Raw genomic sequence first — 265733 nt, 5'->3', positions numbered from 1 at the left:
TGCATTAATTTAAATGCCGCTACGCGGTCCAAGGTCCGTGGCTTTACCGTGAAAAATAAAAAAAGATATTGCCCGCGCGTTCGAAAGGGAAAAATCATAATAAAGCGTAACGAAGTACTCGCGTTATGGGTCGTCGTTGGTTGCGTATCTCTTATTCCACGACGAACGATCTCGTAACGCGGAAACGTTTCACGATTATCATTTATCGCGGTACCTTTTCCTATTTAGATCCGACGAGCGTCGCGAGTTTTTTAAATTAATCCTATAAACTTGTTCGAGATCAGGATCGAGTAAACAGTATGTATCGAGTGAACGGTTACAGTGGTCTGACCATAGATTGTATTGCTACGTTTGCCGTGGATATATAGTTAAGTAGTTTAGGAGCGCATGTGGTCAGACGCGTAGTTTACTGTAAGACGATTATACGCTCGGCCCTGTGTGCGTGCTTTGGATACGTACGTGTGACTCGACTGTACCAAACTGAAACAATCCCTTGTTCCAATTTACGGGGTATGAATTTCATTTGGCACTTACTGCGGACCTAGCTTCCGACAAGCTCCCTCGTCTTCCTGCATTTGATACATCTCGACTGGACTTTATAGTCTTTGCTTGGTTACCTATTCTTTTGTTTATTACATATTAATTATGTATACCAGAGTGATATCGTTATGAACTTTTCGAAAACTCTAACAGCCTCGTTTACAAGAAACTACGCGACGATAAAACGAAAAGTTTCCGGGTTCCAAGACTGTCTAAATTAATTTGGACGCGATCAACGTAGCCAGACAGCGTTTCGCGAGCCGTGCTCTTAAACTATGCACGGAAATGTTCGCAGCTTTTGGAATTCGGGGAAGGAAACTACGGGCGACCAGAGGGATGCGATAATTAAGAATTAATGCAAGTTTGCCCCGAATCGATATCAAAGGGTTGGTAACGCGTAGAGCGGATCTCGGGGCCAGGCGTCCATTTGCATTTAAAGCGGACCGTCTTCTCGACATTGATATATCCTTGTCTATATCGCAGTTAAGATCGGCTTTATTTATAGCCCGACGCCTCCGCGCGGCCGGCTGCGAAAAGGATGGAAAAGGAGGAAAAGGAGGAAACGACGGCCCCGGAGATGGAGGAGATTTTAATTTAAACTCCGACACCTTATTTCGATGCAAAACCGCGGCTAACACGCCGACCCGTAATAATCCCACCTGGCCACTAGAGCACCAGCGACAAATTTCGCGATTTTAAGGACTTCTGTCGGAGATACGGAATCTACTTCCGCGTACTTAACCCTTATCCGGGCAACCAACGCGTCAGCTCCGTCGTTGGGCAATAAGGCTATCTATTTTATGATTTTTTAACGTTCCGGACATTTACCGCGATAACCGCGGGGCAACTTTGGAACCTGGAATCATATTATCGATACCTCGGCAAACTAATTACGCCCGAGACGAAGAAGATGTTGCGGAAAACGCGCGGGAAGAAGTCGCTTTGCAATTACCGAACGTAAACTGTGCTCCGTTCGCGACTTATCGTCGCTTTAATTATGTCTATTTGCAATGATTTTGACCGAGCGAAAAATAGACGAGGAATTTGTATCGTGTAATCCGCGTGATCTGCGTTCGATGACGAGACACGTCGTTAGACTCCAACTTCCGATTAATTAGCCATCGAATTCTCGCCGACGATTAATCATTTCCCCCCTATCTGGTTAATTAAAGGAGGCTAATAAACCGAAATGGGGTTGTAGGGACGATTAATTTTCAGTTTTCGTTTTGTCCCGAGCCGTGACCAATAACGCGACAATCGATACGTTCGTACACAGATTCGATTGTAGCCGATAACGGGCTAAATAGCAACTTTTCAGTGGCCGTTCGCGTCGAGAGTTTTTGCCATCGATTAATCACTTTCCTCGATTAAACGACCGGGGAAACTTAATAAAGCGAAAAATGGACTTGCGGCGATCGTCGATTTATATTTGTTACAAACCGGTCCGCTGTTTAACGCTGGGCCATCGATGACCATCGCAGCTGATAGATTCGACCCGATGGATATTTCATTGTTGCGTCGGTTATTCAGGCTGCACTCGCGACAGAGACGAACAAGCGTAATGTCTGCGCAATGCAGAGCTCGGTGTAGAATCGCGCGATAAGTGCGGAAATTAATATGAAATCGTCGAGAAAGAGAAGCGGTTGAAGGGGGGGAATGTTGGAAAGGCGGTTGGTAGGTATACATAGGTGGCCAGTAGGAAAACAAGGGGGCAGAGTGATTCATAACACGGGCATCGCATAAATTGCCGGTGATATGTTGGCGCGCAATTAGGGTTTGCTAAATCGGCATTACTAATTAGATTCGGTATACCGAGCTCGGCTCGCCGACCAGTCCTCCTCTCCTCCTCTTCGTACGTATAATTGATTCGAGTTTCGAACTAATCTATACCCGGTTGCCTCTCGATGGTGATCGATAATCGTTCGCGAACGCGACCGGGGCTAAGACCCGCGAAGCACGTCGCGCGCTCGTTTCGCGCCTCTCCAGGGGGCATCTGGCTCGAAGATAGGTCGAACCGGAAACACGGACGTGCTATGATCGTACCTGATCGCAGTTTGGTCGCCCAAAGAACGCTTGGACGCCTGGATACCAGGAACAATTTCCAGACGATTAGTTGAATTAAAACTTCAACCACGAGACTGACTTGACGCGCTTCGCTTTGATCAAGAATAACCTTCGAATTCCGTTTGGGAGCGTCCACTTTCGCTAAATAACTTACAGCCCCGCGACACGGTCCGTCAGAATTGGCCGTGCCCCGTCGAAAAGCGAGCCCCTCTGCGAGTTCGCTAAATATTTAATAGCCCACGATTACCGGGGTATCGTAACGCGAGGATATCATCGATTAATTAGCCGTCTAACTGAGGGGATAATGGCCGCGTCGTAAGAAGCGAACGCTCCGATGTTCGCGGGACCAAGAAGCCCAGGAGCACTTTGTCAAATCTGCCGCTGAAGAGGAACTAAATTGGAAGCTTTGTCCGCGGTACGAAGAGGGTCGTAACGCGCCGTTTAACGCGTCTCCCACCCCCCAGACATTTTTAGACGGAAACAATGGCGAGTCGGAAAATTAAACGAACGTACGATAAAGCTCTTTATCGAGTGCACCACCGAGCGAACTGATGTACACGGTGAATCGATGGGCTATTAAGGTGACAGAGTTACCGATTCACCCTGCATGGTCGCGATGAAGTTGATGCGTTGTTTACGAGCATCCAGAACGATAAATTCGTCCGTGTTATCTGGACTTCGGTGTAAACAACCGTGACACGCGTTTCCTTGATTAATAAATCGCGAAAATCGAGCCCGAAATTTCGATCCCCTAAAAATTCCAGCGCCCTATTACGCGAGAGGTTACCCGATAATTAACGACATCGCCATCGATTTGGGGGGCGGCCACGACCACCGACAACGCCCTCCTCCGTCGTCCGTTATCGCATCCGGTTTCGCCGAGATAGCCCGAACAGATCGAGGCGCCGGAAACGCGGAGGACAGGAGACAAAGGACCGGCTGCAGACGCTTTAAAAATGCCCGTCGTTACGCCGGAAGCCCAGGCAGCCTGTAAACAGATTATACCTACCAAACGGCTGATAATTTATGTGCTCGGAGACCGAGGAGATTCCCGTCTCGCTCGCCGGACGGGATAAAAATTGTTAACGAAAACTTTACCGCGTCTCCTTGCCTCCCGTATGCATTACTGCCCGAACTTTTCGGCGAACCTGGCTCCCTGGACGCGCTACCTGAGAATTATTAAGTGCTTCATGAAGTTTAGCCGGATATTACGGCGTCGTGCGAGCTCCCGAGCGCCCCGGCGCCTCCGATCGCAATTTTAACCGCCGCGTTAACACGCCGTACGTTTCCGCCTCGCTCAGACCTGGGGAATTACGCGTCGAAAAAATAGTTTCTCCCAGTTTATGACGGGGAGAATACCCGACCCTCCCCTGGCGATTTTTACCCGCCACCCTGGAGGAGGCTTAAATACCATTGATAAAAATTATTATTTAATTCCGGCACACGGTGTCAGGAAACGAGCGTTATCCCGCAGGTTAGCGTAAAAAGGGGGAAGGAGTTATGGTCGGGATAACTTCTCGATGGCCTTGAATGGTCCATTAATTGTCTCGTAAATTGTCGCGCGTGGAGTTTCGAAAACTTCCGATTCCGCGATCGCTAAAAGCTCCCCTGGAAACGGGGTCTGTTGGCCCCCCGCTATAAATTCGGCTATTATCGAAAATCCCTTCGTCGTGGCCCGGTCGGCCTGCGGCGCACACACCGGAAGCACGGCGGAACGTATGCGCGCCAAAAAGGAACGCTTTATACCGTTTGACGTTTATAACCCGGCTATAATCGTATTAAACGGCATCGACAGCTTTGTGCGTTTCCCCAGCCCCGAAATTGATATATTATTGCGAGCGAGTCCTCGCGTTTTTACCGTTTGTTCGTTAATCGAACGCAAGGACTTCGCGAAACACCTAACTCGCTTTTCCTGGACGTTTCTCGCCGTTGCCTGCCCATTGAAACGGCACTTTCGATACAAATCCACGAAGACAAGATGAAAGAGACCCCGACAATCGATAGCATGTAACTAGCGGCGGGGGTGTAGCGCTCGAGATCCAAATTGAACGTTCATGGAGGACCGAGAGAAGAAGAAATGTATTCGATAAAATTGTAGAATAGAGGGGAGTGACCGAGCAAAAGGCAGACGGGTAATGAACAGTAAATTTCAAAGTGGTACGTAATGAAATATCGAAAGAGTTTAGGAGCTCTTGTCTCACGGTGAAAATGGAGGTCGCGTTCGAGAACGTTCGAAAGCGGTCTCGACGAGGTTCGAGTCTATCGGATAGAAAGAAAAAGGAGCAGAACGAAGGGAGGACAAGATCTGTTTCAGAAGGAGGGTCCTCGATGAGGCGTGCTCGTAATTACGACTGTGTTTGAGCGACTGACAGGTGCTTGACGGGCAAAACCAATAAAACCTTCTATCCCCTCGCAGCCAGGCTGCGGATTCCGGCCTTTTTGAACTCTTTCTGCTCCGAAGCGCTTAGAATGGATCCTCCGTTACGCACACAGGAGCAAAATGCCCGGTTAAATTATTGAAACGTCGGTTACAGCCGAGTCTTTGCCGGGACCCGCAGCAATGAATTAATTATTAGATAGAACAATAATTCTCTTAATCTTCCACCGAATTAACAATCCTGTTGCAATGTTTAAACCCTGTTGGACACGGAGCCTGAAAATCAACGATTAAACTTGTAATCGGAACGTTTACTCGAACTAAGACCGATGTCTGACTATGCGTTGAGTTGTATCACTGGAAAATTTATTTCTTCGCAATTTCACTATGTCTAGACTATGCTTTTGTTGGCGATACTTTTTCAGTAGAAATAGTGGATAGCTGCTAACGTGCTCCGATGAAATATTTGACAATGGGATTCGAGCAGGTGAAGTTCAAACAGATCCCAAGAAATGTTTACGATACTTCATCCGACCGTCTGCGGATGTTGCAGAATATTATTTATGATAGTGGCAAACTCCCATCGATCGGGATACCACCGAGGACCGATTTATCTTCGCGGTGGCTCTTTCCACAATAAGTATGCGGAAAGTTCTGGAAGTCAATAAATATTTAAGGCGTTCGAGTTTCGCGTTCGCGTTTGCGAGCACGGTTGATACTATTTTTGTAATATTCATTACGGGAAGGGAACGATGACTTTCTTTCAAGTTCTGACAACGCGCTAGAAGATGTTAATTAATTTGTTCGCGGGAAAATTTTCGTAAAATTTCGCACCGATACAAACTTTACAGTATTACTGATACCTGACTACGCGTGCTGGCTGACCATGCACAGACTACTTCTACCGACGAGCAAAACTTGGTTACATTCAAGAACAGGAATAGTCAGAATCCGCTTATGGTCTGTCTAAACATCAAGTCAACAGCACCGCTCAAACCGCCAAAAGTTATCACAGTCTGACTGGACACTGCCTGAATCTACTCGCTAATTGCATGCAATCGCATCGAACAAAAGTCTTCGACGATGAAAACAGGGCAAATATTTGACCCGAAGAAACGTTTAATGACCAGAAAATATTTAATTCCGTGAATGGGGGTCGAATAGGTGCTCGAACGAATTTGTGTTTGCAACGAGCAACGACAGACATAAGTAGAAAATCCGTAGCTTTCAGCCTTTTACCGGAATTACATACTGATTGCCTCTCGTATTCATTGTAAATTCATCGCTTTGATCAGTGGTGCTTCTTGCATTGCAAAATCAGGATCGTGTACATGGATTACCATTTATTTCCCAACACATCGCGTGTGTGGGTGTACGTGTGCACGCGAGAATGCTAAGCGCGCAGTGCGTTTGAGGAACGAGTTGGTTCGTTAGTCGAAATTGAAGCGTCAAAGAGTTTCTCGTGGTCGTAGGTCAAAGAATGAAGAGTTAGAGTTTGGATTAAAGCGTGCAATGGACAACAATCTAAATATCATAACAATATGTGTAGTCGTAACGAACTATGTACAGAGCGAGCAACGAGAAGCATACCTAAAATGTCGAGGAAAAACTGACGTGGTAGCAAACGTGTTGGACAACTAATTTCCCCGGTTATCCTTACCCTAGATAATCGTGAAATGGGATAGAAAAGAATACAGGAAGGGAGCGGGACTCCACCTATTTCCAGTTCGCCGCGGAGGACGAAATCGGTCATCGAATCCTCGTTCACTTTTCCTCATCGATCCCATTTCTGAAATGGTACCCAGATTATCCGACCGAATGGTCCGACAGACACATCATCATCGGCGGCTTCTTTGTCTCTGGCGATTCTCCCGATGAGAATTAGGTACCGCTGTCTTCCCCGGGGTGGCTGGCCGAATCCTCGAGCAAAGGGGATGGAAGAACAAAGAGAGAGAGCCAAGTCCAGCCCGTGGGGACGAATCGAGTCGACCGAATCGTCCTCGACGGAACGAACGAGGGAAAAGAGCTGTCACGGCGTCTTCAACGGAACGTGCAAGAGCATTCCGAGTAATTATAACCCCTTTCGGTCTCTCTGTTCTCCCGCTGGAAAACCTGCGCATTATTTGCACTGTTTTATTGTTTCTCGCGAATTGTTCTTTCCTTCTGGCTGCCTCGCAGATTCGTGTAATCAAGGGCTGAGTTTTTGTCGTGTTCGGGGCAAGGCGCGAGAAAGAGCTTCGAGCACGCGAAACCTTTGCTTTTTTTACGCCGATAACAGAATTTTGAAAATCTACATTCGCGAATCGAAGTAGACAAGAAATTTCATAATTCTCCGACGGCGCCACTTGGGAGTTACATTTTTCTGTCGCGTCGGTGCCCGATACAATTTCGCGTCGCGACGCGAACGCGCGAAGAATGCTGAGAGAGCTCCTCCGGTCGGGTTACAATGCCCCGACGGAACGAAAAGCGTATTATTTCACAAAGTCTCCGTCTAACTGTAAGCGAAAACGATTCAGGCGACGCCGTTCTCGCGAAATTAATTATGTAGCAGCGATAAGAATTGTTTTATCGTCTACGTTAAACGTCTAATTGTATCTCCGTTCGCAGCGTTAAGTTTCAATTGTTCGTGCACGGGACCGGGGGAGGAAGAAAAGCGAATCCAGAACCTGCGATCTCGACGGCTACTCGAAAAGCACAAGTTAGCGAAGCTTATTACTGTGATTCCTACCAACTTTTGCTCATATTTTCTGCCACGTCGGCGAACTTCGACGTTCCCCTTTCCTTGCTTGATTTTTAGGTGAACACAGATACTAAACAACGGAACAGACTCTTCCGAAAGAACGTATTTCTCGTTAAATACTTGGGAACTTTAACGCCGTCGATATTCTGTGCTACGATGAACACGAAATTTGACGTGTCACGTATAAATAAAAAAATATCTCGTTGCACTTCGTATTTAAGTTAATCTCGACTTTTACTTGATACGATCCTGTGACTAAAGCATGATTGGATTGCACGAGAACATACGCCGCGGAACACCTGTAGCGGAATGCTAATGAAATTCGAGTAGAACCTCGATTAACTTATGGTAAAATGTTTACATAGGTGTGGCGGAATTTCAACTAACTCGCGGCAGAAACTTGATTCTAATGGAAATCTTACAGTCGGAGCACTCCTAGAGGAACGTTCATTAATTCAACTGGCCGTTTAATTAGTTAACGTCGCTTTATTTAATAGAAAACTAGAACTAGTCTCAAACCGGTTTAAAGAGGAGTCGTGAATTTTCACGGCATTTTTAAACAAATCCTCGACACTTTTCGACACGTTCGTCGGTTTCTCGCGTTCGGCATAATCCCGGTTGAAAAATACCAGGATAGAAAGTAGCATTCGCTGAGAAACCAAGAGAAGGAACCTGAAGCGAAGACGTGCTGAAAATAACGAACAGACACAAGTGATTCCGTTCGAGAACGTTTCGCCTCCCCTATGAATTCATAATTGCTCCTCTTTAGATTTTACTTGGAAATAACACGAGAATCTATCCAAATACTTATGATCCACTGATCGAGAAGCTAGTAGCCCTTCGTTCCTACCAGAAATAGGAGAACAATGGAGTTTCCCTCGCTGGTCAATCGATTCGAGAGGGTATTCGTGTATTCCCTACGAACCTTCGTTATGCGGAGAAACGATTACAACCAATCGACCTTATTCGAAGGAAGGGTTCGATAATATGATCGAGCAAATAGAAGTTTCCCCGTTTTATGGTTGTATCCCGAAATTGAACGCTCGAGACGTAAGATAAAATCGAGGAATGTTGTAAATATCGTTTTTGATAAGAACAATAAAACAATATCGTTATCGTTCGCTACGATGAAGATAACGTCGTGTCCATGCGTGTGATTGATCGGACCTTTGGGGCAAACGGAGACCCTTCGTACAAAACGACAATTTAGGATGAAAATTCGTCCTAAACGGACCGCCTATCGGGGTTTAAAGGTCGATTAACGCGAAACAACCCCCGGGGTAATCAGACCATGTCCGGAGGTCCTCGAATCTGTCGGCATAGGCAAGGGTATCGGCGCAACGACTACAAAGAACCAGGTCAACCCGCGATAATCTCAATTTTCCGCAAGATCAGTCCTTCGTTCGAGGGTATTCGAGGCACAGACGATCCAAATCAAAAGCCACGTCCCCCGAATCCAGCTTTCAAGACGCCTCGGCGGGAGCAATCCTTTAACGAAGGTCATAAACCTCTTCTCCGTCCTGGAACGTGCCAACTGCCCTCGCTCGGTCCTTTGGCCTCCGCGTTATGATCACGAACTCCGGCCACTGGCGAAGGGTCTGCGATAAGGGAACGAAGGACCGCGCTAACAATGGCTAAAATACCCTGACTGCGGTTCGTTTTACGGCGATTGAGCTTTCGGGCGAACCTCGTCCCTACGACTTGTTCGACTTTCCTTCTTGTTCCACCCTTCTATCGTCTTAGTTCCTTATGGTACTTTCCCTGTAGTTCACAGATGAAAATTCGCGGCCACGTGTTGCGGTTACCGCCTCGGAGTCGCGTGAAATCGGTTCGACAAGCTACAGAATTCCACGACCAAACATATTACAGCTCGTCGTTCAAGTATGCCCAGTCATATTCCATCGATCGATGGACAGCCGTGGTTCATCGCATTTGGTCAGCAAATTTGAGGTTTTACCTCGACGGATCCACCTATTTGTTAATACCCCGAAATCGAAACAAAATCAGTTGTCCCGTCAATACCATTCGCACAAACATCGAGGTACAAATATTTGGACGTTGCAATCCGAATCTATTTGACGTTTTATAATCGACCTAGCGATTAAACGCAGCCGCGTGATACGCTTACGCCTATTATGTTTAACAGTTAATGTCTGGTTATCGTTGACGCTACGAATTAGCAATGTAAATACAACGACAAAGTATTATTCGGATTAAACCGTCCGTCAACGGGTTGCTGAGACAATACACCGTTTGCTGCGTTTCATTTAGAATCATTTGGGATTGCGGACGCGGCCAAAGTCGCCGGGAAATCGAATTAAAAGCAGCCGGAGTCGTTCTCGCGCGAGGCGAGCACGAATATCAGAGCAATTTATTCGCCACGTGACTGGAATGTCATTTTTAACAAATTGCAAGCCGCGGCGATCCTCGTAATAAGATTGTATATGTCTGGAGTTTCCTTCAGTTTTGGCCATGGGTTCTACGAACTCATGGTGTTTATTATACGAAGATAAGAGTTCATCGCTAGGGCGAACTGCGCTTCGAGAACGGTTCAAAACTCTGAGATATACCTTGGCGTATTTAATAAAAGCATTAATAAATCTGCCAGTAATTATTGTCGTTTTAATCGATCATACGTCCCACAACCCTACCTATTCCAAAACCTCGAAAGCAGAAATTTACTCGACTTCCTCGTTAGGATTTCAACGTCTCTATCCCCGAATAATAAAATTCCTAATAAGTTCCAAGGTAGGTGAGAGAATCTCGAAATTTTAACGAGTGTTGGAACGAAACAGCAAGGACAGAAGCGTGTCGTGTTGAGTAAGTCTAGGCGAGTATAGCAGTTCTACGAGGTAAGATGGAGTTCTGAAAGTCAAAACTTTATAAGTTAAATAGCGAAGATGAAGTATCCGTTGCTTTGCGGAAAACCAGGCAGGATGCAGTGGAAACGGAGATGCGTAATCTAATTTACGGATATCGTAGGAAAAATGTACGAGAGAAAATTGGGTAGAATGATAGTTGGATAGAATTTGTTAAGCTCCTAAAATTCGACTATCGCGCTAGGTGTATCCGTAGGCGAAGCGACGACACAACCAGGCTATCTCTATTACAAATTAATGCAATAGACCCAAGTTGTGATGGCTGAGTTACGTGGCGATGAAAGACACGCAGACTAGTCCACCGTACTGGTTTATCGTAGACTATGACGTTAACAACTCCCAGTAGTTTCAAACGTAGTTAACGACCACTCGGACCCACTAATTCACCGCATTTTACGTTCGCGAAAAGGAACAGTGTGCGAATCGCGAGTGGACGAACTATTTAAAACGTCCTCGATAGCAAAGAGACAAACTATCGACAGCGAGTTTCCCAGCAATTCGCCTGGGCGCGGCGCTGAACTCTCGGAGGCAGGCGCCGGTGAAAATTGCATTTCATTATTGTCGGGGAGAAAAGTTCGCGACCTCTGTAGAGCCTAGGAACATTTAAAGTGGCGGGAACGTTTCCGGCGCAACGTGGTCCGCTCTGCCCGACTTCGTTAAACTCGCGTGTGCCAGCCAACGCGTTAAATCCGCATTACAGCGATTAACCTTCGCGCTTTTTCGCTCCGCGAAGTGTCGCCGTGACGGGGAGAAAATTTAATTGCCGCCACTGTGTGTGGCGATCGATGGGCTCTGAAATTGCCGCGTGCTTAACGTCGTTCTGAAACTGAAGCCCCGTTGTCGAACCTGTTCCGCCGAGAGGACGCTGAACCGGTTTTCCGAACCAACGCGGACTCGACCAACTTTTAAAATTGTTCCGTTCGACGCTTATGGTCGCTCTCTGTGTAGCCTATCTTTTTCACTCGCCTCTAGAAATCTCTTGATTGGTTTCGCTAACTTTTCAGGTGACTCTCCAAACGATTTTCCGATCTATCTTCGGAGATCGGTAGCTGTGCTATGAAATCGACCGAATCGAATGTTTTCCACGGTAAAAGGAAAAGGTCCGCTACCTCTGTTTTACACCATCCGCAAGAACTCTGCTCGTGTTTCAATTTTACCGCAGTTATCGCCCGGAAGCAACGAATGGCCGACACGCGACTTTATCGCCGCTTCTAATGAATTTCAATGAATTGAATGGATCTTGCGCTTTAATCAAATCACGCCGGTCCGCTTTATGCCCCGTTTGATATAGTAATTGGCCTCTTGGTATTTATTTAATTCCCTCCACTCCTACGTATAAATCTTCACGGGCGACCGGCCACGCTGGAGAATGTGCCGTATACTTTACCGAGCCAGAACTTTAAGGAGAGAAACTTGGCTCTCGGTATATCGGTTACTTCCTCTTGTTTCCGACCGAAGTTACGTAAAGTGTTTGTCCCTCTTCTCGCGAGCAAACTTTCCTACGCAATCCGATTTATGGTAATATTAGAATTTGAAATGTCATTATCCTAAACTCGTCGCGTTTTTCTCGCAAAGAAGAGATCGAATCTTTTTTAAGATATCCGAAATATCGTCCGTTTTTGTATCCGCGAATGTAAATTCTGGGGTTCACCGTTATTTGTCCGCAACGTCTGCCATTTACATAACGACTTGATACATTTCCAGCGTCAAAAAAGTAGTTTCCTTCGCAGTAACTCAAGCTCCGCTTCCAGGCCGATATCGTATACCATAAAACCTCGATATTCCGACGTTTCGTCTCCCGTATTCAATGCACGTAGCTTATAACGTCCGGTTCGTTCGCGTAAAATGGATGCGACCGAGCAATTGTATTTACCTTGGCCCCGTAATGGGATCCGCGTAGAACGTTTAATAAGTTTCCCTCATAATTTATTCCATTAAGGTTTAGAAACGACAGTGCACGCGTCACTTCAGGAACCACGAAAGGAAACTTGTTTTATTAACGCCGTCTGAATAATACATCGTCCTTTGATCGAGTTTATGGACCGCGGAGTTTTACGACCCAACAGCTGCGAAATCGAACGAGATAACGATTAAAAAGGTTACTGAACGAGAAGCGAACGCAACATAATCAGGCTATCAGAGCGGTTGGAATGCAAACATCGAGTAAGATTCGGGCGATTTCATGGCTGATCGGTAGCTTTGAAAGGAGGATCGATTAACCGACGCTTCGTCTTTCGCGTTTATCCTCTTTGGTTCGTTGCTCGAATCGAATATCTTTCAAGAGCACACACTTTACGATGTCTAAGTTGGCGTGGTGCATCGACAGGATGATCCCGGAATCCTCGACAGGGATGTTGCTCGACCTCCAGCTGCCAGGGGATCCTCGGTGACGGGTCGCGCGTAAATCCTAGCCAGGCGTTATCGAACTACTCAAATATTTCTGCGGCGGAATCCTCCGTCCGTTCACCGCTCTCTGCATGCTTTTGCCAAGATTTATCTACGGTGTCGAATCACGAATCGGAATAGCTCGAAGAAACGCTGTCGGATAGGAGCCCAAGTTATTCGAATCTCGATACAACCGAAACTACGACAAAGCGCGTCGCGCGGACTTCACGCTTGGACGTTGATAATGATTTATGCCTCGCATTTGTCTTTACGATTTGCGTCCACGAATCCGTGGCGAAAATTCGAGATTGACCGCGTGAAATGCTACGATATTCGTACACGTACGCGTTCCGAAACGATGGGATTTTCGTCCCCCAAATGTAACGTCGACTGGACGATCATTTTTATTCAAACACAAGCGATAAATCGGTGATTACAAAATTTTAAATGACGCGATAAAAATTATTCCCCGTATTCGAATGCGCGCCGTTGCATTTTACGAGATATAATAAATTGCACAGCGGAAATTTACGTCTGGTTGCGTCGTAGTAAAACGATGGGAACGCGTCGATGATTTCAAGAGCTTCCGGCGCATCGGACAGGAATTATTTGCTTCCGCGATCAGAAACGTATCAGTTTAATCTTCGTCCGCGACGCGACATTAATCCAACGCGAACGTTCGATGCAGGCGTCGTCGGAATTTAATACAAATTCGTCTTCGAAATTACAGCGTAGAAATCGGAACGATTCCTGTTGATTTCACCAATGACAAAAATACTCTGTTGCCGCGCGATTTCACGCAGCGAAATTGTACCTTGACGAGCCTCGTTCGACGGGCTTCGCGTCTCTTTCGAGCACGATGTGTGATTTATTTTAAAAAATATTTTATTCCAAACGACTAGATTCTCTTCAACGGAATGTGGTATTACTTTTTCGTTATGTTTTCATTCCGCGGGGAAGAAAATACCTCCCACGCGAATCGTATTGGGCCATACTTTACAGTCAGCCTAAGAAAAAATTACTCGACACTGTACTTACTCGTAATACCACGTTCTCCTTAATCCGTAACTGTTCTTTCTTTCACCCTTACTATACCGAACGTAACAATAGGTTATGCGTTCTCATTATGCTAAATCGTCCTCTCCATAAAACCGTGCACTGCATAAGAGGTGGAACGTGTTTCATAAGCTGGCGCAAAATGCAGAACGGAACGATTGAAATAGTCGGTACGGGGACGAGGGGTAGTTACCGCGTAGGGGCGCCTTTGAACGGATTAATTTCGCTGTTATCGCGATGCATGGTTTTTCTTAATGCTCGAAACGCGCGATGTTGCTTTTCGATCACCCTAAATCATCACAATCATCTTCCATTATCGGAGGCCGCGGGGCTTGTCGCGCGAAATTTCACGCAATTTCCCGCGCTGGTTGGATCGGATCGCACGAAATAGTTGGTCAAAACGAGGGACACGCGACACACCCGGCGACAACGATATGACGCACGGTTATGACGGCGAATGGTAACATGTGGCACTGTTTGACTGATGTCCGCTAAATCACTATTTCGGTGCATCAGATACACGTGCATTGCCAGAGCGAAATAGCCACCGATTAGGGCCGGTCGATCGCGGCTGGCCCGATACGGTACTACTCTCCTTAATTTCCAACGAAATCGTTGATTAGTCACCGGACTGCTGGCACCAAGTTCCGACGGCCTCGGTGCACTGTCATGTTCCCGATATCCTCCCCTAACAATTCATTACGATAAACGTGTCTTTATCCCACTGAGATATTCAAAGCTCCAATCGAAGAAGAAACTCCCTAAACCTTCTATTAGTTCGCTGCCAATATACCATTGGTAATCCAGAAATGAAATACGATCGAAGCGAATTTCACGGGCTGTACTGCAAATCCTGAAATCTCTTATTTGTTGTCACGGTAGACGATGTAAAACCAACCATACTGCCGAAAGGTTTGCAGGGAAAAGGGACCCGGGAGTCGTGAAATGCTCGTAAAAGGACCAACTTCGCGTGCTGCTTTATACGGGCAGCGTAAACGGAAAGCACCCTGCGCGAAAGTGGTTCCCGCGATTGGAATCGATCCTAGATTGTCCAAGGTTAACGACCACGTGGATTGTCTTTGATGTCGCAGATACGACAGCTAGAAATATTCAATCTGAGCGACACAGGGACAACGCTCATCTTGAATGCATCGAGAAGAGAACGGGGTTGGTGAAGATCGGGAAACGTGGATCGAAGGTAATCGATTCGTGTCGCGGAGGAGATATTATCGCGAATTCAATTATGTCTGGGAGATATAACGACGAACGTAATCATCGCGGATATCGAGTCTCGCGATCTCTTGCCTCGTGCCCGGATGAATCGCAATTACCCTTTCGCGTTGTTCGGAATAATGCGAACCACGCTGTAACTCGATCGCATTGCCAGGCAATGGAATTCACGCGGAGTGCGTACGATTAGGTGGAAAACGTTGCTCGTTGCTCGGAATTCTTACGATTTCCGCGAAGAACGCTCGAATGCCTGCATTTCCATACGACGTCGCATAATATCATAATAGCATAACGCACGGGCGTAATATTAGCTAGGGAATAAACTTTTTCACGTCACGGGGTATTATTATGATCGTACCTCAGAATCGATCCCCTTTTACTCGACACGGATCGGTTCCTCCTTCTCCGCCGTTCTTTCTATCGTTTCCCGATAGATTCTTGTAGAATTCGTGTCTCCCGTCCGCTTGTTCCGCGACGTACTTTAATGCATTAAAAATGAGGGGGGCCCCCGGTTCCACGGCGAGAAAAGTCGACGAATAAAGGTGGAGAAACACTTCGGGAACGGCTTCCCCAATTTATGATTCACCGCGCACCTCGTCGCCATCCTTTCCCGCGTTTCTGCGCGATCGGATCTACGTATTTGCCCACGCGATCGCTTTAAGTGGATCCAATTTTTGGGAACGCAGTCGTTTGCCCTTTCGAAAAGTTCCAATTATGCGAAAATCCCTGCATTTGGCCCGCAAAGTCCTTGAATAATTTCAGAATGTTTCTCTATATTCTTTATTCAAACGTCACGCCGTATTTGCTCGCGTGCATTCAGCGAATTATCGCGCCGAAATCAGCAAACACCTGGATTATGTTTATCCGTATCAACGAAATGGCCTCAAATATTTACGTATATATTAATGATTTATCCAAATCCTATTGACGTTCGTTTCGTGACAGTTCGAGGAAGAAATATGTCGATCGAGGGCGAGGATCCGAGAAAATCTCGAAAGCTCGTCGCCGTCTTTTCGGCGCTATAAAAATTTGTGTACAAATTGCGACGAACATAGACTATCGAACCGATCTTCGTTAGCGAGATCGTCGCCGGTTAAAAAACCAGTCTCGGTTGGTTACACAGCGCGACGGGAGGAAGCAGGGCTGCGACTACCCATTCAATTTACCCTTAACAAAGCTCCTCCTTTCTTCCTATCTTCTTTTACAGCCCGTTGCGACGCGACCGCGTTCGTTCATGTATGAAAAGCAGCAGGTTTTCCTCTTAATTCTCTTCTCCTCGTCGCTTCGTTCTCGTCCGCAGGAAAATTCCACGCACGCGTGCGAAACCCTTCGATCGAAAAATGATCGTTTCATCGACGGAAGTTTACTTGGAAACAAACTCCTAGGCTCTGGATTGAAAAATTAAATCCACGAACCGTTTGGAGTAATGATAAACGAAGTGGGATTATTTTTACCCAACGGAAGAGCGAAGTGCAGATGGTCAAAAGGCGGAGATAAGACGAAGAACGTGTAACGCGACTAGTCACGCAATTAAGGGCAAACAAAAGGGTTTCCTCTCGGCCGTGCATGGAAAGGGGCTCGTGTTTCTCTTAATTCCTTTTCCCTTATCTCTCCGCCACCGCCTCCGTGGCCGTTTGCGACTACGTACGCGTTCTTCGAGCCTCTCGCCGCGCACAGACCGTAATTAACTCTTCGCTTAATCTTTTGTGCTCGCGCCACGGCGCGGGGGCGTTCGCCCTTTTTTGTTTCCCGCGTTCGCGAAATTCCCATCGAGCGGAATTAAACGTCGATGTGAAAAGGCGCCGTCGCGGACCGAAACTCTTTTATCTGCTGTCCAACGTTTCGTTTTACCCGTCGCGATCTCCATTTACGTTTCCCTTCGTCGGCAAAACGGTTCACCGACACATCGGGACCGCGGCTTCTCAATTACCGATATTAATTATTAAATCCGCAGTGTTGTTTAATCTCTCGAAATACGCGTGGAGGCGAACGGGCGAGTCGCTTGTTTCCCCTGTGAATTTATAGGAGGATATTACTAGAGCATTGTAAATTAATAGCGGTGACAAAACTATTTGTACGCACGATTAATGGGACGATACATAATGCGCGGATAACGACGGTTCCAAAGCGTTTTCAGGGGAGGGGAATCGATTGCCTCGGCTATTTAAAATAATTTTCGCGACGGCGATATATCTGCGCGAGACAATTGAATTCTGATTCCAATTTCCCAGGGCATTCTCTATGCGTCCCATCATGTATGCAGGTGGATAAAATTCCCAATTTTCTACCCGATTAAGATGAAAAGAAAATTATTTTTTTCGATCGCGATACGAGCGCGACGCGTGTCGAGATCTGTTTAGATTGCTGTGACAAATTGCGACGTCACTTGAAACGCTCGAAACGAACAACAGTCACGTTCGAGGCGCTCGATGTCCCCTATTGTTGAACAGATATCTCGTGAGATTCGATACGGAGGACGCGTGGCACGAACGACGCCACCGGACACTGAGAACCTGATATCGATGACCCTGAACTTTGGAAAATCTGATACGGACGACGAGACTCCGGTTTCAGCTTTTCATAAGTCCACCAGACGGTCCAGAAACGGTGTTATTGAATTCGGGAAAGTGGAAACTAACGGAAACGTCTCCTAGCTACCAATATCCCATATCCAAGCACTTTGATGCAATTATTTCACGGTGAAAAATATGAGCCCGTAAATGTACTCGAACGTTTTGGAAACCGTTAGAAAAAGAGGGAAAGCACGTCATAAATTAGTTCTTCCGCCCCCACCGGCGTGGGAGTGGCTTTTTAGAATCCCGGAATGTAAACGAGGCCGACTGGAGCCGAGGAAATCACGAAGGCGGAAGGTAGACACGCAGCTGTTGGATGCAGACCTTTAGGCAGCGCAGCCGGTGTGTGGCTCGGTCTGCTGAAATTTTGCGTTCAAGGAAAGTCATGCTTGCTTTTCACGCGACTTACGTCGCTTACCATGTACGTTCGCAAGAATCTCTGGCCGGTTTTCTCTTTCCGCTTACTTTGCCCCCGTTTGCAGAATATACTAATTCAAACAACTGACGAAATTGTACCCGAGAGAGGAACGAAGAGCCGGTTGCTTGCACGGGGACTCGCGACGAAAGTTTCTATTATTCGAGGATGATAGGGGATAACAGAATCCGAAAAGCAAAACAACGTTTCGCGTGTACAGAGTCTCGACGTAAACTCCGGAAATTCGAATAGAAAATGTACGCCCAGGCGCAACAATTTCCAAAAATCACCGTCGGAAACTTTGCTTGAGAGTTGACTTAATACATGGGCGTAACGCTGTAAATCATACGAGATACTAATAAAATATTTCGAGGTCGGAACGAGCAGGTATCGCGGTTTACTCAGGCTCGCCGAGAATCGAGCCAACTAACTCGGTGTAATTGAAATACATACGACTGTCGCGGCGACGATAAACAAGCGGAAACAACAGCGTCGATGCAACGGGTCGCTCCGGGAAACCCTTTTCCCGTAAAATGTAGCGCCACTAAAATCTAACGTTCGCGACGCTCGGCGATCATAATTGCATCCGCGGCGAGCGTTTAATGTTTCGTAGTAAAATTATCGCGATAATCTTTCGCCGCGAGAGATACGGCTCGGTCGTAAAGAGGAATCCTCGAAGCCGCGGCGAATCGCAAATCAAGCGGCGTCGCAAATCATGGGAGGCGAGAAAAGGGAACGAAAAAAATGCCATAATGTTCTGGAAAATGCGGCGGATGCGCGATCCGACGCCTAGCGTAGCGTTGTGATTTAATGCAACGCTGCGCGTCAACCATACGAGGCTGCTGTGATACGCGAATTCCGAAACAAACGAGCTACACGATGCACGGCCACGCAAAGAAATCCTCCCAACAAAATTACCCATCGTACCCGTTCGAATCTGCCAGTGAAACTAACTTTGGAAACACTTTTGGCCACACATTGTATAATTTTTGGTAAAGAATTTTTTTCTCAAAACTGAGTAGGATTACGGGGATATGTCTATTCACCGAAAATGATTGAAATTAACTCCCTTAGCTAAAAATAATTTTTTTAAAACGATTTCAAATTCTTTAATTTCGCCGAAAAATTTGCCCACCTGTTCGAATTTTTTTTTCAAAACTGAGTAGGATTTCGGGGGTATGCCTATTCACCGAAAATGATTCTAATTAACCCCCTGAGCTAAAAATAATTTTTTTAAAACGATTTGAAATTCTTTAATTTCGCCGAAAAATTTCATAATTCCCGAATTTTTTTCTCGAAAGTGGGTAGGATTACGGGGATATGTCTATTCACCGAAAATGATTGAAATTAACTCCCTGAGCTAAAAATAATTTTTTTAAAACGATTTGAAATTCTTTAATTTCGCCGAAAAATTTGCCCACCTGTTCGAATTTTTTTCTCAAAACTGAGTAGGATTTCGGGGGTATGCCTATTCACCGAAAATGATTCTAATTAACCCCCTTAACTAAAAATAATTTTTTTAGAATGATTTGAAATTCTTTAATTTCGATGAAAAATTTGCCCACCTGTTCGAATTTTTTTCTCAAAACTGAGTAGGATTTCGGGGGTATGCCTATTCACCGAAAATGATTGAAATTAACTCCCTGAGCTAAAAATAATTTTTTTAAAACGATTTGAAATTCTTTAATTTCGATGAAAAATTTCATAATTCTCGAATTTTTTTCTCGAAAGTGAGTAAGATTTCGGGGGTATACCTATTCACCGAAAATGATTGAAATTAACTCCCTGAGCTAAAAATAATTTTTTTAAAACGATTTCAAATTCTTTAATTTCGACGAAAAATTTGCCCACCTGTTCGAATTTTTTTCTCAAAACTGAGTAGGATTTCGGGGGTATGTCTATTCACCGAAAATGATTCTAATTAACCCCCTTAGCTAAAAATAATTTTTTTAGAATGATTTGAAATTTTTTTTTTTCGACGAAAAATTTAAGGGGAATAGGTGTACGTATGGTCAGACATTATATTTTCAGTAATTAATTTTTTTCTCGAAAGTGAGTAAGATTTCGGGGGTATGCCTATTCACCGAAAATGATTGAAATTAACCCCCTGAGCTAAACATAATTTTTTTAAAACGATTTGAAATTTTTTTTTTTCGCCGAAAAATTTCACACTTCTCGAATTTTTTTCTCGAAACTGGGTAGAAATTTGGGGGTATGCCTATTCACCGAAAATGATTCTAATTAACCCCCTGAGCTAAAAATAATTTTTTTAAAACGATTTGAAATTCTTTAATTTCGCCGAAAAATTTGCCCACCTGTTCGAATTTTTTTCTCAAAACTGAGTTGGATTTCGGGGGTATGCCTATTCACCGAAAATGATTGTAATTACCACCCTTAGCTAAAACTAATTTTTTTAGGACGATTTGAAATTTTTTTTTTCGCCGAAAAATTTAAGCACCTACCCCCTGTCGATTTTTCTTAAAAATTCCTTTTTCATTTTTAGTAATTTTGTTTGACGCCCTACAGAAAAATTGTCTAATACTTTTTTGTAGGTACCTATGGGCTCTACTTCAGGAAAAAGTTTCATTGAAATATATTCACTATTATAGGTTATAATATTATATTATTATGGCTGTTTGAAAATTGGACCATTTTTATGGGGTTTTTCTCACTTTACGGGGTCAAGGAACAACTTTTTCAATATTTTTGCAATTTCTACATATTCTACACTAAAATACGCGGCGTTAGGCTTTTTGAACATTAAAATCGTCCAATCCGTTCAGAAGTTATGACATTTTAGAGATTCGCATGAAAATTCAGGCAGACATTTCTGGCCAGAAATGATATTTTCGGTAAGGAATTTTTTTCTCGAAAATGGTTAGGATTTCGAGGGTATGTCTATTGACCAAAAAAGATTGTAATTAACCTCCGCAACTAAAAATAATTTTTTCACAATGATTAAAAATTTTTTAATTTCATCGAAAGATTTAAATTTTGTTCTCGAAAATCCGTAGGATTTTGGTGGTTTTTGCATTCACCAAAAATGATTATCATCGACCTCCATAATATCTAATATTAAAATCAACACATTTTAATATGTATATTTAATAGTTTGATACTCATTTCATTTGTACGTTCGCATCGATTATTATCGTCTCCGAAAGTATCCGCTGCGTGGGTGAAGGATTCGATGAATATTTCACGGGTGTCGCGTAAACAACTTCACAATGATCGATGATCGTTGTTCGAGCAGTGGCTTGTTCTATTGCATCGCGAATCGATTGTTGCGATGATTGTCATTAATCACAGCGACACGCACGTGAACTTAACGTAGGTTGATTCGCGCACTCTAATTGACAATGGCGATACAGTTCCAGTCACGGGTCATTTAGTAGAGCTCGAGCCTTCGGAAATCTATTTGTTCGATTTCACCGGGGCCGAACTTTTCCATGAAAGGTAAGGACGTTAATGGAAGAGACGCTTGGAGAATCAGCGATTCGCGAAAGCTCGGCAACTTCGATGAAACTTCGTTTCTCTCCTCTTCCTTTTTTTATTCAACTATCTCTCGTCGATCAGACCTGCCATCTTCGTTAATCAACCGACCAACGATCGGACGCGCAACGAGAATTACAGGATAGCTCCTTCTACCCTTTAACAGCGCAGTTTATATCAATTTCGCGCGATACACGATAAAAATTAAAAAGCACGAAACCGAATGTCGTTTAAAGTTGCGATAAATTCTTTACAACGTCGCTACTGAATATTCTATTACCGTATTATAATATTAATGACGAATTCTCGACGAGCTTGTTTCACGACGATGCACGTACGCGATGGTGATCTTTTCCCGAAATGATTGCGTGTGGAGATAAGAGAATTCGCAATTTTCTGTCAATGATACGCAAAAGGGTTTGGATCTGTTAAAAATGTGCTACGAATTAATTTTAATCGTCGTAAAAGTGGGAAAAAATGCCCGAATAAATAAAGAAAATATGGTTCGAACGTTTCGCGGTGCTTGTTTATGAAATAGAAAACCAAACGGCGAAGAATTCGAATCAAGTGAACGTGCGTGAAACGAGCGATGGCCATCGGTAACTAAACGATTCCTGATATATGCCACGCTGCCTGCGAATCGCTCTATCGGCAGAACGATAGGTGCAATGGAAGAGAGGGACGCGGCGAGCTTTTTACGAGGTTGAATGTAAACGTCGTAGACCACAGTCATCGTGGAAATACCGAAAGCTTATGGTCGACCGCGTAACTGTGTCGAGCGGTAACGCGACAGAACAAAGCTTGAAAAGTTCAAAAATTTGTCCATTTCCAGAGCAGAAAGCTTGAATTTTGCGTACGTTTCTCTCTTTCGTTGGTGTCTCTAACGTTCCTTTGTTTTTTTTTCGTATGCAAATTCCGCCAAGAGAGAATGCTTCGTTAAAAAATCGTTGAATCTCTGTTCTGGAAAAGGAAAAAGCCTTTCCCGCAACTTCGTTTACGCGATTAATTCGCGTACGGTCGCGCCGAAATAGTGTCGAACGATAAAATCAAATCGTAAAGCGTTTCTCGAGAGCGTCGGTTAACGATCGACGTTAATCGCAGAGGACGATGAAATGCGAATCTACGATGGAAACGAGCTTGAGAAGTACAAAAAGAAGCCATACCGCGTTCCCCGTCGATTGGCTTCCGACAATCAACGTAAACGTCCCAGCGAATCGCGGTTCGCTAAAACTTTGGTAAAACACTTGAAGCTGTACTGCAAATACAGCAAGCTGGCTGGATTGAAATACTTCGCGGATCCCAAAATGACGTTGTTCGATAGGTAATTTAGACTCGTGAAAACGCATTTCCTAATCCAACGACTTGTTAATTTATCGACCAAATCTCTCAACGTTTATAGAACTCTATTGATCGTGCTGTACTCGATCATTGTACCCATAATGACTTACGCGATTTACCACGAGTATAAAGACTTCTTTGATAATCCGTGCGTCACCAGCGTGGACACCGAATACTTCCCCACGCAGGATTTGGATTTTCCAGGTGAATTTACTGCGCTTTAAAAGGCGTTTCTGACTTGAAAACGATCCAATTAACAATCGTCAATTAAGGCGTCGAATGTTGGTGGTAATTTAAAACCGCTTTACCAGATTCGAAGCATTTGTTTTCAGGCGTGGCCATTTGCAGCATTAATCGTATTAGCCGCGAGGCCGCTCTGGAAATGGCGAACGAAATGTGAGAAACTTTCGGTATTAAACGAGCACGCGTGCAATTCACGAAGAGTGCACTGTGGCCACTGTGCGCGCCGCGACGCCGGTGAAAAAGTGCAATTGAATGGAGTCGATTCATTGGACAGCACCAAATTACACTGCATAGATAATTTCGATTGTGGTTGACGTTGCATAGCGTGCCAACCGCGCCGGCACTTCGAGTTAAAGTTGGCTTTTCATTTCAAAACAAATTGGACTGTTACTTCGAGCACCGTTGAAAATTCAATTTGAAGAACTGCATCGTGGAAAATTCATCGCAACGAAGCCCTCGATATTCGCGGTGAAAAGTTTCCCGAATAAATATTTTCGTTAGATAACTGTAATAGATTACCAGGTAATCACTAGTGAGATTAAAGCGAAAGGTATTGGTTAAACGAGAATACATAAACACGTACCTAGTTACGTTCAAATTTCCGAGAACTCCATTAATATGCAGTCTGCAAGACCTACTTTAAGTCTGCTTCGAAAAAATCTTCATTAATATGCAGTGTACACTCGTGGCTCTAATTAATTCCGGCGCGCAAAAACGTCCATTAATATTGAAACCGGGAATTTGCGATTTCAATTAATCGTAATTGGTAACAATGGGAATAAATATCTACCCCCTCCCTTCTCCTCCACCACTTCCCCTACTCCAGTCGGTTCCTGTAATGTTATTCGTCGCGAAATATACGATGGACTGCCGCCAACGTTGCACCGTAAGCTCGTCAGTTTTCCGCGAAATAGAATTTTTAATTTCACACGTATAACCGATGCGTTTCGAAACTCCTATCCAGCGTTCCCCTTTCTGTCGCTGTGTTTTATCGTGGTTTATCGTTTACGTAGTTTGGTCGCGAGTCGATTGTTCGCAAAAATTTCCTGTCGGATTGAAAAATACGCGCAGCTCGCTTCGCTTTTTAAATATTTCACGCTTTCGGGAGTTTCCTATGAATTTTTCACTCAATTTTTTTACGAGCATATACCACACCGAGCGCGCGTGTTTCACAATAAAATGGAAAATCTGTAAAAACAATATCAATTTTTTAAATAGAGTACTATTTACCTTCTACATTATTCTTATTATCGATATTGTTGCTTAGTTTCGAGTTGAACATCACCGATCTACCCGTCGAAAGAATTCTTGAAATGTTTTCGCAACTGGGCAACCTTTACGACTCCGAGTTTCGAATAACGGAACGATCGTACCAGATCGATCAACTTCTGGCCGAGTTTTATAAAGGTTCTTACGACGTCACCGACATATTGAAGCGCGTGAGTAACATTTATCAGTGTTAGAAGAAGTTTGATAATAACGTCAAAGGGATTTCAGCTAACGCCGCAATGCTCGAACGTAATCTCGAGGTGCCGTTTCCACGGCGAGAACAAGAACTGCTCGAAAGTGTTCGAAACTCGCAAAACGCAGGACGGATTCTGTTGCACTTTCAATTACGCCATCAAGAAGGATGACAGATCCTTGTGAGTTCCGGGAATTTCTAATTTCTCCGAGCAACGTTTACTTATTATAGAATTTACGCACGTTCCCAGTCGAAATTCTCGCCTCTGAAACTTTTTAAAGAATATATCGCATCGCGGGAAGAATTCAAGAACCGAGAATTCACTTTCCGCTAGTCGGTACTCGTGCGGAGTGCATGTAAAGTCTCGACGTTTCGTGTTTCGTATCTGTTCCAGCTACGATGCAGCTTTCTTTTACTCCTTTCTTTCTCCCTCGCTCGCGAATTATTTCACCGTTTCGTGCACGCAACCGTGTACTTTTTCGTTCGTTCTCCGCACGGCGTATTCTCTTTTGCTGTATCTCCGTAGGAACAATGGTGTCGATCTGAGACTAGATCCACTGAAGGTGGAAAACTTTGGCGAGGACCAAGGACTATCGGTCTTGCTAGAGCCGCTCCTGGACGATTACTTCTACCCTATTTTTCCCATCACCGGTTGGAAGGTAAATCCTAGGAATTTCTCCCACCTTTCTAAGATAATTTTAGAATTCAGTGATATTTACTCACTTATCGTCGCGTCGAGCTTGACCGGTACAATAAATTCCACGAATTTTGTAAACACCCTTTATATTATACTTTAATATTAGTCTCTATTCAACGACTCGTCCATGCGAACTTGATCGCGTCGCTGAAGCCGCGCGTTGATCGAAAATCAAACAAAGTGCGTCGATGAGTTAATTACCCATTAATTGTACCTTCATTGCCCGGCTCCGACGAATCAAACAACTCAGTGATCTCTGGCGTAAATTAATATCGAATCACGTCGACGGCTTTCAATATTAAAACCCGTAATCGTGTCCCGGGGAATTCGACGTGCAGTCCCTGACGCTTGATTATTTTCAACCCGTGAAGATATATCTTGTTTAACACAAAACACGGCGGCTTTTGTTACGCATTGAGCTTATAATTCCCCGATACGACGCTAAATAAGCTTCGTTTATTTCAAAACTGGAAACCGATGTTTTTCTGGATACACAAACTCGATTCGTATATGAGTATTAACCCCTTGATCCGTCAAAAACGTTGAATCGCGCGGAAAGAAATCGAAAAGTATTCTATCATTTTGGAATCGTAGTTCTCGAAATGTGACAAGTTAAAATTTTCAACAGGTGATGGTTTTCAATCCGCACGATTACCCGGACATGAACAGCGGCGGGCTGATCGAGATTTTTGTGCCCCTGGAAACTTATCAGAACGTAGAACTAGACGCGATCGTATCTTATGGAACAAGAAATATATTACCATACTCGTTGGAGCACCGAAAATGCGTGTTTCCTGAAGAAATGACTTCGCCAAATGCCTCTTACACTTACAGCGATTGCCTCGTCGATTGCACGATCCAGGACGTCTGGCAAACATGCAAATGCATACCGTTCTATCTGCCCAATCACGGTGAGATACTGCACTCAGGTTTCGACTGGAATCAAATTTTACCGATATAGCGCTGTCCTTATTTTTAAAATTAAACGAGGACCACCTTGTCTCATAGGGAGAGGTTTAAAACGAACGTATAAAAATTTTAATTGTAAGTCATAGCGTTCTAACAGATTCAATTTGTTTGAATCGGTATATTCACGGCACGCTGCGCGAGCAAGGCGTACTATCAACGTTTTAACTAACTTATAAAAAGTATGTCCCTGCATAGAAGCCACACGAAGCTTGTATCCTAGATTACATGCTGGTATGCTGCAGAAACGACGCGATATTAACGAGTGTGTACACATTTTCCGACCTTTGATTAATTTTACACGAGTTATTTACCGAGTAAATTCCCTTCAGAAACAAACTCGTAAGCTACGCCGTTGGCGTCCCTTTGCTCGTCATATTTAACAAAATTCTGCATGCCAGGCTGCGCGTTGGCAAAAGGATCAGCTTAGGCGAAAATGGAGACGCACGACGAGCCACGTTTATGCCAAAAGACACGCGGCAAGATTTCAAATTTCTAGATTTTTCGCCCTCGCTAGTTAAACGGCTGTATATTATTTTTAAGGATACAAACTGCAAAAATGAAATTATCGTGTAATTTTTTCGTCACAGACGTGACTTAACGAGTTTAAGTAATTTTTAAGAGACTAAAACTTATCTTCGAAGGAAGCTACTTCGTTGCGTAACTTTATAGTTTACAGAGTTACTCGATGTTCGTTAAATAAGTCAGGTGCCCTGGGAGTTGAGAAACTGAAGAGTATCTCTAGTAATTTAGAGTACCCTTTAGTGCATTGTATTTTCAAACCTGTCTTCGGTTAAAGCCCCTTTATCAACTAAGTTTGCCTGTTATTTAACGATACACCTCTTACAATTAATTCTACGTTCTTTTTCCTAATTTCCAAATATATTTCGTTTGGTTACCGTTGCATTCGATTAAAGTTACGACCTTTGAATAATTCAATGCCCTCCTTTTCAGATTCCAAGAGGGTCTGCAACTTACAAGACCTGCCGTGCTTGTCAATACACAAATGTAAGCACCTTCGAAATCGAAATTCGCGTAGCATAAATTATGAACCTCCAGCTGTTTAGTATTCGCAGCTGCATCGCGTTGCGTTCCGCGCGAACCACGGCTGATTAATTAACCCGTTGTAATCAGACTCGGCGATAGTCAGAAAAATCAAGTCTAAATCGGGTTTAATTGTCTTCCTCAAAGGCAATTAATCTTTTCAGTTAAATGGTACACTGCCGTGCCCAACGCAGACCTACGCGACGTCAAAAATAACACGCAGATCTTGCATTGCAATCGATGCTACCCTTTGTGCAGCGGCGTCACGTACAACGCAAAGACGTTCGAAGCTCGTCTGAATCGTGGCCGCCACCAAAGCAAACTACTGTGAGTATCGAGACGAAATATTTATCGTAAGTCGTTTAATCGTTTAAATAATTTCAAGGGACGGCGTCGACTGCGTGCAACAAAGTGCAGTGCACTTGTATTTCAATCATTTCGGCACGATAAAATTGAAGCAGAACGTGGTTGATCAGTGGTACGAACTTTTGAGTGAGTGTTCTATATTGGATGAAATAATTAAGTTTTGCTTTGCCTGAACGTTGTTAAAGGAGTTTTAAATAAAATTGGGGAGCGATGCAAAGGATTCGAATTCGGTTGTATAACGCAGGATTCGTAGCATAAAGTTCCTGTACGAATGTAATCTGTTGCCCCGAGCCAGAGGAAATAAAAGCGGAACGAAACTGCTCGGTACGAGTTGATCCATTATGTTACAGGCACACTCGCTCGGCACGTGTTACAAGTGGTGTAATGCACTCGGGATAAAGGACTTACTATCTTTTGTTACGAGAATCCGCCTAGACCGTGGAACGCACCAAAGCGGAACGTTTTTGTGTCGCGGCGTGACGACGTGCATAATTTCGCGCCTGCGTAACAGAAAAATATTACCACTCTTCTTACGTGGTTAACAGGATTTTAGATACGCAAATTCGATGTAAATTTCACGTTGAATAAAAACGGGAGATTTAGTCTCCTGCGCGTCCGAGGGATTATAATTGTAAAAATGTGCCTTGGACGGTTCCTTAAGCCACGCTGGACGAAGCAAAATGTTTTTATCGTTGAAAAGGATTTTGGAAAACACATTAATCCCCGTTTTGAAATCGTACGGATTCGAACTCAGTGACTTTTACGGATCTTTCAACGTTGAAAATTATATCTTAGAGCTCGCGAATTGGCAATTTTATCGGCGAACTTTCGAATATTAGCAGAATTAAAGCCGAAATCACGCGAACAATGAAGCAAGTTGGAGGGGTTCGATCGTCAAAATAAAGTGTTCGTATTATTTTCCAGGCGACGCCAGCGGCATTGGCGGCATCTTTATTGGTTTCAGCCTCATTGCCATCGTGGAGTTCGGCTACTTCGTCGGGCTTTTCGTGTGGGAGCTTTTAAAGGGGCCAACATCCTCCGACGGTATCGATAATAAAACTAAACGTAAACGGCCGGCGTTACAGATAATTTATTGGGGCGAATTGTATCCGAGAACGAGACCCGATATAATAACAAACCAGCACGGTCGTTTTCCCAATAAATATTAGCGTTAGTTTAAAATATTTTCAAGGGGGCAAATAATTTTGGAACATGCTTACACTGGAAGCAATTACTAATAAACAATATGCGGAATATTCGGCTGTCGTTGAAGATTCATGGGAGTTTCTAAACGCTAAACATACCGACATTTCATGTATACACATTCCTCTCATGACCGGTTAAATGATCTCTATTTTTCTCTTTTAAATTGCAAAATAAACATAGAAGAAAGCATAAATTATAGTAGTTGATATAGTCATTGGATAGGGGATGAAATACCCTTTAAAATGAGCGCTCGTGAGAGTCGATAGCTTTATTAGTTCCGGAGATATAGCGATTTTTGTCTCGAGTCGACCGCGAGGCCAGTCCGGAAGCGCGCGATCAATGAACTCGCGCGCGCGTCAAAAGTAAACAGTGCGTAGTAAATTCTTGGAAATACTACGCTCGAAACTAGGTCACGGCAGTCACGTACGTGAGGTAGGTCAGCACAATGCACGTGCGACAAAGAGGTCCGACGCGTCAGACGGAGACAGAGATAGTCCAATTAAAAAAATTACCTTTTACATAACTTACGATATCTCGAAAACGGAAAGTCGGATCGCCAAAAACCAAAAACCATTTTAAAGAGGAAGGTTTGCCGCTGCCAACGATGCCTCAATTATTAATAAAACACTAGTAGTTTCGGAACTGCACGCGTCTAAACTTTTAGTATTTTTAATACGTGTGAATAGGCTATTGTACACGAGACGGACCGAGAGATCGATAAATTACCTTTTACATAAATTACGATATCTTGAAAACGGAAAGTCGGATCGACAAAAACCAAAAGCCATTTTAAAGGGGAGGCTTTGCCGCTTCTAACAATATTTTAATAATTAATAAAACACTAATAGTTTCAGAACTGCACGCGTCTAAACTTTTAGTATTTTTAATACGCGTGCCGGACAGTGAGACAGTCGAATTAAAATAAATTACTTTTTACATAACTTACAATATCTCAAAAACGGAAAGTCGGATCGTCAAAAACCAAAAGCCATTTTAAAGAGGAAGGTTCACCGCTTCTAATAATATCTTAATAATTAATAAAACACCAATAGTTTCAGAACTGCACGCGTCTAAACTTTTAGTATTTTTAATACGCGTGCCGGACAGTGAGACAGTCGAATTAAAATAAATTACTTTTTACATAACTTACGATATCTCGAAAACGGAAAGTCGGATCGTCAAAAACCAAAAGCCATTTTAAAGGGGAGGCTTTGCCACTTCTAACAATGTCTTAATAATTAATAAAACACTAACAGTTTCGGAACTGCACGCATGTAAAGTTTAATAAGAAAACTCGTGAAGTTCAATGGCGCTAAATTATCATTGTATGTTAGAAATTGTAAATAAAATTTAAAAAACGTCATTTAAGCGGTCGTGGTAGGTTTAGTGTTAAAGTTTATTTAAACCTTCGTACGATTTAATCAAGTTTCGCGTGTCTTAGAATTTAATAAAGCATGTTAGTTAATGTCGATGAAAGATGCCAACGTGGCATCGGTTATGAAAGGAAAAATTTAATAAAATCCGTCTGAAAGAATGAGTTTAATTAAATTTGTTAGCACTAGCTAGACTGTTAACGTGCATTTCCTGGAAATGTGTGTATGGGAGGACCGTACTGCGAGTTTTAATTATACAAATATACCAGAAACTTTCGGCACGCGTGGGGCCATTATTCCAACATTTCTATAAATATGGCGTATTTATATTAATTAACGGAGTGAATCGATAATGTGCATTAACGTTAATTGTATGATGTAACGCAACGTCAAAACATTTCCTCTTTCATTAAAAACATAGAGAATTTGTAATGATACACGGAATCGAAATAACTCGACTGGAATTCGTTCGTTTTATTTATACTTTGCAGGTTGTTTCTTTAATGAAAGAGACTTTATTTAATCAAGCGCTTGTGTTATAAATCAAACCAGGTGCCGCAATTTATTAGCGCTTTATTCGTCGGTCTCGCGAGATCCGCCATGAAGAACGTATAATCAGACGTTGAGTTATAGTTTTATAAACGCGTGCGTAAGTTTCCGAAGTTTATCACGCGAGGCTGTATAATTATCTTTTAAATTCCCATCCAACCCTCCCGACTGTCGGCAAAATAATGCTTCTACGTTAAAGTCGCCGCTCGGAATCAGTCATTCGTCTACCCTTTAACCCTTCAACCCGAGCTTCTGCAACGTATCGATCTAGAAATGTTCATGTTTGCGAACCAAACTTTAACGTTTAATACCAACGCTATCAGTCGACCTATTCTACCGAAGCTGATTCGACGAGACGCGTGCACTCATTTCGGGGGGTAAAAAAAAATAACGAAGCGCGCCAAAATGCTGCAGATTGTAACAGATTTGTCAGGCAAAAGAGCAGCTGTTACGCTATTATTTCGAAACAGCAGACATTGACATCCCGGAATTTTTGTTCGGCAACTTCGATGTTGCGTTGTCGCATCGACGGAGCGACGAAATTGATCCGTTTCCGTACCGTTAGTTTCATTCAATTCCCGACATTTCGCCACGAGCTGATATCTTTAAACGCGTGTTCGCGGAAAAAAATAAAACCGATTCGCCCGGACGATTTAGAGAGGGGGGGGAAAAAAAATAACAAAATAAAAAAAATCAAGCGAAAATCGTGCTGCGTTTAAACGAGTTACATTTAATAAACTGTTATTCGTTTCCGCTTTGAAGGATCGGTCGGGATCGGCATTGTTCTATGATTATCTGTACGTTGATGAATTTTGAAAGTACATATTGAATATGGAGAGATGCAACGAGACAGATAAGCGAACGTCGGATTGCTCTCGCGGCGCAGAAGGAAAATGAACGGCGCCAGCGATACGCGCACGCAGTTACATTGATTTCCACAAAGCTGCACAGAACAACAAAGGGTTGCATGGAAGCATGCAGTTCCCCGTTCCACGAATTATCGCCAGGTCTGATCTAATACCCAGCCCGACGTGATTGCAAGAAACAAAGCCCCCGACGCACCGTTATTAATTATTTATTCCGGCTATGCTTTAATATAAGGGCCAACCCCCATTCGCTAAACTATGTCAGAAGATTTTTATGATTTTTTTTTTTATTACTACTTAGCTTCGTGAAACTGTTGTGAGAGTTATACAGGGTGTTCGGCCACACCTGGGAAAAATTTTAATAGAGGATTCTAGAGGCCAAAATAAGACGAAAATCAAGAATACTAATTTGTTGATGAAGGCTTCGTTACACAGTTATTAAAGTTCCAACCGTACTGAATTTTTTTCTCGAAAATGCGCAGGATTTCGGGGGTAGGTCTATTCACCAAAAATAATTGTAATTGACCCCTGCAATCGAAAATAATTTTTTCAGAACGATTTGAAATTTTTTTTTTCGCTAAAAAATTTGGGCACCTACCCCCTGTCGATTTTTCTTAAAAATTCGTTTTTCATTTTTCATACATTTGTTTGACGTCCTACAGAAAAGTTGACTAATACTCTCTTATAGGTACCAATAAGCTCTACTTCAGAAAAATGTTTCATTGAAATACATTCGCTATTGTAAGAGTTATGGCTGTTTGAAAATTTTGATCATTTTTATGGCGTTGTTTCTCATTTTGCGGGGTCAAGGACCAACTTTTCGAATATTTTTGCGATTTGTACATATTCTCCATCAAAATACGCGTAGTTTGCTTTTTTAAACATTAAAATCGTCCAATCCGTTCAGAAGTTATGATGTTTTAAAGATACGCATGAAATTTCAGGGAAACATGTCAACATATGGTCAGACATTACATTTTCAGTAAGGAATTTTTTTCTCGAAATTGAGTAGGATTTCGGGGGTATGTCTATTCACCAAAACTGATTGTAATTGACCCCCGCAACCGAAAATAATTTTTCCAAAACGATTTGAAATTTTTGAGTTTAATTGTTAATAACTTTTTAACGAAGCCTCCATCAAGAAATTGGTATTCTTGATTTTCGTCTTATTTTGGCCTCTAGAATCCCCCATTAAAATTTTTCCTAGGGGTGGCCGAACACCCTGTATAGCTATACATGAATTTAATAGTTTACAAGAATGATTATAGGTGGTGTGAATAACTTAAATTTCTAAGTTACATTTCTTAAGAAAACGGTAAACATGAATACACGCTACAATATTTGGTTTCATGAGGGAGATACAGATTTTCTTTTCTAAGTCTTTCTATAAGTTCGATTCTCTGAATAAAATAACATTCGTGTTTCGTTCGTTAAATGTCGCGAACATAAGCGGCCGAATAATTTCGGTGCATGTATTTATTTTACCGCGAACGTGGATGTTGTCAGTAATTATGTTCTAGTACTAATGATCGTGTACCTTTGTCTGTGTAAACAGCGAATGTTGATTTAAATGTTTGTTTGCAATGCATTCACGAGTAATTGTATCCATACTCTAGTGTTTATTTGCTTTTAATATTTTCGAAAACGCGTCAGACTTGTGCCTTTTATCGTTTGTTTCTTTTTTTATGACGTTAACGTGCATTAATTTCGCGACCCTTGTCCCCTCCTGCTAATGGACAACGAATCGAAGTAGAAAATCGCATATTGCATTAAAGATTACGACAGGGCGTTTTCTTAAATTACATTTATAGTAGATTAACCGCAACGGTATATTATGACCAAAGTAAAACTGGTCTATCGCCCGTAAACTAACCATATCCGAGAGCCACGGTAAAAACAACCACAATTTTCACCAATAAAATATTCAAACTACTTGTTTACGCGGTAAAACGTTGAATAGTTTATTCATCGAAATACCGGTAAAAGTAGACGCAGTGGCAATATGTTGTTTGGATTGACGCGGCACTAAATTAAAATCAATAAATTAATAGATCGAAATTACTTTTCACCGTTGCTGTGTACGCGCGTCTTTTATGATCGTAAGCGGAAAGCGTCGATGAAAACGTTTCGAAATGCAGTTCCCCCTACGAACGAGACACATCGAACGCAATCGACGTCCCAACGACGCATAAAATTCCCCGAAATTGACGAATTGCACGTTCGCGATTGCTTCGCGAGTCTGGCTGTAAACCGTGGAGCACCATAAATCTTGGATCGCGAAGCATGGAACATCGTAAAGGCAGGATAAGCTAGCAGACGTTCGAGGATCGACAATAGGACGGTCGAGGCGTGGACAGGAGGGAAAACGGTCTAGTCTCGGATATTCGATTAACGTCGTGTAAACTTGATCTAATTTACGTGCACTCGAGGTTGCAAGGTTGCAACCAGCGACAGCTACGCCTGCATCTCCCTGCTTATAATAGATTCACGAGCGTCACGGCCGACGAACGACGCATTTTCATAACGAGACACGTACGCAACGCGATAGCGTAGGCGTGCTTTCAACGACCTACCGTCAGATACGCTGTATTAGCGAACCGAGAGACCATTCTAGTCACGAACCTACCACCTGACGAAGTTCTGAACTTTTATGACCTTAATAACTAGCTACAGGCAAAGTTCAAGGCCAGTCGGTGCGATAATCTACATCGTTCGGCCGCGACTCACTTGTTGAACAAAGATTCTCGTTTATCTGATTTATTTCTTGCAATTATCCCCCGACGCGGTGAAACTAAACCAAGCTAATTTCGGTTTTAACCCGTTCTCCGCTGGGCGAGACGAGTTAACTCGTCTCGAGAATCTCCGTACGAGACACGTCGATACATTGTTCCACACAGAGGTAATAATTATAGTTATTAACGTGGTTCAGGGCTCGTGATTGACTTTCCACCGATTTACCTACATATTTATCGAACGATTATCTCGTTGATCGATCACGAAACAAATTAGAGAACTCCATTTATCGGATAGGTGTCTTCGGATTATCCCTTCTACTACTGTTTATTGGTTCGGATACCTAATAGGAGTTCAGCGACATGTTCGGTAAACCAGGCACTGTGACGACATTAGTTCCGACAAATGGAATTCGGATTAATGGAGTCCTACTGTAATTAGACCAGCTAATCTCGATGTTCACGCGATTTTAATACAGTTTCCTGATTCTTTGCAATATATAGGGTGTTCGTCCACCCCTGGGAAAAATTTCAATGGGGGATTCTAGAGGCCAAAATAAGACGAAAATCAAGAATACCAATTTGTTGATGATGGCTTCATTAAGAAGTTATTAAAGTTTAAAATTACGCCAATACTGAATTTTTTTTCTCGAAAATGCGTAAGATTTTGGGGGTATGTCTGTTGACCAAAAATGCTTGCAATTCACCCCTGCAACCGAAAATAATTTTTCCAAAACGATTCGAAGGTCTTTTTTTCACCCAAAACTTTCAGCACTTACTCGAATTTTTTTCTCGAAGGAGGGTAGGATTTCGGGGATATGTCTATTGACCAAAAATGCTTGCAATTGACCCCTGCAACCGAAAATAATTTTTTCATAATTAATTAAAAATTTTTTTTTTCGTCGAAAAATTTAAGCACCTACCCCCTGTCGATTTTTCTTAAAAATTCGTTTTTCATTTTTCAGACATTTGTTTGACGTTCTACAGAAAAGTTGTCTAATACTTTCTTGTAGGTACCAATGAGCTCTACTTCAGAAAAAAGTTTCATTGAAATATATTCACAATTGTAGGAATTATGGCTGTTTGAAAATTGAACCATTTTTTATGGTGTTTTTCTCATTTTGCGGGGTCAAGGACCAACTTTTCGAATATTTTTGCGATTTGTACATATTCTCCATCAAAATACGCGTAATTTGCTTTTTTAAACATTAAAATCCTCCAATCCGTTCAGAAGTTATGATGTTTTAAAGATACGCATGAAATTTCAGTGAAACATATCAACGCTATGGTCAGACATGGCATTTTCGGTAAGGAATTTTTTTCTCGAAACTGAGTACGATTTCGGAGGTATGTCTGTTGACCAAAAATGCTTGCAATTGACCCCTGCAACCGAAAATAATTTTTCCAAAACTATTTGAAATTTTTTTTATGGTCGAAAAATTTAGGCACCTACTCCCTGTCGATTTTTCTTAAAAATTCGTTTTTCATTTTTCAGACATTTGTTTGACGTCCTACAGAAAAGTTATCTAAGACTTTCTTGTAAGTACCCATGAACTCTACTTCAGAAAAAAGTTTCATTGAAATATATGTACTATCGTAGGAGTTATGGCTGTTTGAAAATTGCACCATTTTTTATGGAGTTTTTCTCATTTTGCGGGGTCAAGGACCAACTTTTCGAATATTTTTGCGATTTGTACATATTCTCCATCAAAATACGCGTAGTTTGCTTTTTTAAACATTAAAATTGTCCAATCCGTTCAGAAGTTATGACGTTTTAAAGATTCGCATGAAAATTCGGGCAGACATTTCTGGCCAGAAATTATATTTTCGGTAAGGAATTTTTTTCTCGAAACTGAGTAGGATTTCGGGGGTATGTGTAAGGACCAAAAATGATTGCAATGGACTCTTACAAATGAAAAAATTTTTTTTAAAACGATTTGAAAAATTTTTTTTTCTGCCAAAAAATTTCAACACCTACCCGATTTTTTTTCTCGAAAGTGAGTAGGATTTCGGAAGTATGTCTATTCACCAAAAATGCTTGCAATTGACCCCTGCAACCGAAAATAATTTTTCCAGAACGATTTAAAATTTTTGAATTTAATTGTCAATAACTTTTTAACGAAGCTTCAATCAGCAAATTGGTATTCTTGATTTTCATCTTATTTTGGCCTCTAGAAGCCTCTATTAAAATTTTTCCCAGGACTGGCCGAACACCCTGTATATGCAGATGCACGATGTGTAGAAATGTATCCATTTTTCAACGAAGAGGTAACTTAATATTCGATCGAACGATACAACTTCCCAACAATAGAGCAAATAGCTGACCGTACGAGAGATAAGCAGACTACAACCATAATTGAACGATGCAAGATACGCGACCTTTCCGAAGACGAATCACAGCATTGCATAGGCGACACGTGTAATACGCAAAACAAACCAACGATCGTTTTTGCGATGTAAAACCACCACTGCATGCAGTCGTCGAGGAACTCCTAAAGGTGGATCGTAGCCTAACTGCGAAATATACTATCGTTTACTACCACAGTGAGTCGTTTAAGTCGATTCTGTGATAAATCAAATACTGTATATTTTTGCAAATCGTGTTCTGGATTAATTATTTCCCGTGTAAAACAGCTAATATTTTCCAATATTTTGATATTTTCGAATAGTACGTTTGTCGGATCGCGCAGATACAAGTATATTTCGTTTCGAATCGAGTCTCGTGTATCGTACGATGAATTGAAATTTGGAATTTTCTCGTATTGTTACTGATGGAACAACGTTTCGTTTATTTCTCGTTACGTGGGCCCATTGTGGATATTTCGAGTTGTTCCTACGAACGATTGCGGCTAATTACATTTGCCATTTTCGTAGGATTTGAAGCGTGTACGCATTTATACGAATACCTCGCGGAAATTCAACCTCCAGGTTCTCGTTACAGGAACGATGACTACAAGGAATAGCGAAATAGCGACTGTAAGCCCACAACACAGAGGAAAACTCGGCCTTTCGTATGGGTGGGTTTCGCCAACTTCACGCAAACGGTTCGCGCAATCAAGCTGCTTTCAAACGTTTATAAAATACTTCAAGCAGTACTGCAAACATTCCAGTTTGGTGGGCCTCAAGTATCTCGCGGAAGATCAGGCAACGTGGTTCGACAGGTAAATGAAAATTCACGCCAAATTTAACGACGCGGAATAAAAAGGAAGTATAACATTTCCTTTAAACAAACGAAACGCGTCGTGTCGAATGGCGCTCGTAACGCAAATTCGATAACGAGTTCCTTATTTCCCGAGGAAAGCAGCAATCGACGCGTTTTACGACTTTCACGTTTCACGTTCTTTGAAAAAACTCTTGCAAACTTTGCTTGTTTACTCTCTAACGAGACTCTTTCGCGAAACTTTACGGTACACCGGAAATACTCGACAATTAACGAATAATAATAGATCGATGGAAACGGTTAATTGGAAAACTGACCTCGACGACCGATCAGATGTTTTTTTAACATTTTTAGAGTCGTGTGGATCGTTGCGTACGTATGCACTATATTCGCGATGATCTTCTTTTCCCTGGTGGTTTATCAAGAGTTTATCGATACACCTATAACGACCACGTTCGAGGCAGAGCTTTACCCCACCGAGAATTTGGAGTTTCCAGGTGGGATAGCATAATTTATATGAAAATAGATACAGGGAATATCTTTCTAATAACGAATACTCGATCTGCAAGAGGAATAGTGGGCAAGCTCTGCTTTTCTGCACTTACAGGCATCGCTATCTGCAGCATTAACAGAATAAGTCTTCGAATGGTCAAAGAACTGGCGACTGAAATGTAAGGATAATTTCGATAATTACACTTGAAAAGTACGATCGCGGCCTAATCGCTATGACAATCACAATGCATTGAGAAGAGTAATAGAGAAGTGGATTATCGACTTTACATTAAACATTTATCCCGCTATTTTCGAACGAACACATTTCTGCAAGCTTATTTTAAAATCCTCTCCTAAATTATTTAGCGTTCAAGGATTAGAAATTAATCATCCGATTACACTTTGATATTACGGTTATTGGGAGTATTTAAAGAACGAGTCATTAGCGATAGTTAATATTTTATCTAAGAACCGAGAAATTCTGAATTTTTCACAAGGGAATTTTAATTAATTTGGAGACAGATGTAACGCGAATATTTCGAACTTGTCTCTCGATGAAACGCTCGAGGTGCTTTGGACACTCGGTGATTTCTACGAGACGTCGAACGCAAAGGCTGGTAATTACACGCAACTTACTCAACTACTGACCAAGTTTTACGATAACGATTACGACATCGCCGAGCTTATGATGCGCGTGAGTAGCGTTTAGCGTCATTTCGCGTATTAATAACGCAACGAATAATATTTTCCTTTCGTCCATTCGCTGCTGTACTTAGCAGTCGTTTAGCTATTCAACGTTTCCACGTTGCTCGCTTATAAAACGCTCCGTGAACGAAATTTCAGCTGACTCCGGACTGCTCGGCTATGCTTGTGCTCTGTTATTTCCTAAACGAGAAGCAAAACTGCTCAGACATATTCACAGTCAGCCAAACGGAGACTGGATTTTGTTGCACCTTCAACTACATCCCGGAAAGATACGATTCGCGCGAGTAAGTTACCAAAAACGCAATTACTTTTCAACTTTACATCGTACTGACAGTGTTAACGAACCCGACAGAGCAACGAGATCTTTTTCCCCGCGTCGGGTAGAACGCGTGGGCAAAACGAACGGCTTAACGTTGATGCTGGACCCGCTGATGGATGATTATTTTTACCCCATCATCTCTACCGTCGGCTGGAAGGTAAATTTCGCGAATAATAGTCGTAGAACCGTAGCGATCGTTTAAATTTTCCACCGATTCGTCGCTTTATCGTTCCACGGAACATCGCTGTACCGTTTTACGACGTATCGTTTCGCACCTAGCAATTCCGTGCCCCTAATCGTTTTCTTCCTCGCTCCCGGTTATCAACGATTATCGTATTTTCCGCCGCGGACGTTCGCTGATAAAAAGTCACCGAAAGTCATTAGCGGCGCGATGCAACATTTCGCTGCACATTGTAAAAAACCCTGGACTAGCGTTGCAATCGGTTGGACCAGTTGCTACATTTCCCTCGATGGGGAAATTTAACGACTCTCCGCCATATCTCATAACGTAGACGCGAACTAGTATAACACTGTTCTACAAATAAGATTTTTTTTCTGTTTTTCAGTATCCACTAGGTAATTCTTAGTAGAGCTTAGTTCCCTAAACACGAGTTTTTGTAAAAACGTCCAATTTTGGGCAAAAACGAGGTATTACGCGAAAATTACAAACATCAGAAAGTTCCACTTTGTCTTAAAAGATAGAGAAGAGATTCCTGAATATGATAACATCAATAGTTATGATATTTTGTGCTTTTGAATCGTAAATGATCGCCAAAATTTAAAAAAGTGTCAGAGTACATACTTTATACACGATACTTTTGCATATTTACGAGAAGTTCTGATTCTGCAAACATTTTTGAGGAAGAAACTGTCCAACTGCTGACTCCAGTCTGCTGAATCAAATCCTGTGTATAGTTTTCGTAAATATGCAAAAGTATTGTGCATAAAGTGCGTACTTGGACACTTTGGCGATCATTTACAACCGTTCAAAAGCACAAAATATTACAACTATTGATGTTAGCACATTCAGGAATCTCTCCTCTATCTTTTAAGACTAAGTGGAACTTTCTGATGTTTTTAATTTTCGCGTGATACCTCGTTTTTGCTAAAAATTGAGCGTTTTTACATAAACTCGTGTTTTCTGAAAACTGAGGCTCTACAAGAATCACCTAGTGGTTATAAGAAAACAAAATTCGCGTTGAACATAATTAGTTTTTCGTACTTATTCGACAGGTGATGATATTCGATCCCTACGACTACCCCGACACGAGTACCGGAGGCGTAGTGGAGCTTTTGCTATCTCCATTGAACGACAAATACGTGGAATTGGACGCACTAGGGTTGCACAGTAGCGAGAACATTCGGTCGTACCCGATCGAGAAACGCGGATGCTACTTTGCGAACGAAAGACCATCGATCTCCGCGATTTACACTGCCAGTGATTGCATAGTTGCCTGCAAAATAGACGATATATGGAAGAGCTGCAAATGCAGACCGTTCTTCTACAATCCACGGCCCACAGAACGTTAGTGAACAAATTCTGTATAATTTCTTTTATCGTAGAACTCGCGTCAAAGGGAATCCTCTCGTGAACAAAAGAGAATAGACGTAACGATGTTTCGGTATTAACAAAACATGGTCGACGCGTGTTTCGTTGAATAAGAGAACAAAAATTCGATCAAAAGCGTGAAATATGCTTTTGAAAGAGAGGAATTATGGTAATGCTGATATCCGTAGAAATTCTCATCGCGATAGGAGCTCGTGTTTCTGGATGGAAACAATTTTACTTTGTGTCCAATAAATTGTACAATTATTATTCTCTTCGTCATTCAGGATCCAACAGGACTTGCACCATGGAGGACATACCGTGTTTAAGGGAGTACAAATGTGAGCAACACTTTTGCAATTACAGTGCAGAGATTTTTACAATGTTTAATATGCAAGAATATGTATGTTCCAACGGTCCTATTATACGACGTTGGACGATCGTTTTCGGCGTAGAAATTCATTTTTACAGGCAAACAGAAAATGCTTATGCATTATTGCGATTCGAATTACAATATACTACGATAGTCTATATTGTTGACATTGAATATTAATGCACCGTGTATTTCAGCAAATACTGGTGTATTGTCGCTTACACATTTTGCATATTATTCGTGCAAATTTGCATATTAAATACGCATAAATGGCATAAATCTTCTTGCATATTTACCGCGCGTGAACATCCACAGTCTAGTTGCGATGTATATTGATAATTAAGGAACTTCCCAATATACTAAATTACTACGTTCTTTTTCTAATCTCAGATAAAAGACTTTCGATCGTACCTTACCCGGAGAAAACATTAGACTCTCTGGTAAACAATAACCAAACGCTGTACTGTGAAAACTGTTATCCCTCGTGCGACGGAATTTTTTATCTGGCCAAGACTACTGCGTTCGAACTCAGAAGTGGCTACTTTAAAACGACCCTACTGTAAGCTTCCATATTTCTAAAAGTCAGATCGAGCTGTTAAATTAACATTAATGATCCTTAGCGACAACGTTAACGTAACGAATCACAGTATCCTCCGAGTGTATTTCGGAAAAATCGGAACCGCGTATCTGAAGCAAGACGAGAGCTACCGATGGTACGAGTATTTGAGTGAGTATAATTTAAACATATTAAAAAGTTCGTTCACGCGTTCGAGTATTTAAAAAACAGTGTTTTACAGGCGACGCTGGCGGCATATGCGGATTCTTCGTCGGTTTTAGCCTAACCAGCGTGATAGAGATCGTTTACTTTAGCGTGCTCTTTCTATTGGAGCTCTTCAACCCTAAAACCGACCCCGAAACTGCGGGGGAGGGCGAAAATCCACATAATCAACTTTCGATACAAGCTGTCTATTGGAACGAGTTATTTCCACGCTCGAGGATTCGGAAACAATGATCTATTTTAAACGCTTCGCACGTTCTCGCATTCCTGCTTGTATTTGGCTAGCCAATCGCGATAAAAATTTAATCAAAAGACACTTATCCGATATCGTTTGAGCGCTCTTCGATTTATCTAACAGGGAAACTTCGTTCGGTAGAATCAATCGATTAGAATACATCCGTAAGTTTATACAAGCGACAAAATATCCAGCATTTTTCACACACGAACCGCATTTCCATCGATCCCCCGGTCTATGTAACCGAAGATCGAACCTCGTTCGCGTTGATAGAACTCCGGGTTAGAAAACTGTGAACACGGTAAGCGTCTGTTATTCGACAAATTTCAGTTTCACGGAAAACAATTTGCCAAACTTGAACTCGAGCATTCGATAGGAGACCGTATAACTTTCAACCATAAGAAGAATGTACCCCAAAAAAGTTAACATAACCTTTCTATTCTGAGGGGAGAAGATAGTACAGCTATCACCAAGGAAGTATAGGACAGAATAGAACAATGTGTTATCATAATAACTCGATGACATGAAAATATATAAGAAATGTACAAATTTTATTTATTATAAACATATCTTTATATTAAATCTTACCAATCCTTATCAGTCCATTCGAAATCGACGCCATTTGGATTTTGCCTCGTGTTTCAATTCCAATCAGCGACTACGAATGGAAATAAAATACGAATTAAACTAAAGTCTTCGAATTCAGATTTCTGTCACGATTACGACTCGATTTGTAGAAGAAATGTATTAACACGTGGCGCGCTGCTTCGTTGAGGTTAGGAACTCGGGAAATCGTAGGAGGAAAGAAAAGAAAAGAGGGCGTGTTTCGTTTGGGTCTGATAGTGAACTCACCGTTAAAGTTTTCTAGAAGATCCTGCCTTAGACGAGTGGAATATTGGAAAATCGGTCGAGGAATGCAAATATAACAACCGAGGGGTCAGTCGAGCACTTGTGAAAGCGCGACCCCTCTGGTGGCGAACATGGGAAGCAACGCCACAATGGCATCGTTATATAATGGCAGAGAATAGTAATAATTAGATGATCAGTAATTTGGTAAAACGTATGCACCTTATTATTCGTGGAACTTTCGATACGTTTTAACACGCCAGTTTCTCCAAATTACCGTCCATCTCGGAACTACGATCGACGTTCGTCATCTATTATCGTAAAAACGAAATCACCGACGCGAAATAGAAACGTTCTGAACGACTGAATATTTCTACGATGTACACTAAAATATTACACAGAATACGTATAAAATAACCCCTCTAATAAAAAATGCGTGTCGAAGATTTTCATGGTTAGGAGCATATTTTTACGTCTACGCGTAGAGGACGCTATAAAACTATACTTACAAGGCTGATATTTCAATTCATCGGAAACAAATTTCATATCAGAGACGAATTGAAATACGAATTTGATAGGATGCGATTGAAAATCGCTTATAGTGTTTACATAGGTTAGGAAATAAAAATACCTGGGCAGTCGAGACTCGAAATCGTATACTGGTTGAAGCAAGTTAAATTTCAGCTGTTTCGGAAAGCAAGAAGTCTTATATTCGCCTTTCTTCTCGAATCCCCATAACTGACCGCCGTATCAAACCTCACATCGCACACACGACTGTGCCAAGCACGCGTAAATGGCAGAAATACTGTATGGATGTGCCATCTATGGGAAAAGATCGCAAACCGAACTCAATAGCCATGGGACTGACCGACAGTCGAAGAATTTTCAGGAAAAGGAAGAAGCGTCCCTTTTAACGAATTAATTACTATACCTTTATACGAGCTAATCAACTGTAAATATAAATTATTTTATATAAAACTCAGGGCATATCTACCTATAACCACAGACGAGGTATACGAGTAGACCTTTTACCTTATGGACTTTCGTGACCCAATCTGACTGCCATAACGACCTAAAAATTAGTATTTATAGCGGTAAAAAATAATATTTATATATAATAAAAATTATAGCGGTCAGTTAAGAAACTATTCACTGAATTAGTATTGATAGGCAGGAAGCTGTAGTGTTTGCGTAAATACATGTGAGTTGACTATGGAAGGGATAAAATGTATTTCTGAATCTGTTGGTAATGATGCAAATGACTCGAAAATAGTAATGGGGTTTCGAGACCCCATAAAAATGAGCCGAAAAAGTACATTAGGTGAAAGATCTACTCGTATACATCGTCTGTGATAAAAGTATCTTGACTTTAGAACCTTTAGAATACTATCATACAATGCGTAAATAATTTTTGATGAAAACTTTTGTCGATATTGTATCAGAAGCAAAATTCGTGAACTTGTCGACGTTACCAACGATCGGGTTAAATGTAATTCTCAGAATCATTGCTCTTAGACACAGAGTGTGCTGTAATACTATTTACCTTTTACGAGATCAGTATTTCGATTAGTTAGGACGCAACCTCGTGTTCAGTCGCCGGCGTGAACACTTAATTAGTCATTAAACTATTGTTTATAAGAGCTATATTAATTCGAAAACGTGTGATTTAGATTTAGTCAGTGCTACCAATCGCGAAGTGTCGACAGATTCGCGATATTCCAACGTCACAATCGATTATCGTTACAACGAATAAATCTCAATACATCACGTATCATATTACTTTCTGACAATTATTAAATAATCAGTTACCGAATTAAGCTTACCTCGACTATCTTCGTGTCTATCCAGATAGTAGACAAATAAAATTTATTCGTTTTGTTAGAAAAATAGAAAGAAATTCGTTGATCGATAATCGAATAGGAACATTCGTCGTTTCACGTACGCACCCTATGGCTAAAAAGTGCAACTTTGTGCATCGTGATTTCGTGTAATCGCCGAAGTGAATAATGCGAATTTTTCGTCCATCAGTATTCTACAGTCAAGGTATTTATTTTCTATAGGCTTATTTTCGTTCTTTCTCTTTTGTATCCGCGGTTTTTATCTGAGGCATACGTCATTTCGTGAATTAACGAATCTTCGAAAACGAGGTGTAACCATCCTCGAAGTTCAAGCTTCGGGAATCATCGGATCCCCCCCACCCTCCCGCCTATTTCGCGACCGTTACTCGGTGCAACGGTCGCCATTAGCATTGGAAAAATCGGCGGGGTAAGACGTGTCTGATCGTGTCTGGTATTTCGCAGTTTCGCGATCGAGGTGTGTATTTCTAACCTGATATTTCCTCCTTATTACTCGCGTTTACTTTCTAACGATGCTCTCGTTTAAAATTAATACAATTCTACCATAAATCGAGTCGGAATTGTGAGAGAAGTTGAATCACATTTCCTTCGATATCCAACCGACGTCGATTCTTTACAACTCTCTAAACGAAATTCCGTATCTTATACATATTATTTCGAGATCAATTATTCTTAAATCATGTTTCCTGTAATGCATTTGCTTTCAATTTGTATTTTATTTCTGTTAAAGACTCTGAAATTCGAAATCAAGGAATTTCGTTTCAAAATGGAAGCTTCTCGAAGCTTCTCGAAGCTTCGGAGGCGCCCCCCTCCCCCTTCCGCCTATCTCGCGAGCGATGCTGGGTAACGAGGGGACGCCATTAGCATTGGAAAAATTAGCGGGGTAAGACGTGTCTGGACCTGTCGCCGTTTCGCGATCGAGGTGTGTATTTCTGACCTGATATTTCCTCATTATTACTCGCGTTTACTTTCTAACGATGCTTTCGTTCAAAATTAATACATTTCTACCATAAATTGAGTCAAAATTGTGGATAAAAGTAAATCGTATTTCGCACGCTTTCTTCGATGTCTGACCGGCGTCGGTTCATAGTACCTCTATAAAGGAAATTACATATCTTGTAGATATTATTTCAAGTTTAATTGTCATTAAATATGTTTATTGTGATGCATTTGACTTCAATTTCTATTTTATTTCTGTTACAGATTCTGATTGAAATTCGAAGTGGAAGGAATCCATCCATTTTGAATCCATTTTGAAGCTTCGGCAATCTTCGGATTCCTCCGTATTAATTCGCGAACGATGCTGGGTGCAACGAGTGGCTGCCATCTTGATTGTAAAAATCGGTGCGACGAAACGTGCCAAGACGTGTCGACTTCTCGCAACCAAAAAGGTATGTTTTTCATCATTAAAACTACTCGCGTTTGCTCTCAAACGGTGCTTTTGTTTAATTGTTTTGTTAATTAATACATTTCTAACATGAATTGAGACGGAATTATGAGAAAAATTGAATCGCGTTTCGAACATTTTCTTCGAGATTTGTCTAGCGTCGATTTGTTATATCTTCGGCAATCTTCGGGTTCCTCCGTATTAATTCGCGAATGATGCTGCGTACCGCGAGTGACCGCCATTTCCTTTGTAAAAATTTGTGTGGCGAGATGTGCCAAGACGTGTCGACTTCTCGCGACCAAAAAAGTACGTTTTTCATCATTAAAACTACTCGCGTTTGCTCTCAAACGGTGCTTTTGTTTAATTGTTTTGTTAATTAATACATTTCTAACATGAATTGAGACGGAATTATGAGAAAAATTGAATCGCGTTTCGAACATTTTCTTCGAGATTTGTCTGGCGTCGATTTGTTATATCTTCGGCAATCTTCGGGTTCCTCCGTATTAATTCGCGAACGATGCTGCGTACCGCGAGTAACCGCCATTTCCTTTGTAAAAATCGGTGTGGCAAGACGTGCCAAGACGTGTCGGCTTCTCGCGACCAAAAAAGTACGTTTTTCATCATTAATATTACTCTTGTCTAGTATCAAACGGTGCTTTTGTTTAACTGTTTCGTTAATTAATACATTTCTAATATGAATTGAGACGGAATTATGAGAAAAATTGAATCGCGTCGAACGTTTTCTTCGATATTTAACTGACGTTGATTTATATCTTTTTAAAGGAAATTACGCATCTTGTACATTATTTCTAGTTTAATTATTGCTTAATTATGATTAAATGTGTTTTCTATGATACATTTGACTTTATTTCTGTCGCAGTCTTTCGAATTCAACTACGAGGCAAGCTACCGGTACGAAATGGCGTCCATTGGGAAACTTTGAAATGGCGTCATCTTCAAATGGCTTAATTGGTAACATTTAATATACATATTTTATTATAATAAATAACATTTATGCATTTTTTATATATTTTTATCATTTAGATATATAATTATCATTTAAATATGTTTACTGTGATACATTTGACTTTATTTCTGTCGCAGTTTTTCGAATTCAAATACGAGGCAAGCTACTGGTACGGAATGGACACCATTAGGAAACTCAAATGGCGTCATCTTGAAATGGTATAATTGGTAACATGTAAAACACATATTTTATTAAAATATATAATATTTCTACATTTTTTATATACTTTTATCATTTTATCGACTTGTTATTTGTCGAAAGTGTGATACATCAATGCTGAAATTAAATAATTGAATTTAAATAATAAATAATTTTTTAATTTGCATTACAATCGATTTCGATCAAGTGGCTAATTAAATAGGAATTAATAGGCGTATTTTATTGCATTTTGATCACGATTATATATTCGTGGGCATCAAATATTTACTATTTTTTCAAAATTCATCATTATGAATTGTTCCAATTGTTATTTGCATACAATTTTCTATGGAAGTTGAGTAAAACATAGAAATTACGTAATTATTGCTATTCAGATACAATTAAATACAAAACTTTAATTTTTGTACGTTTCAGAACGTTTATAAAAATCGAAATGTATATTAAAATTCAATTCAGTTAATATTATCACACTTACGACTCTAATAAATAAAAGCTGATAGATAATCGAACGATTATTTTATAATTGATTTCATTGATAATATTTTAACATGTTTGTTGAGATAATTTAAGTTTCACGTTTTTGATGTAATTCAATGTGAACAGCAGTATTTCCAATGATAGTTTCTAACCAAAGAAACAAACTTAAAATAGCACAGGTGTGCTTCTTGTGTTTTTCTTGTGTCCTTCTTTCTTATCTTTCCAGGAAATTTTGTTGGCCGCGCGCAATGCGGCCGATAGCTTCAGTGTTCGCTGCGTAGCAACAGATGTTTTCCTGGGTAAAGTGACCCCAGTAGATCGTCGTAGATATTTTAGGGAAACGCGAGACCAGAGTCAGTGTTTATTTCGCAATTTTAAAGTATTTTCCAGAGCATCGTGGCTCTCCTTGATTTCTGAATCGCGAGAATAGAGTCATTTGTTCGCCGACTTCAATCCTCGGTCGCGGTATTGCAATTTAATATCTGATAAACTTCATTATCTTTTTAATTTCAAATTAAAATTCCTCGTTACCGGAATTAGAATCAGTGCATCACTGAAGAGGAGTATTTGGCGGTGCTCCACGAGCAAACAATGCAAGTATAAATTTATAGTTTGAAATTTTCAAGTAAAAATCTCTATAGTTTTAATAGTAGATACTAATTGTTTTTTTACAGTTTTCTTACAGTCTGAACGTGATTCTGAAAAGCAGCAGCAGTACCCGGGTGTACTGTACGTAAGTATAAATTTATACTTAGAAATTTTTAATATTTCTATGTTTTTAACAATAGATTCTAATTGTTTTCTTGCTTTTTTATAGTCTCATCCTGGAGATCAACAGGACCACGCTGACTCCGCTGATGACTTCCAGTGGCCAACATCGTCATCGTAGTATCTACATTCTCCGATTGGGTGAGTCGCATGCATTTATGTTCCTCTGGTGCCCAACCATGTTGTAGGATGAAAGATCCTAATCAACACGGGTGACCAGTTGTATACTTGCTATTATTGACGAGTCAAGTGACCATAGGTATTTGCAATACCTATGAATAGTAACACCAATTGCTATATTTCTTTAATGCAGGCTAGGGTCTTCTTGCACTCGCGTCTTTTAACGTTATAAATAATTATTATATAATTTGATTATTGTAGAATTTTTATAAAAACATATAAAAGAATTTTTATGAAATATACGAAATATTTTTATTGACTTGAATTATAGATTGAATACAATATAAATTGATGTAATGTGTAAACATTATATTGATCATATGACGGAGTAGAATATAAATATTAATTACTATATTATACAATTAATATAATTCTTAAATATTGATCTTATTTAATATATTTTATGTGCAAGAAGACATTTCGCGACTGGTCGATTTTTGACTCAAAGCAACGCGTATTGCATACTAGTTTCAACTTTTTAAAAATTTACTTTGACGACAGAATCGACCATGAATTGTTGAATTTTATAATAATGATTTATTAAACTTATTTCTATTTTCAAATAAATTGATTCAATTCTAAAGTAAATTATGATAAAATCTTAAAAAGTCTTTCATTTCATATATAATTAAATTTCAATTAATAGTTTTAATAGTTTAATAGTTTTCTCGAATAATAATATTTTTCAATATTAATATTTCAATTAATAGTTTTAATAGTTTATTTATTGATATACTTTATATAACAAGTCAAGTCTTTTTTATTAAAAATTAAATAGAAACTACCGTTTAGCCATATTTAATTAACTGTTTTTAGTCAGGATTTTCAGACTAATCTTTCCGTGTTCGTTGCTCAAGTTCATGCACACGCCCAGGTGCTACTTGCATGAGCGAAGGTAACGGGCACGATGACTTAGTTTATAGTAATTTCTAATAATTTATTAGCGACTGACATTGGCTAGTGTATTGTGCACGGTGTACTTTCCACATGTGTGTTTGTGGTTAGGTTGTGGGAAGTGCGCCGTTTCAGATGTTTTTGTAATTATAATTTACATAAAGAATTTTTTAACATTAAATTTATATCAGTTACAATAACAATATTAAATTTCCATTTACTACAGTCCATGACCAATAATAACTTCTTTATCTTTAATAAATTGATTCATAAGAATTTTAAATTGATTTATATTAAAGAATTTAATCAAATTTAATTTAATAAAATGCTTAATAAATTAGTTTTTCAATTTTATATAATCATACATATATTTTATCGAAGACTATATTAGATAGATTGAGACATCCTATATAAATGTACATAATAGAAATACGCAATGGTCACTAGTCTTTATCAGTCGATTTCAGGAAATGGTACGTACATTTAGAGTGTGAATGTTTGCAATGTCCGGGTGTCGGGGGAACCCCGGGGAGTCCCCTCTAGTTTAGGTCGCGCCCGGACATCAAGAATGAGAACCGTGGAGTGTTTGTTTGAGAAAATGAGTTTTGCAATTTTTTAAATATAGGGTTAGGTAGGTAGGTAACTTCTCTGGTGTGTGTGTGCTTAATTTAAGTAGGTAGGGTCAGGTCAGGACTGTCCACATTAGCAATTCGGGTAGGCGCGTTTTCGCGTGGCAGTCCTGTTCCTGTAGTTACGATTTCGAGAGTAGAAATCTTGCTGATTCAAACAGTTTTAAATGTTCGTTTCGGCTTTAGTTTCGACTCCTCGAATCGCGCGACTCTTAAAGTCGCTCTCTCGCGTTCGCGATCGTGGTTAGGTCCCTTACGAAACGCTCGTCCCGTTTGAGATTCAACCACGTATGCTCGACCGACAATTCGTATATTGTTGGAAGACTGCGTATTGCACGAAATCTCGAGCCTAGTCTTAAGTAAGTTTCAGGTATCGGCAGGACCGCCGAAGAAAGAAGGGACTCATGGAGTTGAAGAGGCCCTAACAAATTGTTTCAAGAGCGGGCTGCAACAAATGGCTTTTCATCTTCATCCTCGGATGAGCATGGAAAGTCATTCCTGTTACTATTATGTCACTTAAATCGTCAGTAGTTTTGTAGTTAGTTTCTCTGGCTCACGTATGCATGTACTTTGTACATGATTGCACCATACATGCCAGCCATCAAGCCTACTCGCGATTTCAATATGAATATTAACATGTTTACTGCCACCTCAAACTTGCATTTATTTTTTTACAATACTTTGAACGAACTCTAATATTTATAATAGAATAATAAAATAACATATGCATCATTGAATATATTCAATTTATATTTTTCATGATATAATTTCTTCAAACATGGCAGTCAATATGTTAATAATTTTTCTTATTCAACATAGAGTTGCGTACATACAATAATCGCGTTTGTCTGCAGAGTTGCGAATTACTATTTTTCGCGTTTCCTTTTCAGGGTAGTGTTGCGAATTCTATACGCGATTGCTTTTGTTATTTAAAAATAGCGTTGCGATTGCCACTGATCGGTTTGGTCTTAGCGTTGCGAATTACTATTTTTCGCGTTTGCTTTTCAGGGTAGCGTTGCGAACAATCACGATTCGCGTTGCTTTTTTACTCTTTTATACATAAAATGGATATCAACCGCGTTTGCTATTTTCATATTATAAATTAGCGTTGCGATTTCTATTTATCGTGCGATTTTTTTAGTGTTGCGATATTTTCAGTGCCCAAATTCTTCCCCAATTGTAGTATTAGAAGTAGTTAGATTATTTTGTGGCCAGTACATGTGTATTTACATGTACAATTAACCCATCATTCAAATTAGAGTTGCGAATAATAATAAAATGTTCGCGTTTGCACGTAGAGTTGCGAATATTTATCGCGTTGATATTTTAGTGTTGCGAATAAACACGATTCGCGATTTTTTTTTATGCAAACTTAGGAATCGGGAGTTTGTTTTAAAAATAGTGTTACGAATTATTGATACACGCGATTGCTATTAGAGTTGCGAATTACTATTTTTCGCGTTTGCTTTTCAGGGTAGCGTCGCGTACAATTATTATTCGCGATTGTTTTTATTATTGCAAGACGCGTTTTGTAATTTTTTTTATTATAAACTAGCGTTGCGATTTTTATTTATCGCGTTGTTTGCCCCTTAGCGTTGCGTCATTTGAAATGTCTAGCTTCATCCCTACATGCGCCACTATAGTAGTTAATAGTAGTTTGAAGTAGCTAGTTTATATCATGCAAATGTATATATGTATATGTGTATATGTATATGTCTAGGATGGAAGACGCCAAGCAGCTGAGCCAGTTATTTTTGGGCAAAACGCGATTTTTTATTAGCGTTGCGAGACAAATATAATATTTCCAAAAATAGAGTTGCGAATATACAGAAACCGTGTTTGCTTATAGAGTTGCGAATTTCTATTTTTCGCGTTTCTTTTTCAGGGTAGTTTTGCGAATACGCGATTGTTTTTCATTGTTATTTAAAAATAGTGTCGCGAATGATCGGTCTGCACTTAGCGTTGCGAATTACTATTTTTCGCGTTTGCTTTTCAGGGTAGTGTTGCGAATAATCAGCATTCGCGATTGCTTTTATTTTTATAAATCGCGTTTGGAATTTTTCTATTATAAACTAGAGTTGCGATCTTGATTTATCGCGTTTTTGAATAATTAGTGTTGCGATTCAATGCCTAAGAAATGACGCTGGCCACTACTGCTGCAGGATCAAGATGCAACTACTATTCGACAAAGCCTCAAAAGGCTCAACGAAATTATTAAAATTAGTGTTGCGTATTGTTAAATATAGGTGCACGCGATATAATTAATAAAACAACCCTTTGTGGTTTATTTTGCGAACAATAAGCACCACTCGCGTATACTTTTGTACTTAATAAATTAGCGTTGCGATAAAAAGAATGGTCCACTCACGTGTTGCTTTGAATTTATAAGTGGACAATTTATTCTATGTAAAATATATTTTTTTTTATATATTTATCAATGGAAATACTGCTCGAAATTACTGTTTTATAGTATTCATACATTTTCATTACAGATGTTTGTGATGTATTTAAAAATGCTCATTTATGATTAACTCGATCATAGCTTGAATCCACGATTTCAGTATACAAGGTGTTCAGCCACCCCTGGGAAAAATTTTAATGGGAGATTCTGGGGGCCAAAATAAGACGAAAATGAAGAATACTAATTTGTTGATTTTCGTCTTACTTTGCCCTCTAGAATCTCCCATTAAAATTTTTCCTGGGTGTGGTCGAACACCCTGTATGTATCAGTAATTTATTATTAGAGTTGTTAGTTTTTATGGTTTATAGTAACTTTTCGGGCTACAATATTTATTTATAAGTAGTGGATTTTTTTATAAATATTCCGAGTTCTTTGCAAAGATCAAAATTTGTTCGCGATCATTGTTTTTAAATATGAAAAATGAAATGCTTGCATTAAAAGGGTATGCAAATTGCAATTCGATGTTTCATTTTGAGATCTGTTTTTCTCATTGCTTTTTTCGCATGATCCTAACTTAGATTTCAATGCAATAAAATATAATTATTGCAATTTATGCGTTTACAAAATTTTTTCTATCGCTATATGTCGAGAATGAAATTTAATCCACTTATTTAATAAAAAGAAAGTTCTTTAATTGTTGAATTTTATGATCATCAATTTTATTTGAAAAACGATACGATAAATATGATCTATGATAACGAATCGATAAAATTTTCAATCTGTTCATTGTTTATATTAACACTGACGAATTTAACGTTTGTAATATGAATTTTAATTCGTGGAATTTTACTATGATCGATGAAAAATTATTTTTTTCCGTGTACACTAATCCATTTTCATTTCAGCTACTAATTATTTGAACAAGTTCTTTTTACAGAGTACAGAAGCATAGAAGAACGAAACTGAAAATGCTACACGGATTCAAACTTCATCATTTTTGGGAAAATATCTATGTCGTACAATTTTATATATTGTCTCAATTTATGTTTCAGGAAAACATCGTAGGATTTACAAAGATATCAATACAAAAGAAAGTCATCATCAGGAAGATCAAGAAGAAAATATCTCCTGTTTCTTTATTTTGTATGAATTATATTTATTATATGCTAGTTATGGTTTAGAAAATCATCGTGGGATTTACAAAGACATCATCAGGAAGATCAAGAAGAAAACATCTCCTGTTTCTTCATTTTGCATAAATTATATTTGTTGCATGTGAGTTATATTTTAAAAAATCATCCTGGTATTGACAAAGACATCATCAGGAAGATTATATGTGCAGATTGCATTGGATTATAAGTATTAATTATAATTAGATTATAAGATACGCGCGCGCGCGATTATTGTAACGCATTGTAAGAAGCTGCGTTTTATTATGATTAATATTAAGGTGCATATTCTAATATGCAAGGTTCATACGTGCAGTTGCACATTTCGTTCTGGTTCTTCACTGCCTTATTAGGCACCATCAAAGTATAAAAACAAGTGTAAAGCAGGTTTAAATAGGGACAATTCATATAAAGCTACATATTGCTATTCTAATAATCAGAGTTAGTACGTGCAGAGTTGCACATCCCAATTTCGTTGCTAGAAAACATGTTGTGGATTTTTGTCGCACATGTATAAACATTTTCTTAGATTTTTTATCCCTTTATCAGTCATAGTTCATACGTGCAGAGTTGCACATTCCAGTTTTGTTCCTAGAAAACATGTGCTAGATTATTATCACACATGTATAAATATTTTCTTAGATTTTTGGTCTCTTTGTAAGGTGGTTCCTTTGAGAACTCTCCCTTTGTTATTTGTTTCTAATAATGATCTCATTTCGATAGCTTTTCTCTTAAGAGAACATATCCATAGATAGTTAGGATTCTCGCCAAAGGAAGGGTGGTTGGGGCGAGGCTAGGGTGGGTCTCTATTCGCAGCAACCTCCTCGTGGTGAGACCTGGGTCATTATTATTTAGTATGTAATTAATTGTATCACTTGGAACTGTTTAATATAATTGTTAGGTACTTGAAACCGTTTAATATAATAATTAATTACATAGTAAATAATATGAGCAAATGGCTGCGATCTTCCTCGTGTAGTCTAGTCTGAATATAGCTTCTTCGTTAGATCCAAAGCGATTAATATTTTGATCCTTTATCAAATAGTAACTCTCGTCATATTTCGTTTTAATTAGTAGATTGAATAATTGGTGAATTCAATTTTAATTCATGGTGTTCTGTTACCTATGGAGTTTTATTCTTGTCTAGATTGGTAAAGTCGCATGTGACATGATCGTATGGAGGAACTACGTTATCACTCGAGCGATATGGTACGAAAGTCCTTAGTTTATGGTGGTACAGACGAAATCTTTGATTCTACCGCTGATAACTCTCATCATATTTTGTTTTAATTAATAGATTGGATAATTAGTAAATTCAATTTTAATTCATGGTGTTCTATTACCTATGGAGTTTTATTCTTGTCTAGATTGGTACAGTCGCATGTGACGTGATCATATGGGGGAACTACGTTACCACCCGAGCCATATGGCACGAAAATCCTTAGTTTATGGTGGTACACACGAAATCTGTAATTCTATCGCTGGTAATATAGAAAATTAATTCACAGACAAGTGGTCAAATCCAAATCTAACGTTTGAATAGGTTCAGATCGTTTCAGTTTTCAACTATTTTCCGAAATAATAAATTAATGTTTTCAGAGGAGGTTCTTAAAAGATGAGTATTTAGTAAATAATTTAGGTTTGAGAGTTTCGTTTTTCAGAATTGTAGGTATCTAAAACAATTTCATTCGATTATTGTGGAGCTGTTTTATGGTCAAGTATTTATGTAAAATAAACATCAGATGGAGTCACTATCGCCTTCGAACGCTCTTTTATGAAATTCACAAATAAATAATTTACTTGAAACACGTATTAATGAAAACAAAAGAATATTTATCTGGCTAATCGTTGCTCTTTTCGTTAGTTAATGACGCACCGTGTCGTTTTATCGCTCAGTCGTTTCCGTAGAATGACGCAATATCCTTTCGAGTCGTCAGAATGAAAGTAAATCGTGATCCAGTATAAGGTTAATAATAATGGCACGCTGGACGTTTCTTCTCCTTTGGTTTCGACTATTTTCGATCGTGTTTTCCGAGTACAAGGATTCGGAGAGTCTTTGCGCGTCTCAGCAAACTTGCAGAAGCTGCGTGCAAACTCCGCGATGCGTTTGGTGCTCCACAAAGGTGATACTTTATTTAGTGACAAATTCTTGGAGATTTTTAGTTTTCTGTGACATAAAAAAATATTTGGCAAAGTCGAAGCGTTAATTTATTTTTTTAAAATCATCGAGGATATTTCAAAATCGATATCCTTATCATCCTTAACACACTTCAATTTTGCTTAATATTTTTTTACTCCATCGCTAGTTTTGGAAATATTATATTCTCCACGAGGATAGTTCTTTTGAACGAATTAATATATCGTCGATTCAGATGAGCGACTCGAACACCAACGCAGTGATTCGTTGTGTGACCAGAAAACAATTTCTGAAGGAGGGTGATCGATGGTGTCGACATATCGACGTGGTGGACGACGCAAACTCGATGAAAGTGATCCAAAATCGAACGTTGTCCTCCAAGAAAAGCACCAACCCTGTTCAAGTACAGCCTCAAAAAATCAGCCTGAAACTTCGTCGAGGAAAGTGTCTTTATCGCCATAAAATTTTTAGAAACTAACTCTAAAACAATTCAAGCTCATAATTAGACTGTGGATCTTTATGCAAATTCATATTTTTATTAGTAGAATTAATGAAATAGCTTGCTAGTAAGTATTTAATAATTAATGAAAATACTTACGAATTATTAAATAACATTTCTTTAAAAACGCTATAAAATGGAGTATTCCTTATTTTTAAATTTAAACAAATGTCGAGAATGTAGAAAAAGTATTGCAACTAGTATTCCAGTTTTTAGAATGGTTATTCTTCCGTTTGCAGGCGAAGAATACCGGGTGACTGTGAAGTACAGTCAAGCAGACGACTATCCCGTAGATTTGTATTATCTTATGGACTTGTCGTTTTCCATGACGAAACACAGGGACCGATTGTCGGAATTGGGATTCAAATTGGCGGAGGCTATGAGGAAACTTACCTCGAATTTTCGTCTAGGATTCGGTAGTTTCGTCGACAAAGTTGTAATGCCTATGACCAACATAGAACCGGAGAAGTATGCGTTTTACAATTAGAAAACTATTTAATTTTGAACAAATTCGTTGGAAATTAAATTGCACGAGGTTTCTAGCTTTGTTATACGGTTTTCCTTTCTGCAGGTTGAAACAACCGTGCTTCAACGAAGTTTTCAATAAACCATGTGCTCCTCCTTACGGGTACCAGCACCAGATGTCGCTCAACGAAGACATTGCTCTCTTTAAAGTAATCGTTTCGCTTTGAATTCATTTTTTATTCGATTTACACGTTTCAGCGTGTAGAAATAGCGAATCAGGATCGATGTTTCTTTATTCCAGACTCGCGTGAAACAGGCACCGATATCCGCGAACGCAGATACACCGGAAGGTGGTTTCGACGCGATGATGCAGGCTATAGTGTGCACCAAGGAAATCGGTTGGCGACAGAATGCACGACGCCTTATCGTCTTCTCGACAGACGCTGTGTCGCACGTCGCTGGGGACGGTAGAGTACGTCGTCGTGTTAAAAAACACTGTTTTTTAATAATTAATAATTCTTTGCGTCATTCTGTTTATTGTATTACGTTCTTCCAGCTCGCAGGGATCCTCGAGCCTAACGATTGCCTTTGCCACTTGGACGAGAAAGGATTCTACTCGTATTCTCTTCTTCAAGATTACCCCTCCATTGCTCAAGTACTTACTGTTCTCAAACGCTACACAGTGGCAGAAATCCTAGAATTACATTATTTTGTTTTGTATCGAAACTCTGTGGATTATTAATTCTCGCTGGTTAACTATTTTCGAAGACTTCGTGTGCTTCTGTGGGGTCTATGTTGATGAGAGATGGGAAAAAGTTGACTCTCTCGCAAGCGCTCGATAGACGTGGCGTCTAAGGCAGGGCCTGCTGACATTGCTTTATTTAAACCCTTGACGTACAATGAATAGTCTGACTCGTTACAAGCTTTACAATCATGAGGCTACTCACTCATCATCAAGTATTCTTTAAAATGGAATAGTATACGTTTGAAAAATTATTTGGAATTAAATCGTATGTCAAGGGGTTAATTAACGAGCCCCCAGACCCTTTCCACGTCTCTCATCAACAGGACTAATCCACCCTTTGGATAGGCAAAATCAAGTCAAATAATTGTAACTTACTCTCCCGTGTTTTTCACTCACAGATAAACAATATGGCGCGCGAGAACAACATGAACATCATCTTCGCGGTTGTTAAGAGTACGGAGGAACCGTATCAGCAGCTCAGTGGAAGTATCAGCGGTTCCTCCATCGGGACACTCGACGACGATTCGAAGAACATAGCCACCCTCATCAGTGGCGAGTACGAGGTGAAAGAATTAGAGAAACAGCCAGGGAACTCCTCAAATTGTTCGCAAAAACGATAATTATAATCTGACGTACCTACAATTTGACATAGACCTTATTTTTACAGCTTCAATTCAATTACCTTGACAATTTTTGTAGCTCCTTAGTAAGAAATTATAATTTCGCGTTTCTAGAAACTAGTGCAGTCCGTAACGATGCTGGACAACGCGACGAAGATGATCGACGTGAAGTACTTCTCCAGATGCTTGGAGAACAATGGCGAATTGAAGGAGCGACGAGAATGCGGAGGATTGCGCGTCGGGAACGTCGTCGAATTCGAAGTAGCGTTGAAGGTGCGTCGATAGATAGATTCACGATCGCTGAAGATCATGTTCTTGGTATTGAATGTTCGTAGGCGCTCGATTGTCCAGAGAATCCCGACGAGTGGCGACAAACCATAGAGATAAAACCTGGGGGCATAAAGGAGAGCCTGACGATCGACCTGAGCATCGTTTGCGACTGTTCTTGCGATAGGCCAGGACAATCGGTGAGAAATAAACAAGTCTTCTTCTTGAAGTCGTCTTGAAGAGTCGTTTCACAAAGCCGAGTACGATTGGACCTGTGCAAAACAGTGTTAATGGTCTTTGTAACATTTGAGTAGGGGAACGAGCCGAATTCCAAGTATTGCAATGGCCACAGCGACCTGGTTTGCGGCGTGTGTTCCTGCCAGGACGGTTTCTATGGGAAGCAATGCGAGTGCAAGGGAAACGACTTTGAGGCCAGGAACGAGATCGACATGGCAGAATGCAAACCCAACAACGAGACCAACGAAATCTGCAATGGTCGTGGAGTCTGTAAATGTGGCATGTGCGATTGCGCGAAGCGACCAAATCCTCAAGAGATCTTCTATGGGAAGTACTGCGAGTGCAACAATTTCTCCTGCAAACGCAGCGATGGGCTGGTGAGGCACGTTTACACGTTTAGTTTATGGTTTCATGCTCCTCTGAATTTGAAAAATTGCGCAGAAAATTTAGCGAGGGGTTCAAATAGAGCTTAAAATATGTAGAATACTTGCACAAGATTTTACAATGAGAGCTTGAGTTGCATACATGCTCAGAATCATTGCAGCTTCCATTTTGTTTCAATTGAAAATTCTATCGCTCTTGGAAAAGCTTTTGCACACGAATGTCTATTTAATTGACTTCCAACAGAAAAAAAGAGCATTGCATTCGTCTATTCTGTATTTTCTGCACGATGTCTTTTATAAAGAGGATGGATGAATTATGTACGCCTTGGCGTGTGTATTCTATTATGTTGCATCTGTCGTCGTGTTTGCTTTTAAGATTTGCGGCGGACGAGGGAAGTGCGAATGCGGTACTTGCAATTGCTTTCCAGGATGGGGCGGCGAGACTTGCGATTGCAAAGAGACGAACAGCACATGCATACCGAGCAACAGCGAACACGGGGATATTTGCAATGGACGCGGTGACTGCGTCTGCGGTAGCTGCCACTGTCACGAGAAGGACAACGTACGATACTCTGGACAATACTGCGAGGAATGCACCGTGGGTGTCTTGGAAAAATGTTTTTTTAAATCTCTGAAAGCTCGAAACGAAACTCAATAATCTGTTTTCAGACCTGTCCTGGACAATGGTGCGAGAAACTGAAGGATTGCGTGGAGTGTGTGGCATACAATACTGGGCCATTGGCCAACAATGAAAGATGCAACGAGTGTCCACACCAAATTGATATTGTGAGAAATTTTTGTCTTGTAGAACTTCTATTCCTCATTGTCAATTTAAAACAATAGTATTTCTGATATTCTCTTTATTAAACGTATTTTGCATTTTCTTCTATAATAGTTCTATTACATTTAATTTGAATTAGAAGTTAGGAGGATTTCAAAAGTCTCTTTCATTTAGGTCGACGCCATCACAGATGATCCTATCGAAGATCAGAAGAGCGAAGCTCACATTTGTCGAACAAACGGCGAAGAAGGTTGTATATTCATTTTTAAGTACCAATACTATAGAGACAGTGCTGGAGGGGAGAAGATTTTTAAAATTCTCGCTGAGAAAGGGAAAACGTGTCCCACGCCAATCAATGTCGTCGGTGAGTGGACGTAGAAACTTGTTTTTCAAAATGGCGGTTCTGTAAAAGGGTTAATATCTCTCAGGAAAACCTGTACATATCATTGGAATAAAATTTTTTAGGTATCGCTACCGGGTTGGTAGTGAGTACAGTGGTTTTAGGTTTCCTGATTCTTCTCATTTGGAAGATATGGGCAACCATTTACGACAGACGCGAGTACGCAAAGTTTGAGCGGGAACGAGCCTTGGCCATATGGCATCGCGTTAGTATCTCGCATATTATTAACCCTATTCGTCTTATTAACTATGTTATTTACTATTTAGAACGACAATCCGCTTTACAAGCAAGCTACGACGACTTTCAAAAATCCAACGTACCACGAGGTTACCCATAATTAGGTGAAGAGCGATAAGAAGATTTAAGGAAATAGAATTTCGTTGCATCGAAAGGCACGCGACCCAACAGGTAGCGCCACGGTAAACGCTCGAAGCGAATCAACGTGGACGCCATGTTAGTTAATTGCTGGTGCTGGTGAGAAGAGGAGGACCGGTCGACGAGAAACCTCTCATTGTTCCTTTTCCTGCTTCCTCACTCGCCGTTAGTTAAACCACCGGTCTACCCGTCTTCCAATTCATTTTTCTCTCTTTTTACCAATTTCATTTTCTTTCTTTTTAACATTTTCCTTCGTCGTATCTGAAAATTCCATCCTTCCACTCATTGGGAGAAAATTGAATAAAGTTAATGGGAATTTTCATCGTGATAAATAATAATCGAATATTTATTGTACGAACAAATTCAAGTTATAATTACATTGCCATCATTCTCAGAGACTGTACATCGAGTCATGAGTAATGTTTTTTTTTTACCACTTGCACTTATACAATGTACTAATCCATGAGAACGTTAACTCAGAGTTTGTGCGCTGATGTTGCCGACTCATCCGTATAATGTATTATTAGTTCTTTTTTACCATCGAGGTTCAGTTATTAGCGTCGATGAAAACGAGCGTTTCGAAAGAGCATCTTAACGTTACATAAATTTAGAAAGGCAGTAAATTTGTATTTGCGAGTGTTGCTTCGAACGCTTAGCAATGAAAATTTCGATCCCAATCGATAAAACATCGAGACTGCTCGAGAAATCGCACAAAAGATCGAAATCTCTCGATCGACGGTAAAAGGAGATTGCATCGACCAGGGAAAGTAAACAAGCTCGGAAACTGGATTTCGCGCGAAGTTTCCGATCGAAATCTAGATCGATCAATAAGCATTACAAATTGCGCTGTGCAAACGGAATATTAATAATTCCTAAAATTACCCGCTGTACGAATTACAGTGCGAGTTTTTAATGGTTTTTAAGAGTCTTCAATACAGAAAATATTTTTCTGTGTTTTTTAGTAGCGTAAATTAAATGTAGATGGCGGGGAATTTCTAGTATTTTATCTAGGGTTCAATCTTGTGTACTTTTTGTCGCATATTTAGTTTTATGTAATTTTATGTTTCAAATTTCTTTGTATTCGTATTGATCCATATTTCCTTTTTATTAGGTGCAATGATACACCTTAATATAACTCTGAAAGATGATTAACGTAGTCTGGAATGAAGAAAGGATTGTTCAACGAAAGATAAGCCAAAAACATGGAATAGAATTCTCTATAGTTTCTCATAATTTTATTTTAAAAATTTCTTTGTATTCATCCATCCTTTCTTTTTATTAGGTACAATGATCCCCTATGATCCCCCTTGATTACAACTCTGGATAATAATCAACGTATTCTGGAATGAAGAAAGGATTGTTTAACGAAAGATAAGCCTGAAACATGGAATAGAATTGTCTATAGTTTCTTACAATTTTATTTAAAAAATTTCTTTGTATCGATCCACCTTTCCTTTCAGATACAACGTTATACACCTGAATACAATTCTTGAAGATAATTAACGAAATCCAGAAGCAAACCAAGGATCGTTACTAGAACTACCGAAATGGTCAAAATTCGTAATTTCTAATATAATTTTTGCAAACTTCCAGTGGTTCTCTATTAGAAAATTAATATCCGTTTATTTCCATTGTATCATACATTTCTTGGAGTATCTATCGTTTTGATTCCTTCGATAGAAATAAATACACCTCAAGCGTCGGTCGTTCTAGTGTTAACGAAAGATTGGCCAGAAACGTGGAATAGAATTTGGCGTATCGATACCAGGAAGTATGCAGAAGGTGGGTGGGGTACGCGAAGACGAAGGTCGGCGCGCGATCACTCGTAAATCAATTTTAAATTTGATCCAGGGATTTCGCGCGGAGATAGGTCCCGGCCTCTACGGGGCCCGATTGTTTCGAATATCCTCTGGCCTCGTACTTTATTGCTCGCTACGCTCGAAGAAGGCAGCCTCGTAAGGAGCTCGTAAATTCGTCACCATAGTCGGCTCCTGCTGCAAAACCCTGCGGCGACTCGCTATATTTCCCACCGGAAAGCTAAAGCTCTGCCCACATCGAGTCCCTCCGCCCATACGACTTGATTACTCGATCATCGGTCGTACGGTGTCTCGTCATTACGCCCTGACTCTCGATCCCTTACCTTTTACGAATAAAACCGTCGCCCTCTGCTGGATGCTCGAATATGAACGCGCGACGATCCAGAGAACGATTTCAAATGCTATTGTTTCGCTGGCGTAACCTCGTTAGTTGCACTCGTCGTCAATCACGATACCTTTAACGCCTCGTAAAGTTAGGAAACACGACGCTTTAGACGCTCGACCACGCCTCGCGGTCCGATAGGCGATAATCGTCGAGCATTGTTTACGTTTCGCATCCAGAGACGCGTAGCGAAATATTACGAGTAACATTTAAATATATTAGATTGTAAATTGGCGATTCGCAACAGCGACCAGCAAAAGTGTAACGCAGAGATAGGATTGGAAATTTTGTTTACTGGTCAAAAGGAAATTGTTGGAAATTGTTTACGAAATGCAGTGTAGGAAATATCGTATTTCATTTCATAGAGACTGCATTTGAAAAATATTACTCGTCGATTAGAAGTTTCTTGGGACAGAATTAAAGAAATAAGGATAAAGGACATAGTAAAGCAACGATTAAAATTGGAACAGAGTATTTAAAAAGATTGTTTGCAACCAATCTCAGCGTTTGAAGAATGTTCGAATGAAAGAGCATCGAGATTAGGAGTTTTTGCGACAGAATTGAGAATCGACGAGAATTGGCGAGCAGTGTTTAAGTAATAAAGTTGGTTCGTAGTTGCGTTTCGAAGATCGAATCGGGCCCCGTGCGAGCATGCGAGGCTGCCTTCGTAGTTGGGACTTAAGGATAGGTTAGAAAAGCCAGCCGGAGGAGAGGAGAGAATAGCAGAGCCCGACCGCTCCGCATACTAAATCACCGCCGCACGTCCGTTTCTTTACATTGCGCAGATTTTATTGATTATTTTACGGCCGAGAACATTGTAAATCTCTTCATCCTGTATCGGCGTCCCTCCTCGTCCCCGCCGTGTCGGATGCTCCCACCGGGTGCCCATAGCGCCAATTACGCGAGTCGAACGGTATTGTGGTATTCCTTCTGATCTGTCAGCCATACCTGCACGGAACGTCCCCTGCAAAGTCACCGTTCACTTCCACGGTCCACCACTATCGGTGAACGTTACGGAATTTGAACGGTGCTTCGTCCCCGACGAGATACAGACGTCTTCTCGGTCGACGAGTTTCAACTTTCATATTATTACTGTGGAAAGATTGTCGAAAACGTTGTTTAAATCATCTGTTCTCTGTTTCTTTGTATTTGGGGCGAAAAGATTGTTGAAAACGTTCTTTAAATTGGCTGGTTTCTCTGTTGGTAGTCAAATTTATCTGTTTCGACGATGTTGGTAGGCTTGGGCAAGAAAATTCCCTAGATTGAAAGAGCTTGCACGATGTAGACAACCAAAAACCAACAGGAAAGAATTGATAATGATTTCAAAAGTGTTTTCGATGCTTCCATACTTTGCAAGTCAAAATTTATGTTTCCTGAAAACATTGATAAGGTTTCTCCAAGAAAATTCCCTAGAATAAAAAGGGTTGCAACATAGAGACATAACCAGAAGATCAACAGGAAAAAGTGTAATCTTCAAATTTACCTGTCTCAGAAACGTCGATTTCACCGATAAAATCCCCTAGGACGAAAGAGATTTGCAATGGCGTCGGTTATCGATAGATCGTAGCTGTATATTTCGGTAATTGCACAGTCAGCAAAACAAACGCAATTACGGAACGGTTCGGGAAAGGGTAAGACAGGATCTTTGCGCAATTTGATATACGTGTCGAACGGCGCGGCTCGCCTTTCGCCCGCGGAACAATGTTGTTCGTTTTCGCGGTCGCTAATGGCCGCCGCCGGTGCCTTAATTACAACCAAATACGGTCCAATCAGCCCTCGGGGGCCGGCGATGTCGGACCGTTTCGAGCCTTTCGAGCCGTTCGGCATATTGTCGGATCCGAACCTTTCCACTGCCCTTCTTTTCTTCTCGGTGCATCCATCGTGGTGTATATCGAGCATAGGCGTGGACGGCACGGGCTCGCAAATCTCGTTTCGACAGGATATTCAAATTCAGCGGAGAAATCAAACGCACGAGCGTGAATCGTCGATAAGATTTCTCGGTTTGCCTCGAGCGTTGTGTCGAAAGGATTTCTGAACGTTTTGCGAGGAATTTTTTCGCGAAATGTTCGATTTCGAGGGTTTAAATTGTGGCGACGCCACTGCTCGCGGCGCATCGTGCGCGAAGGCGCTCCACGGACGATCGAGAGCTGTTGCACCGACCTGCACCACCTCTTCGCGTCCGATGCAGGCCGAGGCTCGTTAGTGCGCGCCCGTAAATCAAGCCGCAGGGGTGCCAACCCGCTAATATTACCGGGGTTCCCCCGGGATAGGAGGAGCACGTTCGCGCCGCCGACGCGCACGGTAAACGTTCGATATATCTCATCGATAATGAGTTTGTTAAATGGATTAATATTCCACTTTCTCTTTGCCCCCCTTCTGCCGTTTAAGATAATATTCCGAAGATGCGCGCGACGGTTACGCGATCCCAAATTTTCTGCTTCGCGTTTCCATCGAACCGTGCATTTCAACCGATAGAATCGTTTCCAAACAAATAAGTTCAAAGCTCCAGAAAACTTTCTACCTTTCATAACGTGGTACTTCGCATCGTATTTAACGTCCTGTTAACGTGAAGTCGCGAGGTGATCATGACTCTAGTCGACCGCCATCTTGAAAGCAACGTCAGAGAACTCGAATGCGTCGATTTTCTGACTCGTATTTGAATCAAACTGTACATCTCTACTGGTAGAATCGTTTCGAGACAAATAAGTTCAAAGATCGAGAAGACTCTCTGCTCTTCGTAACGTGGTATTTCACATCGTATTTAACGTCCTGTTAACGTCAAGTCGCGAGGTGATCGCGACTCGACTTCGACGCCATCTTGAAAGCAACGTTACAGAACTCGAACGCGTCGATTATGGAGAATATCGATTCGATATTGTAGAATCTAGCGCGCTCCTGGAGGCAGGGTAACTCGTATATACAGCCGGATAATTAATGGAGCCGGTAATGAGCTGATTATTATTAATAATATTTAGCCGGGGTTAAGCCGAGGCGACCCCGCCGCGCTGGAGCCCGGCTGCTCGTTAATTGAATCTGCCAATCATCGTAATGAGCGTCAGCGCCGGATCCGCTGTCCGTTCTTCGTTGCTGCTCTCTCTGCTCAGGGGCCCTCGAGCTTGATGCTCGACTCGTTCGTTTCGAAAAACGAAATATCCATCTTGCTCTCTGCAACCTTATCCCAAGAAATGTGAGCAATCTTCTTCGCCCGACCGCCTTTCGAGAACTTGATCGATATCGCGAATCGCGTCTAGAACCTCGTCGTAATTGTTGCTATTCGTTTTCATTAATTGTACCGCGCGCTGAATCGAACTCGTACCGGCTACTGCATCGATGGAATCGTCTGTCTAACCTTTTTTTCCTCTTCGATATTCCCTGTCCGTATACGCAGACATCGAGGAAGATTTTAATAATCAGTAACGTTCGTACGACGTGATCAGAACTGGGGGACAATGATGGATAATTGTAAAGATGAGGGATGTGTATTTTTAAGAAGAACGATAGTGCAATTCTTCTCTACGATACTCTTTGTATACGTAGACATCGAGGAAGATTTTAACACTAGGAAACATCGTGAAACATCGTGAAACACAGTCAAACATGGCCAAACGTAGTAAAAAATAATTTAAAAAATAGCGTTAGCGCAAAAAGGTTCGAGACTAATTTAGCGAGGATAATTTTTCGTTATTGAGACTTGAAACAGTAGGCTTTTAGTTTCCCAGACGTGTTTCTTGTTTAGAAGTTTGTGGAGATTGGGTTTACTATTTGAGGGAGTAATCTTTACTTTGGAAGTAAAGTGTATCCTTTTAGAGGGATTTCTTTTTCCTTTCTGTCCAGTTACGACTCTGTTCTACGATTCGTTCTCGCGCAATATTCGAGGATGGATCCGTTTGCTCATTGCGAGCCGAACGAAACGACAGAAGTAGCTGTGATAAGTCGACAGGGGACAAATGTTCGCTCTCCTCCGCAGATAAGGCCTTATCTTTCTCGTACCTGTCTGCATACCTTCGACCACTCGTTCAGGATCCTTGAAAATGCACTTTTGGCCCCCCAGAAACCGAGATTTACAGTGGTTTCTTTCAACTAAATTGTTGTCAGTCTCTCTATCGTAACACAATTTTAATTAAACTTGTGACAAATTACAAATAGAGTCTTCAGAAGGCTGGGAATCGAGATTATTTCCCAAAATTGTTTCTTTTACAATCAGTAACGTTACAGGTGTATTAAATGGTCCTATGGTTTTTAATAAATCTGTTTGCTTCTCACAAACTGCAAATACAGCCATCAGAAGGGTGAGAAACGAGATTATTTTCCAAAATTGTTTCCTCTAAAATCAGTAATTTATGCTATGTTAAAAGGATCTTTGGTATTTAATAAATCAATGTTCTATTTATTTCTGGTATCGCTACTGTTTTAATTAGGAAGTTTCGGTTTCTCTTTCACAGTTTCCTCAGTCCAGACTGTATATTAAAATATTCCAAAGACCATGGGTATTGATACATGGCTTCCGCGTGTCGAGAAATTTCAAAAGAAGAAGGCGCGCCGATTCTTTTTCTTAGCCGCCGTTAACGATAACGCCGCCTCAGCTTTCTAGGGAACCGGTAATCATGGTTTTGTATATAATTGACAGTAATGTAATTGATTAAGAGGGAAACGGGAATGCGATAAAGGCGTTCGCGTATCGGTAGTTTCGCGAAAACTCGTTCCCAATCGACGTCCGGTGGTAATTTTGCACGTCTGAATTAATAGATTATAGCGAAAGTCACGTCTCCTCTTAATTTCATCCCATTACTGGTTCGGTTCGTTGGCGCGAAACGGGTCCGATTATAGAAAATAGCCAAAATCATCGACGGGATCGCGGAATTAGATCGAATTACACCGGGACGCTAGCTAATCGCCATATGCAATTTCTCGTAGAACGATCTCTCGTCCGCCATTTTGTAATTTAGATGAATTTTTCCTCGTCTGGGTTTCCATTAATTCATTTAATTCCACTCGAAGGAACATTTCCCTTCGAGATGACAATATTTTCCCTTCTCTGTCAATATTAATGCACGCGAACACAATCAAACACAGTCAAACGCAGTCAGACATGGTCAAACACAATTAAACACAGTCAAACCTTGTCAAACATAGTCACACAACAATATTTTCTTGTCTTCATCAGTATTAATGTACGTAAACATCGTCAAGCATAGTTAAACGCAGTCAAACATGGTCAAACGTAGCCAAACACAGTCAGAGATAATCAAACCTAGTCAAACCTAGTCGAACATAATCTTGTCGCGAGTTATTTGGAACAGTTTAGTGGAAATATTGTCGATATTTTACACATTTGATTTCAGGCCACTCTCAGGTATCAACGGTGAACATTTGCCTGCGATAAACAGATAACCTGGCGATATTTCGAAACGAAAAACTCGATCTTTTCGTATTTTCCCTCGTTCTGCTAGCAAGATCTCGCATAGATTTCAATTACGACGAAATTAGAAGCGGAATCGTATCTCACGAATACACCGTCGGCACGACTGGCTACCGAATGACGGGAGAAATTAATCAAAATAATCATCTCTGGGGCCCGGGGCGGCCAGCGGGGCCTGTCATTTACTCCCCTGGAACTCTTCTTCTCCATTCTGCCTTTAGATACCCGGCTGTATATATATTCCACGCTATCCGGTAGCCGACCGAAACCTTCCTTTGGCCTTTAGTCGGGAATTTCGGAGCCCCGATGCGTCGTTCTTCCACAGGTTGAATTTTAAAAGAGGCATCTGCCCCCTTCACCTTCTTCGTAAATTAAAAAACCAATCTAATATAAAATTCGAAATGTATCTGTCGAACAAATAGCACAAAATCTACAAAACAACATCGTGATTAATCAAACCCCCCTTAGAATTCGTAAAATTTCCTAGCTGGAACCTTTAAACAACATTTTAATCGTCACTGGTTTGCTAATTTTCCAGTTCTGTTCGCGTGATATCGGCGTCTCCAACTACCTGTAAAGAGTCCGGTTTTTCATGCAAAGTTTTCAAACCGAGCCCGCAATTACCGCGCAGAAGAAACGCGATCGCGCGCCCCCGCTGCGCATTTAAAATCAATTTCGCGCCGTGTACCGTAACCTTTTCGCCGGATATTTATCGCGCGGTGATTTCATTACGCGTCGAATCCGCGATAACGCGAGAAATCGATCGTCGAGCTTGAAAATACATTCCAAAGCTCTAATAAAAGAACAAGGTATCGAAGGTTAATAATTATTATTTTGCATCGAATCGCAATATCGAAAGGAGGCGGATACACAATGGTAGTCGAAGAATCGTACGTCGAGCTGGAATGCAACACGACGTCGAGTCCGAGGTCTCAGGGCCGCGAAGGGCGCGCATAAATCAGTGTCAAATGGTATCCACGTCGCGAGCACGAAACGATAAACATGTTCTAAACATAATACAAATCATCGTGTTCGTTCCATTTGCAACTTACTTAGAGAAAGCCGAGACGTAGCGTCGTAGGAACGTTAAAACGCGACGTTTCGCGCAAGCTCCGACGCGTTTCTGCTCGTCCCGCGTAGTTTGCGTCGAGCCGTGAATCACTCGTTGGTCGCTAGAGCCATCGTGTTTGGTTTGCAGGGGCGTGCATTTGAATAAGAACGACAGTCGTGCATCAGAACACGAACGGGGACAGGAGGGGAATAATAGGGTTGACCGTGGGGGAGGAGGGGGGTGAAGGGATACGCGAGTGACGTCGTACCGCAAACTACCACTGTCCCCTTTATATTCAGGAACATAAGCTCGCAAAGTTATTGGCCCATTCGGACCTCCTGCCTCCACGAAACACCGTCCCGTTTCTCATTCGCGTGTCCGATGGCGTTACTTTGCGCCCTCGAATACCCACCCCTCGTCTTCCCTGTCTTTCGACCTCTCCCTTTCCCTCGAAACCGACGTCCAACGAATTTGTCCATCGATCCATCGATAATTGTCCACGATCGCCAAATTCTAGCGCTATTTTTCAAACGGGAAATCGACACTCCGAAAATACTAACACTGCCTATAATTATGGAAAGGAAATATCAACCCTTAAGTTGATTCTTATTAAATTTGTAAATGGGAAATCAACTTTCCTTCGAAGCATTTAGAAAATGATTATATGAATTTTTAAATAGATATATCGATATGTACACTTAAGGATTCATGAAGGTTCAGTGAATTTAAGATTCTCAAAAATAATTTTATATTTTGAATAATATTTTCAATGAAAATGAAGAAGCTTCTATGCAGTTTTGCATTGGGTTAGAGCATTTTTCACTCACTGAGACAATCCAGTAAAAAGTCCAATAAAAAAAGTGAAATCTAGTAAAATAACTAGAAACCCCTAGGTAACTGTTTCAGTTGCTCCACGACTCCGTCGGTACGTCAGCATAGGAAACTAGTGAGTTTGAAGCCGATTCCAATTTGTTCTATCGAACGATCGATGGTGAAATCGCGTTATTTGCGGGATGTCCTAATATTTGGGTCGCGAAGAGTGTCAGGGTTCCCGGGGCACACGGATGCCCACCGGTGCATCGTCCACAGGCACGCGGCGCACGTTGCCCACGGAGCTCCTGTGGCGCTCACCGGGCTTCGACACCCACACGCCGTGTCGCCTCACCAAACACATAAATAACGACAGTTTCGGAGACCTCGCGTCACCGTTCATCTTGCCCCGGCCATTCCGTACGGAATCGTCTTCCTCCACGCGTCGTTGGGCTTTTCTGCGTCTATTAGAGTCCCTAACGAACGATCGAGACGTATCCGCCGCGATCGATTGTAATTTAACCGTCTACTGGGTGGCGGGGCCCAACGATGGATCGTTTGAATTACCCACCTTGGCTTTTCCGGCCGGAAATAGGGGAATCAGCGAACGTTAAAGAGTTCCCAGTGTTAATCAGGCAACAGCCCTGGATCGAGGAACCGAAATGAGCGATCAGACCAAATTGCTTCTGAACGATAGCCTTTCGGGGCGTTCGCCACCTGTTATTTGGTGAAATTTTTCCATTTATCGGGACCCCAGAAAATTCTGACACGTGCTCGATACAGATGTCGACGTCGTTTCTGTCCGGCAATTAGGCTAGAGTATATTGGGTATATTTTGTCGAGCGTTTGGTCGAGAATCACTGAAGAAACCAGAGTTAGTACAACTAACTAGAAAACGGTTAAATAATCACGAATAACTGTGTGCAAAACGTGGTTTCAAGCTTCTTTTTCATACGTATAAATGCTTCTTGGCCTATCGAACACTCTTCATAATGCAACGAAACATTGTATATTTAGGCTACTCTCAGGTGTCAATGGGTGAACATTTACTTGTTATAAACAGATAATCTGGCAATATTTTTTCTATCTCCGTCAGTATTAAAGTACGCAAACGTGGTCAAACGTGGTCAAACATGGACAAAGATAATCAAACATCCTAGAACCTACTAACCAGAAGAAACATTTCTCTCAAACTTAATACGTAATCCCAAAAATTCCTCGAAAGGCATATCGAAGCTCTCGTATCGAATGAAATTATTTCATCAAACAATTAGCCTCAACCGTCGCCAATGTCGCCGTTCGCGGAATAATCGTGCACGACTACCGGTCAGATTCGTCGATTGACGTGTTCATTAAAAAGCATAGGCGTCGTCGTCGTTGGCAATCGAGCGTACAGCGCGTGCAAGTCGGCAACGTTCAGGGATATTTCGCCGTGGCTCGCGCCTACGCGTTCCTCGCGTTTTCCCGCGGGGTATTAAATTAATCGAGCGTTTCGTTTGTCGAGAACCGCGGTCACGATCGTATACAATGGTACACTGTGTAGCCTCTGTCGCGAAACTGACGTCTCGCGTTTGCCGTTTGCTCGACGAACGACAAGGCCCCGTGTAACTCGATTGCGATTACCACTACTCGGTGGTCGGGGACAGTCGTCGACGACGCCTTCGCGATCCTGTCAGGAAACGATTCCTTCTCGTTCTTTTTCGAAAACACGATCATTGTGTTTGTATATAGGGTGTTCGGCCACCCTTGGGAAAAATTTTAATGGGAGATTCTGGAGCCCAAAATGAGACGAAAATCAAGTATACCAATTTGTTGATTGAGGCTTCGTTAAGAAGTTATTAACCAAATTATTCTTAAGAATTATTAATCAAATTTGCCCACATACATGAATTTTTTTCTCAAAACTGGTTTGGATTTCGGGGGTACGTTTAATGACCAAAAGCGATAGTTATTGACCCCCTTAACTAAAAATAATTTTTTCATAAAAACTTTAAACATTAATAACTTTTTAACAAAGCCTGAACGAACAAATTCGTATTCTTTATTTTCGTTTTATTTTGCCCTCTAGAATCCTCGATTCAAATTGTTACCAATGGTGACCGAACACCCAGTATACGCTCCATGGATCTCGAGATCTCCTTTCTTTCCATTCCAATCCAGGACTGACTTACGATCTTCCCCAATTCACGAAGGAATTCTAATCTGCCGCAGACGTGGGTCTTAATAACGAATCTATCTTAATTAAATTAAAATTCTCCCGTCCGGGGGCCCCTACCACCGAGGCCTCTCCAGGGCGTGTCTGTGCCCGTGTTCCTCGCGTTTGGGGCCCAGATCTAACCTGAGGCCCCACGAGAAAACAGTCGTCGAAAAATCCTTCGGGGAAAGTTCTCCCGCGATAGTTGATCCCGTTCGAGAGAGACAGATAATCGAGTTTGATCGATATGAATTTACTTTGTAATTTCCACGCCTTTCTCGAGACTCTATCGAGGTATCCTTTTCTCTCTCTCTAGTTCTCGACGTAGCATTCGCGAGGCATAATATTACCATTCTTTATTCTTTAACGATCGGCAGCCAAGTCCGAGTGTTTCACGGTCGTGGGCCTCTCTCGTTCTACCCGCCTTCTCTTTACGATTCCGTCCCAATTTATTACGAAACCGAGAGCTTTTCCACGCGATAGTCGAGAGAGACGCGGGTCTCTCCTGGACGCGCCCTCATTTCGTATTCATAAAGTGGTGGGTTCTTCCGAGGGTCTCTTAATATTCGAGGAATACGAGGCCTCCGCCTCCTCCCTCGACCCTGAAGAATCTTCTTCGGTTAATTACCGTGAAATACGACTGATCGAGAAATTCGGATAAGCGTGCTGCATCGTAAATCGGAGCAGTATAATTCACTTTACCCTAATAACCCGTCTAATGTGAATTTTATCCCGTCGCCAGGGGTAATGGATGTACCGCGCGAGATAATAATTCGCCGATTAACGCTTCGGGGATGCTCTCGCGATTTTTCGAACCGTAGAAACCGAAAAAAAAGGAACGCAGAATCCGTGGTTACGATCTAAATCAGCCCCCGGGGTCGTTTCGATCGAGGAATCACTGTCCAAGAACCAACGACGAGCCATGTGTCGTTCGATCGAGCGAGAAACTCGTTTGGAGGCGCGGCGTTTGGTCTCGAAATTTTCGAAAATCCTCGTTTCGTAATTGTTTATTGTGATCGAGGGCTCGGCTGGAACGAAGCGCCCCCCCGTGGAGCATCGCGAATGGGATCTAAAAGAGAAGAGAGGAGTGGAACGTGGGTTCCTACCGTTAACATCCGACTTTACGATGCATCCTGGTCGCACGAGGCGTGCACCTCGCGGGTCCCTATACAAGCCCCCGTAATTTGATAATATAGGGTTATGGTGGCGCCAAGCTGAGCCGTTTAAATTCATAACATTGTTTATTCCTATTAGACCGACCTATTGGGTCCGTTCCGCGCGATATTTCATTCGAAACCAAGGCCGCGCCGCGTGTGGATAAGCTCTTGCCTCGATTTCGTCCGGCTCCGAGCATTTTATGTAACGACCCGGCTCCGGGGACCGACTTCCTCTCGAATTGGATACCTGAAATATATATCGTGGGCGCCGCGGATGACGACATTCGTCCAGAAATTAGTTTTCAACGTAGTATTTGTTCGTTTTACGCTACGACTGTCGACGATTCGCGTGTATCTAGTGTGAGATCGCGAGATGATGGCTAGTGGGATGTCACAGGGGGCGGAGGAGTACTTGCTCCACCTATCTTCACTTTCACTTCGTTGTTTCGTTCAATAGAAACTGGTGGGCGTGGCAAGCTGCAGCGAGGAACCAATCAGACCCACATTCCTTTCAGTAGCCAACTTCTCAAAGACGCATAGTATGCTTACTTCGTTCTATTCGGTCGTTAATAGTGTATTTTATCAGTTGATAATGTGCAGGGAAAGAGTATAATACGGTATTGAAGTATCGTTAAAATTAATTTTGAAAATAATTCCTTAGAATTTATATTATAATAATTGAGGTTAAAGTTCTCGACTGAGCTGCAGTAATATTTTTTCTGTCGTTGAACAATTGAAGAATGGCTCAAATTAAAAACCAATTCAAGAGTGACTCAAATTAAAAAATGGCTCAAATCAAAACCCAATTAAGGAATGATTCAAATTAAAAACCAATTGAAAAATGACTGAAATTAAAAACCAATTCAAGAATGACTCAAATAAAAAACCAGTTGAAGAATGACTCAAATGAAAAACCAGTTGAACAACGACTAAAATTAAAAACCAGTTGAAGAATGACTCAAATCAAAACCCAATTAAGGAATGATTCAAATTAAAAACCAATTGAAAAATGACTCAAATTAAAAACCAATTCAAGAATGACTCAAATAAAAAACCAGTTGAAGAATGACTCAAATGAAAAACCAGTTGAACAACGACTAAAATTAAAAACCAGTTGAAGAATGACTCAAATCAAAACCCAATTAAGGAATGATTCAAATTAAAAACCAATTGAAAAATGACTGAAATTAAAAACCAATTCAAGAATGACTCAAATTAAAAACCAGTTGAAGAATGACTCAAATGAAAAACCAGTTGAACAACGACTAAAATTAAAAACCAGTTGAAGAATGACTCAAATCAAAAACAAATTGTAGAATAACTCAAATAAAAAATGAATCGAAGAATGACTGAAATTAAAAACCAATTGAACATGAACGAAAGATAGATTTTTTCCAAGCTCGTGAAAGGTTTTCACTTTTGGAAAGAAAAGATTGATAATTTAGATCTGGAAACTGTCCATAGTGTCACCGGGCGAACGATTAGGTTTGATTAGGTTCTCGAGAGCCGGCTGTGCAGTTTGGTATCGTTCGGAGCTGTTTACGAGCGCGCAGCGAGTTCCCGTCCGGGACGGGGCGCATCCTTGATGCATCCTTGTTGCTCCTGGCCCCGGCTGGCTGTCAGCGAGTACGTGAAATATCGTCCTGCCCAACTAGCATCCAATAATTAGTTTACTCCTCATTACGGTTGGCCCGCGTTATTAGGTGGGCCACGGGTTCCGTGCGAGCGAGACGGAAGAGGTCGAAAGGAGACGGTGGAGCTCTAATTAACTGAACGTTTAGGGGTTGCTCGACCGGTCGACTCGCGAGCCACGCCCGATCGGTTAACCAATTCCGTTCTTACCTGCTTTGTGCACCTTTCGGATACTTTGTGGCGATCTCGCGCCACGAGTTTCGGGTGTCGTTCCTCGTTTCTTGCTCGACCTTTCTTCACCCCTCGCGCCACGCGTGCAAACTGGAACGATCCTGGTTCCGTACGAAATAGATCATCGAGAATGTAACGATGATAAGAGCGCAGAGGCAGGGAGGAAATGTTGGAAAGAAAAGAGTAAATTGTGGTTGAGAATGGGGGATGGCGAAGGGCAGAGAGAAAAGCATGCAGGAGGCTGTGTGTATCTTGGATCTTTGATCTTGGTTAAGCGGATCGAGCTGGTTCGAGGGGATACGAGGGAGGAGATAGAGGAAGAATGGTTATGGGACGGAGAGAGAAAGGGTACCGGGTCCGTAGGAGGTATGATGCGCGGGAGCCATCTCTGTTAATCATCGCGTAATTACCGCTCCAATTATCAGATACTGAGATACGAGCGCGGTGGATCACGCGGGACCAAAAGAATCTGTTAGCCGCGCCGCGCCGGCGTGACGGATCGCCAATCTAGCCGAAAAAAATTCGAGACGGTGCATTTTGTTACATTGATCGGTTCATGTGTCTCGAATGTTGGTAGAAATTTTTGTTCCCCGCATGCAGAGTCAACGTTTACTCGCGTTGAGTACTCGTGAGGCACGTGAAACTGTATTGAAATAAGGCTACTTTAGTAAAAAGTTGGTAATTGAGGGCTCTTAGAGTCGACAATGTTGAGTTTACGCTTCTTTCAGGTATCAATGGTGACCATTGATATCATATTTTGTTTTATAATTCGTTCCATGAGTTGTTATCGTTATCTCAAGTTTCACAAGAATATTACCAGAATTCTATCAATTGGATCATACCATCCTCGTAATGTTCAATTTGACAAGCTTGAAAAGGTCTTCCTTTCGATCTACATAAGTACAGTATCGCTATAAGTGTGAAAAATAAGGTCTTTCAAAGGAACATTTTTCACGAGCTAAAATCGTTATTTGCACTCCGCGCGCCAGTTCATTGATCGCCAAGGATTCGATTGCTTTTGTTTGATGAAATCGCAGGTGGATGAACCGAATGGCTCCTACGGAAGTGGAGAAATGCTCGCGGTAACGGCCGTGAGAGATGAATTTTTGCAGAAGAAACTGCGCGGAAAAGAATGTCGACGATGGTCGAGTAGAGGCGAACGAGCGGCGCGAATCTGTCGGATCTTTTCTTCGAGTCGGTTCCCGAAGTTCGCGTTTAGGGTTGAACAGGGGCGGGACAATACTTGTCCAGCGGCCGGTAGGTTGAACAGGGCGTTACCCGGCATTCCTTGGTAAATTAACTTAGCGGGCGGCTGCAGCGCGCCGGCGAACAGCGCGGCACGGCGCGTCTCCCGCCAAATATTCATTTAAAAAGGTAAATGCAATTTTGCCGTTTTACGTGATTGAGATAATGCCCTCCGATTAACGGGCCGTCTCTTCTCCGCGCCCTTCGTTTTCGGAGTCGATCTTCTCCCCTTTACTCCCCCTCGCGTCTCCATTCTTGCTCGGTATACCCCTACGGTAGCAAACGCGTCATTACCAAAAATTCTCAACCGTCCATCGCATCGCGGAGCTTCAATTTATCCGCAGGTGTTGTACGAGTCTCGAAATATCTCGATTCTTTCGAAGTATTTTGACTCTCGATGCATCTCGAAGTATTACGATTCTCAAAACATCTCGAAATATTACGATTTTCGAAGTATTACGATTCACGAAGTATCTCGAAGTTATCTCGAAGTATTACGATTCTCGAAGCTATCTCGAAGTATTACGATTCTCAAAACATCTCGAAGTATTACGATTCTCAAAATATCTCGAAATATTACGATTCACGAAGTATGTCGAAGTTATCTCGAAATATTATAATTGTCGAAGCTATTTCGAAGTATTACGATTCTCAAAACATCTCGAAATATTACAATTTTCGAAGTATTACGATTCACGAAGTATCTCGAAGTTATTTCGAAGTATTACGATTCTCAAAACATCTCGAAATATTACAATTTTCGAAGTATTACGATTCACGAAGTATCTCGAAGTTATCTCGAAGTATTACGATTCTCAAAACATCTCGAAATATTACAATTTTCGAAGTATTACGATTCACGAAGTATCTCGAAGTTATCTCGAAGTATTACGATTCTCAAAACATCTCGAAATATTACAATTTTCGAAGTATTACGATTCACGAAGTATCTCGAAGTATTACGATTCTCAAAACATCTCGAAGTATTACGATTCTCAAAACATCTCGAAATATTACAATTTTCGAAGTATTACGATTCACGAAGTATCTCGAAGTTATCTCGAAGTATTACGATTCTCAAAACATCTCGAAATATTACAATTTTCGAAGTATTACGATTCACGAAGTATCTCGAAGTTATTTCGAAGTATTACGATTCTCAAAACATCTCGAAATATTACAATTTTCGAAGTATTACGATTCACGAAGTATCTCGAAGTTATCTCGAAGTATTACGATTCTCGAAGCTATCTCGAAGTATTACGATTCTCAAAATATCTCGAAATATTACGATTCACGAAGTATGTCGAAGTTATCTCGAAATATTATAATTGTCGAAGCTATTTCGAAGTATTACGATTCTCGAAGGTATGTCGAAGTATTAGGATTCTCGAAGGTATGTCGAAGTATGAGGATTGTGTAAGTTATCGAGAGCAGTGGTCGACCGATAGGGAGAGGACGTTAATACGCGCGATTAAAGGAAGAACAAGCGGGCGTTCGTTGTAGATCTCGTTCGATGGTTAAACGGGGGCAAGATTCCAAGGGAGGCGAGCCGGTACGGGTAATTCGCAGAGATCGTACATCATCCCCGGCGAACGGTTGTCCGCCTATTCGGTCGCTTCGTTTGGGCTTAAATCAAATTTACTAATTAACACCATTTACCAGGATCTATAGCGCGGGCGACTCGCGCTGTCCGGCGTCCGTGACTCTCTAAGCTCCTTTTTGTTTCCTCTTCAACGTCGGTACGCGTTATTGATGATGCTCGTTAAAGAGCTCTCACGTGCCGGTGGGGCAGTTCTTCTTCGTCCCGATTCCTCTCTCTCCCTCTCTCTCCCTCTCTCACTCTGGTCCCGACGTAGCCATTCCAGCGTCCCCGACACCGACTCCTGTATGGCCGTGATCCATCCTCGTGGCGCTCGGCGTGGCTGCCGCGGGACATTAGTCATCGACAATCAAGATGAATTCACTCTTAAACAATGACGCTTAATTTCAAGAAGCCACCGACGAACAACCGCCGAATTCCCGAGAGAGCTGCCTCGCAACCGAATAAATCCACCGCGAACCTTTGTCCCTTTTCACCCGGACGGAGCGCGCATCATCGACGCCTCTCGTCCAGAACTCCCAACGTCCTCCAGCCACACTCTGGCGTTATTACAGCCGTGGATCGTACGTAGCCATACCACCGGTCCACCGGGGCCAGGATTTATGGCGCGTCGCATTATCACGTAAGGTAACGCGACACCGCAATTCCACTCGGCGGCACCGGTGGATGGGCAAACGCGCAAATTACCATCGCGATTGCGGCTAACTCGGCCCTTTACGCTAATAACGCCAACACCACGCGGCGAATCGCAAACAAGGACGAGCGTGTGGTACGCCGAACGGGACGGGACACGGGACGCGCAATCTTTCCCACCGAGGGCGTAAACCGCAACCTGGGCCCCCTCGCATCATCGTTTCTCCCGGAATATTTATTTATCCGGTTCAGAGGCGGTCCACGATCCCCAGGGACGTTCACATAACCGAAAAACAGTCGTTTTTAGCCTTTGGAATGTTGTTCGTCGCGTCAGATTCTCAGATTTCGAATGATTAGAAGACTCTGGCTATCGAATGGCGGCCATTTTTACTCCAAACTTGAATTTTGATTATTACTATTCTGCTAAATGAGACTGTGAAGATTCGGGGCTCAGAAATATGTAGTTCGAAGTTTCTAACCTTCGAATTTCGACCATTTTGTCCCCCAAATTTAAATTTCGTTACTTATATTACTTATATTGTTTTTCAGTAAAAAGTAAAACAATTTCAATAGGGTCAATATGAGAATCTTATTCGAGGCTCGGGACTTTCGAAACTCTCGAATATCTCATTAGATTCTAATATTTCTCCGCCAGACACACAGAAGAACACGTTCCCCGCGTTGCACAAGAAACTTAATAATAAAAGGACCGAAATTTTTTCAAAGAATCCCCCCTACCGTTGTGGACGTAATTTCTAACAGCGGCATGGACACGCGAGAAGAGGGATTTTCTCACAGGGAACGCGTAAACCGCAAGCAATATCGCGACCACATCTCTCGCCGAGTTCGCAGCGCGTTCGAGAGTCGCCGGAAGGGCCCGACGAACCAGGCGAACGAGCACATTCGAGGGAAAATCTGGGATCGCTTTAGGAGCGAAAGGGGTCGTTCAGGGGTCGATAGCGTGGGCGTTCATTCGTTACGAACGTCGGACGTATACACGCGCAGGTTTTATCGTACGGTCTCAGTCGGGGTTGCGTATCCGCCGACGCGATCGAATGCAAATGCCACGAAACTCACGGCCAGAATTATATCATTACTCGCCGAGGGACCCAGTGGTGGCGCGGTCCCGTGGCCGTGTCTTTTTTCAAATAAGGAAATAAATTAAGACGTAATGGGCTTAATAAGGCTCCGGTCGGATAGCATTCCGCGACCGTGCCAGTAACTAATGGCGGCGTTTGCGCGTTTTATGTCGTGTCGGGGTGAACGGGGTCCCCCCATCCTACGAGTTTTGGGCGTGTAAACCCCACCAAAACGTTTTTTAACCTTCCTCTTTCTCTGCATCAACGTCCGTTCGATCCTCCACCGGAAACTGCGACGGTGTTTTCTGTCACCTTTCGGGAAATTGACGAGGAACGCGCGTGAAACTCGACGACTCGTTCGTACGATGATCGAGAACGAGCGGGGAGATACGACGATAACGTCGAGATCGCCGGGAGATCGTTAAATTGCAGTAGAGCCTCGGTTATTGCAGGAAAACGGGGTTGAAAATTTCCGAGTCGAGGCTCGCGTGATAATCGACCAGTGCACCAATCGGACGTGTTGCAGCCCCACTTGCCATCTTTCTTACTACCTATGGTCACTTGCTACCAGTTACTTCCCTCTCCAAGCTCCCTCGTTGCTAAGTGATCGTCCTTTCCACGTGTCAACGCCGTCCGAGGCTCTCGTGCAATAATCGAGAACCTCCTCCGTATTTGCTCCAAACTCCTCCAGTCTCAGGACACTTAAAATTCTTCAGTATCCGATGTGGACGATCAATTTTCACCTAACAGTTGTTATTTGGAAAGAGAAACCCCCAATTTGTTTCAAATTCAAGCTTTTGTTAGTTAAGTTCAGCATTTTGGGATTCAAATCTTTCCTTGTTTTTAGTTTCTCGAGTTAGGAGTCTCTGACCTTAGAAAACGGCGGCCATTTCGTCCTCGAACTTCAATCATTATTCCTGCGTAAGGTTTCCGGATCGAATTTTTGCTTTATTGTTTATTCTAAATCATTGTTTACTTTTATTTGCGTACTACTAGTATTGCTGTTCGACGTAAAACAGTCAGAGTCAATAGTGAGAATTTGATTTGAGGCTCAGTATCGATAGATTGGAGAGTGTTTCGAAGGTTAACCTCACATTTCCCCGGTGTAGATTATTTAAATTTAGCAAAAGAGCGACGATAGGAAATTTCATAATATTTTGCGTTTCATTACGAGACCTCCAGACGACTACCAACGATTTTCGAAGACTGCGAACGAAGCATAGAGCGAACGTTGACGCAGAGAAGTGGAATCGAGCCAGGTGAAAGAGGGTATCGAAGGAGAGGCGAGAGAAGAAGTGGAAGCAATAGCAGCCACGGCCAAATACGACGTGGATCGGCTGCAGAAAGCTGATACTCTGGTATACCTGGGATACAGGAGGCCGTGCAGCGGTGTAAATGCAATCAAGAAGGCCTCAATTAGACCGTCACGCCGTACATCCCTCATCTCGTAGCCGCTCCTCCTCTCCCCCCCCTCGTCCGCCGTCGATTTCGTCGTCGTACGCGTCGTTCGTCGTCGTCTTCGTCTTCTTCTTCTTTCGCTTCTCGATTCCACTTCGTCCTCACCTTCCGTTTCATCGTGTTCTTCGTTTCCTCTTATTGTTTCGCGTCCACCGCCAAGGCGACCTAACCCAGCGTGGCGAAAAAGTATCTTCGTGGAAGGTCGATCGTCGATCACGAGAAACGATCCTTCCCGCGAGATCCATCTTCGATCTTCTCGTTCGCCACGGATAACGCAAAGTTTCGCACTTTACGGCTAATCGAATTATAAAATTGGAGACATGATTGCCGGAGGAACGATCTCACCGTCGATTAGTCGTAGTAGGTCCGGGGCAAACGTCCAAGAGGAGTATGATTCCGTCGTAAAACGCACGGTTTCCCTATCGTTAGGCCCTATTAAACGACGTACGAGAGAACACGAGGGAGGTCTGGGAAGTTTAAGCGAGCTTGCAGAGGCCGAGATTAAGGGGCTGTTTAATCTGCATCCATCGCGATGATAGGTAACGGCGGAGGAATCATCGTGGGGGCCTTCACGTTAACCGAGTTAGTTACAGGAAACCCTGCAATTAGGGATTGTTAACTGGATAAAACCTTACGCGTGCTGCGCGCGAGGGGACGCGGGGAAAGAGGAGCAACGTTTAAAAGGGGCTCCCGACGCGCACAAAGAATTTTTTATACTATGAACCTGATCAGAAAATCAAAAACTATCGGGCCTTGGCTCTCTACGGCTCCCTGCCCTCTCAGGAACTCAGCCAACGAAATATTTCATGCAAAAGATTCGGTTTGGTGCAAATGAAACGGCAGTGGTATTTTTTGGAAATTTATTTATTAGGTTTTCTTTGTTCTTTGCTATATTTAAATTTGGATGACGATTGGAGGTCGGTATTAGTGCACGCAAACATAGTTAAACATAGTCAAATATAGTCAGGCATGATCGAACATCGTGAAACATAGTCAAATACAGTCAAACCTAGTCAAACCTAGTCAAGCAATAACAATATTTTCCCGTCTTCATCAGTATTAATGTACGTAAACATCGTGAAACATCGTGAAACATCGTGAAACATCGTGAAACAACACGAAACATTGAGAAACATCGTGAAACACAGTCAAACATAGGCAAACCAAGTGAAACAGTCAAACACAGTCAAACCTAGTCAAACCTAGTCAAGCAATAACAATATTTTCTCGTCTTCATCAGTATTAATGTACGTAAACATCGTAAAACATCGTCAAATATAGTCAGACATGGTCAAACATCGTCAAACATCGTGAAACATCATGAAACATCATGAAACAACACGAAACATTGAGAAACATCGTGAAGCATAGTCAAACCTAGTCGAACACAGTCAAACATAGGCAAACCAAGTGAAACATATCCTCGTTCTGCGTTGTTTGAAACAGTTCAGTGAAAATATTATCCACATTTCCAGAATTGTCTTGGTTCGTAAACGCGTGAAAATCGCCAGAGTAACTCCGTATCGTTGCAAGTCGCGTTTAATAATTTATCTCTTCTTAAACATCGCCCGGGGAATCTGTACGGAATCGGCCGTTTCGGGAGCAGACGTTCTTTTTGTCGAACATTCTTTTTCGGATCGCGAGCCGGTTTCGTGGCCCTGGCCCGCTACCGATCGCTAAATTCATTCCGATGTAGACAGTTATTAGGTGGCTAGAGCCGGTGTAAAACGTCGCCATAATGATCGGTTACTAACTAACTGGCTCTCCCCCCCTCTTTCTCCCCCTCTATCTGCAGCGATGTATAAACATCCACGTATGCATAGATCGATGCACTTGGCCCGACGTACCCTGGGGCAACGTCGATACTGTTTACACCGTAGTAATTTGCTAATGGCCAGGCCAACACGATGAATTCGGGATCGAGCCGCTGCGTGGTCTGCATCTCGATCATCGCGCCCCGAACATCGGAGACCACGCGGCCCGCAACGATCGAGGATCGATCACCTTCGAGACACGCCTCTGCTCGTTCCCGTCTCTCTCGTTCTGTCTCGTATCGTTCGCCGCCCCCGGTGTCTCGAACGCTCTCGCGCGAGAATTTTTATCGATTACTGTCGACTCTCGAATTATCGGGCGCACGTGCAGGCACTGTTGCCCAACGCTCTCGAACTGTGTTTTATCGTCTATGATCGATTCTCGTAACTTTAACGGGGTCGACCAACCGGAACTTGACAGATTTTCTTTGTGCTTTAGTTATTTATTTGATAAACGGGGAGTCTCGTCAGTGAACAACAGTGGTGGAACGTGAAAAGGGAAACGGAAACTTTGAAAATATAAGATAGGTGGAAATTAGTTTACAGTTTCTTTTCTTGAAAATTGTTTTATTGGGATGTTGGATAACACTGTTTTATTTGTTTGCAAGAAATGTTATGTCAGTAGAACTCTTATTGCATTACCTTGGATTTTTTTACTGGCACTGTTATTCAGAAATTGTGTATTTAGACTTTTTTAATATTTTGTCTTAGCGTTGTTTGCAACCTTAAAATATTTTTAAAAAACGAATTAACCGCGAAAGAATGATTCAAAACAATTACATCGCGTCAAGATGGCGTCAAGTATCGAACGATGCTATTATTAAATCGCAAAGACTCCTATTTAACAATATTTCAAATTCTCAATTAATTTCAAACTTTGCAATCCTCATAGAAAGGAGATAACATTTTTAAAGAACGAAATAACCTCAAAATGATCGTTTGAAATAATGAGGTGGCGACGCCAGATGGCGTCTCGATTAATTTCAAGCTCATTTTTCAAATCCTGATAGAAACTGAACACTTTTAAAAAACGAATCAACCGCGAAAGAATTATTCAAAACAATTACATCGCGTCAAGATGGCGTCAGGTGACCTGGAAAGTGTCGCCATTAAATATCTAGCGACGAATAGGTCGCGAGTTTCGATCAGTGCACTCTCGAGTGGATCGCGATGCACTTAAAACGACGTCAGTTTCGATCGGTCTGATCGTTTCGCCGGGCGACCGTTCGATTTATCAGCCTCAAGATCGTTAGCACTCGAGGATCGGCGCAGGTATTCACCGCGCCGCTAATTAGCTGACGCGCATTAATGGCCCGGGACTCCATTAAACTGTAAAATATTTAAATAACTCGTCGACGGGCGTGCCCGGGCGCGAATTACTTGTCATAAGTCACTCCCCGTACGACTTGGAAGCTCCTTCGGAAACTCCTTCGAGTTTATAATGTATGTGGCGACGGTAATGGCGCGTTTTCGTTCGAACGAAGTTGACGAGCCTGCAAATTAATACACCCGTGTTGCTCGTTTATTAATCGTCGAGCTAATCGATAGAGAAAAGGTTCGTGCTGAATAAATAACACACCGTGTATACTGTTTTTCTTTTCATTTTCTTTTTTTTCGTTCTCGTTACCCTCTTTCTTTTTTTTTTTTTCTTTATTTTGTCTCTTGTAGTTGTCATTTATTTGTCGTAGAAGAAAAACGAAGGGTAAAAGGGTTAATAAGATTAAGTACAATGTGGACACCCGATGTTTCGTCTCGTCTCACGGGATAAAATGAGACGAGAAATACGTTCGACGACGTTGCACGTTCGAGATCCTCTGATTAATTTTGCTCCTCTTTTCCAATCGATCGTTAAACGCTGATTCAGTGCTTTATCAAAAAAATCGTTTCCAAATAGTCGCAAGGTCTCTTCGCAAAAGTTCTCTCGCACGCGTCGTTAAATTATTTACAAAGGCAACTTACACGCTAGAAATGCTTATACAGTCGTAAAACTTATCGTTTGAATATTTTTAGATTAAAGAACGCGTATATAAATAGTACATTTTGTTTATCTTATCTAAAAAAGAAAAAATTGTGCGACGGTTTCTTGTAAAAAGTAAACAAATTACAGGCTATCGAAACGTTCTGAGTCGCGACTGGGGAAAATTTAAAAGAAAAAAAAAAAGAGAAAACAACAAGACCTTCCAACGTTTCTTGAATTTTAAAATGCACGTCGTTTCGCGGATAAAAAACGTTTCCTCCCTTTGTCGCGACTTCGAACTCTGGACGGACATCTTTTCTCGATGATGTTTCGCTTAAAAAGTTACTTTTGGAATCGCTAAATACGTGGCGAGCTACGGTTTCGATATCTCGAATCGTCTTTGAAATCTATCGCTCGCGATTTATATATCGAGATCGCGCGGGAAATTCGAAATTACGCGAAACACGGATCTCGAGATACAGATTTTAAAGACATTCTTCAAAATTCGTGGTACTCGTCTCGCCAGGTACACTGTAAACTGCATACAGTCTCGCGTTCTTACGTTTGTGACATCTTGAGAGGAAGGTCGTTGAAACTCGTTTGTACGTGGACAGGTATATCGTTCTTCTCCGAACGAACGTCGTGAAAACTGTCTCTTTTGGACGGTTTCTCGGGTCGCGATCCGCGCGAAAAAGCAACGACAACGCAAACGATCATTTGAGAAATGAATTTAAAATTTTCATCTTTCGAAACGTTCGTTCGCGTTGTCAACGAAGACGCGCGACCCTCGAAATCGTGCGTTGGTATCGCGTTGCTCGAGTGTGTATCATCGCAAGGGAGGTTTGCACGAAGCAAAGAAGCCTAGAATAAATCGAAAGTATCCGAATGCCATAACAGGCGTCGATCGAGCGACGATAAGTCGCGTTCCAATAATGTTGGGCAGCCATTATCGTCGCGAGATTCGTTGCACGCCCTTATGCGATTCGAAACTATGTCGGCGAACGTTTCCTAAAGATTAAGATCGCGTAACAAAGGCACGAGTGATCACAGGAAGAAGGATCGACGGATTTATTTCACCTTCCTTCGCGTACAGTAAAAACGTAAAGTGTCCTCGTCACTTGGGTCGGTTCTTTGGCTCGTATCTTGCACGATACGTACGTGATCGCGATCCATAGCGATCCACGATCGCGTTGGAGGCCTGTGTCGAGCAGATTGAGCTTCCTTATCGTCGGGTTACTCGATTCGGGGGTTCAGAGGAAACTGCAGGAAAGAGATCGTCACGTGAGGTCCACGATTATCCGCGAGATGGAGCCTGGATCATTCCACGCGAGGTTCCCCATAGATGGCAGCCTTCAGCAATTGTTAAATATTCGTTAGAAATTGGTAGCCAAAGTCTCATACTCGTCAGGGCAGTACCTCAATAGCGAGGATTCATTTTGTGTGTGAAATGGATTTTCAAAATGGCGCTAAACTTTGGGAAGATACAATCGAAATTAACACTAGGTTCACACTAGCAAAGTCACGTTGTAGGTTACCATAGAATGGTGCTAATTGTGTTAATCAAAAAGTCGCTAACCAATAGGGTTTATTCCGTTCTGTGGCCAGAAATATAAAGTTTGCAACTAGTAGAGCTAGCATTAAGATCGGAAACGTGACAGATTTGGCGTGGAAGGAGTCAGGCACCGGTCGATAGAAAAGCCTTTTTAGGATCCGTACCCAGGTTCCTGTGGCGTCCCTGGTGACACTTCAGCTGATGAGATCGCCGTTTTTGCGCAGCATCTCGAGATGTAGCTCGTACTCCCTGGCCTTCAGTCGCAGGGACGCGATACTGTTGGTCCTTCTGTCGATGTCTGGGAGCCCGACGCTGCCCGTGGGCGATCCTTGGGGCGAGCTGGCGGTCTGCGGTGGCGCTGGAACTGGAGGATGCGGCAGGTTGATCGCTGGCGCTGGAGGAGGCGGGGGCGGGGGTGGGGGCGAGCCGCGCACCAATTTCGGCCGCTGGGCCGCGGATATGTTGGCCAACAGGCTCTGGAAGGACGCGGCCGACGTGTAAGGCAGAGGCATCCCGGGCGGTAGCAAAGGTGGCGGTGCACGATGATAGGGATGAGCGGTGTAACTACCAGGAAGGACCGGTCCGTGACCCAGAGGTGGGTAACGAAACGTGTCGAAGGGTTTCCGCAGGGCAAACGTGCCCAGGTGGGCGAAAGGGTTCGGCAAGGTCGGCGCTACGACCGCCGATGGCGGCGCTGCACCTGATCCCAAGTACGGATTGTACGGATGCGCCTGGGGCCCGACCTTCTCCTGTTTCCGCCACTTTGCACGACGATTCTGAAACCAGACCTGCAACCAACGCATCAATTTTAAACCTTTCGACCCTTTGGCTCGTCGATCCTTACGTTTCTAGAGGCTCTCAAACCCCCCCTGTGACCCAAAGTGTCCAATTTTGCTCCAGAGCAGTCAATAATAATTTAAATTCCTCAAATTTCAATGTATAGTGTCTAGAAACCCTTTTTAACACTTTACCGATCGGTAACCTATCAATCACTACCCGTCGGTAATATCAAGAAGCTTTTTTTAACACTTTACCGACCGCTACCGATTAATATATAATACGCCAACGGTCGGTAAGTGTTGACTGTTCTCTGCCTTTAACGGTCGATAACGTGTTAAAAACAGCACGATCCGTCGATAAGTTACAACAAAAATAATTAAAATAACAGTAGTTTGCTAAAGTATGAAACTATTTAAAATGGAGACCTAGTCTTCTAACGCTCTCTACGCAGAACCGATCCTACCCCTGCGTATGTCTATTTTCGGAACGGTGGCTCAGTCGTTGCGTCGATTCGTTCGGAGAAGGCGAAGTCGAGGAACCCGAGAGACGATTGCAGAATCGATTTCGAAGTCCGGCTTCAGGGAAACCTATTCATCCGATTCCGGGTCGGAAAGCAAATAGTGTATCGTTCGCTGGAAGTTGTTGGGGCACCGATGGAAGTGCGAATTCTGGTTAAGAGTGACGCATTCTCCCTTTTTCAGGAAACTCGCGGTGTATCATTATATTTCCGACGCTGGAAGGAAACCGACGATCGCTGCGAGGCACCGATCCCTTTCCTTTCTCTTTCGTTTCGCGTCGTCCATCTTTCTTCCATCGTTCGCCTACCTGAGCCGGGAATCAACGAAATATTGGCCATCGTAAAACCGTTAGGGCATTCTCTTTAGCCCAGTTTTCCCCTGCCAAAAAAACAGAAGGAATCTCTCTGTTGGAATAAAAACGAACTGCATCCGGTTCGTCGATTCAGAGAACTTTTCGTAACACCGATCGAACGTTTTGATACAAACATCTTCCGTGATGCGTCGATCGTTCCAGGCGCATTCCATCGCGAAGGTTCCCCGAAGACTCGAGCTCTAATCAGTTCAACGGAAGCTCACTTCCCCCTTCTGACTCCACAACCGTCATCCTGTTGTCCTTATTTCGTCCTTTCCCCCACAACCATTCTTTTTCCCTTCGTTTCTTTAACTTCTTCGGAGTTTAATTCCGCAGTCTCCACTGTTGGGTCGATTCTCGTGTCGTGCCTCGATTTCGACGCGAAACGTAGCGAAATGTCTCGAGACGCACGGTTCCACTCGAATCTCTGTCGCGTGTCTCGTGACAGGATGCAATGACAACTCCGTAACATCTGTCGGTTTCCGGAGAGATGGTCGAAGTTTGGGGAAACAACACCTATGGATCGTTTGGTAACCGCGAACAAACTTCCAATCGAAGTTTTCAAGAAGCAATTTGTCTCGAGCTTATAGTTTTCCGAGCGGGATCGAGTTACCTTAGGGGATCATTTCGTTGGAGATTCCTTACCAATTCAAATTGCATTCGCTTCATTGTCTAATAAATATCGTAAGAAGGAGTTTTGTAAAAGATCTTCAAGAAAGAATGCAAAATTGATAAGAAAATATACTAAATGGGAAAGTCTAGAGTCAACAAAAGCCACCTAACCCACACATTGTCTTCTGTACACAAAATAGGGCACTTGGAACATTCTAAAACAGTAATATCGAAAGTCCAGAGTCAAAAGTACCGCTTAATCCAGCCCGAACCCAGTCTTCCATGCAGCCTCGTCACGATACAGACAAGGTATACGAAATATTTAGCGATGACATTGCGTTTCGATCACGTGACTTGTAAGATCGTGGAGTTCCTGGTCCCCTTTTTCGATCTGAAAATCCAGGGTAAGAGGGGTAATCGTACGAAGGGATTGCGTAACGAGGTTCTTTTTGGTCCCCCATTTGAAGCAAAAGGAGGAGGGAACCGAAACGTGTGTGTTCCACGGTCGGGAACGATGGACCAGACCACGCGGGGGAACATGCAAAGTCGTTGCTAGGCGTATGGGGAGTTTAAAGGTGATGGGGTGTGGGGGGTCGGGTGCCAGGACCCCCCACGGCGAGCAGGATTGCCCTCAGCAGGGAGCTAAACATCCGAGTTGCGGCTTTTAAAACAAAACGCAACCACGATCTGCCGCCGCCGCCGCCGGAACCTAGTCGTTTCGTGCTTAATCGTGCCGCATTAATTACGCGGACGCCGGGTTACCTTCTCTCTATCTCTCCCCCTTTCATCGATCCTCCTTCTTCCGCGGCAAGATGCCGGCGGGCACTTCCTCAAACGAACCCACTCTTCCTTAAATAATTGTGTTTTACGGTAGACGAGAAATTAATAACGAAGTATTTCGCGATACGATGTTCCACTGGGTACGTAGATCAAATTTGTTCCTTGGAGGTTCAGTGTCTGGTGGTTATTTTCTAGGTCTAGTAGACTTGGCAAAAGTAGAGAGTGAGTCAAAGTATCAAAAATTTGCAAACTTCAATACCTGATACCTATTTTTCGTTACTTATATCTTTCACTAACCTAAGTTTTGTTTTGTTTTAGATGAGAATGCCACGGATGAAGGAGGCAGAAGACTGTTGTTAGTTCCAGAGATGAGATAAATGGGAACACACAATTTATCTAGGGGTTTTCTAGGTCTAGTAGACTTGGTAAACCTACGGAATAAATGAAACTATCATAAGTTCACAAATTTCAATATCTAATACCTTTTTCTTGTTATCTGTGTCTCTCACTAATCTAAGTTTTGTTTTGTTTTAGAAGGAGATATCGTGGCTGAAGGAAGCAGAAGCCTCAGTTCCAGAGTCGACACAAATAGGTATTCACAGTCTGTCTAGGAGTTTTCTAGGTCTAGTATACTTGGTAAAGCTAGAGAATAAGTGAAACTTCAGTGCCTGATACCTATTTTCTATTGTCTATGACTCTCATTAACCTGAGTTTTGTTGTATTTTAAAGGATATTGTGAATGAAGGAGGCAGAAGACTTAGTGAGTTCTAGAGTCGTCACAAATAGGTATACACCATCTATCTAGCAGTTTTCTAGGTCTAATAGACTCATTAAAGCTAGAGAATACCTAAAACTATCACAAATTTTCAAATTTCACTGCCTAACATCTACTTCTCTTATTTCCATAAGGAGGATGCATCCGTCCAACAACTATATCACATCGATAATCCCATAAATTTCATCAACAGCGAATAAAATCACCATAAAACATAACAGTAGTGATTTTCCCAGCGCATTCTACACACTTCATCCCGAAACATTTCTCACCCAACATCGTTCGTTCCCGAAATCTTCGTGCGTCAAAGTCCCCCCATTGAATATATAGTTGTTCCCCGAACCGTTTTGCAAAATGAACGCCGCTGTTAGGCTATATCACACGACAATTTACAAGCTTTGTGACCGAAAAGAAACACATTCGTACGAAGCTCGCGTGGACGTCGCGAGAGGTCCCGAACGCCAGGGATCGTGTTCAGGGATTCCAGTAAATGATTAACGTGACTTCGTGGGCCCCCTGGTACCGTGTCATTCACTTAAACAGTGGTTCTCATGGCGTGTGCTCGCATAATAACTTTAAAGCCCGGATAAATCGTCGATTTGCGGCGGATGGTGATGGATTTGCAAGTATAATGTAAACGAAACGCGCGCGCGCGAGAAAGACACGCGCTCGATGCTCGTGAAGGAACGAAGGGGAAAGGGAGAAGGTCGCGAAGTAAGAGGAGAACGAGAGACCAAAGCGTACCAGCGAGTAAATACCGCGAATAAATTAAACTAATTGAGCAAATTGGCCCCGAACGTTCGTGAGACTAACTCTCGCGGACACTTGCTTGCACAGAGAATCGTCACGTGATCCGAAAAAAATGCACCCTCCTAGTCTCCCATCGACTTGTTCCCTTTCATCCGAGCTTTGGGGAATCGTACCTCAATTACCTCACGCACTTCTGCACCTGTTACTACCTCTCGTGCTCTGTATCAAACGTTTCCCTTCCCTTTTCAGTCGAGTACAGGTTATTGCAGTTATTCAAACCTAATTTTAATTGCACGTGGACGATTTTATGCGAATGATGCTATAGTCCTCGTGTCTTTGGTAGTAATTAATATTTTTCTCAAGAAAATTCATGAAATGGAAGCTTTGTAGAGGGTTGTCTCAACCTCTAATATGCAATATAAATACAATATCAGTATAGTCTATTCATTACTCAAATATGAGACATGCATTTTTGGGATATTTAATGTGCCAATGTCAGAATTGCCCGATTTTTTTCGAAAAATTCGGATCTATCGAATTTTCTCGTATCTACCGAAATTTCTCGTATCTACTGAATTTTCTCGTATGTATCGAAATTTCTCGTATCTACCCCAATTCTTCGTATATACCTAAATTTCTCGTATCTACCGAATTTTCTCGGTCCTGTCGAGATTGCTCGGTTCGATTCGGATTATTCGAAGATTTTTATCTGAATTATACCTGAATTGAGCTTACGATCTTCCTAAAACTTAAAATTCCCTATAAATGCGTAAACATCAACAATCCAGTTACTAAAAAGCGAAAATTAAGAGTCTCCTGATACAGGACTCACCTGTATTCGAGCTTCCGTGAGTCCGATCTTCATGGCTAGCTCCTCCCTGTAAAATAAAAATTCAAAATCCTCAGCACTACGGTTTGACCTGAGATTTCACGCGAAAAGAAAAAGGGAAATTAAATCGTATTCTAGAGTCGAAACGTTGCACGTCAAATCGAATGTTTTATTCAATGCATTAAATCTATCGGTGAAAATTTATGCGAGAAAAACAGCCGCGGTTGGCGGATCGCGGAAAAAAACTATCGAGATCTGCGCGACAGGAATAATCGTGCATTCATTAAGCTAATTAGGTTTGTAGCCGTGTCGTAGATTAGTCGATCGAGCGTTAGGTAGTATATGATTTAATTGCATTATGTCTTCTGACATTATGCATGATTTTCAATTCAATTGCCAGGACTGGTAAGCTGGTGTGACGGGTGCAACCGAGTGTAGTAAGCGTTTTCATGGCTGTACGTTCTCGCACGGATAGATAATCTCGTCGGTCTTACATGTGTAATAAAATTTATTCACGCGTGTAACTACGTACCTCGAGGATATTGCGAATACGATTATTTATAACAAATTGAATGATAGTTAGTCACGATCTTAAAATCGCCGCCAAGGCTTACATAACGATATCGCCTCGGCGTTTCCGCTTCGAAATTAACCAGCAGTGGCTCTCCTTCTTTCGAGGCTCACTTTTTATCGACTTTGATCGAACCTTTCCAAGCAGTCGTATGGTTTTATATTAATTTTATAACGGTTCGTGGGATTCCTAGACACGCTAATTCAACTTTGAAAAAGGGATATGTGTTTTAAGAAATTGTATTGATAGGAACAGGTGACAATGCAATTTTTAATTTGATTTCAGTTATTGTAAATGAAATTTGCATTGAGTTATAAAATGCAATGATAAAAAATTTAGAATCGTTCTGAAAAAATTATTTCCAGGTTCTGGAGTCAATAACTATCATTTTTGGTCATTAGACATACCCACGAAATCATACCCATTTTCGAGAAAAAAATTCGAGATGGTGTGAAATTTTTCGACAAAATTAAAAAATTTCAAATCGTTCTAAAAAAATTATTTTCAGTTGCGGGGATCAATTACAATCATTTTTGGTGAATAGACATAACCTCGAAATTCTACGCACTTTCGAGAAAAAAATTCATTACTGAAAATCTAATGTGAGGCCAGAAATAGTTCCCCAAAATTTCATGTGAATCTTTAAAATATCATAACTCCTGAACGGATTGGACGATTTTAATGTTTAAAGAAACAAACTACGCGTATTTTAATGGAGTATATGTAGAAATTCCAAAAATATTCGAAAAGTTGATCCTTAACCCCGTAAAATGGGAAAACCCCCATAAAAGTGGTTCAATTCTCAAACGACCATAACTCCTATAATAGTGAGTGTATTTGATTGAAATTTATTTCTGAAGTAGAGCTTATGGGTACCTACAAAAAGTATTAAACAATATTTCCATAGCGCGTCAAACAAATTTATTAAAAATGAGAAACAAATTTGTGTTATGATTCGTACAATTCTCTAAAATCGAAATTTTAATCCCCGTTAAAAAATGGCACTCAACCTACCAAAACCACTTTGCCACTTTGTCAAATCTTCTTCAAGTCCTTTGCAACAGAAAAACAATATTTTAGGAGACCTGTTACGAGCATATGACGAACAGATTCCGAGCGTTAATCGCGCGAGAGTTCTTTTACGAGGCTCTTACACGAGTCGTTTCGTTTCTTGCAACACGATGCAAGGATCCGAGAAGGCTCGGTAGAAAGGACGGGCAAAGGTACGCGTAGATTCGTTCGCGTTTCGATCGACGACAGTGTGACCAATCAGTAATTGCCTCTCCTCGCGGTACGCGTATTAAGCGCGAATTACGCACGCGTTTCGCACGCATTACGCGGTCGGCTACCGACTTCGCTTTCGTCTCGCTCTATCGCAATCGTAGCGGCTGAATACACGAGCACCTTAACCCTTTGCATTGGTATTTAAATGGTGTCTGCACGGGACATGTGTATTCGTTTAAATTAAACCGCGACGAGTACAGCAGCGCCGCTTCGCGGAGCAAATTCGAAATTCGCGGTTCGAACCTACGGCGCCATCTTAAAAAAAAGCGCGCTATTTAAGAAAACACGAGGAACAAAAGTTTTAGATAATGAAACGCAGATTGGCATCTGGAATTTAATGAATACATTAACCGTGTCCCTCCTTTATTTCACTCGTTACGTGTTTATCTTTCATCTAAACATAAGTTGTATAATTATTATTATCCTTTTGTGCTTCCCACTTTGCCCTGGGCTGCCATTACAGGGGTTCTTTGTTTCGTTTACTGGTAACCGGTGACCACGGTCGCATGCGTGGGTCAGGGAAACCTACTTGCCTAGCACAAAGAACAACCAGTTCTCTCGTTACGACCACCGAGTACTTTGAATGCAAATTCAACGAGGACGCCATCTTGAATCTATTGTATTTTGTAATAAATAAGTGCACGAGATTTATGGGATTAAAACTCGAGTAATAAAATCGTAGGAAATTTAGTTATTCGAAATAAATTATTCCAGTCTATGTTAGAAATGGGGGGGGGGGAAATGGAGACTGATTTTGGAGCAAAAAATGGCCCACTTTTGAATCGCTGTAACTTAATGGAAAAGGATCGTAGGAAGCTGAACCTTGGCTCGTTTTAAAGGCTCAAGGCTCTACTTTTTGGTATTAGAGATTCAATTTTTCCACAGACGTCATTTTCTTTTAAAAGATAAGCTTTTTTCGCAAAGCTTAATACTTTTAGTGAAATTTTGAAAGCACCAACGCCATCTAGTGGCGAAAAATAGATGTCTCGACCGGAAAGGGTTAAGTTGGTTGCTCCAGAGGACTCGTAAGGCGTTTCCGTTATTACGATTACGACGAATTAATTCCCGTCCGGCGCCGGTTTCCGGTAGAAAGTAATCCTCGCGGCGAATATCGTCGAAATCGTTCGTAATGCCGTGTCATTCCTTGGGTAATTGCCGTTTCGAGCGCAACATTCTAGCAGAGGCCAAGACGTATGATTTATACCGAGATTAATGGCAAATTCCGAGGGTTGTTCGTTGACCAACCCGATCGTTAGAGCGGAGATGGATTGCACCGCATTATGCACGGATATTACCTCGTGGCTACCAGCTTTTCTATCGGTTTGCTCGTCATAGAAACTGGCACTCCCCGTGCACCTTCCAGCAAGTCCATGCAAAACCGTTGGCTCTCCAAAGGATACGCGTGTCCCGGCAATTTCAAAACGTTCGAATCGTCGCTTGATTGATATACGACCGCATCTGTGCCGCGAAACTACGCGAACTTTGAAACTAATGCAACGGATAACGATTTCCATTCTGCCATTTTGTTCGTGACGACGTTCTTTCGAAGCGAACGGAACATTCGATAGCCAAGTGGTAAAATGTTCGAATGATCCGAATCGAACAAACAAACTTCGGTAGATACGAGAAATTTCGATAGATACGAGAAATTTTGGTAGATACGAAGAAGTGGAGATACGAGGAAATTTAGTATATCCGAGAAATTTCGATAGATACGAGAAACTTCGATACATCAGAGAAATTTCGGTAGATCCGAACTTTTCGAAATAAACGGAGCAATTGAGACATCAGCAACTTAAATGGTCCAAAACCAAGAATAGACTGTGGATATTTACGCATTTATTGGGAATTTAAATTTTCAAAAATATAAGAAATACTTAAAATAAGATACTAAATTATATTTAAGGGTTGAGACAGTCCTCTGCAAAGCTCTCATTTCATTGTGTCAATAAAAATATGAATTTACAAAAAGATCCACAGTCTATTTATAATACCTGTACGTCAATTCTAACCTAATTTATACAACCTCATTCTTATACTGCTTCAACAGAATCCCTGTTTACCCACACTATTTAATAACAATATCACTTTATCAATGAATTAAACATATACAAACTTCTCAAAACCGAGTTAAAAGATAACAACTATTAAAACATTTTTTTTTTTTAATTTTGAAGCACGTTGTAGATAAAATTTATACTATTAATTGAAATATTATTTTAGTATTTTAGATTCTGTTTTAGCTGTATAATAATGCTGATAATAATGGGATTGAAGTGACGGTCATCGGTGACCACCACAGCTAGTGTGACTAGAATAATGGAACGAAAAAAACGGGAGACGATCGCGTGACGCGTCGAGTGGAGAAAATGTTAAAAATGGTGAGCCAAGCCTTTCCCTGAACCGGTGAAATTTCCTCAAATCAAACGTTCGTTCGAGCACCGCCGACGACGACGACGATTCCGAGCGTGTTAAACAATAATAATTAAGGTTGCGCCACGAGGGACAATCACGGACTCCGGCAGCGCTCGGCGACTGGCTGGCCCGACCTCCGAGGTTAATTAGATAATGTAATTGTCCGGCAATTACTCGAATTACCCGCGCGCCAAGCCTCTTGGCCGCACCGGCACACCACACGGCATCGCACACGCCACTTGCGTTCGCTCTTTCTCTCTCTCAGATCCTCTCTCTTGCTCCTTCTCTACGCTCTTGATCGCGCACACCACCTGTTATTTTCCTCCTCGTTCAATCCTACAGAGATTTGTGCAAACTCGCAAACCAAGACCAACCAGAACTCACACAGGCGAAAAATACAAAATTATTCAATTTTCAAGACTCGAAATTTGTGGGTGAACAAATTCAGTTAAAAAAACAGAGTCAAATTGAAATTTATGAACTTTGATAAACTTGAAAAAACACCAAACTTACCAAATTAGAAATACTGTATACTGAAATTCGGGAAAAATGAACAGTTAACACAAATTGAATCTTATAGACGTCGACGAACTTGAAGAAAACACCAAACTTTTAAAATAAAAAGATACTTTACAAAAGAATTTACAGAAAAAAAAACGGAACACAGAAAACCATTTTCCCCATTCTCCCTCAGAAACCTCTCGATCTGTCTTCATAGATCGACGCCAGAAACGTCTCGTTGAAAGCGGCTAGATTTTCGCATAAATTATGTCTTCCCTCGATGTTTATTCATTATTCGTTCCAGATAACAGAAAAACTTAACGAGGCGAAACGAGAAACGTAACGAGATTGGACAAGCGACACGAGGAGAAAACTACCACGCGGGAGGGGGGGGAAAAAAACAATCGAGAGAATATACTAACGTTTGCACGCGCTGGTAAATAGTTGCGCGACTTCGATGGCTATCTGGTCGAGCCAGAGCATAAAAAGAAAAAAAATGAAACAGCGGTAGGCGAGAAAGATTGCAAAGAAGCTCGAGTTTAATCCACTTAGCGGTCCCCGCTTTGATGCAGAGCCAGCTAGTCAGCTGTATCACGACGCGATTACGAAACCGCAGTTCCGAAGTTGATTGCAAACCGCTCTACGAAACACACTCGCGGCTTCGTAGGAAACGCGTGCGTTTTACTTCCTCCGTTCGCACGATCGCGAGCATTATTAACCGCTCGCAGCCTCGACGGGAGGAAACGAGCGTTTTCGCGATACAAATACACCCTGACGTCATCCCGTAGCACCGTGGTCGTGGAAGACAGATGATCCGCGTTGAAAAATTACGCGATTCGCGAAGAAACGAGTTGCACAAGGTTTCTCGTCGGAGCCTCGTACACTATAGCCCGTTATGTCGAACGCACGACTAATCTCTCGGTACGTGACTTCGCGTAGTACTCTGAGCAACTAGCACACATTTCCCATGGCAAGGACACGACCAACAAGGTGTATTAGGAGAGGGGAGATGAACGTAATAATAACGAAAATGTGACTTATTAGATTCTACAATTTGTAAGTTATGTACGTTATATGGTTTAGATACTTTTGCTTACTGTTTCTTACGCGATACAATCTTATCTGTTCGCGATCGTAGAACGGCGCGTGAACACCTTTCGAGGTCAACAAACGTGTCTTTTTTAAACAGATATTCCCAGCTTTTTCTTGCAATTTTTGAATCAGTCGATGTAATATAGAGTACCTAAAGATCGAAGTATTTTATGTTACTTGTTAGATTATGTAACTTACATGGTGTAGATACTTTTGTTTACTGTTTCCACCTTATGTATTATTGTAGACGTTATTATAGCAAGACTAAAATGTTTATTTTATAAAACTGTAAACTACATAACTTAAAATTTGTTTCGCTACTTATTTTCACGACTAATCTCTCGGTACGTGACTTCGCGTAGTACTCTGAGCAACTAGCACACATTTCCCATGGCAAGGACACAACGAAGAAGGTGTGCGTGTGGGAGGGGAGGGGAGATAGACGTAATAATAACGATACGCGAGAATCCAGGGTAACCGAGTCGAGTCGCAGTGAACGGCGGGTGTAATTAGGGACGCCCCGTCTAACCGCGAAATTTCGTGATCTTATTAAATCCAGAAGGACGCCAGAGAAAAAGGGAAAGGCTAAATTATTATTGCTCGGCAGGCCAAGGTGCTCACGGGGCTCCGCAGCGGTCTTCGAGCGTCGCGTTAAGACGCCCCGGACTACGCACGTGAGAAATCGATCGTAGATTAAAACGCAACGAGGATATAAAAGTTTTTACGAGGCCCCCGAGCTTTTTCCTGTTTCGTGAGCGTCCTTATAACCGATAAATAATGTTTATTAAAGAAACATTATGTCACGCGGAATAAATAACACGTCCGGACACCGGTAAAACGCGATAGAATCTTATCTAAGAGCGATCGAGCGTCCCGATAGGAGAATGGCGCGCGAACACCTTTCGAGGCCAACGAACGTGTCCGCTTATGGGAATCTTCTATCATGGGGCCTTTTTTTAACGAGCATTTCCAGTTCTTTTCTTGCAATTTTTAAATTGGAGAACCTAAAAATCCAAGTATTTTATAATTATGACTTCTTAGGTTTTACAATTTCTAGGTTATGTAAGTTATATGGTTTAGATACTTCTGCTTACTGTTTCTATCGTGTGTATTCGTGTGCAGCGCCGTCTCGCGGAGCAAATTCAAAATTCGCGCTTCGAACCTACGACGCCATCTTTGAAAAATATCATTATATTAAAATGTTAGATAGATAATGTTATCTATCATGTTTAACGCGTTCACTACAACCGTATAGTATTCTGTAACACTAAAATTTTAATTTTAAACCATTGTTTTCTGAAATTCATTGAAATCTCTATTCACTACCTTGCAACAAAGGTCGAACAACTTGTATTAAAAATTCAGATCTTATATCGAGATACTCGATCGTTGCAACGAACGAATGAAATGCTTTAAAGTGCCTTGGATATAATTTTGTCGAATTTCGCGGACAATAAACGCGTTGAAAAGAGTTCGACGCCTCGCGACGTCGCGCTAGTAGCAAAGAAACGGCGATAAAAGCGAGGGACGCTTGGCAATAAATCCGCGCACGGCGTAAATCGACGCAGTCAATTTTCGAGCTGCCTTTGAGCTCCCTGTAATTTCGAGACGGGGCACTCTGGTCGCTGAAACACGGCTCCCGTGTGCTCGAATCTGCCTAAGCGCGAGATTGAAGCAGTGTGATCGAAGCAGCTTCTGTGCTCCGCGATATAATCATCGAGATTTCCGCGCGATTTCGTGGAACATCTGGGCAATTTGCGTGCGAGATGAGAAACCCCGCGGGCCCTCGGTCGAGGGACACCGAGCGGATCTTTCGTCGGACACCGACATCATAATCATCGGTCAATCCTTTTCGAGGCAGCGCAAAAACAGCAGAAATCGAGAAACGAAAGGGCTTCCGGTATTCCTTTTACTCGAACGTATCATTCGAAGCGAGCAGCAGTTGCTTAATGCGTACTGATCACCCAACAAATATCGTGACTCGACTCCTTTCTTATTGCACAATCTATTTCGAGAGCCCTTTGATTTTTTCAACAATTTTTATTATATTATATTATTGATCAATTTATCGAGGCTTGCAACAAGAGTTTACGAATCCTACGAACCGTCATAAAATCGTCGTTCAGTATCTACTCGAATTTTTTTCTCGAAAGTGGATAGGATTGCAAAATGCAGACGTTAATAGTCCCAAGAAATATTAACATAAAAATCTGACTCCTAAATACCTTTAAAATAAACTCGAAACACGGTTTAAATAATCAAATATATCGAAAACAGTTTTCATCTTTCGTACCAACTATTTAAAATGATCTATAATAAAAAATATTTTGAAACATCATCGATGATCTTCTAATACAATGCCTAATACGAGAATCAGTTAGCCTTCCAGCGGTGATTTTCGTCGGTGGTTCTAATTAGCGGTGGCCAGGGCACTAATCCCATTTGCTAAGAAACGAATCTAACGGATCGTAGGTGCCCCGTCGGCGTTTCTAATCGGGAGCATGACTCGTCGGTCGATTAATGACAGGAGATGTTACTGGTCAGGACAAGAGGATGGAAGACGGCCCAGCGGGGACAGGGACGGAAGAACGGGGGGACAGGAGGTGCCTGGAGATCCATGGAACTGGTTCCGTTCCACGGATCACTGGAAACAATCATCCTTATTAAACTCACCACCGACCCACCCCACGGATATAAAGGTATTCTTCGGAATGATTTACCGAGAACCGTGCTCCTCTGCCCTCTGAAACAGGTGGATCTTGGCGCTATTCGAACAGAACGATAAATTTTATAAAGTAAAACCCACCGGGGACCCCGTCGATGCTTTCCTTTTTCTAGCTCCTCTTCCGACCCAGAATCTCGCCACAAAAAAAAGGAAACAAAAGGGAGGCAAGCGAGAAGAGAAACGTGAAACGAGAAAAGTAAAAAGTACGAGCTGTGTTCGAACCTGGTAGGAGTACGGTCGAATGATTAGTCGAGCCACGGTAGCTCGAGCCACACGATTTCTAATCTAAATTAGATCTTAAGAGCTCGTAAAAGTAAGTGGCCTGCGTTCGAAGGCTTGCAACACATCCTTCGTATCTGGATATTTCATCGAGCTTGCCTCGGAAAATTCGATCGAAAAATCGCCGTGGAAAATGGTCGCCCCGGGCTGAAGGCGAAAGTTACAATTTCGATAGAACCAATCACACTGCTACTACCGTAAAAGTAGCTAATGAATATGCATCGTATTCGCTGCCTCCTCACCCTAGTCAATAAACCTAAGCGACCATAAAATCCAATTAGTGTGAAATTAATACTGCAACACGGTGGCTCGGAGAGGAGAGCAAGAAAACGACGCCAAGGGAGGAGGGATTAATTTATATCAAAACGGCAAAAAGGTATCGAGAGACTCGACGAGAGGAGGAAATGACCCACAATAAGGAAACGGTAAATTACCGCGGCGAAATTGATCGAAAAAATCGATCGATTTCTTTATCGTGCCGCGATCTAGTCGAGACGATCGTCCGCGGATATTGCAAAATTAACGGAAAGCGAGAGTGGATGGAACAGAGACTCGTCCCAGGAGGCAGCCTGGCTCGTGGATTTCACGTCCATGGGATGCCACGGACATTAGGGTTTATCTCGAAACGCGAGCCAGGACTTGGAATTATTTCGATAAGGCCCCGCGCGGGTCCCAACGGGCCCCGTCCGTCGCGACCATCGGAAGATAGCCCTTCGAGACTTTTACTCCGAGTGTTTCGTTCGTCCACGATGACCAAAAAGAGCGAATAGAAGGGACGTGTTTATCGAACCGTCATATCGAACATATAAAACGTCTTGGGGCATCAGGAATGAAGAATGGGTATCTTAGAACATAGATAGAGAAATTTTTCATATTTATTTCATTTTTGTTTGGATTTGTCGACGAGGAATGAGTGTTGTGAAATTTGAAGTGAATTGCAGAATTTTACTTTTCTTTGTTTTAGAGTAACTTTGGAATATTCGTTAAAATTTTGTTTAAATTAACTCCATTTTTATCATCAAAGAGTTTTGAAACTTTTTTGCCCCATACAAAATTTCTACACAGTGACCCAATTCGAAAAGAATAACTGTAGAAACAAACCACCCAAACAACGATTTGTGTACTATAAACTCCAGCATCACATATACTCTTCGACACGAAAAACCGAATCTACAGGGTGTCCAAAACGTCAGGTGGTCCAAATAGGAACAGATGAACGCGATTTTGAGGGGAACTGTACATAGCGAATTTCGATCGTTCGGTATCAATGGCGTACCAGTGGCTGGTTCGTTTCTTCTCTGCATACGTATCCCCTCCATCGTTGGTTAATTACGCGAACCCATACCGTGGCCGCGCAGGACCGGACCTATTACGAGCGATTACACCGCTATTAGTTACTTCTACCTACCGGGTGTTCCGTGGCACGGAACCAGCCACGGTAGTGAAAAAGAACGAGACGAAAGAAAAAGCTACGCCATAGATAGATTGCGATACACCCTGTTGCCGGCACGTTACCGGTGAGCAACTGGATCCAACGGGTTGGAGGGGGGAGAGCTTAATAACGCTAAACCATCGTTTTGACGCCGCGGAATTTGCATGACGATTCGCGGCGAGCGTTTCGACGACGAAAGAAAAAAAAAAAAACATCGATGATCGATGGCGGAGTACGTACTGTTTCGCCGACCGATAGATCTTGCAGGTTTTCCCGGATTCCAACGACGCGGCCGTAGATCATTCGTCGTTATTACGCGACGTTTGTCTGTAATTTTTACCGATATCGCGTTTCATCGGGTAATCGTTACACGTTGCTTCTTTCAGCCGGGGAATCGTCTGTTTTGCAATCGTTGTGCAATTTTTAGAGTCACAAAATGGACGTGTGGAAGTTGAAGTAGGTGCACAGTGGCGACCGGATAGGCAGAGCTCCACCGATGTTGCATAAAATCGTTTCCTCTCTCTCACTAGGTATTGCTATCGACGTGTGGTGAATTAATTTTGTTTGTCGATCGTAAATAACTGGGGGTTTCTTGTTGTTTAGGAGACAGAATCGGTGTTAGAGAGGTACTTAGGGTCAATTTTGTGATGATCGGTAATATAATAAATGAACGAGTTCTTTTTCTCGAGCTGTTTTCTGTACTTTTGTATTTTTGAAACATTTTTGTACGATTTTCCTCGCGTTTTTTTATATTTTATTTTCGTTTATACAGCTTTCCTTTTTATATATTTTTCTTATTTACACAGCTTTTATCGCGTTTTTGTATAATTTGTTTTCGTTTATAAAATGTTCCTTTTTTGATATTTTAGTATCTTTCGTACAGTTTTCCCCCGCGTTTTTTTATATTTTATTTTCGCCATAGGAGTTTCATTTTCAATAAACGTAGTAATACCCACAGATCTAAATCAATATTTTCTTGGAAAATTTGAAAATCTAAAATTTAAAAACCTGAACAATTGTATATTTTACAATCCCACTGGGGATGCACGATTACTTTAAAATGATTTCAAAGTTAACAGTCACGAATAGTTACTCGATCCATGCACTATAATATTTACACAATGATCAAACGTCCAAATCAAAGCAATTGAGCCCCGTTTTGTGTAAACGTTAAAAAAAAATTGTTCATCGTAAATTCGTTGGAGCAATCCATTAAAAGACAAATTATCAATGAGAAAAAGGACTCGCTCGGTGGCGATTTCGTTCCGAAACGGTACCACGAACGAAAGAGCAAAGCTCACGGGAGTCCAATCACGAAATATTTCGGCTCCGTAGGAGTTAATAGCTGGCTCTGCAAGTTCCTCAGCTGTACCTGGATCCCGTTAGACGGGGAGCCTGTAACCTGACAAACGCGACTAGACACCTTCTCTATCGTCTAGACCTGCGGGAGGTACACGAGCTTCCTATCAGTCGTCTCGAAGATGCACCGTAAACTCTGAGCGAGAATGGATGATTCGTAGAATAGGATCAACGGGAATTCCATACACAGCATAGGGAAATTGTCGTAAAATAAAGTGACCTAACAGCGTTGCTTACGAACGATGATTCATACTAATATCGAGGAGCAATGGTCGTCTTTGTTACGCACAGGGAGACCATTCGTTTGGTAAATTCTTGGCTGGTAAACTCATCAGGTTATTCCATATGCTTAGAAAAGCACCATTTTATTTTCACTGTTCATAGTTTACAGTTTAATTGGCAATTCAATAATTCTCGAATTGGATTATTATTCGATTAATTTCATTTTCGAATTTTGAGATTTTAAAATACGAAAATAAGTATTAAGACCAATTTTAATTTATGTAGTTTAGATTTGCCCAAAGTCCAAATTTTCAGTTACTAATTTCCCCCAATTTCGATTATTCGACTCCATTTATATTTTATATTTAATCTGGGTTTATACAAATATATAAAATATATCCATATAAACATATGATAAATATACCTATATATCAACGTAAAAGTACATTTACATTTGGAATTTGTTACTTGCAAAATAAATGGACTCGAGGAATCGAAAAGTTAAAAGTCCCCCCTCGAGAGTGGTCGATTTGTCGATTAAACAGAAAAAGCGCCATACAAGATGGTAGTCGATGCACGTATCTCGTGCACGTCGAGTATTATTCGAGTCGCGCGACAAATGTATCGAGCAGAGCAACGTTTCTTTGTACGTACCTGGTAAACACGTCGGGATAATGAGTTCTCGAGAAAGCTTTCTCGAGTTCCTCTAGCTGGAAGCTGGTAAAGGTAGTCCTATATCTGCGCTGCTTCCTTTTCGGGGCGAAGTCGTCGGCCTCTGCCTCGCTTTCAGGGCTGGTCGGCGCTGCTCTGGGGTGGTTGCTCTCCTCCTCCGGCCTCGCCTCTTCCGTGGAGATTCCCATTTGCGTGGATTGAGGTGTCGTCGTCGTAGGTGGCAGTGCCGATTGTTGGTGAGACGGTTGGCTCACCTGGTTCACTTGGCTCGAGCTGCTCGTGCTGCTCGCAGGACTCGTCTGCGGGACAGCTTGCTCGACGCCTCCTCCTCGCGTCGAATGATCTGCAAAATCATTATCTCTTTACCCCACTGGCCACGATCGTTCCTCGTTCGAGTCCCTTAAACTAACATTTTCCGTCCTGATATCTCTGGGTTCGATCCTCACTTCTCACTTCTCACTTCTCACTGTCGAGAAGTCGTTGAAAATTATTCGTTAATGGAAGTGTTGTCGCATGGACGATTATGGTTAAACTGAATATCGTGGCTGAGATTAACGTTTTGGTCGATTAAGCCCTCGCGGTTTAGTTTCCGTCCGCAGACGGCATAAATATCACTGTTTTGAGGCGTCAGAAGCGTTTCCTGGAACGTTAAACTCGACTCGATATAGAAATGGTAATGTTTGTGATGTGTAGAGTAAAAAGAAATTTATTAGAAATGTTTATTGTATGGTCTTTTGGAAGGAACAGTGTGTCTCGAGTCAACTCAGATCAGTTTGGAGCTCTGAGAATTGGTTTGAGATCGTTTGTGTTAGTCAGATGTGTTACATTGTCGAGCTCCATTGCAAAATTTGTGGCGATTATGTAGCTGAGTATAGTTGTAATGTTATTGTTGAATAGAGGAATCTTCGAGGTTGAAGCAAACTGTGCCATACCACTTCAAACCACACCAAACTTCATCAGATTGTTCAAAGAAACAAAAAGAAACTTTATTCTTAGATGATTGCATATTTCATAATTCACAATGCAACTGCATCAAACCACTCCAAACCATTCCAAATCGCGTCAAACCACTCCAAACCACTTCAAACCACGCCAAACTCCCTCAAATTGTTGAAAAGAACGAAAAGAAATTTTGTTCTTAGACAATTGCATATTTCATAATTCACATAATTCACAATGCAACTGCATCAAACCACTCCAAACCATTCCAAACGCCCACAAACATACCTATTACAATTTAAAACATCGTCAAAGACAAACTTCGTAGTCAAATTGCACGCCAGAAGAAAACAATTCTCCCCCCTCCACTCACGTGATCGTCGTAATATAACTTTATATTACATTTTATTATTACACAAATTTAATATAACTTTGCGTAATAATAAAATGTATTAAATATATTAACTTTGTGTAACTTTATATTACATTTTATCGTTACACAAAGTTAGTATAAATTAAATATAACTTTAATATAACCGCTGGCGCGCGTTTTCGAATCGGTTCGCATGCGCGCGCAGACGGAGACGCGCAGAGACACGCGTGGACGAAGGAGGACGGAGTGCTATCATTCCTTTCACCGACCTTGCCGCATTAATGATCCCTACAAGCCCACACTTCGGCACGTTCGATGCCGTGAGTGATCATGTAACAGCGTTCGATTCGCTTGTAACGACCAGAATCATTTTCACGCGCGATCGATATCCTCGACATACCAACCGATGGATCCCACCTCGTGCTTACAAGCTGCTACTGATAATTCGCGTCCGCAATTTGCAAAGCTGTTTTAGCCCCGGTTTCTTCCAACCGGTTTCGCGTCGACTCTAATGAATTTCGCAAAGAACCGCCACTCTTCCACCGCGATTCGTCATTATCGAAATTCGATCCATACCGGATCAACGTAGAAATCGTCGATGATCTACAGAGGGTGCCAGTATTCGTTGTTCGTTGATATCGCGCCTCGAAATCCGTTTAAACTTGACCAGGGCGAGGGGCTGACGGAGCAGCAGACGTTAATCGGCCCGATTTGTCGGGGATGAGTTTATAATGCAGGTAGCCTGCACGTAATGCGAACGATAAGCAAGATCTAAGCTCGGGACCAACTTCTTTACTCTCGTTTTTCTTGGATTTCGTCATTAAATCGCGAATACGCTACGTACAGGTTCCTCTGTTATTCCTGGAGAAGTTTCAGGATGAACGCGTAGGTAGCCTTTAACATTATAATAGCATTAATGGGCCCCGAGCCGCACTTAATGCTCGTTCGTTCGTTGGGCCAGTTCGTTATTAACTGAAAATTACCGAAACCGAAATCTAATTCGCGTAAACACTGTAATTTCACGGCCAGGAGGAAGCGACTGTTTCGTGAACGCCGAGAACGATTCCCTTCCAGCGACGTGGGGCCCCTCCAGCGGGCCCCTTTTCGCCCAATCTTTACGGTTTCGACGTTTTCGAAACCGTTTCTGGGTTAACACGGGAGCAATTCTTTTCGGTTTAAACTCGTCTGTTTAAAATTATTTACCAATATATTTTTAGTGTTTCAACTGTCTCGTAAGAATAGTTTAATGGGTGTAGATTCTAGGTATGTAATTGGGGACATTCTTTGGGGACCATTGTTCTCCAGAGCTAGATTCACGCGTGAGTCTAATAATATCTAAAAAATAAAACCCAAATACAATTATTTTCAAGACTCCAACAGTGGAGAGTTTCAAGGCAGAGTATAGAACCTCGATTATTGCAAGAAAATCCCCCTCGTTATAAGATTCCCATGTTTTCCCTCTGTTTTATTAGCACATTTGACAAAGATAGATCATAAAACAGACTCCAATCATGAATATCTCGAATAAAAATCCAGATGCAATTATTTTTAGGACTCTAACAGTGTTGAGTTTTAAACCAGAGTATAGAACCTCGATTATTGCAAGAAAATCGCCCTCGTTATAAGATTCCCATGTTTTCCCTCTGTTTTATTAGCACATTTGACAAAGATAGATCATAAAACAGACTCCAATCATGAGTATCTCGAATAAAAATCCGGATGCAACTATTATTAAGATTGTAACAGTGTCAAGTTTTGAAACAGAGTATAGAACCTCGATTATTGCAAGAAAATCGCCCTCGTTATAAGATTCCCATGTATTCCCTTTGTTTTCTTAGTACATTTACTAATATTTACTAACTACAATCATGAATATCTCAAACACTCGAACGTCTCCAACAACAATCACCCAAAATTCGATAAAAAATCGGTTTTCAGACTCTATTGCCCTGCTTTGTACCCATACCAGGGCCTCAATTTCTTATTTTCAGCTTCAGAATCACCGCTAGAAGCGTATTTCTCGATTCTAGGATCCCGTCGGTTGGCAACCGCGTTAATTGACTCGTCGTTAATTCATCGTCGGGTATTGAGAATTTACGATGTTAATTTATTTCTTCTCCCCGTGGTCGCTCCGTCGGTTACAGTGTATCGCGAATACCCGATTAGATGCGTCACGCTCGATTAGACGCTTTGGATGGAGTGATTTCCGAGAGAGCGGCTCGAAAATCTGCTAGTCATTTCTGTCATATTTGCACGCTACTATGTAGCCGGTCGCTTCTGCGTGTTCGCGACGAACCAACACGCGCTCAGGCTCGCGCATTAACTCGGTGCATTACGCGTACCGTGTACATACGATCGCGATTTATGGGCATACAAATTAGCGCGGCGTAATAAACTAATTAGCCGACTCATTGAGGCCGCTTGTGTTCCTCGCGGACGTGTTATAATGGCCAACTCGACGTACACGCAACTGGCACGTCGAGGTCTCGAGAATTTTCCACGACTTTCTTCGTCGATCCTCGCCAACGTTACAACAATCAGCTCGCTGTGTGCGGAGAACGCCTATGGGGCGTTGTAAATAGAATAGGAATATTTATCAAATTTATGGCGCCATTAGAGTATTTTCAATTTTTTAATTTGACACGTGTTAGGGTTGAAAATATATTTTTTTGGAATTTTTGGGGACTCCAAAATGAAATAATGTCTCGAAAAAGCAAGCTCAATATAGATAAGTAGACTCTCTCTAATGTTCGATACTTTTCCTTTCGATATTGTAAATTTATTCGAGTGTTTGACATATTGAAGTTAGTAAATATTAGTAAATGTTCTAAGAAAACAAAGGGAAAACGTAGGAATCTTACAACGAGGGAGATTTTCTTGCAATAAGCGAGGTACTATACTCTGTCTCGAAACTCGACGTGGATCTAAGAATAATAATTTAATCTTTCAATCATAAATAACGTAATACAGTTAAAAACCCCCCTATTTAACTATAAAATATTCTTGTATTATATTTCATTTGCGCTCTGATCGCATTACGGTTGGCTCTTTAATTTTTTATTATCTTATATCGTGCTCGCCTTTCACCGTGTTCGTTTCTAATCAATTTGGATTACCATTTATTAAATTAATCTTAATTTTTGTGGAAGAACCCTGAAAATAATCGGTGAACGTTCCAATATAATCGACACGGAAACGGACACGTACAGTTATCCAGCAGTCATTTTCCACAGATAAGAGTGGAAACGTTTAGAAAAATTAGCATGTCTATTACTGGTCTTTCACTTCCAGGTGTATTAGATAACGAGTTTTACCTTTCATTGGTTAAACTGGGGTGAATTATAAAACGATAGCGCTTCGAAGCGACCATTGAACGAGCAATCGACTATTCTATCGATCATGTGTGCACGTTTAAGCATCCATTCCTACATAATAACATTAATTTAGAACAGTTAAAATAGTGTTTTTTACGAGTGGTCGCGAAAGGAAATTATTTAAAAGAAAAGCGCCTCGATGTACAATTAACTTTCACGCTGAGACCAGCTGGATTGTGTTAAGTTGTGTAAAGTGGAACCAAGATGGCCGCCAGACCCGTCGTTCGACTTCTTTTACTTCCTGTTTTTTGTTAATTTCACTTGTTTTTAGAAGCAGTAAACTCGAGATTTCTTGTGGCAAGATTCTTGCATTATTTTTAAATCCATTATATCGTTGGGTGAAATTTTCTGTTTAAAAATTGGGCTATACTATGTTATAGTATATTATACTATGCTATATATACTATTGGGACTCTGTTCGAGCTTTAATGCCACTTTAACGCTAGATTTACAGACTGAGACAATTTTACATATTTGAAATGAGAAATCGTTAAACAATTGGATTCGACTCATTAAAAATTTTATAGCAACAAAATTTTAAAGGTCTACGAATTATTAAATTCGATATTTTAATAGCAAGCATCCCCCCAAATCTGATAAATAGGATTAATGAAATGGGAGCTTTGTAGAGGGTTGTCTCCACCCCCAAATATTTTTGCATTTTAGCTGCATTCTGTAGTCTTTTTTCAAATTAAAATTTCATCCCCCAAAACGAATAAGTTTCAATCTTTTCCAATCGAATTGCAACTTTTACTCTGTATTATGGGGGATGATTCAATACTTGTCGATAGTTGTAGACCATTCGAGGGGCCAATTAATCCTCGTAGAAGGGTTAAACGTATGCGCGGGCGTAATCTGCATCCGGAAGGTAAATATCTGGCGTTATCGGTGGCTCTATCGCGTGAGCAGCCACCGGGCTGAATAAGGAATCGCCGATAATTCGTAATTGCTTGTTATTATCGTGCTGAGAAATCGAACACGTCCGACCGTCGCCGGTTCTTGTCACAGGATGCATTGATGCGTCTATTAGGGAGAATTTGCAAGTATGATTCGATGTAAAAACACCTCGTTCGGTGTAACCCGTCGCGGTACAACGTCTCGATTCCATGATTCGTACGCATCAACGCACCCCATGGAATAAAGATCCCTTGGTACACGTCGTATAAAACACTTTTATCCCGGGACTTCTTAGAATTTCGGGTCGATTAAACCGTTCAGTCGATTTCTATCACTTACAGTCGATGAAAAATAACGTACGAACCCTTAAACGAACGATAATACAATACAATTTTGATTATCAGGCATTCTCGGGACTGGGGTAACGTAGAAAAATTAAATATGGCGGATAATTGAACTGTAAGTACATATGAAGTGGTAAAAACGAGGAATCTTTATGTGTTTGAGAAACGAATTTTCGAATATTAGAATTTTTCTCACTTGTAATAAATACAAAATAGTGTACAAGCTTTAAACAAACGATATTAAGTAGAAAAAGAAGGATAGTTTTATTTCTACGGTATTCGAAACACGAAATATCGACCGAATGCGACGACCTCCGTAATTGCAACAATGAAGAAACTCGCGAAAGAAACATCGTTCAATCGATTTTTCTCGCTTCTAATCAATACAAAATAATGCACAACCTTTAAACAAACAATAGTACGTAGAGAAAGAAGGGTAGTTTTTTTTCTACGGTATTCGAAACACGAAATATCGACCAAATGCGACGACCTCCGTAATTGCAACAATGAAGAAACTCGCGAAAGAAAGATCGAACGCCGAACGAGGCGTGGCAAGTCGAATCGAACCGGGAAGAAGAGGGTCGAGGCGATAGCAAAACCGTTTCCTACGTATTAACTCCTGTATTAGATACACACGTAACGCTTAGCCGCGGCGAGAATTATCTGGGATTCGATCGTAAGAAGTAATTAAGTTGGCAAGAACGAATCTCTCATTTCGATACGCGGTCTAATGCGTGCCGGAGTTTTCTACGAAACGCGCCGGCGATAAACGCGATTCGAATCCGAATATCGAAATGACAGTCGATTGGCGCCAACTGGTATTCCTTAATTACAAGCTTACCGTCAACGTGCAATAACGTTCAATTAGCACACTAATGGATCGGATTTCTCGGTCAGGTACCTACGCACGCGATAAATTCGATTGCATCCGCTTTCTGCTATTCGAATTTCTTGGCAAAATTCTTTTTTTACTTTGTTTATTCATTTACTCGGCGAAGTTTTAATGTAAACTTAAATTGATCGTGATAGGGAATTTGTCTACAGGCTGTAATCGAGATTGTACTGCGTGGACCAAAAGAATTGTGTCAGGGGGGAAGAAGATTGATAGTGATTTTGAAAAAATTTAATTTGAGAACACAAAAAGTCTTAAATTGGACGTCCAAGAGTATCTAATATCAGTTATAAAAGTATCTAATATAAGTATCTAGGCAATAATCGAGGTTGTATTGAATAAACCAAAAAAATCGTGTCAAGAGGGAAGAAGATTGAATATATAAGAATTGAATCGAAAAGATTTAATTTAAAAACACAAAAAGACTTAAATCGGACATAGAAGAGTATCGAACCCCAGTCAATAAGGTTGTACTATACAAACCAAAAGAAATGTATCAAGAAATTATCAAAAGAAAATTCTTGGATAATAATTTCGTTATCAAAATATATCACAATTGCAACAAATCAAGGTCTTCTAGAACTATTGAAACTCCCTAAAAAATTTAATATTAAATAAAATTGAAAATCCAACTAATTAAAAAATTATTACCAGAAAAAGAATTCGTTTAAAGAGACAAGCAGTGATTGAATAATCTTTCCGTAAAATTTCGAATATTCTTGACATGAAGTAAAGTTTATTTATTTTCTAAAGAATTATTAGTAGTTTAATCTACGAACGTCGTTGTGCCACGCGGTTGCGACAATACGTGTTGCAACGTTCTGCCGTGAAACGCGTAGCCACTGTTGCAAAAAAATTAATGTTGCAAGCGCACATTTGTCTTTGAGACGTTCTGAATAAATAAATTACACTCGATAGGAATTAAAAGTAACTTTAATACGAATATAAATCGCACGAGCGCTGGTGTTGATAGATAGTTTTTCTACGTATATATTCTGATCGATGTAATCATTAAACGCGAAGTGACTTTTTTACACATTTATTACAATATCGCCCAGCAAATCGAAGCTGAAACCGACCAATCGAGAACACTCGTTCGATTCCCTTTTAATCGATCCGAGGAGATCGATTAGTCGAGTCGAATCGAGACTCTCGAACAGTCACGCGCATGCGCGCCAAACGTGCTTCAGAGGTTATATTCCTCGACGACGAAAATAAAATCTTACTCCACACTTAACATTCTTTTATAGTTGTATATTATTTATTTTAAATTCCCTGTTATATTATACCATTCGGTTGTTTCAATATTCCCCGAACGCAATAAAAATTGCTTCTTTTTCTCGATTTTATCTCGGTTTTATGTAAGAACGTTAATACCCCATTCGACAAGGGGCGTCGCGGAGAATATTTGAAGGCACACCGATCCCTTCTTCCGCAATAAAGGAATCGGTTTTCATAATAATTATTCCCGTGGAGGGGGGAGGGGGGAGGGGGCAATAAAACGAACGTCGGCAAAGATAATTACGTTTTTTTAATAATCAACTTCCCCCGTCGAAGTGTTGTTGATCCAACCGCGTGTATTTTTAACGTTTCCATCGGCGCGATAAAACCCCCGATCTCGTTTTTACGATTCAAACAGACCATTCAATTTTGTGGGCACACGCGATTCGGTCCAACTATAACGTTCGCGCGATCTCGCGTACATTATTCATTTCGAAACGATTGTAAAACTTTGTCGGGATAATACGGACCGTGGAACGTTTGTGTGTTTGTTGTTTTTCTACGATTCAACGGCTCGAAAGAAACCTGTTTGTTCCGACGGATGAAAAAGTAATGTTGTTGCGCTCGCGCGACGCCAGTCCAACGATTATTAGGACGCGCGTTCATTAATGCGCCGGTATTCCATAACGTAACACGCGAGGCTTCTTTTTTGTCCCTAAGCACGAATGAAAATCTCCGTTCGGCGAGGATGTAATTTGCAAATTGCTCCATTATCCGCCGGCGAGCCTCGATTAACGATTCCAGCGTCCGTAAAATTAATTAACCGTAGAGAGGTGTACCGTTGAAAACGATTTGTACGCGTCGGGGAAATCGGTCGATCATCGATCACTCGAAAATCGAAGGGACCCAGCGCGCCGCGGTGAATAAAAATTAGAATTTCGAGGTGTTGGTTTTGGGCTTCGAGAGACCTTGATGGTAGAAAATTATTGTAAAGTACTATTGCAACTGTTCGAATAATAGAAAATGTTTGTTACTAAACTATTAAATAAGAGAATTATATTGTAATGTAATATAAATATACAGAGTTTTCGGGCAACCATGGGAAAAATTTTAATGGGGGATTCTAGAGGTCAAAATAAGACGAAAATCAAGAATAGTAATTTGTTGATGGAGGCTTCGTTAAAAAGTTATTAACGTTTAAAATTCCGAGCGTATTGAATTTTTTTCTAGAAAGTGGGTAGGATTTCGGGGGTAGGTCTATTCACCAAAAATAATTGTAATTGACCGCCACAACCGAAAATAATTTTTCCAGAACGATTTGAAATTTTTTAATTTTTTCGACAAATTTTACATATTCTCGAATTTTTTTCTAGAAAATGGGTAGGATTTCGGGGGTAGGTCTATTCATCAAAAATTATTGTAATTGACCCCCACAACTAAAAATATTTTTTTCAGAACGATTTGAAAATTTTTTTTTCAGCGAAAAATTTAGGCACTACCCCCCTGTCGATTTTCCTTAAAAATTCGTTTTTCATTTTTAATCATTTTGTTTGATGCTGTACAGAAAAGTTGTCTAATACTTTTTTGTAGGTACCCATGAGCTCTACTTCAGAAAAAAGTTTCATTGAAATATATTCACTATTGCAGGAATTATGGTCGTTTGAAGTTTGAACCACTTTTATGGGGTTTTTGTCACTTTACGGGGTTAACGAACAACTTTTTGAATATTTTTACAATTTCTATATATTCTCCATCTAAATACGCGTCGTTTGCATTTTTAAACATTAAAATCGTCCAATCCGTTCAAAAGTTATGACGTTTTAACGATATGCATGCAATTTCAGGGAATCATTTCTGGTCAGAAATTATATTTTCGGTAAACAATTTTTTTCTCGAAACTGAGCAAGATTTCGGGGGTATATGTAATGATAAAAAATGATTGTAATTGCCCCCTGTAACTAAATATAATTTTTTTAATATGATTTGAAATTTTTTAATTTCGTCTAAAAATTTCAATACCTTCTCGATTTTTTTTCTCAAAAGTGGATAGGATTTCAGGGGTATGTCTGTTGACCAAAAATGCTTGCAATTGACCCCTGCAACTAAAAATAATTTTTTCAGAATGATTTGAAATTTTTTAATTTAATTTTTTAATAACTTTTTAACGAAGCGACCATCAACAAAATGGTATTCTCAATTTTCGTCTTATTTTGCCCTCTAGAATCCCCCATTAAAATTTTTCCCAGGGGTGTCTGAACATCCTGTATAACTGTTCAAATAATAGAAAATTATTGTAATATAGTGATATTTAAATCAAAAAAATCGTAATAGAATGATAATGAAATTATATAGAGATGTAAATAATTTTCCATTCAAAATAATTGTCTATTATCAACATCAGTAATCAACTATTCTCTTAAATTTCTCGATAGAATTTTAATTATTATTCTCGACGTGTTGCAATACTATTTTTTATGTTCATTCAATAAAAAAAAATTGTTTGATGAAATAATATCGAGTTTAAAATCAATGACGATGAAAGTAGATAATTTAATTTTGATTCAAAGTTCTTTTAATGCTCGACGAGGTGATCGTTGATTGGTAAAAAATCGTAGTAAAGTGGTCGTGGATCGATCGATCGCGTGTCTATTCGATTCGTTCGATCACAGCGTTCCGTCGATCGTCGATAGCGATCTGCAAACGATCATTAGGCAGATCCTGAATGGCGCGTGGTACGCACGATAAATCACGCTGGCCACCGATGTGCAATTTACCGGCGCACTAACGTAATTGCACGCATCCTAATCTACATCTAAATACACAGGGAACACATACTTGTCCCGTCATAAATTGCCGATAGAGCTCTGCTCATATTTTTTTTTCTTTTCGCGATCGTAGTTCAGCGAACTCCGAGACTCGCGTAAAACTGTCGCAAATTGTTGTTTATTGTTTGATTTAAATAATCTTCTGACGTCTATTGAAGTTCTAGAGGGATAGGAAAATTTATTTGCAATTTTTAACGATCGAAATATTGTTTTTTAATAGCTTCAATGTTCCACTTGAGAGTCAAAATTAATATCTGGATTTAATATAGAATATTTTAGAAATCGATTTGTTTTAATTGTTATAGCTGAATATTTAAGAATTATATTTTGTTTCAATTGTTTATTTTTTGGTTTGGAAATATAGTTTTTTAATAGCTTCAATATTCCACTTGAGAGTCAAAATTAGTATCTGGATTTAATATAGAATATTTTAGAAGTCGATTTATTATTATTTTAATTTAAAATAGAAACATGGATTAAATAGAGTTTCAATTGCACAATTTAATGTAGAATGAAGCTTGTTTAAGATATGGAGGCTTCGTTTGGAAGATGAGTTTTGGAAAATGGTGGATCATCAAGTGATAAATCGGTTCACGTATCTGCTGTTTACTTAGCAGAACTTGTGTTAGACTGTAAACATTGACGATAGTATGATGCTATCTGTTTTTCGTTGATTTAAGACATTTTAAGTGTCAGTTTGTGTCAAGTTATCGCACCTGGCAAGGTACATATAGCAACCTGGGAGTACATTGATATATGGCTTGCATTAAGAGCTTATGGTAACCATGCTGCAAGTGGATAACTATCTGCCTAGTGTTTTGTTTGAACAATTTTTAACGTGATAAATAATTTATAAAATAGATATTTGTATCATCTAATCATCTGAACACTGTTCAAATATGAGTTTTACATCAATGAAAGACAGCAGAAAAAGAAAAAATTCTGCGGAAAATTTATTTATATATTTCTAGGGCAAAAATTCTTGCTTTTTATAGTAAGGTATAAAAGGTATTTTTACTTTTTATAGTAAGGTATAAAAATAATGGACGAAGATTCCAACCATAAAAGAATTTCAACCCCTGACCTTACAATTTCACTTGTGAATCTCTCACGCCCTAGTCTTCTATTGCCAAAATAACGAAATAAATCTTAAGAAAATTAATTCCTCCGTACACACAGACCACAGTATTGCATTTTGCAATTAGCTTTGCTGTGCATATGACAATAAACTATCGAGAATAAATCCACACAAATAAATCCATCCTGACGAGGAGTCGAATCAATTTAAAATCTATTAAAAAGACATAATTTCTTTATTTTTTTAATTTTCAAATATATAAAATATTGTGTAAATATCGACCATAAAATATTTGCAAAAAATCGATCGAAAGGGGCACCAATAAAACAATTAAAAAAATGTTTGCACCTAATAAGCTTTTTAAATATAGTCCAAAACGTGGTTTCTTCATTTTTAAAATTACCAAACGCATAAAATATCGTCTAGACCAGCACTTGCTCAACGTTTCATTCCATTCTTCCGCGTCATGTGCCAATAATTCAACTCCAGGAGATTGCATGCGTCGCTGTCGCGTGCATTAGTCTCTCCGGGTCCAAGAACACCGGTTCATCCTTGTTTGGACGAAGCGAAAGGCCCCGTCGACGACGTCTCCTACGAAGAAACGAACGCGACGACGCGTTTTCCTTTTTTTCCTCTTTCTATCTTTCGCCGCGGCCGGCACACAGAACTTAAGTACAATTACAATTATCTACGGCAGTTAATTATCCACAATGTCACCATTAATTACTAAATTGCATCGTCGTTGCGCCCCTCTCGTGTGTGGAAAATTGCTCGCGTACGAGGCGTTGAAAAAGTTTAATGGAAACCGATAATTAGTAGCAACTATGACGATAAATTTCGAACGCATGCTAGTTACTAATGTGCACGGTAAACGCGATTATTAAACCAACTGATCCTACTGGGATCAGTTCTCGATTTTTTGGTTTAATTATTTATTTTTTTTATAAATTTTATGTAATTGCAAAATGTTGAAAAGTTTAAATATACGAGTTTTAAATGCCTCCAGTTTCGACCATTTTGTTGGCCAGGGCCTGTAATCGATAGGGCGGGAAAATTCAAAAATGAAACAGTCTTTTTCTACAAATTCTTAAATTTCAATATCTATTCTTAATAATGATCGTTCTATTTGAAGAAAAGAAGATAATTTCACGAAAAAAACAATTTCCAAAAGTGTTGTTCAGTTTTTCAATCGACGAACGCATTATTCGTGAAATTAGGCTCGTCAGAAGATCATAAATCGTATATAGATTCAAGCTACTAGCTCCAGCCATTTTATTGGGCAGAGCCTGTAATCGATAAGGCGGGAAAATTCAAAAATAAAACAGTCTTTTCCTAAAAATCCTTAAATTTCGATACAAATTCTTAACAATAATCGTTGCACGTGAAAAGAGAAGATAATTACACGAAGAAAGACAATTTCCAAAAGCATTATTTCGTCCACTAAGTCAACGAGCATGCGTTGCACGCGAAATCAGACCCGCGACGTTTATCTTTGGGAGCTATCGTTCGGCCTTGTCCGCCACATATACTTTTCCGCGTTGTTTTCCACTAAGCAAACATTTCGTGGTATTCTCGAATTAAAGTAATTGCCGCGGTATGTCGCGGAGGAAGAAGACACGCGAAACGGAGACGGTTATATGAGGTCGCGAAGAAGCGGTCGTCGGAGCTCGTTGATTAATGGCAGGTAATTACGGTTTTTTTCTCTCCCTTCCCTCTCCCCACCGTCCTTGTAATTGTTAATAATTGAACATAATCGTAATGCCTTTTTAATCGCATTAGTCGACGCGACGGATTGCGCAACCGAGAAAGAATCGCTGAACGTTCTCGCGTTGGCGACATTTTCCGCGCCGGAAGCGGGCGTCGTCATTCGGTTTTTCAACGTCCGGGAGAATTGTAGCTACAGGCGACGGGCGATCATTTAGGCGCGAGCGTCGATTCAACGCTGTTTCGATCTATTTTAGCGGCGGCCATCTCGATTTTACGTTCTTTAGTCACGAAATATACTTATATTATTATTATCAGACGTTTATTTTAAAATCTTTTTGCGCAAAATGGAGACAATTATATCTGTGATTGAGAATAATCACTCTATTTATACAATAAAACTCTAGTTTCCAAAATTTTTATGACAAATGTTGTATTTGATAAAAAACAAATACAAAACGACGTAGAGTTTCCATAAACATCAAAAATGAGTTTGTATTGATATTATAAAAATCTACCAGATTTCTAGCTTTGGTGAATTTTGACCAATCCCTGTTGCATTAAAAAGAAACTATAAAATACCAAGATTTTCCAGAAGTTCCCGTCCGATCGAAGTCAATAAAATATCGAAGCGATCCAAGCGACGCGGGGCGAGTTTGCAAAGCGCAGCCGCGCGTTTCTAGCCACAATGCGCGCGCAACTTCTCGCGATACCAATGATCGATGACTAGATAAAGTATCGCGGAGGCAGAGTAATCGGCCCTTAACCGTCGCGCATAAATCAAACGACTTCATCCGCCGGTGAAAAGAAACGACGATCCACGATGTATAAGACATAACGACGCGTAAGTGGATTTGGAAAACCGGTAGAAAACCTGATTACCGCTTTCTCGTTCCCTCTTTTGGTTTCCGTGCGGAACGGCTCTCGAGGCGGACGGTTTAATGAAGTGGCGCTGTGGTTGTTCGATAATTTATGAGCTCGTATTAATTACGGAAATATTGGGTACGAAAGTGGATTGATTTCATGTACGATCGGGCATCATAATATTGGTAAACGAAAATCGAAGCTACGAGCGATGAGTCCAAGATGGCGTCGTGGTTCCCAGAGCGGAGGAGGCTCGTTCATGGAACTTTTCAATTTTCTTTTTCGCGAACGCGTTCTATTCGGAGGGGATCGGAGCATTAATGGCCACGGCGGCGTTACAAGGTGAAATTTGCTCGGATCGGTTCCAAAAAGCTCGCTCGTTTCTGGATTACACCGTCGGTATACGCTTCGACAATTATGCAAAACAGCCATCCTTTTATTCGCGCCCCGGTGCACCGTCCCGCAACGCTGTTATTATTCTCACCGACAGAACAAAAAACGCAACGACGAATAATGTACTTCCGCCACGGAGCTATAATATGATTCCTCTCTCGTACACCGACGTGGCAACGAACCAACCCGAGAGTCAAGTCTCCTCGAGTTCTAAATAAAAATGGCGAATTCAGAAGTCGACATTCGCAAAATTAACAAATAATCTTTCCAATAAATTCAATATAACGGACTCCTGTGAAGCAAATTTTTATTTGGAATTTAGCGTAGACATCAACCATTCGTTACAAATTAACAAAGTAATATTTGCAATAAATCCAACGAAAAGAGCTCCAGTAAAACAATTTTAAAAAAACAGAAACCATGTTTTGTATACTACATTTAAAAACTTTTAAAAAAATATCCCCATTTGAAAATTTATAAATACAGTCCAAAACGTTATTTGTTATTTAAAAAATTTCTAAAATATCGCCTGGACTAGATCGCGAGGCTCCAAAAGGAGAAAACAATGGAACAGCAATTACATCGCGAGATAAACATCGACCCATTCGTCACAGCGAAATTGATGGCATTTGTCAAGCGGGGAAGATTAATTATGGTTTAAACTGTGGAACCTGTAGGACCATTAGTGATTCGTGTATGCAATTAAAACGTCAAAAATATACGACCACGATAGATCGATCACACGAACTTTCTAAGCGGTATCGTAGGTGGCGATATATTGGCCGTTCGATCTCCTAGGGATTTTAACGCGTTTGTACTTCCGTGTGACTTTGTAGTTCGCGTTCTCGTTGCATGCAACCGACTGAAACAAGTATAATTGCACCAATAACCACCGGTTTTCTGTACGGTCGTTATTTATATTCGGAATCTTTACTCGCGTAAACTTCTAAACGCATTACTCATCGTTGTAGAGTTTTCGAGCGCAATGACAGGCTCCTCCTACGACTAAGTAACCATTAGGGAAGGGCTGCAACCTCGACTTCATCAAGCTTTTGTGAAATGATAGTACACGGGGTTCTTAATGATACGCGTGAAATATTAGGAGCTGTTACAAAATACAAAAAACTAGTTTCTTGATGTTCTACTAGTGTAAATACACGTTTCAAAGCTTTTATTTTTTGCTATTTTACTGTGGGAATATTATTATTATTATTCGTTTATTAACGAGATGTAATATGTAAGAAACGATCTATTAATAGTTTTCTTATATCGATCCTCGATACATAAAGTTCAACCCCGTTGTTCCCGCCATTTTTTTTTTAAATTGCGCAGACGCGCGGCTGAGCTACCTACGGCGGGAAAATTTGAAAGTCGAATTTATCTTCATTGTAATTAGTTATCAATATTATTAAAAATAGAGTCCCCAGACTGTGTGAGTTAAAAAAAATTCCAAAAAAAAGGAGACACTGGGAAGAAAACAAAATACAATTGTCGTGGATTTAACTTCGATTTATAGAAAGCAAAATAGATTTGAAAATTAGTAAAATGGTACTAGCGTCAGTTTGAATGGAAAAACGAGTAACGAGCCTTGCGAAACGCGTCTGTTGCTATTGTTTTCGCCTTTCCGACGGAATTCTAATTAAGAAGATGGACGGATAGGCGAGAGTCGTCTAGGGTTATTAGACTTCCTTCCCTTGAACCATCGCGCGATGGAAATCGAGTTTCAAGGGGCGCAGGGCGACTCGAGGTCTGCAATTATTATTCAATTTCCGTAACTGCGCTTATCTTAACCCGATGTCACAATCGTCGTGTCTCGAGTCTCGACGTGTTGGTGGATCTCGCGTACACGGACGCCTTTCCCCAGATGGCGCGTTCTGTGTGTTTGTGCGCGGCGGCGAACCGGTGGAAGAGAAGGAGTCACAATTAAAGCGCATTAGTGCACCGCCTGCCACACGGTCGCGCGACTGTGTGCAATTTTCGAGTTGCCTGCCACCTTGACATTCTTAGCGCCGTTCCCTTTACACAGTCCAGCCTTTCGTCAGCTTCCAACGCGCTCTAGGCTACTCATCTTTCCGTCGATCTTCAACGTTCAACCCTTTTGAGACTCTTGGGACTCGTGAGTCCCAAATTTACAATTAAAAATTTGTTTTTCTCTTTGAAAAACATCCTTTCTTTGCTATTACATATAATACATGTATATCAAACTTGAATAATTTCTGTCGTATTTTTTGTAAGACTGACGGGACTTCAGTCCCAAATTGTAATTTTGCACTGAAGTAAAAAAAATCAATTTTTCTTTTAATCTATCGAAACGAGGAAATGTATTGTCTGAAGTATTAGAAATGCACTCTATCTATTTTGTTTTTTTCTTTAAATTCATCTCGAAAATTTAATTTCCCAGTATCGATAGTTAGAGTAATAAAAAAAGATATCGTTGATTACTTAAAAAAAAATAATTACAAATTCCAGTATATTTCATAAATAAATGACTTGTACGAATAACTGTGCTCGGTCGAGTAGACTTGACGACCTAATCGTTATACAGAGTTTCTATTCGCAATCTGTTATTGCAATAAAAATCTGTCCTTCTCTGGTGGCGTTGTCGCGCAGTATTACAACCTGACGGCTTTCCTGATCGGCAAACGATCTCTTTCGCTCCAATTGATCGCTCAAATCCAATTGACGTCGATAACGATCCATCGTGATCATTGCATCTGGTTTGACCGGATCGTAATAGAGTACACCTTTCATATCCCATTCTATGTAAAGGGAAATGTTTTTTGCCTGGATTTCTGCCGTTGACCTTATAATCGATCGCGATTCATGCTTTCCTGTTTTTACGTTTTAACTTCAGTATACCTCGAGTCTCCCATTTATAAACATTTGAAACGAAATCAGCAACAAAAATCCAAAATTTTGAGTAGTCACATGCCATATACAGCGATGATTCGCAAAATGAACGTTGCTCCTGGGTTGATACGTTCGAAAGATTTTTAAATGTCTTTGACGCTTCACTAGGATCACTTCGAAGACAGATTTTCCCTCCCCCAGTTGTGAAGGACAGAAACGTTCACTTTACGAATCATGTGTTCATTTTAAGAACTCCTCTCGCATTTGTTGCGATTGGGGGCGTATTGCAATTCGAAACGAAGCTGAAACTTTTCCAATACGAATTCTAAAACGAATACAATTGCATTGTACGTGTTCATTTTACGAATCATTACTGTATTTCTCTCAAGTTAACTATAAATAGGAAAGTATTGTAATTGGAAACGAAGTTTTGGAACTTTTCCAATAAGAATCCTGCACCACAATGCAATTGTATTGTATTATAAGTGTTCATTTTACGAATCATTACTGTATTTCTCTCAAGTTAACTATAAATAGGAAAGTATTGTAATTGGAAACAAAGTTTTGGAACTGTTCCAATAAGAATCCTGCACCACAATGCAATTGCATTGTATTATGCGTGTTCATTTTACGAATCATTACTGTATTTCTCTCAAGTTAACTATAAATAGGAAAGTATTGTAATTGGAAACGAAGTTTTGGAACTGTTCCAATGAGAATCCTGCACCATAATGCAATTGTATTGTATTATGCGTGTTCATTTTACGAATCATTATTTCTCTCGAGTTAACCGCGACTGTAGGCGTATTACAGTTCGAAACGAAGCTGAAACTTGCAAGGAATGGAACAGTGTCGTACAATGTAATTATCTGGAAACGAGCATGAGACAATTTCGAAGATTGTTGGTCGCGTGAATCGTTGATATATCTCTGGGTGTCTCTCAGGTTTTACGTACGACCGTGGAGGATATCCTGGCGTTGTACACTTAACGACGATTCACTGCTACCCCGACTAATTATTCCCGCCGCCACGGGACCTCTCGCGTTGAACGCGAGGGTCATGCAGGTTGTCGCCTCGATGCGCTCGGCAGGCTTTCGGAACGCGATTAAATGGACGCATGTCGCCGCAAACGATGACAACCACGACGACCGCCGGTCGATCTTTATCGCCACGCAATTGCCATAGTCGTGTTCCTTCCGAATCTACGAGAGCATCTCGCGACTCACAGACAACAATGCTTGCTGGCTCCGGGAAAGCCTAATTTGCTTCGTGAATTCCATGAGAATCTTTTTTTTCAAGACGCTCCAAAAATGTTGCAGACCTCCACTTCGATGGGAATTTTATTTGTGGGAAGAAACGATGGTGTTTTCAATTTTTCAACAGTCTCTTTGCGTCAGGCAATCGATGAGACTTTTTTTAAGTTGGTACAAAATATTGGAGGTGCTCGTTTCGATGGGAATTTTATTTCTCTTTTGAAGTGACAATTTTTCAATACTTCAACAGTGTTATTGGGTCAAGTATTTAACGAGACTTCTTTTCAAGCTGCTTCAAAATATGGGGGACTTCCATTTTAATCCTTCCAAAAGTTGAAAGATATGCATTTCAATAGGAATTTTCTCAGACCAAACATGGAATAGTTCCTGCAAAAGATCCCCCGAGTAGCTAATATTTTTACTTAGAAAGCCTACGGTGGTCCCCCGGGTTACGTTCGAAACGGGGCCGGACGTCGCAAAAATTCCCCAGGAGCAGAAGTTTCCGATTCCAATTCCATCACCGCGGGCCCGGTCAGTTCCTTTTCTTTAATCTTCTCCCGCGGGCAACTTCTTCTCTCCCGGTTCGTGGAACCCCGGGAGGATTAACCCGTCACAGATTCGGGGTGGCGGGCCCCGGCGACCAATTTAGTCTCTCCTCCCTCCTCTGCGCTCTTTCTTTCGTTGGTCCGGGGCCCGTCCCACCAAACCGGGGGCTTTCAACGAACCCGGGTGTCGGGTTCTCGGAGTTTCACGGTGGTTTTCGTGGCGCTATCCCGCCGCTATCTGGAGCCCACGGTAATGTGCTTGCCTTGTCCCCGATTAATCCGAGTCCTCAGGACCACTCTCGACTACAGATACGCGCGGGGCCACGTCCTTCGACACAGTGGCGGTCAAAACCGACGGTTCGAATCTTTTTTTCCGGTAACCGCGACCCACCGCGTTCGCGTGGAATTCAACGACTCCGTGGTTTGGCGAAATCATTTTATCGTGATCGGTGGGGCGACACAAAAGGCTAGCGACCGGACCGGGTCGCGGCTGCTTTTGCTAAAATATCCTATGCAAACGTTTTCTTAATTTCAGGGTCTCATTGCGGACGAGCAAAAAGTGCAGCATCTAGGTTTTAGTATTTTTCTGGGTGAAACGATTGGTAAGTTATGTCTCGTGCAACTTTGTGTTCGTGTTTAGGTTTCTAGATGGCAAGATGATATCGTGTGCCAATTTTAGATGCTTCTAAATATAAATTATACATAGTGTGTTAATTTTCTATGAAATTTCGTTATATAAACGCAATTATAAGTGTAATGATTGTATCAATCGAGTGGTTAAATACCATAACCTATTCAGCCATTCTCTTAATTTCTTTAGAGGTTCATTATGGTTAATGGTCATTTAAATACCGTCTCTAGAGTGTAAGCATCGTTTGTTTTAACCTCACACGGTCATTTCTTTAAATGAGTTCAATTTAACCTCGCATTTTTCATTCGTGTTCGCCATGTTTGAATATTTGTCTACTCTCAACTACTTAACATCAAACACTAATTAACTATGAACAGATAACTAAATACAGGAATAAGTAATCCATCTAAAATAATGATTATCTCCTTAGGAACGCGCATAAACGTTACACGTTACAACGAAGAGCATCGAGGAACATAGAAGTTACCCAAAGACGAATAGTTCCCGGACGTGGATCTCCACGAGACGAAAAAAGGATCGTGGGTGTCGTGTCGTCCTCGTCATCGGATGTTATCTCGCGACGCGGAATGTCGCCCTAAGGTACGAAATACAAATAAGGACCCACGGCCTCTCCACACTTCGAATTAGGATCCCCTGGACCTTTCAGATGTTATCTGAGATCGGCGCACGCCCCGACCGACGCTGGAGCCACGCGCCAAGAAGAAGAGGACATTCTTCGTCGGGAGGGCGTCGAAAACTCCCTGCGATCTAATTAACCGGTCGAGCCGTGGGGCGGTTTCGAAATCCACCAGGATCGGTATTTCCGCCTCGAAAGACCGGATTTGCCCGCGCGATGCACGCGATTAATTAATCGAGCGAACGCATAACGCGATACTACTGTCAGCGTCTCTTGGGTTGTCGGCGTAGCTTTGCATCTCGTTAAGATCCGCCGCAGCCGCATTATAATTTGCCCGGTATTTTTCCTCGTTAATAGCGAGCTTCGATCAGCGTCGATCGACACACAGTCACGCGAGCAATTAGAGAGGCCCCGGGAGAAGAGTGAAGCTTTAATCCGGTCGCGGTTACACGGGTTCTCCGTATCTCGACATTCCGCCGTTGGTTTCTCAGAACGCGACCGTTTACCGGTCGTATAGGAGCAATTCATCGAGCCAACGCATTCCGCTGTCTAATCCGTTTAACATAAAGCCGCCGCCGTCTTCGTCCTCTCTCAGTCCTTTCTTTTTTTATGGAAAGAATCCAGCGCGCGACGAGTCAATTCTCTCTGTGAGTCCCGAGGGAACGTTCGACGATCGCGACAGCAGAAACCACCACCCGATGGGTGGTCAACGAATTCCCCGGCTGCTACGGGGGACCCAACCACCACATAACGAGAATACGGGCCCTCGAATTCGAGGGGAGTGTTTTCTAGCGGGCCCCCGAACGTGCCGCGAATGCTTCCTTTCTTGCTCAGTTTCTTCTCTGCTTTTCCATCGAAGGAAGGTTTGGACCAAATGTTGGGTAAAAATTGGGACTCGTGTTTCATTTTAGGCTGTAAAATCTAATTGAAGGGGGCCTTATAGTATGAAGATTTTCTTAGCTTTTCTTGGGGAATTTTTTGTGCGTGAACTATGAGAGCTTTTGAAGTCTAATTTACAGGGTTTATTTGTACATATTTCAGTGATATTTGAGAATTTTTTGGGTGAATAAAGGTTAAAATTGTGGGCACTGCATAACCTCAAATATAGTCATAGTCGTTTTTAAAAAAGGTCCATAATTCTCTGTTATTCTGTTTAAGTCAAAATTTTTGTAACGTTAATTTGAGTTAGAGAATTAGGGTCGAATTATTCACTCGACGTTGGTAGCTTATATCTCTTTTTGCTATCTTTCACAACATAGTCGCTCGCGAAACACAGTTTTACGACTTATCGCTGTTTTACGCTCGCGAATAGTGCTTTGTCCCCGACATTATTCTTCCATTCTGCCCGTTGAACGCATCGCTGCACACCGCTAGTCCCCGAAGGTGTACCGGTGCTCGTTGCGTTGAGTCATGGCGCTCTGACCTAACAGGATACTCGCCCCCCGAAACTTTTCGCGCTTCGAAAATACGCGTCGGCTCTTACAGCAATTCTATCATCAAATATTCTTCCATTACAAACTACATAACCTAAAATTTGTTTCGGTACTTATTCTTGTAACCTTGTTGAGAATCTACTTCCAAATTTAGTCCAAATGTAGTCCCCTAAACGTCTTGAGAATTAATTTTTCCCAGTCGAAGTAGTCTATAATTGTTACTTTTCAGGTTATGTAACTTAAATGGCGTAGATACTTCGTTTACGTTATATGTTATTATCTATCATGTTTAACACGTTCACTGCGAGTGTATAATCTTGACATCTCGACTTGAGAGTTACAAAATCTCACAAACTGATTTCCTTCGAACCAAACTCACCTCATCAATTCATCATTTAAAACAGCCCAAACCTAACCTATCTCAATCAAGTCGATCATTTCCAACAGAAATACCCGGACACTCGATCATACTGTCCGAATAGTCGAGGGAAATCGACAAAAACGAAACGGAGATTCGATAGGGACGAGATATCGAAGCGACTCGAGTAATCGACATTACGCATGATCCGATAATTCCGCTCGACTCGTAAATATCGATTCGAATCGGCGCCGTGGACGTTTTTGCGCGGCTCCCGAGCGACGGAAGCACTTAATGCATCATTTCTGGCGACACTCGGGCACCGATTTCTTTTCCCCCTGTCGCCGATCGTCCTGTTTCCCGAGTGGGAAGGCCTCCCATAAAAGTCCGCACAGGTGTTCGACCTAAACATGGCAACCTTCGAGGAATCGTCGTGCGTTTCTTCGTCCGTGTCGGAACCTTATAGGATCGAAGCCACGCGGATTCCCCAACCGCGATCCTGTCGGAGGCGCAAGAAAGCCTTGGAAGATTATCCGTGGACCGTGGTCGACAGTGGCGACCGTTCGGTTCATGAATTAAAGAGGGAGGCGCGCGCCATCGGCGATGACACGCCGCGGCCGCGATTTCTTGCCGATCTTTCGTGCTTTCCGATTTCCACTACGGACCCAGCCAGCGGGCAACGTCGACTTCGACGTCGTTTTGCGGTAATTGTTTGCCCAGGATCGCTGTTTGGTGCCATTAAGAGCTTTCCAACCGCGATTCCCTCCGTCCTCGTGTTTCCCCTTCCTCTGTCCGTCCTCCCTGGTTTGCTCCTTCCTTTAGATGGACCCGTCCGCTTTTTGCAACGCGGCACACATCCTGATTGGTAGTTCCTTGATGAAGACGTCCACTCGAACGGCCACATGCTCGTCGAAACTCGCGATACCTTTAATCGCGTTACCGGCTACGCGGATCGCCTCTTTGTCCACGCTTCCGGGAACAAGACGGAAAAGGGAATTAGACGGGGTAACGCTGACATCTTGTTCTCCGAGAAAACCCCCTTGGCTTTCGAATACCGTTTACTATGAGTCTCCGGATTAGGAATATTGAGTTTTGTTTTAACGTTGGGATTCTTCGTTCGTGTCCGCCATGTTTTAATATTTTTCTGGCGGGATCATTGGCTGCACTGCTTGTCGATTCGAGGTTATGGCCAGTGCAACTTCTTTGTGATCTCTGAGTCTTATAAATTATATGTGATTTGTTATTTGTTATTTCGATATTTATTCGAATCGTTAAATAACATAATCTGTTCAGATATTTTCTTAATTTCTTAAGAAGAGGTTCATGTTTTATGTCCCTGAATCAGAAGCATTGTTTGTTCTGCCATGTTTTAGTATTTTTCTGGTGAAACGATTGGCTGCACTGTTTGTCGATTCGAGGTTATGTCCAGTGCAACTTCTTTGTAAATTCTAATGTAATTCTAATGTTATTCTAAATTATATGTGATTTGTTATTTGTTATTTCGATAATTTATTCGTTCATCTTTGTTGTTTCGATGTTTATTCGAATCCTTAAATGACATAACCTGTTCAGCTATTTTCTTAATTTCTTAAGAAGAGATTCACGTATACGTCCCTAAATTAGAAGCATTGTTTGTTCTGCCATGTTTTAGTATTTTTCTGGTGAAACGATTGGCTGCACTGTTTGTCGATTCGAGGTTATGTGTAGTGCAACTTTGTGATTTCTGTGTTTTGACTTGATATGTGCACATTTTTGGTAGAAATCAACATTAGATAAAATAATTCAGTTAAGATTGAAAGCCTACTTAAGGGTTAAATAAGATAACCTATTCAGCTATTTTCTTAATTTCTTTAGAGATTCGTTATAGTTAGTGATCGTTTAAATAACGTCTCTGAATTAGAAGCATAGTTTGTTTCTTCGTTCGTGTTTGCCATGTTTCAGTATTTATCTGGTGAAACGATTGGCAGCACTGTTAGTTGGACTGTTCGTCGATTCTCGGTTGCATCGTGCAGGTGTTGTATAAGTGCAAATTTCAGGTATCTCTAAATGTAAATTATATCTCGTATGTTGTTTTGTTATAAAATTATCAAGAGTCATGTAAATACTTGTAGTATTATTCCATATTTCGTTTTGTATGCAAATCGAATGCTTGAATACCATAACCTACTCAGCTATTCTGTTAATTTCTTTCGAGGCTCATTGTGGTTGTTGAAAAACTGTCTCTGTGTTAGAAACATTGTGTGTTTTAACCTTAAATACTTCATTCGTATTCATGTTAGAATATTATTCTGGTCAGACGATTCTAGGTTATGTCTTCTTCTGCTATCGTGTCTCTGTAATTAGGCGACAAGGTGTGCGTGTTCCATGCATATTTTAGGTGTTTCTTATTGTAAATTATATGTGACATGTTATTTCTGTATAAAATTATCGTTAGTCATATGAATACTTGCAACATTATTCCGTATTTTGTTACATAAATGCAAGTATACGTGCAGTGATTGTATCAATTGATAAGATAACCTATTCAGCCATTTTTTTAACTTCGTTAGTGATTCATTATATTCATTCGAAAAATCGTGTCACTGATGTTGTATACAGCTTACAAAATACGATTATTACAGAGTGTGATTAGCTACAAGTAAACGAGAGGCTATTTTTCTGAACATACTCGCTACGTGAGCAAATATTCAATCTCTATTTTGTTTCTAAATTCCTCTGCAAATAACAAGCTCGTCAGTTTCCTAATTACAATTATGGCAATTCTTAATTTTCATTTCCTCTGGAGACCTAAAAACACGACTGTTTCCTCGTCAAACAATTAGGTGCAATGTTTGTCGATTCGAGATTATGTCTCGTAACTTGTGTTTCTGTATTTACATAGAGATGGTGTTCCATCTGTATTTCAAGTGTTTCTAAATGTAAATTACATATGGTACATTATTTCTGTATAAAATTATCGATAGTCATATGAATATTTATAGTATCGTTCCATATTTCGTTTTATAAATGCAATTGCACGTACAATTATAGTATCAATCTCGAGTGCTTAAATACCATAACCTGTTCAGCCATTCTCTTAGTTTCATTGTGATCGTTCTAAAAACGTCTCTAGATTAGAAACATTGTTTCAACCTTAGATTCGTCGTTCGTGTCATTTTTCTGGTCAAACAATTGGGTACACTGTCGATTCGAGGTTATGTCTCGTGCAAATTTTAGGTACTTCTAAATATAAATTATATGTAGTGTGTTATTATGCAATTATACGTGCAGTGATCGTATCAATCGATAACATAACCTATTTAGCCATTTTATTAACTTCGTTAGTGATTCATGTTCATTCGAAAAATAGTGCCACTGATGTACACATCCTACAAGATGCAATTATTGCAAAGTGTGATTATCCTGTAAATAAACGAGGGGCTGTCTTTCTGACCATAGTTACTACGTGAGTAAACATTCAATCTTCTAAATTCCTCCGCAAATAACTCGTCAGTTTCCCAATCCTCAATTTATAAATGTTACCAACCCAAAAATCGTCAAGAAACTTCCCCATCGAGTCGAATATTTTTTCCCCCAAGACGACATATACAGCGCCCTCCTCGGTCAAGGAAAATCGTCGTTTTGGGCCTTTTTGCTCAGAGGGCGCCCGCGACGCGGAAGCGATAAGGAAAAGTTGCCCCGTGCAAACGAACGCGAGCAGATATCGCGTCTCATTACATCGCAATTACGTCTGGGTTATTATCTTTCGTAGCGTACGTATTTTTCGCACTCCGTTCGGTACGTAATTGCGAATTATGCGCGCATCTGGCGGCCTGGGTTCGTCTCGCCGGCGCTTCGTAAATTAATATGTTTATGATGGCGCTCGCGCTCGCTCGCTCGTGCGGGGGGGAAAACTGGCACGTGAGAATTGGCTCTCGGCCTCGTCGAGCCTATCCGCGCCTTGTTTTTCCATCGATTCGACGATTTATGCATTTGCATATTCAATATTAGAAATGACAATCGTCGCGGCACCCAATTCCCCTCCATCGTTCGCGACACGGTTTTTTCTTACGGTCACCCGATCTGCATGCACGGGTCCCAGCGTCGTTGAATACACTGTTGCAAAGATAATAAAATTACCATGCATACGCTTCGCGAAGAAAATTGCAAATGATAATGTTCCGCGACGGATGGAGTCGTCGCGATGGGTGTTTTTTTTTCGCGCCTTTTTGCTCGCGTATGGTAACTAGACGTTTGAAAACAATTTCTTGAGGCTGTCCCAGGTGTCCGGGGAGTCGATGATTTTTCCCCTGTCGTTTCGATTATCGACGCGACGGAGGTGAAACACGATCGTGGAGAACGGAGACTATTAATTCCATCCAACGGGTAGCCAGTAGTTTTCCTAGAGAGGCGTTCCCTCGGTCCCATTAACTCGTGGAAACACCTGTACGACCACGGATGTAGGTTCTCTCGCATGTTTAAACTCAATTAGCTACGAAAATTCCATTTCCTCGGCTCGTCGTCGTCCTACGCGCGGCGGCGTGCACGGCTGCATTCCTCCGGGCGTAAAAATGGAGTCGAACGCATCGTTGCGCGGCCGTTCGTTAATGGGAGAAGCGCAGCTGTCCGTGAAGGAAGCTGACCGATGAACCCTGACCTTCTTCCAGCCGCTGCGCTCGTATATAATTGCTCGATGCGCAGCGTTCGCGAGAAAACGAAAATTCGGAATAAAGTTTGTTCGTCCGTTTTGCTCGTTGGCGGGAATTACTTTTCGCGGGGCCCAATGCCCTCATTTTTATTATTAGAAATTCATTATTGCTTTAAAAACATATCAATTTTCACTAAAAAATATTTTGTATTCTATAGGCGACAAATTCTCTTTGTATGGAAAGATCAGAGAAACATTTTTGGGCCCGTTGACAATTAATTGTCGAGAATTACTTTAAAGATTAGTCAGAAACTCTTGATTAACTCTCTATAGGGCCCAATGCCACTATATTTATGATTAGAAATTCGTTATTGCTTTAAGAATATATCAATTTTCACTGAAAAAATATTTCTCATTCCACAATCCATAAATTCTCATCGTACGAAAAATAGAAAACACTTGAAATATTTTTGGGCCCGTCGAGGGTAAATTTCGAGTTTCCGATTCCTTTGGAAGCCGTTCGAAAACTGGATTAGAATCGAATCGTCGGGGTGGGGGGAACTGTTGCCACGCGAAATGGTTAAAGGGGCCCGTGATGAGGGGGGGGGGGGGATCGAGAAAAAAAGGGGGAAAAGAGCGAAGGGAGACAAAAGGGAAGGAGCGTATCGGTCTCGCGCTCGTACGATGCGCAACGGTATGCGTGCACGATTCGGTGCCGGAGGGCATACTTTTAATTTCGCGGGGCCCATTACGAAAAGTGATATGCACCATTCGGAAATAAATAGCCAGCAGCGAGCTCACGTGCTTTTTGTAATGAGCCGAGGCGAGTTGCGGGCCCCGCGCGAGGGGTGGTGCGGGGGATTAGCGAGGAAAATGAGGCCCGGTATGGTGGCAGGTAGTGGTTATCTCTCGAGTGAGCTCCCAGTTAATGACAACCCCTGGTCCATGCCTCTGCCCTGCCTATCCCATGTATATCAGCTGTCTCTACCATTTCGCATCTTCTTACCACCGAGTTTCGTGATTTCGTTTAGCGATTTTGCCCCCCACCCTCCCACTTCCTCTGTAACCACCCCCTATAGTCTTATCTAAATTCGTTTAATATCCTACGGTCTTTGTACAGGTCAAAGTGATGGCAAAGATTGCCTCAAAGTAGCTCCACGTCTCATTTTTTCCATTCAAATACTATTGGTCGCAATAACACTAGTGATAACAAGTGCATACTGCATCTAGTGACTTTTGACAAATTTCGTTCATCAAAGATCGAGCAACTCTCATTATCTCAAAGTCGAAACACTCCAAAGTTAAAGAAAACTAATAAAAAATTTGATACCAGCGCTTTTTAATTTTGAAAATCCATGTTAAATTTGAAATATTTAGATTTCAAATTCCCCTGCACTTACGAAATAATACTATTTATCGAGTAATTGCATTCAGGTTGTAGACCTCACCCATTCACTGGTGGCACAACCAGTGCACACATTTCGTATTTAGTTTTTTCCCCGCCTTTTTTGTCCCCTCTTACGCTGGATAAATAAATGTAGAAATACCTCGCATAAAAACATTAAAAAATGCCGTACTGTGCAACAACCTCATAACACTTAATACATCGAGTGTTGGCCATCATTAAACCAAAATGGCTCCTAGTAATTTCAACCCTGCAACCACCGATATTGGCTATCATCGAACCAACATGGCGGCCTCCTAGAAAGACACAAAATACTCATCACAATCTCTTAAATCGCTATACAAACGTCGCAGATAATACATTCAAAATTTATAAATCCACGTTAAACGTATAACGGCGTAAATGTCGAAAATCCACGCACGAAATTCGAGAGCGGACAGCGGAGGAGATCGTCGCGAACCCGTTCGACCGGCTAAAATTAATTGAAGCCCTAAATAACACGATTTTACGACATGGAAATGCACAAGCGTTGGCTGTCCGCGGCGACGCGACGCCATAAAGCAATTTGTCGCTGAGAGTCCCCCGGTTTGAGGTTTCTCTATTCTTTTATTCCACGGTTGAACGATCGTCACCGAAGACGGCACTAAACTCGCGTTCTTCTACGCCTCTCTCCTATTACGCGACAGTCGTTCCGCTTAAACTTATGCAAAGCAATCGATAAAAGACAAACGTGTCGTAACGAACCGCGTATCACGGTTATTGTCTAAGGATATTGCCTAGGGTTTTTTATCGTTTTTCCCCCCCACGGCACCAGAGGTGGTATTTTTTTTCTTCTAAACGCGTATAATGCAGGGGAATAGCGCAACCGTCGATCGAGACACACGAGCGCTCGCGATAATTTATTTAATAACTCTCGATCGGTCGCCAGCTGAAAGCGAGCATTTTTCACCGACTCGCGCTATTAATTATCTCGAATAGGGGTACAGACGCGTACCTTCTAATTGAGTATTCCATCAAGCTGGCGTAACGCTTACTGACGCGTACATATACATTTATGTATATCTAAGAGCGAGCGAAGATAGCGCCCGCATGTCCTCGTCGCTTTTTCCGCAGCTGGACAAGGCGGACGGTTAACGAAACGCAACGCAGCGTCGAATAGGGAGTCCAAGACAGTGGAGAATGCACAGAGTTCAACTTCTGAACGACCTGCCTTCGACGAAAGATATTAATTTTAAATAGATTTTCAAAGTTTCTTTTGGAAGCTTTTGCCTACGTTATTTCAGCGCCATTTTATTTTACGAGTTTTCTTATAATATACTTGTAATAGATTTTTCAATATTCAGTCCTTTTATTATCGTTTGTTCTCTGGGTTAAGTATATATGATCTTTCTTTGTTATGACTGATTTTTTAAATTTGTTTGGAATTTTTTTTATACAATGTGTTGGCACACGTGGGAGATATTTTAATGGGGGATTCTAGAGGTTAAAATAAGACGAAAATCAAGAATAGTAATTTGTTGATGGAGGCTTTGTTAAAAAGTTATTAACGTTCAAAGTTGTGGCCGTAGACCAGCAATTTGTCCATCTATTTGAATTTTTTTCTCGAAAGTGGATAGGATTTCGAGGGTATGTGTAATGACCAAAAACGATTGTAATTGACCCCTGCAATCGAAAATAATTTTTTTAGAACGATTTGAAATTTTTTAATTTTGTCGAAAAATTTCACACCTTCTCGAATTTTTTTCTAGAAAGTGCGTACGATTTCGGGGGTATGTCTAATGACCAAAAATGATAGTTATTGATCCCAGCACCTGGAAATAATTTTTTCAGAACGATTTGAAATTTTTTTTTTTCGTCAAAAAATTTCACACATTCTCGAATTTTTTTCTAGAAAGTGGGTAGGATTTCGGGGGTATGGTTAATGACCAAAAATGATAGTAATTGACCCCAGAATCTGGAAATAATTTTTTCATAATGATTTGAAATTTTTTAATTTAATTTTTTAATAACTTTTTAACGAAGCCTCCATCAAGAAATTGGTATTCTTGATTTTCGTGTAAATCTTTTACTAGTTTTATTGTTAAATTACAAATCACCGCCTCCATAATTTTAGTATTAATAGAGGATTGCTTAAGGAGGAAGAATAAATTAGAAAATACAAGCTATTTTATAATTAACCTAAACGAGTAATGAAAGGTATGGATAGTCACGAGGTTCCATAGCTGATTTATAATTATATCTGAACAAAATAATTTTAGCAAGCGTCTAACGATGTGTTTGAGTTATATAGACTGTATAATCATTTTATGAATTTATAACTTTCGCAAGGAGAAACTTATGTAAAACGTATGCAGAATATATTTCATAAGTTAATATAATAATAGTAACAGTCCATTTTGCGTATATGCATATATTCTACATACGTTTAGCATATGTTTTTTTCCTATTTGCATAAACTATAAATACATAAAACTCGCAGTCCAGTTATAACGTTCCTAGTCAATAAAGCTCACTTCGATAACCATTCAAATAAATTTTCCTTCTTTCCAAACACAGGTTGAAAATAATATTAATTTTTATATTTCTGAGAAGACAAATGACAGAAACATAATTTCAAATTTTTATTAAAGACATAAAAACGTATGAAAAATTGTTTATTTTAATTTGGTTGGAATTTAATAGTTTTGAATGTTCCATTATTTTATCTGTATTTTTATTTGAATGATTTAAGTATAAAAAAAGGCTAAATTGAGTGAGGTTTGCATGGCTGACAGTGAATCCGGAACTGGAGGATCGCTGAAACGGGGATGAAGAAATATAGTCGAGTCTATTTTATCCACGATGGCGTGTCGAATCGAACGCAAGAGAGAAAGAGAGGCAATCGATTAAAGCATTCACTCCGATACTAATCCAGCGTGAAGCATGATCAACTATCGAACAACGAATCGAGTTACGCGGTCTGCTGCTTATGAACCTATCAAAGTCGGCGCAAAAGGCGCTCGATTCTTTTTTGTCCAATCGCGAGGGTTTTTCTAATACCAAATAAAACGATCCTTGGTTCCTACTGTATCACAGAAATACTGGGAAATATTGGTAATATTTAGCTATGCTCACGAGTAATGATTTTAGTTTTTTGATTGTATTTGAATATTCGGGATTTTTGCATTAAAAAGATTATTTTCTTATCGCCATTTTGGTCTCGTCAGGATCTTGCATAAAATACTGGGGAATATTGGTAATATTTAGCTATGTTTACGTGTAATGATCTCAGTTTTTTGATTAAATTGCAATTTTCAAGATATTTCTTAAGCAGAGCCCCAAAATTATTTTCCTACCGCCATTTTGGTCTCATCAATATAATCTTGCATAAAATACTGCTAAATATCAACAATATTTACCTATGTTTAGTAATAATATTTTCAATTCATTGATTGAATTACAATTTACAGGATTTTTCTTAAGCAGAGACTAAAAAATATTTTGCTACCGCCATTTTGGTCCCATCAATATAATCTTTCATAAAAATACTGCTAAATATCGATAACATTTACCTATATTTACTAATAATATTATCTGTTTCTTGATTGAATTGCAATTTTCAGAATTTTTCTTAAGCAAAGACCAAAAATTATTTTCCCATCGCCATTTTGGTCTCGTTACTATAATCCTTCCTAAAAAACTAATAAAATCAGTAATATTTAACTATAATCCTTCCTAAAACCCTGGTAAAATCAGTAACATTTACCAGTATTTTAAAAAGATTACAGTGACGAGACCAAAATGGCGATAAGAAAATAATTTCTGTACACTAAAATATTAACAAAATCAGTAATATTTACCACTATTTTACGAAAGATTATATCTAACATTCACCCACGCTCTAATATTTTCACTTTTTTCATTCCCAGTGCAATTTTCTAAATAGCATGTCTTCCGTTTCTCCATTTCCGGGCCCCAACGCTAAAATTATCGTATTTGCTCCATTAGTTCGCGAACTGGCGGAGAGATTTACGGAAGATTCGCGCGATAATGAGTTCCTGTTAACGCTCCCGGGTGTACAAACACGCGAACAATGAGCGTGTTTGCGGTCGCCGGTGAAAAACCAGCGATCGTTGAAGCATGGAGAACAGCTTTATAGTGGCGTGAATTGTTTACCCTCGCCTCGTTTTTCGGGCCAGGAATTATTATTGCCCGCCGCCATTTAAAGCCGTCGTCGGGTTCGGCGCGCCTGCGCGAAACGACGGCGTTAATTAGAGCATAAACTTATTAAATTTACGGGGCACGAGCGTATTACGGTGTATAATTGTTCCCGCGGCGAAAGGAAAACGGTCCTGTATGTCGGTCATTGAAACTTCTTCGTCGAAACGGCGAGGGGGAGGGGGAAAAAAGTTCGAAAAAAATTATCTTTCACGCGTAAACGCGCGGTTCCGTGCGAAACTAATCGGAGAATATTGTCTGCGGATATAAAAAGCGGCGACCGGTCGCTCCGAGCAATCGGTAACCCCTTTGGTGGAAACGGAAATTGTGTTTACCTTAGGCAACGAGCGCGAGGGACAAAGGACAGGCTGGGGGAACGCCTAATTGCTCGATCGACGATGATTGAACGTCGATTTCGAAAATATAGTTCGACAGAGTCTATGGTTTGGAACTCTGTTGAGGGTTGTATGAGATTGTGCCATTTTTGTGTAAAATTAGAGGGTTTAAAAATGGCTAGATAAAAAAGAAAATTTCCAGGATATTGAATTAAATGGTACCTAATAATTTATTATTATTTTTGTTGTCATTTATACATTGAAGGAATATTTGAGCAAAATTGGGACTAGCTAGGGGGTTTAAAAATGGCTAGATAAAAAAGTAAATTTCCAGGATATTGAATTAAATGGTACCTACATGATTTATTATTATTTTTGTTGTCATTTGTACATTGAAGGAATATTTGAGCAAAATTGGGACGAGCTAGGGGGTTTAAAAATGGCTAGATATTAAAGTAAATTTCCAGGATATTGAATTAAATGGTACCTACATGATTTATTATTATTTTTGTTGTCATTTGTACATTGAAGGAATATTTGAGCAAAATTGGGACGAGCTAGGGGGTTTCAAAATGGCTAGATAAAAAAGAAAATTTCCAGGATATTGAATTAAATGGTACCTAATGATTTATTATTATTTTTGTTGTCATTTATACATTGAAGGAATATTTGAGCAAAATTGGGACGAGCTAGGGGGTTTAAAAATGACTAGATAAAGAAGTAAATTTCCAGGATATTGAATTAAATGGTACCTAATAATTTATTATTATTTTTGTTGTCATTTATACATTGAAGGAATATTTGAGCAAAATTGGGACGAGCTAGGGGGTTTAAAAATGGCTAGATAAAAAAGTAAATTTCCAGGATATTGAATTAAATGGTATCTAATGATTTATTATTATTTTTGTTGTCATTTATACATTGAAGGAATATTTGAGCAAAATTGGGACGAGCTAGGGGGTTTAAAAATGACTAGATAAAGAAGTAAATTTCCAGGATATTGAATTAAATGGTACCTAATAATTTATTATTATTTTTGTTGTCATTTATACATTGAAGGAATATTTGAGCAAAATTGGGACGAGCTATAGGGGGTTTAAAAATGGCTAGATAAAAAAGAAAATTTCCAGGATATTGAATTAAATGGTACCTAATGATTTATTATTATTTTTGTTGTCATTTATACATTGAAGGAATATTTGAGCAAAATTGGGACGAGCTAGGGGGTTTAAAAATGACTAGATAAGAAAGAAAATTTCCAGGATATTGAATTAAATGGTACCTAATGATTTATTATTATTTTTGTTGTCATTTGTACATTGAAGGAATATTTGAGCAAAATTGGGACGAGCTAGGGGGTTTAAAAATGGCTAGATAAAAAAGAAAATTTCCAGGATATTGAATTAAATGGTACCTAATGATTTATTATTATTTTTGTTGTCATTTATACATTGAAGGAATATTTGAGCAAAATTGGGACGAGCTATAGGGGGTTTAAAAATGGCTAGATAAAAAAGAAAATTTCCAGGTTATTGAATTAAATGGTACCTAATGATTTATTATTATTTTTGTTGTCATTTATACATTGAAGGAATATTTGAGCAAAATTGGGACGAGCTAGGGGGTTTAAAAATGACTAGATAAGAAATAAAATTTCCAGGATATTGAATTAAATGGTACCTACATGATTTATTATTATTTTTGTTGTCATTTATACATTGAAGGAATATTTGAGCAAAATTGGGACGAGCTAGGGGGTTTAAAAATGACTAGATAAAAAATTAAATTTCCAGGATATTGAATTAAATGGTACCTAATAATTTATTATTATTTTTGTTGTCATTTATACATTGAAGGAATATTTGAGCAAAATTGGGACGAGCTAGGGGGTTTCAAAATGGTTAGATAAAAAAGAAAATTTCCAGGATATGGAATTAAATGGTACCCAATGATTTATCATTATTATTAGTGACATTTATCGCCAAATACTCGAATCGTGCAATTTGTAAATATTCGACAGGAACGTCTTTCGATACAATCATCGACCATCGATTTAAATTATCGACTATCCACGAATATCGATTATCGATATCTATCGATACTAGGAAGATCGATTCACCAGAAATGTCACTAAAACCTCGAATCATCCTACAATTTCTAAATAATCGAAGCAACATCCGTCGATAAAAATTCAAATTATCGACCATCCACAAAGATCGACGAAATATCGATAGAAGGAATCTCGATTTGGATGGAAACCTCGCTACGTTCTGCTCTCTCCATTGGTCTCTGTCGCTCGACAAAGAAGGGGCCGGCTGCGATTGCTCGACTGTGAAGTCGTAAACGGTAGTGGTCGGTTTGGAAACCGGAAGTGACGCAGTCTAGTAAAGTGGTAGTTACCGATAGCCTGTAGTTAACTTCAACGCGAGCGGTTTTCGTCCCAGAGGAGGAACGGGACAGGGCCGGGGCGAGGGTACTCGAGAAAGCTCTAAACGAACAAAGACCCTTTCCCAGCAAAGTGGCGAGCGAGAAGGAAATCATCCCTCTAAATAATAGAGCGGTCGCCTCGACTGTAAACTTTTTACAACCCCCACGGTTAATCTTCCTCCTTTACGTTCTCCTTCGCTGTTACGCTCCAGTTGCTTTATTTCTTCGATTCTTTCGCGGTCTCTGCGTTTCATATTTACGGACCACGTGGTATATAACCAACGATTTATTATTATCATTTTTACAGTCATTCATGTAGGATTTAACAAAGAGTATTTGAAACAAACGTTGAAATGCTATAAGAATCATGAACGAAACACTTTCAACCACTTTGCGTATGAATTAACATACAAATTATCGACCCACAGGCGCAGCTTTCGATAATATGTAATTTGAATCGTTGAATGTTCAGATCGAATATCGATTATCGATATTGAGTGTCGATATCTGTCGATATGTATCGATACCGAATGATTAATTATTATCATCATTAAGGAATTTTCGAGCAAAATTAGAACGAGCTGGACTCCAAAATGACCGGATAAAAAATTTTAGAATCCCCCTTCACGGTTAATCGATCTCCTTTACGTTCTCCTTCTCTGTTACGCTCCGGTTGCTTTATTTCCAGGAGTCTTTCGCGGTCCCCGCGTTTCATATTTACGGACCACGGGGTTCGTGTACGGTGGAAAACGCCATTTTCCATCGGAAATCTAATATTCCCTCGGTCGTAAATTCCCCCGCGATAATAACTATCGTTCGCGTTGAATTCATTCCACGGATTCGCGCAACATCCGCGTCACAGGATATGATTACAAGCGCGGCGTGCAGTATTATCGTCACCGGTAATTGCCTCGAATCGGGCATAATAATTATTATCGTACTACGGGGGATTAATGCTACCGATTTCGTCGGAGGTGCTTATCGCCAAACGCAGCTAAAAAACCTATACGAGCTCGTACGCCATTGCACGGTCAACCCTCGAATTATCCTGCACGAGAAATAAAGGAAACGAAAAAATGGTGGCTTTCACTAGTCCTCGTGGTCGATTTGTAAAATTCTATACTGTGCGTTTACGACACCTATTCTAGAATATTGCAGTACAATTTCGTCTCCAAACACACGTAATCTTTTAAAACGTAATTCTCGTGAATCATATAATTACGATTACGTTGCATCCTAATAATTATTTGGAACGTTAAATTTCAAATTAGAAACTACTTACTATCAATGACTGTTTCTCCAAATGTTTCAAAGGTAATATTTTATTAAAATTGTATATTTCATTTCAACAAAAGAAAACAATTTTAATTCCAATTAAATTCCACTTAAAATTGTGCCTTGATTATCAATTTAAAAAATGGTTGCATCCTAATAATCTGTAACATTAAATTTGAAATTTGAAACTACTATCAATGACCATTTCTCCAAATGTTCCATTCCAACAGAAATGAAGAATTTTAATTCCAAGAAAAGGTAATATTTTATTAAAATTGTATAATATTTCATTTCAACAAAAAAAAGCAATTTTACTTCCAATTAAATTCCAATTAAAATTGTGTCTTGATTATCAATTTAAAAAATCCTTATATCCTGATTAATCGACGTTGTTTTCAAGGAACCGCGAATAGAGCGTTGCACCTTAATCAACGATATCCGCGATTACGAAATCTCGATCTCTCAGCCACGGGATCTATACACCAGCGACTCCGTGCGTGTAGGTGCTCGATCGCGAGCGTCGGTGTTCCCGAGAAAGCTCGATCGTACCGTAACTCTCTCACGGCGTGCACGGTTATTTGCGGTTTGCAAAAACGGCCATTGCAAATCTCTTTAATTACCCTCGCGCGGCAGTACGTTTAAGGATTTCACGAGCCCTCGAGGTGGTAATTAACGAAATTTAACGGTCGCTCGCCTAATATTTTTTTCTGCCTCGCGGATAAGTTGTGCAGCCTTCCTCCACTTCCCATTCAATCTATTGGAAACCATTTTATTTATTCCAAAGTAACTGTAATGACGCATCGCGAAGAGATCAATCGAAAACCAAATATATGGTTTTCATATGGTATTTCTATTGGTAAACATTGTATGGGAAGTCCTGAATTTTTCGATACACCCTGTATATATTGGATAATTTTCTCAATAATGGGGAGGGTTGAGGGTGAATAAGTTCGCCTCCAAAAAACAATTTTTCAACTGTTGTTTATAGTTCATTCAAGAAAAATGTAAAATTGCTACAAGAAATCAGTTTTTATATTTATAATATTGTGAATTACGATATATATTCTAGACGACAGTTGAAAAATTGATTTCTGATAACCATTTTATTTTTCCTTCGATTGATATAAATAATATAAAATAGTAAGAGCAAAAATGTACACGTTTAAGGGATGAAATCTGATAATTTGAGAATGTATTTGGTAGTTTTTGAAAGTCTCAGCCCGAATCACAGGGGAAAACAGACTCTCAAGTGATTTTGGTAATTTGAGAATATATTTGGTAGTTTTTTTTGTAATTTGAGAATGTACTTGGTAGTTTTGGTAATTTGAGAGTACATTTGGTAGTTTTTGAAAGTCTCAGTCGGGGAAAACAGACACTCAATGAAGGAAAATTGGTATTTTAAGAGTAGATTTGGTAGTTTTCGAAAGTCCCAGCGCGGATGACAGGGTAGAATAGTCTCGATGCGAAACGATAGCGCGGTAAACGCAGAAGGACACGAGCACCGATAAGAGTGGAACGGATGGCGGAGGTGGCCACCAGGAGGATCGGTAGGATGCTTTTAGCCAGCGCAGGGACAAGTTATTTATTGTTGCTATCTGCTCGTCCCGCGACAGGGAAAGAGCCCACCGGTTCGTGGTAGTGCAGGTACGAGGAGCTCTCAATCCTTCTCTTATTAAAACCTGCCCTCGCTATCGGAACTTATACTTTAGTACCGGCAACAGCTGTACAGTCACTCATAGAAGTAAAAACCGAGTACGAAATTAATCCATCCTCCGTTCTCTCTTTCTCCCATTCTTCTGGATCCGCGATGGGGGTTGGAGAGGGAAGGGTAGAGCTTCGATGTGAAATATTTATGGCGAGAGAGAAGTGAGAAGTGAGAAGTGAGAAGTGAGAAGTGAGAAGTGAGAGTGGAGGGTAAAGATAAATACGAAAGTGCGTCGGGGTTGGAGGGGGAGAATTAAATTTTAAGAAACGTTTAGGAGAGAGGAGAGAAATTATGCCTCGGGGGAAAGATGAACGAGAATTCGGCGGGTTAAATGCGAAGACTATACGCAGCGAGAGCCATTACGCTAATGGGACGACCGAGAAAGCTGGTCTCTATCAGCTTCCCAAAAGGACCAAGGGGGAACGACACGGGGAACGCGGAGGGACGAGGTGGAAAGAGAACCACTGGCGCAGAACGTGCCAAAGAACGCATTACTCATAATCTCACCGAAGGGCGAGCCGATCCCGCCAAAAAACCGCAGCTCAATTATTGCACCGCGACTCCTTATTTCGACGCGTCCACGGGACTCTTATTTGCAATGTTAATTTCGCGACTAATGCTCGATGGAGGCTCTCAGGTGCAAGGAAACGCCAAGATTTTATCGAGAAGATGCTGTTCGAAGGTTTCAGGACCTGTTTTTTTCAATTGTTTGTGAGAAGCATTAGTATTATTTGGGATTTTTTAAAAATTGTGGTCCTTTTTATGGAATCTTCCTTTCTAATTAGACTTTTTTTTCAGGTCTTTTTCTTGGTGATTCGATAGTTCTTCTATGTAGTGAGGAATAAGGGTATAGTTTAGTATTATTTAGGATTTTTTAAAAAATTGTACTTTTGATGGAATCTTCTTTTCTAATTAGACTTTTTTTCAGGTTTTTTTCTTGGTCATTCGATAGTTGTGAAGGGCCTCCTTCCATGTAGTGAGGAATAAGGGTATAGTTTAGTATTATTTGGGATTTTTTTGAAAATTGTGATACTTTTGATGGAATCTTCCTTTCTAATTAGAGACTTTTTTTCAGGTTTTTTTCTTGGTCATTCGATAGTTGTGAAGGGCCTCCTTCCATGTAGTGAGGAATAAGGGTATAGTTTAGTATTATTTGGGATTTTTTTGAAAATTGTGATACTTTTGATGGAATCTTCCTTTCTAATTAGAGACTTTTTTTCAGGTTTTTTCCTTGGTCATTCGATAGTTGTGAAGTTCTTCTATGTAGTGAGGAATAAGGCTATAGTTTAGTATTATTTAGGATTTTTTTAAAAATTGTACTTTTGATGGAATCTTCTTTTCTAATTAGAGACTTTCTTTTCAGGTTTTTTTCTTGGTGATTCGATAGTTGTGAAGTTCTTCTATATATTGAGCAATAAGGCTATAGTTTAGTATTATTTAGGATTTTTTAAAAAATTGCACTTTTGATGGAATCTTCTTTTCTAATTAGAGACTTTTTTTCAGGTTTTTTTCTTGGTCATTCGATAGTTGTGAAGTTCGTCTATATATTGAGCAATAAGGCTATAGTTTAGTATTATTTAGGATTTTTTAAAAATTGCACTTTTGATGGAATCTTCTTTTCTAATTAGAGAATTTTTTTTTCAGGTGTTTTTCTTGGTCATTCGATAGTTGTGAAGGGCCTCCTTCCATGTAGTGAGGAATAAGGGTATAGTTTAGTATTATTTGAGATTTTTTTGAAAATTGTGATATTTTTGATGGAATCTTCTTTTCTAATTAGAGATTTTTTTTCAGGTTTTTTCTTGGTGAGTCAATGGTTTTGAAAGGTCTTCCTCTTCGTGTTGAGGAATATAGTTTATTATTATTTAGGATTTTTTAAAAATTGTGGGCCTTTTGATGGAATCTTTTTTTCTAATTAGAGATTTTTTTTTTCAGGTTTTCTTGGTGATTCGATAGTTGTGAAGGGCCTTACTCTCTGTATTGAGGAATAAGGGGGACAAAGGAAGTATATTTAAATTGCAACTTGTTAAAATGTGGGCCTTAATTTGAGAATTCTTTTCAGGTTTTTTCCACACCATTTCGAAGATAAACATCCATCAACAGTTCCTCAGGATCTGTTCCTTTGCTCAAAAGAAAAAACAGTGAAAAGGAAGTATATTTATACTGCAACTTTACAAGTAAAATAATCTCCTTTTAACTGTGACTCTTCTGCATGAATATATCTATGGAATCGTTTCTTCTAATTTAAAATTACTTTTCAGAATTCTTCTCCACACTAATCACAAAATTTCACTATCTCCACAGTACCTTCTTTCATACATCAAACAGAAAAAAATTTTACCAAAAAATATCCACATCAATGGCCTCCAAGCAACCCCCAAAATAAAAGAATCTCTACTTCAAAAATTCAAATCACAAATCGAAGTTTCAAGATAGAAATTTAAAAAATATTGAAATTCAATTCTACATTGAAAAATTCTGCATTCCTCAAACCAAATATAAAATTGACCACATCAATGGCCTCCAACCCCCCCAAAAAAAAGAATCTTCACTTCAAAAGTTCAAATTAAAAATCGAAGTTTCAAGATAGAAATTTAAAAGAAACTAAAATTCAATTCTACATTGAAATATTCTCCATTTTGAAATTCCCTCTGAACGAACGAGTTTCCACCCAAAGAATACCAACGACTGCAAAAAGCAAAAGTCAGTCGAGAGCCGCAACAGCGGCCGACGGTAGAAGAGCTCATCTCCCATTGAACGCGAGGAGATGAAAATATAATTCGTCCGGTTTGCAATAATGGACTGACAAATGCTACGAGAATAACAGCGTTTACGCGGACACGGCCCCCGGGCGATGCACAATGCGTCTTTCGAATAGGCAAAAGCTTTGGATCGCTTCGGGGGCCACGGTTTTGCGTGAACAAACCGAGGCTCCTCTCCGAGTAAAATCCACTTAAGAGGGACTGGTCGTGGATGGGTCGCGTTCAATTAATTACAATTTCGTTACCGGGACGTTCAATTACCCGAGGGGGGCAGGGGAACACACACCGCAGGGTGAAATAGTTGGTGGATTACGGGAGAGGAGATATACTTAGATCGGTGAGTTATCGGGCTATAAAAGGAAAAGGAATTTTAACGGCAGACGCCGGCGTAATAAAGGCGAACGTAAAATTCCATTATCGCTTCTCATGCGGTTTACGTTCTATGACAATGTGCTCCGCGAGTGGGCTCTGGAAAAACGCGGGAAATGGGGGGGAATCTCTGATAAAGAGCCTCGACAACGATTCGTCCACCATTTTTCTCGATACTCCTTTTTTTGGTGATCGTAGGAGAGTCTATTTGGAGGCTTTGTATTGTTTTATGTATAGATTAGGGGTGCTTCAGAGGGGGGCAGCATTCTTAAGTAAGTTTGCAATAACAAATGATTTGGGTAAGTTGTGGACCTAGAAGACACTTGCAAACTATAGTAGTTGAGAAATTAGTAGTGGATCTTCCATGATGGTCATTGGAGATCATTTTAGACATTAGAGAAATAGAATTGTAGGTTAGTAATGTCAGATTTAAGAATTGGTGGTTTAAAAATCCCGCTCTTTTATCATAGAGGCAAATATCCATCTACGAAGGATGGAAGATTCGTTAATAATTAACCATAGCCTCATTTCTATGGTTAAATCATTTTAGAGACTAAAGAAGTAGATCTATAGGTTAGTAATATCAAAATTTAAAAATAACAATTCAAAAATCCCGCTCTTTTATCATAGTGGAAAATATCCATCAATAAAAATCTCGTTAAAAGTTAACCATAGCCTCATTTCTATGGTTAAATCATTTTAAAGACTAAAGAAGTAGGTCTATAGGTTAGTAATATCAAAATTTAAAAATAACAATTCAAAAATCCCGCTCTTTTATCATAGTGGAAAATATCCATCAACGATTCGTTAAAAATGAACCCTAGTCGCATTTTGATCGCTGGAAACGAATCCTAACGTGCAGTAAGCGATGTCTTTCTAAAATTTCATTTTGTTAATTTGCATTTTATAGTGCAGTAAAATTGCAAACGAGGAAAAAAGCTAACTAGCAATGCGCGTCTCGCGGGATCGTCGACCGTGGTCGCAACCGGACGATGTCTTATGACATTACGCTTAAAAAACAGGTTTATAATTTGTTTTTCATTACGAAACCTGTTCCGCGCCATTTTTAAAGTCGAATCGGTAACGAAAACGCGATAAGAAATTAATGTTCATGGCCTTACGGTGGAATTTTCAGAGATAGCGACCGCGTCGAGGGGAAGTTCTGGCCTGAATCGATGGGAGAATCTTCTCAGACTGAAGTAAAACAGATAAATATTCCCTTTTTACGTTATAAAACAAAATGACGCCAGGTTATTTCTCTTTTCGACTCTCAAAGCAAGTTTTAAATGTCCCTGTCTGTTTGTTGTAACTATCTAGTTCAATAATAAAATTATGCGAAATGTCACATTTGTCAAGGTTTAAATTATTTCTATTGGCTGATAAAATTGAAAAGTAATGCAAAATGAGTGAAAACATAGCTTTGAAATGAGTCTGTGAGTTATTGTATTTAGAATCATTTAATTGTTCTTTCGTGGTACTTGTGACTGATGTTTCCTTTTCTAAGATGAGTTTGATGGTACAAATGTCTATCAAGAAACTATCTATTTCAATAATATTCGATCATTTAAAAGAGTAGTAACTTTGAGATGATGCTGTGGCTATGTTATTGCGTTTAGAATCTTTTAATTGTTCAGAAAAGTTATTATACTTGTGACTGACATTTCCTTTTCCAAGATGAACTATTATAGTTAGTTCTAAATTGCCATTTTCATGAATACAACAGAGCCACACTTGATATAATAGAGCTGTATTATGTACAGTTGCTTTATGACAGAACAAAAACAGCTGATCACTGATACTACACTGCTTCCTTCGAACTCAACAGCTCGAATCCTTTCCGAAAAAAACTAATTAAATAAATAAAAACAAAAATAGACCATCAAACAATCTAAGGACCATCTGTCACTGCTTTCACAACCCCTGTTTCAAAATTTCCCTCTCAGTAAAAGTAACTAGATATTTCGATCTAGAAACCTCCCTTTGTGGGTGTTACTAAAACACACTATAATTGTCGATAGTTTCACTGTTGAAAGAACCACCTGTCACTGCTTTCGAAACACCTATTTCAAAATTTCCCTTTCACCAAAAGTAACTAGATTTTTCGTTCCAAAAACCTCCCCATATAGACGTTACTAAAGTACACTATAATTCTCAGTAGCTCTAGCATTGAAAGGATCATCTGTCACTGTTTTCAAAACCCCTATTTCAAACTATTCCACTAACCATCAAAAGTAACTAGATATTTCGATCTAAAAACCTCCCTATGTGGGCGTTACCAAAACACACTATAATTGTCGATAGTTTTAGTGTCGAAGGGACCATCTGTCGCTGCTTTAAAACACCCTGTTTCGAAGATTTTTCTCTCACCACAAAAAATAACTAGATATTTCGATCTATAAATCCGCCTACGTGGGCGTTACTAACCTTGATGCGTCGACAGGATTGTTCTCGATGAGGTCGACCTTCTGGATTAACCTCCCCGAGGACGTTTCCCGGGTAATGTTGACACTGATTCCGCACAGCTCGACGTCGGGTCACGGCACCTCGTAGCTCGCGCGCGTCGTCACCGTAATCGACGAACGCGATCGATTCCGTGATCGTCGATGTCATAGACGCGCGCGAATCGACGGCGAAGTTTAAAAGAGATCGACGAAAATCGAAGTGGAGGAAATCGCGGAGGATCCAACGCGCACTGGGGAACAGGCTTTTCGAACGCGTTGCGTGCAAAAGAAGCGAGAGAGAGGCGTACGCTGCGGCTGCGCGAACCGGTGTGTGGGGCCGTTTCCACGGACGGTTTGCTGGATGGAAGAGACGGCAAGGTGACTTCCCCCACCGCCCCCGGGGCACTTTCGAATGGTTCGCGCCGTCCACCACCTTCCACGGGTCGTTCGATCGACCAGTCGTTTCGAAACGCCCGCCTTCGAAGCGCGTTCCCGCCTCGGAGGCGCGCGCTCCGCCAATCGGCGCGCGCAGCGCCAATCGACGCGCGCAGCCGCGGCGCCAATCGACGAACACCCGTGGCTACGCCCTCCCTCCTCAGTCCAGCGTCCTCTCGAGCCTCCGGAGGAACGAAATCTCGCCCTCTACGGGGGAATCGCGAGCATCTTAAAATGGCAACCGATGCTGCTTCGATGATACTCTCGATGACGTTGAATTGGGCCGAGGGAAAGAGAAATGTGAAGATAGAATATCGATTGTTGAGGGAAATTGGGATCCATGTTGTCGTTTTATGATGATCTCTTGTCAAATGTGAGTGATAAACTTCTATAATTTATAGATATGGGGGGAAATATGTAATGGAACGAGAATAAGTGTTTATTTGTTCTCTTATGGGCAGTTACAGTATTTTGAGACTTCGGTGGAATAAATTGTTTACAAATTGTCAGTGATAGAATATTACAATATTCGATAAAAATTTCTTTGAATTGTTAGCAATTTCGAGAAATATTCGTCAAGAATATTGTAATACAGTTTTTAGTACCTAGAAGCTGCGCCAATTTTGTTTTTATAATTGCAACAGGTTTTCAAGGATCATGAGTTTATTCGTTTCGTTGAAATGCTGTCAGCTTTCGATTTAATTTCTTTCATTCTCCGGGTTAAAGGACTGTCGCAAATAGATTTCATCCGGGTGACCACATCGTAAACAACCACGAACGATCGTCGACGGATATTGGCTTTGATGGTTCGTTGACCACGCCTGGAAGTGGTGGACGCTTGATTGCGTCGACTCATCGCGAACTTGCTCGTGAAGGATACCAGAGAACGACTTTCGAGTATTCGAGTACAGTTCCAGTGAGCTGGAAAGACAGTGATTTTTAGACGATATTTAACTCCTTACAGTCAAGGGGCAACCATTTTGTATCCTGGAGAGACTGAGTTCGAGTCAATTTTGAGATAACTTACTAAAACTTCTCAACTTCAAAAATTCAACATAGATTGCTAAAAAATAATCGCAATTTCTCTAATTTTAAGTTCTGTGTCTCGTCAAACTTATGGGTTAAGAACCACGTCTTCATCCGCCATATTGGATCCACTGAAACGACTCAATTAATCCCTATCTCTCCAACTTATCAAGTCCCACACATCAGAAAACAATCTTCACATCCATTGAAAAACGCCACTAGCTTTGTTTTTGGCTTCCCAACATCACAATTCCATTAATTGAACTCATCAAACATATCCTGCTAAGAGCTACCACATCACCATCCGCCATATTGGATCCACTGAAACGACTCAATTATTCCCAAATTCCCCAACTAACTATCACAAAACAGTCTCTCCACCCACTAGAAGACACCACAAATCCGTTTCTACCAGCTTTCCAGATGGAAAAATCGTTGAATCGCGAGGGAGTATTCGCGATGGAAGAAAAATGGCGCGTGTAGCGTCGATGGACGCGTTCGGAATCGTAGTCGCGCGATATCGATGACGCGGCGGAACGAGTTGCCCGTGGAAGATCATTGACCGTTCTTGTCCCGATAATTACGAGTGCCCCATGCGGCGAGCTTATCTTAAGTTTCACGGGGGCTCCTCCTCCATCGGATAGGGCCCGCTATCCACCCGTACTCCGTGTATCTGATCTCGATGATCGATTGCTGCTACCGACTCTCGAAATTACATACGGTTAACCGCGGCTACAAATAATTATCCCCGAGCTACTTTTCGTTCCTTCTGGCGATTCACGTGATCCGCCGTACCCCCGGTGATTATTGAACGCGTTATCTCTTAATCTCTCGGTTGCATGCAATAAATTACCGCGGTTATTCGGCTCAAAGGGCCCCCAAAGCGCGGATTGAGACTTGGGGCCTGACTGGGTTCAACGGAGAATCGCGAGTTCTGTGATATTTTTATCGATAGGGAGAAGCAGGGGGCCCATTTTCTCGTGGAAAAGTTAAACGAAGATGGAGAATTTAAGAATAAAGGGGATTGTTGATTTCACGAAATAGAAATTTGTATATTGTGTGTGGATTGAGACTTGTGTGTGGGTCCGCGTGGGCCTTACGGAGTATCGTGTGTTGAGTGATATTTTCATGGATAGAGAGATGTGGAGGGCCCATTTCGTGTACAAGAATTAAGTAAAGCTGAGAATTTAAGAATAAAGCGGTTTGGGACTTGGGCCCTACAGAATATCGTGCGTTTAGTGATGTTTTCATCGACAGAGATAATTGGGGGACCATTTTGAAGGGAAATGTTAATTTTAGAAATTAGGAATTTTGATTATATCGTAAGAGACACGATTTCCCTGGCGCCTCGGGGCCCACTATGAGAATAATGCGTGAAGTATAATAATGGAGCATCACTTATTCATTTTGTACAATATTTTACCGCGAACGTGCATTGCATAACCATAATTTAGTTTCGGCGCCGTGAGCAAGTACATGCAAAATCAATCTAGGCATTCAACGCCTCGAAAGAGTCGGGATTCAGCCTTGACGGTTGGAGGTGTGTGTGAACATAATCAAAAAGTGCGAGAGTAACTTCAGTGGAATGCAAATTTATGCATAAATTTGCAAAAATCACTCGAAAACTGGCGTGATTCGTTCAGCGTATCGGAATTTTAATCGACAGACGTGTACAAATATAATTATCAGAAAATGAAGACATAGTAGATCGTCAGAGGAAGCCTTAAACGAGAGAATCAATTACCAATCTGGAAAGTAAAATGGTTGGAACGAAATTACACAGAATAAAAATAAAAAAAATTCAAGGAAGATATTTATATGTTGTTTTGGAATAAAAAAGGGAGGAAATGGGGGGATGATAGTAAGGGTTACAACCCCTTCATTTCACTTAGTAACATATAGAGTAATTCAAAGGAAGATTTTGAATAGAAATAAATTTTAATTTCTGTCAGAGGATTTGTCCATTTTGAAGTCGTATTGTATACAGGATAGTTTATTGTTAAATAATATTATTATATAAAAATTAGAAATATAAATATTACATAAAATTCTTTGGAAAGTCTGACAACTGAATTCCCAGGGATATTGAAAAAGAAAGAGGAAAACATTATTATGAAGTCATTTACATATATATAACTTCCGTATTGTAGTACAAAACCATTAACATCGAAAAACATTAATAAAGTACGTTCAGAGCGGTTTGCACGCCGTTTTTCAATGAAAATAAATTACTCCCCTTCATTATTCACGTTGGATAGAACCATTAACTATGTACGCGTCTCAAAGGTGGAAATGACGCGTACATTTCTATATTCTTGCTCAAACTAGTATATTTAATAACTAAACTGATGATTAACATGTTTTGGAAAGTTAAAATCGAATCGAATATTTCAGATTCATTCCTGAAAAGCTAGGAATAAATCTAAATTTTAAATAGAGCAAATTTTTATTCATTATTTGCTCTAAACTCCATTTTGTTAATTCCTCATACAATCTCCATTAAATTAAGCTTGGACTCCTCAGAAAAAGGGGTACTTTTCCAAATTTTGAGTGTTCAACGTCATATCGTAATTCTTTATTAAAAAATCAAATTTCCCCAGTGCTTCAATGACTGTAAACCATAAATTCTCAATAAATTAAATTCGATTCCCTCCAAGGGGGGGGATGGTTTTCCAAACTTTGGTTCGTCGTATTCGGAATTAGTTCGAGTCCCACGAGTATCCGACGTGGACCATTGTGATCCTGTTTTCACGGTGTTGTTCTTACCGTGTCTGGATACACAATGACTGAAAGGAAACGATTACGTCACGATGATGTCATTAGCAGGGGCCACGCCCCCTACGGCGCTACCCCATTACGCCGAATCATCGGCGGGATGAGTTCCTACGGGTTTGCCGCGGCCTCCCCGTCGTCCTCTGCCTCCTGGGACTCGTCTGCCCTTCGGAGGTGTAAGAAACTCCGAAGTTAATTCGAGCCTCGAGGACCTCCGAGCATGCACGCGTCTGGAACCCCGGACTATTATCACTGGTTAATTAAATAAGACTTTTTGCGCGGCTAATAAAACTCGATCCCCTCGAATTTCTCTCGAAACCCATCTCCAGCACGCTTTTCGATACGATTCCATATAGAAAACCTACCACTTCGATATCGAATCGACCTATCGAACCGAGAAATCGACCTTAATCGAGCATCTCGAACACTCCTTTCGATACGACTCTACATCGAAAACCTAACACTTCGATATTAAATCGAGACATCGATTAATCGAGCATCTCGAACACTCTTTTCGATACGATGCTATATCGAAAACCTACCACTTCGATATTAAATGGAGACATCGATTAATCGAGTATCTCGAACACTCCTTTCGATACGATTCTACATCGAAAACCTACCACTTCGATATTAAATGGAGACATCGATTAATCGAGTATCTCGAATACACTTTTCGATAGGATTGTATATCGCCAACCTGCTACTTCGATATCGAATTGAGAAATCGATATTAATCGAGAAAAACATCGAACAGACTCGCATTGTTCGAGACGATCGAGTGTTTCGAGCGCAGATTTCGATGCGTTGCTTCATCGCGAGCCCACAACCACTGTCGATATCGAATCGAGAAATCGATCAGGACTCGATTCGAGAAAGATGGCGCGGCGGCGTTCTTCGAGAAGATATCACGGCCTGATATAGATATCCAAAGGAGTGTATAAGCCACGAAAAGAGAAGGTATCTCGAGTCGACGGGAAAAGAGAAGATCGAAAGAAGTAGCCGGGAGGATGACGCATAAAATGAAAGAAAGGGGATCATTGATCAGATCGGACGATCGATAGAGGGACCGACTAACAGTCATTAAGCCGACTATTGTGAGGTAGCAACACCCGTTTGATTGGTTAATCTACACCTTCGTCGCTGTTAAGAGGCCATCGAGGAAGGACAAAGACCCTGGGGATCCCCCGACTCTCTCATCTCGTGGCGGGCCTAATGACTTGCGTACCGTACAGGACAGCCCGAGTGCCTCGGATTTACTTATCCTCGACAGGGAGGATCGGGTTCGTCCATGTTCACTTGCACGACGATTACCTTACGGCTCGTAAATTAGACAAGCCACTCTTCCGTCTCGTTTAAGTGCGCATCCTGGATTTCTTTCTTACTCGATACCCTGGCTGGAACGAAAGGAAGAGTGTCTTAACCTCTATCTTCCGGTCTACGGTCAGATACCATCTACCCTCGCGTTGCAACGAGTTTTTCATTCCGTGTCTTCGGCGCTAACCCGAACGCTTGACTAATATTTTATTTATTTAACGGCTGACCGACCCGTTCGCATATTATAAATAATCAGCGACGTCGTAATGGCCGTGAAAATCGTATAAATCTCGAAAACTACACGTTCAATTTTATCGCATCGCGATTTAAAATTCTTTCAAAATTATTTCAGAGTGGTGCATCCCCAAATGGGTTCTTAAATATTTTTTAGTGTGTTTTTTTTTATACAGGGTGTTCGATCACCCCTGGGAAAAATTTTAAGAGGATTCTAGAGACCAAAATGAGACGAAAATCGAGAATACCAATTTGTTGATGGAGGCTTCGTTAAAAAGTTATTAACAATTAAATTCGAAAATTTCAAATCGTTCTGGAAAAATTATTTTTGGTTGCAGGGGTCAATTATTAGTATTTTTGGTGAATAGACATATCCCTGAAATCCTACCCACTTTCGAGAAAAAAAATCGGGTAGGTGCTGAAATTTTTTGGCAGAAAAAAAAATTTTTCTAATCGTTTTAAGAAAATTATTTTCAGATGCAAGGGTCGATTACAATCATTTTTGGTCATTAGACATATCCCCGAAATCCTACTCAGTTTCGAGAAAAAAATTCCTTACCGAAAATATAATTTCAGGCCAGAAATGTCACTCCAAAATTTCGTGCGTATCTTTAAAACGCCATAACTTTTGAACGGATTGAAGGATTTTAATGTCTAAAAAAGCAAACTACGCGTATTTTGATAGAGAATATGTACAAATCGCCAAAATATTCGAAAAGTTGGTCCTTGACCCCGCAAGAGAGAATAAACCCCATAAAAATGGTCCAATTTTCAAACAGCCATAACTCCTACGATAGTACATATATTTCAATGAAACTTTTTTCTGAAGTAGAGTTCATGGGTACCTACAAGAAAGTGTTAGACAACTTTTCTGTAGGGCGTCAAACAAATTTATTAAAAATGAAAAACGAATTTTTAAGAAAAATCGACAGGGGGTTGGTACTGAAATTTTCCAGCGAAAAAAAAATTTCAAATCGTTCTAAAAAAAATATTTTTGGTTGCGGGGGTTAATTACAAGCATTTTTGGTCAACAGACATACCCCCGAAATCCTACTCAGTTTCGAGAAAAAAATTCGAATAGGTGTCTAAATTTTTCGACAAAATTAAAAAATTTCAAATCATTCTGAAAAAATTATTTATAGTTGTGGGGGTCAATTAAAGTCATTTTTGGTCATTAGACGTACCCTCGAATTCCTACCCCTTTTCGAGAAAAAAATTCAGGAAGGTGAACAAATTTTTTTACAGATTCAAACACATCAAATTATCCCAGTTCTATTTTAGTTCGTTTCTGACACTACCAAAGCAGTCAAGATAAATAATAAAACTTATAAAAAAGTTTACATTACATAAATTTTTGAAAATTCACCATAACCTTCTATAAGAAAATAAATAAACATTTATTTCCATTGCTTCATAAATTTCTTTACGTATCTATCATTTTTACTTCCTCGTAGTTCTAGTGTCGATACACTGAAATTAACAAAGTAAACAAATCAAATTAAAATGATAAAAATATAGAAAATTCTTTGCCTAGAAAGGATTAATATATAACAATTTTTATCGTACTGAAAATAAATAGCAGTGGGATCAGTCGTGGGGAGTCCAGAGACCAAGCAACAATGTCGAATTTCCGCAAGAAATAGTTTCAAACGATTTTTGCGACGACGCGTTTCTTTTTCGCGATCCCTCTCTCCAGTAATTTTCTCTTTGCCAGCCTCTCATCTTCTTTTGTGTACTCATGAACGCCCTTTCGTTTTGTTCCCGTTGCCTTGCGTCCGCCGGTTGATTTATTTCGAATCGAGAGGCCAACGAGGAACTTGCGGTCGCGTTTCGGGGCGAAAAAATCGACCGACGGAATCGGCGCGAACTCGCCGCGATCGAGCACCGAGGATCTCGTTAAGGAGCCACGAAGGAAACGCTCTGCGGTTTGCACGAAGAACGCGCCTCGCGTTCGAACCTGTTTGTTTAGCAAGAAGAAGCGGGCGCAGCTGCGTCTGGGCCTCTCTTGCTCCTTTTTTTTTAAATAAATTAGCGTTGGTTTTTCGCCGGTTGCAAGAAGAATGCGCGAAACAGCCTTTTTTGCGACCTTTCGACCAATGTATTAAGCTCTGGACGATCACCCTAATGAAATATCAAAGCAGGGAAGCTTAATTACCAAGAGGGGCAATAATCTGGGATTTATTCACCAAATACAATTTTTTTTAGGTCGCAAATTGGGTGTAGAGTATTTTCAAATCGAAATTTCTATAGTTTTTCTATGGTTTTTCGTCTTGGGAATTTCTTAGATTTGAATTCTCGCGCCAAATTATACTGCCCGTCATTCTCTGTTAAGCTCAAGATGGTCAGTTTAATGAAATTACCAAAAGAGAAAGTAGTCTAATGAAATATCATTTTTCTGGCTCTAGAATATTTTTAAATCGAACCCCCCATAGTTTCTCTATTATTTTCCATCCTGACAATGTCTTCAATTCAAATTCTGGCGCCAAATCTCACTGCCCGCCATTTTCTGCGCGCCAAGCTTCCGCGCAAGATGGAAGGCTGGGGGTTAGAAGACACGCGGTTAAATGGCGACGTAAGTGGTCGCTGAACTGGCGGCCGATTGTCAAATTATCGATAATATCGCTAAACCAACAAGATCATGCGGCAGTTGTCCGCGATACCGATGCGAATCGACGAGCGAAACCGCAAGCGGAGATTACGTGGGGCGATGGCGCGTTGTCCGCGGCAAGAAAACACAACACGGGCCCCGGGTGTATCCACTTCCACACGCGCTACTTTGAACTTTCATTTGGCTAACAACCCGTGCATGATCTCCTCGCGGATCTTACACGCACACAGACGCGCGCCATCGAACGTGCAATCCTCTGTTTAAGCGTACCCGGGGGATATAATGCTCGGGTGGGCCCGATAGAACTGTCTGCTTGTGGTCAAACCGTTTCTAGAGGCGTAAGATGCGATTACGCTCGATTTCCGACGATCATCGCGTCCCGGCGGATACGATAACGTACCCGAGCTGTCGAATGGAAATGCAAATCGATGGGCGTGGCCGTGGAGCCCGCGGATAATCACGATACCACGGGATCCCGTGAACGATTCTCGCCGATACCGACACGAAAATGCGTGTTACAAAGTGTCGATAACGCTTCGCGTAATGCGGAGAAATGATACGCCGCACCACCGTTCTGAAAGTCGTTACAGACACATTTAGAACGCTTTGGAATCGGTGCAGTCGCGCTGTGAATTCCGCGAGAAGATGCGTAGCGAAAGGAATGCGGGTCTCATTGGGTACCCGCTATAGTTTGCACGCCCACTGTTGCGTGGCGCGCCGCCGTTGGTCCGGCAGAGTGAAAGTAGGGATGGGCGGAGCAATTGGGACCGCCCACTGTCGCGTCGCGCGACGCTGTTGGTCGACGAGGTGAAAGGGGCGGTGGGCGGAGTTACTTGGGACTGCCCACTTGACAATTTCTCGCGAATGCACAATAGCTGGACCGAAAAACTTTTGTTTTCTTCTACGGGTACTACCCTGAACATTGTTCATAGATTCTTTTTAAATAATCGTGACGAATGACGTGTGTTTTTGAGGGATTTTCTGGCATCTGATATTTTCGATGCCTCTTTTTATGTAACCTGTATTTATTTATTTATCTATAGAGGGGAGGGGGGTCTACTATACAAAGATATAGAGATGGGAACCGAGTTAAAATTGAAGTTAAGTTAAATGGGAACATAAAGAAGATTTGCTTTGTTATATAAGGTGTTCTAGGATTATTCTACTTGAAGTATGATAGTTTGACGTTCATTTGCGAATGAATATCGTTTATTAATAAATGTTTCCCTGCATTGGGCCTTGACTATGGAGAATAAGAGCAGCATCAAGTGGAAGTTGGCCCGTTAGTCGCAAGGTTGACTCCCTGCGTGTCCGCAGGAAAGAATTCTGAGTCTCGAGGCTGCTATTAATGGTTCTTAAGGTGCTCACGGTAGAGTATTACTCTTGATAGCGACTATTCAGAGCAAAACTCACCAATGGGCAGCAGACATTATTACTCCGGTTCCCTTTCTCAACTTGGAATAACCCTCGATTTCCTGCCTTCGCGGCCGGTTCTGATTGCTCCGATCGTACCGAGCTCTTCTTTCCTCCATCCACGGCCGACCTATCGGCTCGCAAACCGAATTAATTTCAACGTTCAATTCCGTGAATCAACGTAACTGGTAACACGTGACCGGCTGGCACGCACAGACGGATCGATCCTCTCGAACAAAGAGATTCTCTTTCACTTTCGCCAATTGTAACTACCGGTGCTACGTGGTCGACGATGAGAACTTAGGATCGTGACTTAGAATTACGAAATACCGTTCGGATCTTGCGAGAAACCGATATTTCAATCTTCGTTTCTCACTGTTGCACGGAATCGGTTTTTCAAGCCACATTGTCCACATAATTACCATTAAAATTCCATGGATTCATTAAAATTATTTATTAATTAAAATTTTATAAGTAAAATTCTTTTTACAATATTGCAAATATTTGTACTTCAGTTTGAAAATATTTAATTAGTGTTAAAATTTCATATGGTCGCGAAAATTATTTTATTTGTTATTTATTTCCTCAAATCTCGTGGGCAAAATTTTCTTTCGATATTGAAAAGCACCAATTTGTTTGAGAGTTTAAAATATATAATTGTATATCGAAAGTAGGGGAAATTGATTTTTATCCAGCATTATTACCCACTTGAGTTTAATTTAATTTGTTAAAAATATAGTAATGGGGCTTTATTACTGAGTCTGGGACTGAAATGCCTTGGCACGGTCCTGTTGTTGGCCATCGAATGATAAGCTGGCAAAAAACGTGGTCGTTTTTGGTATTTAGAGTAACGGTGCAAAATTACATGCTATTAAACTGCAGACTCGCTTAGAACCGTTTTAACTAGGGATCGTAACAGTTATGGAGCTTGTTCGATACGTGTCGCTGCAACAGTTCAAGTGAAATTATCGTAATCAAAATTCTAAAAATCACACTCTATCGAAAAATGAAAATCTTTTCATTGCAACTGTTCAAACAGAATTTTTGTGATAAGAATTCTAAAAATCGAAAATAAAAATTTTGCATAAAAAAGAAAACTTGAGAAAAAGAAAATGGGAACCCTGTCTCGATGGAATTTCTATTACAATAATTCTGAAATACAATTTCGAGAAGAAAATGGTTTGAGAAGCTTCTAAAATTAAAAGTTAATTAAACGGTCCACGTGGCAGGTGCAGTTCATCATAATTATTGAATCTGAGTTTGTGAAATTTCCTCTAAAACAGTTTCCAACGACGTTAAACAAGAACCTGAAGTCGTAGCTTCTGTGCATAAATTTCAATTTCCTTTCTCAGGAAATTACTCGCAACATTCTGTGATCTTCCCAAGAGACGTTAATTAGTAATGTAATTTCTCTTTGCGTAAGTCTACCATGTCGCAAATCTGGGATCTGCTGTTTTTCCATTACCGCCTTCTAACCTTGAGGCATCGTTAACGCCCGTAATTAAAACGTATGCAATAGAAAAAACGAATAAATATGAAATCAAGGGAAAGGTACAAGCGTTATAACACGATGCGAGGAATACTGATAACCGTCTAGAATTCTAACGTAATAACCATACATCCACTGGGAGTGGCTTCTCAACGTTGTAACTTCATTAATTAAATTTCGAAAACATAAACAAAACGCTCCTTACAAAGATCTCGCTACACAAATTAATCCTATACCGCTTCAAACTCTTTCGAACATCGAAAACCACTCGTATTGATCGGTCTGTTGGAATCCATTTTGTTTTTAATAGAATATCCATCCAGAAATTCAATGTAAATTGTTAAAAAATAATCGTGGTTAATTTTGGAGACATAAACAAACCGTTCTTGGAAAATTTTCGCCACTCAAACCGATTCAAACCACTTCGAACTCGTTCAAACATCAATACAAACGAATTCACATCGAAAGCCTCTCATATCGATCGCTCAAAAACATTCCTCGAAAAATTCGACAAAAAATATTAAATAATAATATTTAAACCTCCAACCTCAAGTGCTAAATTTCGAATAATTAATATCACAATAATTTTCGTTAAACTCATTAAATACGTTATCGCGCGCGTGCATCGACGAACGGTTAATCGAAGCGATTCAGGAGGGGTCGCGAAACAAAGAATTTTTTTTTTTTTTGCCCCGTGTTTTTCGAGGGCAAGCGCTAAGATAGATTATAATTCAAACAGCGGGCGACGCGGACGACTAAAAAATGCTAGATCGCTTTAAGGATAATTCCGTTGAAAAGAATCTTGATTGCGATCTAATTTTATAGAGGGGAAAAAGGGGGAGGAGGTAGAACGGTACGGTTCTTAAACAAACACCGAGCTGCACCGTCGTCGGGATCCTTTGGCCGTTTGATCGTGTGTTATCCGCTCTGTGTACGTGTGGACGTCGAAAGACGAGCCGATGATGACGCGGCGGATTTGCTTGGCGTCAGTCCGACTCCTACCAATTTCACGGCAGGTTAACCGCCACCGCGATGGGACAGTGCTTTATCCACCTTGTGGAAGCCAGATTGCGCGCGGTGCGTGTCTCATTGTCGATCGGTCACCGGCCACGCTTATTTGTATTTTTAATAAGTTCGTTTCGTTCGAATCCCCATCACTCTCGAATATTTCCACGGAAAAAAGCTGTTTGCTTGGAGAATGCGCCACGAGAAACTCCGTGGACGCGATCGAGGCAGTGGTAAATCGTATTTGAGGTTAGAATAGTTGCGTTCAAACTAGTTTCGAGGATGGATCTGGGTGTCGAGATAATTTTATTTGAGTCACCTGGGAAGCTGGGAGGACATTACATTATCGTTCAAACCTTGTCAAACCAAGTTATGGGGAAATTGCAGTTGGCAAGAATGGGAAACTAGAAGGCAGGTCGACACGTGAAAACTGCGTAATACGCCTTGTAATTCATGTTTGAGAGCATTAAACATCGTTCAAACATATTCAAACCAAGTTGTGGGTCTAATATAGTTGCAATTTAGTAAATATAGAAAGCTAGGAGGCGAAATGACGCGTGAAAATTTCGTAGTATAGGTTAGAATTCATGTTTGTGGATATTGAACATCGTTCAAACCACGTCAAACCAAGTTATGGGTCTATAGTTGCAATTTAGTAAATATAGAAAGCTAGGAGGCGAAATGACGCGTGAAAATTTCGTAATATAGGTTAGAATTCATGTTTGTGGATATTGAACATAGTTCAAACCACGTCAAACCAAGTTGTAGGTCTAATGTAATTAGAATCAGCGAATATGGAAAACTAGAAAGCAAGTTGACACGTGAAAACCTTGTAATACACATTATAGTTTATTTTTCTGGATATTAAACATAGTTCAAACCAAGTTGTGGTTTTAACGTGGTCATACTTATCAAATACAGAAAACTGGAGGCAAGTTTGCACGTGAAAATCTCATAACATATATAATTTATATTCAACAATAGTAGAGATTTATGCTAATCAGAACAAAATTCCAAATAATCTAGTTACTGATTCAATTGGATAAACTCAATCCAATACAAACAGACAAACTCCATCAAACATACTCAAATTTAAATGAAACATATTCCCAAGGTAGAGAATTGTATTTGTTAAATTTTTCTGAAATCTGAATCGATTTATTTGAATAGAAACACAGACAAACTTCATCAAACATACTCAAATTTAAAAGAAACATATTCTAAAGGCAGAGAATTTTATTTGTTAAATTTTTTCCAAAGCCTCAAACAATTTATTCGAGATCTCGCCTCTTCCAATTTGTAGGTTAACAAATTACCCAGAGTGCCTGTTGCAAGCATCCATACCGAAATCTCAACCAATAACACGCGAGACAGTCGTGATCTTTTTTCGCGTAATGGATCACGGAGTGAATTCTTTCACGCACCACGTGCTCAGCTTGTTTGGGCCCCGTCGATCGTGAATGATCTTCTCTCGTGGGAGATCGAGATCGTTTGAGTCCCAGAATAAATTGTTCAGATTACCGGGTACAAAAACTCTCTGTTTTTCATTTCAAATAACATTATCACAGCGTAAAATTCTCTTAATTATTTTCAACTCGAGTATTGTTTATATAAAAATTACGTTGTCAATTGTATGTTGTTTCGCGTTCCATCGAATTCATTAAATTAGAAATGCTCGGTCCCGGTTATTATTCGATATTAACAGCAGTTGTTTTCTGCTTTAGAACGCCGGAATGCGCGTTAACGTTTCATCGAGGAAGAATGATCCAGCGTCAGGATAAGAGCGCGCTAAATCGTTTGCGCTCGGCCATTTCGCGTCGCAGTAAGCCCCGACGTTATCACACCGATGCCATTACAGGTATCGTCAACAGATACCGCTAATTATATTTTACGACGCGATTATTATGCAAAAGTCTTGTGAATTCGAAATTCGCCGACGCTCAGGGACGCTTTCCGGACGTGGTTTCCATTTTGCCGCCATTTTTACGAAAGCCTTCCTGAATTCAAACTTTTCAAACACACCATTGCTCCCATTTTTATTATCGATGGAACGTAAACACATTATTCCCGATAAAAGACATAAAAAAATTTTTTTTTTTAATTCTAAATCAAAATACTCTTTTCGTGTAAATTGATCATTGTGGTGGGCATTGATTCTCTGCTCTTAACACTTCATCATTCTCATTTTTCTATCAATAGAGTGCGTTATTCTTAACAAAAGAATTTTTAAAAAAATTTTGAACAAGAATATTATATTCTTTTCATAGATCGATTCTGCCCATAATTCTATTTATAAAAGTGTCGAATCTTTCTAAAGATTGGAGATTCGTGATTCCTCGTTCGGGACGGTGTTCGTATTAATAATAGTAAACGTTACTTCGTTAATAATAATAAACCATCGATTTGTCGATCGCGAGTCACGAAGATGTTGGAACGAATCACGATCTCTGGGTTGATTTAGTTCGTCGAATCCGGCCCGCCGGACGTCTAATTCCCCAATTTGAGTTTGCACGCGCATGCGCTGAAAACCAGCCGGATTCCCCGGCAATCAAACGGAAATGGAGGGTCGATCGCGGGGCCCGAGTCCCCGAGAGATCCCTGTCCGTTCCTAACCGAAGGGACGATCATTTACGAAGACGCGTATATAAGCTGGTGTACGACTCTGTAGACAAAAATAATCAAGTGTGATTGCTCGTAATGACGGGGCTAAGCTGTCCAGCTTAACAAATGATAGTCCTGGGGAGCACCGGGGAAGGAGAAAAGTAGGAATAAAGGGTGGAAAGAGAGGAGGGGGGGAGTCTGGTATCCGACCCGGGGCCAGATCGGTAATCGATCCGATCCGCATGGAAAACGCCGCCGAGATGCGCGGCCGTTTCTTATTAATAGGCAGCCGCCTCCCCCCCCTCCTCTCTTCGGTCATCGGACTTTTTTATCCCCTCTAAAATTCTGATTTCGGACAGAGAATCGCGCGTCGATGGCTTCCTAGACTTGGATCTTTTAGTGGACAAATCGAATCCGAGTTTTGGGTCCTCCGGAGGCTTTTGAAAGGGGGGGAAATGTTTTTGGATCGATTGGAAATTGGGGGTCGTGAGTTTCAAAATTTTTTGAAAATTTTTATTTTTAGCATCATCCCTTAGGAGGGTGGAAGTTTAAAATTAAAAACCCTCCGATAATCCTTTGGTACCAACTGCAAACTAAAAAGTGGATCGAGGGAAGAACTTACTAGAAAACGTTGTTCCTAGAGATACTGTTTAGAGGCCCAGACTGTTATTCTAGTTACTTCCTTCAAACGTGTACGATGGTCAATCGTTTATCGTACGTAGGAGGAAGCATCGAAGCCTCAAGAAAGTAGCCGTCGATCGAACATCCTCTAAACGGCTGGAATGAGACGAATTCCTTTCGACGGGAGAATCGTTCCTGGCGCTAAGAGCCGAGTCAGGACAAAGATACAAAATGTAGAGAGTCTCTGTGAGAGAGAAAGACGAGGATAAAGCTGGAGGAGTAACAGGCGGCTACCGTCCTCGGCAGCCTTAATGAAGGAGAACAGAGGGCGTGCTCGGGTGCACCGGCCAGTAAGCAATGTATCCAAACCTGTAATTATGTAGCTTGCTATACATCTCATCCATAACGGTTATTAACAGGAACCTGACGTCTCTTGCCGACTCCTGTCTCCCTCTTTCTCGTTGGTTCTCGCTCTTTATACGACGCTCGAGGCCACGCTGTTAGTTTTTGTCGTTCCACCTCGTTGACGTACCGACGCGCTCCCCATCCGATCGCATTAAAAATTATTTACAGTAACGCGAAAAATCCCCACTAAGTGTTTTAAACGGAACACTTTTATTACCACTCGATGGAAAACGTTCCAACGAACCTACCGCGTCTCAAACTAATGTTAAACCCCAGACGTTTCCTGGTGACTTTTTATTATCGAGTTTCTGACGCCATCTTCCGTGAAACCTCCCTAACTATTCCCTTGGGTCGTCCAATAATTTTACTAGTGTCAAACTAACTTTGAAACATAACCATTTTCCGGGGATTTTTTATTTTCTCAAATCTCTAGCTTCCAACTATTGTCTTGTTTCATTTCTGAAACACTCCTGATACGTAAACTCCATCTAACTAACTCTAGACCATACATAATTCCTGGGGATTTTTTATACTTTCAGTTGCTTATTTCATACAATAATTGGAAAACTAAGATACCTCAAATAGAATACTTTTATATCTCTTTTGAACGTTTGAACGAAGCTAGTCTCAAACTAACCTCAAAACGTCCACATTCCCTAGTGACTTTTGTTTTCGCAATTCTCTAGCTTCCGAACATTTACAAAACCCCAGGTTCTTAACTGTTCGAACGCGTTTCTGAGCCACTCTGGACACATAACCTCCAATTCGAGGCTTCGTGGTGGCCATTGTGGAATTTTGACGCAAAATCGTTAAAATCGCCTTTATCTCGCGAAGTATCGCGCGAAGCGTGGACGTATCGAGAAATAATTGTTCGCCGGGGTAAACCGGGTACCATATATAGCCACCGTGCTTGCCACATGGCGTGTAAACACGATCAAACCCGTAACGACGCGGTCGATCCTCTTATTTTATACCAGAATTTCGTTGCTTATATGGAGTTACGAGGGAAGCTGACGACGGGGCGAATCGATCGTCCCGGAGGCGGCTGGATCGAAAACAAAAGCGTTGATTTATACGATCGGTGACTTTCGCGCCATTGAGACACGAAGATGGCGGTTCGAATAAATTTTAAGGCGCTAACGACTGTTCCAGACGCCATCGCGACGTGCGCATGAAATTTCCCGCGCGGTAACGATCGTTTATGGCCAATCAGGATCGCGTTTAGTTCGCTGTTACGCGAGCAGCGCCGCCAAACGGCGTCGAACGGAGCCAAACGACGTCAAATGGCGTCAAACAGTGTCAAACGTGGTGTCGGGGAGCTTGTAAGTGCACAGAAATAGCTATTACGTTGTGTTTAACAGTGAAATACGATCCACTTGGATCGCTGACAATTAATTTCGCGTTTCGATGATCCAGGATCGATCGATCGTGGCTCGTCGTGGTTGGTTCGCGGCGTCGTGCGAGTTTTTGTCGGCGTTATCGTTAACCGGGCTCGTTACACGTTGGAAAAGTTACGAAATTGGCTGCAGCGCAAGAAACCGAAACCAATTACACGGCAGTAATATTTTCGATAATGTAACCATCGATCGGTGCTGCTTTTTATGGTGCACAAGCCTCGTCAGTGGTTCTCAAACCTCGACATCTCACGAGCAACCTAACCTCTGGGTGAGAATTTTATTTTGCATCATTACGATTGAAAATTAATTCACAAATTATACACATTCGATAGTTCAATATTTTAGTTGGATTTACAACGAAAGATATATTATAATATTCATATTGTGTGTAATTTTTAGTAATTTTAAGTCAAGTTACATTTCAGGGATTTTAAAATCTTTTTTATAGCTAGTTTTATAGCTCTATTCAAGAGATAGTGGTTTCTATAATAAACAGAAATTTTTTTCAGATCAAATTGCATTTCATAGGTTGTAAAAATTCTTTTTAGCTAGTTTGATAGTTTCTTTTTCTGAGACTAGACAAAAGTTTTACAGATTAGGTTTCAAAAGCAGGCATTTTGGTGAGAATTTCATCACTGTACCGATATAACAGTTAAATATTTCTAGCAATTCAGAGAATATCCTTTCTTTTCATTATGTTTTAAAAGTTTTATTTGACAAAATGGTGGTGTTTAACCTGTCCTTTGCCTCACAATATCATCCAAATTCTTAGCTATTTTCATAGTTCCCTTCAAAACATACAATTTCCCAAAATAGACATTTTGATGGCAATGTAATCACCGTGCCTATACAACATTTCTATAAATTCAAAGAATATCCTTTGTTTTTATTATATTTTGAAAGTTCCGTTTGACAAGATGGCGGCATTTAATGCGTCCTTCGACTCGCAGTATATTTCGCGGATAATTTAAGCGTCGCGTACAACCGCGAGAGGGCTCCGAAACAGAAATAAAATATTACAACCGTCGGCTGGAATTCGCTGATATTTCTGTTGCGTTATATCCCACCTAAGTAACGTCCTTTTAATACGAAGCAGTAAAATTTTCAATAAAACCAGCGTATTAAATATAAGAAAGCTTACAGCCTTTTGCATGCGTGTATGTACTTACGTCGTTCGTTCTTTCGAGCCAACTTCCGTTCTTTTTATCGTCGATCGCTCAAAGTGTGCTTACGGTCCACTGGTGGGGGGGGGGGGGGGGGGGCAAAAAAATCGTCAGATTTTTACGACGGCGGCACGATTCCGAAAGTTTCGACGATCTCCTTGGAAGTCGCAAATTGTCGTCTGGTCCCCGCGGTTAACGATGGCGGGGGACGCAAGACTAACAGGAATCGGGGGACCGGAAACCGCGGCCAACTAATTTCACAGATATAAAAAGAGGGCCGGAGCAACTGATGGTAGACAAAGAATAGCCGACCTGTCATCTACTGGTCATCCAAACTCATCACAGTGTGGGTGGTTGCTCTTGGAAGAATTAAAAAAATATTCTGTCGCGATCTTTGCAATCATATATGCGTGACAAAGGTATCACTTGTTTCGTTAAATAAATAGATAAAATTCTCTGTCAAATTTGGATTTGCTTATATTTTTTTGTTTGATTCGATGTTAATCTTCCACTGAACCATATTTTTATTTTATTTATATTTATATTTATGTAACTTGATGGGGTTAATTTAGTTTGATACTAATCGTAAATAAATAAAATTTTATGGTAAACTTGGGTTTCTTGGGCTTCTTTATTTTTACTGAAGCAAATTTATTTTTTCGTTTAATCCAGTATTAATATACAGGGTGGATTATATTAATTGATGGGGTTAATTTATTTTGGTATCAGTAACCTGGTAAAAATATTTTTTACTAGTAACACAGTTTTGAGAGAGCTCTGAAACGAGTATAGTGAAGGTTTTAATAATTTTTTTTTTCAAAATTTTCAAGATGATACATAGGTGATTCTTTTTACGAAGGAACTTATTTCCGTTACAGTTATCGTTCAGTGAATATAAATACATTTTTGTTCAACTTAAATTTCTTTTTAAATTATTATATTGAAAAATATAAATTTTTGTACTTTTGGTACACTTATCGTTGATAAATGTAACAAAAGAAAATGTATTTATATTCACTGAAAAAACAAATGTATTTAAGAAACTAACAAATATATCAATCTTAAGTGAATGCAAATAGATCCTTTTTTAAATAGAAAAATTGAATATTTTTGTTAGTTTTGTTAAATACATTTGTTTTTTTTCAGTGGATATAAATACATTTTGGTTTGAATGGAAAGAAATGTAGTTATATTCACTGAACGATGAGTCTAACGAAAATAGATTTCTTTACAAAAATCTATAGATAACTTTCATTCTTTAGCAAATTTTGGAGCCAGACAACGATCAATTTAAAAATTGAAATATAAGTAATAGATTCTTGGTATCTTTTGATTGCATATCAAAATGCAGTAGAACTCTCGAGTCAATAGCGTGGATAGTACCGTAGCAAAGGTCGATAGTCGCGTCTTATTATAGAGCAGGTACGACAGAGGTCAGCCGGGGAAAGGGGATAAATTCTTTTTTCTCGAAGGTTTATTGCTGGTGGCGTAGTCACAGTCGGCGCAAAAAACGGGCAGTTACCTAATGAGCGGCAATTGAGTGGCGACCAATTACAGGAGGGGCCGGTCCAGCGCATAAAATGCAACCGTCCAATGAGCACTGTTCAGCATCTCTGCCCTTTCCTTCTCCTTGCATCCCCGACTGGTACCCCGGCGGTTCGCCTTTTCTTTTTTCCTCCGCCTCTGCTCTTGCATCGGTCGCAACCTCTCCCGCAAAGGGGAAAAGTCGACCGTCTATGGAACGGAGACACCAAGAGGAGGAGGAAATGAAAAAAGGTTACAGGGAGAGGGGAGACCCAGGTGCCAGCGTGTTGGGGACCCTGAGATTTTGAAAAATGCAAATATTTGATGATTCAGTGATTCAATACCATTCCCATAGGCGTTATTTAAAATTGCGCGAGTATAGAAGGTCCTCAGGGTCGACGGTCACCGGTGACCACCAAGCTAGATTCTCGTATCTAGACATTTATTGCAATTATATAGCATGAAAAATAGATATATTTCATGATTCAATGATTCAGTAACATTTCCATAGGCGTTATTTAAAATTGCGCGAGTATAGAAGGTCCTCAGGGTCGACGGTCACCGGTGACCACCAAGTTAGATTCTCGTATCTATACATTTATTGCAATTATATACCATGAAAAATAGATATATTTCATGATTCGATGATTCAGTAACATTTCCATAGGCGTTATTTAAAATTGCGTGAGAATAGAAGGTCCTCAGGGTCGACGGTCACCGGTGACCACCAAGCTAGTTTTCCACGTCTAAAAATTGATTGAAATCGTATAGCATGTAAAATAAGAATATTTGATTGCACCTTTCCATGGCATATCATATTATTTAAAATTGCACGAGTCCTCCAAGTCGTCGGTCACCGGTGACCACCAAGGTAGATCTTCAAATCTAGAAATTTATGCTCGTTTCGTTCCTCACGAACGGTACCGGAAATTGGAGCGCGTCACGGAATCGAAGGTCTAACGCAAGCCAACCGAATCAACGAGGTGGTGGCTGCTTCCCCACCGTTTCGTGAATTTCATCCTCCCCTTCCGGCTAGATCGACGCGAACGATAACGACGAATCGTTTTTCCGCACGAGAACCGACTATCAACCGTTGTTTCGTTATTGGATTACGATTATCCGTAATTAAATTTCAGAATAATCACCTAAACTTTCAAGTTGCGAAGTGTATCGACTGTACCAAAAGCGATAATCCCCAAAAATGTGCGAACGAGGCGACGAGGCGATAAATCTCGAGAAGTTTAATCGATCTTCCCGAAAAGGGTGCCGATGGGAGGCAAAAAAAAAGGCGCAGAAAAGGTCTGCTGGATAATAACGTGAATTTTCGAACGAGTTACAGGCTGATAGGCATCTCGTCGCGTTGAGAACGATGGACCATCATTGTAAGAGGTGCCAAGGAACAAAAGTGAAGACATTAACGCCAGCCAATGACGTCGATTCGACGCGCCATTCTTTAGTAAACAGCTTTGTATCTCGAAAAGAAACGCGTTAATCTCTTTTTTATTTTTCTGTTTTTTTTTTTTTAATACTTCTGAAAGGATTCGAGGTTGTCGTTAACGAGATTGGAGATCGTTTTAGCGGTTCGATGCTTTGTTTTTTAAGTTTTTAAACCCGTGGCTGCGGCCCTGGACAATTAGTAGCTCGGCGACAGCGCGCAACGCTTCACGCTTCCTCGTCGGATCGTCGTCATCGGCCGCAACTTCCACTTTCCTCTCTTCCTGTTTGTCGTTCTCGTCCATTGTACCTTGGCGACTTCCTAATCGTCGGCAAAATTAGAGAAAATTACGCGAATTGCAGCCACGTTCGCTATTACGAACCCTCCGTGGACGAAACAATGGCAACTTTCGTTTCTTTCTTCTTGCAGAACTGAAAATCACGGTAGCAAGGTAATTGTTCAATTATTTCATTAACCAGTCGATGTTTCTCTTGGTCCTCTTCGTCTTCATTCACCATTTTCTTTACAATTTCAACGAAACTTTGTCCCCTTACATATTACTGTTAGACAGATTTTCTTCCAAAACAACAAATTAAAATTTTAGATTTTATGAATAAAAAATTAAACGTTTTGGTAATGTGAAATTCCATTTAAGATTATTAAGTCTCAACAATAATTTACATGTGTTTATTTTCGAAATGATCCTACTGGATGACTCAGAAAAAAAGGTGTACAATTTTTACTTCTACAAGAACTTAAGAAACATTTGATCTGATTAACTGGATTACTTTTCAATATAATTATTACTGATTTAATATAATAATACGAGTTTGAGTTGTAGTATCTTCCTTGCGTCCGCCATATTGAATCAGACGAAGTTGCCTAATATTTCTCGCGTCCCGAAGCGTTCGAAAAATGAACGACTTGGAAAAATTGCAAACAGGGACAACGTGCGTGGTCCAAGATGTCCGTTAACCGATTATTAATAAGTATATATATAGATATAAGTGTGTACCAATACATTGGAGAAAACATATGGCTTGGCTTCGCGACCGCGTCGACCATTAGAGAAGAGGTAATAATATTTAATTGCATTTTACGACATCCCCGTTTTGCTGTTAATTGTAATTGCCATCAAAGATGGCGGCGTGGTTAGCATACAGTGTTGCCGCGATAAGCTGATCTCTCGCGCAATGTCACGCGAAGTCTGTCTGTCTTTCGACCGTTTCTTTATCCCTCCCTTAGTTTCCCTCTGTTGGTGCAGCTTTTCTTCGCTCAGAAAGACACGAACAATGTTACGGGTTAATTAAAATTCCGTGGCGCCGCCATTTCGAAGGAAACTCTCGATTACAATTGGCGACGATCTTTCCACGATTGTTGCTACATTGTTTGTGGAATCTCCTGCAATAATTATCTAGAAATAAACACTTTTTGAAAGAAAGATAAAAGAGGATGTTTGATTATTCAATGGAGATAATTTCCATATTTTCGTTATTCAAAATTGCACGAAAATAAAGGTCCTCCGGGTCGACGGTCACCGGTGACCACCAAGCTAGATTCTCATATCTACAAATCTATTGCAATTATATGGCATGAAAATTAGGAATATTTAAAGTCTCGATAGAGAACCTTTCCATAGTAAAGCATTATTTAAAATTGCACGAGTGTAAAAGGTCCTCAGGGTCGACGGTCACCGGTGACCACCATTCAAAAGCAAACCTTCTTTAGCACGTAATGTTTTTTGACACCAAAACTGTGATTTCTGGACAATTCTAAACTATACAAAATGAAAGAATCCCAGCCTCAAAAATGAATAACACTTCTGAAATGTAAACTTCGAATTCCATCAAAGTATGAAATAATAACGACCAGTGTAAATCGTCCACTATCGCGTCGAATCGTTAGCTCTGCAAATTTGTGTCCGATAAGGAAAACGCGAACAGATAGGGGATCGTCGAAGGAAGCAAACAGCCTGGGCGCACGCGTCCACCGCTAATCGTGTAAATAAACGTAATGGCGGCGCGTCGGTCCGCTGAATCTCCCGGACAGGAAGACGAAAGTTAGAAGACTCTCCTCGACTTTCCACCGTCCGTCTTCGAGCCGGTCACGCGTGCACGGAATCGAGAGAATTTATCGTCGCTGGGGTCGGGCATGAATTTACGCGACGACTGCACGATTATTTCGTCCGAACGATAATTATCTCCGCGGTTGGAAACGTTTCTTGCTTTAACGTCGAAACGTCTATTCGTTTTATTTGCATCGCGCCGCGTCCCGTTCCCGCGTTTCCGAGTAAATTAATAATTAGGGAAGAAAGAATCGTGCCCCTCGACGCGGATTCTAATTACGATCGTTTCAGTCCTCGCGATCAATCCTCCGAATGAAGACATTTAAACTCGACCGTTTTCGCGATTAAAGGGATTTCTTTTTCGGAGCCGGGGGCCCCTGGGAGAGATTGACTCATTAAAACGTGGCAATTAACGGCCATTTTTTCCCTTTAACGATCCCCCTCCCCCCTCCTCGAGACACGACCAGGTACATTTATTGCGCGCATCAACGCAAACGGACATCAATTTTCGCGCGAACGCGCCCCGATCCCGTAAAATCGTCGACGGTTACGCCAATGGGCGCTCGCGTGCGTTCGTGTTCCCTCGAACCACGCCAATGTGATATATGCTAATTGCAATTACACCGCGTGTACGCTATCGCCGTCTACCTCGGTGCACGGTGCCCCGCGTGACGGGCCACGGAGTTCCGCCAACTTTGCGCTAACTTACTAAACTCAAATTTAACTGGATCTCATTTGCCTCCACTTGTTCGAGCCTGCCTTATATTCCACGCCGTCGGGCCTAGGCCACGAATTGAATTATACCGTCGTCCACGAACGTTATCTGCACCACAGTACGCCATACTCGAGCTTTCTTTCGCTTAAAACTAAAGATGTCCCTCGTATAACGCGGTAAAATTTGGGAAAAGTGTTGTACGAAACGAGGAACTATCGTAAAATATCTTTCTTCGACTTGAAAGACCGTTTTAGAGAGGCTGGTGCGAGTAGAAAAGACCCAGCAATGGCCAGACCGCGTACTCGACACCGCACGTGCCCCAAAAATATTCAGGATTTTTTTTCTCGGAAATGAAGCGCCGTATTAAAAAATTTTATTCTACATTTTCGATCCACTTTTTTACCTAGAATTGCCATATTTTTTCTCGTGCCATAGTTACTTTTTATTTCAACGATATAGATATAGATAGGGCAGATTGTACTCGACTCCTGCGCTCCAAGAATATTCAGGATTTTTTTTCTCGAAAATAAAGCGTCGTATTAAAAAATTTTATTCTACAATTTCGATCCACTTTTTTACGTAGAATTGCCATATTTTTTCTTGTATCATAATCATTTTTACTTTCGAAGATATAGTCCCTTATATTTGATATTTGATTATATATAATTTTATAAAACTATATTATCGACGTAACAGAGTCAGAAGATCGAGATACACTGTTCCAAGCCCCACATAAATAGTAAAAAATACCTACAGGGTGGTCTTATCAGTTCCTGATAAAAGAGTTTATTAAATCTTTTTTCTCCCTGGATATTTTCCGCTGGTTGGCCACTCTATGGTTATAAGTTACGGAACACCCAGTGGATGAATCGGAAGCGTTCCGAAAAGTTATCAACGCCAACCTACGGGGGCCCCCGATAGGAATTTTCGCGTGTGCTTCACGGAACAAGATACATCTCTAGATGAACCGACGATTAATTATAATGAAGATATTAAATTCTTTTCGCGACCAGCGAGCACCTCGTCAAGCTTTGTAATGATATTCTTAATTACCGTCGAGCGGGGCGATTAAATTTATTCGCTGGCTGGCAGACATTACCGCGGCCTTATCGCGTAAAAGGATCGACATTTTTGCGCGAGACTCTCTCGTGCCTCGAATGCATTAGAAAAACATACAATGGGATCGTACCCGGCCGCATTATATCGACGTTAAACTAAATGAAATAAAGCACGCGACACGATTCGACGCGATACGGAAGCCAGTTTCGTTTACCCGAATCGATATCGAGTTATTCGAATCGAGATTCGCGGAACGATTATCGAACGACGCCATCTTGAAATGGCGCAAACTGCATTCTACTTGGCGGGGTCGTTGACACCAAATCTGACTAAATAACTCGAATTTATAGGGCAATCAAGACACTTTTTTAATTTTAATTCTCACCCCTGAAGAGCTATGAAACCCCAAAGAAGTATATTAATTATTCACGCGAATATTAATGAATAAGTGACGTGAAAGGTCACCTGACTCTAGGTGAACGTACACAAAATTGAATTAAAGTGCAATTTTGTATTATTTTGTTATTATTCGAAATTTATAATCGCCCACACTTGGGAAAAATTTTAATGGGGGATTCTAGAGACTAAAATAAGACGAAAATCAAGAATACCAATTTGTTGATCGAGGCTTCCTTAAAAAGTTATTAACGTTTGAAGTTGCGTGCGCGCAGCTGTTCACACAGGCGGAACTTTAAACGTTAATAACTTTTCAACGAAGCCTCAATCAACGAATTGGTATTCCTGATTTTCGTCTTATTTTGGCCCCTAGAATCCACCCTTAAAATTTTTCCCAGGGGTGGCTGAACACCCTGTATTTATTATTCACGTGAATATTTCCAATCGAGAGATTTGCATTAATTGACGTGATTATTTTCTAACATTTCAATATTGTTCTCTAGGTGATCGTGGACAAAATTGAATTTGTTATTATTTCTCTTTTATTTGGAGAAGAATTAGGCGAAACAACGAGCAGCTTCATGCAGTCGTTTCGTAATGAAGGTGTACAGTTTTGATCGCGAAGCTGTTTGGCGAAATCGCGACAGTGACAACGAGCCCTGTCTAACGGTGGCTGGTCACGCGACGTTTTAAGCGTCTCGTTTCCACCAGGAGGCACCGATCTATCGATCGACGATTTTCCGGGCTGAAATTCGTTTCTGGGATATCAGACGGGATTGAGTCGACGTCAGAAATCGAAGATCGTGCGGGGATAATCGACGAGTTGTTAGGGTATCTGTCGGAAGTTATTCGGGGAGGAACTTTCGGCGATGGAACGTCCATTTACAGGGTGTTCCATAGCATGAGAGTTATTTAATATCGTATAAGTATACAAGACTTGAGCAATTTTTAAGTAAGAATCGACGTGGCGGTCACCGGTGACCTCGATTTTCATATCTGAAAATTGACATCACATAGCAATTTTTTTCTCGAAAATGGTTAGGATTTCGGGGGTACGTCTATTCACCAAAAGTGGTTGTAATCGACCCCCACAACTATAAATAATTTTTTCAGAAGGATTTGAAATTTTTTAATTTCGTCGAAAAATTTAGGCACCTATTCGAATTTTTTTCTCGAAATTGAGTAGGAATTCGAGGGTATGTCTAATGACCAAAAATGATAGTTATTGACCCCAGAACCTGGAAATAATTTTTTCAGAACGATTTGAAATTTTTCTTTTTCGCCGAAAAATTTAGGCACCTACCCCCTGTCGATTTTTCTTAAACATTCGTTTTTCATTTTTAGTAATTTTGTTTGTCGCCCTACAAAAAAGTTGTCTAATACTTTTTTGTAAGTACCCATAAGCCCCACTTTAGAAAAAAGTTTTATTGAAATATATTCACTATTGCAGGAATTATGGTCGTTTAAAGTTTGAACCACTTTTATGGAGTTTTTGTCACTTTACGGGGTTAACGAACAACTTTTTGAATATTTTTACAATTTCTACATATACTCCATCAAAATACGCGTCGTTTGTTTTTTTAAACATTAAAATCGTCCAATCCGTTCAGAAGTTATGACGTTTTAAAGATATGCATGCAATTTCAGGGAATCATTTCTGGTCAGAAATTATATTTTCGGTAAGGAATTTTTTTCTCCGAAGTACGTAGGATTTCGGGGGTACGTATAATGACCAAAAGTTATTGTAATTGACTCCCGCAACCGAAAATAATTTTTCCAAAATGATTTGAAACTTTTCAAATTTGCCCAAAAATTTCACACCTATTCGAATTTTTTTCTCGAAAGTGGATAGGATTTCGAGGGTATGTCTATTCACCAAAAATGTTTGTAATTGACCCCTGCAAACGATAATAATTTTTTGCAATTAAATTCCACAAATATTGAAGTCCTCCAAATCGACGGTCACCGGTGACCGCCAAGCTAGTTTTCCATATCTAGAAAGTTATTGATCTAAATAGCATGTAAAATAGAAATATTTGACGATTCATTTCCATAGAATAACATTATTTAAAATTGCATGAATATAAAGGTCCTCAAAGTCGACGGTCACCGGTGACCACCAAGCTAGTTTTCCATATCTACAAAATTGAAATTAAATAGCATGAAAAATATAAATATTTGATGATTCAATGACTCAATAACATTTCCATATGCGTTATTTAAAATTGCACGAGTATAAAAGGTCCTCAGGGTCGACGGTCACCGGTGCCCGCCACTGTCAGCGTAAACCAAAAACGAGGTTTTCGCGGCTCCAGAAAGCTTTAGTCTCTTCCTCTGGCGATCCCAGGCCTCCGTACGGTACACGATCGATCCATTTTTCATTGATTTTAGGCACCCGGGGGCTGGTTTTACAGCCAGGCCCGTATTTCGAGCGCAGTTTAATTAACTCGTTCGTTCGAGGAAAATAGATACGAAAACGTCGGACTTATATTGCCCAGGGTGAGGCGATTCCCGGGCCGGGCGTGTGCAATAAACTTAACTGGCGGAAAAAAAAAGCGCGGTTACGACCGGTGGATCGTAAATACATTAGTATTTACGCGACGATTCGGAAAAATACCGAGCCCCCACCGATAAAAACGCTCCGGTCCGATGGGACGATTTCGCATGTTTCAGAAATTAAAACAAAAAAAAAAAAAAAAAAAAACCCCCCTGACGGGGTAAATCAAAAGAAAAAAAAAATAAATAAATAAATAAAAGTGGGGGATATCGGGCTGGTCGAACGGCTCATTTCGCGGCGTGCAATATCTGAATTATATATGCACTCGTAAAACTTGTAATACTTCCTAATTGCGCGTCGTTCCTCCTCGGTCGCGCGTTTTGTAATTATTAGCCGGCGTGTATATCGGCGTAATTATGCGACACTTTGATTTGCCCGGGCATTCATCGATTTACGCGCATGCGCGTGTGCGTGTGCGCGCGCGCGCTCGCGCGCTCGACCGCCCCGCCCATTCACCGAGCTCCCACATTTTATCTACGCCTTTCGTTAATCGAAACGCCGAGTATTTTATGGCCTTTTACTTTATCTATAGCTTCGGGGAAACACGTGTAACCGAAGCTGCAGCTCGCTTTTACGATACGACACGCCACTGCTAACGGCTAAACTCGTAACGCGTCTTATTGATAACGAGCCTGCGTCGCTGAATTTGATAGAAAATACTATTCCCCGATTATTACGCTCCGCCAGTTACCGTACGCGTGTTCGTGCATAATCATGTCGCCCGGCAGTTTGAGCATGTTTGCCGTGGACGTCGACTGTACATCTTTCTTTTTCGTTATAGGCCATTGCAGGCCAAACTGATCGCTTTCGCGTTCGCCGAGTGGGGAATGTTTGACGATGTTTGAGTATGTTTGATGTTTAGTGAAATTGAGAAAGATCGTCGTTCTTTTGCTGTCTCAAACTGCCTTTGCAAATGAACTTTTCATCCTGGGACTATTATATCACTTTTGCATACTTTGGCTAGGACAGTTTGACGATGTTTGAGTTTGTTTGAGATTGGGGAACTGGTCAAATCATCGTTCTTTTATCGTCTCAAACTGTCTTTGCAAATGAATCTATCACGTTAGAACTAGTGTACTACTTTTACATCTTCTGGGTTGGAAAATTTGAGTATGTTTGAGTTTGTTTGAGATTGAAGAACTGGTCAAATCATCGGTCTTTTATCGTCTCAAACTGTCTTTGCAAATGAATTTATCCCCCTGGAATTATTATACCACTTTTACATCCTCTGAGTGGGAAAGTTTGACGATGTTTGAGAATGTTTGAGATTGGAGAACTGGTCAAATCATCGGTCTTTTATCGTCTCAAACTGTCTTTGCAAATGAATTTATCCCCCTGGAATTATTATACCACTTTTACATCCTCTGAGTGGGAAAGTTTGACAACGTTTGAGAATGTTTGAGTATGTTTCAGATTGGGGAAGTAGTCAAATCATCGTTCTTTAATGGTCTCAAACTATCTTTGAAAATGAATTTATCATGTACACTAAATAACTAAAAGAGAGTAAAAGGGGGTGTCCAATCTCGTTAACAGAGATTGCAAATGGCGTCGAGAAATTTAAAAAGCGCTAGATTTGGCGCGTTAAACGGTATCTTTTGGAGTTTTCGTACGGAGATTTTTCTTCCAAGCGTTCTTGCGCCCCGGACTTTGGTCGTCGTCGCTATCGTCAGCCGTCCAACTCATTTTCTTTTTTAACGATAAGCCCCCCCCCCCCCCCCCCCCCCTCTGGAAGGACCAGATCCAGTTATTCTCTTCCCCGGGGACCACTTAAACGCCCAAATGGACTCGATAATTTCATAATGATTTACCGTTCCTCGCTTTAAAACGCTTCCTTTTTCTTCGTTACGTGTCCTCCTCGTGATCGTACTCCTTGTTCCTGAATTCTGTCGATCTTCGATGATCGTGTCGATCGATGACAAAAACTTGGCGTCTCGGAATCGCCATTTTTCATCTAGCGACGCGGGAATCCTCGAATATTTGAACTATGCTTACGAAATTCTCTCCATTTATCGTTTTGGCGATTGCAAGATCAATGAATCGGTTTATTTAATTCAATAGTAATGTACTGCATCTACAGTTCTCAGTTCAGCGTTCAGAGAAATTTAATTCCAAGAAAGAATCAATTAATATCGAAGTTGTGAATTTTACAGGAAACAGATAGGTAAATACACAAGTTTAATTGTCTGCAATTGTTACAAATCGCCACTAAAATCTATTAAACAACCCAAAAAGAATTTTTACAGCCAAGAAACAAAATTTGCAACAAGGCGGGGCGAATCGAAGGCATCAACGGAGGGAATACAGCACGACGATGCAAAATTTCGCGTAACCGGTTACTCTAGCTTCAATTATCCGGGTATTCGACACAACTAATGAAAAATAATTAAAAACAAACTTCTACATTCTCATACCACGAATAGTTTAAGAGATACACAAATTTAATCGTCTCCAATTGTTATAAATCGCCACTAAAATCTGTTAAACAACCCAAAAAGAATTTTTACAGCCAAGAAACAAAATTTGCAACAAGGCGGGGCGAATCGAAAGCATCAACGGAGGGAATACAGCACGAGGATGCAAAATTTCGCGTAACCGGTTACGCGAGCACGCTCTAGCGTCAATTATCCGGGTATTCGACGCAACTTTTTGTCCTCAGCGATTTTTCAACGTCTAACGCAACGCGACCCGGTTCTCATAGAAATCTCCGCGATCTAGACAACGCGTTGCACGCGAACGCGTCGAAGGAAGCAGGTTCCGCAGTCGACGGGGACTAGAACTCGCCTCGTTAAGGCGACGCTTCTGATTGGCTTCGAAAAGCAAACGCGCGTACGGGGCATAAAACTGCGCGGCAAAAATAATCCTCCGGCTTTTCTTTCGTTAAACGGATGAAATACGCGCGGAACGTTCCCGCGGTTGGGCGATAATTAAGCGTTTTATCGGGCGTCCCGTGCAGGAGGGGTACTCGAGCAATAACGGGGCCTAATCAGCGCGATGAATCTTCGACTTTTTCCGAGCGACGTTCGAGCAATTATTGATAATTAGTTTGCGTTCGTTCGACGTCTCGTCAGGACCTGCATCTGTGCAAAACTCAAACTTCGAGTAAATAGACTCGTACTTCCGTGGAATGCACCCTAATCTATTCGAACAGTCGTTAGTAAATACGTTAACCCTTTGGTGGAGAGACATTCTTCGGTTTTCGAAATTCATACTTCTGTAATTTTGAAGGTTAGACGTTTTTTAAATGGGTTGTAGTAGCGGTGATCATCTTGGAGAGTCGCCATTTTTATTTGGGGTCGAATTTCGTTTGATATTTTTAATTTAAACAAGCTGGAATTTGGACTCTGTTAATTGAAAAAATTGTATGTAACCTCAAACTTCCATTATGGAATATTTAATATTTTCTTCGTGAAAACATCCTAAAAGAATAATTACAAATTTTTAGAATACCTCATGGGGATGAAGTTCCCTGAAATTTATTTTATTATTAGTCTCAAATTAGTTCTCCAATATTCACCAAATGGAATAAGTGCATTAAAAAAATTTGTTAAAATTGTGGTTGATACGTCGTTCCCAAACCCTTTGCGAAGGGTTGAGAGCGCCTCGTTTCCATCGTGTTTACTGGATTAGCCGTGCAAAGGGTGGCGGGGCCCTTTGAGCCCCGCTCGGGACTGCGTAACTCACACGAGCTCAGCTCGCGCGCGGTTCGCGTTCTCTCGTTGTTCGACGCTTCAGACCGAGGACTCTGATAACGATAATTAATGTTGCCCCGCGTTGATTATCCCGCACGCGATACCTCTGCCTACCCTTCAGCCTCGTCTGCCTCTCGTCTCGTCCTCTTCCCTCTTTCTAAACCCGCTCCTTTCATCGAACTCTTCTCTTTCTTCCTCCATCGCCACGCAACGCGGCCTGCACTCGAACCGTTTGTACACAGTAATGATAATATTGCTTATTTTGCACGATAACCATCGAAGAATTATCCTGAGGGCAGCCACGGGCCGAAACGGACAAATTTCGTGCGTCTTCGGGAACTTTATTCGATGGAGAAACGTCAATTTTTAACTGCGAGTCACAAGTGAGGGTTGGATTTCGAATTTTTACGATTAAATATATATTTTAGAGTCGAATTAAAAGGAAAAATAGAAATATTTAATGATTCAGTGAGGACAATTTTCGATGGTATGGTGTTGTTTAAAATTGTGAGAGTTAAAAGGTCCTCAGGGTCGACGGTCACCGGTGACCACCAAGCTAGATTATCGTATCTAGAAATTTATTGAAATTAAATAGCACGAAATATAGAAATATTTGATCATGCAAACGTGTACCTTCCCCTAGAATAACGTTATTTAAAATTACAGAAGAATAAAGGTCCTCAGGGTCGACGGTCACCGGTGACCACCAAGCTTCATACACAATAATGATAACCTATTTTAGACTCTAAATTAGCAAAATAGGGAGCTCTAACGAATATTGTTCACCAGAAATAAAAATTTGCACCCTTTCGATCGAATTCTGTTAAATTAGAAGCCATTGTCTTCTCTCGTTTTGTGAAAAAAGCGTAAATCACGCTTTCCACCGTTTTTGGAGCATTAATAATGGGTCGCCTAGGCGGTGAACGGTCTCGAAATGTTACGATAAGTCGTCCAATCGGCGGGGAAGAGACGTTTCTCGATTTCCCCGTCGACCAGTCGATGCAAAATTAATCATGCGCGCTAAGTTCGGGGAATCCATTAAGCAGCGACCAAGAGACACGAACGTATTAACTGGCTTCCACGATATCGTCATTAGGAATCTTAATATACGGGCCAAACAACCGGTGATCCATGATTCTCGTCAAGTGCGATTGTCCGCTAAAATGAATATAAATCAAACGCTCCCCGCCACACACACACAAAACCAAAGTGCTGTAATCACCATGCAAACGATTGTTTGTTTTGCAACAACCAACATGGTTACAAAAATGATCGATCACGTGTCATTCATCCTTCCCCTTGGAAATTTTTTTGGAAAAAGAATTTTGTGAAAATGGGGCCCAATAGCTGGAAATCACTCCAATTTTATCTGTTTCGATGTAAAAATTAAATATAAATCAAGCTGGGCTCCAGAAAGCGTCAGTTTTGAGAAGTTGGTCTTATACGAGTAGTTTTGATCGTTCATATATCGAGTGATTCGGTATGTTGTACGTTTCGAGACGGTGGAAGCGCTTGAAATGGAAGATTTTGATCTTTTATTGTTTGGTTTCTGGTGGCAGTCGTCTAGACGGCCCGACGAGAAAAATTCACCGTGGAAATGCTCGCGTTAGGGTCGATTTACGAGGAGCGCCAACTTTTAGTGGACCATCGCGTAAGTGGACCTTCGAAAGGCCTAATCGTAAGTGCCTCTTCATTGCTGGTGCGTGCACCCGTCGGACAGATAGCGGAATACCTTGGTGAGAAAAGGAGAGAAAAAGAATGGAGAAAAGGGTGGCTGCTCTTAACCGATCAGGGCCGTGCCACCTAATGGCTCCGCCACGCCGCGTGACTATCCGATGCTTCATGCGGGTCTGCAGGTGATCGCGGACAAACTGCAACTCGCGTCCGGCGACGTCTTCGTTTGTATGGTAATGTTTGGTCGGGTAAAACACAAATTAGAAAGTCGACGATTCCCCCTAGAAATCGACAAACGCAACGTACTGGGAATTATTACCAATAATTTTCTCAAACACAGTGGCTTTAACCCTTTTTTTCACTTCAACTCTTTTTCAAATTAGCGTTTGAATAAATTTTTAAAAAATTGCTATTGGAATTTATATTCACTAGGAAAGGATTTGAATTATTAGTAATGACTTCTTTTAACACAGTGGTTCGAATCACTTCACATAATGTTGCAATCATCAATAATTTTTTTAAAATTGATTTTCTTAAAATTAGCATTGAATTTATATTAAATAAGAATTTGACTCTTTGCACTCAATAATTATTTCAGTGTTTCATCAACTCAATGTTTAGATACAGAATTTTTTAGGAAGAATTTGTAATTATTAATTTACATTTATCAAGGTTAATGTTTTATAAATTTCCATCGAGTTAGCATTATTTAGCATTTTCAGTGGAAAAAGTTAGCCTTGTCAATATTATAATAAATTTGAAAAAAACATACATATAGTGTACCTAGATGTTGGTAAATTTCATTTCATACAGAAGCGGAGAGTTTAAAATCTCATTTATGGTAAACTATTTGAATAAATTAAAATAAAGTAATATTCATATTTTTAAATTACAATTAACTAAATGACTATTCATGAACACCGAGCTAAGAACCACTGCTCCAGTTTATCGAGTCTGTAAATTTCCATATACTTATCTCCACGATTGACAAATGTCCATCTGTTTTTGTTATTTTCGCTGTAAAAAAACGAGTTTCAATCGCAAGAAATGTGAATTTCTAGCAATATAAACAGTTTAATATGTTAATCGCGAACAACCGAACAAACAGATACACATCAATTTTTCCACGGCAGAAGTACACACGCAATAAAAAGAAAAGGATCAACGTTATTATTATTTTGTAGAAAAATGTTTTTCGAAGCCATCGAGAAATATTTCACGATTATTGCGACGTTAGATTTTAGAGAAAACAATATTTCAACGCTCTTAGACGCATAGTTGCGCGTATATTCCGGGTAGCTGTTATCGGGCCCCGAATTCTGGCCCTTCGTGGTGGGCCTCCACTCCTATCTTAACCGAATTTACGGAAAACACTTTGCTCGCTGGCCACCGTCGCCAGGAATGCTTGTCCTGCCACCGACGAACGATCGGCATTCCTGGCATCTTCCACGGGGCCCGGGCCCCTGGACCCAATGCGCTTCCAAATCGACGATCGTGTTAAACTCGTGTTTCCTAATGGATTCTCGGAATCGTCATTTCGCTCCTCGAATCACTCAAAACGAACGAAATCTTAATTCGATAAATCCTAGAGGAAAATTTTAGTATTTGGGACTCTTCTCTGGGCCTATTGTCTTCACTATCGTTTGTAAAACTTTGTCATTTCGCTCCTGGAGTCACTCAAAACGAATGGAATCTTAATTCGATAAATCCTAGAGGAAAATTTTAGTATTTGGGACTCTTTGGGCCTATTGTCTTCACTATCGTTTGTAAAACTTTGTCATTTTGCTTCTCAAGTCACTCAGAACGAATGAAATCTTAATTCGATAAATCCTCGAAGAAGATTCTAGTGTTTGCTCATTTGGGACTCTTATTTGGGCCCATTTTCTTCACTATCGTTTGTAAAACTTCGTCATTTCGCTCCTCGAGTGACTCAAAATGAACGAAATCTTAATTCGATAAATCCTCGAGGGAAATTTTAGAGTTTGTTTGGGTTTTCTCATTTTCTTGGGACTCTTCTTCAGGCCCATTTTCTTCATCGTTCGTAGAACTAGGAGGAAAGACCTAGAACGAGAGAGTTCTCGTCCGTGGCGCGGAACTAACGACGAGCACGGTGACGAACGACGACAAAGAACAGTTAGCGTCGACTACAACCATGATCGACAACACGATGAAGGGAACACGGAAGTTAGGGGATTCCAACGGCCTCGAGACTATTCCAGTTGAACTCCAGCACGCGAAACGGCTTGTAAGATTGTTTCGATGGGAAAGTTTGATGGGCAATCATTCGTGGAAATTTCAAATAATTGCTTTTGTTCACTTATTAATTTATAGAATAGTAATCAAAGTGGCATAAATTCCTTTTGTGGCGAAAAAATAATACTGTAAGAAGCAGATGAGTATCTGAATATTGAAAAGAATTGCAAATTTTAAATGATATTTATTCAATATATTCGAATTGTTCTATACACTGAATATTTCTAATTTTTCTTACTCGTTTGATATTATCTTATAATCAATTGCTATATTTCTTCGCTCTATCTAATATAACGTTCATTTTCTCATAATTCAGAGCCTCCTCTAGAGCTCCTAATTTTCCAAAAGGTAGTTCATTTCATCAACCTTCTCTAATAATTAATTTTCCCATGAAACTTTCTGAATCTTCCAAGCTCAATTCAAATATTTCCCATATTTCTTCGCTCTATGCAATCTAATTAATTTTCTCACAACTGAAAGCCTCCTCTAGAGCTCCTAATTGTCTAAAAATGCAAGTTCATCGACCCCATCCTCCAGTTTCGTCCAACTTCACGCGACATCCAAAACTCACAAAGCGAATCGAGTCGCCAAAAAAGCCTTCCACGCTTTCGCAAATCGTCTCGTCTCTACTATCCAGAATGAAAGGACGCTTCGAGGACGGTATTCGGGAAATCATCAGCGTCCCGTGGATGGTTTCTACGTGGCGTTTCATGCGCAATCAGATACCGGACACGAATTAACCGAGCGCTCGGGACAACATATGTCAGCAACGTTGTAGCGAAGTTTATCGCGATCACGGTAACGACCATTTACGTTCTTAAGGCCATAAATTAGGGCATTTCTTTCGTTCAATTTATCTACGCGGTAAAGCGGATCTAATGGGACGACGTGTCGAAGAAGAAGTCGTCGCGCTGTAAAATAACCCTGCAGAATCGTCTGTGTCTTTCGAAGCGCGACCGTCGAAATGAAAAAAAAAATAGAAAAAAAGATGCTTCTTTAGCGAGGAGGACGAAGTGAATAATTTTTATGGGAGATCGAAGAGGCTGCTGGGACGTTCGTAAGAATGCAAACCGTGGCTGTAGACCGGATGGGAGGAGATTGAATCGCTGGAAAGAAACGGATCCGGACGCTGGGTTGCTATTTCTGAACCGATCTCGACGAGCAAACGCGGGAAAAGAAGCGACGAACGACGATCTGAGCGATCTCGCGGACCGTGTCCGGGACGATCGACAAGAAATCGACCGATAGAAAACCCGATAATTATCGGGGGGACTCGAGTTTTGATATAATGGGTCAATAAATTGATAAATATAGAAAATCATCGATGGTGATATCGAGGCCACATTTTGAGATTTCTACTTTCTTTTATTGTCGAGTCTTGAAATTGTTTCTTTTACTGATTGAGTCGTCATTTTTAATTGCTATAAATTTATTTTTTAGTATATTTAAGGGTTTGTATATGAATAAATTTATAGTAGAACTTGTCAGTGTTTGTTGCACGTTAGAAACGCTGGCTCTAGTTCGATCACTGAAGTGCAGCTGCATTGGGCGAGATGCACTTTGGGATGGGTGACCGCTCGAGAAAAAAAACCGTACTATTGGTATTGTTATCGTTTGTATAATTGTTTATAATTACATTTCTCTATCAGATTTGGGGTTAGACAATTATCATAAAAAAGAACACTACTAATTGTGAATAAAAGTAAGTTTAACAATAAAGAGAATATTTGGTAATTATAAATGGGGGGGAAAAATTCATAAAAAACAACGTTCCAGTTATAGTGAATCCACCATTGTAATATAGTGTACGAACACAAGTTATGGGGGAGAAGTGTAGTATAATAAAAATTGAGTCCAAGTTAATATTAAAACAATAAATAAATAAACACAAGCTGTAATAAACAATATTTGGTAAAAATAAAGAATCACCTTCCATTTATAGTTGTGTGCAATTATAATGAAGAAGTATAGTGATTGATTATAATGTGGTGGAAGAGTTTTGAATTGAGCTTGATCCAGGAAGTTTCATGGTGAAATTGAATTATTAGAGGAGGGATATTAGCGTAAACGAGGATAAGCGTTGTTTGTTACTTAAGGAAAGGTTTTTTTGAAGAGGTAAAAAATTGGATCCCGCAAAAAAGTTAATGCAACAAACGATAAAAATTCCATTTATGATATTGACCACCTACGGAGATTGATAAAATTGACCACTACGCGGTGGTAGCTGTGGGCGTAACTTGCGAGACCCCCCAACTGCTCGTCCCAATTAAAAGCAAATAAAAATGGGTAATAACGAGAGTGAGGTGAATAAAAAGCGGAGAGGCGAGAACGACAGTATTTTTGCATAAAGACAGAAAATGGAGTCGCCTTAAGGATGGTTTAAATGGTCTCCATGGGAGGAATTATTAGCTTCTTAGTCCATTTGGAAGTAGGTGAATATTTGAAAATATTACAAGAATTTGTGTGCAATTATAAATCGCAGAGATAGAGTACTATTAGGCCCCACAAGTTCGCCATTTTTGGAGGCTAAAATTCACTTCAAATGAGTACTTTCACTTTATAGGGTTAAGGAACTATAAAAATCTTAGAATTTTTAAATATTCTCCACCAAAATACGCGTTGTTTGCATTTTGAAACATTAACGTCCTCCATTCCGTTCGAGAGTTATGATTTTTTAAACAAACCCATGTTTCAGGGTACCATTTCTGGCCACATATTACATTTTCGGTAAAGAATTTTTTTCTCGAAAATGCGTAGGATTTCGGGGGTATGTCTATTCACTAAAAATGATTGTAATTGACCCCTGAACCCGAAAATAATTTTTTTATAACGATTTGAAATTTTTCAATTTCGTCGAAAAATTTGTCCATCTACTCGAATTTTTTTCTCGAAACTGAGTAGGATTTCGGGGGTATGTATAATGACCAAAAATGATTGTAATTGACCCCTGTAACCGAAAATAATTTTTTTAGAATGATTCAAAATTTTTTAATTTCTTCGAAGAATTTAGAAACCTACCCCCTGTCTAATAAATTTGTTTGACGAGTTACGAAAATTTTGTTCAATACTTTTTTGTAGGTATCCATGAGCTCTACCTCGCAAATAAATTTCACTTGGAAAAATTGTGTAGAACATTAAAAATTTCAAAATGGTATTTTATAATTCCATCTATTTTCACATTTTCTCGTTTCTGATATAAATTAAAGTATTCCCCCAGTAAATTTTTATTGGATAGGCGAACAAAAATTTCGACTGTTATTTTCCCCTACGCGATAAATTACTTTGCGCCAATAAATGTTTCAACTTTCAACCCTGGATGGATACGAAAGAAAAAGGAGTTACGACGTGTCTATATCAGTTTATCGTTCGATAAATAAAACAAGAGTGGAGCTAGTATTTATTCACGATGATTTACAACATCTACATTAATTAACTTCTAATTGGCATTTTACTCTATACGCGTGTGTCTCTGTCCAGCGATACTGACATTTTTTTTTTTTTTTTCGTCTATCGTTTCTTTCTGTTCTTTTTTCTCTTCTCTCTCTATCGTGGATGTCGATGCGTTCCGCGAACGAAGCACGAGTTAACGAGGCGAACATTCTACTTATGATATTTACTCGGGGTCCGCCTTGGGTCTCGTTTTATTGAGTCATATATCAGAACCTGAGAAATCGGGAGAGGGAACAGGGAAAACGTCGGCGTTTCTGGCTTTCGGTACCGATTGACGGAATCCTTAATTGCAAGTGGGGTTCGCCTCGTTCCACCCCCGATTATTCCACCTGACGCGAGCTCTCCAAATTATTATCCCTCATTTCACGATGGAAAAGCTTTCATTTTTGGGGGATGAAATTTTCTTAGAAACAAAATTCTTTCGAAAAAAGTACCCTTTTTCATCATTTTTTTAACCCCTTGCACTCTAAGGGTGAGAAACACAATGTGTAACATTGCTCAATTCAAACTTTATTTGCAATAATACATAGGAAAATTTAAATTATATTATTTGTTTTATTTTTGGAAGTCATGACACAAAATTGCAATTAATATTAATTGTTTTTGATTTTGATAAAGATTCTAGATTATAAATCATTTAATATCCTACCCTATGTAAATAACAACCAAAAAAATAATTAAAATCAGATTATAGATCATTTAATATTTCCCTCTAAATTCACTTCTCCAAAAAAGATGGCTCGAAATCCAATTTAAAAAATTCCCATCCACGCGATACAGAATCCCTGGCATTTTTGAAATACTAACAAACAAAAAAACAATGAAACAGAGACAAATTGGCATCGAACGGTGGACTAATTGTTGAAATAACGAAAGGAAAGGTGGATTGAAACGTTTGGGAGTCGAAAGTCGAGGGGGCGAGTATGGTTCCCGGGGCCCTACTCGAGGAAGCGTGGGTTCCCCCCGCAGTCGTGGCCCACATTCCAATAAATAACGAAACAAAGGAGCTGGAAATCCACCCCTCTCCATCTGGTTTCTGGCTGCCGCCATATTTACATCCGGTAACGAGCCGCCGGCAGATATTTACATTTTTAATAGCATAAACCCACAGACCTGACGGGGGCCCTCTTGGAATAATATTTCCCTTTCTTCTCCCTTGGTTTCCCCTCCCTCCGCCATCGACGACCCCACCGTGGACGCCATTTATTAGCCCTAATTGATCGAAAGGGGTACCTGGGCTCTCTTCACGTTCCCCGTTTGCGTTTACGCGTTCGTTTCGGGAGAAGAAATTTCATTAGAGACGAGAAACAGGGGTATAACGAGTCGTTGGAGGAGGGAACCGTCGTTCAGCCGCACGACACATGACGCTGGTGTTTGAGCAACGATTAGGCCCGCTCGGTTAACAGGTGATGGTTGCGTAAATCGACCGTAATGGCGCTGCGGGGGCAAACTGGATGAACTGGGGGGCCGCGCGGGATTCTTCGACTTTGGTAATGAGATCAATCTTCTTAAACTGTGGGCCCATTTACCCTGGAAGATTCGTTTTCGAGCAAATGTACTCTTCTCGAAAGGTACAAGAATATTATTTTTGAGACTTCTCACACAGTAAAGATGTAATAAGATCGATCTTTTTAAAATTGGGCCCATTTACCCCTTAAGATTTATTCTCGAGCAAATGTAATCGTTTTCCTTTGAAATCTAGATGGAAAATTATTTGTGCAACTCCTCAAAGCTTACAATAAGAAAATAATGAGATCAGTTTTTTAAAAAATGGGCCCAGTAACCCCTTATGATTTATTCTTGATAAGATATACGAATTCTCCTTTTAAATTTGAATGAAAATTATTTGTGAAATTCCTCAAAGTACACAGTAAAGAAATAATAAGATCGATCATTTTAAAATTGGGCCCATTTACCACTCACGATTTATTTTCGAGCAAATGTAATTGTTTTCCTTTGAAATTTGGATGGAAAATTCTTTGTGAAATTCGTCAAAGTACACAGTAAAGAAATAATAAGATCGATCATTTTAAAATTGGGCCCATTTACCCTTCACGATTTGTTTTCGAGCAAATGTAATTGTTTTCCTTTGAAATTTGGATGAAAATTATTTGTGAAACTCTTCAAAGCTTACAATAACAAAATAATGAGATCAGTTTTTCTAAAAATGGGCCCATTAACCCCTCACGATTTATTTTCGAGCAAATGTAATTGTTTTCCTTTGAAATTTGGACAAAAATTATTTTTAAAACTCCTCCAAGCTCCAAAAGGAAATAATGAGATCAATTTTAAATGACAATATTTTAAATCGTGAGATTTTGAAGAATTTTCATATAGCTTTTGTTGACAAAGTAATAATTGTAAGAGGATCACGAGTTCTTTGATCGATTCATAAATATAAATAATAATAAATGAACTCGTCTGGATTATGCACCATTGCCAGCATTAATTCTGCATGAGATTTGAGCTAGTTTTTCCATCTGTAGGATATTCAGATACTTCCAAGCGTACTTTCACTTCCAATGAGGCGTACGAGAAAATCACGGGATGAAAATGATATGATTGGTGGCCATTAAGGCGCTCGAGAGAGAGGAAAATGGATCTGAATAAATTGCCCCGTCCCTTCTCTGTCACTCTCTACGAAACTAATGGCAGAAAATAATAGAAACGACTGTGTTTACTAAATATTGTGCATAATGTATTCTGAACGAATCAGGTTTTCCATTTAGATGCTCAGAAGCTGATAATATGGGAACCAGAATGCAATTTAAATGGATTAGAAAAAAGTGTAACGACCACTTTTGAAGTGCTTCGTTTATGGAAAATAATTTAATAGGTAAATAGTCTGGGTTGGGAAATAGTGTGTGAAAAAAAATAAATCAACATTGCCTGTTTGCTGTGATAAGTAACCTGGTAAGGGGGCCACTGTTAGCATAATTAGCTCTATTTGTAGAGAGGAAACAGAAGGGCCACTTAAGTGCCTCGTAGAAACGTTAAACGAAATGTAACTTACTTGTTAGTAGAAACTAACGGTCAATTTTGTGTAGAATCTTGAAAGGAAACCATTCACAATTTCTGAGTGTTATTTTATTATTTTATATGGTTTTAACTCTTATTGTTATCGGTAAAAATGGAGTTGAATGAGTGGTTTTAACAAGATTAAAACAAGGTCTAAATCGTAGTAATTGACGAGTTAGAAACAATTAATAAATTAAAGAAATAGAGTGGCATTTGTGTAAAAATCTAATTCTAAATTGAAAAACAAATTAAAGATAAAATAAACCTTGTGAATCATCATTCCACAATTTACATAATAAAATAAACTTCCTATTTCCATAAAGACACCCCCAATATCTCAATTAGTTCCACCCTTGCACCAACCCAAAGACACATTTACACAATTCAAAATTGAAAAACAAATTTGGGATAAAATAAATCACTTGACATTCTAAAATAGACACCCCAAAATATCTCAATCACTTCCACCCTCACACAAACTTAAAAACCCCCATCGATTTACCCCCCAAAAAATTTCATTTTCTTCGTTGGAAAATTTCCTGGACTCCGAAAGAAAATTCATCGCTGCAGGAAGGTCAGCCATGCTCGGCCAGATCTCGAGGGGGTGGAACGGAGGGTGAGAAACGAAGGGTCGAGTCAAACAGATCATCGTCGAATGATTCGCGAGGGTTAATTGGATGGAGTGTTTGTGCTCGCAATTAGCGATTAGCAATTACTCGAGGCATCGAAATTGGGAGGGGAGGGGGGTGGAAGGGGTGAATGGAGGGGAGGGTACGGCTGTCTCGAGTCGACGGAGCGATTAATGAGCCAATCGGCTAATAACGCGTCACGCAAGAATTACGCGGCAACCGTTTCGGTTCGCTCGGCGTCGCGGCGCGTCGCGGCGCCGTCCGTTTGATATCGTTAGACGCTTTACGTTGCCACATCCTCACTCCCACGAGGATCGTGGCTCGTTAGCCGATTACAGCACTCCTATTACACGACCGGGAACCGCTTTCGCGAGCCATTGAAACGAGCTGCGCGAAGATCGATGTTCCACGATAGACAAACAAGCCTGCCCCCCAACCACTGTTCTATTTTACAATCGCGTATTAGGCGAGTAATGCGCTTTAATGGTCCACGAGGCTGCGGACGATGGATGCACCGCGTTCAGAAACTCGATTTCAGAAAATATTGGTTGATTACTGAACTGATGTCTGCACTGTTTGGAATTGATAGTAAATTCCATGTGTTCCGCCATTTTCGAGGAAAAATTTAGGTCTAAATTAGGTTCATAGTTCTATTTTATAATCACGCCAAGGAGGAATGGATGAAACGTGTTTATAAACTCGATTTTAGACAATATTGGTTGATTACTGAACTGATGTCTGCACTGTTTGGAATTGATAGTAAATTCCATGTATTCCGCCATTTTTCTTAGACGTTCGAGAAAATATTTAGATCTGGGTTAGGCTCACTGTTCTATTTTACGTTTAGAAACTTGATTTCAGACAATATTGGTTGATGGAAGGACTAAATGTCTCCACTGTTTGGAATTCATAGTAAATTCCATGTATTCCGCCATTTTCGAGGAAATATTTAGGTCTAAATTAGGTTCATAGTTCTATTTTATAATCACGCCAAGGAGGAATGGATGAAACATGTTTATAAAATCGATTTTAGACAATATTGGTTGATTACTGAACTGATGTCTGCACTGTTTGGAGTTCATAGTAAATTCCATGTATTCCGCCATTTTTCTTAGACGTTCGAGGAAATATTTAGGTCTGGGTTAGGCCCACTGTTCTATTTTACATTTAGAAACTTGATTTCAGAAAATATTGGTTGATGGAAGGACTAAATGTCTCCACTGTTTGGAATTCATAGTAAATTCCATGTATTCCGCCATTTTCGAGGAAATATTTAGGTCTAAATTAGGTTCATAGTTCTATTTTATAATCACGCCAAGGAGGAATGGATGAAACGTGTTTAGAAACTCGATTTTAGACAATATTGGTTGATTACTGAACTGATGTCTGCACTGTTTGGAATTGATAGTAAATTCCATGTATTCCGCCATTTTTCTTAGACGTTCGAGGAAATATTTAGGTCTGGGTTAGGCTCACTGTTCTATTTTACGTTTAGAAACTTGATTTCAGAAAATATTGGTTGATGGAAGGACTAAATGTCTGCACTGTTTGGAATTCATGGTAAATTCCATGTATTCCGCCATTTTCGAGGAAATATTTAGGTCTAAATTAGGTTCATAGTTCTATTTTATAATCACGCCAAGGAGGAATGGATGAAACGTGTTTATAAACTCGATTTTAGACAATATTGGTTGATTACTGAACTGATGTCTGCACTCTTTGGAATTGATAGTAAGTTCCATGTATTCCGCCATTTTTTTTAGACGTTCGAGGAAATATTTAGGTCTGGGTTAGGCCCACTGTTCTATTTTACGTTTAGAAACTTGATTTCAGAAAATATTGGTTGATGGAAGGACTAAATGTCTCCACTGTTTGGAATTCATAGTAAATTCCATGTATTCCGCCATTTTCGAGGAAATATTTAGGTCTAAATTAGGTTCATAGTTCTATTTTATAATCACACCAAGGAGGAATGGATGAAACATGTTTATAAAATCGATTTTAGACAATATTGGTTGATTACTGAACTGATGTCTGCACTGTTTGGAATTCATAGTAAATTCCATGTATTCCGCCATTTTTCTTAGACGTTCGAGGAAATATTTAGGTCTGGGTTAGGCCCACTGTTCTATTTTACGTTTAGAAACTTGATTTCAGAAAATATTGGTTGATTGCAGACTAAATTTCTGCACTGTTTGGAATTGGTAGTAAATTCCATATATTCCGCCATTTTTTTTAGAGGTTCGAGGACATATTTAGGTCTGGGTTGGGTCTATTTTACGTTTAGAAGCGTTTAGAAACTCGATTTCAGAAAATATTGGTTGATTGCAGACTAAATTTCTGCACTGTTTGGAATTGATAGTAAATTCCATGTATTCCGTCATTTTTGTTAAAGGTTCGAGGAAATATTTAGGTTTGAATTAGGTTCACTGTACTATTTTGTAATCACGCCAAGGGGGGATGGATGAAACGCGTTTAGAAGCTCGATTTCAGAAAATATTGGTTGATTGCAGACTAAATTTCTGCAGTGTTTAGAATTGGTAATAGATTCCATGTACTTTAGAGCCAATTCCACCATTTTTTTTGGACATCCTTAGTAGAGAAAATATGTAATTCGTAAGAACGAACTCAACGAAGAATTTTTCCATCTAACCCATTTCCCATGGGGTTGAATTCCAAAAAATAATAAAAATACCACCCTTAACGCATTTTCCATTGGCGTAAACACCTCAAAAATAAAAAATACACCCTTTACCCATTTTCCATTGGCGTGAACTCCTCAAAAATAAAAAATACACCCTTTACCCATTTTCCATTGGCGTGAACTCCTCAAAAAGTAAAAATACACCCTTTACCCATTTTCCATTGGCGTGAACTCCTCAAAAAATAAAAAATACCACCCTTAACGCATTTTCCATTGGCGTGAACTCCTCAAAAAGTAAAAATATCCCCCTTTACCCATTTTCCATTGGCGTAAACACCTCAAAAATACAAAATACCACCCTTAACGCATTTTCCATTGGCGTAAACACCTCAAAAATAAAAAATACACTCTTTACCCATTTTCCATTGGCGTGAACTCGTCAGAAAAATAAAAAATACCACCCTCAACCAATTTTCATAATATAAACATAAAAATATTGCTCTCGATGCTCGGTACGATCGTGGATAAAGTTTTCTGGTTGTTCGTTTCCTCGATTCGAGTCCATCGTGGTCGGAGAACATCGTTTCTCGGAAACCGATACGCCGCTGGACCGGCTGAAATATACTCGAGGCTCGCGCGGGATAAAGCTTCGCTAATTGGTGGCGAGAACGAGCGCCTACGCTAGCGTCGCGTAATTCCGGCTAATTTATTTGATTGCACCAGCATGCCCCGCGACTCTGTTCCCCGTAATAAGACTCGCCCCTCCCTCGCGAATCTCCACCAGCCCCGCTGGCGAAAAGAAAGAAGAAATTGGGACCCGCCTACTCGGAATTCGACCCCACTGTGCCCTGAAAAACCTTAACAAGGAAAAATTGCTTCATAAGAACACTGCAAAAATGTATAAACCATAGATAGATCTCAATTTTTATTTACTAGGGGATTTTACTTAGGGGGATAGAAATTATTATTCAGATTTTTTAAATTTGTTACTGATTAGCACAACGAGTAAAAAAATCATTGGAACCTATAGTAATTCAAACAATAGATTTGTGTACCCCTCGAAAGGGGGTCAATCTCTACGTAGGTAAGAGCAAATAATGGAGCTCGAGAATTCCACCCCTATCAGACTCATTAAAAGAACCATAAACGCGAAACTTTTGGCGATTAATCAACGAACAAAAGCATCGAGAGCAATAAAAATTCATATATACGAATAAATTCGTCCCACGAATGAAAGGTAGAGGGGGGGAATTGAATCCTCGCGAAAGATACGAACAGGAGCGAACGTACTCCAAGTCTTAATCCGCATTTTTCACGAGATTAAAAATCCCAAAAGAAGCCTTGAAAACGGAGTACATTTATATAAGTACCCAATAATCTTAAAGCCCGCGTACACATTACGACGAGGTTAAATGTTTGTCTACGATAAAACGTTGATACCGCGGGGCCACCGTTCCCCGAAGAATTCGCGTTAACGGCCTACGTCGCTTAGATAGGAGGTAATCGACCGATTAATCGAAGCTCTAAACGTCGTTCCAAAGGTTTCGTGAGCCCGTCGAGGTCGAAACCGCAGTTTCACGGCGCTGGGTGCCCCTCGTAACAGCCCCTAACGAGGGGGCAGCGGTGGCTGGAGCAACATGGCCGTCGGTTCTACGCACGCGAGCTGTATCTTGCAAGGGAAGGAATTTTAAAGGGTCTCTGTAAGGTGATACCACTATATATGTTGCTAGTGGCTATAGACCCCTGTCGATTTTTCTTAAAACTTAGTTTCTCATTTTTAGTAATTTTGTTTGTCGCCCTATAGAAAAGTTGTCTAATACTTTTTTGTAGGTATCCATGAGCTCTACTTCAGAAAAAAGTTTCATTGAAATATACTCACTATTGTAGGAGTTATGGTCGTTTGAAAATTGGACCACTTTTGGAAGGTTTTTCTAATTTTACGAGGTCAAGGACCAACTTTTCGAATATTTTTAGAATTTCTACATATACTCCATCAAAATACGCGTCGTTTGCTTTTTTAAACATTAAAATCGCCCAATCCGTTCAGAAGTTATGGCGTTTTAAAGATACGCATAAAATTTGGGGGTAACATTTCTGGCCTAGCATTAGATTTTCAGTAAGGAATTTTTTTCTCGAAAATGCGTAGGATTTCGAGGGTATGTCTATTGACCAAAAATGGTTGAAATTGACCCCCGCAACTGATAATAATTTTTTTAGAACGATTTGGAAAATTTTTTTTTCGCCGAAAAATTTAGGCACCCCCCTGTCGATTTTCCTTAGAAATTCATTTTTCATTTATAGTAATTTTGTTTGACGTCCTATAGAAAAGTTGTCTAATACTTTTTTATAGGTATCCATGAGCTCTACTTCAGAAAAAAGTTTCATTAAAATACACTCACTATTGTAGGAGTTATGGTCGTTTGAAAATTGGACCACTTTTGGAAGGTTTTTCTAATTTTACGAGGTCAAGGACCAACCTTTCGAATATTTTTAGAATTTCTACATATTCTACACTAAAATACGCGTCGTTTGCTTTTTTAAACATTAAAATCGCCCAATCCGTTCAGAAGTTATGGCGTTTTAAAGATACGCATAAAATTTGGGGGTAACATTTCTGGCCTAGCATTAGATTTTCAGTAAGGAATTTTTTTCTCGAAAATGCGTAGGATTTCGAGGGTATGTCTATTGACCAAAAATGGTTGAAATTGACCCCCGCAACTGATAATAATTTTTTTAGAACGATTTGGAAAATTTCTTTTTCGCAGAAAAATTTAGGCACCTACCCCCTGTCGATTTTCCTTAGAAATTCGTTTTTCATTTTTAATAAATTTATTTGACGAGCTACGAAAATTTTGTTTAATACTTTTTTGTAGGTACCCATGAGCTCTACTTCAGAAAAAAGTTCCATTAAAATACACTCACTATTGTGAGAGTTATGGCTGTTTGAATATTGGGTCAAGGAATAATTTTTTCAATATTGTTACAATTTCTACACATTCTTCGCTAAAATATTCATTATTTACCGTTGAAAAGCAACCCCTGAATAAAAATTAACAATCAAAAAAATGCCCCCCAAAGCAAAATAATTTCAAAAAACATACAAAACTCACCAAAGATGACGTCATTTGATGATACAGTGGGAAAAAACTGTAAATAAATAGCAAGATTTTAAATTGACAAGTTTCGAAAAATTCCCGGAACATCTAAAATTCGTAACAGCCCCTAACGAGGAGGTAACTGGTAGCTGGTGCACCGTGACCGCCGTGTTGCGAGCACGCGAACCGCTGTGTGGGTCTTAGATACAGTGTAAGGACCCCTTAATAACAATGTCGTTTATAGTTAGTACATGGGCGGGAGGTTAGTTAGCGTGGATCGCGGATGCTCGTCGGCGAGGGGGTAAGAGAACGCTAATAAAACACAATTAGCGGCTCTACCGGGCCGACCAATCACCGGGTTCCGCGGTCTATCGTATACGCACGCGTAAAACTCCGGCCACCGGTTATTTATGGCTTTCCCGGGCGCGCGTTATTGAGAGGAGGGCGATGTTCCTTCTTTTTCCCAATCAACCCGGTCGTTGTTACGAGCCAAAGCCGCCGTCGGGACCTTTCGAACCCTCTCCCGCCGTCCCTGGATCATATTTATCCCCAGCGACATCTTTCGACGCCATTTTTATGCGCTCAGGATGGACGAATCATCCCCTGTCGGTAGCCACCGACCCTTTATCGAAGCCAATCGTCTGAGAACTACCCCCTCTGGGAATCGAGAAGCCCCATTGGTTGCCTGTCCACCCCACGGAAGAACGTTTCCGGTTTGTGGATGGGGAGGAAACCCACAATGGCGACTAGAGTGTCGTAGGTGGATTTTTATGTTTTTGAAAATTGCTTTATTTTGGGGATGTTCTTGTAATTGACGTCTATTTTTATTTTAAGGGTTGTTTTTTCATCCTTTGTACTCTAATGTGTTCTATTAGTTTATTTAACTTTTATTTGTGGCAACATAAATTTAATTTGCATTAGCAAATGATGTCATCTTTGCTGAGCTTTTGTGTTTTTCGGAATTATTTCATTCTGGAGGCATTCTTTTGATTGTCAATTTTTATTTAGGGGTTGTTTTTCACCCCTTATACTCCAATGGGTTCTATTAGTTTATTTGTGGCAACACAAATTCAATTGTATCATTAAATGATGTTATTTTAAGTGAGTTTTTTATGTTTTTCGAAATTATTTTGCTTTGGAGGCATTTTTTTGATTGTCAATTTTTATTTAGGGGTTGTTTTTCAACCCTTTGTACTCGACTGATTTCCATTAATTTGTTTAACTTTTATTTGTGGCAACGTGAATTTAATTTGCATTAGCAAATAATGTCATCTTTGCTGAACTTTGTGTTTTTCAAAATTTGTTTGTTTTGGAGGCATTCTTTTGATTGTCAATTTTTATTTAGGGGTTGTTTTTCAACCCTTTGTACTCGACTGATTTCCATTAATTTATTTAACTTGTATTTGTGATACTATAAATTAGATTTAAAAAACTAAATTCGTGGTGCATTTAACAAATTGGAATATTCCAAAGAAAATAAAAACATAGGAAAAGAATAAATATTAAACTCGAAAGCAACTAAATAAAAAAGTGCAGTTATATTGCGGTTGTTCAAACCCATTTTCTCAACTATATTTAAAATATTTGACGTTCAACTAATATCTTCTGGCAACGGTGCTTGTTGCACTTCTATCTATAATGCTTAAAATTTATCATAATTAACATTTTCTGTGTATAATATTTATAAGACTATAGTGTATATTTAACTAATGAACGCATCGCGTTCGAAGGAAAATACATACATAGAAAAAACAAGACCAAGGAGACGATAACGACTCGCGATAGGTCTAAGTTTAATAGGAACGTAATTATTCGACGACCAGGCGATACTTTGTTAGTAAAATTACTTGCCAAGGACGTGGTCGAAGAATTTAATTTTAAAATTAAAAACACTTCCTAGTATTATATCTCCTTCTTCTTCTTTAAACTCCAATTTAATAATATATTTAATTGGAACGAAGCAATCAACGAGAATATCTTTTGCAATATTATTTCCAACCCCCTTTTTTCAACCCTTTTTTTCAACCCCTTTATTTCACTCCTGTTTTACCAAACTCTAATTTAAAACACTATTTTTAATAGGAATGAAGCAATCAACGAGAATATATTTTACAATATTATTTCCAACCTCCTTTCTTCAACCCCAACTTAACCCCTCTATTTGGCCCCCATTTTTATCAAACTTAATTCATAATAATATATTTAATAGAAATGAAGCAACCAGCGAGAAATATATTTTGCAATATTCATTCCAACCCCTTTATTTGACCCCCATTTTTATCAAACTTTAATTCATAATAATATATTTAATATGAATGAAACGATAAACGAGAAATATATTTTGCAATATTCATTTCAACCCCCCTTTTTCCAACCCCTTTTTTCAGCCCCAAATTTATTTGACCCCTATTTTATCAAACTTTAATCCACAATAATATCACGAAACAATTAACGAGAATATATTTTGCATTATTTTCCAACCCCAATTGAACTCCGTTTAATCCCTATTTTATCTCTAATTTAGAATAATATATTTAATAGGAACGTTGCAATCAACGAGAATATGTTTTGCAGAATTATTTTGCTCGCGAATGGAGATTGATTAGAAAATATTTTATTGTCCCACGTTTAATTTCATATATTAATTTTATCCAGGCACGATAGTTTTTACAGCGTTTTATTTGCGGTTGTAAATCCTTGGTATCGAATACATTAAGCATATAAATAGGGGCAAGCACACCTTGCATTTGCTACAACGGAATCTTTGAACGCGGAAGTCGATAGGAGAAAAAAAAGTTTATGGGCGTATTAAAGTCGTTTGCCGTTGCGCGTATTCTAGTAATGCAGTTTCATTTTCCTAACGAGGTTTGATATATGGAGTAATATAAAAATATTATTGTTTCTAAGCACTTGTATCGGGGTACTAAATTTTAAAGCGATACTTTCTCTCAATAGAGACGGGGCGTGGGACTGAGAGGGAATGTGTTTATTGTAACTGTAATACTCCCACCCCCTCTTTCAAAGAACATATATATATTCTATATTATATGTAGAATACATTATTATACTTCTATATTATTATACCTTTTATATTCGTTGGAGCAGTAGATTTTAAATAGTGAATTATAGCAATGTTTGGTGATTTTCAATTTCCTCCAGAGGGGGAAGAGATGTTTCAGTTAAAAGAACTGTACAATAGGGATCATTTTGTAAATTTCGATGGCTTTGAAGTATTTTGTCGAGACTTTATGAACAGTTTTCTTTTATTTTCAAATTATGTTAATATTAATTATTGACATTTTCAAATTGTCACAGTCATAATAGTTCAATAATATCAGTACATAATCGTGTCCAAAATTGATCAGACAAATATCCCACAAATTAATTCAAACAATTTCCAAAAATTATTTTAATATTTCAATAATATCGAGTAGATAATGAACCCCAAATTTGGTCACACAAATACCCCTCAATAAATTCAACAAATTCTAAAACAAACTAACCACCATTTTTTCAAATTGTTACAATAGTAGCATTTCAATAATATCAATAAACAATGAAGCCTAAATTTGGTCACACAAATATCCATTAATTCGAAAAATTTCTCCTCCAAATACTGCATGAATTTCACTTTTTCAAAAACTGTAAAGTGGAGGTCATCTTCTCAAATTGTCTCAATATTAATATTCCACTAATATCACTACACAATCATACCCAAAACTGATCACACAAATACCCCTCGATCTTAATAAATTCCAAAAATTTTCGAAAATTCTAAAACAGACGTAGCCACCATTTTCTCAAATTGTCTCAATATTAATATTCCACTAACATCAGTACACAATCATACCCAAAACTGACCACTCAAGTGCCCCACAGTCTCAATAATTTTCAAAAATTCTAAAACAGAAGTAACCAGTAAAGAGAGCATAAAATAACGTGAAAGAATCTCTTCTTTCTTATCAGTTAGGCGGGTATTGTGCGCCCCACGCGTCCTCGCTTGTATCCGAGTCGCGTCAAAGCGATCGGTCGCGCAGAACGGCGTCAATTAATATGCGCGAGGCGACACCGTCTCGCCCGACGACCCCGCGCGCGTACGTAATTTGTTAATCGACGCGCTATCTTGTTAATTACCCGATAACGAGGCGATACGCTACGCTCGCGGAATGAGATTCCGTTATCGCTCGCCGGGCTCGTTTCACTTTATCGCCGACGGCTAAATGGTAATTCGCTATTTATTTTCCCTTTGAGCAAGAGGGTGGAGGGGGGTACGGGGGAGGCAGAAAAGTCGAGTAAACGCGAGTTATCGCGTTGGGACCCCTAGTTTGCATATCGACCGAGCTAGGAAACGATTTTCGCGACTTTTCGGAATCCCAAAGCCAACGTAAACGATAAGCGACCATCCGGCGTCCAAACGTCGCGATCGAGGCAAAGAAATCCAAGCTCGTTTCGTCGTAACTCGTTTAATTGGAGCGGTCGGGAAACGAGTATTAATTTACCTTCGATACGTGTCGGCAATAACGACATTGATACACTTTTTACCGGACCCAGGGGGGCAAGAGAGCTAATTTCAACTTAATCGTCGTCTTATCGCAATTTACCGAGTATAAGTGAGCCTTAATTGACTCGATCGCTCTACAAGGACTGGCTGTTCCCGCTGAAGCACCGTAGCACAAAAGGCGCTCGACGGCAAAAACCGTACGCTCGAACGAGCGTTTCTCGGTCGCGGAATGCCGGGGCGGTTCGGTTCCTAGAAAGTTTGTCGCCGCGATCGACCAGAGAGATCTCTTTTCGACGATCCACGCGCTCGATCGTCCCGACGGAGGATCCTCCGGAGACCACGGGACCCAAAAAGTGCATTCAAATTCTTGGCCTAACCTTATTTGCACTTTTAGGTTACTTTAAACATGGCTGACGTCTTGGGGGATTCGTGTTTAAGTTTTTCGTACTCATTTCATTTCTATAACATTGTTGTCAAATATAGAATGCGGGGAATAAGTGTTATTTAATTAATTTTTAAGTCTCGGGTCATTCATGACCCACGCTATCATTCTTCAACGCCTACAGGAGCCAAAAAGTGCACTCAAATTCTTTGTGTAAGCTCACTTGCACTTTTAGGCTAGTTCAAACATGGCTGACGCCTTGGGGGATTCGTGTTTAAGTTTTTCGTACTCATTTCATTTCTATAACATTGTTGTCAAATATAGAATGCAAGGGATAAGGCTTATTTGATTAATTTTTAAGTCTCGGGTCTTTCATGACCCACGCTATCATTGTCCAATGGTCACAGGAGCCAAAAAGTGCATTCAAATTCTTTGTGTAAGCTCACTTGCACTTTTAGGTTAGTTCAAACATGGCTGACGCCTTGGGGGATTCGTGTTTAAGTTTTTCGTACTCATTTCATTTCTATAACATTGTTGTCAAATATAGAATGCAAGGGATAAGGCTTATTTGATTAATTTTTAAGTCTCGGGTCTTTCATGACCCACGCTATCATTCTTCAACGCCTACAGGAGCCAAAAAGTGCATTCAAATTCTTAGTGTAAGCTCATTTGCACTTTTAGGTTGGTTCAAACATGGCTGACGCCTTGGGGATTCATATTGAACTTCTTTTTTAGCTTTTCGTACTCATTTCATTTGTATAAAATTGTTGTAAAATATAAAATACAGAGAATAAGTATTATTTGATTAATTTTTAAGTCTCGGGTCTTTCATGACCCACGCTATCATTCTTCAACGCCTACAGAAGCCAAAAAGTGCATTCAGATTCTTAGTCTAACCTCACTTGCACTTCAAGGTGAACAAATTGGACCATTTTGTTAATTTTACATAGATAGTTCCAGTTTTTCATACCCATTTCATTTTTATGAAATTGTTATAAAATTTAGAATGCACAGGACAGGTATTATTTGATAGAAAATCATTTGTTTAATCCTTGGGTCTTTCGTGACCCACGCTACTATTATATTTGTAGTTTTGTATTTCAAAATTTTCATTTTTATGAAATCGTTATAAAACTTAAAATGTATTGGATGTTCGATATTTAATAGGGAATTATTTTTTTTAATCCTTGGGTCTTTCATGACCCACGCTACTATTATGTTTATAGTTTTTGTAGTTTCGTAAGTATTCATAGTTTTTCGTACTCGTTTTATTTTTATAAAATTGTTAGAAAATTTAGAGTGCACAAAACAGTTTATATTTAACAGAGAATCATTTGTTTGTGCCTTGGATCTTCCATGACCCACGCTACTATAGTTCAGAAATTAATTTCTCCGACAAAATGATAGATCATCGCGACTTTCTTTCGGTGTAAAGATTGACCACCGATTATATAAATTGTTTTCTTCTTACAATAATGTTATCGAAACTATTAATTCATAATTGAGAACAAAGTTTACGATTTGTTGCACAGAATGTTCCTACGATAAGGATAAGTGCTGTTTGAAATAATGTATAACACATTGATTTCATAATTATCTGATAACGAGGGGCAAAAAATTGAGTGGAAAAAAGTCTGTGAAAAAGTCAGTAATAGCTTGACTATTTTACACGAATTACAGTATATTCAAGTTATTCATAAAATAAAAAACTTTAATACGCGTATGTCTAAATAGATATTGCATTATTTTTCAATTTGTTTACTCGTTACCGAAAAATCTGAAATATTTCATTCCGCAAACGATATTTTTGTTTCTATTTTTCAAAGGATGATTTTTATCTTTTGTTTCAGTTGTTCCACGTTTATTAATTTCCAGATAAGATTGTTGCTAGTTTCTGGTCCTCGCTGGAAAGATTCTCACCATCAATGATCATGTTTCTGTCATCCATTTAGATACGCAATTACAGCGTCTTGCATTTCACGAGCTTTCTATCGAGTTTAATTTTATTTTGAGATCCTCATCTACTTACTAGATATTATATAAATCTCTCGTACGTTCTCACCTTGAGTATCCAACCGTAATTTCATTTCCATCGAGCGACATACAGGACGATTAAAAAAAAATGGACCGTAGATACAGAAAAACCGAAATTAAAAATTCAACGATACAATCTTTTTACTTTCGTCAAATGTGCAATTTTTTTACATAAATCATTTCTTTAGACAATTCTGCACCTAAGCTTGTTTACAATATTTTATAAGTGAAGAATCGCCGGTGCTAAAAATTTGATAAAATCACAGTTTAATATTTCGTTAATCGCTGTGTTCATTTTGTATTATATTTTTAAATTAAGTAGCATTTAGAACAGAGTAATTATTTTCAATTTTAATTTCGTATTCTGGGAAAAGTATTCTCATTGATGATATAAAAATTAAAACTGAAAACAGTTAGTGTAATTGTTACACAAATTCAAATGATAGAAAGTATTTAATTCCTGTAATTTCCCAAAATAAATTATAAACATTTTGCAGAGTATTACGTCCATTTTTATTTGCAATATAAAGAATCAATTTGTGAGAAAAGAGTGAAAGAATTTTTTCTTTTTCATTTTTTAAGAGCTGGTTTCGTCCCAGTTTTTGTAATCACCCTGTATATCGTTACTCTCAGAGTTCAGTATAAATTTTATGCAGTTTGTTGCGTGCAAACTGGGTTGTAATATAGACAGACCTGATCACGACTACATTCCTATTCCTAACAGCGTTAATCTATCGACTATTCATGATCGTTTATTCCTTGACGATTTAATCCTTTTTTTTTCTCTTTTTTTTTTGTTTTAGTTTATCACTGGTCTTATTAACATCGCTGGTATCTTGAGTTTAACTGGTTCTAATCAGTGCCCGAGGCTAATGCGTCAGCTTACCGCTATTTCCTATGAAAACTAATCTGATCGAATCAGATTCAATTTCCAGAATTTAGAAAACAAGCAGCTGATATATCAACAATCGTTTTGCACGAGTGAGTGTTCTAATCGTGACTCCAGAGTAATGGTATTTACAAACAGTATGATAGAAATAATTAGTTTCATCGTCAGGGTTCATTGGAAGTTTTCATTTACTTTTACTGAAATTAAAATTTGTATTTTATTTTAGATTTCGTTGACTGTTATCTTTAGTTTTTAGATTAAATATTAGTAGCTTAGAATTTTGCATAGGAGTACGAGATAGTTTGAGAAAATATTGAAACAAGATCCTTTCGATTTTAACTATCAATTTATATTTCAAAGACACTTTATTTTTTTAATTTTTAGAACATTTATTTTTCTATTCAAATATCACTATTAGTGTCTATTAGTAGTGTTTTTTATATATATTGGGCACAGAATATTCTGGGAAAATTATATTTGGGAGTTTCATATTTCATATTTTGCAATTTTCTTTAATTTCAATAATTTTGAATGTGCAAATTTTCAGATTGAAATCTGCAAATTGTTGCAAATATTAGAGGCTTAGAATTTTGCATAGGATTACGAAATAGTTTGAGAAAATATTGAAAGAAGATTCTTTATATCTTCTATTTTGCAATTTTCTTTGATTTCAATAATTTTGATTGTACAAATTTTCAGATTGGAATCTGCAAATTGTTGCAGAAATTAGTATCATCCAATTTTCGGTGAAACCCGATACTGATTATTACCGGAAATTATACTTCCAGAGAGTCGTGTTTACGAGGAATTATAAACTCTCATTAGATCGCAGATATTCAACCCCACCACATCTCTGTGTTGTCATTTACCACATTCTCTAAAATTACAGCCTACCTCTGTACACAACACGTATTATCATTGACTAAAATCCACAAGAATTCTCCATAAAATCTCAGAAACAAACCCAACAATAACTTTTCAATAACATTTAATTCCACATTCATTCATTAAATTCATTCCACTCAAGTTATAGAATTATTTCTTCCCAAAATTGGAAACAATTACTTCCACAACCCCCTTTCTTAATTCCACATTTGTTAAACCCATTTCATTCGTTAGTTATAAAATTATTGCTTCCCAAAGTTAGAAACAGACCCAACAATTACTTCCACAAAATTGAATTCCTCATTCATTCATAAAATTCATTTCAATCGTCAAGTTACAGAATTATTTCTTTCTAAAATAGTAGTAATATTATTAATAACTAAAATTCACAAGAATTCTCCATAAAATTCCAGAGACAAACTCAACAAATACTTTTCCATAACTCTTGCTTTTAATTCCACATTTGTTAAATTTATTTCAATCGTCAGTTATAGAATAATTTCTTCTTAAGATTGAAAACAAACCTAACAATTACTTCCACAACCCTTTCCTTTAATTTTGCATTTGTTAAATTCATTTGATTCACGAAATTATAGAATTATTTCTTCCTAAAATTGGAGTAGTATTATTACTAACTAAAATTTATAAAATCCTACACAAAATTTCAAAAACAAACCCAACAATTACTTCTCCACATTCATTCATTAAATTCATATCACTCATCAAGTTAAATAATTATCTCTACATAGAATAATTTCTTCCTAAAATTCGAAACAAACCTAACAATTACTTCCACAACCCTTTTTCTAAATTTTTCATTTCTTAAATTCATTTCAGTTCCTAAAATTGGAAAGAAACCTAACAATTACTTCCACAACCCTTCTTCTAAATTTTTCATTTCTTAAATTCATTTCAGTTCCTAAAATTGGGAACAAACCTAACAATTACTTCCACAAAATTTAATTCCAAATTCCTCAAGTTCGTTTCACTGTCCAATTCAAATGATAGTTCCTTCAAAAAATAGTAGCAGCATTTTCTGAGTAAAGAATCTGAAGATAGACTCACTTTGCGTCCTCTCGATGTCGTCAGTGGCCGGAAGATCCGCTTCCTCAACGTCCACGAGGCTCCGGATGCTGAACACGCTCTTCGCGACCCGCGTTTTCTGAAGGTCGCCCACGCCCTCCGTCGCTCTCCTGGGCGTCGTGCTCAAATCCATCGTTGTGTCGCACAAAAGTTTCACTCAAACAGAGAAAAACGGAGGGCAACAAACCAGGAACGAACCGAGAGCGGGATGCTAAGCGTCCTCTTCGTCCGCATCGCAGCTGGAGCCTCTCAGTTCCTCGTGTTTCCCATCGAAATTACTCTCAAACCTCGTCAAACCAACCTTTCGATCCCCCGAACGATCATCATCCCTCAAATCCTCTCCTCATCCAACTCAATCTGCTTCGAGACGCTAATGTTTGGCCACGTTTGACGATGTTTGAACCCGTTTGAGGTCGTGTAATCTCCACGTACGAGCGATATTCCCAAATCCTCTCGATTCCCCCGTCGTCCAGGTCGTCGAGGATCCCCCTCAAACTCGTTCAAACTTGTCCAAACTTCCTCGAACCAACCTCAACACCCCCGCGACTTATCCAAGCTTCTGCGCCCCGAAGCGTCCACGTTTGACCCCGTTTGATCCCGTTCGATGCTCGCAGAGTTCCTCGATCGTTATCAACGACTCGTATCGTTGCAGACTGAGCCAGATCGTCTTGTGTACCTCGCGTTACCTGGAAATATCAATGAAGTGCTCGTGTGGAACACACACTCGACGACCTCTCCTGTTGTGTTTACAGCTGGATTTGGGTACTGGCGGGGAACACACGCGAGGTGTCGATGAAATCGATCGATCATTGATGATTCGCGATGTTTGAGAATCGACGCTCGACGACACTCGACGCGAGGATCGCTTCTCAGCGATCGTTTTTTGGCGACTCGTTCGTAGAAGGTCGACGCGGTGGAAATGGACGAGACGGTTTCAGAGTGCCACGCGACTAAGAGAACCGACCAGCAGCACACGCGTATCGCGAACTCCTGTTCGGCAATGTTCGCGTTCGCGTTCCCTCCACCTGGAGAAGGTCGATCGTGCCCCAAGGTGGTACTCACCTGGTAGAGGGGAAGGTGGAATTCCGAGACCGCCCTTCAAGAACAAAATGGAGTTTCCAGGTGTGCGAGGCTCCGCCCATTTTGGTACACCCACGGCGTTCCCCACCAGTTGACGCGAGGAGAGTTTAACCCTTGGCGTGGGTGGAGATAACGACGCGAGAGGGGCCTTTGGAGAGGGAGTTTTCGGTGTTAGAGTCGCTTTTCTTTTGACAATTTTATATTTTAAGAATTTGGTTTCTGAGTTATGGTAGTTTTGGTTTGAGAATTTTGTGTTCTGAGAATTTTATTTCAAGGTTATGGTATTTTTGGTTTCAGAATTTTGTGTTCTGAGAGTTTGGTTTCAAGGTTATGGTATTTTTGGTTTCAGAATTTTGTGTTCTGAGAGTTTGGTTTCAGGGTTATGGTGTTTTTGGTTTCAGAATTTTATGTTCTGAGAATTTTATTTCAGGGTTATGGTGTTTTTGGTTTGAGAATTTTGTGTTTTGAGAATTTTATTTCAGGGTTGTGGTGTTTTTTATTTGATAAATTTGTGTTCTGAGAGTTTGGTTTCAGGGTTATGGTGTTTTTTATTTGATAAATTTGTGTTCTGAGAGTTTGGTTTCAGGGTTATGGTGTTTTTGGTTTGAGAATTTTGTGTTCTGAGAATTTTATTTCAGGGTTATGGTGTTTTTGGTCTGAAGATTGAGTTTTCAGTATTGTAGTATTATCGTGTAAACCTTTTGCACTCCAAAAATTTAGTTTAATAGAACTAACTTGGTTAGTTGTATGCAACTTTGTGACACCATTTTGGAAAATATTAAAATTGTCCTTTTTCTCCCAGAGAAATTTATAAATGTTTGTAATTTTAAATTTACACTCCAAGAATTCGTTTTCAAAGTTATGATACTTTGGTTTTCAACCCTTTTGCGCTGGAAGAATTTGATTTCAATGTTATATTATTTCTATTTCAACCCTTTGCACTCCAAGAATTCTTCATCGTCAGTTTACAAAATATTAAAACAAATTGAAACTATCATAATTAGTTGCACTTACCTTATACTTGAATCTGCTATTTCCCTCAATTTTCAAAAATAAAAAGAATTGAAAAATTAAATCTTGAGGGGGTACTTTTTTCCAATTTATTCTAAGAAAACAATACAATGTACACATTTGAAACTTTCATCATTCACGTAGTATCCTCGTACAGTACGAAATATATATTTTTTAATACAGAAAAATAAATAATTATGTGAAAAAGAAAACTACCCCTTCAACGAAACATTCGATAAATTCGTTTTTTTTTTGTGGATACAGGAAATGGAATGGAGTATGAATTATTCATAAACAACAACAATTAGACATACGGAGATTTTCTCGATTTATTTTATACACTGTATCCGTTACTTTTTTAAATATATTACGTGCGGTGTATTTATAATTATCAATCGAGCGAGCAAACAAATTTGAAACGAGTCTCTCGACTCTCATAATCGTGACTATAGTTCAGCAGGAGTTTTTCAATCCTGTATTTTCATTCGGTGGGCTTCAAAAAACGAGCAAAATTTTATTCCCTCAAATATTTATCGAATTAAATATCCCTCTGAAACATTTAATTCTATAATTCCTGGAAAATCACAAAAGCGCAAAATTGTTTACTTGATCCACTTTTATAATCACCAAACGACAGAAATCATTTGTGTTTATTTTTTATTTCTGTCTGTTTTTTTTTAAATTTATATTCGAACGAAAATTCTGCTCAAAAGTACCGAGTCGATCGAGTTGTTCCAAAAAGGTGGTCGCTCGTTTCGCAGTCGCCATCTTTCTCGCACGATTTTCAACGAAAGACGCAAACCGCGACATTTTTGAGCGAATAATAATGCAATTCCGCAGCGACGCGCCGCTTTATAAATTCACGTGTACCTACGAACGGTGCTGGCCGAACGAAACGAAGGTGAAACTGGGTGAAACGGGCAACATACAGTCGAAAGGGCTTAGAAGAAAAACAGTTGACTCTTTGGAACGTGGTTTGCACCTAGAAAATGTTTACAACCTTCCAAGTGACTATTCTAGCTAACCTTAATCTTCTTTAAAAGAAATCATTCCTTTCAGAATCTTCCATGTGCACAGATTTACTCTAATTATCAAATTATTTCATTACAAAGAGTCAACAGAATCATTTACGTACGCTCGAAGGACTGTTTCGATAGATCGATAACGAATAGAGGCGCTGCTATCGACTAGGTTATCGACAGTTCGATGTATCGACAGAGTTATCGATAATTATCGACAGTGTTATCGATAGAGATCGATAGTTCGATGTATCGATAATATCATTGAAACATCGATAATCTTTATGCTCATTCAAAAATCCTTTTAACAATAACTGTTTCTTACGACAGTATAGTTTCGAAGGAGAGAACTTATGGTACCATTGTGGGAATGTTACTGTATTTTTGAATTACAAGAAACGTATTAAATGTTACATTATTATGCCTGTTATCTACATTAAATATCCAATTTTATTACTTGCATTTGTCTTAACGATATTGTTTATACATCGATAACTATTCAGCGAGCTGTCGATTTATCGATAATCGCCAGCAGTCTATTTTTCTGGACAGTGCTGATCCTTCGAGACGATTTCGAGAAAGACAGAGAGAAGAATTAACGTATATCTTTGGCACAATAAATACGAATACATGGTGTAATCATCTACGAATTACGGTGTCCTGAAATAGCAAGGTACACCGAAACACAAATCGATTGCTCATCGATCGCTGGCGTATGAGATCCTTCGTGTTCCTCTTACGCGATCACTCGTAAAAAAAAAAAATAAAAAAAAGAGGAAAGGAATTACAATTAACGATATTACACTTAGCACCTAACGGGGTTATCGTTTCGGGAATTATTACTAAATCAATTATTACTAGATTCTTGGTCGGTACTCGGAATCGACGGAAAAAAGAACAGCTCGGTATCGAACGTGCGTCGTGTTTTTTTTTTATCTTTTTTAATTGATAAAAAAGAAAAGAAAATGGACACCAAAAAATAAAATTGCAAAACACTCGGCGGTATTAACACCGTGAACACCTAGGCCCTTAATCTTACGTGAACGCACGAACGATTCTCGATATATCGATCGATCGGTGGAATCGATCTGGGCCCAGTGTTTTCCAAAATGGCGGCTGAGAAATGAAATTTCTATCGATCCCCCAGAGACACGCTGCGATTTAGCACTGGATCTTTTAGGACCAGCCTATTTTTTTAAGTCGATCCAGCGCTATTTAACATTTTTGCAATTTTTTTTTTACCAGTTTTTCGAGACGTAAACTTAGGTTTATTGATTTTTGGAGGTTAGGAAATTAATATCGAAAAATCGACTGTTCCTTAGAAGACCCAGCGTGTCTACGAAGGGTTAATATTATGCAATATTCACATGGCGTTCGGTGGGTCTTTTTGGACTCAGATTTCGGTTTTTTGTTTATTTTATTAAGGGTTACATCTTTGAGGGAGTCGATTCTATAGACTGTCTCAGTAAAAGTAACCCGAGAGCTAATTCCTTACAGCCAAATATGGCTTGGAATTAAATAAGTCCCAACTTCTTTTTTTAATCATTGAAAAATGGAGATTCAAAATTAATTTCGAGTTCTATCCCCTTACAATGGTACCAGGGATCAACCTGGAAGCTACTTAATTCAAAATTAATCGTCATTCTTATTTTATAACCTCGTAAAAATTCCTAATTTAATTTCCTTAAAATATCACTTTAGAAATTAAAATAACAAACTAGAAATCTGATACATAAATATTGCAATAATCCAGACGTCCATAAAGACCCCAACGATCGTCATTTGCTTATCAAAATTTACAAATTATAATAAATTTACAATTAACATTTGATTTTTAGGAATAATGCCCCCCATAGAAATTTGGAAAACACTGCCTTGGGGGCCCATCGTCCGTGACATTGAAAAAATTCCTAACTAACTTACCGATCGTTTCGCGCAGAAATCTACCTTACCTCCTGTCGGTGACGCGCTTCTAGATTAATCAAACGCGGGATTAGGGGCTAATTGATCGACATCCTCGTGGGTTTGTTTCTCCCGAGGAGGAATAAAATTGCTAAAACATCGTGGAACGAACGAACCGAATACTGCTCGAACGAAATAACGGATCGGGGTCCCGTTTCTCCGATCGGGCCCATTTGGAAACGACCAGCTGATATACGCGACGGGTACGCTCGGATTAATCGCAAAGGGATGCTCGAACGTCGAGAGAATTTCGATGTCTTTAATTGTTTTTTTTTTTGTTTTTTTGTTTTTTTGATTGAATATTGTTCCACGTTACGATATAGAAATGTCTCGTAGTAACCAGCTAGTAGAAAGCACGGATATACAGACCATCGAAAAATATAGGAGACACTGTTTTGGGACTGACTTTGGGTCAGTTTCAATTTAATTTACTCAAATTGAATTAAAAAATGTTTTCAAGTCACGTCATAGAATTGCAATTAATATCTAAAATTTATGTTATTTTATAAAATGGTGTCCATAAATATCATAAAATTGCTAAAGGGATTGTCTATGGAATAAAAAATTTTAAAACCATCATAATGGTAAAAAACAACCACAAAATAATTGTCGATGATTTTCTAAAGTCTCTAAATCCCCAAAATAGTGTCTCCCATATTAATTAACCACTTTGATTCGACGTAGCCACGATTCCGCGATCGCGTGCTACTTTTGTTACCCTAATCTCGGCTACTCTTCCGGTACAAAGATACGCTCGTCCATCCGATACAAAAGTTTTTTTTTTCGTACATCTACTCGTGTGTCATGGTTGGTCGCAGTCTAACGCCGAGTGAGTCTCGACGCGAGATCCACCTGACGGTTTTAGGGGAGTATAAAAGTCACGGAGAGACCGACAAAGGCCGTCAGGCGTTCTCCGGGGTTGAACCGGATCGGAGGAAACGTGGCCGCGTCCGTTTTTCGTTTCCCTCTGTGGTCGACGAGTTTCTCCGGGAGGAATTATATTGTCTGGCGCTAAGCAGGCACGTGGTTCTGCACCGTCGACGTGGACGTCTGCAATGGCGACCGCGTCTGATGGAACCTCAGCAGCTCTGAAACGGTCACAGCGACGCGAACCACCCCTCGACCACCCTCTAGCACGTCGCTGGCGCAGCACACGAGATTCTGAAAAGGGTAAATTCAAATAATAAATATCTCAGTTTGGTGCATCAATTGCCTCGTCGTTATTTCTACTGTCTTCGCTGTGGAGACGCCATCTTGGATTCATGGAGGTATTTTAAAAATATTTTGAGGTTATACACGTAATACATTCGTGATTGTTGCTACAGTTCGGTGTAAAGACACCATGTTGGATTCATGGAGGTATTTCGAAAATATTTTGAGGTTATACGTGATTGTTGCTAGAGTTCGGTGTAAAGACGTTGAATTCATAAGATTGTTGCATCGAAATTAAGTTCTGTTTATATCAGACAAGTATTTCATCCACTCTTATATTAATTAACTCTCTGAGAACATTGCAATTTTTCTGTGTATCGTTTATAATAGATACTTTGAAAATATTTTGAGGTTATACATGATACATTCGTGATTATTGCTACTGTGTTCGTTGTAGAGACGCCATGATGGATTCATGGAGGTATTTCGAAAATATTATGAGGTTATACGTGATACATTCGTGATTGTTGCTAGAGTTCTTTCAATTGTTACGATGAAATTAAGTTCTGTGAATAGTAGTAAACAAAATTTCGATCTCTCATATGTTAATTGACCCTCCTAGAACTTTGCAAATTTTCTGTGCATTTATTAAGATACTTTGACAAATATTTTGAGGTTACATGACGTATTCGTGATCATTGTTATAATAAAATTAAGTTCCACGTATGGTAGGCAAGAATTTTACTCTCTTGTATATTAATTAACCCTCTCAGAACATTGCAATTTTTCTGTGTATCATTTATGGAGATTCCCCGACAAATTTGTTGAAGATACTTGGTATAAATTACATTCAGACTATTTTTATTCTAATTTTTAGAACATAGGTATCAGGAAAATTAATTTGTCTGGAATTTCGAGATATTCGTCCAAAAGTTGTAAACGTTATCTAGTATATGCAAAACATTAAACATAATTCCTACCATTCAACGTAATAAATGAATAAAATAGCACAGGGTCGTAGAATTCTAATTTTTAATAAATACCAACCCCCAAAAATACGAATTGTAAGGGATTTTTTAAAATTAACAGTTTAATAATGCATTATGAGATTGTCGAAATAAAATCCTCGATAGGTGGAGACCTCTGTACGCCACCTAAGGAACTAGTCGATCACGTGACGTCTTTCGCGAGCCGACCGGCAGTCTTCGTTAGATCGTTCTCTCGTTAACATGTGCTTATACTTCCCGTTAATTTATAACTTATAATAAAGTGTGTTTTATTGTTTGTCACTGCTGTATCGACTAAATCAAAATGGAATCTGTTATCAGAGAATTAACAAAGTTTCTGAGCTCAAACAATAGGGACAACTGAACATCTGATCGTGAGTACGATATTTCGAACTGTCCAACGTGAACATAGCTTCAGATTTAGCGTGTGAAATGTTCTCGTTTCGAAAGTTGCATCGTCTCGAATTTTACCAAAAGAATATTTTATTATCAGTGGAAATAGCGTTACAATCGTTATGCGTTGATCGTACAATCGGTGTTACAAGAGTACGTTTCTCGAATGGCGTTTCGAACGATTGTTCACCGGGTTCGATGGGAACAACTGAACATAGAGGAACGCAGAGGTCTCGTCGATCGAACGACGAGAGCATCGTCGGTTGAAATCATGAAGCTACTGCAGATCGATTTGCACGAGCGATACCGAGGTTCTACGTAAAATCGGATGTGAAATCGAATCAGATCGAATTTGAACACCTTGCGTCAAGGTTTATATATTTAAAATCCACTATTCTATCTTAAATAGATTCCCCTTCGAAGCAGAAAAGAGATTTCTGGGCGTCGGTTCCGATAGAAAGTTTTATGGCGCCAGAAATCGGTATTTAGTGATATTTCTTCGTCCTGTAGTTAAAAAAGTCCCTAGCGGAGTAAAAATGGCACAATTGCACGAACCTTCTTCTATTTAATCAGTCATGTTGGCAGTACAGAGTCTCTCATTTGAAATTTTCTAATTAAGTAACGTGGTTATGCTTGAGCTAGAAAATGGAGGGCTATGGAAAGACAGAGATTTCCTAGTGGCATCTGGAGAGGTTATGTTCGAATTTACCAAAAAAATTCCGAAACTCTTAGGTCTCGAAGGTTTAGAGCAAGAGATATCGATTGATAGACATCGATTCGATTCGACTTCACAGATGGCAGTGTGAATCGTGTTTCTCATTGTGCGCGGCGATACAAAATAAGCGATCTCGTACGGATTCACCCTGAACGCGACGAGGATTTAATATATCTCGTAATGGACGATATAAATAAGGGAGGGAATGTTAATAACATTATCAATGATTCAATGAGAAACAGCATCCTTGTCGCGTTTCGGCGAATTCGTTCGACGAAGTAGCGGTTTAAAATCGATCGTACAAAAACGGAGAGGTTAGATACAGAACGATCGCGTTTCACGAACGAAACTCGATCGGAGGAACGTGAATTATAATAAATACTATACGAGGCTTTGCCTTTTTTTCGATAATCGCAGAGAAATGCTTAAGCTTAAGAAACAACGTTTACAAATAAAAATTAGAACAAAACGAAGCACCGATTTTTTTTCTCCGAGAGCGATCGATCTAAAGCTCGTAGTCAGCTTATAATTTAAGTGAAAACAAACAAATAAAAATAAAACGACCAAAGAGAAAAGTAGCTTCAACGTATCATATATCTGTGTTCATACAATACAGTATGATATAATATAATAATAATATAATAATATATATAATATAATCTATATATATATATATATGTATATGTATATATACGCTCTTTTTTTTCTCCTTCTCTCTGTTCTTTACAAAAATTATACAATTATACAAGCTAATGCAACGGAATGATTTCGTGTTTCGGTTTCCTCTCCTTATCACGCGTCCTTTTTCTACATTTCGCGTAGAATAAACGACGCCCAGCCTCTTGCGGAAGCGAAAAAAAGCTAATCGTAAATAAATAAAAATACACGAGCGGGCACACAGCCATAAATTTATACAGACCGACTGGGGAAACTTTTATTTTCGAGAATAAAAAAAATTATCGTTCGTGAACTAACTATTTTTGTCAATTTTCAAAGTCCTTCTTTACGAATTGAATCGAAAATTTTTGTTTGCATTTTTGGAATAAATATTCACTCAAACTTTGTGTTTTGAAGATCAATTTGGAAGTCGTGATCATGACTACAATTATTTTCCATTTGCTTTCTTTCTTTTTCGATGTTTTCAATTATTTGTTAGGAATCTGTATATGTTTATGGACAGAGCGCCAAAGATTACTACAGGGTGGTCCAAAAGTTCTGTTACAAACACAGATTTGATATATTAAATATACGTATTCAGGTCTGAGAATTGCATCTGATTGTATTTCGTATTAGTGCAAATATTTAAAAAAGTATTGCAAGTTTAATATTTCAGTGTAAAATTCTATGTATATAGTCAGCATGTTGAGAATCAGTCGTAGCTATATTTTGAGTAATTCTTATTATTATTTGACACGTTGTTTACCATGGGGGTCACCGGTGACCGACACTTTGAATTTACAGTGAATTGCAATATTTAGAATGGAAGAACCTTGATATTTGTAAATAATGCTATTTTAATTTGGAATATTGTGAAATAACGAATTCACCATTTTAAAATAATGTTAATTGCCACGACGGTCACCGGTGACCGGCACTTTTAACTCACAATATGTTGCAATATTTCGAATGGAAGAACCTTAATACTTGTAAAACTGTAAATAATGCCACTTTAATGTGGAATATTGCAAAATAACAAATTCACCATTTTAAAATAATGTTAATTGCATTGAAAGTACTTGCAAAATGGCGACAATTGTGTTTTTTTCAATGAAGAAAACATCACGTAAAGCTCTCAAAATATATTTTTATGTGTTTGTAATAGAATTTTGAAACCACTTGGTAGAGAAAACGAAATTAAATTGTAACAGTCTCACGGATTGCGATTAATTCGATCAGCTGACGCGTCAATAATACTGATGCGACCCTAGCGACGATCGAACATACTAAACGCGTCAGCGTTGCAAAAAAAAAAAAAAATAGCCGTCGATTATACGGAAGATTAAACAGGGTAATACGTAAGGAACAAAAAATATTAAAAAAGATATTAAGTAACGCGTCGAGAACTAAAGGAAAAACATGATTAATAAAAAGGAAACAAAAATACAGAGTTGACTAGAAACGAGGGCGAAAGCTTACGATTAGAAGTAAAATATCGAGGACTAGAAATCGGATGAACGTTCTGCCGCCGAATACAGCAAAATGGAACTTATCTCGGCCGAAGAACGAAATTTCTGGAAGATACAGCTGTTGCGTTCCCCTAAACGACCATACACGTTCGGTTACGACTCGTTTTATCCCATAAATAAGTACGTTTACGATAAAACCGGGGTACACAAACCTTCTTATATACGTGTACAAAAGAAAAGAATCAACGTTTCGCAAAAAGATTCTACGTTTCTACTTGTAGACCGTGAAATAGAAGCCGTTCGTTTCCCGTGAAAATTCCTTTGTGCGTTATCGATCGATCCCGTCACTGCCTCGCTTCTTGCAACGTTCTGCGTTACGGATACTTGCAACAAAACTAGTACCTCCATTCTTTAAAATCCTCACTTCCAGCGAAAGTGAATAATTTTTCGAATAAAGAAACTAACTTGTAATGATTTGTTTCTAATCTTTATCACATCAAATAAATATTTTTTTTTTTAGTAATTGTTTCATTCTGTAATTGTGTCAATAATTGAAAGTATTTTTTAATTGAATTCAATTTTTCAAGATTAAATTCTTTTCAAATGACTCTTTAGACAAGTCTCACCCTCTCTACATGCAAAATTTGATTCCAATTTGATTGCAAGAATAGAGGCAGTACTTGTACCATATGGTTCCACCCAGAGTTGAGCAAATTTTTTCAAATAATAGATAATCAATAAGACTAACAATTTATTAACGAGGAAATTATTTAAACAAGCGTTTCACCCAAATTTTTCGATCGAATTTGTGTTAGTTGTTTTCCTGATGAAATATTTTGCAATTTTTAAAATAATTTTGCCCGTCTCTGGTGGCACGAATATTTTTTAATCGGAGACTGAGTCGCGACGCGTTTGGCACTGGACTAACCTCGAAAAAAGCTCAGGGCGATCGCGTTTCGTCGACTGCAATCGTTTTTTCTACACCAGTTATCTGGTTATCGGCGACGACCAAACCCAGCGCGCGAAATTCGACGAAAAATTCGAAGGTTTCTCGCGATTCGAAGACCCGTTTCTCCTGAAATTCTTACCGTAGACAATAAATCTCTTACCGTACGAGTACATATAATATGTAGAATAAGTTATACGCGCGTATTATATTCTGAAACGATACACGTTCTTTGTTGTACGCCCGCTACGTTACGTTTCTCCCCGATTAGTTTATACGAAAATATGTAGATTATCTTAGGCTACGACCCGGCTGGTCGATGAAAAATGCTGTCGTTTTTTGCGATCCTCCCCCCCCTCTTAACAGAATCTCGTCCCAAATTTGGTGCAGAAAACAAAATCGAAAATAAAGAGAAGCCTGGAATCAAAATATTCGTAACTGAAATTTTTAGTTCTCGCGATATTGAAATTAACAAAATATTTTCAAATTTGTTTATTAAGTTTCTTAAAAAACTATAATATTCAATTTTCAAACAATTAAAACAGCTTTTGTTGCAATCAATAAAGAATTTTAGATAACAATTCTCATTGACTCTGTAGCTTTTAAATTTTACAGTCTAATTTAAAATAACTTGAGTTATAACAATTCCCAACAAGGATACTTCATTATAAACATTGATTAGTATTTTTCAAATATGATCAAACGTGGTCAAACATCATCGAACGTGGTCTAGCATGAATTAAACAGATTAAACATGATCAAACATGACCAAACATTATCAAACATAATCAAATATGAATCAAACAGTCGATGTGACGAAAACTACACATAAGGGAATTATACTTTCTTCCAGACGACTCTTTATTTTGATAATTTCGTGCAGAACGAAACTATACTGAATTGAGAAAATTCGAGAAATTTGGTTAGGTTTGCAGGGGGGAGGGCCGCGACACTGCTCTCGCGCGACTGTCGCCGTGAACATGAGAGAAAAAATAAGACAGAGAATCGAGATTCGTTCGAAGAAGTTCGAATGTGCGTTAAGACCTACGTACCAAAATAGGAAATCTTTGAAACCGAAAGAGATTTCTAGCACCTTGTTTGCGAATCCTGTAGTACACGAAGGCTACCTATCACAGACCCATCAATCCTGAAAGAGCCGTAGGCGATTTCATTGGTCGAACGTTTAAAAAAATACTACCATCCGAGGTTTATACAACGAACGTTTTTGCTTCTCTTACTTTGCTTCAATCCCGCCGCCATCGCGTTTCCGGCGGCCATTAGCGCCCACTGCAAATTTCACTACGGAACAGACGAACGCGATCTTTCACTTTCGCCAAAATTAATATCGCAAATAAAACGTGAAGAATTTCTCGAATTGTCGTTCGTTGTTCGCCAGTGAAATTTGCCTCGATTCTGTTGCAAGGAAGAAAAATCCCTAGGAGGGACTCGCGACGCTTTGTGAGCCACTGTGGGGCCCGCCATCTTGCCACGCATTGAATGTGGTTCCAGTCAGATGTGTTTCACGATGCCCCCTGCCCCTCCCACAAGCTTTTTCTCCGTTGAACACGATAATACCAGTTGAGAAAATTCGATTCGTTTCTTCTTCGAATCGGTGTGCATCCGGATCGAGATATTCGTCAACGAAAATATCATAGAAATTGTAGGTTATCCTGAAGCTGCCATCACTGTTTTCATCGACAAGTTCTTGTTCGATTTTTAGTCATAAGTTTCCAAAATGCAAAATTGTATTCTTTTATTTAAATTTTGCACTATTTTTTATGCATTCAAATACTACGATAATTCCAAACTGGTGCTGTTTTCAAAATAAACCTATTTATTTTTAATAACATCACTGCCATTAGGAATACTACTAACAATCCCATTGAACCATTGAATATTTCTATTCGTTACATTATAATTTGAAAAAATATCGAAAATATCCCCAGACAGAGAAATGTCCCTAGCAGTTAGTGTATTAAATTCGAATATCGACTTTTGATTAACTACACGCGTAGTCTACTGATATTTGGATGTAATTTTCTCGAAAACGAAGCCCCACACAATTTGTTTTGTAAATTACAAATATTTGTGCAGCGAATGAAGGCTGTCGAAGAAAAGAAAATGGCAGGTTCGGGATTGGCCCAAAGAGAAAAGACACCCGGGCCGACGTCGATGTCGGATTGTCAGCTCCTCGACTTTCACGTAGCAAAATACTATTTCCTCGACGAACGAACGATTCGTCGCTCAAGGTACATTTCAAAAGACGATCGAGTTTGATATGCGAGCAGCGTTTTCCAGCAGCTTTGATTGCGCTCTTTGATTTCGCGTTCTCTTTCGTCGATGACCGTTTCCACAGACAAGACAGACACAATTCACTCGAGTCAGATTTTATTTAATTCCACAATTGGAATATTTTATCTTTATTTTAATAATCGTTTATCTTTCATTTGTTACTCGAAATTTTTATCTGAATAAAACAAAATCAAACGTGATGCAATTTCGAGTAATTTTAAACCGATTAAAAATGTAAATATAGCGATAGTATCGGTATTGAAAATTGATATTAAATGGTTGTGTTTAATTGATATGCATCGATACTTTCGTGTGTGAAAATAGTACGATACAAATCGATGTTTCGTTATCTGGCATTGATAGTATTGGTATCAGTCTCGTCTCTAGATTTACGGGAAACTTAATTAACCTAATTACTACGTAGCGATTTCTACGACTAGGCGGACTAAATGCACGATCAAGCTGCCCTTTGATATACTTAACGACTATCGAATACTTGTTTGCCGGCCTCGAGCGCCGGGAATACAAACGACGGAGGCGAAGAAACAACCATAACGAAGCTTAGAGCCGTGTCGATTGGCAAAGAACATCCCCCATTCGACAATCTTCAATTTTCAACTCGATTTCCATAGGCATCGATAAAATCTACGTTTTCTTCATCGACTGATCTTCGATATTCAAAATCGTGGATCGAAATACCAATATAATACCCTTCGTTAATAAAAATGAATCCTCAAACATGAAGTGTAAAAAGAACCAAATTCAAATTAAGTACATCGATTTCAACGTCGCAGAATTAAATAAAAATACTTGATACGAGTTACGTAGTTTCCGGTTCTTTAAAAATTGCCTCGTAATGTCAGTCGATAAAAAAAAACTATATATTTCTCAAAGCTCTACGCGTCAAGTTACATCGAAATTAAATTGTCGATTGGGTTACAGTCTTTGCAAGTCAAATTTTTAAAAAGCTAATGATACACTGAAGTATTTAAGTGTCTCGATTCGGGATAGCGATTCGTTCAACGGAAGAACAAAGACAGAGCCATTAACGTTTTCAAAATGGCGTCAAACTAGAACAACGGGACGTTGTCGACAGTCAACCTCGAGGCCAAAGATCACCGAGTTTCTCAATAATAATTCGTAATTCTTCGACGTTTACTCTTAAATCTTCAGCACCGACGTTCAGAAAACGCGACACTCGTTTCTCTGCCCGACGAAGCAAACGAAAATCGTAAGAACAAACGAAAACATAACCTATAGTGCCGCTCTAAAGGTTCTAAGTGGCTGTCGAGACGAGAAGAGTGTGTCGCGCCCAATTTCATCGAACCCCTCGACGAACGATCAAAAAACAGTATTTTATATTTATCTTTACGATTTCATTCTTAAAATAAGCGTCCACGTAGATTTAATTCTCGTCCATAAATTCTGTTCATAGCGTTCTAAGTTACTAGCAAATATATAGAAAGTGTTAGACATCGACAGTCTAGTTTTTAAAGTTAGGTTAAAGTTAGGTGACTACGTTGTTATAGGTTATTTTAGATGCTAGATATTTAGCTAGTATGTGTTCGCAAAACATCTATTTGGAGGTTAACTCACAGGCAATTGAGTAATCAGAAGAATGCTGAAACATTCCATTCTCGTCCATAAATCCTGACAGTAGAATTTAAAGTTATTAGCAAATATATAGAAGGTGTCGAATGTTAACTATCTTGGTGCCTGAGAAGTCTTTCTCATCTTTCTTTTTCATAGTAAGTGGATCGAAAAGTAGGTGGCCACGTTGTTATGGAGTATTTTAGATGCTAGATGTTTAACTATTATATGGAAATTCACAGAACATTTCTCTTTGTAAGTCAGGACAAATAAAATACTATCCAAGTAACAGAGAATTAGCAAACCTAACCTTCATATCTTGCATAGGGTTATCTTGCATCCATAACATTGGAAAAACTAAAGATTTGGCTGAGAATTTCTCTTAATAAATAAGAAAAGATAAAATGAAGTCCAAATAACAGAAAATTAGCAAACATAACCTTCATATCTTACATACGGTTAACTTGCATCCATGAAATTGCAAAAAGTAAAGATTTTGTCGAGAATTAAGTAGTCATTAACAATTTGAAAGCGTTTAAAGTACCAGGACAGAACTGATAGCGAAAGGTAGCCATGTTTGTTGGCCTTTCTTTGTCTTTTGTTCAAAATTCAAATAGTAGAGGACCCTATAACATTAGAAAAACTAAAGATTTAGCTGAGAATTTTTCTTATTAAGTTAGAAAAGATAAAATAAAATCTAAGTAACAGTGAATTAGCAAACCTAACCTTCATATCTTGCATCTATAACATTGTAAAAAGTAAAGATTTTGCTGAGAATTTCTCTTAATAAATAAGAAAAGATAAAATAAAGTCTAAATAGCAGAGAATGAGTAAACATAACCTTCATATCTTGCATACGGTTATCTTGCATCCATGAAATTGCAAAAAGCAAAGATTTTGTTGAGAATAAAGTAGTCATTAACAATTTGAAAGCGTTTAAAGTACCAGAACAGAACCGATAGCGAAAGATAGCCATGTTTGTTGGCCTTTCTTTGTCTTTTGTTCAAAATTCAAACAGTAGAGGACCCTATAACATTAGAAACCTAAAGATTTGGCTGATAATTTCTCTCAATAAATAAGAAAAGATAAAATAAAGTCCAAATAGCAGAGAATTAGCATTGAAGACGGTAAAGATTTAGCAGGGAATGAACTAGTTCTTAGTTTGAAGTGCAGGACAGAACTTATAGCGAGAAGTAGCCTTTTTCTGTCTTTTGTTCGAAATTCTAATGGTAGAGGAGGGTTTAGCCTATCAGGGGTCGTTCATCGGAGGCTCGAGAACCCCGGTGCTCTGTCGAGTGGCGTCTCTCGATACGTGGTTATCCCATCTTCGATCGTGCGTTATCTCTTGCGAGCGTCGTTCGTTCCGTCGTTTCGCGGCCTGGCGTTCTCGTCTTCGTCGCTCTTTTTTTTTAGTCGGGTAACGGGAACAGATAGAGGAGGACGAGGGTGGAGAGGAATGTGGCGAGAAGCATCGCGGACAGAACGCGATCCTGAATCGTACGGGATGAACCTGGGGCCGACTCTTCGGTATCGTTCTCCCCTTCGTCGCGAAGAAGGAGAAGAGCGGAGACGAGACGCGCCAGAGCCTCCAGCCCGTACGCGTCCATGTAACCCACGTCCATGATTGCGTCCGCGTCCATTAACACCTCCTGCAACACCAACAACGATACTACTCAGTCCCAGTATCTACCATCGTCGCTGGTCGATCGTGTCTTTCACACAAAACCCTGACAATTTTTGTTCGTTCCTCCTCGAGATCAACCATCCCTATTCCGAAAGTTGAGAGGAACTCTGGGATTAGGATTCAGATTAAATTTTGAGAAAGTCGAAGTTGGTTTATTTTCTTTTGGGAAGCGGGAGGATGCTTAAAACGACGAGAAGACACTCTCTTTCTGTGCAAAATTTGGGTACCAACTGATGGTGACGAGTTACTCAACTACCAATCTCCCCAAACTGTAGCAAACCGTTTGAGGAGATTTGAAGGCCTCGTATCTCGTACAGGAGCATCGATATCAAAAAACTACAAGAATAACTTTTCGTTCCCCCCGCAAAATGGAGTATTTTTCGATTTAACAAATTTGTTCTATCTTTAACCCCTAGCTAGTTACGTTGATAATAACCATTTTCCAAACTTGGCACAGAAAGGTGGACACAAAAGCGAATTACGGAGTCTAGGCGCATGCAACTAAAGCTTCTCTTGCTCCTCTCTGTCACGAATAGCGGATTCTTTCGATGCTTGGAAAGGGACGTACAACCTCGCGACTGAATCGAAATCCGGGGACTGACTAGTAGTTGCTGGAAATGTCGTGGACAAACCTGACGAATGGTTCGATTTACTTGGACGATCGTTTCGTTTTCATAGCGTTTCTCCGTACTCGAGTAGTATCGTTCGATTTTTTTTTTTTTTTTGGAGGCTCGTGCGCTCTCGACGGTGCACGAGACGTTTTGGCGAACGGAAAAATTGAAATTGCTGAGAGTAAACGTGTCGGTACGCTCGGTTTCGAGAGTGTCGCGTCAATTGTTGCGGTGTTACGAGCGAGAGACAAAGCACAGAGACTCTCGAGAGAAAGATCGGGTGATAAAATAGTGGTACGATCGCTTACCTCGTCGACGCCGATCTTCCGACACGCCTCCAGGAAGTTGTCGACGTTACGTCTGCATCTCGCCATTGTCAGTTTGGGCTGCAAGCAGAGATTGATTTTAAATTCATCCCCATAGAAGGTAGAAACCATCTAACAAAGTGTGGACCAACGCTTTTCAAAAATTAAAAATCAAAACTCATTTTATAACGTCTCAGAAATGATATCAAATTCATTGTTTATGGTCTCTTCGAAAAGCGTGCGTCCATATTTGAAACTTTGTGTATTAAAAAGCTTACAACGGCTGGTGATGGGACGTGGATGCTGGCGACCGATCTGGGTCTCACATGATTCGCTAAATGACACAGAACAACTCCGTCTGTAAGCGCAGGGGCCAAATCCTCCGGCAACGCCATCTTCAATCTCGTTTCTATGTGCTGGAAAAGGAAACTAAATTCGTTCCTTTCTCTTCTATCAACTAACAAACTCTTAGCTTTCCTTTCTACACATTTACAAACTATATAATCCAAACTTCGCATAGTACCAATTGTTATAACATTTATAAATAAAAGATTTCATTCATGGTGGTATCAAAAGGCGTTAGAAAGAGGTAGAAAACACTTTTTAGTGTCTTCCAGTTTCTCAGATTCTCAATGAAGTTTAGTTACTCCTACATCTAAACATTTAATCCCCCAAGACACAAATACCACAAACACAGTCCTAGAGATCAATAGGAGCCCATAAACAGTACCGAGGGGAGGGTTATTGTGCATCAAGCGAGGGACTACTGTACATAGAAATATCTTTTACTATCTTGCAGTTTCTCAATGAAGTTTAGTCACTCCTACATCTAACCATTTGATCCCCCAAGACACAAATACCACAAACACAATCCTAGAGATCAATAGGAGCCCATAAACAGTACCGAGGGGAGAGTTATTGTGCATCTAGCGAGGGACTACCGTACATACAAACATTTTTTACTATCTTGCAGTTTCTCAATGAAGTTTAGTCACTCCTACATCTAACCATTTGATCCTCCAAGACACAAATACCACAAACACAGTCCTAGAGATCAATAGGAGCCCATAAACAGTACCGAGGGGAGGGTTATCGTGCATGAAGCGAGGGACTACTGTATGCAGATGATTTAACAGTCGTTAGAAAGCAATACCCACGCTTCGGAGTTGCTCGATCAAGTCAGCCTCTTCCTTGGCACGTTCGAACTCCCTTCTCATGGTGAAGGAATACTTTTCTGGCACGTTGCTGTTCCAGGTGACCGATCGCGGCGACTTTGGGCTGCCTCCGTTTCTGCTGGGGCTTTTGTTACCTGACGGGACCCAATTACGATTCATTCGACGCTTTTTAATTTTCATTTTACGGTTTTTGAATTACCTTCCACGTAGCCTACGGCGGTTTTGACTAGTCTGGGAGTGTGCCCGGGGCTGGAGCTCGACGACAAGATGCTCGACGACGTTTTGATTGGCGAATTAGGTTTCTTGTACGGCTGCTCGAGATACTTGCCGTTCTTATTGTTGTACTCGTTATTGCTCCCGTTGATGATCGGAGTGTTCTGGTAATTGATGCGCGACGGTGTCACTTTTTGTACTGGTCTCTTCGTCGCGTTCTCCTCGTTGAAGATCTGCTTTCCGGTCAGGGCTACCGCCTCCTTGTTGCTGGTCGAGTCTGGGTCCTGGGACTCATTGCCAGGCGGTGTCACCTGCTCCCTGGGCCTGTACACGCTAGGCCCTTCGTTGACCCTTTGCTGTCTCAATGCTTCTTTGTACTCTCTGGAAACGCAATCATAGAAATATTAAAAATTTGGAAAATTAACAGAGCAAAATTGTTTCTGTTTTTTGGGGGCGTCAGGATCCCTAGGAATATAATTTATGAAGAATATTTAACTTCTTGATTAGGGTATTTTTATTTCACTTCCCAAAATTTTCAATATAATATAAATATTTAAATTGACATTGAAAATATACACAACTATCATATTTAGGAATTCAGTTGACAGCTCTTAAGTATGATTTACGTTCAGCTACTGTATCTTCTGAAAGCACAATTTGGCCTCTAGTTCTTAAAGATAAATATACGTTGCATTCCTCTGCTCTACTTACCTGAGCCATCGTTTTCAACTATTAATACTATATCAAATATAGAAGCAGTGCAGACAATATCGATGCAAAAGTATTTTCCAATATGAGATTCAAAAAAATTTTTAGATCGCTAGTAGAATTATATTTAAATTCTCAAACACAAATATAGGGCCCATTGGGGTGTCTTCTTTGGGTCAGAATTAAAATTAAATTCTCAAGAACAAATATAGAGCACATAGGTGCACTTGGGGTGTGGAATCTCACTAAAAACTCGTTGAAACGCTCACCTGTACGTTTGGATGTGATTGAGGGGCCTCTTCTCCTCTCCGTTGGCCAAAGGGGTGGAGTTTGCAACAGCGTTTTGCAAGGGTTGTACCGACTGCGTGTTCGTCGACGCCGGCTGCGTTTGGTTCAAGTGACTGGTTTCGAGAGGGCTGCGAATAGAAAAAAAAAAAACGCACCTCGCGTTCAAACGGCGAACTTTGACGTCCACGAATCGATCGAGACCGCGTTGCGATGACGCGTAGCGGTTTCTCATCGGTTTATTAACGGCTCGCTTACCCGGGCGGCGTAATTGACGCGTGGTAGAGGCCAGAGGTCATCGGTCGTCTGACATCGGCGCCATTCTCCGAGGTGCTCCTCTCCAGCCTCCTCTTCTCCAACTGATCGTGCAGTATTATGGCCTGTGAACATCATAACGTAAAATAGAATCGCCCCTCGTTCTTCCACGGCGACTTGAAAACTCAGTTTTCGCCTCAAAAGTCAAGGGTTTTCGATTTGCATTGCAACTTTCAGTGTTTGAAGTTTGAAGAAGTTTGTTGGTCTTTTTTTCAAAACTAGGCACCGGGTATAAGATTCTGGGGGTCAGTGATGCATTCAAACCTCAGGTTTGAAATGGTTCGATATAGTTTGATATGGTTTGAAGTGGTTTGATATGGTTTCAACTTATCAAAATTATAGAAATACGAATGTTAGAACTCTCGAAAGTCTCCCAGAGACAAGACCAGTACTGTTTCAAGAATTTCAAGCTGTAAAACTCAACTTGAAAACTCAGTTTTGGCCTCAAAAATCAAGGGCTTTCATTTTGCATCAGAATTTCCAGCGTTTGAAGTTGTTGTGACCTGTGTGGACTCTTGAGGACAAAACTGGACATGGGGTACAAGATTCTAGGGGCCAAACCTCAGGTTTGAAGTGGTTTGAAATGTTCAAAATCATAGAAATACGAAACTTAGATCTCTTACAAGTCTCCCAGAGACAAGATTAGTCCTACTTGAAAAATGTCAAGCCATAAATCGGGTTAAGGCCAAGTTCGCGAGTATAGTTGACGAAAAAAGGTGAACGATGGACTCTAAGTATATTATCGTGTTCGAGAGCGGTTTCTAATTGTTTTCTTGTCTGTTTTAGTTCACGATATATGCACCGGAAGAAGACGCGGAACCTTGAAGGCCAGCGACGCCGCGAAGGAGAAGCGAGGTGAGATTGGCGGACGGTCCAGTGGGTTAATCGCGACGGCGTAGTTCTTTCAATGGGTTAAGGTCATTCAACGAGGCTTGAACGACGGCCAAGCGCGCCGCGACACACAGATATCGTTTTCAAGGGGCGCCGAGTTTCTATTCAATCGCTAAATATAGCCGTTGTATCATCGTACGCGCTCCAAACCGGGGACTCCGGCGGCGTTACAAAATCCCCCGCGCCGCTGGAAGTCGTTGCATCGCGGGCATCGTACCTTGCCCAGCTCGTCCTCGAGGGACGTGTGCTCGCCTGGCGAGATGGTGCTGGGGGTCGACGTTCCGCTGCAGGACCCGTTCACGCCCGCCTCGTGGGGCAGAGTTATCGACAGGGGCGAGCACTCCTGACGCCACAGCCCTCGAATCTCGCCGTCGTGCACCTGCGTGCATAAAGGTTGCCAGCGCCAGGCGTTAACGAGTTTCGCCCCTTCCTAGATGGCGACAAGATCAACTCGAATCTCAGCTTTCGAGGGCAAATTTTACTCCCAAATAATAAATATTTTAAATTTGCAAATATCGATTCGAAATAATTTATAAATGAATTTTGCCTGCAGGGAATAAAATTTACCCAACCCTGTTAGCAACCCGGTTAAGTGAAATATATTTCAACTGTGAATATTAGTTTGAAAAATTCGTGGATGTAATTTATAAATGAATGTTGCTTGCAGGGAATAAAATTTGCCCAACCCTGTTAGCAACCCGGTTAAGTGAAATATATTTCAACTGTGAATATTGGTTTGAAAAATTCGTGGATGTAATTTATAAGTGAATGTTGCTTGCAGGGAATAAAATTTGCCCAACTCTGTTAGCAACCCGGTTAAGTGAAATATATTTCAACTGTAAATATTAGTTTGAAAAATTCGTGGATGTAATTTATAAGTGAATGTTGCTTGCAGGGAATAAAATTTGCCGAACCCTGTTAGCAACCCGGTTAAGTGAAATGTATTTCTTTTTTTCGTTTCTCTGCGTCGTACAGCGAGTTGGAATTTTAGACCACTTCCTGTGCTGATTTGAGCATCGAATATGGCGGATACAGTAATTCTTGCGTTCCCCGACAGACCTTGAAACGTGTTCAGCGTTGTTTTTGATACGACACTGCATCGATCGGTGAGATTTTTGAATGAAAATGATTTTAAATGAGAGATTTGAGAAAGACTTGGACATCAAATGTAAGAAAGTTTGAAGGAGCATCCCGTGGCTGTGTAGAGTGTAACACTATAGAAACAGAGTTCCCAACTCTCTCGTTCCATATAGTTAAATAAAACTTCCAACGTGTGTGTTAGTCTTTTATTATATTAATATCTATTTCTGTATAAATGAAATATCTCTGATGCTTACATAGAATTTTCAAAATCGTACAATTCTCAAAAGTATTATCCTCCAAATATTCCAATTGCATTCTCTGCCCATCACTTGCAAATTACTGTGTAAAATCCCGTCAACCAAAAAAATGCACCTGTGTTGAGACAGTGTCCCCCAGTCCCTGTGTTTGTGGCGCACGTTTGACGGGGAATACAGGTATTACTGTGTCTGTTCTTTGGCGAAAAGCCTGTCGAGGAGGTTGGCGAAGAATCGCAGAGAAAAGAAGAGAGCTAGAAGAAGGACGAGGGAACTAACCGCGCTGTGGATTTCTTGGGACCAGCGTTTGTCGACGCCATCGCTGGTGCTGTAGCCGCTGTCGACGTTGTGGCGTCTGTGGGCCCTGGTGTCCAAGGTGGCGTGACCCCTGACATCCAGTGGCGTCCTCCTCACGCGCCCCCCTCTGGCCCTCTCGTGCTTCGCCGCCTGTCTCTCCAAATATTTGAAGATGTGCGTTCGCCCGCGAATGCATAGCTGAGAACAATCGGAAACCCGAGACAGTTGGTCCGCGGTCCCATTGGAGGGTAACACGTGTACGCTGTAACAGAAGGGTGGTGGTTGCTCACCGAGGCAGGCGGCGAGGTCAAAGGATTATCGGAGAGCCGAAAGTCCACCAGGCTCTTCATCTTTCTCATCTCGTTCGGAAGCACGGATATTCGGTTCCCGCTGATATCCAGCTTCACGAGTCTCAGGTACGTCAGTTCTGCACAGAAATGTTTGGTTTAAAATTTAGTTGTTGGGGAAAGTTGTTATGGAATTATTAGGAAATGAATTTTCGAGTGTAACTAACTTTGGAAGCGGAATTTTCAAATGTAACTATCTTTGGGAGAATAATTTTAAATTTAATTAATTTTTGAAAAAAGGGGTAGGTTTTCTACGAATTCAAAAATTAAAAAAATCTCTTACTAGAAAAAGTTTAAGAATCAGCAGATTTTTAATTCATAAAATTAATATAAAATCGAAGGGGGGAGGGGGGCTTACCTATAGGCAGGTGCACGAGCACGTTGCTCCTCAAATCGAGGGACCTAAGTCGTGCAAGGTCGCCCATCCGAGGTGGCAAGCTTGTAATTTCGTTGCAACCCGCGTCCAGTTCAGCCAGGGCTGACATTCTGCCCAATTCGTCCGGCAAAGATGCTAATCTATTGTGTGCCACCAGCAACGTTTGCAACGGTAGCCTGCATATCTCTCGAGGTAGAGACGTCAATTGGTTGCGACTGCGAACAAAATAATCGGTTTGAATTGATTATGCAAGCTTGTATATATCACTCTATCAACAAATAATTGGAACGCGTTCGTGCTCTTAATTGGTCGCAAACCTAAGATCGAGGTAGTTGAGGGACTGCAGCATCGCCACAGTTTCCGGTATGATTCGTATGGCATTGTGATAGAGGTGAAGCTTCTCGAGGAACGGAAATTCTGTGACCTCTTCCGGTAATTCTGCGAAGCGGTTCTTCGAGAGATCTGCAACAGAAATGAAACATTCACAGTTTGATATCATAATGCTTCCAGCAGCTTCCGTTTTAGTATCACAGTAACCATAAATCGCCATCCTTCATGCATACTCCATTAATCCTCTGGAAGCTTCTTAAACTATGGGGCGGAAGACAATTTCCTAATACAATTAAGTTCATTAGATTTTTTATTTTTTATTTGGGGTAAATTCTGTTCATTTCAAATGAAATTCGTCTTCTAGTGGTTATCTCTAGCATAGATGCTTTATCTGGTTTAAAAATCTACGTTTGAGAAGTAGTATAGAAACCCAAGATGTTATTTAGACTGACAACTAATTTCTTTCAGGTGCAACTCTCGGGAAGAAGAGAGTTACAGTTAGAAGTAGCAAGAGAAATCCCTCTAAGGAGTGATCCATCTTTCTTAGAAGTTCGTGACAAGGTTTTGGGGCTCATGGAGACTTATTTATCACTTCAAAGCGACGCTTCTCGCTCTTAAAAAGGGCGTAGCTATTAATTGGTGACGTTAACAGTGTTCTCATAGCAACACCTAGTCATTTCTTATTTCCTTCCATAATAAACATTATTAATACACCTTTCACTGCCACTAATACCATTCAGTGAGAAGACAACCCACTCCAAAATATAATTTATCTGTTTTAGAGGTCCAAGACAAGACTTTGGAGCCTCTGGAGGTCTATTTAAACAAAACATCACTTCAAAGCGACGCTTCTCGCTCTTAAAAAGGGCGTAGCTATTAATTGGTGACGTTAACAGTGTTCTCATAGCAACACCTAGTCATTTCTTATTTCCTTCCATAATAAACATTATTAATACACCTTTCACTGTCACTAATACCATTCAGTGAGAAGACAACCCACTCCAAAATATAATTTATCTGTTTTAGAGGTTCAAGACAAGACTTTGGAGCCTCTGGAGGTCTATTTAACCAAAACATCACTTCAAAGCGACGCTTCTCGCTCTCAAGAAGGGCGTACCTATTAATTGGGCGACATCGACAATATTTCCACAGTAATAGTTAGTCATTCCTTACTTTCTTTCATAAATTTTACCAATATGCCTTCTGTCTCTAAGAACCTGTCTGTCTTCCTCAGAAGTCCCAGACAAGGTGTCGGGGCCCGCGGAGGTTTATTTGACAGAAACGTCACTCGAAAGCGTCGCTTCTCGTCGTCGAGGGCGTATTAATTGGCGACATCGATAGTATTCCCGTAGCAACAGCTGTGCTCCGGTTAGGGTGGCCTTCGAGTTCGTCGGGGGTTCTTATGAATGGGGTGCGACGGGCCACGTGCGTGCACGGACTCGAAACCTAGGAAAAAGATAAGGGTGGCTCAGCTGCTCCCTGGTTTCGGACCTCCTTTCTGATCAATAACCGCCGTCTGTATGTTTCCGACTTCTCCGTGGGGCCGAACAGTTCGACCAGTCGTCTCCCTTCGCGTCAACTTTTCGAGTTCCACGCCCTTCTCGATCGAACACGCCATTGGGACTCTCTTAGAGTCTCTCTTATTCGCAAACGAGTCTCGAAATGGGAGTATCTGGTCCTGGGTCGAATTCAGTGGGAATCTGGACACCCTAGTTTTTAGGAAATTAGGTTTCGTCAGGATTGGGAACACCCGGAAATTGCCAATCGATCGTCGACAGGATACTCGACTTTTCTTGAATCGCGTTCCATCCTCATCCTGAGGAGGATTTCATTAAATTCAGGCGTTCCCTCCCGTGCACGCCCACGCTCGTAATGGGCACGAGCCCATGGGGTGGAAAGGCAAGAGCGTGGAACCATCGGTACACGGTCGATCGCATAATCGCCGAGCAAGGGCGTCGGCCCGTTCGTTGTTCGCGCGATGGAGACCAGAATAGCAACCCCCGTTACGTTTCTGTGCCATCGTTCGATGGAAATTAAAGCGTTTTCTCTCTGGTATACCAGACGATTCTCAAACAAAACGTTTACCATCGATATGAAACGATATTCTTCATTTCTTGGCAATTAGAAAGTCGAGGGTATTGTTTACAATTTTTTTTCAAGGGGAAGGGTATTTTTTTTTTATTCAGTTTGAGTGTTTACTTTTAGTACTATGTTTCTCGAGTATCCACAATTTTTTTCATGGAAAAATATTAAAAATTGTGGGAGTTACGATGAATAGTAGGCATTGCAGTAAAGGGGGGAATCGTCGGGTGCTGAGATTGCACTAAACCGGGAATGTGTCTCTATGGAAGCGTCAAATCCAAGTAAAGTTAGGGTTAATTCCTCCAAGTCTATTCTAGTTATTTCATTACAGTTTCTACGTTTCATAAAAACTATTTTTGTAACTTTCAAAAGACCCAAATCCTAATATTTATGCACCCTGATCGCTTTGGTACCGAATTGCTCGACCATAATCGTCCCCCCAGTCTCCTCTTTGGTAAATACCAATGTATTCCAAGCACATATTAACATGATTTCGAAATGGTTCCGAGGATATCGCCGACGATTTCCACGCAATGGTAAAAACAAGTTAGAACTTCCGGTGCTTGCCAATAAAAATCGTGGTCGAAGGGTTCGTGACTGCAGGCTATACAGGGTGTCTCGCGAAGGGGCGATGCACCGGTTCCAAGGACCAAGGTCGAGGTCCAACCATGGCGGATCGATAGCATACACGACATACGCGGATTCCCGCAAGGCTGTACGAAATTTCGTTGTACAGTGACATTTCGCGGGTGCATGGGCGTGGTTTCCCCAGTTATCCGTGTCTGGCGTTTCGATGATCGAAATAATTGCACGGACCGGCGCCGTTGGTGCACGTCGCATCGCGATTGGACGGCCGCAATAAGTTCGATAATTTCCTGGCAAGGGTACAATATTCCTCGTTCAAAAAGTCTGCATATTTATTTATTAAATGTATGCAGAATTGTTCAAATATTTTGTTAACATAGTTTAGAGAAAAACATCGTCTTATAGTTTGCACGATATCATTGTATATGATGGGAAATAGAATTTTAACTCGTTGGCCGCCATGACAGTTTTCCTTGGGAATATTCTAGATTTTTGGTCAAATTGTGGGAAAATAGGAATGTTTATATTCTGTATTATATTCTCAGTGATAGTGATGCCATTCAGAGTCTCATAAAAGTTTGTTTTTTACAGAAATATTATTTCGAAGCGCCGGTCACCGGTGACCATCATGGCAACCAACAAATGAATTTTTTTCGAGAAACTGAATAGGATTTCGGGGGTATGTCTATTCACCAAAAATGATTGTAATTGACCCCCGCAACCAAAAATAATTTTTCCAGAATGTTATATCCGTTATAACCTCAAAGCGCCGGTCACCGGTGACCACCATAACAGTCAGTGTTAATTAGATACTGAAAGAAAGGAAAAAATACTATTTCCAAGTTCAATCATCCATTTTTTAAATATCCCTCGAAACAAGACATATTTGTTTTGAATATTTCATATACAATTCGTTGTTTCGATAAGTAAGGAGTAGTTTCAAATTGATTAGAACATCCAACCATAATAATCCAATATACACATGTAATAATTCGACCACCCAGCCACGATCTACTCGATTCACCCAGTCTGGCCAACCACTGCTACTTCTACTTGAATTGATAAACAATGTCAAGTCCATTAGTATCGTAATAGCTTGTCCGCTGTCACTTCTGCTTAGGTGTGTCTATCCATTAGAATTACTAGTGTTTCTCAAGCTGTTGCGCCGACAAAACATATCAGATTCGAATCAACAACACTCTATCTCTTGTGTGATAACTACAAACATTCATCCAGTCGCATAAAAGAAATAATTTCTACCAAAAAAAGGTAAAAAGATAAAATATTTCGCTAGAATCTCGTCTCCTCGCGAAGCAACCTTCGCGTTCAGGTTTCGACGTCCCCGCGAACCGGAAGGCGACAGAAACATCGCTTTCCAGGTGCCTCTTCCGTCACGGATCAAAAGTCCCTATCTTTTACGGAAATTTAAGTGCCCTGGAGAACGGTTGCTCGTGTTCCATGGGCGTGTCGCGTCACGAAACGTCTGCTACAAAAGCGCAGGGTCAGCGACCGAGTGCAAAAATTGACTCGCGCGCTAATTCGAGGACAGAAGACTCATAGAAGAACGGATTGGCGGTTTCCGCGATATCGTGGACCCTCGAAACTTCCGTCAAAAAATACTTCACATGTGTCACGTGTATCGTCGCGGAATTATTTTAATTTTCGTTGCTTTTGTTCAAACTTTTTTTTAACCCCCTGGCGATTCGGGCAGTTGCTACGCCCCTGCACTCGGGAAGAGGTATCGAAAATAAGAGCTCCTTCGCGCGACAAACGAAAGAGCCTTCATGCTGGAAGTTGCCTAGTCAGTGAGGTCAGTTCCAGCGTGTGAAAGAATTTTTATTATTCTGGTCTCTTTAATTTGCAGCTTGCGTTTACTGTGTCATGGTGGAAGCTGAATCTAGATTACAATTTTTAGGTTAGAGGATAAAACATAGCAAGGTTTCATATTTTCACTGAATTAAAGATGTAAGAGTTTCTCGAAATACGACACACATTTGGAAATAGATTCTCATCACGTTGGCCGCCATGACAGTTTTCCTTGTTTAGAAATATTCTCAATAACAGTGTAGCTATTTTAAATTTCTCTTTAGCTTGCTTTTACTGTGTCATGGTGGAAGCTGAATCTAGATCTCAATTTTTAGGTTAGAGTGGTGGATATAACATAGCAAGCTTTCATATTTTCACTGAATTAAAGATGTAAGAGTTTCTCGAAATACGACACACATTTGGAAATAGATTCTTATCACGTTGGTCGCCATGACAGTTTTCCTTCTATAGTAATATTCTTTATTATATTCTCAATGATATTTGAAATCTCACAAAGGTTAGTGTTTCAGAGGAACATAATCTCAAAGTGTTAATGAAGTACTGAAAGAAGAACTAGTACTTTGAAATTGAATCATGCATTTTGTAAATAGTTCTCGAAACAAGGCACAAAGCATAGGATCAAGGTTCGATATATTCACTGAACTAATGATATATTTCAGGATAAGAATAGTAACAATTACAGGGACTTTTATAATTGGTAGTTTTCATCCGCGTGGGGATTTGTGGCCATCTTTGCTCTGTAGTTATGGTTCCCGTGAGTAAGTGAGGCAGCAGGTATTTTAAGAACGATCATTACGGGAGCTGTAATACGCGTTGGACGGGACGAACGAAGATGAAACGCAGAAGAAAGTACTGTAACGACGTTAAGTTATCCTTCCTGGAGCATATACACGGGGTTATAAGAGCCAGGCACAAGGGCTGCCGTGAAACCGTGGAAACAGAGGGTTGCACGATCGATAACGCCCCCATAGCAAATATCGTCCAGGGGGTTGGCTCCACTGAGAGAGCGCAAGGTGTCCCATGGAGTACCGCACCCTCTTGGAGAGTCGTCGTGGAAAATAAAATCATTCAGGGGCGAAGCAAACGCCTTACGAACTAATGATCGGTAACTGCGTTAGAACTTCGTTAACGAGGTGGACGATCCAAGTGTCTGGAACGGATTCGATTCTCTTCAGAATGGGCCATTAACGCTCACTGACACGGTGGTCACCGGTGACCGTCAAGATCATTTTCAAATTACATCAATACCATTCGATTCTCGAATATTTCTATTCTTTATACTGTCAATTACAACTTGAAAAAGTGGCAGAAATATCTCTAGCTATTGCAAACTATAGTGATGTGTTAGATTAACGTCCACTGGCACGGTGGTCACCGGTGACCGTCAAGATCATTTTCAAATTATATCAATACCATTCGATTCTCGAATATTTCCATTCTTCACACTGTCAATAACAACTTGAAAAAGTGGCAGAAATATCTCAAGCTATTGCAAACTATAGTGATGTGTTAGATTAACGTCCACTGGCACGGTGGTCACCGGTGACCGTCAGGATCATTTTCAAATTATATCAATACCATTCGATTCTCGAATATTTCTATTCTTTATACTGTCAATTACAACTTGAAAAAGTGGCAGAAATATCTCTAGATATTGCAGACTATTTATTGCAAATTTATTTTAGTAAAATTTTTTAAGGGGTGGAAGTTCCGTACATTAGGAAAAGGAAACGTTAGATTTTATTATCACGCTTTATGGTTCTCTAAGAATTTTAATGTACTCGATAGTCTAAGTGAACGTGAATGTCAATAGCATTCCAACTGGGCGGGATTAAACTCTGAAATTATTTAATTTATACGACGCGTTTCGCAATATGCGCTACAATCGGTACATGACAGGCGTGTCAAACGCGCAAGCTACGCGAGGCTCGATCCATTCAATTTTGCGGTTCGGTTGACCGCTTATTGCCTTTTTATTCATCACTTACGCTCGTGTGAACAATTTTTTTTGGCGACCAAAATTCATTCGTTGCGAAATAACATCGGTTCGTGCACCAATTCTATCCTTTCAACGCCTGCAAACATCCTCAAACAATGTTAAAGAAACATACTCACACATCCTCAAACATCCTCAAACGTTATCAGAGAAACATTCTCAAACACGGTCAAACAAACATACTCAAACATTCTCAAACATCCTCAAACATTGTCAAAGAAACATCCTCAAACAATGTCAAAGAAACACTCCCAAACATCCTCAAACATTGTCAAAGAAATATTCTCAAACATCCTGAAACATGTTCAAACATTCGCAAACACCCTAAGGCAACTTCTCTCCAATTTCCTCTTTCAATTCCATCATTCGCGACGACCAGCACGTTAAAATGAGAGTATATTCGAATAACATTGCCAGAGACGTGCAGTCCAACCAAACGCCATTCGTAAACGTATGTTTTTATAGTACAAAGAGCTGCTTTGAGACGCGAATCAGTTCTCGATCGAGCGTAAAGCGGAAAGCGCGCGACGGATTAGAACGTAGGACAAATTTTCGCGGTCGAATCGCGTTCGTTCCGGCGCGGTGCGACGCGTGACAAGATGAAGACGCCAGCCCAGGCGTACCGGTGATCGAAGCGACAAAGAATCCGTTGTTTTTTTCCACCGACGGGTTACGTCGCGCGGCGGAGTTTGCTTCATCGATCAGAACACACAGGGCTGCACCTTGCGCCGAGGTAATTGACTTTCACCGTCGGTTCTGTCGCGGGCGTCGCGACGGGGAACGTCGAAGCGAGAAACGGACGCGGGGGGGAAGAGGAACGGAAGAAAAAGCGAGAAAACGCTTTTTCGTCCTTGAACCGTCGCTGGTGCCGTGTCATTGGCGTCGAAGACGAAAAGAGAAAAGCGCGGAGGACTCGCACGGGGCACGGGAACGACTGGAAGAAGGAAAAGCGGGAGGAGGGCGCCACGGTGGAGCGAGAGGGAACGACCCAGGCGTCGCTTTTGTCGGAGACCGCCGCGACTTCCGGCGACGAGGACGCGACCGCGGACGAGGCTCGCATACTCGATCGAACCTACGACAGGTATAATACGTGGATCGAGAGATCGATGAGAGAGCATCGAGCGACCTTCGACCGCACGAACCTTCGAATTCTTTTGCAGTGTCGTTAATTATTGCCCAAGCATGAGTCGTGTAAATGTTTTTATCAAATTAATTGGCACGTTCTCGAAGAGTAAGAATATAGTCGATAGAATTGTCATTTGAATTAGAAATCATTACTGATATATTTCTTTTCAGGTGCAACTCTTGGGAAGGAGGAAGCAATCTACCAATGAGGGAAGTAGCTGTATGAAGAGTGAGAATATAGTAATTTTGAGGTATTATATAAAATTTAATAGATGTTTCTGTAATATGGAATCACTGATAACCAACTTTTTTTACAGAAGACTTGGTAATTATTGACAGTCACACCTCACTGACATATATAAAAATATCATCGACGTGAGGTGTGACCAATAGTCAATGATCATTGACTATTACTAGTCCTATTGAAGTACAAGTTTCCTATATGCAGAATTTGGAGCCTGCAACTTTTAAAATAGAATAATCTAGATAGCTTCTTTTGACTAATATCATGAATCATCAAAGATAGAAACTACTATTGAAGTATCACAGGTTTTTCTCTATCTCTGAAGTTGGACATTACCTAAAACGTTTTGAAGGGCATTGGTATAAAAGTATGGCGTAGGATAGAGGATGATCGACGTGCGTCGATGTAGATCCCCGGGGACCGCGTGGACAGCTACGGGCAGCTAGAACGGGTCGTCAGGCATCTGGTTGGTGGTCGGTGATTCGAGCGACGGTGCATGAATTAAACTCGTGGGGAAACGTCCGAGCGAGAACGCGAAATAAAGAAGGTTGTATCGTGCAGCCGGTTTCCATAGTCCTGCGCAGCCTGTCCGAGACAGGCAATGCATGGCGAACAGTGCGTCGCATTGTGCGGGCCGTGCGTGTTCGAGCGTGGCCGTACGCGTGCACGCCTCCGCCATACTCGAGCACCGTAAAAATCCCATAAAAATTAGGATGAAAAGCTTCTTTTATCATTTACTATTTATTATTCGTAGATCGTGTTGCGACGATACTTTTTAAAGAATATCGTTTAGGTGTACGGACCGTGCGTGAGTCACTAGAGTGTTTCGACAGTCGTTAGGAGTCTCTTGTTACGGCACACGTCCAGTGGAATGTCAAGACATTGATACCAGAGCGCTCGATCACGATAGCACATTGTAATTAATCTTGTTTGAGTATCGAGTAACGATAACAATAATAACGGCGACGATAACGATCCGCGAGGTGACGTTTCTATCTCCGCGGGTGGACGCCATCTTGGATCCGTCACGTGTCGCTCTGAATCTGGGGGAAAATTGATACGAAGCATTTTGAGGGTCTTAGAATTAGTGTGTAATATATAGGGAAAAGTTTGACCCTCAAATTTTAGTTAATTTGTTCCCTTTGAAAACAAACATGGCTGCCCAAATTCCACTCTATTTAACTTCCATTCAAACTCCAGCCGCTGGTACATTAATCCTGCATATTTTACAAAGAAATCTAGTCGCGGTGGGGGGTTAATCCGCGGGTCTGACGCCGAAAAGTCGCCGGAGCGTAGCCCGCGGCGTCAAATTATCGACTCCGCGCCATTATTTGCATTCGCCGCGGTTCGCGTCGGCGACGGAAGCGTAAAAACGGCTGGTTTCGCGCGCCCGACAGGAAGAGGGCTTCTTTTATTCGTCACCCGGCGTTTCTGTTATCACAGAGTCCGCTGGAGGAGCGTCGTCGGCCCGTTTCCTTTCGCAGCAACCGCGAAATGTCGGCACTCGAGGGTCTCTGGTGCGCCTCGTTTACCCGGGGCCTCCTCGTTTGCGGAGCGACCAGCCGGGGCACCGAGTATCCCTGGCTTGCTACGCGGCTCCGCCTAAATCCTTGACCTAAAAACTAATATCCCAGGTGGAAAAAATACGGTGCAGAGCGCACTCGTCGAAAGGTGCACGGGGTGGAACCAGACCGTCTCGCAACCGCGCTCGATAACGTGTCGAAAGATCGCGTTACACCGCGCGACCAAACGACTCTACGACGGAATACGCGTTACTCCTTTCATCCACATACGCGTACAGTCTATCACAAAAATTAACAACGTGGTGTAATTAATTACTGAGGCATAGAAAAAATTTTTTGAGGAAGATGGAAGTGTCTAATATTTGGAAGCAAATTGTTTTTATTTATTTTTAGCCACTTATTTGAATATTTAGACAATTTTCTGGGGCCAAACATCCCTTAAAAGTGGCAAATTTCCTAATAAAAATAGCAGATCCTCCTTAGATCGAATTTTGCAAATTTTTATTAGGGAGAAAAGAGGTGGAAGTATCAACCCTTGGGAAGCAAATTGTTTTTATTTATTTTCTGCCATTTTATACAGGGTGTTCGGCCACCCCTGGGAAAAATTTTAATGGGACATTCCCCAGAGGCTAAAATAAGACGAAAATCAAGAATATCAATTTGTTGATGGAGGCTTTGTTAAAAAGTTATTAATGTTTAAAGTTCCACTTGTACTGAATTTTTTTCTCGAAAAGGGGTAAGAATTCAAGGATATGTCTATTGACCAAGAATGATTGTAATTGACCCCTGCAACTGAAAATAATTTTTTTAGAACGATTTGAAATTTTTTAATTTTGTCGAAAAATTTCCCACCTTCTCGAATTTTTTTCTAGGAAATGAGTAGGATTTCGGGGATATGACTATTCACCAAAAATGATTGTAATTGACCCCTGCAGCGAAAAGTATTTTTTTTAGAACGATTTGAAATTTTTTTTCTTCGCCGAAAAATTTAGGCACCTACCCCCTGTCGATTTTCCTTAGAAATTCGTTTTCCATTTATAGTTTTTTTGTTTGACGTCTTATAGAAAAGTTCTCTAATACTTTTGTGTAGGTACCCATGAGCTCTACTTCAGAGAAAAGTTTTATTGAAATATATTCACTATTGTAGGAGTTATGGTCGTTTGAAAATTGGACCATTTTCATGAAGTTTTTCTCATTTTTCGGGGTCAAGAATCAACTGTTTGATTATTTTTAGAATTTCTACATATTCTACACTAAAATACGCATCGTTTGCTTTCTTAAACATTAAAATCGTCCAATCCGTTCAGGAGTTATGGTGTTTTAAAAATTCACATGAAATTTTGGGGAACCATTTCTGGCCTCACATTAGATTTTCAGTAATGAATTTTTTTCTCGAAAGTGCGTAGGATTTCGGGGGTATGTGTATTCACCAAAAGTGATTGTAATGGACTCCAGCAACCGAAAATAATTTTTTCAGAACAATTTGAAATTTTTAATTTTTTCGAAAAATTTGCCACCTTCTCGAATTTTTTTCTCGAAAATGGTTTGGATTTCGGGGGTATGTCTATTCACCAAAAATGCTTGTAATTGACCCCTGCAACCGAAAATAATTTTTTCAGAACAATTTGAAATTTTTAATTTTTTCGAAAAATTTGCCACCTTCTCGAATTTTTTTCTCGAAAATGGTTTGGATTTCGGGGGTATGTCTATTCACCAAAAATGCTTGTAATTGACCCCTGCAACCGAAAATAATTTTTTCAGAACAATTTGAAATTTTTAATTTTTTCGAAAAATTTGCCACCTTCTCGAATTTTTTTCTCGAAAATGGTTTAGATTTCGGGGGTATGTCTATTCACCAAAAATGCTTGTAATTGACCCCTGTAACTAAATATAATTTTTTCAAAACGATTTGAAACTTTTCAAATTTGTCCAAAAATTTCACACTTTTTCGAATTTTTTTCTCGAAACTGGGTAGGATTTCAGGGGAATGTATAATGACCAAAAATGTTTGTAATCGACTCTTGCAACCGAAAATAATTTTTCCAGAATGATTTGAAATTTTTTAATTTATTTGTTAATAACTTTTTAACGAAGCCTTCATCAACAAATATTCTTGATTTTCGTCTTATTTTGGCCTCTAGAATCCCCCATTAAAATTTTCCCCAGGTGTGGCCGTACACCCTATATAATGTTTAGACAAATTTCTGGTGTCGAACATCCCTTAAAAATAGTAAATTACAATAAAAGTTTGCAACCAAATTTTGCAAACTTTTATTAGTGTCAAAAGAGTGTAGAAGCCATCTTGTTTTAGGAATCTATTATTAAACTCAACTGTTAAATACAGCATATTACTGTTTTAAGTACAATAATAGAGTTTAATAATAGATTCCAAAAGCAAGATGGCTCCTACACTCTTTTGTCACTGATAAAAGTTCGAGAAATTTAGTTACAAAATTCAGTTGCAAACTTTTATTGTAATTTCTCAGCAATATGGAGGACTTATTCTTGCCCGGTGCGTACAGAAAAAAATTGTAATGGGTGTTTCTGGAGGGGGATGAAATTGTTGTTAGGCGCCCTCGAGGGCTGAGAGGAGGCATGATCGAAACGTTTTCGTCGAGTAGTGGTGAAAATGGTCGGTGACACGAATGCACCAGGTAAGACGAAGGTACTCGAAAAAAAAAAAGAAAAAATCCACACTGGGTTTCGCGGTGGCTGCAAAGGGCCAGGCTCCATCGCGTCGCAGAGTCCCTTTGTTCGTAACCACACTGCGTAACCACGAAACAAAGCCCTGAATACGGACGTTATTCCCCGAGAGACTAGACCGAAGGACACGTACTCCTCCTGCTCAACATGTAAACCTTTTGTTCGACGTCATCGTCGACGAATCGATGACACTTTTCGCCCATCCGCCTATCAGTCGCGCTCCGCGAAACGCGTCCTCGATAGGGTTGCTGGAATCAAGAATATTGGGTCGGGTCAGGTCGAGAATTCTTTTTTCGCCTCGAGTCTAAATTATTTTTATCGTACAATACGAAAAATTAACGTCACGTCTACTACTTCGTTCCCAAATGAAACTTTCATTCATTAGAAATTTAATAAAACAGTAAAAAATTCTATTATAGAATCCTCAATTTTAAGTATTTCCAAATATTCAAAAGAAACTATTAGATTTTCGAAAAATGTTTTCCTCTTCTGTGAATTGGAAAGTCAAATTGTTCCCCCAAAAGAACAAAAATTTACAATTCCTCGGTAAAACTAACCTCGAAAACTTCTTTTTACTGTTTACATTATAAAATTGATTTGTGTTTAAAGAATATAAACAAAAAATGTTTAGAATTGAGATAGTAGCTTAAATTGCTCCCAAAAATGGAACTTGTATAATTCCCCGGTAAACATAACCTCGAAATGACCACTTAGTCCCTTCTCGGTATATATTTTGCATTGCTCGAAAGAATTTATATCGTTTCCACTTGTAAACGTAACCTGAAATGTACAAACGAATCTCGAGAGTTAGGGAAATGGAAGAGTTGAAGAATCTAGGGAATTTTCGGGCGCCATCTTTAGACCCGAGATTTCGTGGACCACGAATGCAAGTGTCTCGATGTTCCTGGGAGCCCTCGTTAACGAGTCAGTTAATTTAGCCCCGGCTAACGACGACGAGAAGAAACGTCGCGGTCGTAGATTTGTTTCCACGCGAATTATTCGCTCGGGTCTCGCCCCAGTATCTAATTGAAGCCGCTGGGATACAGATTCGGTTAGCCTTAATCGCGCCACGGCCTAGTAATTATCCTCGTGCAATGAGAAATAAAGTATAAACAAAAGGAAACGAGCGACATAAGAAATATATTATCGAGAACTAGGACACCATAAAACATCGAGATGAATATCAATTGGCGGGAACCCTAAGAGGAAATATCAATGACCGTCACGAAATTCATCAGCTGATGTTGCCATGATCATCCTCGGTAGTATTTGGGTCATGTTGCCGGCCCTGCCATCGACCCTCCGCGTGAAACATTAATCTCTTCGGGGAGAATCGCCTCGTTTGAAATAGATAGAAAATCAAACTTACATCGACCCTCAGCGACATCTATCTGGGGACAATATGGCCGCCTTGGGGCGCTCAGAACCTTAACCCTACTTATTTAGAATTTTTATAGGCACCTCTATGTTGCTATATTTAAAATAACTATTCTTCCTGTGTATTTATAATTTTCTTGTTGGTTATTAATATTTGAACTTAACCCTACTTATTTAGAATTTTGATTATGATAACTTGTACGTTGCAATGTTTAAAATAAAATGTCGAGAACTAAATTCTATTTTCAATCGCCTATTATTTAGTTATTTTAAATATTGCAACATAGAGGTAAAATTCTAAATAAGTAGGGATGAGGTTCTGAACGCCACAAGGCGGCCATATTGGTCCCAAGATAGATGTCGCTGAGGGTCGATGTAAGTTTGACTTTCCACGAAACTAAATATTAAAATATCCATCGACTACAAAGGATTAAAAATAAATAAAGCAACACGTTGCTACGGTCGTCTGTCTATTAAATTTTTTTTAAACACACGCATCATCGGAGGAAAAGCTCTCGCGGTCGGGGCGGTGGAAAAAAAGTAGCTTTGATCTGCCTTTGTGCGTTGCTTTTCGGGTTACGCGCTTAGGGTAGGTGGTCGTTTTACTCGAATCGACGGCCACCTTCCTCTATCACGCTGCCAAGTATAAAGCCCTATGCATTAGCGAAATCAAAGAGATTAAAGGGCTCCGTAAACGACCAGGGAACTTCGCAGTTGTCCGCCTCCAGGAATTCGAGAAACGAGCAGAAATGGATTGGCGTAATGCAATTATATCCCACGTTGCATTTTATATTAATTGTTCAGTCAATTCTAGATCTATTTCATCAGGTATTAATTTATAAAAATTAAAGATTCGAATAAATTGGTCAAATAATAGCAATATTCCTGGTCTGCCCAGAGGAGATAAATAAAGTGAATTTATTGAGATTCACTTAAATTTGGGGCCTCGGTAGTTGATTCGCCATTTATATTTATGTGAAAATCAAGTTTGCGAGATCTTCTCGCGTCTAGACCGACTAAACGGCGAACAAAAAGATGGCGTCGAGGCGGAAAAGCGTTTGATCGGTTGAAAGGTTCGCGGCGGAGTGGCGGACGGTCGTCGCGGCCCTAGAAACGCGCCAAAAGCCGTGATACGCAAACAAAGCGGGAGATTCAGACTGTCTGTTCGACGAAGGAAAAAAACCGTTCCGCGAGTAAAGCGATGTGAATAAAAAATTCCACTTGTCTAGGTCGCAGACGCGTAAGTGTCGCGGAAGAACGTTGCCCCGAGGTCCTTCCGGTTCGGAAGATGGAAGACGGAAAATATTTTTCAACCCCCTCGCGTCGGATACGAAGATATTTTCGCGAATGCTCGCAATCGTACGCGAAACAAAGGAATGTAGGACGTGAGCGAGATAGACCTTGCGGAACGACGAAAAAAAGAATTCAGCGCGGGCGAAGCGTGTCAGTTTCATTAAATGGCGCGGCTGGAGGTGGGGGGGATCTCGTCACCGTTTAACTGTCGTGTTTGGAACCTCCAGTACCTTGGCAGAAAATGGGACAATGATCATTTACTAATTTTTTTGTGAAAATAAATGAGAGTAATCAGTATTTTATTCGTTATGAAATGTTTGGAACGGTTTTAATAAATAATGGCATATCTGTGGCGATCAATGGCGACTGCATCGAGCCAACTGTGGCTCGAACGCTGCGGGGGGCTTATCGTGCGACGACCCAAGAATAACTTAATTAGATTCGTTTGCCATCTATGCATAACGCTCGAGACAACAGCACGCACCATAACAGTATTCCAAACCGCTTGATTCCGAACGGCGACACGTGAGACGCAAGAGACGCTCCGTCGACTGCAAACGGGATTACGTGGACGGATAAGTTAATCCTTTTCTCCTATCGCGATAGACATCTGTTTTCCCTCGGGGCGATAAGCTTGTTACCGAAACGGCTGAAACGCGATTCTGAGGACGTTTCTGCGAATTTTTACGAGACGATTCTGGCAGCGTTCGATGGCGTTTGGTGTCTGATAGCGGTAGTTCGTGAAATGGCGGACGGCTCGAGGAAAGATACGTTCCGTATCTGCAATGCGGCTAGAATTTATCGACAGACAAGACGCGACTCCGGGACAGTCGGGCCAAGTTGAGCCCCCGTCCGGTCGATCGACACGCTTATCGTCCCTTTTCCATCGGAACGGTGTTTAAACGTTCCACCGCGTTTGCGGTTGTCGCGTCGGGCTAAGAAATTATTCCGAAAAAAACCGTGAAACGCTTTGAGGCGGGCAAAAACGACACAGCGTCGATTTCATCAGATTTTCAATCGAAGAAACGTACCCCAACTTGTGGCAAACGGATTAGGTTCAATTGCAGTTTGACCCAACCTCAAACGAGCTCGAAGTTGTTTGAAATGAAAGAAAATAGGTTTGACACAGTTTGAAATTGTTTGAAGTTGTTTGAAATGAAAAAAGATAGGTTTGATACAGTTTGAGACTGTTTGAAATGAAAGAAAATTGATTAGATATAGTTTAAAATTGTCTAAAATTGTTTGAAATGAAAAAAATAGGTTTGATATAGTTTGAGATTGTCTAAACTTGTTTGAAATGAAAAAAATAGGTTTGATATAGTTTGAGATTGTTTGAAATGAAAAAGATAGGTTTGATATAGTTTGAAATGAAAGAAAATAGGTTTGATACAGTTTGGAATTGTTTAAAATGAAAGAAAATAGGTTTGAAACAGTTTGAAATCGTTTAAAATTGTTCGAAATGAAAGAAAATAGTTATTTTAGATGTATTGCAACACAATAAAGACACCCGGTGAAGGAATAGATTAAAACGTTGGCTGTTTTGCAAAGGGAATCGACAAACTGCTCCAATTTACAGTCGAATCGAGACGCAACGTTGAAAAACCACGAACAAGAGGGTCGAAACACCGGTATTCGTCTTCCACTCGTGTCGTGGGAGGGTAAAGTGTTCCCCACGGTTGGAGCCCCGATCGTTTTCAGTGCTGTACCGTTTTCTAATATCGCGCGCTCTCGAGCCGCGCGCGTTTGCAGAGCCATCGTTGGCGTTCCCTCGTCGCGAATTATATCGGGGTTCTCGATTTTTCGCGCGAATCAGCAAACTTTCCTGATCCGGGGCTGACCCAGTTCGCGAACTACGTCGGAACCGGGGAATACCGGCGCTTGCAGAGGTCGCGACCGTGAAAACCTCGAATTACGACGGCCACCAAGAAGGTGTCGTGGCGTATCGCGAGAGAAAATTCGTGGAAAAGGGAAAATATGGGATGGGCGAAACTTGGGGTGCTGGGTAGGACGGCCCTGTGTGATACTGCTAATTATAACTCGGTAACGAAAACACCGCGTTGCGTTGCACGCGCCATGAGCGCTGTATTCGGTATTGCAGTGGTATACAAGTTTGTCGAAGGACGCCATTTTGGAAAAAATAATCATTTCGAAACATTGAAATCCGCCAATCCGTCCAGAAGTTATGATTTTTTAAATGTACGCCTTGAATTTTGGGAAAAATATTTTTGGCTATAAAATATTAATTTCAGTAATGAATTTTTTTCTCGAAAGTGGGTAGGATTTCGGGGGTATGTCTATTCACTAAAAATGATTGCAATTGACCCCTGCAACTAAATATAATTTTTTTAGAATGATTTGTAATTTTTTAATTTTGTCGAAAAATTTGTCCACCCCTTGTCGATTTTTCTTAAAAATTCAAGAGTTATTCGAATGATAGGAGGTTCTATCTTCATGTGAGTTCAGCTCAAAGTTCATAGAGTTACTCTAGCTACATTCCACTAATATCTTTTGTATTAACTATGTAAAATAATAAACTTTGCAACATCCATGCATCGGTATCGAGAGATTCTGGATGAACCTTAGACAGGGGCAGCAGTTCTACGATTAAAATTGTTAGTTTACCCTATCGAGTAACGCGAGTTTTCCCATTTTCCAGCGCGACTGCTTTCTTCTCTCCGCGAAACGCTCGCCGCGCTAATTAGCGCCCCGAGGGGGGGCTCTAAACCGAGTTAATTAATGTCTCTTTCGAACGAATGGCGCTCGGCTCGTCTGGTGCGCCGCGGAATCGATTAACCGATTAATCGACGTCGACAAATCTCCTCGACCAGCGTTTGTTTGTTCCCAGGCGAAACAACGAGCGCAGAACCAGTTTGTACCGCGTTCCACCATTTTGTTTTGTCGGGGTTGCGACTTTTCTCTGCGTGGCTGAAAACGTACCGGTTCGAAACGAGTCTATAAAACGTCGATGTATTAAATTATTCGAGCAGCCGTGGGCCCTAGTTGGCCAGGCGAAAGACAAACAGGGCGTAGCTCGGGGGCACGCGAGTCTACGAGACACGATATCGGAAACATTCATCGCCGTGCTCTCGAAGTGTGTGCGATATGATCTCCCAGGCGCTCGTTCGCTCGCGATACTCACGGCGCGCTTCTTCTTCAAAGATACATCGAGTGCCATTTAGTCCTCGTGTGTTTGGCACGAGGCTCTCAACATCCATCAAACGCAAAGTGGAGTTGCCCAGCGATAATACTTCGTCTTTAAACTGATACAGTAATATGATTCTTTAAACGAACCCCAGACGTGACTCGTAAATTGAACATTTAGAACGAAATGATCGACGATATCACTGTGTAGGAATATCCCCTGGATTCTGGCGACGAACTTCACGACTGTACGAAAAATGAACCTGTTCATTTTAAGAATCATCACTCTATATCAAATCCCATTCCATTTTTAATTTTATATAAGGTGAAGATCTTGTTCAAACTTTGCTGATTCTATTATACAGAGGGCAGGGGATTTTAAGATAAATGAACGTGTTCATTTTAAGAATCATCACTCTATATCAAATCCCATTCCATTTTTTTTTAATTTTATATAAGATACCTTGTTCAAACTTTGCTGATTCTATTATACAGGGGGCAGGGGATTTTAAGATAAATGAACGTGTTCATTTTAAGAATCATCACTCTATATCAAATCCCATTCCATTTTTTTTTAATTTTATATAAGGTGAAGATCTTGTTCAAACTTTGTTGATTCTATTATACAGAGGGCAGGGGATTTTAAGATAAATGAACGTGTTCATTTTAAGAATCATCACTCTATATCAAATCCTATTCCATTTTTTTTAATTTTGTATGAGATACCTTGTTCAAACTTTTCTAATTCTATTATACAGAGGACAGAGGATTTTAAGATAAATAAACGTGTTCATTTTAAGAATCATCACTGTATATCAAATCCTATTTCATTTTTTTTTTAATTTTGTATGAGATATCTTGTTCAAATTTCGCTGATTCTATTATACAGGGGACAGAGGATTTTAAGATAAATGAACGTGTTCATTTTAAGAATCATCACTCTATATCAAATCCTATTCCATCTTTTTAATTTCGTATAACATACATTATTCAAACTTCGCTGATTCTATTATACAGGGGACAGGGGATTTTAAAATAAATAAACGTGTTCATTTTAAGAATCATCACTCTATATCAAATCCTATTCCATCTTTTTAATTTCGTATAAGATACCTTGTTCAAACTTCGCTGATTCTATTATACAGGGGACAGAGGATTTTAAGATAAATGAACGTGTTCATTTTAAGAATCATCACTCTATATCAAATCCTATTCCATCTTTTTAATTTCGTATAAGATACCTTGTTCAAACTTTGCTGACTCTATTATACTGGGTGTTCAGATTTAAATAACCAAACTCCAGATATCATTATTATCATTATTATTGAATAATGCATTCTAACATACAGTACCATTTTTTACAAACTTATACATCTGAAACAGAATACAAAATACTAAAATAACGTAGATTTACAGTAACAGATATGTAAATACGAAAATATATGAACGTAGGATTACGAAATAAATTTTTCAAAATTGAATGTAACAATGACAACGTGTTAAAATATTTTCTTCGATTCGTAGAAGATCCTTTCGTGATTTTCGAAGTGCATTCTGTTTCCCGCGTTAACGGGGCAGGTGCTGGTCCGCGATTGAGCGAAAAGAAAGATGGAATCCGGATAACTGCATCGGTTGCTTCGTCCCGCCACCGGTTCGCATACTTTCCCTCTCTCTCCATGTTTCGTGTTCCAGCTCGTTCCTCATCTTTACTCGATCGCGGCCGAGTTCGCGACAGGTGTCCCTCGCACCGGGAACCGGTCGGACGAATCGAAAGCGTTTTCATCCCGAATACGCCTCCGGGCCGATCCAGTCTGGGGCGTAGTCGTGACATTCGAGCCACCACTTGTATCGCGATTAACTCGTCGAAACGAAAAACCGCGTTCCGATCACGAGAAAATTACTGTATCCATTTGCTGGGCCCCATCGTGGTGCAAAAAGTAGAGATCTTCGGTGACATAACCTTACAAATTCGCCCTCTCAAACTGTCCACGAAAAACTGTTTTCACAGTTAAAATTTAGGAGTCCTATCTAAATTTATTTTCTTCGACATCCAATCTTGAGAATTTCTTTGCTAATAAACAATCCAACTGACGCAAATGTAGATAAGGTCTCTTGCCACTTCCCATATCTTATCGACGGCCTTTGTAATTGCCAGGACACCCTGTATATGCGCGAGTTTGTGATCTTAAAGCCGCCTTTACGTCGAAAGACCAATAAGCCTTATCTGCCATCGGGGAGCCTCGAAACTTTCCGGATCACGCGACGAGGAAAGGGGTGCGGTGTATTTTTACGGGGGTTCGAGGGGGGGAAGGGTAAAGTACGATGCGCTCACTATGCATCCGCGAGTGCAAAGACACGACAAGGGGGAGAACAGCCACCATGGGTTAGGAGGAGCCCCGAGCGATGGGACGGCCTGGAGCTAAAGATAGAGACACCAGCAGCTGCGGATGCAGGGGTGCCAACAGGTCGATACTCCATAACGCCGTTACACGGTTCGCCATAGCCGCGCTTATCTCGCGCTCTCTTGTCTCTCTGCCAAAGGAGCACTCCTCGAAGATGAAGTCTCTCGAGTACTCGACAGGGGGAGGAGGGGGGCGGTGAAAAAGTCGCTACGAATCCGCGAATGCTCGCCAAAACCGATTGCCAGGAACGGAAACGGTTCGACGAAAGGGGGTTTCCCGGCGGCGCGCGTCTCGAGGGCGCCTCGAAACTTTCGGTCCACCGTTCGTGAAACGTCGTCGTTTCTCTGAAAGAAACTCGAGTGCCGCGTCTGGAGTGCATTGAAACGACTGAGGGCTGATCGTGGTTCGCACATGTTGGTACATAAAGACATCGACAGCGAGAAACGTCCATCTTGTCATACCTTTGTCCACCTCGATTGTTTGAGTATTGTTTGTTAGGTGAAGAAATGTCTCAGACGAAAATTGTGGGGTACAAAGTAAAATATACGCTGGAACAATTAGTTTTTATTAGATAATACTCTATTATTGGGAAGATTATGTGAGATAATGAGCTTCTAGTGATTCGTACTCGTCAGAATGGGCGCCATCTTCAGTGTCTTTTACGTCATATATTATCCAATGATTCTGATCCACCTCGATTATTTGAAAACCGTTTGTTAGATGAAGAAATGTTTCAGACGACAAATGTTTGCTATAAAATGAAGCATGTGTTGGAGGAATTAATTTTTTCTAGATTGCACTTTACTAGTAGAAAGAATATGTGAAATAATATGGGTTTAATAATTAGTACTCGGAATGAGCGCTATCTTGAATATCTTAACGAATCTCTCGATGCTAAACAAAATTAGAAGAATCCAACCGCGAAAATTACAAATAGAAATCTGTGTTGTCGTCGTAGTTAACTGTGTACGTATATGGCCGCTGATCACTCGTTCGAAATGAAATCTTTCAGTAAAACGGGATTTCTTACGCTTCTGCCTAATTGGGAGATTAAAGTTTGCGGAGAAACTCGCGTGAAACGGGCCCGGTTCCAGTATCTCGGATCTTTGCTCGTGCTTGAAGCACTAATTTCGAAAGTACACGCAAAGTACACGGCGTACTTTTAGCGGGGGGGCCCGGTGTGGCCGCTGGACTGGAATGCCGCGCAGGAAAGAAAAAGGAACTCCACGCCCTTTTTTTTCCTCCCGTCTTTCTCGAAGAAAGCGAGCAGTACACCGTGACATAATCGATAAGAAGCTTTTTCCCGCCGCGAGAGCGTATCGCGGCGCGCCATTTGCCTCGTCCTTAATTCGACGTTCGTTTTCCACAACCGGATTGGATTCGTGCTTGGACGGGCGCACCGTTATCCACAATTACGAGCAACGGAGTCATTAATGGCCGGTGATGAGTCGACTTCGACGAAACAATTTGTCCGCGGTTGGTAATCGTCTTCGCGGGCTCCTGTATGCCCAACCGTCCTCGCGTATATCCAGTCAATTTCCTCGTTACGTGCTATTTTCCATTCGAGAGCCGTACACAGCGTGTGTCGCGCGCGTTTCGCACAATGGAGGCGCCATTTGCATCCCACGGGGCCCAAGAGCTATTTTATTTACGAACAATCAATGGATATATCAACTTTATGCGATGAAAGATTTTTAAACTTTCACGAGTCCATAATTAATGACAGATCTACTGGACAGTTGATCTCATCTGTGTGGCTTGTTTTGGGCCCACAATTTTGGGACTCGGTGTATTGTTAAATGATACTACGTGCAATCAGTATTTTCTAATTTCGAAAATGTTACGAGTCCATGAATAAATTGAGGTCATCAGTGAGGCTCATTTAGGGCCCAAAATTTTGGAACACAATTTTATACTGAATGATACAACTATGTACAATCAGTGTTCTTGAATCTAACGTCAAAAAATTCTCAAACTCTCATACAATTAGTGAGGTTTATATTGAGTCCACAATTTTGGGACTCAATGTTATATCAATTGACTTTTTTTTAACATTCCCATCTTCCATGAGTCAATAGTTAATGACAGATTTATTAAACAGTTAAGCTCATCAGTGAGGCTTATTTTGGGCCCCCAATTTGGGACTCAATCTTACACGAAACAGTTAAAAATAACGTTAAAAGATTCTCAAGCTCCCATAAGTAGTGACAGTAATAGTGCAATAAATATTACTGCGTCTCGCCCCAGATCCACTAAATAGTTGATCTCATCAGTAAGGCTTATCTAGCGCATCCTGCCTCAGACGCTATTAATCTGTCTAATTAATTATTAGCTAATAAACTATCCAGCAACTGGGATCTGCTCAACAGTCGACAGATAGCGTCTCTAAACCAAGAGGCTACCAAAAGCTAAATCGCTTGAATCTTCTTCGATTTCCTCGTTCGAACTTCGCGTGATCGTGTTTCAAAAATAAAATTACGCTCTTCCAAAGCCAGGTGAGCTCGCGAAACTCGCGGGGAATTCAAAGCAGACGTGTTGGCACAGAGCACCGGGGCCCCAGCGGTCGCGTAACTTTCGTTCCCGACGTTCTCGACGTCGCACAGTGTGGCTCGTACTTAGGAATCCGGAAGAGAAGCCACAACTACCAAAGTAATCGATTTCCAATATTGGAATCCCAATATATTTTCATTTTAAAAATCCAGGCGACACTGGTTTCCTTTTCCCTAGTAACAAATCTTTCAAGAACATAGACTTTGCTATTTTATCTTCTGTTGGACGTTCGAATTGCATACACACTGCTGCCAGGAACCCCCTATGCGACCAGGCGAACTGACCTGGGGTTCCTTAATGAAGTTACGTCCCCTTCTGTCATCGTCGAACGCGGTAAGATGGCTCGATAATGCCTCCACGGAATCGTAATGGGCATACAGGGTGTTCGGCTACCCCTGGAAAAATTTTAATGGGGGATTCTAGAGGCCAAAATAAGACGAAAATCAAGGATACCAATTTGTTGATGGAGGCTTCGTTAAAAAGTTATTAACGTTCGAAGTTGTGGCCGTAGAACGGCAATTTGTCCATCTATTTGAATTTTTTTCTCGAAAGTGGGTAGGATTTCGGGGGTATGTCTATTCACCGAAAATGATTCTAATTAACTCCCTTAGCTAAAAATAATTTTTTTAGAACGATTTGAAATTTTTTAATTTTGTCGAAAAATTTCACACCTTCTCGAATTTTTTTCTAGAAAGTGGGTAGGATTTCGAGGGTACGTCTATTCACCAAAAATGATTGTAATTGGCCCCTGTAACTAAATATAATTTTTTTAGTATGATTTGAAATTTGTTTTTTCGCCGAAAATTTTAAGCACCTACCCCCTGTCGATTTTGCTTAAGAATTCGTTTTTCAATTTTAGTAATTTTGTTTGACGTCCTACAGAAAAGTTGCGTAATACTTTTTTGTAGGTACCCATGAGCACTACTTCAGAAAAAAGTTTTATTGAAATATATTTACTATTGTAGGATTTATGGCCGTTTGAAAATTGGACCATGTTTATGGGGTTTTCCTCATTTTCCGAGGTCAAGAATCAACTTTTCGATTATTTTTAGAATTGCTACATTTTCTACACTACAACACGCGTCGTTTGCTTTTTTAAAAATTACAATCGTCCAAACCATTCAAAAGTTATGACATTTTAAAGAGTCACATGAAATTTTGGAGGTGTATTTCTGACCTCACATTCGATTTTCGATCAGGAATTTTTTTTCTCGAAAGTGGGCAGGATTTCAGGGGTATATCTAATGACCAAACATGATTGTGATCGATCTCTGAAACCGAAAATAATTTTTTTAGAACGATTTGAAATTTTTCAAATTTGCCTAAAAATTTCACTCCTTTTCGAATTTTTTTCTCGAAACTGGGTAGGATTTCAGGGGTATGTCTAATGACCAAAAATTATTGTAATTGACCCCCGCAACCGAAAATAATTTTTCCAAAACCATTTAAACTTTTCAAATTTGCCCAAAAATATCACACCTTTTCGAATTTTTTTCTCGAAACTGGGTAGGATTTCAGGGGTATGTCTAATGACCAAAAATTATTGTAATTGACCCCCGCAACCGAAAATAATTTTTTCAAAACGATTTGAAACTTTTCAAATTTGCCCAAAAATTTCACACCTTTTCGAATTTTTTACTCGAAAATGGGTAGGATTTCGGGGGTATGTCTAATGACCAAAAATGATTGTAATCGATCTCTGAAACCGAAAATAATTTTTTTAGAACGATTTGAAACTTTTCAAATTTGCCCAAAAATTTCACACCTTTCCGAATTTTTTTCTCGAAACTGGATAGGATTTTGGGGGTATGTCTAATGACCAAAAATGATTGTAATTAATCCCCACAACCAAAAATAATTTTTTCAAAACGATTTGAAACTTTTCAAATTTGCCCAAAAATATCACACATTTTCGAATTTTTTTCTCAAGAATGGTTAGGATTTCGGGGGTATGTCTAATGACCAAAAATTATTGTAATTGACCCCCACAACCGAAAATAATTTTTCCAAAACGATTTGAAACTTTTCAAATTTGCCCAAAAATTTCACCATTTCGAATTTTTTTCTCGAAAATGCGCAGGATTTCGGGGGTATCTCTATTCACCAAAAATGATTGTAATTAACCCCCACACCCGAAAATAATTTTTCCAGAACGATTTGAAATTTTTGAATTTAATTGTTAATAACTTTCTAACGAAGCCTCCATCAAGAAATTGATATTCTTGATTTTCGTCTTATTTTGGCCTCCAGAATCCCCCATTAAAATTTTTCCCAGGGATGGCCGAACACCCTGTATAAAAGTTCCCTTTCGTTCCCCCGGGTATCGAGGGACGTTGAAATTGCCTCGTTCCCTTTCTTCCCTGGGAAGAATCGCCATCGAAAACCGATGAGCCGCCGGTAGAAAGCCGTAGCAACGATGAAACATCGCGATAATTATTTGTTCCTTTGCGCCGGGGGAGTAATCGCGAGCTTTCGATGGTTCCCAGAGGCTACCCTTAATCGATGGTCACTGTCATTAATATCTTTTAAATACAGTCGTATAAATTCCTATCGACAGTGTTCTCCACAGCCTGCTTTTTCTTCCAGAGAAGTCAAAACCTAGTCTCATAATCCCCCTCTTTTGGTTCACCCACAAGACTGTCATCATCTTGCTCTATTATCATTCCTCTTTGTAGCTCCTCCAAGGTTTCTTCTACTCTTTCAGCTAAATGGGCTTCAACAGTACTCCTCAGAGTCAGGCGAATCTTCTCTAATGCGTCTTTCTTCCTCTGTTTGTTCTAACGAGAAACATCCGCGATACTCCACCCTGATCTCCATCATACTTTGCAGTAATTCAGGTTTGAGGGATGGGGACTGTCCATGCCCATTGAGTTCGGTCATTCTCGCCTCCTAATTCCAAATATTAGAGACTGAATGTGGGATAACTCGAGGTTTGAGCATGTATGTGAGTTAGTTCTGTAAATAGAAAGGTTTGCTAGAGGTTTACTTGCAGAGTCTGCCTTTTTCAAGAGAAAGACGGTCGACCAAACCTGAGGGCATGTCTTCAGTAAACCTTCACCGTGTATGCCTTCATTCTGCAGCCAAAAAAGCCAGTTTCTTTAGAGTTTACACCTAAATCGCCTAGATTCCCCCTTCATTTTGTATATTAGTCTAGCCACGTTAGTAGTTTAACCATAAAATACTATAACGAAGTACTGCAATGCATGAAACATATGTTCTGATTGACAATGAACTGTAAAATAGAAAACTATCATTTGATACTCGATATCTCATGTTAATTTACCTATTTTTCAAATTATTATACATATACTAATAGAAATATTCAATAAGAAAATTTACATCTATCGAGGTTCATAGATTTCCATTTTTTTTTTTAGAGTTTAATAGAAATGAATAATGGCGCCATAGATAATAAAACAATTCGGATAAACACCGCAAGGGAGGAGCTGGCCGCGAGATCACAATCGATTCCAAGCGTCGCGTCGATTCGGAGATCCGTTCGATTCTCTCGACGCGAGTTTCGTCAACTTCAGTCACCGTTGAGTCACGGTCGCGCGCGGAACGGGCAATATTTGCAATCGCATAAACGACGCAGTGCAGTCGAAGAGATAAGTTCGTCTCGAAATGTGTAATCCTTCTCGATACTGATATCGCTGTATGCCATGAGAATCGAATCCAAGAAGATAAGAAATCTCGTTCCGACAGAACTTTTGCTACTCCTTCGCGTGTGTAAATATACCAATTCTGTTTACTTGATAGTTTAGTTCAGCACAGCGACGTTCATGCAGCTCTTTCCAAGTGCAATATTTTAATAGTACAATTTTACTTCTGAATGACTTTATACTCGTATTTGGGGGAAAATACAAACCTCGAGGCCTGTTTTTTACGATTATTAACTCCCAGGTCACATTTCACCCGCAGATTGCTATCCTTCCTTACGCCTAAAAGAGTTTTGAAGTTACGTTTATAGGTTAATTTTCGTGTATGCAAGATTCGCAGGCGACGCATACCTAACCTCTAAGAAGGTTGATGGACTCGTATATGCGGGTGATCGTACGCAAAGGGTTGATTTATATACCCAACACAGACCTAACCTCTAAGGAGGTTGATGGACATATACAGGGTGTTCGAACACCACTGGGAAAAATTTTAATGAGGGATTCTAGAGGCCAAAATAAGACGAAAATCAAGAATATTTGTCGATGGAGGCTTCGTTAAAAAGTTATTAACAATTAAATTCAAAAATTTCAAATCGTTCTGGAAAAATTATTTTCGGTTGCGGGGGTCAATTACAGTAATTTTTGGTCATTAGACATACCCTCAAAATCCTACCCAGTTTCGAGAAAAAAATTCGAGAAGGTGTGAAATTTTTGGACAAATTTGAAAAGTTTCAAATCGTTTTGGAAAAATTATTTTCGGTTGCGGGGGTCAATTACAGTAATTTTTGGTCATTAGACATACCCCTGAAATCCTACCCAGTTTCGAGAAAAAAATTCGAAAAGGTGTGAAATTTTTGGGCAAATTTGAAAAGTTTCAAATCGTTTTGGAAAAATTATTTTCGGTTGCAAGGGTCAATTGCAATCATTTTTGGTGAATAGACATACCCCCGAAATCCTACCCAATTTCGAGAAAAAAATTCGAAAAGGTGTGAAATTTTTGGGCAAATTTGAAAAGTTTCAAATCGTTTTGGAAAAATTATTTTCGGTTGCGGGGGTCAATTGCAATAATTTTTGGTCATTAGACGTACACCCGAAATCCTACCCACTTTCGAGAAAAAAATTCAAATAGATAGACAAATTGCCGTTCTACAGCCACAACTTTGAACGTTAATAACTTTTTAACGGAGCCTCCATCAACAAATTGCTATTCTTAATTTTCGTCTTATTTTGGTCTCTGGAATTCCCCATTAAAATTTTTCCCATGTGTATGATGATCGTAAGTAAAGGGTTGGTTTATATTTAGATAACTAAATATCCCAATCGTAAAATGAATTAAAAATAAACAAGTAAAGACTCAGAATTCAGTCTGTCGCGCGATCTTCCAATATCAAATTTCCCCCCCAATCCACTGGTATTGACAACCTCGAAACTTGAAGCGTTCTTGCGCTTTTGCGTGTGTAATTTCTCGTGTTCTTGGATATCGCGGACTGTCGAATGCACGGTTATCTCGGTAACAGGAAACACCGGGTGTGTCGAGATAACGTCGCCCCGCGATGAGTGTCTCCGACCATGCAAATTACTTTGCATGCTGCACACTTCTAGCCGACTGCTCCTATAAAAGAGTAACCGAGGGGGGATCGTGCCGGTGGGAAAAAAAAAAAATACGATATTCCGTGCCCGTGTATTAATAGCGTGTGGCTCTTTTTTTACCCAATTTCTTTCCTATCGAGAGCAAAATCGATTGTCAACGGGTCGACGCAGCGTGTGCGACTGGTCGCCACGCGTACGTACGTTTCATTCGACCCCACGCCGCATTTCCATGCGGACGTGAAATAGGTTTAAGCGTGTCTTTTGCATACGGTTTCTTTCCTCGCATTCCGCGGACTCGTCGGTTTCACTTTTACCGATCGGGGACTAATAGCAGGTACAGAAATCGTGACCAGGGAGCATTGCACCGTAAATACAGATGCGCTCCGGTATTATGTAACGCCGTAAATGTTTCCCTGTTGGTCGTTGCCACGGTATCCGTTACGAAAAAAAAAAGTGTTTCTTTACTCTCGCCTCGTCTGTTTCGTTCTCGATTGTTTCCCCGTCGCAACCTCGGGTGCGAAAAAACCGAGTTGCGGCCTTAAAGCACGCGTGAATGAGGCGCATGTACAGCTGTAATCGAAGCAACAATGAACGTAACATTCGGCGCCGCGACGCGCGTGGACGTGACATAAACACAAATATTCGAGGTTAAAGATGAAAGCATTCCGTGTCGGACATAGCGGCGGAAGCAGAACGTCCGCAGGTGTTCCCTCGATCGTTTCGACCGCGACAGAGGATTAGGAGAGGCAAAAGAAATTCATTCGAGATCTATCGGGGAATGTACTCTGCATTCTATTTATTTTTCCCGGGAGACTCACCGGCGAAGACCGTATCCTGGAGGTTGTATTTGCTGCAGCCAGTTTTCCCGACTTTCGGGAAGTCCTTTAGCTTCCGGCCGCTGAGCTTGAGCTCGCCGCTCAAGTGTGCTTCCTCCAGGATTCGCTCGAGGCTTCTGGTGAGCTGCTTCTGTATGTGGCCGCTCATATTCGACGCGACCATCGCCATATTACATTTTTCGGGCACGGTACACGCGGAAGCACGTCGTCGAGTATGTTTCCTGACGTATCGGAACCCGCTCGTCTTTTAAACGAGGCAAAGATGCCACGGAAAATAACTTTACGCCCGTTGTCTGACCACTCCCGGTACTCGCTCCTGCGCTACTGATCCGCACTTCGCTGGAGCGTGCATCGGTGCATCCAGCTGCAGCGCCACCGTCGACGACGCCATCTTGAAGTCAACTAAAGTCGAAGCGCGAATTCGACTTACGGAGTTCGAGAATCGCGAGCACGGTCGAACTTTGAAACAAACGGTTTCGTGGTCGGTTAATTCTTTTACCTTCGCGGGATCGCGCGGTGATATTAGTGACAGATAATATTCGGTGTGAAAGTCCAGAGGGAGGAAAATACCGTTTCGTTTAGCATCGACCGTTACGTTCGAAGGTAGGAATGAAACAGTTGTACATTTTCAGTATCATTTTTATTAGGTACAGAAGCGAGTAACATTTACACGACGTTTCGTGGAGCACGTCACAATCATACTTGTATTTACAAATACACTCAGGCATTTCGAGTAGATTCTACTATTAGTATATCTTATAAAGTCAAATTTAATTCTAGATTAACGCGAATTGTCTATCGTCTTTTAGCTTCCGCTTTCTGTGGATCGACGTACGTATTTTGCGACATTTGATATTCCCTCACCAGTTGTTCCTCGACCTCGGGTAGACACGGGCTATATCTCGCATATTCCATAGTGAATTCACCCTTTCCTTGGGTGGTAGATCTTAATTCACCGACATAACCAAACATGTTATTCAGAGGGACTTCCGCGTCCAAAATGAACCATCCCTCGGCGCCCTCTGTATTAACTACGATTCCGCTTCGTTTAGCTATTTGGCCTACGACTATTCCCTGCGTGGATAAAGAAAGTCGTATTAATCAATCACTAACGACAGCATCGTGTAATAAATATATGTATATTTACCTGAAATTCTAACGGAGCAGTCACTTGTATTAGCATAATTGGCTCCAAAAGCTGCCACGAACCATGTTCAAACGCCTCCCTCATTGCACCTTGGGCGGCTTGAAAGAACGCATGTTCCGACGAATCGACACAATGATTGTCACCGTCCATCAATCTAAATTTAATACCCGCTAATTTATGCCCAGAGTAGTATCCTTTTTCGCACATAAATCTAAACCCTTTTTCCACACCAGGAATGAACTGTTTCGGAACGTTTGTTCCTACCGTTTCATCTTTAAACTCAACCAGAGTATTCTGATGAATTGGTAGCGGCTAAAGTAACATAGTTTCACGATAGAAATCTTCACGTACAGGCATGGTTTCTGAGAGGAATCAGGGAGTACGTAATCTTGAGCCTTCAGCCACTCTATTTTTATACATTACTCTTTTGTAGCTCAAGTACAACGTACCCCCTGTATCGTCCTTCCACGAGAAGAGAGCAAACATTGGTCGAAAAGGGTGACGAAGATCGGTGACAGCCAATCAGCCGACTGCAGCAACTCTTGCACCAAGACCAATGCTTGTGCCCTCTTCTCGTGGAAGAATGGTACTTGGGAAACGATAATTGAAAAAATGCATACCTCTATTATTCCAATTACCCTGGCAAACTGACCAGCGCCTCCCGACTGTTTCCTATGCAAATAATCGAACTCTACTGGTTCACGCAGCGTTTCGCGGAAAGAAACTTTTGGTTTTCCGAGTACAATCGGACAATTGTATTCCCGTTCGAGCCTTTGCGCGTAAATCTCCAAATGCAACTCCCCCATCCCGGAAACGAGTGTTTCCTAAAACGTATCGCACATTACAGTCTTCTCAATGCCAGTTGTACAAATGTACTCGTGTGGTTTCAAATCACCTTGTTGTCTGTGTCATACTGATAGTTAAAAGTCGGATCCTCTTTGGTGAACCGCGCGATCCCCTTTGTAAAGTTTCCTCTGTCCTTTGAATGTTTTGGCTGAATAGACATGGATATCACGGGGTCGGGCACGAAAATAGATTCCATCGATAGTTTGAGATCAGAGTTATTGACGAACGTGTCGCCCGATGCGCAATCTATGCCAAACAAGGCGAAAATGTCTCCAGCGTAAACTTCGGTCACATCCTCCATTTGGTTCGAGTGAAGTCGTACTAATCGTTGTATTCGAACCTATGGAACAATAAATTTGTAATAGAATATCGGCTAGATTAGAGTGTGTCTGGTTTTCAACGAACAAACACACTTTTCTATTTGTTCTTGTGTTGTATAAAATTTCGCTTTTACGTAACATTCCTTGGTAGCAACGAAAGTGCGTTAATTGGCCAAATTTACCAGCTTCCAATTTAAATGCTAATCCAACGAATGGATGGTTATTGCTTCTCTCGGAATTCAAGTACACTTTAGTACTTTCTTTGCTGTGAATAAAGAGAGGGATTATCCTGTAATTGATTTAAAAGAGGAGTTAACGATATGTGAAAAGTATTACTCGGTCTCGCAAAGCGCGTAGTTTTTAACTTCTCCAGGATTTGGTAAATAATCCAAAACAGCGTCCAATAATGGTTGGACCCCCTTATTTTTCAAAGCACTTCCAACTAATACTGGGGTGAACATCCTTTTCATACACGATCGTCTAATAGCATCTTTTATGTCCTTCTCAAGGATTGGCATCTCGTTTAAATACATATCTCCGATTTTATCGTCGACGTTGCTTACATGCTCGATTAATTCTTGTTTTCGTTCGTGGGCCTCTATATACAAAAGTGTGCATATAAATGTTTGCATTTATCGATAAAAGGTATATTTTACCTGTCCTCATATTCGATGGAATTTCATCTTCTCTGATGGTATTACCGTAGTCTCCTTCGAAATACAAAGCTTTTTGAGTAATTAGATCTACTATGCCTACGTGATTACCCTCTAAACCAATTGGCAATTGTAATAATGCAGCATTATGGTGTAGTTTGCCTCGTAATTGCGACAATACTCTCTTGTGATTCGCACCCATCCTGTCTAATTTATTGATAAATGCCAAACAAGGCACGTTGTACCTTTTCATCTGTCGATTTACGGTCATTGTTTGCGATTGAACACCACCTACTGCGCATAATACAAGCACAGCACCGTCTAAAACACGTAAAGCTCTTTCTACTTCCACGGTGAAATCAACATGACCTGGAGTATCGATGATATTAATGTTGTAATCTTTCCATATTGTGTACGTTGCTGCAGATTGAATTGTGATCCCCCTCTGTCTTTCCAATTCCATACTGTCCATAGTTGCTCCAACGTTGTCTTTACCTTTTACCTGTTGTGTTTCATTTAACGTAATAGAAAACAAACGTCACAGAAATACTAAGATAGATTATCATTTAATTACCTCGTGCATTTGAGATATCCTCCCAGTATAATATAATATACGTTCTGTCAACGTAGTTTTCCCAGAATCGATGTGGGCGGATATACCAATATTTCGAATCTTTTCCAACGGTTTGTGTTCAGCATATTTCGCGTACGACGACAACAATCGTGAATTCTATGATGAATATAAAAGAAACGATGACGAACATTTAACGTATGAAGTAATTCAATTTAATAATTTGTTTGTAACCTAAATTCGATAGGTTAAAATCCTTACTTTAAAAATGTGCAAACGAACCGACGGCAACGTACATAAATTGATATTATGTTTTAAAACTGTTATGATAGACATATTGCTTGATTTTTTGATATATTAACTTCTTACTGTTTTAATACTTAAAAAAATACATAATATTAACCTTTGATGGTTATATGAATCGTGTTCGAATGAACATAGTCACAAATCGTGTTACGAAAGATGAACAGATAACCGGGTAATAATCACACATGCATTACAAAATAAACAACGAGGTAGTTATTAGACAAAAAAAATTTTTTTTTATTGTGTATCACATAATTATATATTTTATTATTTTCTTCGTATTATTCTTACTTTAAGGTTCGCCTTAATATAAAATAGTGCACATCGTGAACGTAAGAATTTTATCATTTTAACAGAATAAAACATAACAAACTCATTCGAGAACGATTTGAAACTTTTCAAATTTGCCCAGAAATTTCACCTTTTTGAATTTTTTTCTCGAAAGTGGCTAGGATTTCGGGGTTATGTCTAATGACCAAAAATTATTGCAATTGACCCCCGCAACCGAAAATAATTTTTTCAAAACGATTTGAAACTTTTCAAATTTGCCCAGAAATTTCACCTGTTTGAATTTTTTTCTCGAAAGTGGCTAGGATTTCGGGGTTATGTCTAATGACCAAAAATTATTGCAATTGACCACCGCAACCGAAAATAATTTTTCCAAAACGATTTGAAACTTTTCAAATTTGCCCAAAAATTTCACACCTTTTTGAATTTTTTTCTCGAAACTGGGTAGGATTTTGAGGGTATGTCTAATGACCAAAAATGATTGTAATTGACCCCTGCAACCGAAAATAATTTTTCCAAAACGATTTGAAACTTTTCAAATTTGCCTAAAGATTTCACCTTTTTGAATTTTTTTCTCGAAACTGCGTAGGATTTCGGAGGTATGTCTAATGACCAAAAATTATTGTAATTAACCCCCGCAACAGAAAATAATTTTTCCAGAATGATTTGAAATTTTTTAATAACTTTTTAACGAAGTCTCTATCAACAAATTAGTATTCTTGATTTTCGTCTTATTTTGGCCTCTAGTATCTTCCATTAAAATTTTTCCCAGTGGTGATCGAACCTGTATATTAATAGCAATACGCTTAAATTGTTTTTTTCTCTAAATTTATCAAGTATCCAAATGTATTTAAGAAATAATTGTAATCAGGGGTAAAATTTTAACGATCTTAATAACTCTTTTTGTTAGTCTCGAAAATGTATATTTAGAGGTATTTAACGAATTTTATAGCAACGAATACAAACTCTAAGGATCATGGAAAATAAAAATAAGTATGCGTCAAGA

The 265733-nt window shown here is 40.2% G+C and overlaps 6 protein-coding genes across 11 annotated transcripts; 3 read left to right on the top strand and 3 right to left on the bottom strand.

The window, feature by feature from the left end:
- Window positions 1–24637: 24637 nt before the first annotated feature.
- LOC143348766 (sodium channel protein Nach-like) lies at window positions 24638–29036 on the top strand. Its single transcript, XM_076779361.1, has 7 exons — window positions 24638–24771; window positions 24830–24975; window positions 25321–25453; window positions 26120–26402; window positions 27666–27828; window positions 27887–27993; window positions 28792–29036. Exons 1-7 carry the CDS (start codon window positions 24646–24648, stop codon window positions 29034–29036), a joined length of 1203 nt encoding a protein of 400 aa, XP_076635476.1. The 5' UTR covers window positions 24638–24645.
- A 9329-nt stretch (window positions 29037–38365) lies between these two features.
- On the top strand, window positions 38366–48909 carry LOC143348765 (pickpocket protein 28-like). Its single transcript, XM_076779360.1, has 10 exons — window positions 38366–38424; window positions 38768–38939; window positions 39089–39234; window positions 39303–39426; window positions 40503–40798; window positions 41182–41218; window positions 41533–41747; window positions 41809–41915; window positions 41986–42166; window positions 48771–48909. Exons 1-10 carry the CDS (start codon window positions 38399–38401, stop codon window positions 48907–48909), a joined length of 1443 nt encoding a protein of 480 aa, XP_076635475.1. The 5' UTR covers window positions 38366–38398.
- Window positions 48910–55106: 6197 nt separating this feature from the next.
- LOC143349012 (integrin beta-PS) lies at window positions 55107–61138 on the top strand. Its single transcript, XM_076779842.1, is given in 15 exon segments — window positions 55107–56117; window positions 56367–56577; window positions 56876–57098; window positions 57202–57304; window positions 57397–57567; window positions 57652–57750; window positions 58239–58403; window positions 58575–58733; window positions 58796–58927; window positions 59042–59341; window positions 59724–59945; window positions 60017–60133; window positions 60303–60492; window positions 60594–60733; window positions 60795–61138. Coding segments are annotated over 15 exon segments (2454 nt in total). The 5' UTR covers window positions 55107–55970; the 3' UTR covers window positions 60870–61138.
- Window positions 61139–84293: 23155 nt separating this feature from the next.
- On the bottom strand, window positions 84294–208465 carry LOC143348995 (homeobox protein aristaless). Of its 4 annotated transcripts, none has more exons than XR_013080855.1 (6): window positions 207479–208465; window positions 104865–105225; window positions 92334–92379; window positions 87369–87722; window positions 87099–87298; window positions 84294–86642 (listed from the first exon to the last, which is right to left on the bottom strand). XR_013080855.1 is itself a non-coding variant. In XM_076779809.1 (5 exons), exons 1-4 carry the CDS (start codon window positions 207627–207629, stop codon window positions 87129–87131), a joined length of 1152 nt encoding a protein of 383 aa, XP_076635924.1. In that variant the 5' UTR covers window positions 207630–208465; the 3' UTR covers window positions 84310–86642; window positions 87099–87128. The 4 variants fall into 4 exon arrangements, 2 of the variants coding, with proteins under 2 accessions (XP_076635924.1, XP_076635923.1); XR_013080854.1 differs by having other exon boundaries at window positions 84313–86732; XM_076779809.1 differs by having other exon boundaries at window positions 84310–86642; window positions 87099–87722.
- A 3940-nt stretch (window positions 208466–212405) lies between these two features.
- Window positions 212406–260907, bottom strand: Lrch (Leucine-rich-repeats and calponin homology domain protein). Of its 3 annotated transcripts, none has more exons than XM_076779917.1 (13): window positions 260579–260907; window positions 231651–231795; window positions 231316–231548; window positions 230901–231037; window positions 230593–230808; window positions 229194–229355; window positions 228029–228150; window positions 227755–227901; window positions 226764–227158; window positions 226547–226698; window positions 225668–225805; window positions 225393–225470; window positions 212406–213729 (listed from the first exon to the last, which is right to left on the bottom strand). In XM_076779917.1, the coding sequence occupies exons 1-13, from the start codon at window positions 260763–260765 to the stop codon at window positions 213580–213582; spliced, it is 2262 nt and encodes a 753-aa protein (XP_076636032.1). In that variant the 5' UTR covers window positions 260766–260907; the 3' UTR covers window positions 212406–213579. The 3 variants fall into 3 exon arrangements, with proteins under 3 accessions (XP_076636032.1, XP_076636031.1, XP_076636029.1); XM_076779916.1 differs by lacking the exon at window positions 212406–213729 and adding an exon at window positions 221833–224438 and having other exon boundaries at window positions 229194–229350; window positions 230591–230808; XM_076779914.1 differs by lacking the exon at window positions 212406–213729 and adding an exon at window positions 221835–224438.
- A 307-nt stretch (window positions 260908–261214) lies between these two features.
- On the bottom strand, window positions 261215–264596 carry Mefg1 (mitochondrial translation elongation factor G 1). The gene is made up of 9 exons (XM_076779918.1): window positions 264395–264596; window positions 264137–264292; window positions 263566–264064; window positions 263246–263507; window positions 263003–263174; window positions 262639–262929; window positions 262364–262567; window positions 261744–262055; window positions 261215–261670 (listed from the first exon to the last, which is right to left on the bottom strand). The coding sequence occupies exons 1-9, from the start codon at window positions 264467–264469 to the stop codon at window positions 261392–261394; spliced, it is 2250 nt and encodes a 749-aa protein (XP_076636033.1). The 5' UTR covers window positions 264470–264596; the 3' UTR covers window positions 261215–261391.
- Window positions 264597–265733: the final 1137 nt, after the last annotated feature.

Source organism: Colletes latitarsis, chromosome 12 (assembly GCF_051014445.1).
Source record: "Colletes latitarsis isolate SP2378_abdomen chromosome 12, iyColLati1, whole genome shotgun sequence".
NCBI classification, from domain to species: Eukaryota; Metazoa; Arthropoda; class Insecta; order Hymenoptera; family Colletidae; genus Colletes; species Colletes latitarsis.
Note: the sequence above shows the minus strand (reverse complement) of the source record. Positions and strands in the feature narration are given on the sequence as shown.

What these genes read in the sequence shown, in the direction of transcription:
- LOC143348766 (XM_076779361.1), top strand. Translation starts at nt 24,646, where the DNA reads ATGTTTTCGCAACTGGGCAACCTTTACGACTCCGAGTTTCGAATAACG. An exon ending in TTCCCATCACCGGTTGGAAG is followed by an intron (nt 25,454 to 26,119) that starts GTAAATCCTAGG and finishes AATTTTCAACAG; the next exon opens with GTGATGGTTTTCAATCCGCA. An exon ending in TCAGTGGTACGAACTTTTGA is followed by an intron (nt 27,994 to 28,791) that starts GTGAGTGTTCTA and finishes ATTATTTTCCAG; the next exon opens with GCGACGCCAGCGGCATTGGC.
- LOC143348765 (XM_076779360.1), top strand. Translation starts at nt 38,399, where the DNA reads ATGGTCAAAGAACTGGCGACTGAAAT. An exon ending in AAAGAACTGGCGACTGAAAT is followed by an intron (nt 38,425 to 38,767) that starts GTAAGGATAATT and finishes ATTTGGAGACAG; the next exon opens with ATGTAACGCGAATATTTCGA. An exon ending in TACTTTAAAACGACCCTACT is followed by an intron (nt 41,748 to 41,808) that starts GTAAGCTTCCAT and finishes AATGATCCTTAG; the next exon opens with CGACAACGTTAACGTAACGA.
- LOC143348995 (XM_076779809.1), bottom strand. Translation starts at nt 207,629, where the DNA reads ATGGATTTGAGCACGACGCCCAGGAGAGCGACGGAGGGCGTGGGCGAC. An exon ending in CGACATCGAGAGGACGCAAA is followed by an intron (nt 105,226 to 207,478) that starts GTGAGTCTATCT and finishes ATGATTTTGCAG; the next exon opens with ATCATTCGACGCGAGGAGGA. An exon ending in TATCCCGACGTGTTTACCAG is followed by an intron (nt 92,380 to 104,864) that starts GTACGTACAAAG and finishes TTTATTTTACAG; the next exon opens with GGAGGAGCTAGCCATGAAGA.
- Lrch (XM_076779914.1), bottom strand. Translation starts at nt 260,765, where the DNA reads ATGGCGATGGTCGCGTCGAATATGAGCGGCCACATACAGAAGCAGCTC. An exon ending in CCCAAGAAATCCACAGCGCG is followed by an intron (nt 229,356 to 230,592) that starts GTTAGTTCCCTC and finishes TTATGCACGCAG; the next exon opens with GTGCACGACGGCGAGATTCG. An exon ending in GGAAGATCGGCGTCGACGAG is followed by an intron (nt 224,439 to 225,392) that starts GTAAGCGATCGT and finishes TTGGTGTTGCAG; the next exon opens with GAGGTGTTAATGGACGCGGA.
- Mefg1 (XM_076779918.1), bottom strand. Translation starts at nt 264,469, where the DNA reads ATGTCTATCATAACAGTTTTAAAACATAATATCAATTTATGTACGTTG. An exon ending in ACACAAGAACAAATAGAAAA is followed by an intron (nt 262,930 to 263,002) that starts GTGTGTTTGTTC and finishes ATTGTTCCATAG; the next exon opens with GTTCGAATACAACGATTAGT. An exon ending in GGGTAATTGGAATAATAGAG is followed by an intron (nt 262,056 to 262,363) that starts GTATGCATTTTT and finishes ATGTTACTTTAG; the next exon opens with CCGCTACCAATTCATCAGAA.